The following is a 287,238-nucleotide window of genomic DNA, read 5'->3' on the forward strand; positions in this document are numbered from 1 at the left end:
CTACGCGCGCACGGAGTCCAGCTCGGTAAATATTTGCCCTGTGATTGGGAAGGGGAGAATGCTCCTTTCTAGGCTCTAGGCAGCTCTCGGCAGTTCACGTGCACTGATTACCTTTCCTCCCACGTTACCCCCCCCCCCTCTCAAGGAATCATCATCCCTCCCTTCCCTCAACTGCAAACCAGGCGGAGTGGACCGAGTAAGGTGCCTGGCTTCTAGAGAGCCTGTCTCAGACCTGCCTTATGCAGCCCCAGGTCTCCTTTGTCTAATTTCAGATAGCAACCTCTATCCAAAAATCCTAGTTAAGAGAAATACCTTAATAAGGCTGACTTAGGAGGAATCAATGTTTTGAGGCCTTCGCAGCCTCAATGCCAAGGAAGACTGCCTGTGTTTGAGCTCCTAGGAAGGAAGGCATTTTGGATTTTCTGGGGGAAGCCGGCATTCCAGAGACTGACAGTGGATCAGTGAGAAGTAGGTCTACAGCCAGCAGCAGCAGGGAAGCTTCAGCCCGGCTTGGGCCTCTGACGAGCAGGAACCCTGTCATCCTAGGGAATTTTCTGAGCAGTCTCCTGACCTGACTTGTAGCTGGTGATATGAATGCATTACCCAAAGCTGGGCACCAAGCAGAGAGCAAAATGAGACCCTCTCCATTCATTTCCAGCCATTGATTCAATGATGTTGATGAACTGTGATTTTGAAATGGAAAGGGCTTTGTCATCACGATTTTTCAATAAAATTCTAGCACAGCTCTTTATTTCCTGAATAAGGCCCTAGGGATCTTTTTCACATGTTGGGTATGACATATTCCCCCAGGTCAACTTTTATTTCATTGCCATTTTAAGGGTATCAGAACATGTGGCTAGAATTTACATCTAAATCATAGATTTCTGGATGGTAAAAGCTTGTATTATTACCTACACTTAGTAAAATCCCTTTGGATGGTAAAAACCAGCATGATATTAATTTTTCTTGCTGTCACTTACTTGACAATATGAATTGGTTTTGTGTAAGGACAAGGAGCTCACTGGATTCAATTTAGGAAATGGGCAAAACAAATTTGACTTCAGTGGGTTTGAATGATTACAATGTAATAAACATATAAACGCTAGGAAGCTAATTTATCATTGCTTTCAGTTTTATTTATTTGAGACTCCATCATCGTTGGTCTAAACAGGCTTTATGAAAGATTATGGATTCAATTTCCAAATGACCTGTAAATGGCTTTTTATAGAGAGATTACTTGATTTGTTGTTTTCCTGAATAAAACATGTTTTTGCCCAGTGGGGTTATATAGCCCATATATTAACATTAGAAGATTATTCTGTTGAGCTTGGCATCTCTGATGTGCAACGTTTGATTTGCTCTGATCTATTTGTCTTCACTCTCTTTAATACACTGGGATGGAATGCATAACCTCTTAAGACCTGCACTTCAGTGAGTCATAAGAGAATGTCTGTCTGTGTGGCAGTTAATCATCTGAATGATAATTCTGGTTCCCTTTAAAAATGTTAAAGTGTCTGCTCTTTGAAATAGACTGCAGTGAAAGGCATGAGAGCTGCTCTGGGTCACTGATGGGGAATCATAATTGACCTCAGCTTTGGTCGCATGGTAACAGACTCCCTGGGTATTAGATCATTGCATACCACAGAATTACCAACACACTGACCTCAAAGTCAGGGGAAATGTTTGCATGTGCACTTCAGAAAGTTACATAGAGTGGACCCTTGTAGAGAGAGGCAGCCTGTCAGGAGAGCTGGAGCCTCTGGGAAGATGGCCCTCCAGAAGCGAGCCATATTGTAAAAACCTGTTCAATTTCAGTCTTTTCACAAAGGGATTGTAACTTTCACAGCCCTACTAGACTAATGAAAACACTGAAAAGGGAATTAGTATCTACATGAAGTACAGTATCTCAGAATGCTGAGTCTGGGGAGGACCTTGGGAGGCCATTCATTTTCTTTTTCTGGAGGCCAGTTGGCATATTTTAATGTATTAAAGATATTGTCTAAAGGGCTAGAAAAGCTAATTGCCTAAAGAGGGAAGGTTCTACCTCTCTCCAGGAAACTCCATTTGTTGCTGTTGTTGCTATTTTAGTACATCATAAAACTCCAGATTGAAGGATACAAAGTTCCAGTGGAGAGGAAGTCATCACCCAACATCAGTTTTGGAAGAAATGATTCCATTGTTAGTGACAGTAGCATGTTCATTCCATAATTCAACAACTTTAACGCAGTCTCCAGTGAAGAGACTTGGGTGTCTCAGATCAAACTAAATCGGGCCACAGGCCAAACTGATTTTAAATGTATTGACTTTAAGATTTTAAGTTGACTCAATAATTCCAAAGTCTAGCAAAGGAATACAGATAGTTAAACTATTCATACATAAATGCGTGGCGACCTAGGAGTGAGTCAGTACAGATGAGTGCCATGAAAGCCAATCAAATTCCCATCTTAAGGGAGCCTGCCCCTGGATGTAGAGGGTGGTGAGAAGGCTGGAGGACTTCCTGGCTTACTAAGTCCTCACTTCAAACCCCAAACTTCCTCTCCTCTTCTTAAACCCCCCAAATACTAAGTTTGTCATTTTCCACTTCTCCCTGGAAGATAACTCTCTTTCTCCAAGATGCTTTAGATAATCCTAAAGCCCCTTCTGATCACATCAGCGATAAGGCACTGCGTGCACCCCAGTCTGGCTTTACCTCTGATTGGTCTGAGCGTTCCCATTGTCTTCCTTGTCTTTTTGTCTTACAGGTGCCCATGATTGTACGTAGCATATAGTAGATACTCAGCTTTTCTTGTTGCTGATAGTTTCTTGACACAATTTTAGAGGATCTGCAAATTCTATATGAACGCAGGACTTAGGTTTGACTCTTAGCAGTAAACCTGCTTTTTCAGCCCCAGCCTCTATTTTCTGTCCGACAAGAGATTATTCCTTTTATCCATTTGGAGCCCACTGTATTCTAGAAACCATAGACTGAAATCCTGCCTTCAGAAAGCTTTTATTTAGGATATTGACATTAAAAGGAACTACTTGGAATTCCTATAAAATGTGCGTTGCCTTGAATTGTATTCTAGTTGTTTATGTTTATAGATTTTGTATCTCCAGTTAGAACAGGGTCTTCCATTTCTTATTTCACATAGTGCCCAGAACAGTGCTGGGCACTAGTAGGTATTTAGTAAGAACCCGGATAATGAATGGATGAATGACTGAACACTGTATTCACAGACAGAAAAGTGCTGTGAATAGATCTGGAGGCCAGATAGAGATGAGTTAGAAATCTAATTCTGAGATCTACCAGCTTGTGTGACTGGGAAAATTATGTAAATCCTTTAAGCTTCAGCTATTCCATCTATAAACTTGGATGATTGTAGAACTGACCCTGCAAGTTTGCCATGAGGATTAAAAGTGATACACTGTAGGGCTTCCCTGGTGGCGCAGTGGTTGAGAGTCCGCCTGCCATTGCAGGGGACACGGGTTCGTGCTGGGTCCGGGAGGATCCCACATGCCGCGGAGCAGCTGGGCCCGTGAGCCATGGCCGCTGAGCCTGCGCGTCCGGAGCCTGTGCTCCGCAGCGGGAGAGGCCGCAACAGTGAGAGGCCCGCGAACCGCAAAAAAAAAAAAAATAAAAATAAAAATAAATAAAAGTGATACACTGTAGGGCTTCCCTGGTGGCGCAGTGGTTGAGAGTCCGCCTGCCGATGCAGGGGACATGGGTTCGCGGCCCGGTCTGGGAGGATCCCACGTGCCGCGGAGCAGCTGGGCCCGTGAGCCATGGCCGCTGAGCCTGCGCGTCCGGAGCCTGCGCTCCGCAGCGGGAGAGGCCGCAACAGTGAGAGGCCCGCGTACCGCAAAAAAAAAAAAAAAAAAAAAAAGTGATACACTGTAAAATGCTTAGCACAGAACCTAGAATATAGTGTTTGAAAAATATTAGCTACTATTATAATCAGAAGGGACAAAAACACAGACAGAAAGGTGAGGAGGGTAGGAGATAGGAGTTACTATGGCTGGATTAGAGGGTTAGCAGAATTTTAAAGAGGATGGAGATGGGAGCCAGCCGTGTATAGTATATAAGGGACTAGATTGGGAATCAGGGAAACTGGGTTTTAGACCTGGCTCTTCCTTCAACTAGAAGCAGGACCTTGGGCAAATCACCTCATTTTTAGGGCTTTAATTTCCTCATTAGAAAGTTACATTAAATGACCTCTGAAATCACTTCTCACTCAAACAATGTATAAGTTGAGAAAAAATGTGTAATGTATAATTTGAGAAAAAAGATTTCTAGGATGTCTCTCTCCCTCTCCTTTGGCCCCCCTGCCCTTACTAAAAGGAACCTTAGAATCAAAAGATTACATGACCGTTGGCAATCTGAGGTCCAGAGAGGTTATGAACTTACCCCGAGATCACAGAGCTGGTTTGTGGTGACTTCGATATAAATCCCTACCTCCAGAGTCCCTGTGCAGTGATGAGCTCTCTGTATGATGTCAAACGACTCAGAGGCAGAAGAGGGAATAGCCAGGAGGCACTTGCTGGGGCAAGGAGAGCATAATGCAGGGCTTGCTGGAAGATAATGCCACAGAAAGGCACAGCTGAAGGAGACCTTTGATCCACAGCTAAGAGTTTTAATAAGATGAAGATAACTAGGAATCACTGGTACAAACGAGTACTCTAGTTTTACTTACTATTGATCCTAAAAATATAGGAAGTTCAAATAGAATATTTTCAAATACAGAAACTTAAACATGAACACAAGAGAAGAATAAACAAAGGAGTTTTCTATAATAGCCAAAATGATAGTCTTACGGGTTCATATGAATATTGGAGTGACCTTTGGGGACCCAGGGCAGTAGCTGCCTTCCTTTTTCTCTCCTGATCTTGAGGTCACCCTACCCCAAGCATTGAACTCTGAGATTAAAGCAGAGCTTCTACTCTCCCCCAGTCCTCTCGGTCTTCTTGGAAGCAAACAGGTGTGAGGATGAGAGCAGGGGCTGCTGGAAGATGTGGCCTCTCTGTCAAGGGCAGCTGCATCCTGCTGGTTGAGGGTCTGTGCTTTTCTCTTGCCCATGCCCTGCTTGTTTAAGCTTTCATCTGCAGCTTCCCGATGGCATTTGTGAGATTATCCATTTTCCAGTTTGACTCAATGCTCACTTTTTACACCCACCGATAAGACACCTCGGGAGAGGACTGAAGGAGACGCTAAAAGCTGTACAGAGACAGCACTGAGAGCAAGGGTCCAGGATAAGGGCTGAACTGAGAAGGAAAACTTCTGAGGACCTAGGGAGAGCCATTGAAGTGTTTATTGATTGGCTGAGTGCAACAAGTACAGAATGATGACTTTTAGAAAGTTTGGAATGAAAAACAAAAAAGGATGCGTTTAGAATCTCTGAGGATCCTTGAATAAAATGGCTGATTCCAGTTCTGAGCAGAGAAAGTACAAGATAAACCTGGAACATTTTGTGCCAGAAAGCAAGAAACTACTCAAAAACTGATGGAGATGTGTCAAAAGGACACAGGAGCTGGCATGAACAGTGCATGCTGGCCAAATTTGGGACAAGTTGAGGACAAAAAAGTAAAATGCATGCAATTGATAACATTTACACTCAATTTTTAAAAAATACACCAGTTAATAGGAATACTCAGAAAAGGAAAGAAGGGGAGAGGAAAGTACTTCTTTACAAAAAGAATGCCAGCTAATACATATCAAAGGGGTCAAAGAATTAGAAAAACCGTTTTACAACCTGCAATGTTGTAAAACATTAAGCAAGGACCATCAATGGGTGATAAAATCACTAGGTGAAGAGCTGTTGGGAAACAGGATATTTACATGGTGACAGAGTATTGTCCCACAGATTACTTATTGATTAAAAATGGAAAATGTCCCATTACAACAATGAGGTCTGGTAGATATCTTTTTTTAAATTTAATTTTATTTTTTTTTTATACAGCAGGTTCTTACTAGTCATCAATTTTATACATGTGTGTATACATGTCAATCCCAATCTCCCAATTCATCACACCACCATCCCCACCCCACCCCCGCTGCTCCCCCCCCTTGGTGTCCATACGTTTGTTCTCTACATCTGTGTCTCAATTTCTGCCCTGCAAACCAGTACATCTGTACCATTTTTCTAGGTTCCACATATATGCCTTAATATATGATATTTGTTTTTCTCTTTCTGACTTACTTCACTCTGTATGACACTCTCTAGATCCATCCACATCTCAACAAATGACCCAATTTCGTTCCTTTTTATGGCTGAGTAATATTCTATTTTATATGTGTACCACATCTTCTTTAGATGACATCTTAGCTAAGTGATCAAAGTTGTAATCACTGAGAGTGGAACAATGGCTATTATGTGCTCTTGAGATGGTGCAGTATGAAATACACAACATTACCTGTGAAGTATTTTTGCCAGAAGTCTTCATCCTGAAACTGTGAAGCCTTTAGAGGAACAAGTTAAATGACGCTAGAAGGAAACAATCAGACTAATCTAGAGTGTGGACATTGTGAAAGAAAACCATAAGTGATTCTTCAAAATATCAATGTCATGAACAAACAAAGGTGGGGAAACTGATCTAGATTAAAAGAATTAAAAGAGACTAAAGAGACATGAGCTTGCAAAGTGCAATCTTTGTCAGATCTAGTTAGGAAAAATAAAACAGCTATAAAAAACATTTTAGGGACAATTAGGGAAATTCAAGCATAGACTGGATCAAAGATAAAATTAAGGAATTTTAAAAAAATGTGGTAATGGTGTTGTGGTTTTGTAGGAGAGTATCCTTAGGAGAAATATGCTGAAAGTTAGAGCTGAAGTATAACATCTGTAACTTACTTTCAAATGGTTCATCCAAAAAATTGCACGTGTGTGTGTGTGTATGCACACACACACGCGTGCATGCATGCGTGTGTGGAGAGACAGAGACTGAGAAGGAGAAAGCAAATATGGCAAATGTTAGCCATTGTTGAATCTAAGTGGGTATACCGTATATGAATGGTTTACTGTATTATTCTTTCAACTTTTCTGTCCAAAGTTTAAAAAATAAATTGAGAAGCAAATTTCTGAGGAAATATTTGGCAGTTAGCAAAAAAGCTTACATCTGGAAAAACAGAAGCTCTTTTATTCCTGATCAATCCTTTTATTGTAATAGGGGTACATCTATGTCTTCCCCAGCCTCCACATGAATGGCAGGGGCTGTGACTTACTTTGCTTTGGACCCAGTGAACGTGAGAATGTGGCAGTAAGATAAAGGAGATGTTTTCCCCGTGTGACTCCCTTTTTCTCAGGCAGAAGGGAGTCACTTAGGGAACACATCTCACCAAGTTTAGTTTAGAATATTGAAAAAATCTTTTTTCAAAGCAGACAAAGGTTTGCTCCAAGTTCCATGAGCAGAACCTAGAAATATCGGCTAGTCAGATGGGGAATGGAAAACAATGAGAAAGGAAGACAGGATCCCCAACAATGCCAACTTTCCAGTCTTGTGAATGGGAATCTTGATTTTTACCTGGTAAACCAGACAAAGGATAATAAAAAACCAAGCTAGCATGAAGAAAATGAAATTAAAATTTGAGGTACCATTGTAGAGAATTCAAACATCCATGGAGGCTCCCACGTTGCCAACACAACGTGAACCACAACATCAATTACTTCTTTTCTGTGAAACCATTTGAAGTTGAAAGTACAATTTTTTTTTAGCTTAACTACGTGGTGATTAATCGCTTTAATTCTTAATTTCATCAAGCTAATATAGTCTAAACCATAAATTTTCTAAATAAGATGAGAAAAAAATACAATCCAGGGCTTCCCTGGTAGCGCAGTGGTTGAGAGTCCGCCTGCCGATGCAGGGGACACGGGTTCGTGCCCCGGTCCGGGAAGATCCCACATGCTGCGGAGCGGCTGGGCCCGTGAGCCATGGCCACTGAGGCTGCACGTCCGGAGCCTGTGCTCCGCAACGGGAGAGGCCACAACAGTGAGAGGCCCGTGTACCACACACATAAAAAAAACAAACACCAAAAATTGTATAAACAACTATTGTATAATGACATCCAAAAAATTCCAAGGAAGATGAAAATTACATTTGACTAAGAACATATTTAGCACTTTCAATTTGATTTAACTTACATAAGAAGGTCAGAATTATCCTCTGGCTACTTTCTCTGATAAAAAAGATTTCGGTATTCATAAGACAACTCACACTTTGTAAAAATCTTCTGAGTGTTATTAAAGCCATGTGAAAAAAGCATGTACAAAACAATAATGTCTTTGTCTGTCATCCACCTAGTCATTCAACAAATTTACTGAGCATCAGCTATGTCCCAGTACCACGCAAGGTGGTGAGGGTACAAAGATAGTTAAAGTCCCTGAAGGAACTCAGTCCAGTTGGGGCAACTAACCTGTAAGGAAATAGTACCATGAAGTGTTACAAGGATATTTTTGAGAGAGAGTGGTTCTTTCTCTTTGGACCAAGAAGAGAGGGTTGGTGGGGTTAGGAAGACATTACAGGGGATACGACGCTTGGGCCAAGTATAAGGGAATGTGCAGCAAGCAGTGGGAAAGGGAAGAAGGACGTTCCAGGCAGAGGGAGTGGCATGAGCAAGGCCACAGGTACCTGCAAGTAGTGTGGCTTAGGTGACAGGGTGGAGGGAGGCACTTTTCAATGAGGCCAGAGTAGAGGAAAGCAGATCTGGGTGAAAGGATGATGGGTTCAGTGTTTGATGTGATGTTTTAGGGCCTGTGGTCCTCCAGGAGGAGTTGCTAGTAGACATTTTCAGGACTGCAAGAGAGAACCGTGTCCTAGCCTCACTTTACAGGGCCCTGCTCTGGTCCTTTTCCAGATGCACACCTTCATACAGGGCCAAGGGGACCTCCCTACCCAGAGCCCATACTCCCTCCTACTCAAGACTCCTCTAGGTCCCCAGGATCACAGAATTCCTTGCTCAGATAGCACAGAGCCTGCTTCCAGTGCCTGTTCTGGCTTCCTTCTCAGGTCTACTCTCCAGGGAGCAGAGTGTCTCTATAGGGTGCACGCCCCTAGACCCTGAGGGATGGTCGAGAAGCAGCTATTTTGGGGGCTGTTGATGGACATGGTTACAAGGACCAGAGTGAGTGCACATATGGATGCCAGCCCCCTTGTAGTGTATGCTGGGGCTGACGGTGAGAGGAGAAACAGTGGGCTGTGGGTTAGAAGATGACTTCCTCACACTTCATGATCTGGTGTGGAAATCTGAAGTTCTACAATTAACCTCAGCCTTTGGGGTATTATGAAAGTTTATTTGTCAGGGTAGGAGGATAGAACATATTTTATTTGTTAGCTTGATTTATAACTTTAACACATTTAACATATGCTGTATAAGCCTCCATTCGTACTCTTGGCTGAGTCCACAAATGTTAGGGTGGGCCTGAGCAGCTGGAAATACTGATCAGGATTTGAGAAGAGATTTTACCTCGGGCCATCCATATTTGGGGGGGATCAGCACAGAGCCACTGCTGTGGGAGTGGGGAGGGTGCCAGAGAGGGTGTCAAAATTCACAGGAGAAGAGAGCCATGGCCTAAACCTGGAGGCGTGCCATCTTTTCGGCAATAGGTGAAGGAGCCAGCCAAGGAGGCTGCAGAGAAACTACCACAGAGGTAGGAGAAATACTAGGGTAATATTCCAGAAGCCAAGCAAGAAGAGTGTTTCAAGAGGAATGGAATGGTCAATAATGTGGACCGTGTACATAAAGTGATTAGCACAGGGCCTGGCCCGTGGGGAGCATCAAATCACCAGTGGCTGTGAATGTCACGATGATGATAGAGGTGATGATGGTAATGACGATGTCTCTGTTCATTTGTGCTTCTTCTCTCTGCTTCAAACACCTTTTCCTCTTTCTCCCCCTTAACCCAAATTCCTACGGATCACATTCTCTAGGAAGTCTTCCTCTTGTCTATTATGTTGTCCTCCTATGTGCTCCCAGAGTCATTCTTATCATAGCTCATTCTTCTCATTGCACATTTACAGCACATAATAGACTGCTGGTATTTATTGAATGAGTGGTCATGGTTTCTAGGGTGACCAACCATCCTGGTTTGCCTGGGACTGTGTGGTTTTAGCACCGCAAGTCCTGTGTCCCAGGACACCCCTTAATCCTAGGCAAACCTATATGGTTAGTCACGCTAAATTGACATCTCAATTTTTTTGAATGAATAAATGAATGAATGGCAGAATGTCAATATCAAAGTTAATGACCCTCAACTTTTCCCACACGTATATGAGCATAAGCCCATTCAGTAAGTCTGGAGGATTCAGTGCTTTCCCTATACTCTTCACTCCTCATCACACTGAGGTTGCTGTGGGCGAGACATTCTCATGACCTGGTTGGATTCCTGTCCCAGCTGGTTTCCCCCATAGTCCTGGAAGGGGATAGCTTAACTTTTCAACCAGGGCTCCTTATCTGAACCGCAGAACAAGAAGATCGTTTGAGTACTATTTTCTGAATTCCCTCCAGGATGGCACGTTAACAAGTTCCATTCTTCATGCATAGGAGAGAAGTTGATGCATACTGTTGGTGCCTTAGGGCATTTAGGGCTTAATTCTTTCACCTGTCAAGAATCACATAGGGCCTACAATCAAGAATGCCACTGTGACTGTCCTCTGCCCTTGTTCATAGCACAGCTGGCTGGAGGAGAGAAACTATGGGAAGGAAGTGTCAAAGGATGGGGCTTGTGTCATCTCTATTCTGCAAATTGAGGAACTGAGGCCTGGTTAGGAAGTGCATTCTCATTTTCCCAGGATGGACAAAGGTAGAAAGCTGTAATGTCTCACCAGACAGGAGAGGAAAATAAACAACCAACCACCTCTTAGGCCTTGATGTAATGGTGGTCACCAGCTTTGCTTCTCAGCTGGAAGTTGCCAAAGTCAGGCTGTACTGTATGTCATCTTGTGGAAGATAAATTCTCTATAAATAAATTGATTTGGAACAGTCTCAAAAACACAAAAACCACAATGGCTTTAAATGTACGTCTTGACTTTTTTTCTCATTTTCTTTCTCTTATTGGAGAGTTCAGCAAGGAAGTTTCTGCAAGAGAGGCCTTGCTGAAATTCAACCTAAAAAACCAGGAAGAACTCTTCTGTGTTCTCTTTAACAGACATATTTCATTACCAAATATTTGTTTAAAAGCTCCTTGATTCAATACATACGTCTCTAAGCATGCACCTGTATATTATACTCAAGCTTGTTATACGTTATGCATCAATCCTTTTAAAAATTCATTTTCTAGAAGAAGTGATTATTCGTTTTGTCATTCAATTTCCCATCATTAAAAATTTCATATGTAAAAGCACTGCATACTGATGGGGTAAAAAACTGTTATAGCCCTTCCATCTGAGGAAGAATCAGGGACAAATTTCTGAGGAAAATCTTGGAAAGACTTGGGTGCTACCACAACGGAGAGTGATGGAATGGTGGCCTTAGGGCTCTGTTTTCAGCTCAATTCTGAAGCAGAGGTACCCACTTTTAAGTAACATTCTCAATGGTACAGTGTATTTCATTTGTGGGGTAACTTAATTAAGCCCACCCACTCCGCCTGTGGAATCATTATATCACATTAGCAAGGACAATAGAAGCATGGGGGTCCTGAGTTTTTACTGAACAGTCATTTATCTGAAAGGAAGGTCACAGGGTTGCCAGTACTAACTGAAAGAGCACTTACTTTGTGTCTGATTTGTATGACTGAAACAAAGAGAATCCATCTCCGGCCTAGTAAAGGAAATACTTTAGATGGCTTGAGAAAATGCCTAAATTGTTTAAAGCAGGTTAAATTCCACTGAGTCTTTCCAAGTGGGTGCAGATAAGCTGTTAGAGAATATCTTGGTCTTGCTGGGCAGGAAGGTGTTCTGGAAGGATCCTTCTCAGTAGGCAGATTTTACCTTGGCTTGCTGAAAATGCTGTTCACTAGGTTTCAAGCGTCCACCTGGCTGTGCTTTTTACTGGAAAATTCTAAAGCCTTGATGTGGCCTAAAAGGATTCTTTCTGGACAGTGGTTCTACCAACCTTCTTGAGGAACTGCAGTTTGAGCATGACCCTTAGTTCCTTTCTAACTTCCCAGCACCCTCTCCGGAGATCGGCTGGCCCTGGTAATGCCAAACCACTGACACTCCTCCATTGTGCCATGCAATCGCATGCCTCTGGGCCTTTTGCTCTGTTCTTTCTTTCATCTAAACTTGCTTCTCTCTTCCTCACTGGCTTTTCACTTTTTCCTAGCCCATTATCATGTCAGACTCAATTTAGGAGTCATGTTCTTTGGGAACCCTCTTTGGAACCTCTGTGGTGAGCAAAGGTCCTCTCCTCTGTGCCTTCTAAGCCCCCTCTAAGGTAACAATGACATTATATTCGAATGAGTTTACACAGTAGGTAAACTATTGCTATTCGTTTGTTAAATATTCCAGGTTATGCACACCCTTGTTTATTTTGGGTGGGACCAAGGAGTTAATTTTTTTTAAATGGGGGGAAATATACGAAACAAGAATGACAGAATGCTGTTAACTGGTAAAGCTGAGTGATGGCTACTTGGTTAAGTGATGGTTATACTTTTCTCTCCACTTGTATATAGCTTATGTCTAAAGTTTTCCAAATAAAAAAGTTCAAAAATTAAAAAAAAATTTCATGTGTGATAAAATGCACATAAAATTTACCATCTTAACCATTTTAAAGTGTAGGGTTCAGTGGTACTGAATACATAATGTTATTCAGCCATCACTAGCTCTTTTCATTTTCATTCATCCCAACTCTTTTCATCTCGTCAAACTGAAACTCTTATCTATACCCATTAAACAGTAACTCCCCATTCCCCGTTTCCCTGACAACCATCATTCTACTTTCTGTTTCTGTGATTTTGACTATTCTAAATACCTCATATAAATGGAATCATACAGTATTTGTTTTTTTGTGTGACTTATTTCACTTAGCATAATGTCCACAAGCTTCATGCATGTTGTGGCATATTACAGAATTTTTAAGGCTGAATAATATTCCATTGTATGTAACAACAAGCATATACCACATTTTGCTTATCCATTCATCCACGGATGGACATTTGGGTTGCTTCCACATTTTAGCTATCGTGAAGAGTGCCATGAACATGGGTGTACCAATATCTCTTCAAGATCCTGCTTTCAGTTCTTTCGGGTATATACCAAGAAGCTGACTTGCTGGATCATATGGTAATTCTATTTTTAATTTTTTAAGGAACTACCATACTGTTTTCCACAGTGGCTGTACCATTTTACATTCTCGCCAACAGTGCACAAGGGTGCCAGTTCCAAAGAGCTAACTTTCATGTGGCTTTAGAAATGTTCTATTAAATCTGAGAGGTTAGCGACCCAAAGGGGCAAATTCATTATGAAATTCATTGTGACCATATGTATTATGGTTTTATTATAATAACCACTTGTTGGGTGCCTACCCTGTGCCAGGTACTTCAACATTTTACCCGAACGCCAGTCTCTATATGATTTTAATTCTTACAATAATCTTTCAATATAGGTATTATAAAACCTCCATTTCACAAATGAGGCTAAAGATTAAATGGCTCATCCAAGGTCATACATCTAAGAAAGTGGCCCACGATACTCATAACCAGGTCTCACTCCAAGCCAGACCCCTATTATTCCACAACATCAAGTGGCTATTGGGAGTGACTAATCCCACAGAATCCGGGATACTGCGCTTTTTCAGTGATTTTTTTTTCCTCCCAGTAAATTACCCCAGACAAACGCGGCGAAAGGGAAGTATAAACGGAAGACCCTTTCAGATTAGTCAGCTGAGCAGGTGCGTTCGCCCTTACTCAGATATTCTCGGGTTTTGTGAGGGAGTAAAATGGTAAGCGTGTGGCCGCCACGAGGCCAATAACCGAAGCTGAGAAAAAGAGCGCGGGGTAGGGGTTTCACTGGGTCTTTCAGCTTCATTCTTAATCGGCGTTTTCGTAGACTCCTATACCAGGGGCGGGAAAGCGCGCGTACGACTGTGGAGAGAAAGGATGGGTGGAGGAGGAAGACTCTCCAGCCAAGCGCAAAGCAAGCGACTCCGCCGCCTGGCGCAGTTGCCAAGACAGTGCGGCCAGGGCAGCAACGGCACAAACGGCAGAAACCACACCGCGTCCCGGCGGCGGTGGCTGCGAGCCCCAGTGACGCATTGCAGGTACGAACCAGCCAATCAGAGGCCGGTTCAACGATCGTCGCGTTACGCGTCGCTACCACGATGCTCTTCCGCGCCGCAAAGTAGCGCCTCTCAGGCGAGACTCCACCGGCCCTTCAACGGCTCGCTGGGAAGCGAAACCCACTTAGGCCATCCGTTCGCCCCCCTCCCTTTATTTCTTGTATCGTCGACCACACAACTGTGGATAAAGCGGTCTCGAGAGGAGTTGGAGTGCAGGGGGTTGGCCGGGACTCGTTTGTGATGTTCCGTTATCTGGCGTGCGGCGGAGGGATCTGGCGGAGGGAGGTGTTTATGAGGCGCTGGGGGCGGAGGAGGAGAATTAGTCCGAGTGGAGCGAGCGAGCTGAGTGGTTGTGTAGTCGAGTCCCGGAGACCGGTAGCGCTTGCAGCATGGTGAGTGCGTCGCTAAGCTGCCGGCGCTCGGCCTGTGGGGGGAAGAGGCTGAAGCGAATTGACGAAAGAAAGGGAACTTGCCACCCTCACACCCTCCAGGAGTGGTTTTCGCCAGGGGGATGGTGCACATGAGGCTGGGGGCGCCCGCGGCCGTTGTGTCGCAGGTGCTTCCCCACCCCCCATTCTCCTCAGGGAGGTGTCCCCTAGTGTACTGGGGGCCGGGCGCACCGCCCCCGGCTCTCTGGAGCTCCTCAGGGGCTGGGTGAGGATGGAGCCCGGGCGGGGGGCAGGTCGGCCTCCGGGGGAGGCGAGAGTGGAAGGGCGGGGGTGAGCCGGAGCGCAAAGCTTTGGGTCGGGCATCTCGAAAGGTCAGCCCGGGGCCGGATTCAAAAGCCCAACGGACGGTTGGTGCGGACGCCAGGAAGCGCTTTTGTTCGCGCGCGGCCGCCTTGCGCCGAGGGGGCGGGCGGGAACGCGCGAGGCCGTCAGCCCGCAGCCCCGCGGGTCAGGCCGGGAGGGGGCGAGGGGCGGGCGCGCTCTGTGGGCCGAGCCCGCGCGGCGCGGGGAGCGGCCGGGGGCGGGGCGGGGCGGGCGTGGGGCTGGGGCCGCCGCCCGCCCGGCTAGGCTCGCGCCCCAGCTGCTGCGCTGGCACCTGCAGGATTGCGGAGGTCTGGGCGGCCCGCGGCGCTGCGAGGCCGTCCGTTCCGGCATAGGTTGGGGAGGGCAGCCTCGGCAGGTTCCCATTCCCCTCTGGCGGCGCGAAGGAAGCGGTGAATCCTGATCCTTTTGCTCCCTCTGCGCCTTGATACCTAATTCCACCTCCCAGGCTGGACATTTAAAATAAAAAAATTTTTTTAAAGTGGTTTTGTCGTTGAAGGAAATGGCTGTATATCTGAAGTCAGGCGCAGCCTCTCACTATTCATCTCGTTAGAGAAAGCCAGTGGCTCCAGCTAGGGTCTGAAAGGCGTTTCCTGTTCACCTACCGAACGCCAGCTCCGGGGTGACTGTCGTTCTGTTGTGAAAGTCGGTCTTACTCTCCTGTAACAATTGGAAGGATGCCTTTGAGTAGGGCCACAGTCCTCTTCTTGAGTGCTCACGTGCACGCTGAAATGTTAAAGAACCACTACCACACACAGTGTTGGCCCGCTCCAACCCCCTTGAAAATAACTGGTATTTCCGTAGAGAAAGTGCCAGATATCTTAACGTGCAGTTCACTTCATTTGTACAGTAATGGCTGTCAAAGACCGTCGTGAAAGAATGGGAACAGGGAATTTTAAAAAGCATTTTTCTGTCACTAGAGACCGGAACTCCAGTTCTTTCCTGTTTTTTTTTTTTTTTTTTAAAAAAAAACAACTAATGAGGGCGGTAATTTGCAATACTTATTTTGTCGTTTCTTCTGCCAAGTGGTTACGGGAGATGGGTGTGTCCAGGAGGCAAGGTGACATCTTAAACAGTTGGGAATCCTTGCCAACTGAAACCTCCACCATGTATGGGTGTGGGGAGAGGAGTTCGCATTTGTTTGATGTACTCTTCTATCTTGATATTCTAAATTATTGTAAATTTGAATGTGCTGGTTGAGTTTACTTTTAGGTGAAACAAGGTGTACACTATAGGCATGTAATTAAGATTCAAAATTGTGGGGTAAATTTTTTTTTTTTTTTATTTCTCATATGAAGGTAAGGTTTCTTCCTGATTAGTCTGATAATTGAGTCAAGAGCTCAAATGGAGTGTCTTGGTGAGGCATAGAGTTTGTATCTACCCTTCGGGGTCCTTTGCCAAGGGTAGGCTTTTGTAGTTACTGCTCACATCATTGATGTTTGGGGGGGGGTTTCAGTTAGTTAAATTGACAGTCGTTAACTAATTTGGGAATTGTCCTCAGGTAATTTTATAATTATAAGACCTGACGATTTAAACTTAGGACTCTGTAAAGTCAAAGAATGAACATGTATTTGATGTGGAAGTGGAATAAGTTTGCTCACATGGCTCTTGGGTTTACATATAGTTGATGGCATGCTCATTGAAGGGAGATTGAGTGCATTAAGAAGACTTGAGGCTGGGGTGATAAGTAAAAGATGTGAAGAGGTAGAAAATTCGGTCACTTCAGTCTAATTAAATATCCCATCGAACAGCAAGAAGATCTGTTTCTACTAGACTGAAGAAATTCACCAAGGCTCTATTAAAATATAGAAAGTTCTAGATTCGGCTAGACTGATCAAATTAGGCCTTTAGTAAAGGTAATTTTTAAGAAGTAATATCTTATAGCGTTTTCTCTTTGGGGCCAAGATGCCGTATAAGTGCTGTTCTATCAGAATGAAAGGTATCTTAAACTCTTACTGAGATTGCTTTTGATATAGATAAAACAAATACCCTGATTTCTGAAATTGTAGAAAAATTTTTACTTATGAAGCCTTTGTTGTATCTAAGTAGCACTTGGAGTAAACAGGAATCAATGAAGGGTGGAAGTTCGTTTCATTTCAAGCCTATGGACTGATATAAATTTTGGATTATTTTTAAACCACCTTTCACTAGATATACTCCAAGGGTATCCATACTTACTTTTGAATGCCATTTGGGAAATGTTTAATAGGTATGTAATTTCCTTAAGGTCACACATGTAGTCTAGATTAGTAGTGTTTTTCTTCTCAGTGTTGACAAATCACCTGCATTTCTCCAAAATGCAGCTTTTAGTCTAGTAGGTCTGAGGTGGAACCTGAGAGTGTACTGATGCCTAGGAGCTTTCTCTAGAGTTGACAAGAGCAACAGGAAGAATTACATCAATATTTGTATTTGTAGAAACAAAGGAGTAAGAACTAGTCATCTCTCTAGTGAGTTATTTACTGAGACAAACATAAATTTTGATGAGCTTGAGTTTTCCCAAAAGTATAATTCTTCTAGTTCTTCTACCAAGAAAATGATTCTCTCCGTAGACAGAAATAAGAACCAAATTTCTTTGTATTTCTTGGAAAAGGCTTACAAATTACAGTGCTAGGGAGCTTTGTGTTCTTGCTTTTAGTAGACTTTAATCTGAGTGTTGCTGATAAAGGTTATTTTAAAACCTTGAACTCTGGGTTAGTAGTAAATACAAAAAAATTGTCTTTAAGTTTCCTGAAACATTACAAGCAATATCCAGCACTTTCAGGCTATGTAACTTAGTCTCCTGTTTATTCCTTGAAGCTCATTTGTGATCTTTACTGAGATCGCAGACAGGATGGTGTGGGGCCATTAAAATTTTGACTTTTCGAGCAAAATTGGATAATTTTAAAGTTTTCTTCCTGAGGCCTTCTCAGCTTTCATACAAATGAGTCTTCTCAAAATCTCTTCCCGCACAACTTGTCGAGAGAAAAATCCCTGCTGTTTCTGCGCGTAGCAGTCATTCCTTCAGCTTTCACATGTGCTGCAGTGTCTTCCACACATTTGGTTTAACTAGTCCTAAACTGATGTGTCTTGCCACATCTGTCCGTGGGCTTGCACCTTATGGTTTCAGTTTGTGGAAGTAGATTTTCTCATCTTAAAGTTAACATGGAATGTGGTGAGGTTGCTGTAAAGGGCTTGATAATGCCCCACCTGTCTACCTTCTGTGTGGAAGTTGACCTAGTCAGGTTGGTGTTTAACATTACATTGTAGGTTCTTTGGTTAATTAATTTATATAAAGTAGTTATCACTGAACTCTTTGGGCTAGCCCTTTACATAGCTTCTCACTGTGCACAATAACCCTTCAAGGTAGGTATTAATATTCTGTGTCACAGGTGGAGTTGACAATGAGAGGTTGAGTAACATGTCCAAGGTCACAGCTATTGAGTGGCAGAGCTGGGATACTAGCCCGGTGATGACTCAAAGCACCATGCTTTTTTCTTCCACCATGCCATGTTGCCCTTCTTTCAAAAATGATAGACGTCCAGCAGAATGGAATGAGACTAGAAGTAAATCATCTATAGCCTCTAACAAAGTAAAAATTAACTCAGTGGATTTTCCTGGGTTTTAAATCTTATTCCTAGAGAAAACAATCGACTGATTTTATACCAAATACTTGGAGGATTGGGATTTGTAAGGAAAAAAGTAGATAATTTTTATTTTATAAACGTCTGCATTTGAGCTTAATTATTGGCTCTTCAGTTTTAAGTTACTAGACTATTGGCTTTTTTTCTAAAGCAACGAGTTGAGTTTGCATCAAGGTCAAGTCAAAATTGTTTATCAGGGAAAGAAACTTCTTCTTTTCTGGGTTTCTTCTCAAATGTTCTCATGCTGTCTCCTAGAGAAAAAAATGTGATGCTATCCTGTATTAAGGTTTTATCCTTTCCAGGGGTGTGTTCACTTAAAATGAAGGAAACCAGGCAGTGCTTATTACTCTTCTCATACCAATAAGTGAATGGATTAATCATAGTACACTTGACTTTTGTCGGTAGGAATATTAGATAGGAGGCTATTTCTTGTCAGTGTCTCTGGATATATGTACCAATAAGCAATGAAATGTCCAAGGATGAAGGCCACATGAAGAACAAGGAGGCATGTTATTTTGCAAATATTTTCATTATATTATGGTGTGCTCTGAATTTAAAATTGAAGGTATTGAATATGTCTGACACCTTAGTGTTTAATTCTGACTCTACTAGTTAGTAGTTTTGTACTCCCGCTCACTGAAATTTAACCTGAGCCTTTCTCCCCATCTGTAAGATAGGGTATTAATGATATTATTAATACCATTAAGGGTTGTTAAGATCGAATAAAAACAACACATATAATGGGTTTTAGCAAGTGCCTGAATGTGTTTTTTTTAAAGTAAAAACAAGTAACATTTCTCCATTTGCTAAAAACATCACAAATCTTATGCTCACTTTGGAATTTCAAACTTCAAGAGAAAATAAGTAGCTGGACTTAACATTTTGTAAGTAATGTACTTAAAATATTCAGAATCCTGGATTCTCTGCAGTTGCATGGCAGGTGAGGAGGAGTAAAAACTGGTACTTTTCATGTTGCTCCAACCAGGACAGCTTGGATTTTTGTCTTTTTGGTAGTTTTGCTTAGTAATTTTGTTGTTATTGTTGAGGTTTGGAAAATGTCCAAGTGAAGTATTTAGCCACTTACAGGGGAATTTTAAATGTAGTCCTTGTTCATTATTTTTGATTCAATGGAGATTTCTGGTATTAATGGTTTGTATTTACCTGAGGAGGTGAGCTTAAGTTTAGATATCTTAATTTTGAAAAAGGAAACATTTCTATTGGATCTATCCTTGCTTTAGAAGAATACCAATTCCAATTAAACTTTCTAGTGTGCTAGATTTGCTTTTTAAAATTTTGTGTAAAATTAGACTTAAAAACGTTTTCTGAAATATTTTCATATCTTAAACTTGGAGGCGAGTTAGCTTAGCTTTGAAGATAAGATGTGTGCATTTTCTGCCCACCTGTGTTTGGTACTAAGGAGTGTTGAACTAAAGGTTATGGAACAGGGTGAACCTTGAATGTTTTTTTTGTTCTTAATATTTATTTATTTATTTATGGCTGGGTTGGGTCTTCGTTGCTGCATGCGGGCATTCTCTAGTTGTGGCGCACACAGGCTACTTATTGCGGTGCACGTGCTTCTCATTGTGGCAGCTGCTTGTGGAGCACGGGCTGTAGGCACACGGGCTTCAGTAGTTGCGGCACATGGGCTCAATAGTTGTGGCACACGGGCTTAGTTGCTCCGCAGCATGTGGGATCTTCCTGGACCAGTGGTCGAACCCTTGTCCCCTGCATTGGCAGGTGGATTCTTAACCACTGCACTGCCAGGGAGGTCCCACCTTGAATGTTTTTAAACTTGTTTCTGTAAGTGTTAAACTACATACTCTCAAGCCACTTAACTATTTCTTTGATCTCTTTGTAGGCTGACCAGCTGACTGAAGAGCAGATTGCAGGTGAGAAATTACTTACTAGATTATACCCATCGGATTTTATTATAAATTGATTCGCTGTTCTCAAAATAAGGTACTTGTATGACAGAATTAACTTTGATCTACGTAGTAGATGGTAACAAATGAGTGTAATACAGTAATTGAACCTACTCTGGCAAGTGAGAAAGTAAACTTGACTATGAAAGATGTGTGGGGCTAACTGTAATTAAAGACATGTTTTTAGGTTATGTGGATATACTTTTGAGCCTGGTAGGGGTGGTCTTTGTTTTTCTTAGAGATTATCTTGCTGTAAAACATGAATTCTGGGCAGTTTTTAACACTTCAGCTTCATATCAGTCTCCATAGGAAAAGAGGCCAAATAATAGTTAATAGGTAACTCGAAATGTAAAATCAGAAAATGAATGTTGAATTTACCCTGGTTTAAAGTAGCTAATATTTTAACTTTAGAATTGCATATATGGTCATTCAGGGAATAACCATTTCTCTAGTGAAAAACTTAGATCCAAATGTTAGCATTCTACTTTACAGATGTAGTCATTTGAATTTTATCTTAAAAAGCAGTGACAGCTGTTGAAATCAGTTTTAAGTTTTGTATCCTTTGATTTGCTATGGAAGTATGTGAAATTGCTACGTATAACTTGATGAGATGTTGTTAATATGCCGAACCATTAGTACTTTTGATTTTATTCTACTACTTTGAGATGGTTAGTTAACATCAAAATGTTGGGGAAACTTAATAAATGGTGTTTTGTTTTTTTTGATTGCAGTGTTGAAATGCTTTTCAAACTCTATTCCTTAACTTTGATTTATAGACTTATTAACAAAAGCATCAAGCAGTTTTGACTGCCATAGTTTTCCTGGTAGGCAAGGAATTTCAAGAGCTCAAAATCACTAAAGCTTTTTTTTTTTAAATGCTAGAATAAACAGAGACCCAGTTGGAACTGAGCAATGTATCCCATTTAAAGTAAGCTCCACCCCTCATACACAAATTTGGTGGAGCCAGAAATCATTAGTCTCCTCAAGTACTCATCACAAAATAGTATTTGCTAGGACTGTGTAAAGTAGAAAGCTATTAGCATTAAGGACCAATTTAAGCAGGTTTTGTTTTTATTTCTTACTGTGTGCATTTGACTTAAACTGGGAATTTGCTTTTTAGGGTTGGTAAACTTGCACGTATAGGGTGTGTTGAAGTAGTCAAGCACAGCTTTGGAAATAATTTCTTTATTCATATATAAGTGTATTGATGAAATGTAGATTATTCTGGAATAGTTTTCTATACAATGTCTTGAGGAAATGACTTGGGGTATTATCTCCACTCTTAAGTTCTTACCTTCTCTAATACACCTGTCTTTGCCTTTCATTTCTCAGTTGTCCCAGTCAGGTAGTTCTGCATGGCACAGCATGTTCACTTCAGGATAGAAAATGTATTCCTCAAGGTGCCAGTCACATAGTTGATGCTCATTACTCCTCTCCCAAACACACATGCAACTAGTTTGTGTCTGTTAATATAAGAGGCTCAATCCTCTGGCTGATTGCATTTTTGTGAAGAATACTTGTAGTTCATGGAACATTGTCTTTAAGATAAATTCTGTCTTTTCATTGGTTCCTATCATACAATTAAATTTCTAGTGAGAGTGGTAGGAAAATCTATTTTAGGTTCTTTCCATACCCTGCCTTTTCCTAGGCTTTTAATAAAGCTGTTCTTGGATCCTAGGTTTAGTGAACCTTTAAGGTAGAGGAGCCAAAGCTTTTATGCTATTAAAATAAAAGTCCTGTGAAATTGGGGACCTTTTTATTTTCTCTTGTATCCCAGTACCTCCCACACAGTAAGGACTGAATAAATATTTCTCTTTTTTTTTTTTTTTGCCATTTACAGTTTTATTAAATTTCTTTAAACTTTGAATAAATATCTTTGAATAGATAAATTTTCAAAGAGGTGTGTCACACATATATGTTCTAGAACAGTACCTACCCTATTCCTAAGAATTATTCTGCCTCCTCCCAAAGTCCCCTCTCAATATCTACCTTTGAGGTGAAGGCAAAAAATATTTTTAATCTGGTAAATTGTAATTGCTGGTAACCAGTTAATATCTTAGAGTCTTAGCTCTACTTGTGCTAACAAGCTTCATACATATAATGCAAGGTTGAATATACTAAGGTACTTTTTCAGTTGGCTTTATCTTCATCTGATAATCATTACTACTTCAGATTTGAAATTCCTCTAACAAATAAGTCTAGAAAAAAGTATGCTTATTGTTTAGGTGAAGTTTCTAGAGTTGTTTACGTTACCTTGGTCTTAAAGAGCAATCCAGAACAGTCTAGTGTGACATCACTAACAAGTTAGTTTTGTTGATGACTCTGCCATGATGTCATTAGTTGTTGGTATTTAATATTTAAAGGAAAAATAATTTTTTTCTTTAAAGAAATTTATGCCTAAACCATTAAACTTTTAAAGTTCAGTGTAGGGATAAAACTTATTTGATAAAAAACTAATCTTACTCAACAATAAAGGTTTGGTACATGGCCTTTAAAGGATTAATAAGTTCGGAATTTTTATAAATAAATAGAAATTGATAAACAGGCATTTGATTTTTCTTGTGATTGTTTCATGATGACCTGTTTTAATAGAATTATAAGTTTATGTAAAAAATATTTAGAAAGGTATCCTGGGGTTGCTAATGAACAAATAAAACAAGTAATAGTATGATTTCTGAAAGTTTCAACTTGGGCATAACTAGAATGGATTTGGGGAGGTTCCATCAATTATGTTGAAGATAGCTGTTCTGTGACATTCAGGACCTGTTTTCTTATCGTGAATTGAGGTTTTGACTCCTAGGTTTATATTCAACTCATTCCTGGGAAATAACTGTTTAGAATGATATGCTTCTATACATTAAGATTAAACTGTTCTGAAGCACAGGTGGAGAGCTATAAAAGCAGGTGAAATAAAATTGTACTTTTCAGTTTATTATTTTAAGTTTTTGCAGGTGTTTCTGCCTCTTTAGTGTAAAAATACAAATAGAGATTTGGAATAAACCTTGACCTTCAAAGTATTTTTATTCGTTCCTTTTTGTATGCATGAAGTAAACACTAGTTACAGCATAGAAATGGTTTTATTTTCTGCTTTTCACTTATTCCAGCAAATACTTTAAGAGTTATTAGATGTTTAAACTTCTTGAAATTTAGAACACACATACATAAACTTATAGCATGCATCTTTCAGAATTTGTCCTTTAAGTTAAATCACGTAGTAAAATGATTATGGCTAGTTATACTGGGAATTTTTGTACATGATGGTGGTGTTACACGATAACTGTATTATAGTACAGAATGTAATGTAAATAAATACAAATCTCTAAGTACTTTAATTTTCTTGGAGCCTAAGTTATTAGGTGATGGATGCTACTGTGTTCCGAACCTAATAGTTTATATATTTCTAGACAGTATTTGTACATCCTGTTTTTTTAAAAAACCTGAGTGTAAAATGGAAATGTTTTCATCAAATTCTGCTATTTGTAGGACTCTGATTTATTTTTGTCATTGGGTTGGTCTAGGTTAGTACTGCATATTTTCATAAGATCAATCAGTAGTTTGGTACTAAGCTTCTGATATCAGGTGAGTTCCTCTGAAGACAAGTAATATTTAAATGAAGTGGAATGTTTAGCACTCAGTAGTAGTAAGTGGCACTTACTACTTACTGAGTGTAGCAAACTGTAACTAGTCAGTGATACCTGGTCTAAAGCTAAGCAATTAAAAGAATCAAAGCAGAAGAAAATAATGTGATAATCCAAAAAGGTAATAGGACTCAGGTAGTTGTGTGGGTAATTTTAAATAAAGAATCCATTTGGAGGCTATTGTGATAGTCCAGATAAAAGATGATAGGGTCATTAGCCAAAATGTTGGATGTAGAGGTGAGCAAAGAATCAGGCAGTATTTAAATAGCAGAATTCAGCAGGCCTTGACAGGTTTCAGGGAAAAAGAATTAAGGTAAGGTGGCTTTTGTTTGCATTCCTAGGGTTGCTGAGGAGTATAGAATTGATTTTCATTAAGTCTTCCTTGAGGTCAGCCAGGGAAGATGTCCTGTAGGAGTGAGAAATAAAAATATTATGTTGAGAGTGATGAGTGGACTAAAGATGTGAAGTCTTCATTATTAGTGGGCATAGATGAAATGGCCAAGGAGAAAAAAAAAGGATAAGAAAATTGGTCACGTCTATATGTAAGAGACAAATAGGAGCAAGACCCTTTGGCAGTAGGAGGTAGAAGGTAAATTACTGTTATGAAAGCCAAGAGAAGTTTGAGAGTTTTCCAGTGTAGCTGTGGATGCTGCAGGAAAATGAGACCATCTTTTTCTCGACATTTATTAAGTACTTATTTGCCAGGCATAGTTCTAAGTGCTTTACCTATCCTAATTCTTAAATTTAGGAAGTAGGTACAATTATCCCCACTTAACACACATGAGAAAGCTGAGGCAGAAAATTTGCCCAAGGTTATTTATATTACTAGTAAGTAGCAGAGCTGGAATTTTTTAGCCCAGGCAGTTGAGTCCCAAACTCCGTTTTTAGCTTCTGTGCTGTATGCTTTTGTGTTTGCCTGCTGACTGGGCCTAATATCTTTGCTAGCTTTGTTAACTAGCTCACTTATATGCCCTTGCACTACCAAATTAAATCTCTTCTTTAGTTTCTCTATATTCAGGTATTCTGGACTGTTGCTCCAGTAGCTTTCCATGTAATCTAGTGGTGAATTGAAAGCAATGTAATTTCACAAGAAGATCTAAAAGATTTTAGGCAATAATATATCTCACTCTATTATAAGCTTGGGATTTTATATTCTGAAGAAAGGTCTAAATTTTGTTTTCAGTGATACAGTACTTAGTTAAAACTGGCCATTCATATCTTGATCATCCCATTGTTAACATCATTATAGATTATTTGGTCCCTTCTATCTTCCAGAAAAGGAAGCTGGCCTATTGCAGGTTCTGAAATTTAAATTTTTTTCTTTTTAATTTAGTAGGTGATTAAATAGACTTAATTTAAACTTTGGGGATTACTGTAAGTAGTACAGTTGCTATATAGAAGTATGTATTTAGTAACAGTAGTTTTCCTTTTCTATTCTGAGTGTAGGTTAGATCTGTAATTTTGAATTGTGTTCCACAGAGCAGCTTCAACAGAAAATAGAGAAGCCAGTCATCTGGGGCTTTGAGTGTTTTCCTCTTTGAACAATAATTTGACTCTTATCTGGACTAGATTTTGAGGTTCCCTGTAAGATTTTAGATGAAAAAACTCTCAGATCAATACATGAGCATATGATTAGCTAAAAATGTTTGAAATACCACAAGGTTTCCCCACCTAATCCTTCAGGAATCAGAATCCCATTTCAGGTCCTATCTCTCTATATATGTTTGCTTTGACGGTTGATGAATACATTTCATTTAGGAGGTTACTTTTTTATTGTTAACCTGTACATTTGGATTGTGGTCTCTCTTTCAAACAGAATTCAAAGAAGCTTTTTCACTATTTGACAAGGATGGTGATGGAACTATAACAACAAAGGAGTTGGGAACTGTAATGAGGTCTCTTGGGCAGAATCCCACAGAAGCAGAGTTACAGGACATGATTAATGAGGTGGATGCTGATGGTAAGTCTTTTTAGTTTCAGGGTTTGGGAAGGGGGAGTTGAAGAAGTGGCATTTAAGTTCTGTTGTAATATTTCAACTAAACAAACCATTTCAGGTAATGGCACAATTGACTTCCCGGAATTTCTGACAATGATGGCAAGAAAAATGAAAGACACAGACAGTGAAGAAGAAATTAGAGAAGCATTCCGTGTGTTTGATAAGGTAAGTATCCAAAGACTGGATTTGTTCAATTTTAATTTGAGGATAAAAAGATACCAGGACCTCTTAATCTGTGAAGACTTGTTTTTCTGATGATTTACCAACATATTTTAATATCAAGCAAAAGCTTTTTAAGAATTCAGTGTAGATGGAAGTTTCCAAATAACATATATATTGCATTAGTTTTGTAGCGAAAGAGGCATCACTTGACTATGGAACCAAGAAATTGTGATTTCAATACAGAATATCCTGCTTGACTCTCAGTGACATTTAATATATAGGTCAGCTATTTGTAAACTCTCTTTAGTTTGTATAGATTACTAACGCATATTTTGCTCCCTAATGTGAAGTTTAATAAACTTCTATTCCAACTCGTTACGTCTATAATTTTGCTTAGACATTTTACTACATTTTTTTGTAGGATGGTAATGGCTATATTAGTGCAGCAGAGCTCCGCCATGTGATGACAAACCTTGGAGAGAAGTTAACAGATGAAGAGGTTGATGAAATGATCAGGGAAGCAGATATCGATGGTGATGGTCAAGTAAACTATGAAGGTAAGTCTTTCACTGTCACTGCCGTATTCTGTGTTTTGACTTTAAGGTAGAGGTTCTTGTTAGGTATCTGATAGGTCAAAATTAGTGACATTCCCCCCACCACCAGAATTGGAGATGCTAAAACAGTTACTGATATTTACCAACCTTTTGCTATTCAGAGTGTTGTGCACAGATTAGGCAACAGCATTGTCACCTGAGAGCTTTTTAGAACTATTTATTATCAGATCCTGTGCCTTTACTTAGAATCTACATTTTAATAAGATTCCTGGGTGATTTCATAATGCACATTAAAGTTTGAGAAGCACTACACTCCAAATTATGATAAAACAATTTTTGTTAACAATTGTGGAACAGTGTGAAAAGCTTCTTCAAACTTATTTCACGATCCTCAGAGTTAAGGTGACTTTCTTTCATTGGATTTTCCTTCCCTCTAATTAGCTTTAAGTCTAAAATTATACATGCTTCAGTTCAGAAGTATCATTTGTGATATTGAACTAAGAGCAAGAATGCTTTTTATTTGTAATAGCTTATCTAAAGCATTAATTTGGTTTATTCATTAATAATCATAAATAATTTTGGTTTATGAAGGTCCAGCCTTGGCAGTAAACTAGCTTTCTTCTGTATTTCATGATAAATTTGAGGAAAGAAAGGGGAATGGAGACTGCTCAGTGATTGAGTAAATGTGATTGGTTTTGTCATTGACTCAACATTTTTGTGTACTTCTGACTCAACATTTTTGTGTACTTCTTTTTCAGAGTTTGTACAAATGATGACAGCAAAGTGAAGACATTGTACAGAATGTGTTAAATTTCTTGTACAAAATTGTTTATTTGCCTTTTCTTTGTTTGTAACTTATCTGTAAAAGGTTTCCCCCCTATTGTCAAAAAAAATATGCATGTATAGTAATTAGGACTTCATTCCTCCATGTTTTCTTCCCTTATCTTACTGTCATTGTCCTGAAACCTTATTTTAGAAAAATTGATCAAGTAACATGTTGCATGTGGCTTACTCTGGATATATCTAATAAGCCCTTCTGCACATCTAAACTTAGATGGAGTTGGTCAAATGAGGGAACATCTGGGTTATGCCTTTTTTTTTTTTTAAGTAGTTTTCTTTAGGAACTGTCAGCATGTTGTTGTTGAAGTGTGGAGTTGTAACTCTGCGTGGACTATGGACAGTCAACAATATGTACTTAAAAGTTGCACTATTGCAAAACGGGTGTTTTATCCAGGTACTCGTACACTATTTTTTTGTACTGCTGGTCCTGTACCAGAAACATTTTCTTTTATTGTTACTTGCTTTTTAAACTTTGTTTTAGCCACTTAAAGAAAATCTGCTTATGGCACAATTTGCCTCAAATCCATTCCAAGTTGTATATTTGTTTTCCAATAAAAAAATTACAATTTACCCAACTGTTGCTCTGAATCTGAGTCATTTACTTAACTTGAGGTTAAATAATTTTGAGAATCAAGTGGGGAGGTGGTTTCTACTTGGTATAATTTAAGTTTAGATAAGTAATTTTTTTGACTACTTAAGACTGTTTGGTTTTTAAATTATACTTCCTTCAAAAGGTTTAAGTGAAAGATTAAGAAACGTTTTGTAAGTGTACCTAGCATGGGGACTGGCATAAGGTAGGTGTTCAGTGTTGCTGCCTACCTTTTTAATATATTTTTCAACTTTGGCATTTGTTTGTCCATATAGACTTCAGCCATGCAGTGATTTTTTTAAATGTTTGTGTTTAAAAAAAAAAAAAGTTTGTGTTTAAAAACACAAAAAATCCAAATGGGGGGTGGGTCATTATGTTTTGCCTCTATTTTTTAATGTTTTATTCAGTGCTTTTTAATTCTACTACCAGAAAACAAAGGAGAATTTTCAGTTGTGCCTGCCTGTCTGCAACATACTTTTACAAATAAGGTATCTTTAGTAGTGGGTTGACAGTAACTAAACCTTGTTTTAGTATTTGCTTGCTTCTAAACTATTGCTTTCTCTGTAAACTACTCAAAAGGTGGTTATCAGGGTTTCTGTTTTTCTAACTACCTTTTAAATACTTACGGAAAGATTGCATAGCAAAGCAGAGCCAAGATTAAAACATTTAAGTATAATTGTTACTTGATTATTACAGCCACAAGGTTTTTAATTTCCCAGGGGCGCAATTTGTTTACTGTGCATCTTTGACTATTTTAATATCACTGTTATTAGTTCTACAGGAAAATGGAAAACTGGATGGTCAGTGAAGGAAAAGAGTTAAGTATGTTTTAGGTAGGATGAGGGAAGTTAACAGGAATTGATAGGCAGGCAGTACTAATTAGGAAGAGCTTCATTAGATAAGAGTTTAGTCAAAGGTGGGAGAAGATTCATGTGTCTAGCTGTTGAGGCACAGTAATCTCCAGAATATTAAACATGGGCTTTGGAGTTTCATTGCAACAGTATTCAGATCATTGCTCTGTATAACTTTGAAGAGGTCAGTATTACCTGAGCCTCGGTTATCTTACCTGTAAAATGGGTGTGATTTACCCAGCTGGTTTCTAACTTTGTTTTTATAATAATGTTAGGTAAAGCACTTAGCATAGTTCCTGGTATTTGCATTAAGTGTTCAATCTATGCTGTTAAATCAGTTATGATCCTTGTAAAATGAGGGAATTGGGCAAAGTTAATATTGGTGCTTTTGCAGTTCCAATAGTTTGAAGTAAAGTTGTTGATAACAAGGTGGAAGGGGAAAACACATCTTTGGGGTACTTTGTGTATATCATGTTACTGATTTTATATTCTTGTAATCTTCATGAAAATCACACAGTAAGCATTACATAATCTTAAATCAGGACTATAATTTTAAAACCTTATCTTCAAATCTTACCCGTATTACCTGTTTTATATTAGCATCATGGTAATTGATGATTTTTTTTCCAAATACTGTCTGTAGTATGTTTGCTTTCAGATGATTCTAACCTAAACTATCACTGTTGCAGTTAAAAGTGATCCTGGAATATGTAGAATATGAAGTATTTTACCTAGAATTTTTATTAAAAATCTGATGCGTAGCAGAGGCACTGTTGATCTCTACGTAGTCTCGTATTTGCAAAGAGAAATGGTTCCTCCCTTTAAAACTGCTGTAATGATAACCTGAAAATAAATCTTAAATTTCTCAGTGATATTATGCAAGACAGTGTTTTCTTAAGGGGACATTTTGTTTATTCTGCATACTTAGTCTGCTTTATTGGTGAAGTCCTTGAAATCATTTACCCATGCTGTTTCTATTTTTGCGATACCCAAAACTATTTTCTCATCTAGGTGTTTCCTTATATTTCACACCGTGCATGGGTTTCTGGACTTCTCTGTACCTTTCATCATATTCAGTCTCTAGGGTACCAGTCCCTAGTCTGCTGAGCCAGTTTTACAGGCTGAGCCAAAATAAGAAAATGAAATGAGGTACAGTGATGGACTGGCTTAATCAGTTTTGTGAAAGTTCTGTTTTTTACTTGTCTCTTGGTCTTACTTTTTCAGTTTTTGATTTCAAACCTGGTGCCTGGCTCCTCCCCTCCCCGTTTTTCCTGCTATTTTTAAGTCTGTGTTGAATTCAGAATCCCAGTATTTCAAGAGAAATTTAATGGCGTCCTCCTGTCTCTTGCTACTCAGAAAGTCACCTGCAGAATCACCTGTGAGAGCTTGTTAGCGATGCGGAGGGTTAGGCCCTGCCCTAGAATCTCAATCTGAATCTTTATTTTAACATTATTTCCTGGTATCTGTATGCACGTTAGTTTTTGAAAACCACTACTGTAGTCCATCCTCTGGTTTTATTTATAAAAGGAAAACTTAAATACTTAATTCCTCCTGTGTTCAAAGGGCTGAGAATTAAGACAAAAACCTGTGTTCTGGATATGTTTAAAATTAGGGGGGAGACATGATTTGTCACAGTGAGTGCAGTAAAGAGAGGAACAGGGTCCTTTGGGGTACGAGGGATTAGGCCTAGGAGGACTTCTCAGAGGAGCTGACCCTTGAGGTTTGCCAGGCCATTGAAGAAGAGAATAGCATTTCAAGCAGAAGGGCTAGCATATGGGGAGACAATAGAAGTGTGAAGATGGCATGTTTGGGATTTGCAAGTATACATCAGATCATGAGGTTCTAATGAGGTGAGACTGGATTGTAAGTTTGTAAATTTTGCTTTTGTCCTAAAGGCAGTGATTATATGTTTTGAATGCATTGTGCCAGATGTGGTTCCAGACATTTCACTCAAGTTAATCACCCCATGTAGGTACCAATATATTATCACCTCCTTATAGACAAAGAATCACAATAAATCAGCAAATGCAGCCAGGGAGAGGAATAATCAATGCAGTGAAGACAAATAGAGGTCAAGTTTGCTAAAAGCCTGAAAAATCCCCATTGGATTTGGCAACTAGATAACTGGCTAGCTTAGTTACTAAATGCAATTTTAACTGAAAGGTGCCTGCACGTGTCAGATTAAGATGGTTTTAGGAAAGTATTGAATCCACATTACTCTTGAAAGTTTGTGAACGGAAGCAGAAACTTCGTGGTGTAGTGGACAGTGGGGCACTGGAGTCAGATCTGGATTTGAACTCTGGCTCTGCCACTTCTGTGTGATGCAGAGTAAGCTATGCTAAACTGTCCAAGGAAGCTTGTTTCCTTGTTCATAAATGGGATTAACACCTACTTCACAGGGTCGTTTTGAGGATTAAATATGTGTGAAATATCTGGAACACAGCAGATACTCCATAAAATGGAACTGTTAAGTTTAAGGGGACGTTTGTTTTTAAAGATGGTAATGTTTATAGGTTGAGAAGCTACAGCCAGGAGAGGTTGAAAATGAAGAGGGTCTATACGGATGGTAAAAGGTAATCCGTGGTTTTACAGCCTGTTGTGTCTAGTACTCACTCCACTTCTCAAAAGTGACACCCCCAGAATTTCCATCTGGAGGAGTTTAGAAGCAATCTTAGGAAGTGGGTGCTATCCAAGGGGGGAAAGTGGCGGAGGGGTGGTGGTGGTTGTGGGATGAATTGGGAGATTGGGATTGACATGTATACACTAATATGTATAAAATAAGTAATAAGAACCTGCTATATAAAAAAAAATAAAATTCAAAAAATAAAGTGGGTGCTGAGGTTGATTTTTGCCTTAAATCTATGCGTATCAAGCATGAGGTGATTTGGGAAAGGGCTGATGGAGATCCTGGGGCGCTTTAGCCTTTGCAGGCCTCCCTTGGCGCAGAAACTTGTTGCCGAGGGCTCTCTGGCGACTCCCGCGCTCTTTAGGTTTTCTTACCACGCATGTGCCTGACGGTCTCGACCCATTTCCTCTGAGTGAGGCTTGCTGCGGGCCCTCCAAGCGTGTGCCCGCCTCCCTTCCCCCGCATCCGGAGACGAACCTGACGGGTGCCCTGCGCACGCTCAGGAACCGACGGACTGAGGCGCCTCCTGGCAACCGGACGCCAGCCTCGGCCTAGGGAGCGAGGCGGCAGCAATGGACCAGCCAATCATGGCCATCGCCTCTGTCGCAGTAAGGGAAGAAGGGAGGCGGGGCGGCCTCGGTACCGCCTTCCTTCCCTGCCCTCCCACCTCCACAACAAAGTTCCCCTCACCGAGCTCCGCCCCAAGTCCCACCTCTCTCTAATCCCGGGCTCTGGCGCCCCTCCGCTTCTCCCTGCCTTCACGTCGGCGCCTGCGGTCCTTTCTTCCCGATCGGTATTTGAGTGCCACTTCGTTTGCTCTCCTCTTCCCTCGCTTTCCCTTATCCTTCACATTCGCCCTTTGTTTTCTGTGTTGTTCCCCCCACCCCCTTACCTGCTGCTAATTGCACTGGACAACTATTTTAATAGGGTAATTAGATTTCTTTCATTTTCCCCTCTGCCGAGAGAATGCGTTTGTCCTTCCTTAGTCTATTGGACACGTTTTTGCCCTGCTTCCTACTTTAGTATTCATAAAATATTTGGAAGTATCTTTGTTTAGTTTTTAAATAAATTTGGGCAAGGGATGTCTAGCCCGTCTTGTGTAAAGTGATTGACCCCGAAGTGAATTGGAAGTGGGAGATAGGTGAAGTTGAGATCACCTGTCTTGGGCAAAACAAAACAGCAGCTGCCAATTACCTTCCTTTAGATGTATCATGTTTACTTCTCCCTTCTTCCCACCTCATTTCCTTGATCCTAGGTAGAGGTGGAGACCTGTCTCGACCTGCCTGAAAAAGTTTGATTTCTGTGACTATATATGTGCGACAGAGAAGATTCAACATAAATCTAATAAAGGGAATGTATAGGAAGAAATTCAGACTTAGCAGTGCGTATGAAACAATGCTTTTTTAGAGAAATGCCTATATTTCATAGTAAAACTAAAGCCCAAGGGTACTTGTAAGTGGCCATAAGTTGCTAGACAGGAATAATTAATTATATCTGTTGACTGATTAGATTGTTTATTATTTTTAATGCCTTGTTGCTTGAGATAATCTATATTTCATAGTAATAACAAAAGTATTCTAAATGAAAGTAGAACTCAATATTTTAATGATTTTTACCTACTGGAAATAGCACAAAAGGAAAAAACTAAACAACCGTGTTCTGTTGACAGTGAAGCTGAAACAAATATGGGATAATGAGTGGGTGTAACTATGGAAGACGAGAGCGTCCTTGGAAACTGAAGAATATCAAAATAATCTGCTTCTTAACTTGACAGATGAGATGTTAAAAATAAAAGCTGCCACTTACTGAGCCCTGGTTGTGGGTACAGGTTTTACAATGCCTTATTTTCATGCCAGGCCTGGTGCCTTTTTTTGTATTCCTAAGAGGAAGCTGAGGTTCATGAGGGTTAACTTGCCTAGTGCTCCTAGCCAGTGGCCGAGCTGGAGTTCAAGCCCAAGTCATAGCATATGTAAATCCAGGAAATGGCAGTGTTCAACATTTGCCATATCGCCAGGAATTTGTATCCCAATATCCCATTAATTTGATGACTATACATTTTTACCTTGAGCTCCCTGAGCCATAAATCTTAATAACAATTATACCAACACAATTTTGGGTTCATATAACTCTTTTCTTCCTAAGAGCACCAATTTTTGTCACCTCTAATTATTCTCATGACATCTCTGTGAGATGGGGATGTTTATTACTCTAATTTACCCAAAGGGAATTTAGATGTTTAAAAAGCACTTAAGATCATAAAATAGTAATTTAAGGAAATATTACAGGCAAAATTTATCATTATGTAGCTTTTATTTTAATTCAGGCTGACCAGTTTGGTACTGGTATCCATTTCTTCAAGTACATGTTTTATAAGTGATATTTAACTTCCAGGGATCACTTCTAAAATGAATAAGCACATTTTATGTTTATTAATAGAAACCAAGCTGGAAGTCATCTTTTGAAAGAGAAGGATGGTGGAGAATAGCATTAACAGTATGTATATTTTCTTCCTTTCCTATTCAAAGTATTCTCATTCTTATTAGTAGTATAATCTAACCTGATTAAGTCACTAATCCTTAATTTTAAGAAAACAATGGTGGTTCACATCTACATGGGCCTTATTTCATATTTATAATTTTAGTATCAGCAGATGACTGAGAAACTAACTTTAAATTTTGAATGCAGTAAAAGCTTGGAAGTAAAACAACTCTAGGAATCTAGGTGTTTTACAGGATATCTTGATAAAGTCAACCTAGTTTATGACCTTGGTGAGATTACACAAGGAAGAAAAAGCATGCATTCTGGAAATGTGTTTGATTTTGGTTGTTATCTTACTGAGATAAAAAGTAAGAGTCTATGATAACTTTTGTTAACATGATCAATGTATGAAAACAAGATGGTAATATACAAAAGAAAGATGACTGGAAGACCTGCTTCTCAAGATACATTGTTTCTATATGGCAGAAATATTTTCTGTTCACACCTTTCTATAACAGAGGGGCCTCAGGAGCTAAAGCCTCCTTGGAATTGAACTAATTTTAATGGTAGAACTGAGCTGAGTGCTCAGTGGGAAGATGGCCACAAAAGCAGCAGCAACGAAAATGTCAGGTCTGGACATTCAGCCATACTGTGGTTGTGATTTGAAAGTACCAAACCTCTTATGGGACTAATTAGGCCATGTGTTCTGCCAATTCATCCTCAGTCTCGTGTTATTATCCTTTAGCTTCCCACTTGAGGGCTAGAAAGAAACACGTGGTATCTACTAAGCAGAAGTAGGATAACTTCTGTTTAGTCACGAAGCTTATCCTGAGGGGTCTCATGAGAGGCCTGACATTTACAGTCAAATTGAATCTCAAGTTTAAGTATCTCTGAAGCTGCTTTTTGAAAAGTTAAAACTTCAGCTATGGCCGTAACCCATTTGCTATAATTTAGCAATTGTCTCAGAAAGGAAATCATCGTGATTGTCTTGAAATATTGTTCTGGCGGGAGTGTTGACTCTATTTGATAGAATCTTATTAAACTGTAAAACAAAGAGAAATGCTACTTAGGAGTGACCTTTGCAAGAATGATGCTTTAAGAGATGTTAACCAGTTTACACACTGACTTTAAAAATGATGTCAATTCTCCACAGAACACTCCTAATCCTGGCACTTACCACTTGAAAACTTTTATTGAAGAATCTCTATTAAATCCAGTGATAGCAACATACAGTTTTAAAAATGAAGGAAGGAAAAAACCTCCTCTTCTGCAAAGAAACGATCTGGTACTAAATGACCTTCCCCAGTACATGCCTCCTGACTTCTTGGACTTGTTAAAGAAGCAAGTGGCCACCTACTCGTTTAAAGACAAACCACGGTCAAACCCCAGCACGCTGGTTTACAGAGATCAGGTAAAGCACTACTAGTGGCTTTGTATGGGCAAGCTACCAAGAGGCCCTGAGGAAAATATTCTCTATACTTAGAGTGTATCTTCCCCAGGAGAAACTGAAAACCTGTAGAATGCCTTATTTCATCCAGAAATCAAACAAAGGGCTGTCTCATTTGCAAATATATCCAGCAAGGTGTATCCCCGTGAGACCTCCTCAACCTAGAGTGAGTGCATGGGGAAATTTTTTTTCCCTCGCTGGGAACTGTTGGCAGGATTCCCCTGACTTGGGGTCTTATCTGTGATGGGCCCATGCTTCTGGTCTCTTCAAGCAGTTGATATGGTGTGCCCTCTTCTTTTAAAGAGAAAACTTTGCCTTTCAGTCAGTAGTCCTCTTATTAGAGCGTGAGTATAACTATACACCATAGGGAAGCTTTAGCAAGAATTTCTTGTAGAAATGAGCACCCTGGTACCAGGAGGGTCAGGGTGTACTCCCAGCTCACCAGTCCATGCATCACATTGAGAATACAGAGAACTGCTTGCTTATAGCCCCGGGCTAGACTCTTCTGAGGGAAGATGTTCCTGACTTGGAAATATTTAAATAACAACACAAGAGCCCGTAGATCAAGTACTGAGATAAATAGTGTAAGAGGAAATGCCAGGGGGTGGGATTGAAAGTCTGGAAGGCTCCCTGGTTTGAGTAGGACTCAAGCTGGACCTTGGATAACATATGACATTCGTGTGACTCTTAACGGTTTGCTGTGAGCTTCCACATATATTCTCCTAGTAGTTTGTCACAGGCATTCTGAGATAGGCAAAACGGATGTTAATCCCCATTTTGCAGATGAGAAAACTGAGGTGAATAGAGACGAAGTAACTGGTTCTGAGGCACATAGCTAATAAAGAGCAGAGGCAGTACTTTTAATGGAGAGCTTCTGAGCCCCAGTTTGGTGCTTTTCCCAGTCTACCTTGCGCCTCTGGCCTTGAATGAGGGGCAGGGTTTCAGGGGGTGGAATTCAAGGGAGGCGTTTCACGGGAGGGGCAGAGCACTGTCTGGGGCCTGCCCAAGGGCCAGAGTTGGGACTTGGACTTTGTTATTTGGGACTTTGGGCCTTAATATCTCCCATTTATAAAGGAGCTAATAATAGTATCAGTCTTCACCACCTTATCAGAATAATATGGTGATAACCTGAGAAGATGCATTGCCACAGGAGGTTGAATTAAATGGAAGGGGTGTGGTTAGTAGGGTGGACAAGGAATCTTCAGCAGGATGAGCACCTGTTGTATCCAACCGTGAACCCTTCCTGCAGCTTTGCAAATTATAGCTTTGAAACAGGACAGGATGATAAACGTTCATGGGATAAATCTTATCCCGTTCAGTTCAGTGGCTGAATACAAACACTAAATTAGACTTTTATGACTTGGTGTCAGGTAACCAGGCAACGTGTGAAATTGTTCTGGCCACCTCCAATACAAAATCATTCTTCGTTAGCCTCCCTCGCCATTTACTTCTCTTCTGCTTCCTCTCTTCTGGCTTTTAGAGGTTTCTAAGGGTAGGCCCAGGCCCACTGCTGAAAGGAGAAAACATAGATGCTTGGTATTAGGCAAAATTTAAAGCTTTAAAAGACCAAAAGAGTGTGGCTTACCCAGAGGGATGGGTAAAAACCTTCTGAAAACATACTTTTCCTGTTTCTTTCCTTTCTTTCTCCTCTCTCTCCCTACCTCCCACAAAGGCTTGAGCTCCAGAAACTGGAAGAATTAAATGTTTTCCTAATTTTCTGTTTCAAAGGCATATAATAATATATTCACGAGAGGAGAGCTATTCAGATGTAACCCTGTTTAGTGACCAATAAAATTCATAATTCTGGTAAAGCAACTATACTCCAATAAAAATTAATTAAAAAAGTAAAAGAAATCCCTGCCTACTCTAAGGCTGTACACATATTCTCCTATGCTTTCTTCTAGAAACTTTATAGTTCTATCTTTTGCATCTAGGCATATGATCCTGCTTGCATTAAAATGTATGAAGTGAAGGAGGAGAAAAAAATTCATAATTCTGTTTTTTTAATAGAACTCAGTAAAATAATAATTGGAATTCGAGGTAGATACAGTATACATTATTGTTATTTATTAAGATAGAACAGCATTCTCAAGCATCATAATTTTTAATAGAATATTCACATTATACCTTGTTAGTGCTGTCCTTCATTTGTAAGAAAGTTTTTACTATTTTTAACACCTTTATTCTGAAGCATGTAACTCAAGAGGAGAATCTATATCAAAGAATCATATGTGCATAGATATATTTATATTCACATTTGAATGTGCATGTGTATATACTCATCTATATCTGGCTCTTTCCAAAGAGTATTTGATATAGACCTACAACTTTTACAGTAATTTTTTTCTTATTAGAGAAATAATGTTTTTATTTTAGAATATATGTACAGAAGTGGGGCTTTTCTCTCCATTATATAATTTTATGACCTGCTTTTTCCCAGTGTTGCAGTCATCCCAGTAACCCCTGTGTTACTCCACCTTATTTCTGGATGATTTTAGCTCCCTTTGCACCCTGTCACTCTTTTCCACTACTCCTGTCATAATTTCAGTACACACGTAGATGATGATTTTCCAACAATCTGGCTTCTCAGTTCCTTGAACTCTCCTGCACTTCAGCCCTCACTCCTTAAATTTTTTTCAACACCAATCATTTCTACCCTCCTTAATTTCAGTTGCATGCATCCCACTCTGATCACTGTCCCCTGATCTTCCCCCTTGCCCACTCTAGTATCCCAACCTCAACACTTTTTCTGTTCCCACCCAGTCTACAATCCATTGATCTCACTGTTGCCCGAAAAATGAGTTTGCCTCCTGGTGGGTGTCGAACCAAAAGATACAACTAAGCCAAAGAGAGGGAGGAGGAAGGATTTATTACTTGCAGCGAGTTAGGAGAAAACAGGTATCTTTCCCAAAGCAGTGTCTCCCTAACAGCAAAATTGGGGAAGTCTGAAGCTAAAGGTACATGCATATTCATGAGGGGGCTTGAGCAGAGGAGAATTCAGTGTAGGATCAGGGCAAAGGTCGACAGAGTCCAAGCTTTAGTTGATTGAAGTCAGGAGGGTCAGCATCATCCTTCTATCCTCCACCTGGGTGGAGGCCTTAGTTCCTGCAGAACTCAAAGACACGTATCCAATTGTTACGTATATCCCTTGAGGAGGAACTGGGACTCTGTTTTATTGCTGACCTATTGTTCCTTGACTGTTTTTCCTTGTTCCTTCATTTCCTCACTTCCCTTAAGATCATTAATTACCGAGGCCAGGCTTAGATCACAGAATGGCTTAGGCCAAAAATGGCTTCTCTTATGTCAGGAAAGCCATGCCTCGTTCTCTTTCTCTGGGGACTCTCTACCCTATCTGCTTATACTACCACCTTTCATTGCCTCTCAACTTTCAGTGCTTTCCTTCCTTTCAAAGCTTAAGTTAATCATTAGAGTTATTCCCTGCACACGCCCTCAATTCCCTGACCCCTGATGGCTCATCTTACTTGTTTGGCAAAGCCACAACCCTGGTCAAATCTCTCTTCGAACTTTGAACCTGCATCTGTGTAACCAAATGACTAGTCTCATTTTAAATTCTTCACCTCCTGTGGGCCCAGAATGGACTTCCCTAGTCTGTTTACTCTCCCATTCTCCAGGGTAGCTTTCTCTCACATTTCCCCTCTTTCCAAACCCCTGACACCTCCTCCTCAATCCTCATTCTTGTTTTCCTCTTCTCAGCCTTTTGGCCGGTCCAGCCCCTCTTCCCTGCCCTCTTCCTGTTGGAACGCCAGGCACACAACACCTCTTCCCCATCTACACTCACTCCCCGCTGATCTGATTCAGTCTCAAGGCTTTGAACACCAGTTATTTGTTTATAATTTCCGAATGTATATCTCCTGCCCAGCCTTCTCTGTTGAACTCCAGACTTGTATATCCAACTGCCTTTTTGACTTCTCCATTTTATGTCAAAATTTAGGGTTTCTCACCCTTGGCACTACTGACTCTTGGGTCAGGATAATTCTCTGTGGTAGGAGGCGGTTCTGTGCTTTGTAGGATGTTTAGCAGCATTTCAGGATAATTAGATGCCAATTAGCAGTCCCCCCCTCCCCATTGTAACAACTGAAACTGTCTCCAGACATTGTCCAAGTGTCCCCTGAGGAAGGGGGGAACCAAAAATCAAAAAAACACTCCTGATTGAGAACCTCCGGGTTCAGGCTTTGTGATAGTCGGTGTGATCTCTGAGTGGCTATTTTCAGGGCCAACAGGTTGATGGTGGATAGGCTTCATTTGTGACCTCACCCCTCACTCTCATCCTGCTCCACTGGCCTCATCCTGGCTGCTTCTTGAATTTGCTACTCTCACTCTTACCTCAGGGTCTTTGCACTGGATGTTCCTTCATATGCTCTTATCCCAGACATCTGCACGGCTTATCCCCTCTCCTTCAAGTCTTTGTTCAAGTGTCACCTTCTCAATGAGCCTCATTTAAATTGGCCACCTGACACTCCTGACCTTCCTACCCTGCTCCTTCATGGTTTCCATAGCACCTAGAGCCCTCAGTATACTATATAATTTATTTGCACTTTGCATTTATTATTTGTTGTCTGCCTCCTTCCGTGAGAGTGAAGCTTCATGAGGACATGAATACTTACCTGCTTTGTTCACTGCTACATCTTTGCCTCTAGAACAGTGTCTGATGGTTGACACTTGTTGAATGCATGCTGAATTAGTGATTGCTTACATTTCTGAAATCTGACTCGGCCTTACTCATCTTGGTCCCTTGGATGTGTGATTATCTTTGACTGTGTGTTGCTCGTTCCCACCGAAAGGTTGTTTTCATGAATTCCCTAAGATGAAAGCCTTTTTCCTTCAGAGAAATTTGCTTTTGGTTCTGCTAATACTTAGGGGAGCTACCAGTTTGGTGCCACTTGAAATACGCTGCTTATGTATTCTTGGATCACTCTAGTGATGGGCATTTGGACTGAATCCATGAAAGGAACCAGCCCACGGTTACAGTCTCTCAAGGATGTGTTTCTTCCCCCTCTCCCAATTCTCCTTAGCACCAAGACAACTCTTTTTGCAGTCTCTAGCATTGGGGTGAGGTGGTAGGTTTGCTTTCAGGAAGTCCCCTTTTACGGCCTCCAACTCCTGTTGGTAAGACTTCCATTAAATCAACGACATTGATGGTCCAGGCTTTGGCCTCTGGATCCTTCTAGGGCTCTGAAGTTCACTCAAACCTAGCTCTGTTCCTCTGCTGAGTTGAGTCTGGACCAGCATACATCCTCTGAGCAAAACTGGGCCATTTGCCTGTCTGGTTTCTTGCTATCTCTTCGTTTGGGGGGGGTTATATTCCTTAATGTCATCAATTTCATATCTTTTTAAAAGCTCTTGTCTATTTTTAGTATTTCAACTCTCATTTCTAGTAGTTGTCTGCAGTGGGAAGTTTCTTCATCCAGATAACCTAGCCTGCCATTAGCAGAAAGCAGAACTCTTTTTTTCCCTTGGAAGTATATTGTGAATCTTTTCCACACCATCATGTATTCTCTACATCATTTTAAATAGCTGCATAGTATTCTACTGTAAGGACATAACCTAATACTAATACTTCATGTTCAGTCATTTCCTGCTTTTAGTCAGAGAGTGGAGTTGTTGAGGAAAGGGCATGTAGATGTCTAAGTCTTTTGAGATGCATTGCCAAAATGCCCCACAGAAAAATTGTGCCCCAGTGCCACTCCACCTTGCAGAGTATAAGTCCACGACCATTTAAAATGCACTGTTCATGTTTTCAACTGGAAACCTGGATCCAGTGATTTAAATGGGGAAGTTTAAGGCCTAAGCTTGAAATCAACATGGTAGGGGAGTTTCAGAGCAACCCAAAGTTAAATAAGTCAGTGCCAGAGTTTCCTTACAATGAAAGGGGCGAGGAGAAGATGGTGACTCTGCCCCAGTCTGTAGGCAATGAGTCAGTACTGGCCAAGGTCAGCCAATGCAGAAGAGTAGAGTGCTATCAGGTAGTGAAGCTGCAAGGGAGTTTCAAGAAACACTGACCACTAACTGCATGGCTTCAACACTCTTGCATCAAAGGGTAAAAATGAGTCATGCTCTCTTATAATGCAATTGAAATGGACATTCTGGTTTAAAAATGAGCAAAGGCACCAAAAAAAAACTATTAGAACTAAAAACTGAATTTGGTGAAGTTGCAGGGTACAAGATTAATATACAGAAATCTGTTGCTTTTCTATACTCTAATAACTGTCAGAAAGAGAAAGCAAGAAGACAATCTCAGTTAAAATCACAGCAAAAATAATAAAATACCTAGGAATAAACTTAACCAAGGAGGTGAAAGGCCTATACTCTGAAAACTATAAAATACTGATGAAGGAAATTGAAAGTGATACAAAGAGATGGAAAGATATTTCATGTTCATGGCTTGGAAGAGTTAGTATGGTTAAAACGTCCATACTTCCGAAAGAAATCTACAGATTTAATGTAATCCCTATGAAAATACCCATGACATTTTTCATATAACTAGAACAAATAATCCTCAAATATCTATAGAACCACAGAAGACCCTGAATAGCCAAAGCAATCTTGAGATAAAATAACAAAACCGGAATTATGACTCTCCCTGACTTCAGACTATACTACAAAGCTATAGTGAGCAAAACAGCATGGTACTGGCACAAAAACAGACACATAGATTAATGAAACAGAATAGAGAGCCCAGAAGCAAACCCACGCACTTACGGTCAGTTAAGCTATGACAAAGGAGGCAAGAATATACAATGGGGAAAAGACTGTCTCGTCAGTAAGTGTTGCTGGGAAAACTGGGCAGCTACATCTGAAAGAATGAAATTAGAACATTTTCCCACATCATATACAAAAATAAGCTCAACGGATTAAAGACCTAAATGTAAGACCAGAAACCATAAAACTTCTAGAACAAAACATAGGCAGAACACTCTCTGACATAAATTGCTGCAATATTTTTTGGGATATGTCTCCTGAGGCAAAGGAAACTAAAGCAAAAATAAACAAGTGGGACCTAATTAAATTTAAAAGCTTTTGCACAGCAAAGGAAACCATCAACAAAATGAAAAGGCAACCTACTAAATGGGAGAAAATATTTGCAAATGATATAACCAATAAGGAAGGTGTTAGTATACAAAATAAACAGTTCACATAACTCAATATATAAAAAAAATAAAACCCAAAACCAAGACAATTAAAAATGGTAGAAGACCTGAATATACATTTTTCCAAAGAAGACATACAGATGGCCAGCAGACACATGAAAAGGTGTTCAACATTGCTAATGATCAGAGAAATGCAAATAAAAATGAACAAATGATATGAGCTAGCAGTTCACAAAGAGATATACCAGTTGCTAAAAAACATAAAGTGATGCTTGACTTCCACTAATTATTAAATAATTACAAAAGAACAAAAGCAGGTAGACACAATTTTTTGCCTGTCAGATGATCAACAATTTAAGTTGGATGATACCCATTATATTGGCAAAGGGAGTACAGAAAGAGATATTCTGTGTGCATACAAATTGTTGCAAGTATTTTGGAGGGTGGTTTGAAGATTCTTGTTCATATTTTAAATGCACATAGGGACCATTCCACTGTCAGGACTTTACCCTAAAAATGGTCTTTTAAAAAATATATTAATTTTATTTATTTAATTTCTTTATTTTTTTGGCTGCATCAGGTCTTAGTTGCAGCATGCGGGATCTTTCGTTGCTGCGTGCGGGCTTCTCTAGTTGTGGTGTGCCATCTTCTCTCTAGTTGTGGCGTGGGTTTTTTTTTTCTCTCTCTAGTTGTGGCGCACCGGCTCCAGGCACACCTGGGCTCTATAGTTTGTGGCACACAGGCTCTCTCCTTGAGGCACGCAAGCTCAGTAGTTCCTACAAATAGTCTTATGAAAGTACAGTGAGATATTTATATAAAATACTGCAGCATTGTTCATAAATTTATCTAACTAGAGGGCTAGTTATATAATGCCACAACCATACAATGCTGTGCTACCATTAAAAATAATGAGGTATATCTATCTGTGTTGATATGGAAGCACCTCCAAGATATATTATTAAATGGAAAAACTCAAGGAACAGACCAATATTTATAGCATAATCCCATTTGTAAAAATAAAAACAAATATATATACGATGTTAAATGCATACTTATTTTCTTGGGTGATACTTAAGCAATCATTAACAGTGTTTCCATTTAGGAAGCAGAGGTTAGGTAGGGGGCAAAGAGACTTACCTTTAATTTTTTTTTCTTTCTATAGATTTGACTTGTTTTCAGTGTGCAAGTAATAGTCTTTTCATTCATGTTCATTTGTAGAAATCAAAAATTTTTCCAACTAATATTTTTGCTATTATTTCTTTTCATTTTCCATTTTAAAACTTATTCACTTCCTAGGCTATTTCAATGAAAAGCACAATTAAACAAAATTTAAAATTGCCTCAAACTTCTGTCTAGGTTAGCTTCAGCATTGTCTTAGAAGATGAAACTTATGTGAAAAGAAACAAATGTGGTGATTCTGCCCACCCCTCCCCACCTCCCACTATCTGTTTTAGGTCAAAAAGAGGTAGGCAGGATGGAATGGCACCTCTATTAACTCAGAGAATGAATCCAACGATCCATTTGAATGTGTTCAAAAGACATCCTTGAACAGCTGATTGGGAGATGACGGTTGAGAAAATCTAACCGGTTAATTGGTTTTTCTTAGCTGTGTTCATAACTGTGATCAAGTATCTCTGAAGACATGTTTATTTGCAAAGTGCTCCATGGTAAAATAATGGCTGAAAGAATGCATTTTCAACAGGATGGTTTTTCATTGAGCAAGGTGTCAACAGAGAGAAATTTTGTGCCTAGGAGGGGGCTGGCCGGTAATACTTCAGGGAACCGAAGACTTAAATGTTAGAATGATGAAGAGCAAAGCATAGATAAGATGGAACAATTCATCATGCAGTTAAATGAAAAAAAAAATTGTGCTCATGGGCTTGCCTGGTGGCGCAGTGGTTGAGAGTCCGCCTGCCGATGCAGGGTACATGGGTTCGTGCCCTGGCCCGGGAGGATTCCACATGCCGCAGAGCGGCTGGGCCCGTGAGCTGTGGCCGCTGAGCCTGCGCGTCCAGAGCCTGTGCTTCGCAACGGGAGAGGCCACAGCAGTGAGAGGCCCCCGTATCTCAAAAAAAAAGAAAAAAAAAATGGTGCTCAAAGTTGGCTCATTTAGCAGGTATTTGAGGATGAACTCTCATAGAGAAACTGCAAGGCAGAGCAGTGATTGTCACAAGTAAATTTGTGAAGAGAATGGTAAATGAAAGTGAATCTGAAAGACGGATACAGAAGACATCTCAGGGACTGGGACTCACATAGTTTCTGGAGCTGATGAAAATTACAGGGTGCTGGTAAGAACAACATCATTGGTACCATTAGGCAGGCATCTTTTTGAGAAAGTCCAATGCTGTCTATTTCTCAGACCATAAAGATGTCTGGGTGGTGAGTCACTGATACTTCCACGTGAAGCAAGAGACCATTTCTCAAAGAAGAAGACACACTGGATGAAATTTCCACCAGTAGTACCTAAAAATATTGTACCTGACAGTCTTTTGGCTGCATTCATCTTATGAGTATCCTGATAGGATTTCTAATGGACTGAAAAATCCACCGTAGAAGAGACTGTCTCTCTGCCCGTTGTGAAACATTGCAAACTACCTGGGTGGCTCCACTATCCTTGGGTCTGTGGATATTAGCCCTGAGGTAAGGGAAATAAGGGAGTATCAGGAACTGGTAAGCACAGAGAGTGGGATGTGTGAAGGAAGGGAGGGAGGGAAGGAAAGAGAATGAGAAGCCAGGGGAAGACTGACCAGACCTCCAGAACTTCCTATGTTCAAGGAGCTGGCAGGGAGGAGTTATATTACCGAATCCTGGGTAGAGTCCCTCCCCAAATGGAAGGACTCTATGGTGTTCCTCCTTCTTAGAATCCCTCTCTTGCATTCCTCAGGAAGTCTTACCTTCCTTAAAGCCCCACTCAAATCTGTCTGTCTTTACCATCTTTAGATCCCCCAGTTGGATTTATTTATTTATTTCCCCCAGCTTTATTGAGGTGTAATTGAAAAATAAAACCGAATATATTTAAGGTGTACAACATGATGATTTGTTTTATATATATGTATACACACACACACACACACACACACACACATATTGTGAAATGGTTACCACAATCAAGTTAATTAGCACATCCATCACCTCACACGTTACCATTTTGTGTGTGTGTGTGATAAGAGCACATAAGAATGGGGACTTCCCTGGCAGTCCAGTGATTAAGACTTCACACTTCTACTGTGCGGGTTCGATCCCTGGTTGTGGAACTAACATCCCACATGCCGTGCGACACAGCCAAATAATTAAAAGAAAAACAAGAAAACAAAACCATAAAGCACATAAGATCTCTCTTAGCAATTTTCAAGTATACAATACAGTATTATTAGCTGTAGTCACCATGCTGTACATTCTATCTCCAGAACTTATTCATCTTATAATAAAGTTTATACCTTTTGACCAACATCTCCCCATTTCTACCACCTGCCAATCTGGGAACCACCATTTTACTCTCTGTTTCTATGAGTACAACCCTTTTAGATTGCACATATAAGTGTTACAAAATGGTATTTGTCTTTCTCTGGCTTATTCAACTTGGCATAATGTTCTCTGGGTTCATCCATGTTGTTGCAAATGGTAGGCTTTCCTTCTTTTTTATGGCTGAACAACATTCCAATATAGTATATGCATTAAGGGAATATATATCACATTTTCATTATCCATTCATCCATGTATGGGCGCCTAGGTTATTTCCATAGCTCGGTTATTGTGAATAATGCTGCAGTGAACATGGGATTGCAGGTGTCTCTTCCAAATATTGATTCTGTTTCCTTCAGATATATACCCAGAAGTGGGATTGCTAGATCATATGGTAGTTCTATTTTTATTTTTTGAGGAACCTCCATACTGTTTTCCATAATGGCTATACAATTTTATATTCCCACCAAAGTGCACAAGGGTTCCCTTTTCTCCACATCCTCACCAACACTAGTTATTTCTTGTCTTTTTGATAATAGCCATTCTAACTTGTGTGAGGTGATACCGCATTGTGGTTTTGATTTTCATTTTCCTGATGATTAGTGATGTTGAGCACCTTTCCATGTACTTGTTGGTCATTTGTATGTCTTCTATGGAAAAATGTCTCTTCAGGTCTTTTGCCCATTTTTAAATTTGATTACTTGTCTTTTTGCTATTGAGTTGTATGAGTTCCTTATATATTTTGGATATTAACACCTTATCAGATATATGGTTTGAAAATATTTTCTCCCATTCCTTAGGTTGCCTTTGCATTTTATTGATTGTTTCCTTGGCTATACTTTGATGTAGTCCCACTTGTTTGTTTTTGCTTTTGTTGCCTGTACTTTTGGTGTCATATCTAAAAAAATCATTGCCGAGACCAATGTCAAGGAGATTTTTCTATATGTTTTCTTTTAGGTGTTTTATCATTTCATATGTTATGTTTAAGTATTCAATCATTTTGAGTTAGTATTTGTGCATAAGATAGGGTTTAGTTTTGTTCTTTTGCATGTGGATATCCAGTCTCCCCAATACCATTTATTGAAGGGACTATCCTTTCCCTATTGTGTATTCTTGGTGCCCTTGTCAAAGATTAGTTGACTGTTTCTGTGTGGATTTATTTCTGGGCTCTCTATTTTGTTCCATTAGTCTATGTGTCTGTTTTTATTCTGGTATCATACTGTTTTGATTACTGTAGCTCTGCAATATAGTTTGAAATCAGGACGTGTGATCCCTCCAGCTTTGTTCTTCTTCCTCAAGATTGCTTTGGCTATCTGGGGCCGTTTGTGGTTCCATACTGAATTTAGGATTGTTTCTTCTATATCTTTGAAAAAATGCTACTGGGATTTTGATAGGGATTGCACTGAATCTGTAGATTGCTTTCGATAATATGGTATTTTAACAATATTAATTCTTCTAATCCATAAACATGGGATATCTTTCCATTTATTTGTGTCTTCTTCAGTTTCTTTCATCAGTGTCTTATAGTTTTCAGTGTACAGATCTTCCATCTCCTTAAATTTATTCCTAAGTATTTTATGTTTTGATGCTATTTATTGTAAATGAGATTGTTTTCTTAATTTCTTTTTCAGATACTTCATTGTTAGTGTATAGGAAGTCAACTGATTTTTTTTTTCAACTGATTTTTGTATGTTGTTTTTGTATCCTGCAACTTTACTGAATTTCCTTATTAGTTCAAACAGTTTTTTAGTGGAGTCTTTTAGAGTTTTTTATATATAAGATTATGTCATTTGCAAACAGGGACAGTTTTACTTCTTCCTTTCCAATTTGGTTGCCTTTTATTTCTTCTTCTTGCCTAATTACTCTGGCTAGGACTTCCAGTACTATGTTGAATAGGAATGGAGACATAGGCACCCTTGTCCTGTTCCTGACCTTAGAGGAAAAGCTTTTAGCTTTTCACCATTGAGTATGTGATGTTAGCTGTTGGTCACCCAGTTGGGTTAATCTCTCCCTATCTCCGACATCTCCAATCTTTCTTTTAGTGTCGATTATAGTGTTTTATATTAGCATTGTTTATGTATTATGAGAACACTCCTGTATTCTCCACCATACCTAGCACAGTTCTTTACCAACAGAGCAGGCTCACTAATTGGTGATCAATTGGATTTGTTGAATCTAGTACATTTAAAATATGATTAATTGTACAGCATTTTTCTCCATACCACTGTAGGCATACTGTCATAATATTCACCACGAAAAGTGAATAGCTGTTGAGTGTTTTGAAGCTCTACCTTTGAAAGTGTACCTTTTCCACTCTTAAAATAGAAAATAAATTATATAATGTTGTATGGTAATAAAATAAAGGATTATGAATGATAGATAATAAAGTGAGTTTGAGACCTGTATTAATCTATTATTGGTGTCCTTGTCCATTCTGTGTAGTCGGTTCAGCTTTCGCCAGGACAATACGAGCTACTTCCTGCACCAGTTCCCAAGCATGCTTCCAGGTAATTATATACTTATTAAATTGCTTTTACTAATTTCACTCATGCCTTTCTATTTACATGCTTAACCACCAACACTAATGACTTTTTTTTTTTTGGCTGCGTTGGGTCTTCATTGCTGTGCATGGACTTCTCATTGCTGTGGCTTCTCTTGTGGAGCTCGGGCTCTAGGCGCGTGGGCTCAGTAGTTGTGGTGCGTGGGCTCTAGGGCACACGGGCTTCAATAGTTGTGGTGCTCAGGCTTAGTTGCTCTGCGGCATGTGTGATATTCCAGGACCAAGGATATAACCTGTGTCCCCTGCACTAGCAGATGGATTCTTAACCACTGCACCACCAGGGAAGTCCCAACACTAATGACTTTTAAACCTCATTTATGCCCATCATATTAGATTAGCATTTTTAAAAATATTTATTATTTATTTATTTGGTTGCGCTGGGTCTTAGTTGCGGCTTGCCGGCTCCTCAGTTGCAGCACGTGGGCTCCTTAGTTGTGGCAGGTAGCCTCCTTAGTTGTGACTGGTGGGCTCGTTAGTTGTAACACGTGGGCTCCTTGTTGTGGTATGTGAACTCTTAGTTGTGGCATGCATGTGGGATCTAGTTCCTTGACCAGGGATCGAACCTGGGCCCCCTGCACTGGGAGCACAGAGTCCTATCCACTGTGCCACCAGGGAAATCCCCAGATTAGCATTTTTAAATATTTAATGAGAGACAGGGAATATGTTAAAGATCCTCACATTAAAAAAAAATAGATTTAGAAGATCATATCTTTTTTTGTTTTTTTAATATAGGAGCTTTGTATTTCGTTCTACAGTTCAAAGGTTTCCAACAGGCTGCTTCACTCCTGTAAGTATGTTGGTGGACAATTAACTCATGATGAATTTGATGTTTAAAATATGCCATGATTCCTTTTTTTTTTTTTTTTTTTGCGGTACGTGGGCCTCTCACTGTTGTGGCCTCTCCCATTGTGGAGCACAGGCTCCGGACGCGCAGGCTCAGCGGCCATGGCTCACGGGCCTAGTCGCTCCGCAGCATGTGGGATCTTCCCAAACCGGGGCACGAACCCGTGTCCCCTGCATCGGCAGGCGGACTCTCAACCACTGCGCCACCAAGGAAGCCCCATGATTCCTTTTTGATATATCAAGATTAACATTTCACTCATCGTAGTAGAAAAGCAATGAATGATTAATGTAGTTGATTTAAGATATACTTAAGAGCTTCCCTGGTGGTGCAGTGGTTAAGAATCCACCTGCCAATGCAGGGGACACGGGTTCAAGCCCTGGTCTGGGAAGATCCCACATGCCATGGAACAACTAAGCCCGTGAGCCACAACTACCGAAGCCCATGCACCTAGAGCCCTTGCTCCGCAACAAGAGAAGCCGCTAAAATGAGAAGCCTGCGTGCAGCAACGAAGACCCAACACAGCCAAAACTAAATAAATTTTTTACAAAAGATATACTTAAAATATATCTAAAGATACGCTGGGTATTTCAACGTAAGTAACCCATTTGTGTCAAGTTATAGAAGAAAAGTAAAGGCTCCTTTACTTTCTTTAGGTCTTGAGTCATATGACCTTCTTATTAAGGTCATCTCTAGTCACCTGTTCAGAATTTCCTGTCCCTCTTTCTTGGTTTATTTTTCTCCATAGCACTCATCACTGTCTGATACATTACATTTAAAAATTTACGTATCCTGTTTTTATCTGTCTCTCCCACCAGAATGTAAGCTTCATGAAGGTGGGGAGTTTTGCCTGTTTTTGTCCTGTGTACCTAGTGCCTAGGAAAATGGCTGGCACATAGTGTTTGTTGAATTAATTAATTATTTAAATCATCAAAGATATTCAATATATCACTGTATGAACAGCAAGAAAGAAAAGTTGTCCTGGTTTCTTTCCTTTAAAAAAGGTGAAAATGCTTTCCTGTTTCTAAAAATTTTCAAATACATGTACATGTATTTGATAAAAATGAACTCTTTTAGATAAGTAACTAATCAGTAGGATGCCAAAATACAAAAAAAGAAAGAATGAGAAAATATGAAGTTATTTTGGGGTGTTTTTTTTTTTTGGGGTGTTTTGATGGACTATGATTATTTATTTGTAACTAGAAACTTGAGGGGGAAAAGATACAGCAAGCATATGAAAGAGGAGTTGAAACAACTGAACAGAGCTCAAAAACAGACTCTAGAATATGTAAAATTTTTATATTTGATAAAGATGGTATGACAAATCAGTAGGGAAAGGAAGAGCTATTTTGTGCCAGGCAATTGATTAATTAACTTGTAAATATTAGACTCTTCAAACCACATATTATAATAAATTCCATATTGATTAAAGAATTAAATACTTTTTTTTTTGCGGTACGCGGGCCTCTCACTGTTGTGGCCTCTCCTGTTGCGGAGCCCAGGCTCCGGACGCGCAGGCTCAGCGGCCATGGCTCATGGGCCCAGCTGCTCCGCGGCATGTGGGATCTTCCCAGACCTGGGCACGAACCCGTGTCCCCTGCATCGGCAGGCGGACTCTCAACCACTGCGCCACCAGGGAAGCCCGAATTAAATACTTTTGAGACTATAAAACCAGGAGAAAATATATTAGCATATATCTAATTTTAGGATAAGGCTGATTTCTGAGATAACAGCAGTGGATGAATTGCAAAGGAAAAGAAGTCTTAGATTTGATTACATAGCATTTTGAATTTTTTGTACATCAGGGAACAAACTGTAAACAAAGTTATTAATAGGCAAATGTGATTTAGGAAAAGTATTTTCAACATACATGGCAGATAAATGGTTAATGGCCTTATCTGAAATTCTCTTGATGATTTATAGGAAAAACACCAATAGAAAAGTAAAACGGATGAAGGCAGTGAATAGACAATTCATAAAATAAGAAATTCAGATATCCAATAAAGGTGAAAAAATTTTTATTTCACTAATACTTAAGTGTGAGAGACTAAAAAGCTAATTGAAAACCTTCTGTATGTGGGTGGTGTGGTGGGCTAAATAATAGACCACAAAGATGTGCCCATGTCCTAGTGCCCAGAACCTATAAATGTTACCAGTTGGCAAAAACTTTGCAGATGTGAGTATGTTAGGGATCTTAAGATGGAAAAATTATCCCGGATTATCCAGTGGGCCCTAAATGCAATCACAAATGTCCTTATAAAACGGAGGCAGAGGGAAATTTAAGAAAGGAGGAGAAAGCAATGTGACCAGGGAGGTGGAGATTTGAGTGATGCGGCCAAAAGCCAAGGAAGACGGCACCACCAGAAGCTGGAAGAGGAAGGGAATGGATTCTAATAGCCTTCAGAGGGACCACAGACCTCTCAACACCTTGATTTTAGCTCAGTGAAATTGATTTGGGACTTCTGGCCTCTAGGACTATGAGAGAGTAAAATTCAGTTGTTTTGAGCCACCAAATTTCTGGTAATTTGTTATAGCAGCCACAGGAAACTAATACAGGTGGGGATTATTTCCAGGTGGATTTCACAGTAGACTGATAAGATGAGGACTGGCTTTTCCTCTCTGTAGCTCATAAATGTTTGTATCTGTTAGGCTTTCTCTTTTGAACTTGTCAGTTGCTTCAGAATGACTCCTCAGCCTCCTGCCTAGACTATAAGCTGGTTGCCCGTGTTCTGGTTATTGAGTGGGGGAACGGGCTGTGTTGGGGTGGTGGTGTCTCACCATTCGTTGTGCAGAAGTTCTCTCTCTCTTTTTAAATTGATTTACAATATTTTGTTAGTTTCAGGTATACAGCAAAGTGGTTCTGTTTTATATATATATATATATATATATATATATATATATCAGATTATTTTCAGTTACAGGCTATTACAAGATATTGCATATAGTCCCTGCGCTATACAGTAAATACTTGTTGCTTATCTGTTTTATGTGTAGTAGTTTATATCTATTAATCCCATACTCCCCTCCACCTTTGGTAACCATGAGTTTGTTTTCTGTGTCTATTCCTGTTTTGTATATAGATTCCCTTGCATTATTGTTTAGATTCTACATGTGAGTGATATCGTATGGTATTTGTCTTTCTCTTTCTGACTTCACTTAGTATGATAATCTCTAGGTCCATCCATGTTGCTGCACATGGCAATATTTCATTCTTTTTTATGGCTGAGTAATATTCCATTGTATATATACATACCACATCTACTTTGTCCGTTCATCTGTTGATGGGCATTTGAGTTGTCTCCATGTTTGCCTGTTGTAAATAGTGCTGCTATGAAAATTGGGGTGCATGTATCTTTTCAAATTAGTTTTCATGTTTTCCAGGTATGTGCTCAGAGATGAGGTTGCTGGATGGTATGGTAACTCTATTTTTAGTTTTTTAAGGAACCTCCATACTGTTCTCCATAGTGGCTGCACCAATTTACATTCCTACCAACGGTGTAGGAGGATTCCCTTTTCTCCACATCCTCTCCAGCATTTATTATTTGCAGACTTTAAAAAAAATTTATTTATTTATTTATTTATGGCTGTGTTGGTCTTCGTTTCTGTGCGAGGGCTTTCTCTCGTTGTGGCAAGCGGGGGCCACTCTTCATCGTGGTGCGTGGGCCTCTCACTGTCGTGGCCTCTCCTGTTGCAGAGCACAGGCTCCAGACGCGTAGGCTCAGTAATTGTGGCTCGTGGGCCCAGTTGCTCCGCGGCATGTGGGATCCTCCCAGACCAGGCTCTAACCCATGTCCCCTGCATTAGCAGGCAGACTCCCAACCACTGTGCCACCAGGGAAGCCCTATTTGTAGACTTTTTGATCATGGTCATTCCTACCAGTGTGAGGTGATACCTCATTGTAGTTTTGATTTGCAGCTATGCTGAACATCTTTTCATATGCCTGTTGGCCATCTGTATGTCTAGAAGTTCTCTTAATTCCTGTTTTCAGTAAAAGCCCCTGTCCTAACAGTGCCTGGGGCTCCTGGGTCCAGATCTCTGGCTCAGTCTCCCTGGAAACGAAAACCTCCATCTCCTACAGGGATGAGGAAAGGGTAGCTACCTGACTGCTGGGAGTAGGTAGGTAGGGACCTGGGGAAAAGACACTCAGGCAGTCTTCCTGCTTTCAGCCTTACCCTCACCTCCACCTCACAGGTGTCTAAAGCCTGAAATTTCTGAGCTTTTCTTGGATTCTGTGGAGCACATCAGCCTGCTTCTCATCAGCAGGCCCTCTCCACACACTGGGCTTTAGCATTCTCCACTCTGCTACCTCAGGGACCACTCCTCCACACCGTTTCACATCTTCCCCAAACACATGATCTCTGTTGGCTGTTGTCTCTTCGCTTGGTTGTGTGTGTGTGTGTGTGTACAGGTATATATGTCTGGGGGGAGATAGTTGTGCCTTTTTTATTTGATCGGAGAGGAATGGAGATAAATGCACGTGTTCAGTTCGCTTTGGCAGCAAGTACTCAAGACATAAGTTTTCTTCCCCCCCGCCACTGGCTGATACTGTATTTCCTTTGAAATGCATACGTTAAATGAATGCCATGAGTTAGTAATGATTTATTTACTGCTAGTAAACAGACTCAGTTAAAATTAATTTGGTTTTAGTTCAGGTTAGGCATCCTGAAGGATGAGCAGCCTGGTTTGTGAAATAGCACAAAGCAGTTGATTCTGACAGCTTTTGCCTTTGTTCTCGTTGCTTTACGGAGGAGAAGTTTTTCGGATATCCTTATTCTGCCGTTTTCATTGATGTCACCTCATTCATCCCATTTTATAAATAAAAGTGATTCACAATTTGGAGCATCCTGTCCTTCAACCAAATGAAAAGAATACTTTCATGGAAAATGTTCCAAGACAAAGAAATAGCTCGGGGATGTGATTCATTTCTGTCCTAAACACACACTCCCGGAGCAGACTTGCGGGTTTGTTAGATCCACAAACTTGTAAACCGCACAGAGCAAATGGCTTTGATCCCAACGGTGGGAGATGGTGGCACGCAGTGTGAGTGTGGTGAAGAAATGATGCTTGCTAGGAGAACATCACCCCAGACCTTCCGGAGATAAATGCATTAATCCTTAGGCCTTTATCTGGAAACTGATTTGATCACTTTTATCATTCAGTTTCCTTGTTCTAGTTAGTAACGTCATAGTCATAGAGCTGTCAAGGACTCTTAGAACTAGAAGAAACTTAACGATTCTGTTGGGGTCAGTTTTGATGATGGTGGTGACCATCATTCATTGGTTTTCTGGTGCCAGGCACAGTGCTCAGTGACTGACATACCCCATATCATTTCATCCTTACTGCAACGTGGGGAGGGTGCTATTTATCATCTCTCTTTGATAGGTTAGGAAATGGAAGTCAGTGGCCCAAGGTAGAGCCAGGACTTAGACCCAGTCTATGGTGACTCAGAACCTGAGCAGCCCCGTGAGTGAGCTTGACCAAGTGACTTGCTTAATGTCTTTAGATGTGTAGAGCTGATCTGGGGTCAAATCCAAGTGGCAGACATTGTACCGTCTCTGGAGTCACGACTCCCCACTGATGACTGAGGCTTATTCATGGGGCCGGGTTGGCCTGCTTGACCCCATTTGCAGTGGGATGAGTTCTCTCTCCTGCGAGGCCCACATGCCAGCCCGCCTACTGGGCCTTGATCATCGAAGATCCTTACGATGGAGGGCTGCAGCTTAGGCTCCTGCTGGGAGCCTTGCTACACTGGCTTTTCTTTTCTTTTTTTAACTTTTTATTTTAATAACTTTATTTATTTATTTAATTTTTTGGATGCGTTGGGTCTCCGTTGCTGCTCGTGGGCTTTCTCTAGTTGCAGGGAATGGGGGCTACTCTTCGTTGTGGTGCGCGGGCTTCTCAATGAGGTGGCTTCTCTTGTTGCGGAGCACAGGATCTAGGCACGTGGGCTTCAGTAGTTGTGGCTCGCGGGCTCTAGAGCGCAGGCTCAGTAGTTGTGGCGCATGGGTTTAGTTGCTCCGCCACACGTGGGATCTTCCTGGACCAGGGCTCAAACCCGTGTCCCCTGCATTGGCAGGCGGATTCTTAACCACTGCGCCACCAGGGAAGCCCTAAAAAATTTTTTATTGAAGTATAGTTTATTTACTATGTTGTATTAGTTTCAGGTGTACAGCAAAGTGATTTAGTTATACCTACACACATATATATACATATTTATTCTTTTTCAGATTCTTTTCCACTGTAGGTTATTACAAGATATTGAGTATAGTTTTCTGTGATATACAGTAGGTTCTTATTGGTTATCTATTTTATATATCTATTTTGTAGTGTATATATTTTAATCCTAAATTCCTAAAGGACATTTTCAACATGTAAAACTTCATAAGAATTACCTCCAAGATACCCTTTTTAAAGATGCCATTGGTGATAAAATACAGCAAAACAAAGGAGTAATCCAGAAAGAGTAAGGGATGGGATCCAGGAGAAAGTGGATCCAATTTGGGAAAGTAGTTAAAAGATGTCCCAGTTGGACCACTGTACAGCAGGCTGAGAGAGAAACCAATCCACATTTGAGAAAGAAACAAAAGAACTCCAGAAGGAATGTTTCTAAGGAAAAAGGGACTCAAGAACAGCTGATGTTGGGGCTTCCCTGGTGGCGCAGTGGTTGAGAGTCCGCCTGCCGATACAGGGGACACGGGTTCGTGCCCCGGTCTGGGAAGATCCCACATGCCGCAGAGCGGCTAGGCCCGTGAGCCATGGCTGCTGAGCCTGCGCGTCCGGAGCCTGTGCTCCGCAACGGGAGAGGCCACAACAGTGAGAGGCCCCTGTACCCAAAAAAAAAAAAAAAAGAACAGCTGATGTGATGGGAAAATTTAAGAAAGTATGTATAGCAAAGTGTGCAAGTGAAAAAACAAGGCACTAATTCACTCCAGGTAAAACAAAAAACGGTGCAAGACAAGAAATCATATTATATAACTTGACTCTGCAAGGAATAATATTTATTTAGTAAACATTGGTTAGTGATTTAAAATGCTATTTTGAGTGGATGGGGAGAGAGAAATAGTGGATAGAGCAAGACAGCCATATCTTCATTTATTCCAGGATGTCACCAAGAGATAATTTCTAAAATATAAGTTAAAGAATAACAATATGAACATGTTGTTTAGTGATAAGGAAATAACTTCCAGAAGAACAACTAAGAGTTAAAAATAGTTGTCTTAGGCTCTCTAGAGCCTGCTCAGACATGTGTGCCTAAGACATATGTGGAAAAGATGTTTCTAAGAGTGCTAGTTGCCTACAAGAATCAGAATGGTATCATTTCTGTGAACGAACTGTGTTCACCATCCGGTGCTGCATGTTATACACTCTTAAAAACAAAACCCATTAGGGAATGAAATTGGAGAGGGATGAGACCAAAGACTTCTGTTTTTCATTATAAGGCTTTTGGTTCCAGTTGATTTTTAAAACGATTTTTATCTATAAATTGAATAAAATATCTTAAAATTTAAGTAAAAATATATTTAAAAATTTAAGTTAGAATAAAAATGAGTGAATAAAATTTGGAAAATACAGAAAATTATATTTTTAAAATTTCCTATTACTCATAAGCAACCAATAATGTTAAGTAATTTTCTCCCGTTTTTTCTGTGCAGTTTTAAAAACATACTTGTGGTTATGCTACACTACAATTGTATATCCTTTTTTTCAATTAGTGTATGTTCCACTTTCATGTTAGTAGAAATCCTGTTAAACTTTCTTTTTACTGGGTAAATAATCAAGTTATCACATCTCAATTTATTTATTTTAAAAATCTATTTATTTATTTATTTCTGGCTGCGTTGCGTCTTCGTTGCTGCGCACATCCTTTCTCTGGTTGCAGTGAGCGGGGGTTAGTTACTCTTTGTTGCAGTGCACGGGTTTCTCATTGCAGTGGCTTCTCTTGTTGGGGAGCATGGGCTTTAGGTGCATGGGCTTCAGTAGTTGTGGCTCACGGGTTCCAGAGCGCAGGCTCAGTAGTTGTGGTGCACGGGCTTAGTTGCTCCGAGGCATGTGGGATCTTCCTGGACCAGGGCTCGAACCCGTGTCCCCTGCACTGGCAGGCAGATTCTTAACCACTGCGCCACCAGGGAAGCCCCACATCTCAATTTATTCACCCATTCTCCTGTTGATGATTAACCTCGTTTTCAATTATTCCTTATACAGGAGTCTTCATTATCTAAGTATAACTTAACCCACAAAAAAGACCTATTAAGGTGAACCTACTTTAAATGGAATCAAAATATCAGAGTAATCAATAAATTTATTGAACTTTACTGAAAAAGAGTTAAACTAAATGAACCTATCTATGAAACAGAAACAGACTCACAGACATAGAGAACAGGCTTGTGGTTGCCAAGGAGGGGGGCGGTGGGGGCAGGATGGATTGAGAGTTTGGGGTTAGCAGATGCAAACTATTATATATATAAAATGGATAAACAACAAGGTCCTACTGTAGAGCACAGGGAACTATATTCAATATCCTGTGATAAACCATAATGGAAAAGAATTTTTAAAAGAATGTATATATGTATATATAACTGAATCACTTTGCTGTACAGCAGAAATTAACACAACATTGTAAATAAATCATACTTCAATTTAAAAAAGTTAAACTAAAAATCATGAAAATATAACTGCAACTATGTACTAAATCATATTAAAAAAGGAAATTGTGTTGATTTTAATTTTTTCTGACAATATTTTATGATAGTATAGTGACATCCTTCATTTCATATTTGACATTCTAATGAAATCATAAAGTACAAATTTTAGAAAAAAATATTTGAAGGTTCATCAGTTTTCCCAAGGGTGTCTTCTTTGATATTGTAAATCATTCTTTACTGAAGTGCCAATAATGTCACAATCCTTGTCCAGCTTTTCTTTCTTTTTAACTGATCTAACTTTGCTGGACCCTCACTGGTCAATCAAAAACTGTTCCTGTGATTTAGGCACTTCATTACTTACATCAACTTCACAAAATCTTGCATTTTTTGGTAAAATTTCCATTTTCATGTGAAGTGGATTTGCATTTTATTTGCAGTGTGTTGTTGAATATTTAATGAGGGAGAGAAACTGACTCACAAAGAACCTCACCTGTCTGCGGTGGTGGATGCTAGTGTTAAGCAGGGAGGGATATTTGAATAGGATATAATTTTATCAGTGGTCAGCTCTTTGGAGAATTCTTTTGTGCTATGACAAATTCTGTCTACATTCACAGCTTTGTTATGCAAGGACAATGGTGCTGAATACATAGATCAAAAGACTAATGCTATGATAAGACAACGCATAAAGTCTTTTCTAAACTTGGGAATCATTTTTTATAGATCATCACAAATAGGATTTACTAGAGTAGAGATTATATACACGTTCTTGATCTGTTTAAAAAAGTAGTATATTAATTTATATATCTCCACCGGCAATCAAGAGAGTACTGGGGGACTTCCCAGGTGGCACAGTGGTTAAGAATCTGCATGCCAGTGCAGGGTATGTGGGTTCAAACCCTGGTCCGGGAAGCTTCCACATGCTGTGGAGCAGCTAAGCCCGTGTGTCACAACTACTGAGCCTGTACTCTAGAGCCCGCGAGCCACAACTACTGAGCCTGCATGCCACAACTACTGAAGCCCGCGTGCCTAGATCCCGTGCTTCTCAACAAGAGAAGCCACCACAATGAGAAGCCTGTGCACTGCAACAGAGTAGCCCCTGCTCTCCACAACTAGAGAAAAGCCCGCTTACAGCAATGAAGACCCAATGCAGCCAAAAATAAATAGATAGATAGATAGATAGATAGATTAACAAAAGAGAGTACCGGGACTTCCCTGGTGGTCCAGTGGTTGAGACGCTGTGCTCCCAATGCAGGGGAACTAAGATCTCGTGTGCCATAGAGCTCGGCCAAAAAAAAAAAAAGAGTGCCTATTTCACAAAATTTTTATAAATCTTGTTTATCGTTGTTAATTTGATGGTAAAAGAATGATATCTTATTATTTTAATCTGTAGGATCAGAGGCTACACATTCTAATTATTTGTTAGCCAGTTCCTTGTGGCCCTTCTTGCATACTTTCTGGCCACATTCTTTACCCAGCTATCTATTGGGTGGAGCTTTAACATTATTTTTTGTTGATTTGTATAAACTCTATAGTGAAGAGACATTAGCAGTTCTATTTGTGGAAGTTTTTCAGGGATTTTTGCCTTTTACTTTTTGTTTTTTTATGTACAGAAGTTTAAAATGTAAAATTTTTTTTTTAAAGTTTTTTTGATATGGACCATTTTTAAAGTCTTCATTGAATTTGTTACAACATTTCTTCTGTTCTTTGTTTTGGTTTTTTGGCTGCGAGGCATGTGGCATCTTAGCTCCCTGACCAGGGATGGAACCCACACCTCCTGCATTGGAAGGCGAAGTCTTAACTAGTGGACTGCCAGGGAAGTCCCTAAAATGTAAAATGTTTATGTCATCAAATTAGAGAGTTTGTAATCACCTTCTGGAATGCAAGATCCTTGAAAGAAGGGGCTGTCTTATTCAATGCCCCCAGCACCTAGGACAGTGCTCCAAAACTGTGTTGAATGAATGAATGAAACCTATGTATCCTTTCCTTTTCCAAATTTCCAATTTTCCATTCCTTTTCTATGTATCGTTTCCACCACTTAAAAAATTCCCTCCACAGACATGATGTCGCTTTAATATTTTTTGGGTTTTTTTTTGGCATTTTGGGTTTTTTTAACCAACTTGTCACTCTTTAATTCTTCTGAAATGCATTTTGTGTAAGGTCACAGTGTCACTTGAGCCCTGTTGATTTAGGACAGGTTGCCTCACCGTTGGTATACACGAAACCTACGATCACCAGAAATCTGACCTGTAGATCAGGTGCAATAGAGTACGACAACCTATAGACATTCACCAAGTCACTTTAAACCCTTTAGGGAATGAGGCAGGTTATAAAAGATGGATACATACAGGTGTGTATCTCTTCCTTCTTTCTTTCCATCATCTGTGAAAATTAGCTCATTGAAATGTGTTAATCATTTATGCCTAGAATCTCCAGGAGCAGCCTATCAAAAAAATGAGTGGATGACCATGTGAAGGCATGGCAGATTACTACACCATTTTTTAGTTGTAAAAAGTACAGTAACTTGGAATTTGAAAATCCTCTAGGGTCTTATGTGCCTGAAGGCCCCTCCATGTGGATGAGCCATTATCACTTGTTAAAAAAATGCAGCCTTCTTGTTTATGTCAAGGATTCCATTGATGAATTACACTTTGTCCCAACGTGTCGGTGGCTCTCAGGAGCAGCAGTTGGGAAGGGATTTGTCTGGTTGAAAGATGGTTTCTGATCTTCAGATTACCAATGTAAGGTTGCATACTTATTGGCTATTTCAGTTATTGTTGAAATAATAATAATTGATTATAGATCGGCATAATTGTTTTGTCCATAGGAAAGACTGTGAAGAGTGTTTATGTGAGCATTTTGGGATAGACACCAGAAGATATGTTCTACCAAAAGTAAAAAGGGCCCTTTTTTACCCACAGAAAAGAATTGTATTGGAAAATTCTACCAGCCACCATTCCCTTTTAGCACTTTGATAATAATGACCAAGGCCCTCAAATCCCCAGACCCAAAGGCACAGTTCCCTCATAGCAGGATTTTTTTTAAAGAGTAGAAAAACAAACTGCAACAAATCCCAGTCATTCTTTTTTTTTTTTTATCTTTGTGGTACACAGCCCTCTCACTGTTGTGGCCTCTCCCGTTGCGGAGCACAGGCTCCGGACGCGCAGGCTCAGCGGCCATGGCTCATGGGCGCAGCCACTCTGTGGCATGTGGGATCCTCCCGGACCGGGGCACGAACCCGTGTCCCCTGCATTGGCAGGCGGACTCTCAACCACTGCGCCACCAGGGAAGCCCCCCAGTCATTCTTATCCAAGCAAAGTGGACAAAGTAAAACTTGTCATTTTTGGTTTCTCCTCCCCTCATTCCTCCCTTTAATTTTAGCTTTTATAAATGACTCAAATTAATCTCTTGACCTACAAAAAAATTGCATGAATTTTGTTCCCTCCTGAATGCATTTCAAAATTCAGGCATTAAGGATAGCAGATATTCTGCACAACTTCTTTGAACATATAGGGGACACTGATAACTTTATTTAATACTCCCATTAAAGTAAGGAGGAGTGAGGAAGATTTTTGTCTTTCTAAATCTTTTTTCCCCAATATCTACTTGGACCATAACATCAGTGCTTTTCTTGTCTCTTGCTGGTGGGAGTATGTATTGAGCTATTAAAACTGTTTCTGTTAGCCCACTAATTCCATTGTGTGAAAACCCTCATAAAGTAATAATTTATATACAGTAATATTAATCTATACAAAGAATATCATCAAGGGATTATTTATAATAGCAAGATAACAATAGCAACAATCTTGTATTCAGGAGAAGGATATAATTTAAAAAGAATATTACATGGGCTTCCCTGGTGGCGCAGTGGTTGAGAGTCCGCCTGCCGTTGTAGGGGACACGGGTTCGTGCCCTGGTCCGGGAAGATCCCACATGCCGCGGAGTGGCTGGGCCCGTGAGCCATGACCGCTGAGCCTGCATGTCCGGAGCCTGTGCTCCACAACGGGAGAGGCCACAACAGTGAGAGGCCCGCGTACCGTTAAAAAAAAAAAAAAAAAAGAATATTACATATCTACACAAAGGAATATTTTACAGCTATTAAAACAATTATTGTTAAAATTTATAAAATAGTACCAAAAATATTTATGATCTAATGCATAGTGAAAAAATGCAAGATACATATTGGTATGTCTCTCATGATTAAAATAATGTAAAAAAATTATGTGTATGAAAAAACAGGAAATGCACCAAAATGCTTTTAGTTTCTATGCTGAGGTGTTATGATTAAGGGTGGTTGTTTGCTTCCTTTCTCTCTTTTGCATTGCTTTTATAATTTTTCAAAATATAATTTTTAAGAGTCAGAAAAATGATAGTTTGAAGAAAAGAGCCATGGAAATGGTCAACATAAAAATATTTGTTACTCTAATAAAAATAGTGCCATTACTACTATTTAATTAGGACTCAGTCATTCATATGATTTGGAGCTTCCAACAATGATTCGCTGAGCAGGTTCTTTTCAGTGATTACTTCTCACAGTTGTACATAAAGTGAAAAAATGAGACACACACATTTTTTCCGACAGTAGGAATAAAACCTTACAATGTCAAATGAAAAAATGGGTTTCTTTTATTTGATATTAGAAGTGTTTCAAGATGTTTCTGTATTTCTTAAAACCAGACAAGCCTATAAAAAATAAGGAAAGGGGCTTCCCTGGCGGTGCAGCGGTTGAGAGTCCACCTGCCGATGCAGGGGACACGGATTCGTGCCCCGGTCCAGGAAGATCCCACATGCCGTGGAGCGTCTGGGCCTGTGAACCATGGATGCTGAGCCTGAGTGTCCGGAGCCTGTGCTCCTCAACGGGAGAGGCCACAACAGTGAGAGGCCCGTGTACTGCAAAAAAAAAAAAAAAAAAAGGAAATGATCAGATAAACAGGGAATAGTCCATACAGACACAAATGAGCGTTATGTGATTTATCTGTTTTAGTCACATTTGATAGAAGTTTGAAAAGGGGATAGCAGATCCATGGCATACTCCCTGCATTAAAACTAGCGTTATGAAAGAACGCTGAATCATTTCAGTTATTTCTGCATTTAAGGAATTACTTCAATTAAAAACTAAGCTGCTAGTTTAAAATTCTGTGAGGAGCAGAAAAGTAATTAGTAAACATGGTCACATTGAAAAAAAGCCAAATGGACGTCTGACTGAAAGGAATCTGAAAGTTTAGATGAGTAAAACAGGTCCCAGTGTCAGTCTCCTCAAAGATGAATTCGCTTTTAGGTAACGTTTTTGGAAAGATATAACCTTTCAAATATAACTACAGATGTACTAGGGTTTTTAAGATGTACGGAGCTTCAGAGGTATCATCGATTCTTAATTTCAAATGTGAATAACTTTTGGCCCCTGCCAGGTTTGTTGCTACCCCACCCACCAGCAGGCATGTCTCCTTTCACTGAACCTGTAGACCGATAGTTACAGAATTCTAGAATTTCCCAAGTTGGATGCGCCCTGCCACATGCCTCCTCCTGAATTCCCACAGAGGTAGCTCTAGCTCCTCTCTTTGCCCACCACCGCACAGGGTTCCACCCTCCTTGCTGGGGCATCTGTTTTATTTTGGGCAGTGTGGTCCAGCTATCACACCCATCCACCACACCAAATTTGGGGGAGATAATTTTTACCACCACGTCTAGTAATTTCAGTTTATGTTGCATATTTCTTATGTTTTACATGTGTATATATAGACATTTGGGGCCATACATTTTATCTCTGACCTTTTCTCTTTTCAAGTATGATTCGTTGAAAGTTGTTTGTGCCTAGGATCAGTAGGGACGGACTGTGTGCTCTTTCTAGGTTCCCTTTAGCTTTATGATTTTAAAGGAAAATAGCGTAGAACTAAGTACTGATACCTCCCAGCGCTGAGAAGCAAGGTCAGTCACTGGTTCTGGCTTCTGCAGCTGCTAAGTCATTTGTTTCTAACCCTACTGAGCCTCGCTTATTTGTCTGTTAAGTGGAGGTAATAGCATTTCCTCCACGGGGCTGTTGTGAGCATCAAATGAGAGGGTATGTGAATGAAGGCTGGGAGCTAGAGATGGTGGCAGGGATGGGGTAGCCCTCTGGCCGTGCAGAAGGTCCTTGGGAGCTCGCGTGGGCAGTGGTGGAGACTGAGTCTGCTTCAGACCAGGCTGGAGAGGTGCCCTGGATGACCGGCACACCTGCCTGCAAACGAGAAGACTTCAGGAAACTGAGGACTCGTAGATTGGACATACACAGGTTATATTTGACAGTTTACATCTGCAGTTAAATCGTAAAACCATTCTTAGTGTTAATACGCATGTGAAAAAACAACAAAGTGGTAACTGTCACAAGCAAGTTGAATTTCAGGTCCCTAGCCCTGAAGGGTTAGGGACAGGAGCCTATGCACTTTTTATTTTATTCCTCTGATGCTGTGAATTTGTCCCAACAGGGTTAGAATAAACAATATCCTCCTTTCAGGCTTGCCCTGAGGCCCTGCCCCTTTTGATGTTCCCTAATCCTTTTTTTTTTTTTTTTTTTTTTTGCGGTAAGCGGGCCTCTCACTGTTGTGGCCTCTCCCGTTGCGGAGCACAGGCTCCGGACACGCAGGCTCAGCGGCCATGGCTCACGGGCCCAGCCGCTCCACGGCATGTGGGATCTTCCCAGACTGGGGCACGAACCCGTGTCCCCTTTATCGGCAGGCGGACTCTCAACCACTGCGCCACCACGGAAGCCCCCCATTACTTCTTATTACACAGACCCTTCCTCCAGCCTTTTTGCCCTGCAAACTCCTCCTCCTCCTTGTTCTTTTGGTCTTAGCTCAAATGTACTTCTTTAAAGAGCTTCTCAGGCCCCTCAGGCCAGGTCAGTGTACCCTCTTACATGCTCTCATGGCACCATATATGTCCTCTGTGTGATACTCCACACATTCATCATATTTTTGTAAGGTAGACATTCCGTACTGGAATGTAAACCCCATGAGAGTCGGAAACATGCCTACCTTGTCAATTAAGACTGAGTTCTGCTGCCACTAACAGAGCCCACAGGTAACAATATTAGAAACAAGATAGGAACTTATTTCTCTCTTATATAAAGTACCTGCAGTAGGCAGTTTAGGGCTGGTGTGGTAATTCTGCAGCATCAGATTTCTGTGTGCTGCTCTGCTAAGCATTGCTTCCAAACCCATGGTCCCAGAGAGCTGAGAACATGGGACCAGCGAGCAGGCAGGAGGGCAGGGACGATGGATGAGCTGCCCCCTCCTTTAGGATGCTCCTTAGAATTTGCATACACCTGTTCTACCTCCATCCTATTGGCCAGAAATTAGCTATGTGGCCACACCTAGCTGCAAGGGAGGCTGGGAAATTCAGTCTTTATTCTGGGTGGACATGTGCCCAGTTTTAAATTGTCCTAATACTAAGGAATTAGGAGAACAGAGATTGGGAGACAATCATATACCACTGTATTCCCAACTCCCAGCACAGTGTCTGGAACATTGTATATTGTTTGAATGAACTGAACACTTATGTATTCATTTGCTAGGGCTGCCATAATAAAGGACTATAGACTGAGGTGGCTTAAACAACAGAAATGTATTGTCTCTGTTCTAGAGGCTAGAAGTTCAAGATCAAGGTGCCAGCAGTTTCGGTTCCTTTCGAGTGAGGGAAAGTCAGTTCCATGCTGCTCTCATAGCTTCCTGTGGTCTCCTGGCCATCTTTGGCATTCCTTGGTTTGTAGATCTCTGCCTTCATTTTCACATGATGTTTTCCCCGTCTGTGTGTCTCTGTGCCCAAAATTCCCCCCTTTTAAAGGATACCATTCATATTGGATTAGGGCCTATCCTAATGACCTCATCTTAACTTACTACATCTGGAGTGACCTCATTTCCAAGTAAGGTCACATTGTGAGGTACTGGGAATTCCAAATCCACAGGTCTTAAGAATTTGGGGGGAACACCATTCAACACTCAACATAATTCAACACACCAAAAACTCATAGGATTTATGGATTTGGGAGAACATAATTCAATACACAAAATCGTGGGGTAATTTCATCTACTCTCACACAGTCTTTCAGAGGCACCTGGCACCTCTCAGTTCCTGAGCGGTGTTGTGTAGATAAGCCAATTCCATCCTCTCAGCCCTGGAGGAGGAGTGTGTTCAGTGGCAGGTGAGGGGGTGGCAAGGCTTTTACCAAAGGCCTACAACGGTACTAAGCATTATTGCACATTAGGGGTTGGAACCAAATTGGTCAAGAAGACCAAGGTGGAGGCTATGGTATGTCTTCATGGTACGACACGGTCCCGGGAGCACTCCAGAAAAATGAGTGAGACCCATGCATTCCGAGTCCTTTGCAGTAAGTGGAAAACTCCAGCTCTTTGTAACATCCCACTGAAATCAAACTGACGTAGCACAGGCCAGGTACACCAAGGGCCTGGTTTGGAATCTTGAAGCCATGCAGCTAGCTCTGCCCTCACTCAGCACCATGCTAGCTCCTCACATCTTCATTTCTTCTTTTTTGGTGTTTCTGTTTGCCTGTGTCCCTCACTGGACCATAAACTCCTCTAGGTCCATGATAGTATTTTATTCATCATCAAGTACTGTCATACATAAAATACTGTGTAATCCCTTAAGGTTAAGATTGTCCTCAAGTAGAAACTCAATTAGATAAGACTTTTTCAAAGGCAAGAGAAAGATATGATCATCTTACCAGGAGGGTTGAGATGTAATCATGCCCCGAATCGAGGAATGGGAGCTATAAAAGGTTCCTGTCGTTTCTTTTGGCAGCAGTTTCTGGGATTCTAGGAAGGTGATAATTCTGTTCTCCCTTGGCACCAGATGTCAATGGTCTTTGAAAAGTTTAGTTTGGGAAACCCAGAGTTGCCAAAGCATGGCCCTGATGATAGGAAGGTTTAAGAAATGGTCCATCCAATTTGTGCAAGAGGTGCTTAGTACTGCTTGATGAACCTGGGTGCCACCCTTCACCCACACATCGTACGTAATGTGGTCCACAGTTCTGGATCATGCTCAGAGATTGCCAGCAAACCAGAGAGCAGAATCCCCAACTTCAGGGAGGAGTAGGACACAGTTAAATGTCCTTCTTTTTTTTTTTTAAATCGATATATAGTTGATGTACAATATTATATAAGTTACAGATGTACAATATAGTGATTTACAATTTTTAAAGGGTAGTTATTATAAAATATTGGTCATATTCCCTGTGTGGTACAATATATCCTTGTAGCTTATTTTATACATAATAGTTTGTACCTCTTAATCTCCTATCCCTATGTTACCCCTCCCTGTTCTCCTTGTTTTAAACACCCCTCTCGTTGAACCAGGTCCATTTCTCAACACACATTCAGAGGCATCCTGGACCAAGTCCCCTTCCCTCCTTTCAGCTCTGCCCACTTGCCATCCTCGGTTAGGGCAGAATCGGGGACTCTGCTGGAGCTGCTTCCCGCCCATTGCAGGGCCCTGGCCTGACCATTACTTCTCACTTAGAGCAGGATTCCTGTGGCTTCTGGAATATGAACTTGGGCCCATATCCACTTCCTTAATGTTCCCCACTTAAAAGATCCCATGTAACGCATGGGGGGCAAATAGCATTTAGTAATTTCTTTCTGCCCTAAGTCTCAGGCGCTTTGATTCATATGACCAGGCACATGCAGGGAGGCTGCTGGATGGCATAGGCACACATCAGGGCTTCGCCAGGCCTGGCACCTGGCCTCCCAAGCAGCTCATGACTTGGAAGCTTAGAAGTGAAAGCCACATGAGGCCTGGGGGGAAAGGGTGCAGGTCACAGCATTTCTTAGCCATCCCGCAGACAGCTAGGCTGTCGTAGGCGTAGAGTCAGTGGTAGCACCCTCAGCAGCATCTTTGGCCCCAGCTACCACTTTGGCTTGAGAGCTTACATTTCTTACGGCCAAACCAAAGGGACTTTGTGCAAACCGTTCCTGTCCAGATTTCCCCGCCTTTCTATGCCTCTGTTCTTATCGTGGCTTGGACTTCTCCAGTGGGAGTGCAGAGGTTGGTCACGTCGTACGGAGAGCCTTGCCCTGACAGCGATCTTTGTCCCATGGATGCGTCAGGTTGAAAACACTGCTATTTTCATCTCTCTGCCACGAATTGTAAAATGATGAGGCGCATCCCTTGATTATCAGATTTGTGCTTGGCTGATAATAACAGACTTCATGCGTGGTGGATAATTGAGAATGGCAGCCCTAATTATATGCTGCTGTACCACCCAAAGGAGAGCAGGGTTTTGAAAGCCTTGCTCTTAAATCCTGAGAAGGGGCTGCAGTTGGTGCTTGTTCAGCCAAAGCCATTGAGCTACCTTGTGGCTCAGCCTCATATGTTACAGGATCTTACAGGAACATTTCTGTTCTAACCTTACTGCTCATTTTCTTTCTTTCCCTACCCCCTTTTTCACTTACCCAATTTCCATATTCATTTATCTATACATTAGGTATAATTTTTTTCATATTTCAAGAGTACTTAAGTCCATCATAGAAAAATTAGAAATTGCCAATATGCAAAAAAAAAAAAAAAGTTTCTTTTTACTCAACATGGCACCACCTGGAGAAAACTACTGTCAGTGACCATTCCATTTCCAGTTTTTTTAGGCACACTGTTTAAAGCTTGCATTGTTAACAATATTTGGGAATAGTGTTTATGTCCCTAAAAATTCATCAACCTGGATGGCTGGATGGAAGAATCACAATTTATTTAACCAGGCACACGTCTTTTAGAAACAATGTTATAGTGAATGTCTCTGTGGCCAAATATTTGCACACATTCTCAATTGTTTTCTTAGGAAGAATTCCTAAAAATGGAATTGATGGGTCAAAATGATAAATATATATTGTCTTTAACTTTGTACTGTAGAAAGTTTAAAAATATATACCACAGAGACAGAACCCCCATGTACCCATTTGAAAGTGACCAGCTCCTGGCCAGTCCATACCCCACCCACTTCCCCTAGTTCCTGTGTTGTTTAGAAACAGATCCAAGACATCATTCCAGAAAGACTCTTCTCTGTCAAATAGCACAGGTATTTGAAAATGGGAGAGGAAAAGAAGTGAATTGCTAGAAAATAAAGAAAGGTTAACATTTTGTCTATGTTATCTACGGTGCTGTTTGGGCTGTGTTCATTTTCCTGCCATACCTGGGCTCAGGACTCATCATCTGTCTTCTGGGTTCCCGCAGCAATCTTGTAACCAGACTCCTTTCTTCTTTCTCTCCCTTTGGATAGGTATATCTGTTTTTAAGCTGTTTCATAGCTTGCCAAATTGTGTGCTTCAGAAAGGCTAATCAAATTAATACTTCCACCAAAGTCATATAGGAATGTCCACGCTGTGGATAAAGTTTTCCTCCCTCCTTTCCTCCCTCCCTCCCTCCCTTCCTCCTTCCCTCTCTTCCTTCCTCCCTCCCTCCCTTTCTTCCTCCCTCCCTCCCTCTCTATCTTTCCTGGCCCCCACAAAAGTATCTCTTTGTTTTAATTACACCTTATTTGGCTATTAATGACCTTAAAGCCCGCCCCAGCCCCCAGTTTCCTCACTGCATTTCCTCTTTGTGAATTGCCTTTTGCTAACTTTTCTTTTGATGTGTTTGTCTTTTTAAAATTGTGTTCATGCATTTCTGTTAACCTCATAGCATTGTATCAATACTTAGGTCAGTGAATTGCTGTGAATACTTTTTTTTTTTTTTGGACTAAGAGAACATATACTGCATTTATATGAAAGAATAAGCAGGTTTTATAAAGCTAACAGCTCAGAGCAGCAAGTCACCGTCAACAGAGGGACAAGAATGGAGTGAGGCCCGCAGGGGTGGGCAGGGGGCCTGGGAGAGAAGAGGGCATCCAGGCAGGGGCAGGGGAGACTTTCACAAGTCACCTAACTCCAGTCTTCACAGTCATCCATGAGGCAGGTAAAGCAGGTATTGTTCCCATTCACAGTGGCTCGTGCCAGGGCACACCTTAATAAGATCTTCCGAGCCCCAATCCAGGGATTTTTCTACCCTGTCACACTGATTCATATGCTTATTCATAAAAGGCAAATATAGCATCAAAATATATCTGATATCACTATTTATGAAACACTTAAAAAAATTTTCTTTTCTACAGCATCAAGGCCCAGGACCAGGTCATTATAACTTGAAAATACCTTCAGTAAGTTCTGTTACTTCCTGTTTTCAATCCAAAGTACCTCGATTCTTGCCTGCCTGTTCAGTAAGTATCTTAAAAGACAGATGTGATTGTAGGTTTTGTGGCTGGTGGGTGGGTGGGGAGTGGGCATTGGGTGTCGGATGGGGGTAGCAGAGTTATATACAATTCTAGTATATATACACTAAAATTGCTTATCAAGGCAGCAAAGGGCATAGAGCTTCCTCGGCAAGCCCTCGGCCAGCTTCAGGCTCAGAGTGACTCCAGACCTGAAGGCCGTGGCTGAATTATGGGTCCAGTTGCGAACAGCCAGCGCAGTAATTAGCCATCGGTGTTATGTCCTGGATGCTCTGGGGGGAAACTCCTTTAGCAAATTGAAGCCAGCAGTGGGCACAGGCTGCCCCTGCCCATCCAGAACTGCCATTCTTTGTGTATGTGTCTTCTGGGAACAAAAAGTCACAGCAGAAACATTATGATTGAACCAAAGGGGACCATTAAGGCCTGAGCCATCATCCTGCCCCCAAAGACTCGGGACAGACAGGGAAGAGGCTCAAGTTCATGGAGATACACAAAGAAGGTGGATTCTGGGAGTGTGCGAGAGCCTCTGAGGCCTAGAGAAGACCAAGAAAGATGGCAAAAGCATAACATGGAGCTTATGAAAGTGGCTAGGGCTGTTGTTCGTTTGATGCTAAAAGTTTGAATTCCCCTGGCCTTGTTGTTCCTAGCCAGCACCTCAGTCTGAAAGTCCCCCAAACTCGGTGGTTTGTAGCCTTATTGGACACGGTTAGGAAGACAGAAACACGAATTCTGCTCATAAGAAAACGGCACCACCCCGGGGTAGGGGGCGAACAAGGAGGGTGGGAGGAGCTGGGGCGGTGGGCAGGAGACAGCTGCCTGCAGGTCACCTCCCCCAGCACCCCCTGGGTTGTCCCAGGCCATCTCGCTGCAGAGCTGCCAGCTGCGGTGCTACAGTGTGGCAGCGGTGTGGTCTTTCTCTGGAGGAATACTGGGGAGGCCCCACCAATAGTATTAAAAACACACCAACAGCAGGAGGCTAGTGGATCCCCTTCAGCGGGTCCTCACACCCTAGCGGCATTATCATGACCGAAACACAGATTTTTGTCAGAGCTCACAGCTCCTCAGGAAGTTGGAGCCATGCTAACCAAACTCCAGGGAGACTGATGGAGAAGCCGCAAGGTGTGGTATTCATTTACAAGTGTCCGGCAAGGGGGCTGGTGTCTGGGGCCGCTGCTCTGTGGAGCGTCTCCCCTTGTAGGAAACTCGGAAGGAAGCCAACGACAATCAGAAATTTGCTTGGTGACAGTGGAATCAGGGCTGGGGGCCGGAGCCGGATGTTCTCAAGGTCTGAGAACCACACCCAGTAGCCTCCTGAGGGGTGGCCTTGCGAGGCCCAGGCCCACGAACCTCCTGTTTGGGGACTGGCCTTCCAGGACTCCACACGCATGCTGCTTCCTCATTAAGAGCACTAATAAAGGCTTCGGCTTCCTTTGACGTCTGGCCAGGAGTTGATTAGATTTCCAGGCTGCTCCCCTGCTTTTGGCAAGGAAAACATCCTGTCTAAAGCAGCGTCTGCAGGCAGCTGATCTCATCCACTCTGGGCTGACGCTCTAGTAATCCTGTTTCCACTCTCACTGTTTCCTGAAGAGATAACAAACTGCAAGGAAGGATGGCAATGACAAGTAGGTGATGATAGGGGATAATAATAGCGGTGGTGGCTAGCGTGTGGAGCAGTATTGCTGCCAGCCTGGTGGTGCTGTCTGTCTTTCGGGGCCCCTCAGTGAACCTCAAAACCTCACTTGCTGGGTGAGGCGTGGGAAGCACGTGGCCCAGGGTCATATTGAGCCATTGGTGGTGGGACTAGGACTCAAACCCAGCCCCGTCTGACATTAAAACCCTTCCCTTAACGATACCCAGAGACACCAGTGTGTCTCCAAGATAAAATATTGGGGCGTTCAAGAATATGTGGGTGCACCTCAGCATGGGCAACACTGACTTCAGAAATCAAAGTCTTCGTCTATGAGAATGACATTCATTTATGTCTTATCACTATAGAAGAGAAGCTTTCTTTAAATAATTGGCTAAATAATTTTTCAAGAATTTCATCAAAATGAAAACATGGCTTTTCAAAATTAGAACTCGTCAGTCCCTTGAGAATACATCCCTCTGAGCCCGAGGTCCACAGCCCCTGGTAGTGAAGCACCTTACTCTTATTACACTGGGGAAAACGATGGAAACACACGAGTTTGGGCTTTTGAGGTCAACCACCCAGGTTCAGAATCCATCCTCTCCAACCCTTTACCACTAGACTGAGGTCATTGAGGGCAGAGGGCGGGGGGTGGGGGGGAGACGCTGGCATCCCCAGGGACAGGGGGTGCCCTGGAGAAAGCGTGCCTTGAGGCGAGGGTGGGATGTGAGCCCGCCTCCCCTGGGCTGTCACTTGCTTGTCCTCTCTTCTCTCAGCACCTCTGCAGCCTTGGGGAGAGCCGTGGACAGGATCAGGTCTCAGCCCCTAGGACAGGCTCTAATTCCAGGGTGCACAGGCCCCAGCCCCGGCCACTGTGGCCCTCACCTCCCTCCGTGGGGAGTTGCCAGCCACGTCTGAGCGCACAGCCAGGCTCAGGAGGCTTCAGGTTCTGGTGTCACTATCTCATCACTCCCTGTTTTCTGTTGTGTTTTCAGAAAACGCCAGGCCCAGGAGCGTACACATCTTCAGCACAATTCCCCAAGCAGCCCCGGACCATAGCCAAAATGGGCCGAGAACACAGCCTTTTCTTCAACAACACAATTGGCTTTTAAAATAAACCCATCTTGGCCCTAAGCGACTTTGAGTTTTAGTAAGTTCTTATGTTTAGAAGACTCTATTTTGTCTCTTCTTTAGGAGGGTTTGACCACAGACCATAATCGATGGCCTGTGGGGACCACCCAGCCCGCTTATCTGGAAGAGTCCCAGCAAAATGTCCAGTTCACGTGCAGAAGTTTCCTGGTTTGAACAATCAGTTATATGTTCCCTCTGTGTGTTGTCAGAGGGTGTATCCCCAGAGGCTGTGCCCCTGGGCTGCTCTCACAGCACCTGGATGGGCCCTGATATGTCAGGTGGGCTCTGTGTGACCTTGGGCTCTCTAGCTGGGTCTCCACTGCACTGGGGTTAACACGCCTCACAGACTCATGGAGACTTTCTCGGGGGGTCGGCATTCAGCCAAGGCCAACCCGAGCTTGACGGGATCCCAACAGATGGTTCTTTCTCTTTCTCAACTCCCTGAAGAGAACAATATTGATTCAACCCGAGGAGCATTTGTGGTTTCAGGTCAACAGAAATATTTTGAGGATCTGCTCTGTGTCAGGTGCTGTGCTGGGGTTAGGGAGTGGAGGTTGAAACAAAGATGAACAAGGCATGTGACCGAGTTTAGGGAGGGTTGGAGGGGAGACGAGGCCAGAAAGGTAGTTTGGAATAGTTCCTGGCTTGAGGGAGGCTTTGGAACCCATGCCAAGAGCCTCCTTCCGGTCACCTTGTGTGTACAGCTCAGGGGTGGCCGTCATGTGGACGGCAGCTCCACCAGCAAGACAGGCCCTAGTCTCGGGAAACTGCGAGACCACCACGCCCCGCGTGTGGAGGAGCAAATTCTGACAACAAAGGCCATAACAGGCGCTCAGAGCAGGGACAGGGCAGCACGGCCCGAGCGGGGAAGGACGGCTGGGTGCAGGAGGCAGCTTGGCTGGTACCCAAGGGACCAGGAGGCCGAGATAGGCAGAGAGGAGAGGGAGGAAGATGGAGGGCAAAGAACCCCATTTGGGCGAAAAGCAGGAAGAAACATTTGCTGGAGGGGAACAGAGGGAGCCTGGCCCAACTAGAGTGGAGGGTGCAGATGGGAGCGGGAGGGGGCTTGGGTAACACCCAGACCACAGGCCAAGTAGTCAGTCCTGCTCTGGGAGCTCCAGCCAGACAGACCCTACGCTGGACAGCCAGGGTCTCATGAAGAATGGGCAGACTAGAGTCATTAATCAATAATAGGAAGGAATCTTTTTAACTAAAAGAAAGAAGAAGAAAACCTAACATAAATCCCTATGTTTTATTATATTAAAAGAAAACCCCAGCTCTCTTCTCTAGTCATATAAACACCATTATATAGCAGGCGTTGGGCGCAAGGAAGAGGTCATCATCTCCCTGGGTTTATCCACGTCTCACATTCGTGGAAGAAACTCCCTGCACTGTGTTCCTTCAGAGCAGAAAACGGCCCCTTGGAAGGTGAGGCAGATGCCTCAGGGGTGGCAGCTCCTGTCCCACTCCGATCCGCACATGGCTGCAGGGCAGATGGGTGGGTCAAAGGCCCCTGCGGGATCAGAAGGTAACGCCGGCAGTTCTGACAGAGCGGCTTTCTCTAGGAAGCAGCATGTCGGGTTGTGCCTGGCGCTCAGGGCAGCAGTTCTAGAGAGAGGGAGGTGAGAGGCGGTCACATGTCTTGGGGCTCGTGGGTGGAAGGTTAGGGGAAGCCCTCACACTGGCAAGGGCAGGAGGGAGCTTGTGTTGCAGCTATGTGGGATATCTCCCCGACAGCAGTGTGAACCAGGGGCGGGCAGGGACCGCCTCTCTCTCCCTCTGTCTCCCCTCTGCTTCTCCCTCAGGCCAGCCTCTTCCTATGCTTAGGGTCTAACGCAGCCTTCTCCTTGCATCATTTTCTGAGCCCATGCCCTAAAGAACGTAAACAACCCCTCCTGGTTCCAGTATCAGGTTCCCAGGAGAGAGAATCCAGTTGGCCAGCTTGGGTCAGGGGTCCACCCTTGGGCCCTCCAGATGTGGCCAGGAGGGCCTAGACCCTTGGTGCAGACATAGCTGCAGGGGCCAGCTGTGCCGGGATGGAGGGCAGCTCCACTGTGTTCTAGAAGAGAATGAAGACCCTTTCAGAATAAGGAGAGGGTGTCTCCTGCCTGGCCTGCAAGAAGGGGGCTTGGGAGGCCTGCAGAGACGTCACCTGGAGGTGGAACCGCTGGAGAACACTCTGCAGGGCCACCCTTGAGTCTCCAGTCCATGCACTAACTTTGCCCTTCTCCTGTGACTTCTGTCTTCTTTCTGTAGCTGGGGGTACCCCAGCCCTGTCCTCCTTTCCAGTCTTGCCACCTGCCCATAATGCAGCCTCCCCCTCCTCTGTGTCTCCTCTGTGGTGATGTGACGGAGGCTTTTCCCTAGGTGCTAGCAGAGGGGCTGGCAGGCACCAGGTGGTGAGGAGAGCAGTGTTTTGCTTCTCTTCTTTGACATATTCCAGCATTTTTTATAGTAGCTCATACAGGTAGGGAGAGGCTTTTCCAAATAAACCAGAGGGATTCTGGATGGCTTTTTCCCGCCACAAGCCTAAAAACTGGGACAATGTTGGAAGTGCAAGGCCTCCTTCTGTCCTTTCCAACATGGACAGACTGGGGTTGACTTTGAGCTTGAGCTTTGAGATTAGGATATAAACACCTAGCAGCTACTGCTGTTGTATGCATCCAGTGACAGGTCCAAACTGACTTAGAAAAGCCAAGAGCCTGCAGATGGAAGGGAATGTGGTGTTTATCCTACGTCCCGAGGGGCCTTCCTTGCAGGGTCCCTCCTCCATCCCCCATGGACCGCTGTGACACTGGCTTCTCGAGGTCTGGCCCTGGCTTCCCTGAGCATTCTGGTGTCCCTCTCCCCTCCCCCACCCACACACCAACTGCCCTCTGAATTTGGCTTCAACCAAAGCGAATGGTTTTCTTGGCTGCAAAATACCTTCTGCTGTTGCCATGTGAAATTCCCTCTGCGTTAAGTCAGAGCATGTCAAAAGTCGCAGCACTCGTGGGGACAGCTTGTCCTCCGCCAGCTTGTCCTCCGCCCCGCATCTCTTTCCCTCCTTCCTCACCCCCACTGGCAAAACCCCGCCCCCCCCCCCCACATTGCTTTCTGGACCCACAGGGGACACCTTGCAGACCTGGAGACCTAGGGCCATAGGTTGCTCAGGTGATCGGCCTGGCCTCCAGCATCACCTCTCACCTGCTCGGTGCCACCCGCCTCGAAGCAGCACACAGCTGCCTGGACTCCGGTCCCTGCGGCTAGGATTACTTTGAAAGACTTATTATCTTGAAAACACTTTCTACAAGTTCAGAATCAGTTGTTCTAAGCTGCATTTTAGAATCCCCGGGGGAGACTTTACAAAGCTCAGGGCCTGGCAGCGCCCAAACAGATCACGTCAAACTCTCTTGGGTAGGACTCAGGCCCAGGATTTTTCTAGTGTGCCTCCGCGTCCCACCCTCACCAGGTGATTGCAATGATCAGCCAAGGCTGAGAACAGCTGCTGAGATGGTGTGAAGGCACCAATCACCAATAACTCTGGGCGGGGCCACAGGTAGTTCCCCCCACCCCTGAAGGTTTAAGAAGACTTCGCCGCGTCCCTAGGAAGTCACGCTCCAGCTAAGAAGAGGTTGGTCCGTGTTACCATCTGGCTGAGTCCTAAGGAAAGAGGATGGCGCCGGGCCGGATGGTCTGAGCGAAGTAAGTTCCTGGAACGTTGCCGGTGGAGGTCATTCTGCGTGGAGAGGTCAGCAGGGCCCTTGAACTCAGGCACCTCTCGCCAGCCTGACTCTTGGCTGGGCTTCTCACAGATCTTTGGCTTTGGCCAAGGGTGGGGCTGCAGGCATACAGAGCCTAACAGGCCCAAAGGGAGGGGTTTGGGTTCCGGTTTCAAGGCCGCAGGGACCGGGTGGGCTTGTGGGCGCCAGTGCCAGAGACCCAGACGCTGGTCCGGCTTGCCAACCGTCTCCCCAGAGAAGGGGCGACTCTGGATGGCAGGAAGAGCCAAGGCTGACGGAGGCCTGGAGATTGGGGGTGGCGAGTAGGCGGGCGGGGGGGGCGGACACAAGGAGGAGGAGCCAGAGGAAGGGGAGGCCCGAGGGGTGGACGCGTGGAGGATGTCTCTCAGCAGGTGCTTCGCATTGCCTTGTTGACAGCACCCTTAGCTCTATTAGAGCCCAGAAAAGTGTGTCACCCTTTTGAAGAGAGATAGGGGCTCAGAGAGGCCCATCAGGGGAGGGAGGTGGCAATGTGGCTGCTTTGGGTCGGAGTGTGGCTTAGTCCCTGAGAAGTGTAGGCAGGAAGGGAGCTCAGGCCCAGTGACACTGCATCTCTGGTCACCAGAGTGGGCTCCGGGGGATGGGGGTGGGGAGCCAGGGAACTGGGCGACCTGGGAGGGGGCAGGGTTGGATGGCAAAGCAGTGCACTGGAGCTGTGCAGGTCACAAACAGAGCTCTGGGCTTGATGAGGGCTGGCCTTTGTCCCCTCACCCCCTTTCTGAAGTCCCAGAGCTCAGAGGTCCTGCATGGTAACTGAGGGCCATCACAGAGAAAGGAAGTTGCTGGAGCTTCTCTTATTCATCAGGACCAGAGGGGACGCTTGGAAACACGCCAGGCAGGGTCACAGCTGTTGAGGCTTCTAATCCCCAACCCGTCCTGGGCTGGGCATGGGAGCTGGACTGCAGAGAACCTGTGTGCCCCTGGTAGCTCACTGGAAACTGACCATCTGTTAGCTTCCCATGGCCGCTGTAACAAATTTCCATAGACTTTGGTGCTTAAAACAACACAGATTTATTCTCTTACAGTTCGGGAGGTCAGGGGTCCCCAAATCAGTCTCACTGGGCTAAAGTCAAGGTGCTGGCAGGCTGGTTCCAGAAGGAGTCTCTTTCTGGGAGCTCTGAGAGGAGAATATTTTCTTCTCTTCTTTAGCTTCTAGAGACCACCTGCATTCTGTTGTTCACGGCCGCTTCCTCAAATCACTGCAAACTCCTGCTCCCACAATCACATCCACTCCTGACTCTGACCCACCTGGTTTCCTCTCCTCTTGTAAGGATCCTTACGATTATATTGGGCCCACCTGGATACTCTCCCCATCTCAAGACCCTTAACTGAATCACGTTTGCAAAGTCCCTTTACCATGTGAAAGAACATATTCTAAGGTTCTGGGGATTCTAAGGGACACCTTCGGGAGGGCGTTATTCAGTATTCCACACCGTCTATCTAACTTGTAGCTGGGGGGATGTGAGGCATCCTTTTGCCTGAAATGCTACTCTCCCGTGGCCCTTCTTGTGCTATCTTCGCCTTCCCCAGTCTTCCCCAAGCTGGTTGGTGCTTCTCCTAAGGGCTACAGTAGTCCCCAGATCCTTGCCTGAGGCCAGCGTTGGATTGTAGGCTCTGAGATCATAGAGTTGGAATCTACTGGGGCATTGGTGAATTTCCCGGTGCCTAGTACAGTGTTAGCATATAGTAGATACTCACTGAATACTATATTTTACTGAGGTATAGTTGATACAACATTATGTAAGTTTCAGGTGTAAAACATAATGATTTACAATTTTAAAGGTTACACTCCTTTTATAGCTATTATAAAATATTGGCTATATTCCCTGTGTTGTACTATATATGCTTGTAGCTTATTTATTTTATACATGGTAGTTTGTACCTCTTAGTCCTCTATGCCTATCTTGCCCCTTTCCTCTCCCCATTGGTAACCACTAGTTCATTCTCTATATCTGTAAATCTGTTTATTTTTTTGTTATATGCACTAGTTTGTATTAGTTTTTGGATTCCACATATAAGTGATATCATACAGTATTTGTCTTTCTCTGTCTGACATATTTCACTGAGCATAATACCCTCCAGGTCCATCCATGTTGTTGCAAATGGCAAAATTTCACTTTTTTACGGCCGAGTAGTATTCTATTGTTTGTATATGTGCCACATCTTCTTTATCCTTTCATCTGTTGATGGACACTTAGGTTGCTTCCATATCTTGGTACTTGTAAATAATGCTGCTATGAACATTGGAGTGCATTTTTCTTTTTGAATTAGTGTTTTTGTTTTTCATTTTTCTTTTTGGATATATATGCAGAAGGAGAATTGCTGAGTCATGTGGTAGTTCTATTTTTAGCTTTTTGAGAAGCCTCCATACTGTTTTCCACAGTGGCTGCACCAGTTTACATTCCCACCAACAGTGTAGGAGCGTTCCCATTTCTCTACATTCTTGCCAACATTTGTTATTTGTGTTCTTTTTGATGGTAGCCATTCTCACAGATGTGATATTTCATTGTGGTTTTAATTTGCATTTCTCTGATGATTGACGATGTTGAGCATCTTTTCATGTGCCTGTTGGCCATTTGTGTGTCTTCTTTGGAGAAATGTCTATTAAGGTTTTCCCCCCGTTTCTTAATCAAGTTGTTTGTTTTTTTGATGTTGAGTTGTATGAGCTGTTTATATAGTTTGGATATTAACCCCTTACTGGTCATATCATTTGCAAATATTTTCTCCCATTCAGTAGGTTGTCTTTTCGTTTTGTCATAGGTTTCCTTTGCTGTGCAAAAGCTTTTATGTTTAATTAGGTCCCATTTGTTTATTTTTGCTTTTATTTCTTTTGGCTTAGGAGACAGATCCAAAAAAATATTGGTATGATTTATGTCAAAGAGGGTTCTGCTTATGTTTTCTTCTGGGAGTTTTATGGTTTCTGGTGTTACCTTTAGGTCTTTAATCCATTTGGAGTTTATTTTTCTATATGATGTGGGAAAAGTGTTCTAATTTCATTCTTTTACATGTAGCTGTCTAGTTTTCCCTGCACCACTTACTGAAGAGATGGTCTTTTCCCCATTGTATATTCTTGGCTCCTTTGTCATAGATTAATTGACCATAAGTTTGTGGATTTATTTATGGGCTGTCTGTTTTGTTCCATTGATTTATGTGACTGTCTCTGTGCCAGTACCATACTGTTTCGATTACTGTAGCTTTGTAGTATAGTCCGAAAGTCAGGCAGTATGATACCTCCAGTTTTGTTCTTCTTTCTCAAGATTGTTTTGGCTACTTGGGGTCTTTTGTGTTTCATAAAATCTTTTATATTATGGAAGTTCCTTTGATTATTTTGAACCACAAAGAATTGTCTAGGGAAGGGCTGTTAGCCTGAATATCATCAGCCATTTTTGGTGTTTGCTGACAAAAGTCACCTGATGAAATAAGTTTCTAAAAAGAGGAGGTAAAGAAACTTAGTACTGATTTTAGAAATCATTCCTGGAGGTTTGACCTTAGGATTGCAGGTGTTAGATGTTATAAACAAGCTCTCTAAGACCACTTAAAAAGCAGCCACGTTGGGAGTTCCCTGGAGGTCCGGTGGTTAGGACTCAGCACTTTCACTGCCGTGGGTCCAGGTTCAATCCCTGGTTGGGGAACTAAGATCCCGCAAGCTGTGAGGAGCAGCCAAAAGTTAAAAAAGTAAAAAATAAAAAAGCAGTCACATTAAAAGTCACGTTCTGGGGAATGGGGTTGGGCGGGGGGAGAACGCTCCTAATGTTTTACATATGGTACTTATGGCTCCAGTTAAAATCTCCAGTAGCCACATTATTCCAAAAATTTAAATGTGCCCTATCTTGTATGGAAATGAAAATGAAGCTTCTGGAAAGTTGTGTTTAATGACCCACATGTCTGTAGTGCAGATGAAGATCCTAATGGCGAAGATGCATGAGTATTTCTAAAATAACTTCTCCAATGGGATGAAACATACATGTAACTCTATTAAGAAAATATAATGGATTGAGACCAACTGTAGGTCCTTGAACAGCCATAACAGACTCAGGAGGGCTAAGGTCTCTCTTCAGAGCCCTGTCCCAGGCACCCCCAGGGTGAAGCACTGGGATGGTGTATGTGCTGGGCAAGAGGGAAGGCTAAGGTCAGCCGGTGGGTGGGGCCAAGGTGGCTTTACTCCACATTTGTACCCCAAGCCTCCCACTGGCAGGAGAGCCTCCCTAAAGGCTAGCTGGTGTCCCGCTCATGAGGGCACATGTAGGCGTGGCTGAGCCCAGGCGTGTGGGATGTGGGGGCCACACCTGGGAAGCAGAATCCCCAGGGCCTGTGTGCCAGCCTGGGTGTTCTGACAAAGCATAAGGGTCCTATGAGGTGAGTGGTGAGAGGTGCAGAGGGGGAGGGAGGGAGGGAGAGAAACTTCTGGGAGGTGTGGGAACTGGGTCTTGAAGAAGAAGGGGCACAAGGTGAATTCTGGGAAGAGAGGCTCAGTAGGAGTGGCGTGGACGTGGGAGAGTGTGGGTCATTGAGGGCACAGGAGACACCCTCACAGGTAGGGCGAGGGCCCAGGACGGGGTGTTCCCAGCTCAGAGGAGACACTGTCTGGATGGAGGAGAGTGCCTGGCCCCAGGCTAGCAACTGCCGGGGCCCTCTGTGAGCTCACACTAGCCTGCACTGGGCCAAGCCGTCAAAGCCCCTGCACCGTTGGCGGGGTGCTCTCAGGGGTGCAGGTGTGAGCGGTGTAGGGGGTCCCACTCACAGCCAGTGAGCTGGGGGCCTTGTTGGGGGTCGGGTAGTGAGCTGTGGGCTCCTGGGCACGAGACAGGTGAGGGGGAGCTTGCAGCGGCCTCCTCCTGGGCCCAAGCTGAGGCCATGGAGGTCACAGTCAGTTACAGAGACTGCCCCAGCTGCTGAGACCTGGGGATGGGGAGCTGGGGAAGCCACCTATGCTCTGACCTCTGCACAGAGAAGGGACTCATCTCAGGTGTCAGAGCTGACACCTGAGGCCAGTTAGTCTTTGTGACAGTGTCCCTATGCCTGCTCTGATCCCCGTTTCAGCATACACGCACCTCCTCTGGTTGGCGGGTGTCCCAGGAAGAATGCCATAGACCGAGGTTCTTGCATGCAGACCGCCCGAGTGTCACTCACTCACTGCCCTGGTGGCTGGAGGCCTCGGGCCGGTCACCTCACCTTCCTGCACTGCCTTCCCTCCCCTGTGAGATGGGCATTCGCCATGCCCACCGGTGCCCCTTTGCTTCGGGTCGGAGCCCCTCCCCCCATAGGCGGGTGCCCTGGCATGCGCCCCTCCACCCCCAAAGGCTGGTCTCCAGGTGCACACTGAAAGGAGACCTGGGGAAGGAGAGTGTGCCTCTCTGGGGATGGGCGGGGCCACCAGGAACAAACACACTCGAGGTCCCTTACGTCATCAGGGGGTCATTGCAAGGACCGAGGAAAGGACTCAGATGGGAGTCTTGACTTCGGGCTGCAGGAGCTGGAGAGGCCGTCTGGGATAGAATGGAGCTCTCTTGAGTCCATCGTCTTTTGCCCCCTTGAAAATGGGCATTTCTTTTGATTGGAGAGCTCCATCTTTATGGAGATTCACCTGCTCTGCATTTTTCTATCTTCTTGCCCAGCTGTTCTTCCTTCTTGCCTCTGGCCCTTGGCTTCTGCCGCTTTTCAGCCTCTGCTCCCACCACCAACTGCTTCTGTCTCTGTCCCAACTCTCACCGCAGAGGCCAGACCCTCTGCACCCTTCAGCACTGTCAATGTCATGCAAGGCAAGGAGAGGTGGAGGGACCATTCCACATTAAAGGAGACTAAAGAGATGTGACAACTAAGTGAAATATGCGACCCCGGCCAGGGGAAGACAGTGCTACAAGGAGCAGTGGTGACAAACTGGCATATGGATGGGAGAGGAGAGAAAAATACTGTGTCGGGGTTAAATTCCCTCATTTGTGAACTGTGCTGTGGTTATGTAAGACAAGGACCTTTGTTCTTAGCAAAAACACACTGAATTACTAAGGGGTAAAGGGGCATGATTTATGCAACCTATTCTCAGATGGTTCGGAAAAAAATATGTTTTTAAAAGAGGCCCACAATGACTTACTTCTTGCCAAATTCCAAAGAGACAGTTAAGGGGGGAAGAGAATGAGTGAGAGTGTGAGAGAGCAGGGACGGTCACCACCAGTCTGGGGGTCTCTGTGTGGGATGCCCAGGCCACCTCATAGGCTGTGGGCCAGTGCACAGAGGAGGAACTTTGGTTCTGGTGGGCAGGACAGTGGGGTCACATGGCCCGGCGCACAGCTCCCATGGTGACCTTTTCTTGTTTCCGGGTTGCCTGGCATCTTGAGAACCCTCTTGCTCTTTGGGGGACTTTCCAGCTTGTTGAGTGGTCTCTGTTTAAGGAACCTCCTCTCTGGCTGCAGAAGGGGCTAGGGTGGCAGGCAGCACCGAGCATCGGCCGTTCTCCCCTGCTGGAGGATTCCTGGTGATGCACGTTTCCATGGATCCCAGAGGGGTCATTCTGCTGCTTCAGTGACAGGCACTGCCTGCCTCTCTCCCATCGTCTGGTGAGCTGGTGCTGGCTCTGTGGGTGAGGACCTTACTCTCAGCTTTGCCATATTCCTAGCTGTGCGTGGAGGCACCATGATCTCGTCACCTTTCATGGGGACAAAACCCACTTCCCTAGGTTGTTGACTACCAAAGGAGCAGTGTCGGAGAGAGTCCACCGATAAGCAAAGTGCCTCATGCCTAGTATAGTAGAGGGAGAATGTTAGGATTGTCATTGTTATCAAGAGAAGAGATAGGACAGGAGCCCCCATGATGTACCATAAGTGACAATGATAGGGAAGGTGTGGGGTGGGTGTTCAAGGGGGTGTGAGTTCTGTTGTCTTCCTCCTCCGGGGGGACCTGCATCGTACCGAGTGCCCAGGAGGGCAAGGCTTGAGGGAATGATGGGCTGATGCGGGGTCTCAGAAGGGGCCCGTTACTGCTCACCCGGAACTCCAGCTGCTCAGGCAGCCATATTTTGTGTCCTGAGGCCCATCCCCTGGTCACAGCTGGTTGTTCTTAGGGACCCATGGAAAAATGAGCGGGACCAGTGGGATCGTCTCATCCAAGAATCTAAGCTCAGAGGCACAGAGGGGTGTCGCTGCAGCACTGGAGGTGGAAGGCCAGCCAGGGTATGTAGATTGAATGTAGTCCCATGGCAGCATCTCTGAGTGAGCGAGGTCAGCCAGCAGGGAGAGGAGGAGGGAAGAGGCGGGGCAGAGAAAATCATCACACAGGTATCCAGTGGTTATTACGGGCCCGGCACTGTTCTAGGCTCTTTCCATGTTTTTTCTCACTTAATCATCATGACAGTCCACAAAGCAGGCACTATTCCAGGATTATCCTTACTTTACAGATGAGGAGACAGGCACAGAGAGGGTAGGTCACTTGCTCAAGGGCACAGGGCCAGCCAGTGGTAGAGTGGCCTTCGAGCTCAGTCTGGGTGCTGACTCCATCACCAAAGACGGATGCATGGCTGCTTCGGCCCCATATCTGTGCACTGCGGTCCCTGCCCTAGGGCTCCAGGGAAGCCCCCTTGTCTCTTTCCTGGCACTACCTTCAGTGGGTCTCTGCTTTTCGCAACTGAGAGAGCTTGATGAAAATTCGAAGGAGTTTCTGGCATGGGATACTTTCCCAGTAGGACCTCCCTAGCTTCCAGAATCCAAGTCAGCACCACGTGGAGGTGGTCCCACAGGTCGCTTATGTGTGAGGCTCGCTGACGGTGGGTTGTCATCAAGAGCTGGCAGCACGGGCTGGGGGATATTTGTTTAGCTGGATGCTTCCTGAAAACCAGGCCAAGAAATATTTGCACAGTGACATCTGAGCGCTCGGGTCGGGGGTGTGAATGCAACAGTGAGTACTTTGGTAGGAGTCGGGGTGGTGGCAGAGATTCCATTCATACCTGTGCCTGCAGATAAACACTATTAATACTGCAGGGCTGTGGGCTGGAGGTCCATGGGGGTGACAGTGCAACCGAGTCTCAGCCCCAAACTCCAGCCCTTGCTTTGGTACAATGGGTCGGACACGGGGCTGGCCCCCTCCCTCTCCAGGAAGGGCTCGAGTGTGAATGAGGGGTCTGCAGATGGGGAGCTGGAGGTCAGGAAGCGCCTGGGTCTCCACCACTGCCTGACTTTCCAACATCTGACCACCCTGAGGTCAGCTCAGCAAAGCCCTCCTCAGGGACAGGAAGGCCGCCCCTCCCTCCCTCCAGATTCCCTCGGTCTTGCCCTTGTAGGATGAGCTTTTCTAGGCCTTTCTCCCAGGCTGGCAGACAAGTGACACCATCTATAGCCTAAAGCAGCCTTTAATTCTCACCCCAGGGGGCCGTGAGCTGGCAGAGGAGGGTGTGTGACAAGTAATCTGATACTAATTGTTAAACCACTAAAGACTGAACGTGTTTTCTAAAAAAGTATCACAGGGAAATCAAAGCTGGGCACCCAGGAGCTCCAAGAAGGGCCCTTCCTCACTAACAGCCAAACCGTAACCGCAGTAATAGGGCTGAGGATCAGGGTGGAGGTGGCCAGGGCGCTGAGAGGGCAGCTCTGTCCAAACCAGGCCCTGAGTTCGAGGGGAAGCCTTAAGGGCAGCTGTCTTCAGACCGTGTGGGTGCAGCCTTGGGGGTCCATCAGATAATCCCTTGGGGTGCACGAAGAAAACAGGGCTTCTGTGTACACTGATGTCATCATTTGATACACATTTTATGTAGTGTATTTGTATGTGGCATAACTTCTATTAGGAGAATATTTATATGGACTTCTCAGAGCAGGTGGCTGATCTGATGTGGCCTGGATTCTCACCACACACCCCTCCCCTGGTGCTTTCCCCCAGGTGCTGAAGCTGCTCCACTGGCAGTGCCTTTGGGGCAGTCTCTCCTGTTCAGGTGGCACCTCTGGCCCTGGCTTCTCCCAGCCAGGCTCTGGAGGCAGCAGGGGTCTCTGGCCCTGTCTGGACGCCCCTGCTGCCTCCCACCCCCCTCCAGGCTTTGGCCACACCTCTGCAAGGCTTTTTTTTTTTTTTTTTTTTAACATCTTTATTGGAGTATAATTACTTTACAATGGTGTGTTAGTTTCTGCTTTATAACAAAGTGAATCAGTTATACATATACATATGTTCCCATATCTCTTCCCTCTTGCGTCTCCCTCCCTCCCACCCTCCCTATCCCACCCCTCCAGGCGGTCACAAAGCACCAAGCTGATCTCCCTGTGCTATGCGGCTGCTTCCCACTAGCTATCTATTTTACATTTGGTAGTGTATATATGTCCATGCCTCTCTCTCGCTTTGTCACAGCTTACCCTTCCCCCCCCCCCATATCCTCAAGTCCATTCTCTAGTAGGTCTGTGTCTTTATTCCTGTCTTACCCCTAGGTTCTTCATGACATTTTTTTCCCTTAAATTCCATATATATGTGTTAGCATACGGTATTTGTCTCTCTCTTTCTGACTTACTTCACTCTGTATGACAGACTCTAGGTCTATCCACCTCATTACAAATAGCTCAATTTCGTTTCTTTTTATGGCTGAGTAATATTCCATTGTATGTATGTGCCACATCTTCTTTATCCATTCATCCGATGATGGACACTTAGATTGTTTCCATCTCCGGGCTATTGTAAATAGAGCTGCAATGAACATTTTGGTACATGACTCTTTTTGAATTTTGGTTTTCTCAGGGTATATGCCCAGTAGTGGGATTGCTGGGTCATATGGTAGTTCTATTTGTAGTTTTTTAAGGAACCTCCATACTGTTCTCCACAGTGGCTGTATCAATTTACATTCCCACCAGCAGTGCAAGAGGGTTCCCTTTTCTCCACACCCTCTCCAGCATTTATCGTTTCTAGATTTTTTGATGATGGCCATTCTGACTGGTGTGAGGTGATACCTCATTGTAGTTTTGATTTGCATTTCTCTAATGATTAGTGATGTTGAGCATTCTTTCATGTGTTTGCTGGCAGTCTGTACATCTTCTTTAGAGAAATGTCTATTTAGGTCTTCTGCCCATTTTTGGATGGGGTTGTTTTTTTGTTATTGAGCTGCATGAGCTGCTTGTAAATTATGGAGATTAATCCTTTGTCAGTTGTTTCATTTGCAAATATTTTCTCCCATTCTGAGGGTTGTCTTTTGGTCTTGTTGATGGTTTCCTTTGCTGTGCAAAAGCTTTGAAGTTTCATTAGGTCCCATTTGTTTATTTTTGTTTTTATTTCCATTTCTCTAGGAGGTGGGTCAAAAAGGATCTTGCTGTGATTTATGTCATAGCGTGTTCTGCCTATGTTTTCCTCTAAGAGTTTGATAGCATCTGGCCTTACATTTAGGTCTTTAGTCCCCTCCCCAAGCCCTCATCACAATCTCCTCAGTGGGTCCCTCCCTCCCACTGTCCTCCCCACCTGTGCGTCCCCGCCCCGGCCTTCATGATCTCTCAGGCCTCTGCCTCTTCTCCAGGGCTCCCTCAAGGCCTGTCCCATGGGTACCTGGTAGATAAATGAACACACTGCTTCACACAAACCTGCTTTCCCTTCATGGGCCTCTTTATTCAAGACCTTTATTTTGAATTGTCAAGCAACTTGCCCAGCCCCAATGAGGCTTCCTAAAAGGAATGCTTCAAGTCAAAATGCATTTGTTGCCTTTGCCTTTCCTATTACCAAGGACTCACTACCAACATCTTTGGGCATCCCAATGTAAACCAACAGCATTTGCTTTTTCTTGTTTATTTTTTTTCTAACAGAATTCCAGAATAAAAATAGATCTCTATCATATATATATATATATTTATACACATACATACACATATAGAGATCCTTCAGCCAGGCGGGATGAAGGATCTGGTGTCCTTACAGTGTCCCTTGGCCTGGCATGGGAAGGCTAGAGGCACAGGCTCTCCCTGGTGGCACCTGGGGGTGTGGAGTGCTGAGCGAGGGCTGGGAGGAGCGTGGGTCTCCAACAGCCTCTCGCCTCGCCTCTGAGGAACAGCCCGGGCTCTGAGGAGCCAGGGCCGCCCTCATCTGACCTTTCCACACACCTTCAAGTGAGAGATGTGCCACACGGGGCTTTAAAACTGACACCCAAAGTGCAGATAAGAAAGGAGTTCCCTGATAGGCCTGTGGGGGCTGTCTTCCTGGGGAGAGTTCCAAGAGCATCACGCAGCAGGGCTAGGGGAGCCAGCAGGGAAGACACCACCTACCAGCACCCCCAGGACCCCGGTAGAGACGGGTGTCACATACACAGAGGCCTGAACAACCAGGGAGGGGCTAGGCTCCGGCCCTTCCTTGGGTCTCTAATTACAGGCCCTGTTTGGCCCCAGGCAGGGGAAACCAAATGGCTAGGGCGGGGCTTGGGTCACCCAAGAGAGCCTGAGGTGAAAATGGGCTGTGGATGGTGTTAAGGGCAGTCCTAGAGATTGCCAATCTCCACATTATAACCCCTAAAGGGATCTACACTGTACCCATTGCCCAGAAAGGTAAGGCTTGAAGGAATGAGGTGTTGATGCCAGGAAGGGCTGGGTCCAGCGGCCATGTTTGTATCCTAGGGGCTACAGCCCAGGGCCTGAGGAGGTGGCTGAGGCCCGTTTCTAGAGAGGTGGAGGTGGGCAGAAATGGAAGTTGAGTTAGGCCCAGAACTGAGTGCCCCTGGCCAGACACCAGAGGCCCCAGAGGCACTTGGCAACAGAGGGGAAGATTAAAGGCGGGCCCAAACAAAGAGGGGCACGGCCAGGCACTGTCCACTAACTTAAACCTGGGAGAGGACCCAGAGGTCCATCCTCTTCCCGCCTGCCAGCAGATTCTTCAAGCCATGACTGCCCTGGGCACGACCTGAGAGTGGGGTGTGAGGCCAGGGCCAGGGGGCTCCCCCAGGCACCGAGGCCTGCTGAGGGCAGGTGGTGAGTACAGCTGTGAGGTTCCCCCACTAGCACTCTTGGGGAACAAGTCCAGTCACCATGACTCTAAGTCACTGAGGGTTCAAGCAGACTGCCTCCCGAGGGGCCGAGGAAGGAACCCAGGAGAACCCTCTTGGCCCAGCCAAAGGGCAGCTCATCTTGGGCGTGGGGAGCAGAGCGCTGAGGGTCGAGACTAAAGCTTGTGCAAAGCCGGGAAATCCAGGGTCAGAGATATTGAAGGGGGATGGCAGGTACGGTACAGGGGCTTTTAGACGGGGCGGGAGGGGGGTACCCAAGCCTCACAGACCCTCACTGCCTTTAGACCCTGGATTTGACCTTTAGATGATGCACAGACACACTGGGGAGCGTCCCCCGTGTTGATGTGGCCTCCCAGCTACTTCCTTGCTCATAAACTCCATGTAGTCTGAGTCCCAAGGAACAAGGGATTTGTTTTTGATGCAGAACTGGTCCACCCTGCTCCAGATGAGCAGCTCCCAGTCCCAGCTGGCCCTGGAGGGAAAGCGGGGGTGGGGGGGGGGAGGCGAGGAGAATTAGGGCTGCAGCCTGCAGACACATTCCCTAGAGAGAGATGTATCGCCCCGAGGCCCCGTACCTCCCCTGACCCACGCTCCCTGCTGCCAGCTGGGCAGCTCCTTCCCTCCCCAAAGCTGCGAGGCCTCGTCAGAGCTCTCTGGGGATGATGGAGAAGGGCAGCACTGGGCTGCTGGCCTCCAGTTCGAGGGCGGTGAGAAAGCAGTCGACGGCGGCCTCGCTCTGGCCCTGGGCCTGCAGCACCTCGCCCAGGCCCTGCCATGCCTCGTGGCAGGTGCTCTGCCTCTCCACGGCGTCCCGTAGCACCTTCTGGGCCAGGCTCTTATGGCCCAGCTGACTCAGCATCACACCCTGGGGAGGAAGCACAGGGTGGGTGAGTGAGGCTGTCCCGGGGCAGGGGCATCCTGGCCATCGGGGTAAGGAGTGGAAGCAGCGCGGCCACGAGGCAGAGAGGGCCCTGCGTCTCAGGCTCGGGTACTGTCAAGTGACCGTGCCCTTGACCCATGCAAACCCTCCCTGTGTCCGTTCCAGCCTGGCCTCCCGGGTCACCCAGTGTGGCGGCTCTGATCCTCCTTGCCCCAGGAGTTGGGCTTTAAGGTCAGCAGACCTGGTTTCGGGTCTCCCCATTACAGCTGAGGGATCCCGGGCAAGTCACCCCTCTCTGGCCCTCAGTTTTCTCATCTGTAAATGGGAAAGACCACTGTGTCCACCTCTAGGGTTGTTGTGAAGTTTACACGACAGTAGAGGCAAAGCACTTGAAGCGTGCCTGATGTGTGTGAGCTCTCGCGTCAACGGATCTGTTACCCCAAGGCCCCGTGCACTGTGGCGCTGCCCTTCTCCCCAGGGACCTGTGAGACCAAGGAGTGTGCGCTACAGGCCTGGGGAGGACCTCAAGCCCGTGGGTGAATGGACAGCTCCTGTGCCCGCATCGGTAGCCTGTCTTCCTGGGACCTAAAGCCCATCCCAGCCTGGCCAGGCAGGTGAGGGTCGCAGGAGGGGAGTCAGATGGCCGGGGAACCAGGGACAGATGCTGGGTGAAAGGAGGGCCTCTGGGAGGGGCCTGGGAAGCTTGGCCCTGTTGTTTGGGGAGAGAGAGGAAGTGACAGGAACTGTCACCGAGTTGGGAAGTGAAACTGGCACCTTGTCCCCCTCTATGTCCACCCACACTGGGAGGGGTGTGGGGAGGTGGGGTGGACAGGGTGCTGAGCAGGGGGAAGGGCCAGGGTCCTCTTTCGACCTCCAGTCCCAGAAAGACTGCTTTGCACCCTCCCGCTAATCTGTGTCCCAGCCCTCAAAGGTGCCATAGGATCGCAGCACGGGGGGCCTTACTCTCATTCAGACATGAGGTAAAGCCCAAACAACAGCGACTTCCTGGACAGGGAATGGGGGTGGGGAGCTGCCTTCTGTGTGCCTGGAGCCCCCTCTCGGGTGCCCGCCCACTGACGGCCATGTACATTTTTAGCTGGAACATTTTCCTCCTCGCCGCACGCCCCAGAGTTAGGCCCTCCGTTGCTATGGAGACCCACTGGGGAAGATGCACATGGCTGATTTCATAAAGTCTTCCGAGGGCTTGGAATACGACCAATTAGGCAAGAGTGAAAGATGGTGCTCAGGAAGCCCTAGGAAAAGCCTCCTTCTCTGAAGGCACTGGCTGGCGGTCTGGTGGCCAGGGGGAGGGAAAGGGAGGGGAGCTCTTCAACCGAGGGTGAAGCTGTCCCCAGGGGACCACAGGGATGGGGGGAGGGCAGGGGAACCAGGGGCAGGGTAGAGCCTCAGGCAGGGCTCCTGGATCTGGCCAGATGGGTGCAGTGCTGACTCAGGGCTGTCCAGGACCAGTGGGCAGTGTCCAGTCTGGCCAGCAGGGCTCCAGGCCAAGCTGCTCTGTCCACATGGCCTGGGAGCTGGACCCTGAGCAGCTCATGATGGAACAGGGCCCACGAGGAGGAGGGCAGGAAGGCGAGACAACAGGCCGCCAGACACCAAAATTACGCACCAAAAATGGAAGGTTTGAGCCCTGTGAGTACTGCCCATGGGGGAGCAACAGAGGACAGATGGGGAAGGCCAGCAGGGCCACCCAGGGTGGGGGCGGGGCCGCAGTGGCTTTTACACACCAAGTTTTCTATATTGAGCTTCCATGTGAGATTTTTGTTTGAAAAGAGGGCTTTATAGCTAAAAACAAGCCTGAAAACCCCTGATCTCAAGAAGTGTGTAGGTGTTTGGGAAGGGGCCAGATGTGTCTGCAGGCTGAACAGGGTGTGTGTGTGTTGGTTTAGGAGGTTTGTGGAAGGCTCCTCTGTATGTTCTATGTAGAGGAAAAAAGCCCAGGGCTACACAGCCAGAAGACCTGGCCAGGTTGGAATCCCAGCTGTGCCACTGACAAGTGCCAAGACCATGGGGAAGTGGCCCATTTTCTCTGAGCTGCTGTTCCCTCATCTGTAAACCAGGGGATAGAACAGTCCTACCTCGTAGGCTATTGTGAGGATTCTGCAAGGATGAATTTGAAATTATATAGCAGGGTGCATGGTGGGCTGACAGCTAGAAGTGTCCCCAGGATGAACAGAGGGTCCTGGGTGGAGGGGCAGGGAGGGCGAAGAAGATTTGGAGGGCAAGGCTCCCTGTGAGGGAAGACTGTGTGGGCTGGCGTGGCATTGGATCACATTCCCCCCACCCTGGGGTGCTGACCTCAGAGCCTGAAAGGAGACACCGGGGTCAGGCTGGGGTCTGGAGGCCCAGGGCCTGTAACAGGATCTGCTGCCACCTGCCCGAGACACCAGCCCGTTGGGTTCATGTTTGGTAGCAACTCGGAGCTGTTGCTGCCTGACAACTGGGCAGGGCCCTGCCCCAGGAGGGTGTGAGGCCTCACCTGCTCTCCCAAAGGCCGGCGCTGAGCCGAGGGCCTGCGTCCGTCACCCCACCCCCAGCTGCCCCAGAACAGGTCTCCAGGGAGATGGTGGGAACACAGAACTGGTCTCAATTCCATCCCAATATCCCGGCTGACTCCTTCCCTCCGTGTCGAGAGAGGAGACCAGACCTGCTAAGTGACTCTCAGCTTCTGACACTTGACCTGGGAGATGCCATCGCCGTGCTGCCCACGCAGGGATTAGAAAGAAGTGCGAGTCACTGACGGTGGTGGAGCACAGCGCCTATAACCGGAGCTCAGGGAGGGGCAGGGCTATGGGGGAGTCCCCAGGAATTCCTGAGGTCGTCCATTCCCTTCCTGAGATCCAGGAAGGGAGGGAGCATCTGGCCTCATCTCATCCACCGGGACCCTGCTCCTCTAGGAAGTGCGTCTTTCTTGCCTAAGGGCAGCACGTGCTGTCACACCACTGCCTGGAGGGTATGCCCTCCCTGTAGTTCTCCAATGCCATCTCTGACCCCACCCCCGCAGGCTGAGAGAGACAGGGTCCCCAGCTCCTGCCTGCTCCGTGATTTCCCACAGGACAGCAGCTCAAAAGAGTTTGGGGGGATGGTGGTGGTCCCGGATGCAAAGCCAGGCACACCGGAGGCCTTTATGCATACTTAGTGACCTGCTTAGGGCCACAAAGGCAGGCAGCCTGAGGGCCGCCTCCCTGGCTAGGGTCTGGTCTCCGGTTTGTATGGAGACTCTGAAGGGACTCTCCCTGTTAGGAACCCAGGTTCTCTGGGGAAGTACAGGTTGGGGTCAGGAGCCACAGCCTGGGATGGGGATGAAGGGGAGCGGGGCTCCTACCTGCCTTGTGGAGAATTACCACTGCACACCATCTCATCCGGTTGATTCAGTGCCTGACGCTGTACCCCAGAGGGGAGGGGCGGCAGGAAGGTCCCGCTGTGTGAGCCTTTTTCTTCTTTGGGGGGAGGGCGGCCCTGGGAAGCAGCCCTGACTGCTAGGCCAGCTGCAGGCCAGGCTGAGGGCTCCCTCCCCACCCCTACCCTCAAGTATTTATAGAAGTTATTTTGGGAATTTTCTTTCTGAGCTCAAGGCACATTCCTGGGATTCTATAACAGCCTTTCCAGCTGGGAAGCCGGGAATCAGCTGGAGGCTGCTGGAGTCTCCCGGTCCCTGGAGCCCCCTGCTTGGGGACCATGGGGCTGCAGGAGGGAGCCCAGGGCGGGACAACCTCTGAGGCTGCTCCAAGGCTCCCTCCCTTCACCCACCCCAGGGGCGGGGATGGGAGGGGAGGGGGGCTGACACACCCTTCAGGGAGGCCCACATTCCAGCCGAGCTCACAGCTCTCTCCGTGCACTCCAGGATCCTCCCAGGTGTGTCAGCCCCTACCTGTCCAACCACACTGGGAATGAGGAATCTGTCCCGGCTGAGAACCTAGCCCACACATCACCACATCCCTCCTGGAGCTGGGGCAGCTCCAGGCCCACAGGCTGGTCCTACCTCCTTGTTGTGGGGAAGGGTATGACTCCTAGACCCACCCGAGGCCTGGCTGATGAGCTCCCACACAGAGCTCTCCTTGGCTCTCTCACAGGAAGAGGCCTCGGCCCAGAGAGCCCCCAGACTCACTCAGAGCCCAGCCTAGCTAGGGGGCTTCTGGGGCAGCAGAGGTGGCTGTGCTCTTCACATACAAGAACTCACGCCTGTCCCTTCCTCCTAGGGCCTCCACAGGTGAGATGTTGTGAACACCAGCGGGCCCCTTGGCTGGGGGTGGTGTCTGTCTTCAGAGGGCCGCAGCCAGGCTCAAGGACAAGCACCGCTTGGTCAGAGGGTGGGCATAGCCTGCGGGGGAGGGGGTCTTGCCAGTCCCACTTCTAGGCAGGGGCTGGGCCTTTTCGGGTTGGTTTCAGGCTCTGGGCTGGCTGGGGGCTCTGCCCCCCCCGGAGCACGGCCAGGCCCACAGGGCCAGGTCAGGAGGCTGCAGCGAGGCCTCTGGACCTTGGATTCTAGAAGTGAACACCCTGTGATGGGCAGCGAGAGGGACCCCATGGCAGATGCTCCTCTCTAAGCAGGAGCCAGAGGGGTGTGCTGGCCTTCTGCACAAGGGGAAAGGCCTGAACCCTGCTACACCCTCCAGACATGTCTTTCCGACCATCGATTCTGGGGTTAAATTAAGCCAACAGTGCTTAACCGTGGCTCTGAGCTGAGTCTGTGCTACTGCCAGAAAGCTTCCTGCCCACTTTCTAATCAGGGTTGGTGTGGACTTCAGGAGTCCACACACCGGCCTACGGTTTGCCTAAAGTCCTGGGTCAGAGGCAGGGGGACCCGCCTCCACGAGCCCGGGGCGCGGGCTCAGGGGCAGTGCTGCGGCTGTGCCATCATGGGCATGAGGCGGGCTGGGGGCGGCCGCTGGACACAGGAGGCCCAGGCTGAGGGGACACGCCCTGGCACCCCCCACCCCTCCTCCCTTCTCCACTGCCCCATCAGGGCATGCAGACCGCAGGCAGCACTGCGGAGGGACCAGGAAGAGAGCTCCCAATAAAACCTAGGGGGTCCCATGGCCAAGAAGACATTCCTATTGAGTTTTCCTGCCACACAGCAGCTGCATTCCTGCCCCCCTGGAGCTGGGCAGACTCCGCTCACGAGACTTCCAGGTCCTCCCCGTGCCTCAGGCTGCCTGGCCCCTCAGCCCTCTGCCACGGCTCAGGAAGCCAACAAGGAAGAAGCCTAGAGCAGGCGTGCTGTCCTGCATCCGGAGGCATGGGGCCCTGGAACCAGAGACCTTACTGCCCGCCTCATCCAGCGTCAGAGAACCTCCAGAAGGCCGGGTGCTGAGTTTCACTTCTCAGCTGCTCAGAACACCTTTCCTCCTTCAAGTCAGGAAGCAGCGGCCGAACCAGCCTAACAAGACTATGGGCCCGAGCGTAGGGCCTCCCCGAGCCTGGCCTTCCCTGCTCTTCCTCTCCAGCAGCCTCAGGGCCCAGCACGCCCCTTTAGCTGCAGAGTCTCACCTGACACATGCGACGGCAAGAGGGGGGTCTCAAATCCCCCTCATCCCTCAACGCAGACTCCAGCTCACTGGGCCGGCTGCTCTCGCTCTCAGCCAGGGTCAGCCTGGCCTCGCACTGTGCACAGTCTTGTCCCATCCGCAGGGCAGCTGGGGCTGATGTCCCAGACCTCTGTGCCTTGGTCAGAGTCGCTTGGTGGACTCAGAGGATGGAGAGGCTTCGCTACAATGAGTGTCTGGGGCTCGGCTCTGGGCATCCCCTTCCCTCTGCAAACCAAGAGCATCTGAACCTGGCCTGGGAGCCACACTTTGAAATGAAAAAGGTAAAAGTAAAAGCTTTTGCACAGCAAAGGAAACCATGAGCAAAATGAAAAGACAACTCACAGAATGGGAGAAAACATTTGCAAATGATGAGACCGACGGGGATTAATCTCCAGAATATACATATAGCTCATGCAGCTCAATTGCAAAAAACCACCCAATCAAGAAATGGGCAGAAGCTCTAAACAGACATTTCTCCAGAGAAGACACACAGATGGCCAAGAAGCACCTGACAAGATGCTCAACATCGCTAATCATTAGAGAAACGCAAATCAAAACTACAATGAGGTATCACCTCACACCGGTCGGAAGGCCATCATCAAAAAATCTACAAACAGTAAATGCTGGAGAGGATGTGGGGAAAAGGGAACCCTCCTGCACTGCTGGTGGGAATGTAAATTGGTGCAGCCACTATGGAGAACAGTATGGAGGTTCCTTAAAAAACTAAAAATAGAGTTACCATACCATCCAGCAACCTCATCTCTGAGCACATACCTGGAAAACATGAAAACTCTAATTTGAAAAGATACATGCACCCCAATGTTCACTGCAGCACTATTTACAATAGCCAAGAGATGGAAGCAACCTAAGTGTCCACCAACAGAAAAATGAATAAAGCATATATGCACCGGACTATTTACTCGGCCGTGAGAAAGAATGAAATAATGCCATTTGCAGCAACATGGATGGACTTAGGGATGATCATACCAAGTGAAGTATAAGTCAGGCAGAGAAAGACAAATACCATACGATACCACTTATACGTGCAATCTTAAAAAATGATACAGATGAATTTATTTACAAAACAGACTTAAAAAACCACAGGGAAGTCTACTCAATATGCTGTAATAACCTAAATGGGAAAAGAATCTGAAAAAGAGTGGATATGTGTACATGTATAACTGAAGCACTTTGCTGTACACCTGAAACTAACCCAACATTGTAAATCAAGCATACTCCAATATAAAAAATAAATTAAAAAATCAAAAAAGAAAAAGGTCAAAGTAACCCTGTCTACCGGGCCATTAACTTACAGAATTCCTTAACCTAATCCTAACGAGAGCCCTAGGTGCCTGGCATCACGAGTCCCATTTTACAGAGGAGGACACTGAGGTTCTGGGAGGTTGAAGGACTTGGCCAAGGTTAAATGGTGAGTACAGGCAAAGCGGAACTCAAGTCCAGCTCAGTCATACTCGAATGCTGTGCTCCAACCTCCAGACGTGATACTGGGGGCTTAAAAACCATCCCAGTCGACGAGCCCCAGAGGCAACCCCAAAGGCAGCTCTGCTGGCACCACGGGCCACCCAACAGCACAAGGAAATTTGGGCCAATGACCCTTGTCCCATGGCAGTGAGGTCAAGCAGCCCTGTCAAAGGTGGGGCTCAAGCTCAGGCCACCTGGTCTTCCACGTGAATGGTGGCAACAATACCCAGTGTTGACTTATCTTTTCACAGCTCTCCGCTCGTCCCCTAAAACTACCCCTTCAGGTCACAAGGGCCTGAATTATTATCCCCATTTGATAGAAGAGAAACTGAACCGGCAAGAGGAAGTAATCTCCAAGTGCCCCCATAACTTGAAGGCTGGCAGGGCTGATTGCGTGTCTCAGACCTCTCCTGTCTGGTCCTACCCTCCAGGACTGGGGACAGGACCAGTCAGGGGAGGGTGGGTGGAGTTCACCTCTTTGACCTTAGAGAGCAGAGCCTTCCAGGTTAGATTCCTAGAGCACCTGCAAAAGGCCCAACCCAGAACCTCAGGTTTGGGTGGGGCAGAGCCCTGGTCCTCGCTGACTCAGGCCCGGCCCTGGGGAGGGAGAGCGATGGTGGGAGGGAGCTTCTGCGGGACTTAAGTCATGAAGTGGCACACCCCAGCTTGGAGAGAGGGAGGCAAGAAGCTCTGGGGCCAACGGGTTGGCCGCATGCCATGGCCGTGCCCCAAGTCCACTTAAAGACAACCATGCTGGGAGCCAGAGGGAACGAATGCAGGGGAATAATTCATCACCAGCTCTCATCAGAGGGCAACAGATGACAGAAACACTGTCTTCCTGTCTTTCCAGGGGCATCTGGAGAGAGGATAGGTCGGGTCATGCAGCCAGGATTGCTTCAGAAATCACATCTCTGGGGTACATGACAGGGGCCAAAGCTTATGCAGGGCTGTCTCCCCCTACTGCTGGGGTGTCCGACGTGGAAAGGGTTCTGGGGAGAGGGGGCAGCAGGAGCTAAAGCTCTGTCCCAAGAAGAAAGCATGACCAGGGGCAGAGGCCAGTGAAGAGCAGCGAAGCCTGCCCAGAGAGGGGCCAGGAAACCACTCCCCCCCAGGATCTGTCCCTGGGAGAGGAGGGCGGGACGCCAACCACCACAAACACAGATGGCAGGGACGCAGCCACACCTGCCCACTCCTGGCTGAGGCTTTCAAGCTATCACTTGCAGTGAGACAGTCTGCACCAAAGCATCCATAGTCCCGGCTCAGCCAAGTGGAGGGTAGAGAGAGTGACGCAGTCTGTGGCCAGGGCTAGTGACCCTCCTGCCATTAAGGTCAGGTGACCTACCTCAAAGGAGCCCCCTCTTGGGAGGGTTCTCAGGGAGTTGAGGACTCCATCAGTCACTCCTGGGCTCCTTGCCTTCCCTAAGCATCTCTGCTCCTTTGGAGGTCCCCTCTCGGCCAAGCCCACGGAGCCTTCTCTGAAAAACAGCGTCACCCGAGGGACAACTCCTCTGCTGGAGTTGGACCAGAAGAAGGACCCTGCTTCCTTTCTCAGGTTTCCTCAGGGACAGGCAGGTAAAGTTCAGGTTTCCCCTTCTTAACTAGATTCTCTGCCAGTAAATTAAGTTCTAAGCAGCCAGGCTGAGTGAGTGGGGTTTCCGGCTACCTGGAGGGGAGGCTGAGACAGAGCTGGCAGAGACTGTCAGGACCTGCTCCTGGGATTTCACTGGGAATTTCCATTGGCAGAGAGCATGTCTTTCTCTTTCCACACCTGGCAGTCTCCCAAAGCCACCTGGCCATCCCTGAGCCTGGTGGAGGTGGCAGCCTGCAGGATCGGGGCTTGACAGCACAGACTCCTCAGGGACACTGCTGTGCGCGCGGCGGGAACTCTCTGCTGACACAGCACTGCCAAAGAGGTGTCTCTTTCCTGCCTGATCTGGGTGGAAAAGCCTGAGCTGAGCCCAGGGTGGAGCTGGAGCCATGGAAACGTCCCCATCACATCCAGGGCTGGGAGGGCAGAAGGACAGGAAGAGCAGAGAATATGCTTCTGGGCCGAAGTTCATGTTCTTGGAAGCCTGAACCCTGGCTCCTGAAAACAACAACTCTCCCCTCCCAGACGCTTTCTCCAGCCTGTCTCCAAATCTCCTGTCCCATGTACAGAGCCCGGGAGAGGCCACAAGGCCGGCCTCCTAGTGTTGGACCATCCTGCCCAAGAACTGCAGGGCAGAACCGGGCACCCACACAGCTCACTGAGTGCATCTCTGCCCTCCTCTCTCCGGAACTCGGAGCGTGGGACTCAGCCACTATATCAGAGGGCTCACTGAGGAGCCCAGAGCTCTTCCAGACCAGGCTATGGGTGGCCATGCTCTCAGGGGAGGGCTGTGTCTCCTTCCCCTTGTACCTAGCAGAGGCCGATGTCCTCAAAGAGCCACAGTGGCAGTGGCAAGGCCAGGATGTCCTCCCTGGGAACCTGCCTTGGCAACGACTCCAGTGGGGGTGTGTTACCAGTTCCCCTCCATATTCCTCTTTCTGGATAATTCTCCAAGGATGTGCCAACCTCACGCTGAGACAACTGCTGTGTCTCTCTTATTTGCTCCTATTTTTAGATTTGTGAATCTAAGGGATTCACATCAAATCTAAGGGATCTGTGAATCCCTTACGTAAGTGCCAAGCTGACTTAGACCGATGGGGAGTGACTCCCATCACGCAGTACACCATGGTGAAAAAGATCCCAAGATCCCATCTGTGCCCCGTGGGAAAAAATGCTGTGACCGATAAGCGACGTCTGTCCCGGGCGAGGGCCTGGACAGTGTGGCGTGTGGCGTGTTCTGTCTTTTCTGCTACAGCGCTGCAGACTTTCAGAAGCACTCTCACATGCGTCGCCTCGTTTGGTTAGAACGACGCTGGTCTAGTAATGATGAAGCTCGTTATCCATTTATAAAAGGAGACATCAGGAGCATGGAAGTTAAGTGTGTCTTTTCCTAAATCACCCAAGTGAATCAGGGCCAGAGCCGGGATTAGATTCCAGATGTCCTGAGTCTGAGGACTGTACAGGGAAGACACTTAGCTCAGGGAACCCTGGAGTCCAACAAGCCAAAGTGTTCGCATGTCTTTGGGAAAACAGCGCTTAGTAAATCTTCCCCAGGCTTGAAATTTATGCATATGTGTGGGATGCTGGCAGGAACACAGAGTGTGGAAAGGGGATGGGCTGCCCACGCTGGAGCCGACTGCCCCTCTGGTTGCTTGTAACTTAACAGTGGGCAGTCCCTTCTCCGATTATATCAAATCAGCAAGGCACCCCAGGAAGAGAAAAGGGACCTTTTCAGAAACATCTGTAGGGAGCCACTCCGGACAACTTATTCAGTTACCGTGGAAACCCACCCTTGCAAACTGCTTCAGTTTTAGGAAAATAGCTACAAACAATAATAAGCATAAATGAAAAATGGTACATGTTGCTTCAAAATTGTACTTGTTATTGGATTTGGTCGGGTTTTCGAGACCGAGACGGCAGGCTCATATCCACGAGCACAGGGAAAGGCAGCCGTCTGCCGGCCTGCAGGCCTAACGACAGAGCCCACATCCCCCCTCCCAGATCCCTAATCAAGTTTCTGGATGTGACCTCCCGGGAGGCATTTATCAGAGGAGCTAACGTCTGAATTGTGGGAGGAAGGAGGATGTGCCTTGCAAAAAACAAACATTTGCTGAGCCGACAGGAGGGCAACATGGCGCCATGCGGAGGGAACCTAGACCAGGCCGAGATGTTGCTACATGGGCCTGAGCTAGAAATCCTTTAAGAGATCAGGCTGAGATGGGAATCTCTGTACTGGTCTGTTTTCAAGGACTCTCAGGGTTAGCAAGGACCTTATAAAGATGACCTGGTCCAGCCCCTCCCACACGCGATATTCATATTCTCTGGGCAACATCCTCACCAGTTGATTCATGAGTCCTTGCTTGGACTACGCTAAGAGTTAAGTCGTTGTTCCTGACACTCAGCTGACATCTAACTCCTCGTAGCTTCTACTCACGAACAAAGCAGACCCCTTTTGTCAATGATAATCCTTCAGCCACCTGGAGCCGTGCTCCTGATGCCTCTGTGTTCTCCATGGGGCAGACATCAGTGATACCCTCACGGCCATTCTCCTCAGAGAGCTCTCAAAGTGAGACATCTGAGGTGGAACCCAGACCCTGAGACTGGGAAAGACTGTGTTGCCGTGGGCTCCTAAATTATACTTCAGAAATCACTGTGCATATGCAGGCCTGTACACTTTAAATCACTCCATTTATCCTGATACCTGCTCTCTGAAAGCAGATAAGGAAGGCGAGGAAAAACAGTCTTCCCTAGGGTATGCTATACCACCTGTTACATGTTTCCTGGACCAGAGAACCCCCATTGCACAGGTGAGTAAAACTGAGGTTCCAAGAAGGGGCTGACTTGCCCGTGATCACCCAGGAAGAGAACGGCAAGGCCAGGACACATCCTCCTCCCAGCCTCTGAACCTTCCCACAGGAGAGTCACCGAGCCCTGGGCACCCAAGTCCTGGGCTCCATGTCCTAGGATTAGGGGTTGCCGGCCCCTCTTAGCACCCCGAGGCCATTCTCAATGTGTGCTTGAGTCAGGCCTGACATGACAGCCCACCCCAAAACATCGCCTGAATCCCACAAGGAGGCATGGAGCGCCTCTCAAAAAGGGCAAGGCAGCCCCGTGATCAGGGAGGGCCTGGGGACCCCCGGAAAAACGCATTTTGGTATCTGCCTAGAGTCTCCAGGGCAGGGACCTGATGAGTAACAGTGAAAACCTCTGGGGCTAGATCGTCTTACAGAAACACAGCAAAAGGGAGTCACCAAGACTCAACCAATTCTCCTCATCCCCTTAGGCAGGCTCCGATTGAAGGGGGATGGCCTGTCTCTACAAGAACAGAGAACAGTCTCTGTTCTCCCAACAGAGCAGGAAGGAAGCCACCTCTCCCTGGACGGCAGGGAACAGTGGCGGCAAGGCACTGTAGGCAGTGGGGGCTGCGGGGTAGGGAGGGGGGCCCTGAGGCCTTCGGAGCGGGTGTGGGGCTGACTCACCAGGCTATGCATGATGCGCACGCCGTCGGGGTTCACTGTGAGCGCCTCCTTGTACAGCTGCTTGGCCTCCTCCAAGCTGCCCTTCATCTCGGCCAGCCGGCCCCGCATGTAGAGTACCGAGTGTGACGTGGGGAAGAGGCCCGCGGCCTCCTGGATGCAGAAGCCTGCTTCCTTGAGGTGCTGCTGCTCCATGAACAGCTCGGCTGTGAAACGAGAAGGGCAGGTGAGGCAGTGGGAGAAGTCAGAGGCAGCGGCCCCCTCCCGCATCCGACCATCAGCCCCCGGAGTTTAGGAGCTGGTCTTGGGTGACGGAAACCGTCCCACCGAGACACAGCATGGGGCCGGCTTGCTCCGGGGTGCGGCGGTAGCACCAGGCCGTGGTTTCTGAGCGCTCACTCCGTGTCAAGTTCGTACTCTGTGCTACACGCAGTCCGACTCCACCAACACTCACAAAACCCTATGTGGACAACGCACTTCTATTACCCACTTCAGGGAGGAGGATACGGGCACAGAGAAGGTCAGGAACTCGCGTAAGGCCACGGGGAGGGTAAGCAATGGAGCCAGGGTTTGCAGGGGTCTGTCTGACTTCAGAGCTTGGCGGTGGGGGCATGAGTGGGATCTCCTGCAGCTAAGCGTCTGCTCGGGGACTCTTCTGTCCCGTCACTTCACCTATTCATCACGTATCTGGGAACAGGGGGCGGGAGGCAGATGAGGTCGCTTTCCAAGGAGGGCTGCTGACTAAAGAGCTAATCCACCTGCGTGATCAGGACGAGGACAGCCAAGTGATGCTACCACGGAGGGGTGGGAGGAAGGAGGCCCAGGGAGCGCCCGTGGAGGGCAGGGGTGGGGCTCACGCTGAGGACCTACAAACCCGCCTGCACTTACTGAGAGCTGACCGTGGGCCAAGCAAGCATTTGCTCATTTAATTCTCAGGAGTCTGGGAGGGAGACTCTCCCGTGCCCCAGGCTGACACACCAGGCTGAGGTGGGGGGGGCTCACCCCAGTCCCTCGGTTGCAAGGGGCAGCTCCTGGCCTCCCTCCAAACTTGGGACTTTCTGTCGGATGCACACGCCTTTCAACCAACAGGTGGGGAAGATCCGCCCCACAACCAGTTTGCCTTCTTCCCCCAGATCAGTAGAAAATAGGGCAGTTTCTCCAATTGCGGGCCCACCCACACAGACGCGCATTTCAAACCCACGCTGCACAGGTACACACCCACTGGAGGCACCCTCAGAAGCGCGGAGCATCGGAGGTGCCTCGCAGCCCACTCAGCCTTCGTCTCGTGGCAGCGCGGGCCCGGCTGCCCCGCACAGATGGGAGGGAGCACAGAAGGGCAAGCAGAGCCGGCCTGGGGGCTTTGCCAAGAGCTGTTCCCAGCACAGGCCGAGAGCTGAGGTTACACGAGTTCAGATTAGGTCCGGGGGCTGGGGGTGGATAACAGACTCCCCAAAGAAAGCTCCCAGAAAAGGTGGAAGACCTGGGCCCAGGCAGCCCGTCTTCTGGTTCCAACAAGAAGCAGGAAGGAGGCCCAAGGCCTTGACTGTAGCGCACAGCGCAGGGCGCACTCAGCACGAATGTGGCCCAAGGTCCACTGTAATCAAAGTAGCTTGAATGCTGCAGAAGGCGTTCTGAGCAGGGTATTCTTTTTCTTTTCTGGAGTTGCGAATTTGGGAGAATCAGAGAATTAAACTCAGAGGAGCCAGGTTCCCATGATAAGGTGCGAGAGAAGCACAGGCTCTTGTCCTCAGAGATGGCCTGAACTGGAGATTCCCAAGGTGAAAAGCTTGGAAGGCCAGGCCAGGAGGGGTGGGCTTTGAACCTGGGGCCCGGCAGGGAGGGCTGGCTATCTCAGCCTCGCTCTCCTCTGCTCTGCTGTTGTGTTCCCTTCCGGAGCTGCCGCCTGGGGCTCTCCGCCGGCTGCCTTCATACTTGGGTCCGATGTCCAGCTGCTGAGGACTGACCGTGTGCCTGGCCCTCCCATGAGAAGGAGAAAGAGGAGAGGAGGGGAAAGCAGAACAGCTGAGCCACCAAGCCACTGGAGTGACCGAGGGCAGCGGAGTGACAAGTGCCATCGCTGAGTGTTCTGGGCACTCGGACGGGGTCAGGCTAGCTGTGCTGGTGTGGTCAGGGAAGTCTTCCTGGTGGAGGCGGCATCTGAGCCAGGGCCTGAAGGCACAGGGACACTGGACTGGCAGAGAGGAGAAGGGAGGCTGTGCTGACGTGGAGGGCTGGGACCCACTGCGGCAGGACTTCTCAGGGTCACAGAGGAGAAGGGAGAAGCAGAAGGAAGTGTGTGGTGTGAGTGCTGGGCGTGGGGAGGCCTGTCCTGCACCAGCCCCTGGAGCTGCTTCCTCCATCCCCAGGAGCTGAGCTCAGAGGCCAGCTCGCCACTCCCCTGGACCTTGTCCCAGCTGACCCTCCCCAGGCCTGGCCCACCTGCCCATCAGGTCCTGGGCCACCTCATTAAGCTGTTTACAACTTGCTGCCCTGTCTCCTGAGCCCCATCTCTGGAGGCTGGCCCTGGTCCCTCCCTTGGGAACTCTTCACAGTGCCTTCACATCAACAGATTTCAATTATAGGGACCTCCACCTTCTTTCTTCCTCGGGGCCCTGGGCCTTGTCCTGGGTCCACACCAGAGAACATACCCTGAAAAATAGGTAGGACTGCTTCGCTCCGATGAACATTACCAGTTAGGCAGGAAACCAGATGACACAGAACAGAGCCAGAGAAGTGAGGGCTCCTGGCCGCTTTACGGATAGCCCCTGGCAGGCCCAGCCTCCAGGGCGGGGTCCCTGACCCACACACAGACCCACAGCTCTGGGGGCTGCAATGCACCCCTTTTTCCTAGCCTCAGCATCCCTGGGCAGTTGTTTTACCCAACATGGTGCTCCCCAGACAGCCGGCCTCGGCTGTAGCAGGAGCCGCATGGCACGGTGCCCACCCACTGCCCGATCCTCTACGTCCCAGTCCTGGCTGCCAGGGCCCCGATGTGCCCACACCCATCCCGGCCTCCCCTGGCCAGGGCTGGATGAGCAACCACTGTTACTGGGTTTTCCTTGAATTCTCATAGTCGAGGTCACCACTCCAGCAAACAGGGGCCTTGCTGCCCGCTCCGTGTCAGAGGCCCCTCTCTGATCCTCTTGGTTCCTTCTCTCTCCCCCTCCCTTCCGATTTTCACTTCTCTCGTCTCCCTCTCTGCCTGCTCCTGACCTCCTCTCCTGTCTGTCTGGGCTTTTCTTCTTCCTTCCATCTCTCTCCACCCACCCTCCTCTGTGCTTTCTCTCAGCAGGCTCCAAATGGAAAACATCTGTTCCCTGGAGCTTTGCAACAGTCCCTTTTATTACGTTTTTCTGAGGCATCCTGATCTAACCCTGCACCCAGAGCTGGCTGCAGTCTTCCTGCCCGTCTTGCCAGTGCCGAGCCCTCTTTGCAGGAAGGAAGGCCTCGCTCGCTGCTGCTGAGCCGAGAAGCAGGGTGAGGGAGGGCCCAGGGCCCCGCTTAAGGCCTATAGGGGCCTCGCCAGGGGAGATGCGCTTCCTAGAGGCCCTCTGTGAGGCCCCAGAAAGGAAGGGGGACCACCCGAGCTAAAAGGGCAGGGGCCCCCAGGGCAGGAGAGAAGGTTAGACCCTAAAAAGGATACACCTTGAGCCCCAGGGGGGGTCCCCAAAACTGTCCCCTAAAGGAACTAAGCAGTTCCCCATGGAGCAAACCCTCAAGACATATGGATGCCCAGAAAAAAGGAGAAGGAAGGGTGGGGGAGGAGGAATGAGAGAGAAGAGCAGGAGGCCGGAAGGGAGAAAGGCCGGGAGAGTAGCACAGAGAATGCAAAGGTCTGAAGGGATTTTTCGGGTTGGTCTGAGACCCTCCACCCCTGGGATGCGGCGAGGGGCACCGTCTTCCTCAGGCCACACAGATGTCAGGGCTGTACGGGCCTGGGCTCCCAGCTTCCTGCCCCGGGAGCGCTCTCCTCATGGACTCAGGAGGAGGGGCTGACGGGCAGAGAGGAGGAAAGAAGGGCAGGCAGGAGCAAAGGAAAAGAGGCCATGGGAAGCGGGCACAGAAGGCCGGAGGGAGAAGGGCAGGGAGCTGGGAAAGAATGGAGAGTGGAGGAAGATAAGGGAAGAATGAGGAGGAAAGAAGGAAACAAGAATTAGAGGAGCCTGTCGGACCAAGGGTCAGACGTAGCTTCCGTCTCAACTGTATCTTTATAATAAGTACGCTCTTTAGACACAGCCCTGACTGCCCTACCCCAGGTCCCCAGTCTGCCCAGCCGACAGCAGGGGTAGCTTCCACCTTCGGGGCCACCTAAAGAGCCAGGGCAGCCCAGACAGTGTGGATCTGCCATTTGGGAGCTGGGACTCGGGCTAACTTCCCCTGACCCAGGGAAAGCCCACAGCCGCCTGTGAGCCCCTGGACCTCCAGGGCAGGGGAACTCTCCCTACACCTATTTCCCTCTCTCTAGCACGTTGTTAGCTCCCAGAGACATGAGCTTCAGTGAGAGAGAAAGGTGCGCCATCCTGCCCTTCTGGAAGGCATCTCTTGACACTCAGGATCCTGGAGCATCTATGGGGCCGGGTGCCTCTCCCATTTTCACACGAACCCACTGGCAAAGAGGCAACATTTTTGAAACTCATCTCTCGGGCGGAAACCCTCCGTGAGGCTTCTCACATCAGACTGGAATGGGAAAGAGGCTTGCAGAGGGAGGGGAGGAGAATGACAGTTGGGAGATGAAGGATATAACGTTAACCAGCCTAAGACTGGGTTAATGACAGAACTTACTGCCAAAACAGACTGGGATGCAATTTATCTTGAACCAGACTAAGGCCTTGATTGTTATCCCTCTGGATTTTTCAAAGTTCCTCTTCCTACTTCAGATGTAACAAGCTGACGGTGGAGCACAGCCCCATATCCCTAGCGTCCTAAGGGAGCCTGATGTGCTAACTGGGGCAATATTTGCATTATTAACATGCTTCCCGGTCTAGTCTTTCTGTGAATCCTGGTCCAACTTTTCCCCCCAGATTTAGAGACTGTGGAGGGGAGAGCGGGGGCGTCCTGCATACTAATGTGTCCATATGTGAAATCCATGCAGCGGGGAACCTTAGATCCTCAATCAACAAGCACATTCTAACTCTGACTTGCAAAATCCGCAGGTCCCAGGAACGGAGTATCTACTTTGCCTCCTCTCCATCTGCCCTTGGGGCTATCGGCACCATCCCCTTGCTGGACACGGGGCAGACAGGAGGGTAATCAGTAAAAGGTGAGGAGCTTCACTCCTGGGTCAAGGGAGCGTGTTGGCCTGGTGCAGTTTTAGGATTCCACTTATCCTACCGCCTTCTTCTTTCTTTTGCTGCTGCCACTCTATCTCATTCAGGTACATCTCCGGCCTTGATTCTCTCTTTTTTTCACTCTAATCCACCTCTCACACCACGTGGGATTAAATTTTCTATCACTTCAGCGAGTCACTCCTCAGCATCCCTTAGCCAAACATCAAGGAACCTCACCGCTGGGGGTACCACACTGCCTCTGCCTCTACCGTCATTATAGTGGACAGGACAGAAGCCCAGAACCATTTACCGAGCACCTACTATGTGCTAACTGCTTGACACACACTAGCTCATTTTAGATCAGGACAGGCAGTAAGTGAGCCATGCGACTCTGAAGCTGCCGGCCTCCCCAGTACTAACAGACCATCAAACTCCATGGTGGCAACGGTGCCCACTAGCTGTCAAGAGAGACTGTCACCCGAATGGCAACCCTAGGGTTACCAGCCCTCTGCCTTCAACGAACTTGACCACCAGGCCTCGCTTTCTTGGGGCCAGCACATCTCACCTCTGCTCTAGCTCTCCCATGAGTTCTCGGGGGTTTGAGTCCTAACTAGTTTTCCTCAGGACACAGCTCCCCGAACTTGGGCTGCCAGGGCAGACCCGGAGGAGCCAGAGGGGGCCCTGGTGGCCCGCAGGCAGGGGGCTGGGTGTCACTGGGGCTGGGGACACTCACCAGCCTGGAGCCAGATCTGTTCCAGCGTGGTCCACAGCTGCATGGGGCCCTGCTTCAGAACCGAGCTGGGCACAGTCAGCTCCGACATGGCCTCCTCCAACCGGGAGGCTGCGATGGACGACGCCCGCCGAGAACCTGCAGAGCAAGGTGGGAGGGGCTGAGCCACAGAGTCCAAGTGCCCCACCGCAGGCCCCAGGACAGAGGCTGCGCAGCCCCTCGGGACCGACAGGGCAGCCTGGCCCAGCAGCCGCTAAAGAGCGCACAGACCCACTAGGAGGGGCCCACCTCCTACCCTCACCCAGGCCGGAGAGAGGAGCTTTCTGAGGGGCAATCAGGCGGTGAGCCCACTTCTAGGAGTTAATCACTAGGGAAGAACACCATGAATGTCGGCAACTGTGGGCATTCTACCACTGCCTGGGATACCGAGGACAGAAATGGCCTGACTGTCTGCCAACTGGGATTGATTAAAAATAAGTGAGAGTATAATCATACAAGACTATGCAGCCATTAAAATAACGATGCATAAATATGGGTATCGATGCAGAAAGAGGCTGACATTATACAGTTTGGTACAAAGAAGCAGACTGCAAAAGAGTATGATCACATTTTTACAAACAAGAAAATATGGCCATGTTTCCGCAAGTCTGAAAGGCCATGTATTAAGGTCTGAGTGATGAACTGACGGATGACTTTTCCTTTCTTCCTTTTACGTTTTTACTTTCTGTTTTCACAAGTGCCTATTATTTCTTGATAGAAAGGTCCCATTGGTGGTTGGGCTGTGAAGGATCCTTGGGTAGCAGATCAGGCCAGACCCTGCGCCCTCTGGAGAACTTCTCCATGTGGCAGTTCAGAGTGACATGGGTCCCTGTCCAGGATATATAAGCCGTTGACATTTACAATTCACGTGCAGGTGAAATGCGAGCACTTTTTTCCCTCTCTCTCAGAGGCAGTAAAGGCTCCAATAAACTCAGACCTCAGGGCAAACCACAGATGATTTCAGTTTATAAGGCGGGTGTATAGAGTCCTAATAACCTTGTCCAGGGTCCTTCCCTCTCTAACTGCAAGGGAGCTACACTCTCCGTCACCACTGCTTCCTTGGAGTCTGCAGCTCCACGTCCAGCCCAGCAATCCTCAGACCTGCCTCTCAAGTCAGGTGCTGGGCGTGGCTTCGGAAATCAGCTCCATCACTTGACAACGAAGGCACAACTTGGTTCACCGCCACAGGAGTGGAAAAGATGAGCAATGCCACCAAACACAGCTCCCTGATGCTTCCATTCCCGTGACTAATTCTGCTTGTGTTTTTAAGGAAGGTGTTTGCTTTAGTCAGGTCCTGGGTTAAAACATGTAAGTTTGCAGATCCCAAACTTGTTTGAATTTCACAAGTCGTCGATGTCAGGATGAGTTTTTCCAGGAAACAACAGTCAGCTTTGGGTCTGCAGTTGTAAACAGAAGCTCAGCCCTTCCTTTCTACTCGATGGATCTACGGTGGACATTATCACGGCAGACCTTGGCCTGGAGCTTTCCTAAGGGGAAACGGTTTCCGTGCTCCACAGCGCCCTCTCCACCCCAGTCTCCCCCACTCTCTTCACTCCCCACACAGGGGGTGGGGTCCTTCGCTCGCCTACGCCAGCTGCCTACTTCCCGCCCCAGGGCCAGCAGCCATCCGGCCAAGATGGGCCCTAAAGAGGCCCGAGGTAGCACAGGCCCCTTAGCACAGCGGCTGGCAGGAGGTGGGGTGGGTTTGACCAGGCGGGTAGATGCTCAGGCTGGGAGAGGGAGCTGTGGGCTCACGTGGACGGCTGCCCACAGGGCACATTCTTACCGGAGTCTGCATCGTGGGCATCGGGCAGAGTCAAGTGCATGCCACTCTGCTTCTTCAGTGTGAGGCCCTCGGCGAGGCTGCCATCCTTCTCCAGGCCTCTGGAAGGTAAGGGAGGGCCAGGCCCCGGTGAGGAGGAGGGGGCTGGCATGGAGAATGAGGGGAGCCTTATGCCAGGCAGGCTCTGGGGCTGAAGAGTTCAGGCCCGAGAACAGAGCCGAAGACCACTAGGAAGGATGGAGACGACCAGAGCAGCAGGCCAGATCGGAGCTCAGGCTTGGGATTCTAGAATCTGGCTCACCCCAGATGCTAAACCGACATGTTAGTCCTGATCACACACACGCACAGGGTACCCGCTGTGTGCCTGTGGGGCTGTCAGCCTCCTCACTATTCCCTAACGCTGCCACATCTTGTTTCCAAAGCTCATGCCGCTGCCACCAAGCATGTTCTCGCCATTCTTCTCGGTCCACCCAAACCCCGCATTGTTTAGAACCCAGCCCGAGGGCCAACATCCATCTAGAGGCCTCCTGTGGCTCCCCTGCCCTCACGCTGCCTTCCCTCTCTGCTCTCCATCAGCGTGGATCCCAGCACCACGTACGCCGAGGATGAGAGCCTCTCCCATCCATCTATTCCCTCTTCTACTTTTCGTTACCCTCTCAACGTCTAGCAGAGAGCCACAGGCACTGTGGACTGGCTTCCAAGGGAAGCCTGGTTTTGCAGCCCCCTACCTTCCAGGGAAGGAAGGCCCAGATGCCGCTCCCTGCCTCAGGTTCCCCCTCCCCGGGGCTGCCAGGGTGGCCCCAGAAGAGCCAGAGGGGGCCCGAGGGTGGGAGATAAACAAGCCCCGCCAATTCCCCAGGTCCCTGCAGCTCCCACAGGGCTAGGGAGGCTCCTCTTTTCTCAAGAGTGGGGATGCGGGGGAACACCAGCTCAGAAAGGCAGCACAACTGGCTGTGCCCATCCTGGAGCACACACAGCCCCCAGGCAGCCCCTGCCCCCTGCTGGGGGCGGGGGCGGTCTGTGGCCTTGAACCTGCTGGTTGGGGAAGCTTAGAGGACTGAGGCGGAAAGGGCAGGAGAGAAGAGAAGGCAGGCCCAGCTGGGGGCCAGAGGCCTCCTCCCTTCAGAGGGGCACCAAGACGATGGTCCCACAAATAACGCCAGAGCCGGGGTATCCTTGCCATCCTAACTCCGGTTCACGTTGAACTTGGTTCTTTGGGTGCACAGCCACCTTTGTGGGCATTAGAGGAAACCATCCACAGAAACACAGTTGGCCGGGCTGGTTCCCACCTCTCACACCCCCTTCTCATTCCCGGGAGGCACCTGAGTGCAGGGCAAAAGAGCCAGGGACACTGGGGGAAAGCCACAGGGCTGCCCTGCTTAGCTATGTGAGCCTCGGCAAAGCCCTCTCTTCTTGAGATGATCACAGTTATTTTGTGCAGTTAATAAGCACACGAGGTCGGTGTGAGGACTAAATGAGGACGTGGGCAGGTGCCCAGCCTGTGCTGGCCTGGAGCGGATGCACTGACACAGCTTCTCGTCCTGAAGCGGGCTCTCCTAGGGCTCCAGAAACAGCTCATCTTGGGGACCTCTTGCCTCCTGGTCCTAGGCCCCTACCCTGAAGAACCTGACAGCCAGATGGAAGGAGACAGTCCAAGTTGAGCGTTTAACAAAGACCCAGACGGAGAGAGGGCTGTGCTGGGCCATCAGAGGCCGGGCACTGGAGCCTCCTGGAGGGGCCGTGTGGGCTGGCGCCAGGCAGAGCAGAGGAAGGCGGCCAGGGAGCAGAGCGGAGGTGGAGCCGGCAGGGTGGGGCGGGGCAGGCCAGACCTTCAGGCTGTGGGTTCTGGCCTTGATCCTTGATTGCCCCAGCCCAGATTTTACAAGTCCTAGTTTCTGCTCTGTGGCTCCAGGTTCAGAAAGAATGCTTCCTCTTCTTGGGCAAGCCAGGAGGGGACTGGATCCAACCCTTTGGTCTCAACAATTTGCCTGCAGGTAGCTGGCGGGGCTGAGCTCTGCTCCACCCTGGGTTGGTGGGGCCAGGGGCCGTTAGCCGGGGAGTTCCCCAGAGATGAGGCTGCGGGTGGTGACCTGAAAAGACCCCAAGGCAAACCCGACCGCCCCATCCTGGAGAGCACCTGACAGCTCCACAGCTCTGCTGCTCCCGCAGGGGTGGCACAGGCTAAGCCCTACATGCTGCTCCCGCAGAGGTGGCACAGGCTAAGCCCTACATGCTGCTCCCGCAGAGGTGGCACAGGCTAAGCCCTACATGCTGCTCCCGCAGAGGTGGCACAGGCTAAGCCCTACATGCTGCTCCCGCAGGGGTGGCACAGGCTAAGCCCTACACGCTGGAGATGAGGCTGCAGCTCAGAGGGGCCCCATCATGATCGCCTGGATGAGCAGGCAACTGGCCACCCGGCTAAGAGGCGCTCTCTGCCAGCTCTGGCGACAGCTCCTCTCTGCAAGGGGAGCCAGGCTGTGCACCTGCGGGACCTGTCACAGCCAGTGAGTGGCAGGGCGAGGGGCATCCAAATGTGGGCCTCCCTCACACCAGAGTCTGGCCCTCACCCTCACAGCACCCAGCTGCCGGGTGGGTCCCCATTTCCTTTCGGGAAAGTCCCTCACCCCAGAGCCGCCTGCTGACAGCTTCCACCCACCGGTCCTGTTGGGCCCTGGAATCTCCCAAGCCCAAAGGCCTGCAAAGAGAGGGCCGACCCTACCCCGCCCAAGGATTTTATCCATCAGGCCATCCTGAGGCCTCCTCTGTGAATTGCACCTTCAGAGATGTTCCTCTGGGGGGTCTAAGAGGCTGCTGGGCTGCCAGGGTCCCTGTGAAAATACATATACCTACCAGACTGGGGTCCCTGGAGGAGGTGACACAGCCAGACAAGGGGAGGAGGTGGTACCAAGGGACCGGGAAGGGGCAGTGCACCGCCCCACTTGGAAATGAGGCCCATTTCTGCTTTGGGCTGTATAGGCTGAGCCCAGGTGTCCCAGTAGGTCTGAGCAAAGACTTTCTGCAGATTCAGCCTGGACAAGAGTGCCCTGCTCTGGCCCAGGAGAATCCCAGAGCTTGGGCTGGGAATTGGAGAAGGAGATGGGATGTGTGGGGACAGTGGGTGAGTGGGGAGGAATGGGGGGCCCTTTTAGAACTCAGCTTCCTCCTCCCCTCCTCTCCCAGCTTCCAAATGGAACCAGGAAAGAAGTGACAGGCTCCATAGGCTGGGGCTCCGGAGAGCCAGGTTCTAGCTCCACCGCTACCATTTACAGGAGTGGCTCTGGCATGTTATATAAGGTCTCTGAGTCCCAGTTTACCCCCTGGGGTGAGGTAAAATCTGACAGTGGATAAGATAAAAGCAGCTGATGGGGGAGATACTTAATAATGATTTCTCTTCCCTCTTACCCCTCTGAACTTCAGTTTCCTAAACAGCCTCTTTCTGTCCTTCACAGAGGAGTGTCAAAAGGTTAAAATTAGAGCAGGGATGTAAAAGACCCCAGAAGCAGTAAGTCCCATTCCCTCATTCAAACATCCTCACCACCTCCATCCACCAGGCATCATGGCCACTCAGCTGTGTGCTGTTGCCTTGGCAACCACCGCCTCCTAACTCCATCTGGAGGGACCCGCCACTCACCCCAGCTGGGAGAAGCTGTACAGGGTCTGCCACAGCCGCAGCATCTGTCTGCAGGTCACAAGGGCTTCCTCTGGGCCTTTCAGTATCTGCTCCAGCTTCACCTTGGTGAACATCAGGCTGTGGGGAGAGAGCACGGCAGTGAGAATGCCTGAGGGGGCCCCCTTCCCCTGGCTTTCCTCCCAGGGTGGAACCCCAAGGGATTCTGCCCACCTCCCCAGCCCTTAGAAGGTAGAGGGCCCACAAGCACAGTGGCCTCAGCTGTATCCCTGGACCACGTGTTCTCTCTGTGCCTCAGTTTCTCCATCCTCTCTGCCAAAGCGCAGAGCACTCTTCTGCATTCACCAGTGTCCCTGTCGCTCACGCTTGTCCCCTGATGGTGTACTATCCCGGCCAGCCTCTGAAGCACTGTCCAGGGTGGTTACGGTCTTGCTTTCTTTGCCCCTCCTCTCCCTCCACACCCTCGGCTCTGCAGCATCCTCACTGAACACGTGCCTATCTTTTTACTTATATGGCCCACCAGGCCCATGACGGGGCTTTATATAAGAGACAGACCTAGAAGCAAACTTTGACTCAAGGAATGAGGCTAAGCAAGGGGCTGGTGAAAAAAGGTCACAGAAGGGCACAGGGTTCTGCTTTCCGCCTCGCCAGCAGGCAACAGGTGCTCAGTTAACATCTCCTAATTGAATGCAAACTGTATCCTGACCCTGTATACCTGAGGAGGGTCAGGTTTTACTCTGTCGAAGGATTCTTCCCTGGATAGCCCAAAATTGCCAGCCCTCCTTATACGTTCAATAGGATGAAAGTGACATGAAGTCTTATTCCGTCGCCGCTTAGAATCTCTCTCAACCCCCAACCCTGAAGTCCTCTGGGGTAAAAGCAGTGGGGATGTGGCCCTGAGAAGGCCTGGGAAGAGAGAGAAATTGCTGGCCCACCGGGAGGCAGGACGCAGGGCTGGCTGGCTGCCTCCCTCTGCCCAGGACACAGACAGACCGACAGAACACTGGCTCAGCATGACCAGGATGGGGTCTGGATGCCCTGTGGTGCCAAATGATAGATCTTTCACTGCTGGGGAGTCTGGGTCCTGGGGAGGGTCAAGGCAGTGGCTGTTTACCCACACATATGGAAGTACTGCCATCTTTTTACCACGGGTACTGCCAACCACGCTGATGCACACCAGCCTGCGGAGAACCTGGCTGAGCCACTGAGGCCCAAACAAGGCTGCGACTCCTGGTTCTCTGTGGGTGGTGAGCAGTGACGCCCTTCCGTTCATGGCACTGCTTTTGGGCAAACCCGAGTATCAGGCCCTGAATCTGACTGCTGCCTGGTGGTGCTGCCGGCCCACCTGAGGGTGGCACACAGGCCCTCGCGGATCACAGAAGCCGAGTCCTGCGTTGGAGACAGGGTGCACCCCCATGACCGAGGCTGCAGCAGAGAGCAGGCCCCACACTGGGAGGCCAGGCCTCCATCTGGGGGCTTCTCCCTCTGACCTTCCCCCTCAGTCAGGGCCCTGGCCTCCCCTGCTTGCACTGAGTCCTGGGCCTCCAGCCTCACAAAGGACTTGGATAGCTTCACTCCATTCCTTTCTTCCCACACCTTGTTTTTCTCAGATTGTGACTTGTTGGAAGAGAATTAAAAGGGTGGAGTTTGCCCCTTTTCGGTGGAGAGGGTTTGGGTTCTGGGCAAGTATTATTTTTCTTCCTCACTTTCCCTGAAAAATCCATGTCCCTCTCTGCCCCTGCTCACAGGGTCGTCCCCACCACCACATGGCCTCTCCTCTCCTTTTTCATCCCTTCCCCCATGCTCAACTGTAAATCCCACCTCCCCCAGGAAGCCTTCCCAGACTCTCAGGATGCCCTGCACCCTCCTTAGAACATTCACTAACGAATCGCCCGGCAGGCCTACGAGGTCCAGAGGGCAGGAAGTGTGTTCCCCGCAGTGCAGACTGCATGGGCCTGGTGAGGAACATGGTCTCAGCACCCCTGTGGGAGCTGCTGGGGACCCTGGTCTTGCCATCCCCACTCCCCTCTCCCGGACTCTCAAAAGGTCCAACACTCCACAAGTATTAGGAGCCTCTGCTTTAGGAACGTGAAATAGAAGACACAATTTCTGCCTTCAAGGTGACAATCAGTGCTAAAAATGACAAATCGCCCAGAGAATCCAGGGCTGTATTTTTGGATCAGACTCAGTGCAAGGAAAGAACAGATGAGGGGTCTTGCCAGGGCTGGTGTTTGACGAAGAGGAGGGTGGGGTGGGATACAGTCGGGAGCTGGGGGAGGGAAGAGAAGCATGGGGGAGGGGAGGGCCTACGGCTGGAACAGGTGTTGGTGCGAGTGAAAGCTCCTCCCCCTGGAGGGTCGGGTCACCCAGGCTTAGTCCACTCCAAGGCTGCACCTCCCCTGGGCAGGGCCACTGGGAGCCATCCCTGGGCAGACCAGCCCTGCAGCATTCCCCTGCTCCCAAATCCCCCCAGACAGGCCTCCTCTGCAGCTCGCCCCTCTCCGCCCCGTCCCTTCCCCCTACTGCTGCCTGCGCCCCTGAGAGCCAGCAGGGGTCCGTGGCAGACCTGGCCACACTGTGTGCCCGGAACAGAATGCTGAGCTGGCATTACAGTGACTTCTACCAATGCAGACCCTGACATTCCATTAGCATGAATGGAATGAATGGAAATTCCCAGAGCGGAATTTCTCAACCCAACCACATCCTTTCTGGGCTGGGGCAAGCACTCCAACAGTCACACTCCGGTTGGATCCCTCACTCCCAGATCCTGGGAGGCTCCAGATTAGCTCCTGAGATTTCCTTGGTCTCGCAGTTCAGCGCTGCCAGAACTGTCCTCCTCAACAAGGGGCCCTGCCCCGACTGGCCGTGCCACCTTCCATTCCTGCCACCTCTCCCCATGACCTTGGGTACCTGTGGGCTGCTCACAGGGTATAAGCAGCTCCCTGCCGTGCAGGACAGGCTTTGTTTCACACTGTCGCCCCTGCTGGGGCTCACCCTTCCTCTCTGACATCTGGCCAACTCCTAACCAGATGTCACCCTCTGACCTTCTGTGCGTCCCCATGGGGGCTGCACCCTGCCCCAACCCCCACGGCCTTTACTACATCGTGGGGACTTAGTCATCCACACACAGCAGCCACGCCTCTAAGTCACCACTGAACTCTCTCCGCCTGGCAACGGGGATCAGCAAACAACCCCACTCCTTGCCACTCTTCTGAGACAACCAAACCACTGGTCTTGCTGGAGCACAGGTCTCCCTCTCTATCCCATCTGCCGGGATGGGTGGCCCAGTTCTTCACACAATGGTACGAGGAGGCTGGCAGTGCCCTAGGGTGCCACTGTGGCTGCTGGGGTCCACACCAACAGGCCAAAGCCTCATCAGAGCACCGTGCTTCGTGGATGGGGCCGTGTGGAGGCCGCTGCAGTGAGGGCTGGGGAACAGAGCGGGCGAGCCTGGGCTCCCCCCTCCCTTCAAACAGCCCAGCCCCTGGCATACCTGTTTTATATGTTGAACGAGTCTAAAATGTCATCGGAAGAAAGGATTCTGAGACTTAAAAAAAAACCCACAATTTTAACCCAACGGTTCCAGTCCTTCTCCAAGAAGCGTGGCCACCCCTGCCCTTCTCTGAGCGCTTCAGTTAGCACTTAATTACTCTCTCTCATATATATGTGTGTGTGTGTGTATGTGTGTGTGTGTGTGTGTGTGTGTGTGTGTGTGTGTGTGTGTGTGTGTGTGTGTGTGTACACACACCTTTTTCTTTTTGGCCACACAGGCTTATGCTTTTAACAATGAAGATAAACTCATATCAAGCACTGAGAAATTCAAATACTCTAGAAACAGCCTGCAGCCAGTCCTGCCTATAGATGACAAATCTACCATTTATCTCGTCCTGTGTCCTGCCGCATGTCCCCACCTGGATGACGACTGCCTGCAGGACAGGACCCTGCCTCCCTCTATGTCAGTGCCCTCCTCGCCTCCCCAGTGCCTGGCACAGAGCTGAGCACATGGTGTCCGCTTAGCTTAACCCTATGAAAATGCGTGTTGTTACAACCCTCCAGCCACGCTCTGCGTCTCGCAATCCATGTTGAATCAGAGCCGGCTTGTGACAGCCCCACGTCCCGCTGCTGGCTCCTGGCTAGGAGGCAGGCGAGGAATCTGCTCACTGATGTCTCAGAACTGCAGAGAGGGCTGGACTCACGCAGCCCACAAGCAAAGTGCTGGCTGATTCCACTTTAAGCTGTCCAGAAGCAAAGTTTCCCAGGGCCTGGGGAGGAACAGGGAGTTCTGGACGTGACATGAAAGCGTCTGGCTCCATGTGACTGGGGGTCTTCGTCCCAGAGGACAGTCACCCAGGCAGAGCCAACAGCACAACTGAGGAGAGTCTCTGAGACAGGAAGGCTGGGGTATTGGAATCTTGCAGCCCTCCAACGACCTGACAAAAGCCATTCCGGAAGAGGAATGGCCACGTTGCTGTCCTAACCCTGCACTGTAGCGTCACTCGGTAGACAGACACTGGCCCAGGAGTGAGAAACCCGAGCCAAAGCCCCAGCTTTGCTGCTACCCAGCTGGGCATGTCACAGGTTCCAAACCTGTGAAACAGGAGTGGAATCTCTTGCCCTGTCTGCCCCAGGGACTCCTGCAGGATGAACTGTGATGACCCAGAAGCAGCAGCTGAGAAACCTACAGCTGTACTAAGTCCTTAAGCACAGGCCTGCCCAAGGCTCAGGGAAGGGATTTCTTTAAAAATGCAGGCCTAGGGCTTCCCTGGTGGCGCAGTGGTTGGGAGTCCGCCTGCCGATGCAGGGGACACGGGTTCGTGCCCCGGTCTGGGAGGATCCCACATGCCGCGGAGCGGCTGGGCCCGTGAGCCATGGCCGCTGAGCCTGCGCGTCCGGAGCCTGTCCTCCGCAACGGGAGAGGCCACAACAGTGAGAGGCCCGCTAACGCATTAAAAAAAAAAAAAAAAAAAAAAAAAAATGCAGGCCTAGCAGACCCCCAAAAGCAGTGTCCAGGCCAGGTGTCTCTGAAGGCTCTCAGAAAACCCCAGAGCTTCATGGCCTGTTCAGCGAGGCAGGTGGCACCTTTGGCTCCAGGTGGCTCCTGGGACCAAAGATGGGCATGAGAAAGGAAGAGGATCAGAGGGGAGGGACAGAGCCACAGCCAACCCGGTCGGGGTGAACGAACCTCGGCCGTGGCCTTGTCTTGCAAGCACCTTCCTGTTTTTTAAGATGTAGAATAAACACTGAGGTCTTTTAAGGCCGAACGCCTTTGCAGCGCCGCCATTGCATCTGAAGGCAGATGTGAAAGATGAGAGTTCTCTCTGGGGGAGGCGTAGGAACAAGCGTCAGTGTAAACGCCATGCCCTCTGTCCCCGCTGCAGGGGTGAGGCTGCTGGGCTGCGGGGAGGAGAGTCCCGGGTCCTGGCACTCTGCGCACTCCAAAGGCTGAGGCATGTGCAGCCTGTTCCTGGCAAGGAGGCCCAGTGTAGCCGCGGGCCCACCCTCTAAGAGCGCACGCCCTCCCTCACGGCCGCTGGAGCCTTGGCAGCCCACGCCGGCCACCTTCCGAGTCGCCTATATGGGTCAGCACCTGGGGCCAAAGACAGGTGCCCATCAGACCTGAACAGAGCCAGCCCCTGCTGAACCGTGAACGATCTCAGCCCTGCAGTCAGTCAGTCAGTCTGTCTGCATCTGGGCCAGCCCTCCTCCAGTGGGGGAAGAGAGACACCAGGGAGGTCAGCCTCTCTGGGTGTCGCCACACGTCACTGGCTTTGCCAATCTTCGTGATAGCTCTGGCCAAGGGCTGATGATGGAGGTTCCCAGGGGAAAGCTCGGGTGGGCCTAGCACCCGCCTCCTTTCTCTCCTCCCAGGCCCTGCCTGGCTTGAACTCCTGGGCCAGGATCAGCCTGCTAATTATTTGTCAAAAGGATTAAGACTTGGAGCTATTCCCATCTGAGGCTAAGACAAATCATTTCTTTCCACTGCTGTGAAGAGGAACCGTCTCAGGGTGGGCCTCCTCAGAACTGGGTGAGCATGAGCCTTTCCAAAACCTTTTTTTTTAAAAAAAGAATTATTTTGTAAACGGGGGATATTTTTGTGACAGCAGCTCTGGCTAAGCCAGCACTGTCCTGGGGTCAGAGGTTATCTCGTCTATCCCCCTCACCCAGGGCCTCCAACCATCTTCCCCGGTGTTCCCTCCCTGCTGCTCACCCCAGCACCCCACTCTCGGTGGCAGGGGGATGCTGGCAGAGCAGAGCTGGCTGCAGGGAGGGACATGGGCTGTGTGCGAGGCATGCACAACGGGCCCACGTTTTTACTTCCATGTTCCTTGAAAGAAGTTCCCTATAAAATTTATTCAGCGTGTGCAATAAACGCTTGGACACGACACCTGCTGTGTACCTGAGGGAAGCACCTCCGGCCCCTGACTCACTCCCCAGCAAACAGGAGGTCGTGCTGAAACACGGCCCTTGGCATCAGGCAATGCAGGTACACCCAGGTCCCGCTGCTTCCTAGCAGGTGCCTTCAGCTCTCTGAGCTCTACCGGATGTTGGTCAAATAGGGACGGTAACGGCGCCACCAAGCAGGGCTGTCGGGAGGACTAAGGGCAACAGAAACTGTCAAGGCAGCCAGCCCCGGTGCACAGCCACCCCTCAAGAAAGGTCAGCCCTCATCCTGAGACCGCTCCATCATTACCGGTCTTTCCTACCAGACCCTACGCTCGGGGCAGAACCACGTCTTTCTCATCTCCGTCTCCCCAGTGCCTCACCTAATGTCACTCAACAAATCTTTGTTGGATAACTGAAGAAGAAAGTTGAGTCACAAGGACCCACGGAGGCCTGGAAAGCTGTGGGGTCCCCGTGACCAGGAACCAAGGAAACAGAGCTGCAGAGCCTCCTGCAGAAACTCTCTCCTCTGGTCCCACTGCCCCGTGTGTGCGTTCCGGGGCCCTGGTTTCTGGCTCCTGGCCCTCTGTAGCGGGGGAGAGGGTGGCGGCAAGTATGGCGAATGCACAAAACGGGTATTATCTCTTTAAAGGACGGTAATTAGTAATTCCAGCTGATGGCTGTGCTGCATTGTTTTAATGAAGAATTCTATTTTTATAGAAAACACATAATTGAGTGGAAAAAGCAGGCTATTCTCTGAGTCAGGCGGCCACGCCTCTGGAAAGTCTAACTCCTCAGCCAGGAGGCCAGAGCCTGCATGCAGCGTGGGCTTCTACAGGAAGTGGGTCTTGTCCCGATAAACGGGGCCCAAGTCTGATGACCCAAGTCCAAATCCCAGCTTCCCTTCTTGTAGCCATGTACCCTCTGGCCAGTCATTTCAACTTCTCAGAGCTTCAGTTTCTTATCTGTAAAATGGGAATGACAGTATCACTACACCCTGGGGGCTGTTATGAGGAAACAACGCACATAAAAGGCCTAGCACTTCATAAACGGTTCAGTCCACGCATGACCTGTCATTACTACTTACCTAGCCCCTATCATGTACAGTTGCTTACTTAAGCCCTCTGTGCCTCTGTTTCCTCATCTGGAAAGTGGGAGTAACGATAGTTCCTACACCTCCCACAGTTGCTGAGGGGATTAGATGAGTTAATGCTTAGAGCAGTGCCTGGCACAGAGCAAGCACCGGGTGTGTTGTTATTCTGTTATTATTGAAGCACTTGGGGTTCAAGCGTACCAGGGCTGTTCAGTCAATCAGCTGCCTCAGGTTCTAGTCCCTGCTTTGCCACTCATCAGCTTTCTGACCTTGAGAGACCCTCTAACTCTCCCGTTAGTTCCTTTACCTTTAGAGTAGGAGGGTTGTAAAGACCAAAAAGTAAACAAATCAAACCAAAGCAACGACCAAACAGGGTTAAGGGGTATGAGAGTGCTCTGAGGGCTGTAAGAGCCACAACATCCCCAGGTGTTCCCTTCCCTCCTTCCAGAACAACGAACAAAACAACTCCTACGGTCTACCCATCGGGGGGTCTAGTGGTGTGCTGGGTGTCCAGCTGTGGGTTCCCTACAGGGAGGAAGCGGAGGCAGAGGACAGGCCATAATCTCTGCCCCAAAGGTGCTTCCACACTCTCGGGGAAGCTCAAGAAACACATCCAAGGCCATTAGGAAACGAAACAGAAGAGGAGAATCAGACACTCAGTGGAGTGGTTCAGCTCTGAGTACAGGAGCTTCAAGGCGAAGTGGAGCCCAAGGGGAGTCTCTGAGGATGGGCAGGATTTGGAAGCAAGGCGAGGTAAGCTAGGTGAGGTAAGGAAGCAAGGCGAGGTAAGGTACTCCTTGGGGCTGGACTGGCAGGGACAGGTCTGAAGGCCTGGAGGTGGGGCTCAGCGAGAAGGGGAGGGGCAGCCCGTATATGAGTAGGAACCAGCCACTCCCTCGCCTCCAAGAGCTGTCATCATCTGGCTCTCACCCTGGCCAGGGAAGTGTTGAAGGACACAGGTCTCAGGCTCCTCTAAATGCCATGCCTCTGGGAGAGACTCCACCAGGGCAATTACCTGACGAAGCTCACACACCTGCTCGTTGAGGATATTATTTTAAAGCTCTAACAGGAGGGACCCCCCTAAAAGGGAGGGGGCCGCAGTCAGGCCCATCATTATTACCTTCCCATAGACTAATCCCTAACTTGCAAGGGACACCTATGGCAGCTTCTCTTAGCCCTGAAAAACCAGTAATTTTTCCTTGGCTCTGAAGGATTACACTGACTCGTGTCCCCCAGCCTTTTAAGGTTCACACTGATCCTCCACCTCTTAACGAATTCATTCAATGTGATCCGACGTTTAAAATCGACAGCCCATAAGCTTCCACATCCAGGAGTTAGCGCCTTGTTGCTTCAAAAGCTCTGGCCCACCCGCAGAACAGCCGCCTGTGCCCATGGCACCCCCGGCCTTATCTGTGCTGACCGATGGCTGGCCCAGCTTCCCTCAGCTGCAGGTCACCTCCGGTTACCTCCAGGTGACTCTCCAAACACAATTCTTGACCTTGAAAGATATGAACACAAACCACACAGAGCCATTCCATAACCATTTTGGAAGAACTTCCGGAAAGCACGTCCTTAGATGGAACAAAAGTTGGCTCCCAGCCAGGTATAAGACACCAAGATGCAAATACCTTGGTCTTGGTCTATAATCTCTGCCCAGTGAGCAGACCTGGGGACCTGAAGACCACCCACTGCAGAGGGGAGGCCAGCCCTACTTCATGGGCACAAATTCGCCTCCTGAGCCCTCTCCCAGGGGCAGAAAGGCTGGGCCACTCTTGCTTGAAAGCCAACGGCCCCAGGCCACAGTGCCTGCCACCAGAAAATGTTCATAGGCGTGAGGATCAGGGAGCAAAGCGCGGAAACGGCTTTAAAACAAAGAATTCCTTCTGGAGAAACCTGCAAGTATCTGTCTTCCTTCCTTTCCTTCTTCTTCCCCAAACAAAATAACCTAGATCATCTACCCTCCTAGCTGGAGTGTCAGCAGAAGGCTACAGGGAGACTGAAGACTCTCTGACCGCAGTGTCACGTGGAGTGAGGTTTCAGGAGGGTTCCAAAGAACCACCAGCGAAGGGAAATGCTGAATGTCAGACCAGCTTCGCCGATGAGGAACTGACCTTTGGGGAAGAGTGTGGCAGTGCCAGTGATTATGCCTGGTTTAACACTTCCCTCCGCCACATGGCCTGCAAGCTTACCCCATGGCTCCTGTCCTCATCAGGGGATGTGGCAGCCAAAAATGTTTCACGAACCTGGCAAAGTGATAAACTATGTTTGTGCTAATACCTTTGATTCCAGCCCCCTCACTGGAGTGCTGGTATTTTAAGCGTCCCTTTGATCTACTCCAAGTCCCTAATAAGAACCATCCAATAAACACGCTGGGTTTAAGTCAGAGACATTAACAGAAGCCCCAGGACTCTGATCCCTTCTGCTCAGTGGAATGCACCACTAGAAATTTATCACATGCAACCTGAGAAAAAGGTGAGGCAGGCCAGGGAGAGATCAGAGGGGTACCCTCGAGGCCAACTTGGCCTTGGCTGGATTCAGTCACCGTCTGGCCCCAGCTAATGCCTAGTTCTCAGCTCAAACATTTTCCAAAACAGCCCAGGTTTCCTGGGGGAGATGCTGTGACCGGTTCCATTTGCTTACAAGTGGTGAGCTCTGGCTTGTCAAGAGGGCCATACAGCTCCTGCTCTGGGGAGAGCTCCCTAGCGCTCCGACACCCCTCCCCCCAGGACCTTCCAAGGCCCCCAGGACCTGGGCTGGGCTGGCCAGAAACCCAAGAGGGGTGGGAGGGGAAGGGAAGGGCAAACCAGTTTGCTCCTTTTCTGTCAGCCCAAGAGCCTGGGCTTGCAAAACCCGTCTGGCAGGCTGCCAGGTCTGGGGTGGGAGCAGTGACTGACAGGCTGGTTATTGGAAAGCTCCCATCATTAGCCCAGGAATGTTGTTTGGTTACTATGGCGACCTCCCCTACAAGCGGCCTGACTAAAGCACAAGGAATCTGTTACCTAAAACCAGGGGCCCACGGAGCCCATGGCTTCAGGGACCAAGCTTAGCAGTGGCCTGTTCCCCGTGACCCTCCCGGCTGAGCCTCCCAATCCCAGGACTGGAGAAGGGACCAGCAAAGGCATCTCCAAGCGTGCTGTGGGGATTTCTTGCATTCTGAGGCCTGGCCTGGCTTGGAACCCAGGTGCAAATAGGGAGCCTGCTGCCCCCTTGAGGCCCCCGGCAAACTGGCCAGCAACGGCCAGGCCAGCACATGTGTCCAGGGCTCCGTCGGAAGCCCTCAGGATTTCAGGAAGCTGCTCGGGTGTCTGGTTCCCACCGTGCCAGGTTCCCACTGTCCCCGCAGGCCCATCAGTCTCTGCCTCACCACGTTTCTGCCTTTTTAAACTCAAGCTCCATTACCTAAAGGTCACCCCACAGCTTGGAAATCAAGATTCTCTTTGCTTTGCTCTCTAATCCCTGAATGCAGGAGGATTTTCAAGAGCCAACTCCACGAAAGCTGGGTTTTTCTCCTGGAGTCTTGAGTCTGCCCCCCAGGAACGGCAACCTCCCATGCAGCTAAGGAGACTGAACACCTTCCCCTGCCCTCACGTGCAGGACGCCCGCCCCCACCTCCCGGCCCACTGCGGGCACTTGCCGCCCTCGGGTCCCAGGTCCCGGCCTTACACTGTGGACCATCTTCCAGACCCACCCCCCACTGCTGCCCCTGAAACCAGTTGTAAGTTGACTGTGAGATCTTTTCTTGTCTGAGTCTCACAATAGTCCTTGGAGGCAGGACAGATGTCAGTCTTTCAGCAGCTGAGAAGATGCAGGGGCAAGCTGCTGGAGGCACACAGGTAAGTGACAGCCAGGGACCTGCTGTGGCTCCCACATGGGGACAAGCGCAAGAGGAAAGGGGTATATTCCACCCAGCGGCAACCCCCTGGGCCAGGCCTCCCAGACCCCTGACACCAGCCTGCCAGCCTCTCCTACACTAAAGCAGTCTCTGCAGAAAGGAAGAGCCTCTACAAGGTCTCAGCCGCCTGGGACCAGCGAGGCACTGGGTGGCAGACCCAGACCAGGGGCCTTTAAGTGCCTGCAATACAGACCTTGTTGAGGACACTGAGGTCAGGGCGAAGGAGGCTGACTTTTCTGTTTGGCTGCAGTGATATTTACTGGATCCGGGGTTTAATTAACTGCCGTGGCAACAGCCGGAGCCACACGCAGCTTGTTCCCAATGCAGGGCGCAGCTGGAGAAGCAGGATGCACCTTCAGTTGAAGAGCAATGACATTCTTCAGTGATCCCTGACCAGTAATGGACTCAGCGACATTTCCTGCTAATCCAGGGGTCTCATCCATGGGGAAAAGTACGGACTTATTTGCAAAGAGCCACGGTCACACCCCAGGGTCACTCCACAGGGCTGCGTGGCAGGTGGATTTTCCACCCCCCACTCAACTCGTGCGCTCAGATGGGAGACGCTGGCACGGGAGGCTCCTGCACTGGGCTGGGGGCACCGAGGGGCCAGCATGTGGGCCCCCTTCCCTGGCTTCCACAGGACAGCTCTGCTCCCATCTGTTCACAGTTTCCACCTGCATGCAAGATTTCACTCAGAAAAAGGACAGTGTCTGATGCCTGGCCCAGCCTCTTGTTTCTTCTGTGACATGCACTCTGACCTAGCGGCCTAACCCCTAGGATTCTAACCCTCTCATCGTGACAGTTTCTGTTTCCACCGAAGCGTAACCGACAATAAACGCACACACACAGAGGCACACTCGTACACACATATGTGCACACACATGGCTGGCAGCAGACCGCGCGTCAGACCCTGCCAGATAGGCATGAGGATGGAGCTTGGAAAAAAGCCAGGTAACTGCTACTGGAAGAGGAGGACCTTTGTCCTTCGTGTATTTGTATAAAAGTAAAAAATAAACTTCTACACAGTGGGTCTTGCTGTATTATATTTGGGATTAGGTAACTAATCCCTTGTCCGCACAGGTTTTATCTACGTGTAGTGTTCCCTAAGCGACCTGTCTTTTAAAGTGAACTGATTTCAGTTTTAATAATCGCTCAAATGCAGGGTGGAGACCAAGAGCCAGGGCTGTCTCCCGAATACAAACAACACGCTACGTGGAGCTGCCCTCACACCACACAGCAGGTGTGTGCCCTCTGCTCACACCTGGCCAGAACAGAATGCCAGGGCCAGGCTCCCCCCCACAGGTCCCCGCCCCACCCCGACGCTCAGTGTGTGCGCTGACCAGCCCGCCAGCCCAGCACTGTCCGTGGGGAACTCACTTGAAGTTCTCGGGATACTCCGTGATGGCCATGTTGATGACGTCGAGGGCATGCTGATAGTGTTTCTGGGCGGAGAAAAGGAGCGCCAGCAGGTGGAGGGCGTTGGCGTCATCCTTGCACACTTTCAGGGCCTCCTGCAGCTGCTCCATGGCGCTGGAGATCTGCCGGAGAAAGGTACCAGCTGAGCGACCTTCCCCAAGGCCCACACCTCACCCGGACTCTGCGGCCAGCTGCCAGCCAGCAAGGGTACAGCAGACTCAATGAGACCCCAGGCACTGTGGGGCAGGCAGGGGCCCTGATGAGAAAACACCCCCCCAAATCACATGGCCAGGAGGGATCTGCTGTCCAAAGTCAGGCCCCGGAAGCTAGCGCTGTGCCCACGCAAGAGGGAAAAGAGGGGCAGGTTCACAGTGTACCACGAAGGATCGGCCGGGAAGCACCAACTAAACCGGAGGAGTGGGGCTGTGAGGAGAGGCCACCTGGACCACTAGCTACAGAACTCTTCTCCGAACCTGTTCACGCAGTGCTGGGGGCTGACAGATAAATGCTGCCTCCTACTCAGAGGCTCACAGTGGCAAGAGCTTAGGCTCTGGGGTCAGATGGGGGCATGGATCCCAGCTCTGCCACTTCCTAGCTGGCGCCCAGGGCAGGGGACTTCGCCTGTCTGAGCTGCAGTCCTTACGCTGCAAAATGAGGATAACGGTCATACCTATGACGGTGGCTGAGAGGGTGAGACGACGTAGGAAAAATGTCCTGCTGACTGTCGAACACGTTTGAAAATGTGTTTCCCTCTACAAGCCCCCAAAGGCCAGGCAGCTAACGAACAGGTAAGATCCTTTCTTCCAGTCCTGAGGGACGTGTTCTCTCAGGCGCTCAGGCCTGGTAGTTGTGTCAGCTCCTGTGGCTCTATCCACACCAGGACCCCGTCCTCCCAGGAACCTCGGGAGCCCTTTTCAGAAAGTCTTGTTCTTCACCAAACCTCAGACCCCGGTCTCCAATGCTCCTTGAGGGGCCTACAGGACACAGGTCAGCTGGGGCTCTGGTCCCTGGCGTGCCTGGTGCCCGCCCGGTCTCCACCCGGCCTCTGCACAGGCTGCGGGCATACTGCCAGGCCCAGAGTCCTCCCACGGGGACCTCCCTTTGTGGAAAGGTCATGGAAAGTAAAGGAGGAAGCTAAGGTCAGTGTGGCCCCTGGCTTGGCTTGCCCGTGCCTCCCCAAGGCTGCTCCTGCCCCGTTATTCTGGGCTGGGTGTCCAAATCCTCGGCCCTCACTACTTGAGCAGCCATGCATGCTCTGGGCAGGATGGGCCAGAGGAGCTCAGAGACTCAGGCAGGCAGGACTAGCTTAGAGTTCGTTCAGGGACCCTCCAACCCCCTGAGGTTACCAAGATCTGGGTGCCCAAGGACAACGGGTACCAGGCTCCACTGGCCTGGCCCAGCCGTCTCTCTGGGAGGACACACGCCATTCATCAGAGGCGACTGAATACTTAAAGATATTAAAAAATGCATCACCGAAGGTTTATCAGGAACTTGATTGGCAAGGAAAGCACTGGTTCTTTTACAGAGGGCTAAAAATAAACTGGTCTCGGGTATCTTTGCGTCCGCGCTCCTGGGAGCAGCAGAGCAGACTGGTGTTTCTGGAGAGAGCAGCAGAGAGGGACAAGGTGCCTCCCCCAGGACCTGGAAGTCAGGAGCCAGGGGCACAGTGGGAGAGGGGCTGGAAACACAGCTCCCTGAAGATGAGACCAGGGGCTAGAAGTTGACATCGACCAGTAAAACCAACCACCAGGCCGGTGGACAAGGCTCCAAGTGCCCAGTCTCCAAATGGGACAGGGGGACAGGATACTTAGAGCCCCATGGGGTTGCTTCACTGGGTCAGGGTGGGCTCTGGAGCAGACATTGTGCTGGCCTGGCCAGTTCCCAGTTCCTGAGCTCAGGAGAGCTTCAGCGCCTCAGGTGTCAAAGGGGCCACCGGCGCCCTCCTCATCAGACGCAGGGCTCGCCCAGGCCAGTGGGGGTACGGCAGCACCCTCGTCAGCCAGGCTGCCTGTCACCTGACCACGAGCAGATGGGGGCTCTGTGGACTCCTCTCCAACAGTCTGCAGCCCAGCCCGGGTCCCTGCTGGCTCGTCTGCAGGTCCCGAGTGGCCCAGCGTCCACGCTCACCCGATCAAAGCCACCGAGAGGTCCTGCTTCACACAGAGCACCAGCCTGCGGGGCACACGTGAAAGCAGAGGCTCTGAGGGGCCTGGGTGACGGGAGCTCTCGCTCGTTTCTGAAAGGCAATGGCTGGGTGGGTTGCCCGGCCTCACTCCCTGGACAGCTTGGAGAAGGAAGGTGGGTCGGCCTGGAGAGCCATGCAAGTCGAAGGTGGTTGGCGGACAGCAGGCCCCCGTCAGGCCCCAGAGGCCGAGCCTGCCAGTGGCGTCCACAGGGTCAGAGGAAAGCTCTGGGTCACACAGAAACAGCTCCACGTGCCAATCACTCTACTCCAGACCCCTGGGGAAAGCTCAACAGAAGGTGAGGACACAGCAAATGTTTACTGTGCTCACCTGGCAACTTCTCAGGAGACGGACACACTGTAGGAGGAGTGAGGGCAGAGAATAACCCCTTCCTGTGCGCCCACCGTGGGCCAGGGGCTTTACCACATTAGCTGACTTAATCCTTACTAGGGCCCTCTGAGGTGGAGTATGAAGGTACTGACATAGCAGACAAGGAAACAGAGGCTCAGAGAGGTCAAGTCACTTGCAAAGGGTCACACAGCCGATAAAGGCAGTGGAGCCAGGAGAAGATCAGCAGCCCCCAGAGACCTGGGTGTTAGAATTGTGAGGACTCACCTGGCGGACGAGGGCCAGCTGCAGGGAGACATAGAGGATGACCTGGGGGTCACCGGGCGCCAGCTGCTGGGCTCTGTATGGGGCAAGGGAGCAGCAAGTCAGCCATCAAGGTCGACAACCAGTGTGTCACGTGGGTCTCCAGCGTGCCCACCCCTGTGCTGGGTGCTGCAGGGCCAAATATTGGAGATTCTGCCTGGGCCCGCTTTGGAGGGTGCCCCGCGGGAGACCATGGCTGGGGCAGAAAGCCCACGGGCAGCCCAAGGCAGGGGCAGTGGGTGCCGAGAGAGCTGGCTCTGGCTGAGGTGGGGGCCGTCTGGGAGGACAGGACTGCTGGGTGGGGGAAGCCCTCTCCTCCGGGCAGCTGTTGACCCGGCTGTGGCCTGGTACAGAGCCTGGAGTCTGCCCTCTCCGCCGCACAACAGAAGGGAACAGTTCCCGGAGGATGTGGGGCTGGGATGGCCTCTCTGGGCAAGAAGCGCTGGGAATGAAGAGCCAGTGGGGGAGGGAAGGCGATGTCCCCTGACCCTGGGAGTTCAGAGGGGGTTTGCAAGGATGGGCCTCTCCTTCCTCCCTGGGCTTGAGAACAGCCTGCCCCAGAGGGGAGTTCCCAGGAAGCTGGCATAAGGAGTCCAGGGCAGGCCCCTACCCAGCAGCTGCCATCCGTGCTCTGAGGGAGAAAGACACACGGGGCTCATGGGGAAGAGCCCTGCGATGGGCCAGAGGAAGGAAGGGGAGGGATGCTCAGGTGGGTCCCCGGGCTGTGGTGGAGAGGGGGCTCAGCCAGGATGGGCCTGGAGAGGGAGGAAGGGCTGCTGCTGGGGGAGGGGCTTCTCTGCCGCCCCCTCCCTCCCTTCCTCCCTCCTGGACTCTGGGCTCCCAGGGAATCTCTGTGAGGACTTGGGGTAAGGCTCCTCACAGCCCTCAGGTTGCAGAGGGGCTGGGAGGAGGCAAACACTCTTTCTGAGTCCCTGCTATACCTGTAGGTCACTGTGCAAGGTGCTTTCCTGCTATAGCTCACGTCCCCTGAGCTCAGGGGGACGGGAGCTGAGCCTGGGGGGAGCTCTACTCGTGTGGAAGGGCTCAACCCACCCACCCAACCCCAAAGGCCTGTCCCTGCTTCCTGTGTGAGCTCTCAGAGCCTCAGTTAGCTGGTCAACAACATGGGGACAGAAACCTTTACTCTGTCTACACCAGAAGGTCTCCTAAGAGAACATGAGAACGAGCCACCTGGAGCAACGCTGCCGGTCGGGCCTCCCTCACCTCTCCAGCGTCTGCAGTGCTTTCCGGTGCAATTCATCTTGCTTGGATTTCAGAGTCGCTGCAGGAGACAGGATGGAGACAAAGCCATGAGGGGGTGCTGCAGCGGGGCCGACCCAGCTCTGTCCCACCCAGGGCACAGAGCTCTGCGGGGAGAGGTCCCACCGGGACCCCGTCTGGCAAATGCTCGCACTCAAGCAGCTCCGGAGTGGTGCCACCCTCTGCCCTGGTTACTGGGGGAAGGGGGGCAGGTGTCGCCCTGGTCCTAGCCTCCTGGCATGATTCTTGACACAACAGATCCTTGTACTCCTTTGCCTTCCTTGCCACCTGGGCCACACTGACCCTTCCAAAGGCTCAAGCCTCTAGGGAAAAGTTACCACCTCTGTCCTGGCCACACGCCTCCCTGGGCTTCCTTCCTGACGAGACTTCTTCTTTTCTAACCATTTCAACAAATTTCAAGTGGACGATTCCATGGCATTAAGCACATTCGCCATGTCGTGCCACCATCACCACCACCTGTCTCCAGATCTTTCTTATCGTCCCTAACAGACTGTCTGTACCTACTGAACACTAACTCCCCTCCCACTAGGCCACGAGAAACCTCTATTATACTTTCCCCATGAGGCTCCTTGATTTAACCCAAACTGGGCACCTTTCTGGTAAATTAAATCACCTTTAAATAGGGTAGCACAGGCATTCGAAAGCTTAGCAGCCCACGGAACCCCTGGGAAGCTTTAAAATGACTGCTGTCAGGCTCCAACCAGACCAGGTCAAGATGCTGCTGGCATGGATGGATGTCAGGGGTCCCCGGCTTATAAAGCAGCCCTGCTTCTAGAGGATTAAAGGCACATGGAGGGTCTCTGGACTCTGACTGAGGGACTGATGACTCCCTCACTTGACCAGTGTGGAGGGATCCCAGGGTTCCTTATCAGAGCCTCACCGATACCTTGAAGACACAGTGACTACTGTCACTCAAGAACAAGCAGCTGGCACGGCACCAGGATCTCACCCCTCTTCCTGCCCTCGTCTTGCCAGTGCCAGCTGTTCTTACCTCTCGTTGTGCGGGGCCTCTGAAGCCTGCTCCCAGGGGCACCGCCTGAATAGGCGGTGTGGGTTGGAGCTGATTACTATTCCGGGTTTGGTCTGGGTGGGGGCCTATCACTCCCTTTCCCTCAAGCTGCAAGGATACAGAAGTAGGTGGCTGCCGATCCCTGGGGGAACACACGGCTGAGCTGGCGGGGTTGGGGATGGAACACCAGACTCCAGGCGGCAAACCCACGCACCAGGCACAAGTATTCAGTAAACGCCTGCTGCGTACCCAGCTCTATGCCATGCACTGGGGGGATTTAAAAGACCCCAGAAGAGGACAGTGGTGCTGACAGTTAAGGTGAACCAGAAAGAAGACACTGTGCGGGCAAGGGCTGGTGGCGCATCACAGACGGCAAGCGCCACAGGAGTTCCAGGGGCAGCGGTCAGCGTGGGCTGTGCCGGGGGGCAATTAGGAGGCCTGAGTCACCCCGAGCAGAGGCTCCTAGGCCCCAGCACTCACCGTCGGTGGCCTGCAGGCTGTAGGTGAGACCCAGTGCCAGGTAGCCCTTGGAGAGGAACTCCCCGGCTTCCTCTCCGAGCTGGATCACCATCATGGCGAAGTGCTGCGCCTCCTTCAGCTGCAAAGAGGAGAGGCACAGGTCACCGTGGAGGGCCGCCATTCATAGTCGCCAGCCCGGGACCCTCAGAACTGCAATTCCTTGCGCCCGACCACAAAGGCCAGGCGCCTTCCTGAGGCCACACGGTCACTGAATGGAAGGAGAGCTGTTTCTTCCACAAGCACCAACCTGGACCTTTTCCCCCACCCAGAGGCCTTGTGCTCAAGATCACGGGACGCCACCTCTCACAGGGAAAGCTTCCCTTGCTCCAAGGATCCCAGCTCCCCGACAGCTGCTCTGCTGAGAGCCTGGACCCAGGAGCAGGTCAGTCTGTGCCAGCTCCTTTCCTCACTCTGCCCGTGTCCGTCCCTGCCCCGCTCGGCAGAGACAGGGGAGCGGGAGCGGGGGGCAGGCAGGGCTCGGGGACTGGGCCTCCGGGACACCGCCAACCCTGCAGAGCGGGCAGGCCACCACGCTGGCTCCGGCTGTGGGCTTGCTCCCTGACACCGGGAGCTCTAACTTTTCAGGCCTGGGGTTGTGTTTGTCCTGAGAGCAGGAGGGACTGTTCCAGTTGGAAAGGGACCAACTGGCTCAGGTCACGTGTGCACACATCACACACAACATGTGACACGGAGAGAGGGGCACGCAGGCAGCCCTCTGGGGCACCCACGGCAGGCAGGCCTGTTGGGAGGCAGGGAACAGCTGGGGGCCTCAGCTGTGCCCACTCAGGGCCCACAGGCCTCCCAGAGGTCCCCTCCCTCCTACCCACCCAGGAATGTCATCTGCCCGTGTGCCTGCTGTAGCAGTGTCACCGAGAACAACTGGTACCGCCCTCACCAAGGGGCTGAATGATTCATACCCACAGCCCCACTGCTGCCCAGGTGTCAGGGCTCCCTTGTGTGGAACATCTCCCCTCCCCCATCCGGAGGGGCCCACAAAGTGAAGCTGGGTTCTGGCACCCCAGCCAGTGAGCCCGCACTCTGCTCCCATCCCCGCTCAGGCGCACCCCACCCAGCAGGAGGGACAGTTCTGTGCATCTTGTGGCCTGACCACTGGCCACAGCGTGGGACACTGGTGGACTCTCCCTCCTTGGAGTATGAGGGGACCCTGAGATAGAGGCCATTAGCCGTGGGGAGGCGGGTTGGGCTGAGTTCACCATTTGGGCACAGCCATGGTGCGCTATGTGCAGGAAAAAGGCTGATGGAGCAGAGAACCCACTGAACAGAGGGGATAAAAAACCTCGAACTACAAGAGAGGCAGAGCAGGTGAGGTGACAGCCCAGAGGGAGATGGTGGAGGGGGCGCTGGATCCCAGCGGACTGGCCACCATCCCTGACAAATGGCGACAATGGCAGCTCTCTACCCCCCTGTGGTAGAGCTCAAGCTGCCGGCCTGGGTAGTGGGCCACCTCCAGGTTGGTGGGCTGGTCACCGAAAGGACATGGGAGTCTGGGGAGCTGGGCCTGTAACACCATCAGGCCTGAGGACTTGCGCTTCGGGGGAGGCAGCAGCTCAGTAAACCCCACAGCTGCCTGCTGCCCAGTGTCTGCCGGCCGGGTGGACCCAAGTCTGTAGATGCGGAGATCTGTCCCCTGGAGCACGTGGCCCGGCAGGACCCAGGAGAGCCACGGGGCCCTGAAGTCGGAGCCAGGCTGAGTGAAAAGCACAGGACAAGCCTCGCGACACAGGCTCGGCCCGACAGACACGGGGCCTTGAGCAAGTCACTTCAGTTCTACGTCCCAGAGGGCCTTATCTGCAAAATGGGGAGCTGGACCCCCTCCCACAATGTAACTACTCCTCCCCACAAACCTCCACTGAGGCTTCTGCGGTACCAGGCTCTATGCTGGGCCTGGCTGGGGAGGCCCAATGACACAGGGGCAGGATGCCCGGATGAGCACACACGGAATCCCTAAGGAGGGAGAGACCCCACAGGACAAGGTGGCTCTTTTTTTTTTTTTTTTAAGGTGGCTCTTAATTAAGGCTCCACTGTATGGTGCCGGCCTGGGGCCATGGGAGCTCCCCAAGAGCGGGCAACCTCCTGGCTGGGGCTGTCCAAGGAGGCCTCGTGGCAGGGGGCGGGCAGGAGGCACCAAGGGAAGGGTAGGTGAGCTGTTGCCTCCTTGTTAATATCCCTACTGCTGGTGCAGCTGGTCTCCCACACTGTCTTTAGGCATCATTATGCCCCATTCAAACAGGGGCGAGCTTTTTCATAAACCACCAAGTACACGTTATAAACAGAATTCAGAAACCTCCTGCACTCCACGTGTGTGCGCTCTGCTCACGGCCATGTCCTTCCTCAGCAAATGCCAGCTTCTATCTCCGGCAGCCCAGGCACAGAGGGTGCCAGGAACAACGCTCGGCAATTATTGGCAAACAGGGAAAAATGACTCTCCAGTTTATATATATCATATCCTGGATTAACAAAGCTCACCATCCTTTAGCTTTAAAAAGTGACAACGTATCCTTAGCTTGTCCAACTTGTGGTCCCCTCTGACCCCAGGTGAGTAGCTGTCCTGGGCCAGTACTTGCCAGCCTTGCCCACATAGGTTAAAACGGTCTTTAAGTGTGGTGTCAGCATCTGTCTCAAGTCAAACCCACGAGGCTTCAACGGACCATTTTCTTACATGGCCGACACCATTTTGATTTCTCTTACCTACCACAAAACAGTTTTTTGCATGTGGAGTCATGGGATTCTGAACAAAAAGAAGTATCATCAATTCTCTTAAATGTGATAATATACAATATGATACCATACGGTATTAATAGATTTATACATGGATCCTCTAACTAGCTAGCAAAAGGGAAAAAGTCACATCAAAAATCAACAAAAAACCCCAATATGTATGTATTTCAAATATAAAATATATATTAAAAATATATATACATAATGCACAACTCCTGTTCATCTAAGACAGCCGGGGGAATCCTAAAGCCCTTGAAAATACAGCTTTGCCACCTTTGTTCTGGAGTGTGACAATCCCACCTAAATCCAGAGTCAGCACCATGCCCACGGGTAAATTTTCCATGCAGAGAGCAGGACGGCCTAGCAGCTTAGAACACAAGCTCTGGGGCCAGGCTTCCTGGGCTCAAATCCTGGCGTGGCTATTTACTGTGTGACCTTGGGCAAGTCACTTCACTTTGCTGTGCCTCCGTTCCCTCTTCTGTAAAATGAGGATAACGGGCGTGTGTCTCACAGGGTTGCGGGGAGGACTGAATGAGATAAAGACACAATGGATGCTCAGAACGGTGCTTGAATAAACATAAACTACTACTCTTATTATTGGTTGTGATTTTAGATCTATAGTTAATCTTCCAGAATTTTTTTTAACTCTCAGCCTAATGCATGTGGCGAGTGCCATCTGAATAGAGTCGCTGTCGTCTAAAGCTACATGAGCTCACTGACAAATCAGGAAGTGGCATCGAAGACCCTCCTGGAATCCAGAGAGGGGGCACCACTGTCTGCCTTTTGTCTCTGGCCTGACCCTTCGTCTCAGATAAGGAGCAACTCTACGCAAGGACAGCGGGGTCTCCCTGTGCAGTCAGCTGCGCCAGGTCGGTCAACCTCTCTGTCCCGTGGTCTGGGACACACATACGTGTAACCACCCACCTACCCTGTCACAATACTCACCTCTACCGTGGGTAATACACTCGGATATTTTCTATGCTATTCTGTGATTGTCTATTTCTTTTTTGAAAAAGTTCTATCTCACAGTCCACTAATGGGTCTCAATCTACAGTGTGAAAAGTAGATTGCTGACTGATCCACCCAGCGCCTGCCCATCTACAACCACCCAGGCGTCTAGCATCTCACCTGCCCTTTCCAGTCTCCACATACTTCCTCCTGTGGCCTCCAAAGTTAACAGCTAATGGCTCTGGAGTTGTGCCGCTGCTTCTGCAAGATTTGCTCGGGTTACAGCACTGGGACCTCCTTGCTCATCAAAATACTTGCAGGGTGAGGGGTTTCCAAAGCTTTCAACCATTCTCCTCCTACACTGCTTTTTAATACCTCCTTTCCTGTGGAGGCCATGTAACTTCGTCACAAAACCCAGGTGGAGATCCTCTCTCTCTTCCTCCCTTGCAATTCTAGAGCAGTTGGGTGCCCACCTGGCGTGTCATAGCATGGCAGCCACTTGATGGAAGGGGTGTCTTACAGCTTAGGCTCTGAGGCACAGGGTGCTTAGGGGACCTACCCAAGGTCACCCGGCTGGTAAGTGAGAGAACTGAATTTCCAACCCAGGTCTTCTGAGTCTACATTTGGATCTTTCTGAGCTGCCTGATTCACGGCTGCCCTCTGTGGGTCTTCATTTTTCTCCTCTCTGTCCCTTTGGGAAAAGGATGCATCGAAGGATGTAACGTTTTGACCCTTTGCTTTTGCTTTCTGTAAGTACGGAAAGCGTTCCCACGCCTTTCCAAGTTCCTGCATCTCTCCAGTTCTCTTCATTTGGTCCCCACACAGATAGGCTCCTGGCCTGTACACTCTGCTCCGGCTCAGGCTGCCCGGTTCATCTCGCCGTGGGCCAAAGAGCTTGTACCCCTGGAATCTTCACCTCTTCTTCCCTCCCTGGGAACCAGAGAAAGGTCATTTCTGAGCCCCCAGAGCTCTGCTTAAACAGCACCTCCAGTTTCTCCTTAGTTGCTGCCCATAGGATCCAGGACCTGTTGTTATCTGCTCTACTGAAAATGCACTTTTTTCTTCCTGGAAGGAACAGGTACGCTTCCTAATTTCCACAAGCTCGTGGCAGGAGAGCTGGCATTCTTTCTGGCCTCCTGAACACTTAATCCATCTTCCTGGCCCTCCCCATCCCTGAATCTCAAAAATGAAGGCAAAAACACAAAGGCACATCCTTCCTGAGAGTCTGCTACAGGGATGGCTGCCATTTACCAGGTACCTCCCACATGCTAAATAAGAGGGACACTGCTCAGCTCTGGTAGTCGGAGCCACCCTGTAACAGTGGATGTAACTGTTTCCAGGTTACTGATGATGCACAGAGAGGGTAAATGACTCACCCAAAGTCACACAGCTAGGAATCCGAACCCTATCCTCTCAGCCTCCAAAGCCTGCACTCTTTCTACCATCCCATCCCACCCCCTTGGGGGAAGAGGCCGAGGGACAGCACCACAGACCTTTCCAAAGATGAGCATGGCCCGCTTTTCCATTCCACAACCTCCTCTCCTTCTGTGTGTGACACACAGGCACACCCCCATCTCCTATCCTCCTAGAAAGGTTTTAACTTTTTTAATTAAATGAATTTGAACTAATTGTGTTTGGAGGGATGTGAAAAAATATTTACAGCTCCCTTTTCTCCTGCCCCAAATAACTGGCTGGGGACACCGGCAAGATGCTGGTCATGCTGAGGCAGGGGGCTGCCCCACTACTGTCGCTGGGTCAGAGTCTGGGACGCCCTCCCCCACCGAGGCAAGCCTCAGGCTAAGCAGAGGGGCCGGTGCTCTCAAACCCAGGGCAGCCAGCATGGGCCCATGCCAGCACCTCTGCCCAGGCCCCTCCTCACCCGCCCTCACCCAGGGGCAACCTTGATCTCAGACCCAGACCCAGTCTGGAGCATCCTACACTGGCTCTGGGCATAAGGACAGGACACGGGGACAGCAGGTGCTCCACCTCTGGGCACACGGCCACCTGGTCCGCTTTCACCCAGCACAACTCGTTTTTCCAGTGTCCCAGTTTAAGCCTCCCTTCCTGCAACCCGGGCCAAACTGTTTATCCCCAGATCTCGGGCCCCAGCTCATGGGGCTTGGCTGGGCAATGGCTGGGCCTGCTGGGGGCTGAGGTGAGCCAGGACAGCTGTGAAGGCAGGAGGCGGAGGTGGCATGGGTCGCCTTGCAGGATCTGTGCCCGGTTATAAAGCACCAGCACCCCTCTGCCCGCCCGTCAGACCCATTCTTCCTGCTCTCGGCCCTGAGGACAGAGAGTGCTGGGCTGCCCCTCTCCTGGTCTCCTAGGGGAACAGGCTGCCCCGGGCCACCTACAGCGTGCTCTCAGCCCAGCGCCAACCCAGGGAGCCAGGGAGAACCGTGAGCCAGATGTAGACTTCCCACACCTGTCCCTCGTGGACTGCTGAAGCAGGTGTTATTCTGTATTTCTCAACACCTGTTATGTGCAGGGTTCTTTGTGGGAGAGAAGGGCTGAGGGTGTGAGAAACAGTAAGTGAAGAAGCTCCCCGTTTAGACAGAAAGGCAAGTACCAAACAAGGCAGAATTCCTCCACGAGTGATTGTGCTCACTGGCAAGCAGGATCCATCCAGTAAGCACTAGGCATTAACTCTGGGCTAGGGTTTCAAGAAAGAAGAGAGTGAGTTCCTGCCTTCAAGAAACACACATGCAGCAAAAAACGCAATGCCTTGTGCTAAGTGTCCAAGGCAGGTAGGGAGGCACAGAAGGTTTTGTTCAGGGCAGGGAAGGCTGCCTGGAGCCCAGCCCCAGCCCTCCAGCAGGACCACGCTCTAGCCTGTACCCGCGTTAAACCCTGGCTCAAACCAGCCCCCAAACCCAAATAAACTTCTCCGGTGAGGTTAAACAACTCACCCTCCTCCCCAGTTCTGAGGTCCAGTCTGCATGTTTAAGTTTCCTTTTGGGCTTTTCTATTTACGTTGTCATTGATTACTTTGCTCCTAACTCATCTGTTTTCAATTTGGACTGACTGGATCCTAATTTTATTACCATGTAATCTGAATGCACATAATCACTGTAATTATGCTGCTGGGGGAAACAGCTCCTCTGCTGCGGAGAGACCTACATTTAGGGTTTCCCAGCAAGGGCGGCCATTGGCTGGGTGGACCCACAGCCAACTCAGAGCTGGCAGCCCTTGGGAGCACAGATGCCCTCCCCGCCCCACTCCTGGCAAGGCGGGTATTTGGGCTTCATCCCAGGGATGCACCTGAGGCCCCTCTCAGGAGCCCTGGGAACACACAGGGGTGTGAGCCACGGGTCAACGAGCCCACCCTCTGCATCCTCCGGCTCACGCCACCCACTGCCGCAATGCGCTCAGACTGGGTCCCCACTCTGCCGGCACCCACATCTCAACGGCACCCTACCCTCTGGGGTGTAAGACGCTAACAGTCTCCCTAAAAACACTTGGGGGACGAGTTTCCCCACTAATCATGCAGCTGAGGAAAGCAAGCTGTGATGGAAGGGCCCGCCACTGGCCCACCTCGAAGCCCAGTCCATGGCCGCCTCCTCCTGGAAGCCTCCCTGACCTGTCCGGCCCTCTCCATACTTTATGTCATTTATGCCACATATGAGGAACAGTGAAACTCTTACCCACCTCATCACGAAGCCTCTTCCAAATGCCTAGAGCCTATTATAGATCAGTCTTATAGAAAAACATCATAAAGCCTGGGGCCAAAAGCAATGCTCTTCCCTCCCCCATCATCCACAGTCGTTTGGGGCCAAGGCAGGGCCATATGTGCATATCATACATGGGGACCTGAGGACCAGGGAACAGAGGGAAAGGTGCCGCTTCCTCCCCCCTCTACCAATCGTGCGAGGGAGTCAGTCCCTGCAGCACAGGTGGGATGAGGCCCGCTGGGTGGTGAGGCAGGGACCCCTCGGAGAGGGTCCTCAGGATACCTGGCAGAGTCTCCCTTCCCAGGACTGGAGGAGTTGGAGAGGCTGCTAATTCTGAAGTGCCTGCTGCAGGCATCTGGAGCCTGGCCCCTTTGCCTTGGAACAAGCTGGGCACCTGACAGCGAGGGTAGGCTGGGGTGTCACGACGTCAGGAAGGGGAGGACCATGTATGGGAGAAGCTCCCCTTTTGGGAGATGCTGGGCCAATGAAGGAACTGGGCTTATTTAGCCTGAAGAGAGGAGATGTGGGTGGGGCTGACAGCCAACACATGGCCGAGATGCTGCACTGTTCCGTGTCGCTCAAGGGGGTGGAAATAGGGCCTCCTCCGACACCAGGAGGCTGATGTGGACCTGAGGAAGCCAGGAGTGTAGGGAAAGGGGCTCCCAGCGAGAGGAGACAGCCGTGCAGAGGCCCCGCCGCTAGACCCTCCGGGCTGGGAGCAGCAGCTGGGAGCCTGGCGGAGGGAGCACCAAGGCGAGGCCTGGGACCCTGGGTTCCTGGCCCAGGGCTCTTTGCTCACTCCCCCTGCTAACCTCCTCGAGGTAAAGTGCTGCTGGGCAGAGGGCACACGTTGAGCTCATCTTTAGTTCAGCCACCTCAGCAGAGTGGTAAGCAGGGAGCTGAGCACAAGGCAGGGACCAGGGGGCTGGAGCCCAGAGGAAGGAGGGGGCTGACGGAGAGGCCACCTTCCCACTGGCCCGGAGCTGGTTCTGACTCCAAATGGTGCGTTGGCCCAGGTAACTCCAAGGTCCTGCCCACTGCCCCTGCTGCTGGGCTGCCCCTGCTGCTGGGCAGCTTTTGACTCCACATTTGGCTCCCTGGAGACATTCAAGGCTGAACCACAAACCTGACACCATCCTGAGTTGGGGATGGAGGCTGGAGTTTTCTCAGAAGCCATGCTCCACCCCCCTCTCCCCTCCAGGCCCGCCCGCCTCGAAGCTCCCCATGCTCCCCCACCCCTTACACACACAGCGAGGTACGCACACGATCACCTGGCGCCCACCTGCCACCATCCTCCCACAGGAAGCCACCAGGACCTGGGCCCTGACCCCGTAGCTCACTCACCCAGTGCAGGGACCCTATGCAGAGCTTGGCGGCCATCAGGGGCACCGTGGGGTCCGAGGGCCGCAGCTTCACGCACTCCCGCAGCAGCGACACAGCATAGGATGACTGCAGGAGAAAGGGTGGGCAACACAGTCACTCACAGCCCTGCGCTGCGGCAGGCTGGGTGCCTCATGCCCACAGTGGGGGCAGCTCCCAAACAGCCAGCCCCGGCTCTGCGCCCCGTTCCTCCCGAGCCAGGAAGAGGCCCAGCGGGAGGAGCCCAGGCGGTGGTGGCAGGCAAGTCCCCCCCACCCCCCCCCGCCGGGTCTCAGTTTCCTCATCTGGAGAATGAAGGCTGTGACCCTTGCCCAGAAGTGATGTGATAAGAGCTAAGGTGACAACAGAGGGAAGCTCTTCAAAAGGATTTCAAATGTGAACCACAGAAATTTTAGAGGTAGAAGGAATTATCTCAGACCCCTGAGTTCAACACCCTCAGTTTATAGGTGGCAAGATGAGGATAAGCCCACATGGGGACTGGAGGCGGGACCAGTGGTGGGGAGTGCGGGGAGCATAAAGGCCGGCAGAGAAGCAGCAGGAGAGAAACCGTGGGGATGGGGCCACACTAGACTGTGCTGAGGATGGCCAAGTGCGGAAGGTCTGCAAAACACAGCCCACAGGCCAAATCTGGCCCTCTGCCTGCTTTTGTAAATAAAGTTTTATTGGAACTTGGCCACGTCCATTCATGTGGCTACTGCCTATGGCTGCTTTCGTGGGGCAAAAGCAGAGTGGAGTAGTTCCCACAGAGACTGTTTGGCCCGCAGAGTCAAAAATGTTTACTGGGGCTTCCCCGGTGGCGCAGTGGTTGAGAGTCTGCCTGCCAATGCAGGGGACACGGGTTCGTGTCCCGGTCCGGGAAGATCCCACATGCCGCGGAGCGGCTGGGCCTGTGAGCCATGGCCGCTGAGCCGCAAAAAAAAAAAAAAAAAAAAAAAAATGTTTACTCTTTGACGCTTTACAGAAAGTGTGCTGACCCCTGTTCTAACTGCTTTACAAATATGAAGTCATTTGCTTTTCACAGCTCTATGAGGTAGGTAGCTATGTCCCTATTTACAGATGAGGAAACTGAAATGCACAGAAGTTAAATAGTGTGTCTGAAGCCACACTGCCCCTAAGTGGCTGAGCTGGGGTTTGAGCAGTCTGGCTGTAAGCTTGTAACCATGGTGAGTGTGTGTAACTACAATTCCCACAAGCTGGGCCCTGCAGTGGGCCTAGCTCCCAGCCGTTAGTTAGCTCTCATCCTCCCCAGCCACTCCAGGCCCCGCTGGGGAAATGGGGGATCTAGAGGACTCTCCTGTCCACAGCACAGTGTGGAGAATGACTGATGGAGACCTGGGGCCCCACTGGTCTGCGTCCACTCTGGACCCCTGCCTTTCTCTAGCTCTCTTTCCTTTCCCCCCTGAGAAAGGAGAGCTTTTCTCAGCCCCAAGCATGCGGCTGGGGGATGTGGGGTCACTGCATGGAGGGGGAAGAGGCCATGGCTCTTGCCTGTCAGGTGCCCACAGAAAGGCGGGGGAGAGAGGACAGAGTCCCCACCACACTGCTCTCTCATGAAAGAAGAAGGTATGAGACCAAGAGGGTGTTAGCATATGACCGGCTGGGAGGCTGCAGGGGAGGGAGGTACTCGGCCTGGGCTGGGGCGAGGGAGGCAGGTGAGGGGCTCTGCAAGAGCTACCAGGCCATCCCCCTCTCCGGAGACCCCCTCCCGTGAAGGTCGCTCCCAGCTCCCTCAGCACAGCCCCCTCTGCCCACACACTCCAGCAGGCCTGCCCCCTCCCTGGCTGCTGACCTCTGCATCCCTGAAACACGGGCTTCTCTAACCCTGACCCTCCACGTCCCACCCCTACCCAGACCACAAAACACTGCTATTTAAGGAGCCATCTGAGGACTCCACAGTCGGAGCTGCGGGCTCTTTTTTTGTCATTCTGGTTACCTAGCAACGCAGCCACTGTGATTGCCGAGGAGACCAAGAGGAGTGACCTAAATCACGCCATGGAACTCCTCCTCTCTTCCTGCAGGTGGAGGTGCCAGATATATTGATATCCGCTCGGCCTCACCTTCTGCGCACAATCGCAGGTACAGAACCTTGATTCCCACCTTAGGCTCTTGACAAAGGCGAGGTCTGGCCACGCTTCCGAGGGCTGCCTGAGCCAACCCGGCAGACCGATCCAGTGCGCGGGGTTCCTGAGGGGCGGGGGGTGGAGAGTGCGCTTCCAGAACCATCTCCTGATGCACTGAATGCAGGGGTGGGTGTAACCCAGCCTGTGGGGCCCCACGCGTGACGAGCTCACTGATCACCCCAACCTCCTGCCTGTAAGGCCATTCTCGTATCCACCTTGCTGGTCTGGACACCAGCTCCCCGGATCCTGGGGTATGCCAGGGGTATGCCAGGCTGCATCTGGACCTCTCTGAGCCTGGCTCTTCTCAGTAAGGAGGTTGAAGACCCTGTAACGTGACACCTTTTCCTGAGACTGGGGGGGCTTCCAGGAGCACCCCCAGAAATTAACGATAACTTCTGAGCACAGTGCACTCTTCTCAGGAGGGGTCACCACCACTTTCCTCAGCATCTCAAAGGGGTCCATGACCCCCAGAAGGGTGAGAACCTGGCCCTGGGCCTCTTGGACCATACTCACTATTACAAGACTAGAGGCTCCTTCTCTGTTCCCTGGAGGTGGGAAGAAGCTGTCGCAACCCACTGCAAGCTGTCTGCCCAGGCTCCACACGAGCTCCAGCACCTCGCCACCCCGAGGGCCTCGCCCTGTCTGTGTTCTGAACTCTGAGCCTCGACGAGACCCTGCGGAGTGCAGAGCCAGGGTACGTCATGTCATGACTTCAGGATGTTCGGGGAGGTGGCCCGTGTGATGGGGGAAGGGGAAGAGGTTTGGGAAGACAAATGCCTGGCAAGGGAAGTGGGGTGCAGAGAAGGCTCCCACTTGATTCTCGGCTTCACCTCTCCGGGCCCTTCCCACCTGTCAGGCTGCAGCACCTGCCCTTCTTGCCCTTTCCTGCCAGGACCTGGCCACCCTCCATTCATGGAGGAGCTGCTGGCAAGGCCGGGAGGGCCCTCCTCAGAGATGGCTGCGGGGCTAGAAATGGCAGGTGGCGCAGACGGGACGGGTCGGGGCGGGACGGGGGGCAGGGAGGAATCCCCTCAGCCCCACAAATGGGCTCCGGGTGTTACAGCTCTTGGAACCATCTGCGAGCTCATGCCTCCTCACTTCCTGCCTTCGTAGCATCCTCAGCCCCAACACCCTCAGCGCCCAGCTCCGGAAAGGTTTTCCTTTCATGTCACTGCTGAGAATAGCGGCTTACGTAAGTGTGATTCTCATGGGAGGGAAAACCAGTGGGTGCTGGGGCAGAGCTTGGCGGGTGGAGAGCAAACACAGGTCTGGAAACTGGAATAAGGTCAGCCCCGCACTGAGCAGGGTTCCTCCTGACCACCCCCGGCCTCGTCCTCCTCTCCTCGAAGCGCTCCCTCCACACTCCCTCAGGGGAGGGGGGGCCCCTGCTCCCTCCTAGGTGAGTTCCGGATGTCCTTTCCTGATGCCACGCTCCCTCCTGGGCAGGAAGAGAGCTGCGGCCCAAATGGAACAACGTTCCCCTCGCCTGGAACCCATGTCCATGCCTGCCTCAGGCAGTCACACCAACCAACTCACAGGCGGAAATGCTACGATGCCCCAGGCGTGCACATGTACTCGGAGGAAAGCATCCACAGACACACCTGCCTACCTGGCACAGTCATAACTCACAGCTAGGAACCAGATTCACACAGGGGTCTGTGTGTGACCCTTCATGCCCCTCATTCCCTGGAGATTAAAATCAGCTGCCGGACAATATTTCTGAATCACTGCCCCGCCCTCCACCCACCTCTGGGAAGGACTAGAGGAGAGCAGACCACCTCCCCCGCCAAGGGTGAGCGTACAACCCCCAGCGCACCCTGGGTCTTACCTTCCCACAAGCCACCATGGAGAGGGCCACTTGGTACCAAAGGTGAAATTCTCCAAATGCAAACTTCATGGCTCGCTCCAGGCACTGGGGAGAGGGAGACGGTCAGTACTTCCCCTCTAGGGGTCCTTCCCACACCAGCCCACCCCATACCCTTCCAGGGGAATCTCTGCCCAAGTCGCTTCCCGCAGGAGGTCGCCAGAGCTCATACTTGGTTCCTGTCGGAAAACTCCAGGGGTAACCTGTCTCTGCCACTCGCATGCTGTGTGACCTTGTGCAAGTCTCTCACCCTCTCTGGCCCTCGGTTCCCACCTCCGTATCATGTGAACACCTCACAAGGGCGATGGTGAAAACCAAATGAGATTAGTTAAAGTGCTTTCAAAATGTAAACATCCAATAAAAATAATAACAGCTGACAATTCTTCTTACTACTGTGCCTGGCACCATACTCAGCTTTCTACGTGTCTTAACTCATTTACTCTTCCCAACAACCCAGTGAAGCGGGTTCTCTAATTACCCCCCACTTCACAGATGAAGAAGCTGAAGCTCAGTGAACGACTTGCCACCGTCATAGGGCCAGTCAGTGGCAGACGTACCGACTCTAAAGCCCGTGCATAAAACGCTGCCCAAACGTACAGGCTTCCTTCCGCTCTTCTCTACGACCACCGGGAAAAACCGTCTGTTCCCTGGCCACTCTGATCCTGGGCCACTCTGAGTCAGGCGCTGCCTATGAGATCTGAGAGTCACCAACAGAAGTGGTTCCAGCTGACAGAGGCAGAAGCCAGCATTCGAGGTCAGGATTCACTGTGTGCCCGTGGTCAGGCGGGTGGGGGACAGAGGTGAGGGGTACAGGACCACACAGCAGGTACTTTCAGAGCTTGGTGGCCTGGGTCCCCCCGTGCTGGCTCAACTGCACTCCCTGCACCATCCTGGGCAGAAACCCACCTCTCTGGGCCTCGCCTTCCTCACTGGTGAACTTGAGAGACCGCTTATCCCCCCACGTTAAAGAAGGTATCTTCTGGAAGCACCTCGCACGGTGCCTCGGTGTGAGTAAGGGCTCAGCAGGCGTGACCGCCCCTCCTCTCGGGAGCCCTCCCAAACACGTGCAAAGAGAATCTGCCGCCAAGAGGGCCACCCGTACAAGGGGACGAGGGTCCCCATGCCACCCTTGATCCCAGCCTGGATCTGAAAGCTCAAAGAAGTGCGCAAGCCATTCGCACTGTGGGGAGGGGGCAGGAGAGAGCGGCAGCTCTGTGCTCCTGGTCCCCACATCCTGGAGAGGGACCACCCTCTGGGCCCAGCCCATGGAGCACTGCCCCGGCAGTGTCTGCCCAATACAGCGGGTGTGCTCCAGGATCCCGACCACACCCAGCTCAGAACCCTGCCAGGACAGGTAGTCACAGAAGACCAGCATCACCTCTGGGGGAAACTGAGGGGTGCATAATTTTCCTCCTGTGCTTCTCTATACAACACCATGCGCTCTTTCACAAGAAAAAACACATGAAAATATCTGTAAAACAGGGTTTCCCTGGTGGTGCAGTGGTTGAGAGTCCACCTGCCGATGCAGGGGACACGGGTTTGTGCCCCGGTCCAGGATCCCGCATGGGGCGGAGTGGCTGGGCCCATGAGCCATGGCCGCTGAGCCTGTGCGTCCGGAGCCTGTGCTCCGCAACGGGAGAGGCCGCAGCAGTGAGAGGCCTGCGTACCGCAAAAAAAAAAAAAAAAAAAAAATCTGTAAAACAAACAAACAAAAACCACCCTGCCAGTGAAAGGCAGCCCTCGCGGCACTGGAAATAAGACAGTCCCCAGCTGGGTCTCCCAAGAACAGAGCTGTACCCCTTGGTGGAGGCAGAGGAGGGGCAGCGGAGGAGGCTGTACCTCGGAGAGCATGACGTACTGGCCCCTCCTGCCCAGCGTGATGCTCAGGAGGTCGTAGATGGCCGCAGCGTTCCGCAGGCTCACTGCCCGGTCCTCCTCCTGCTCCGGTGCCCGGCTCAGCACCACATCCCGAGTAGCCTGTGGGGAGACACGGTTTAGGAAAGAGCAAGGACAGAAAATGAGCAGGTGCCTGTCCCCACAGGGCCCCTGCCTCTGAGGCCCAGTGACCGTCGCCCTTTCGCCGCTGACCCAGGCCACACTCCTAGAACCAGCCAGAGCCTTTCCTCACCCCCAGGACAGAGAGCAAACCCTCCACCCACAGCCCGGGCTGGGGTGAGACAGCAGTCCTGAGGGCCCATGCTCCTGAACTTCAGTGTTTTATTCTGCAAACAGTCAAAGCTATAGAAAAGCCACAAGAACAGTACCACAGCAGCAAACCCGATTGTTAACACTGACCACACTGGCTTTGTCTACTAATAGTAGTAACAGTAGTAGTAGTAGTCAGTTAAGGCAACTTGGCCCTCCACCCCTAAAGAAAAGAGGACAGTCTTTCTATAACCACAACACGAATGCCAAATTCAGGAAGTGGAACACCGTTATTTCTATTCTCTAATACCAGCTCATATCCAGATTTCGCCGCCTGTCCCATTGATGGCCTTTCTGGTAGTCATCGTGCCAGGATCCAATCCAGGATTGGTGCCATGTCTCTAGTGCCCCCTTTCATGGGAAGAGTCCTGCAGCCCTTGCCTGGCTCCAGGATACTGGCATTATTGAGGATACAGGCCAGCTGTTCTGGGGGACAGCTCCTTGTGTGCTTGTAACCGTCCACCCACAGAAAGAGCTTCAGATAGCATCTGGAACAGACTAGATCAGATGGGCGGCTCTGCAGCTTGAGTCACAGGACGGGCATTTGGGCTGTGGCCCCTCTGTGCCCTCTTCTCTTCCTCTGCAGGCCCCCGAAGTCCCTCTGATAAGGAACCTCATACCTCCTTCCCATCACCCCTGCGTCCAGCCCAGATCTATCCCTGACTCCTTCTGACTATGGAACCCTCCTCTCTGTCCCTCCTCAAAACCCGGGGTCTCTGTGCTTGGCATGTGGCACTCAGGAGTCCAATAGCTCAGAGCTGCCTGGGGGGGGCGGGGTTTGCTGCTCAGGGAGGGGAGGGGCAAGGGGAAACGTGCTTTAGGAGTGGGCGATTCTGTACGATCTGAAGGGGGGAACTCTGTATCACCCCATCAGGGTGAAATCTCCCCATCAGGAACTGGGGACCCTTGCTCTGTGGCCTGTGGTCCTACCCTCTCTTGTACACTCACACCCTGGGGACAGCACTCAGGCTCAGGAGTAGCTAAACAGGAGTCATGGGGATCCCCCGCGGGGTGGGGACCAGGCTGGGGATGCTCTGGGCCCCCCATGTCTCCTACACACAGGCACACACACACACTGAGGGCTGTGCCTGAGCTGAAGCAAAGCTGGGTTCTGGCCAGATGCCCCCACTGGCTGCTCCCAGCATCCTCCCCTCTCCTGCCTCTTCTCCCCTCTGCCAAAGGGGTCTCTTCCCAGCATCCCCCTCCATCTGTAGAAGAGGCTGAACCCCCTTCCAAGAGTTGGGACTCGCCCTCCTCTACTTCCCCACCAAGGACTGCAGATCCAAGAACTTGGCCTTTTTGACAGAATAAAAGGGACCTGCTGACTCTTAAAACCCAGATCCCCACTGGTCAGGTTCAAACAATGCGTCCACAGGTGGTCCTCACAACCTTCTTCCGGGCAGGACTACTATCCCCTCCTCCAGGTCAGGGGCTGAGGCTCCCCTGGGTGATGACTGCAGAGGCAGAAGCTCAACAGCCTTTGGACTGTAGGCTCTGGACGTGTCCTACCGTGCAGGCCTGAAGCGCATTCCCACAGAGGCTTCTGGAAGCCAAAATGCCTTTAAGACCCAAGGATGTGACTCACCCACGGGGGGCATTTCAGTAAGGCAGGCCAGGGGCCAGGGGTCCTGATGGCTGCCCTTCTAGGTACAATAGGCAAGGGCTGCCCACCGCCCGGACGGGCGTGGACCTGCCCCAGGAAAGGGCGCCAGGGATGCCAGGATATCCCCAGAAAAGCTGAGCACCAGTGCCAGCCTGGTAAACAAGAGCTGACGGTCAGGTGCCAAAGGGTTAAGGGAGAGGAATGGAGAGGGAAAGTGCCAGAGAAATCCCCCTCCTTCCGAGTGATATCCACCCACACAGGCAGCAACAGGAAGAGAGAAGAGATTCTAAGGAGAGCCATGGCAGGAACTACCACAGTGAGAAGCACAAAACTCGCTCTGTGCCTGGCCGGGGACCTCCCCACTCCTCCACCTCCAGCAACGCCCCAGCTCTCGCCGCCCTGGGTGGGCCCCCATCAGGCAGCAGTGGGGGTGGGGTCGGGGGCAGGAGGTCAGGGAATGAGAGGATGGGAGACACAGTCCCTGCACTCAGGGAGGGGCTATGGAAACAGGACGCAGCCGCAGTACACAACGAACACAGTGAGCGGATCTGACCTAAAACTCTGGTGGGAGAGAGAGGTCCTGACGGAAGGCTGCCTGCAGGACATATCCAGGATCAGGGACCCACCCATGCAGACTAGTCTCATGCAGGGGATGGTGAGCAGTGAGCTCTGGTCGGCCTATCCTCCAGGTGCAGCCCCTGCCAGACCCCAACTCCCAACTCGCCCACTTTCTGTGGCTGCCATGAGACGCTGCCCACCTGGCCAGCTTCTCTCCACTAGCTCCCAGGTCCTTCCCTGCAGCTCCCTCTCCTAACCGAGGCCCATCTTTGTTCCGTCTGTCAATGTGGATGCCTTCTGGCTCCTCAAACTCAATTCAAGGATCCCTTCCTTCGGCCACTGTCCCCGACTTATCTCAGCAGGCGAGGCTGCCCCCCCCGCCACATCCTCTCCCAACCCAGGGAACATACCCGGGCCCCTGCACACCCCACTGGCTCATGGGTTCTCGGGGCAGGGATGCATCTCGCTCATCTCGAGCCTCCCAGCCCCAGCACAGGCCTGCACACAGCACTCTCAAGTGACAGTAGAAAGAGAAGGATCTCTGGGCCTGGTGTGGAAACTTCCTCCTGTTGCCCTAGACCTTGACCTTTAAGAGAACAGCGTCTCTGAATGTGTGTGCCTGGTGGGAGGGAGGCATGAATTTCCAGCTCTGGGCAAGCATTTAGGTCAGAAGGACAGGAACAGAAGAGGGGCTCACAGCAGCATCTCCTCTGCCTGGGGACCGCCCCCCAACACACAGACAGTGGGGAAGGCATCTTCTCGGGGGTCCTCAGGACTTGGCACTTGTGCCAAGAGGGAAGCGTGGGTCCCCAAAGGAAAGCCAAAAGCAGAAGTTTGCCGAGTGGTTGCTATGGCTTCGGGGCAGGGCTGCAGTGAAATGCTCCAGTGCTTGCAGGGCAGCTGGGCAGCATGTGTACATAACCATGCAACAGGGTGGGGTGGGGAGAACTGGGGCAGAAAAAGCAGCCGCCTCGGGGGACTGGCAACAGGGTGGGAGTTCACTTGCAGCTCAGGGGCCAGAACAGGCCTCAGCGCACAGGGCCTCAGAGCCTCTGGGGGCTCCAAGCCCCACGCAGGGCACCCCAGGTGTCCCATTCCCTCCTCTACTGCACCCACCTCCCTCCGGCCACGCAGTGCTCCCAGCTCCACCAGCAGCCTGCCTTTAACTGGTCCCAGTCACACTCTTTCCCTTCCACCGTTTAAATGCCCTCACATGGCCATCCTCCAGATCAGATGCAGTGAGAGACGTGAATCGTGCAGAAACTAAATGGTCTTCTCAACACCATACTCCTTACTGGTGTTGGGATAATGGCAGGCTATTCTCCTCTGTTTTCCCCTGCAAAACCCCCAGGTCCCCCGCCTCTGGGGGCGCCCTGCTCTTATTTAATCCATGCATTTAATCCCAGGGAGGGCTAGCAGCTTTCCCTGAGACAAGCTCCTAGCCTGGACCCTCTGCTGTCCTCCCAGGGGCAGTCTCCCCAGACTAAGGGACGTTCACCCCAGGCCTCCAGCAGGTCAGAAGAGGAAAAGCCAAAGAAACGTGGTCCTCCCCACCCCCCCATCATCCAGTGTGACCCACTTGTGGTCTTTGGACACGTATCCATGAAGCAAATATGGGGCCACAAGGGCATCGCCATTGCCCGAGGTGGGGGCAGCCCACGTGACACCTCAGGCAAGATGGTTCTTGCTCAAACAGCCATCCCTCATGTGTGTGCCATGCATTTTAGGAACTGAATTATCACTGCCATGATCTCACAGTAACCCCACAGAGGGGCAGGATGAAACTGCTGATGCCCCCTTTGCAGGCAGGGAAACTGAGCCCCAGAGGGTGTACTAATGTGTGCAGGGTCTCCAGGAATTAAGGCTGAACCTCTGATAGCCAGTCCAGGATGGCTTCTGCTGCCCTGAGCACCTGCTGTCTTGTGGGCTCCTCTGCTAGCCCTGGTCTCCACCCTCCACTGGCTGCAGGGCCACAGACAGCACTGACCTTCACTTCGCCCAGTCCTGTTTCTCCTTTGATCCTGGACACAAGCAGGGTAGGAGAAGGAAAGGGAACTAACTTGTAGAGCACTTTGTAAGTGGTATCTCGTAATGCTGACAACAACCGTCTCCCGTTCTACTGTCCTATTTTACAGATGAGAAAACTGAGGCCCAGAGAGACCAGGGAGGCTCCTCCAGGCATACAGATAGGGGGTTTAGGACCCAGATTAGAGCCTAGACATTCTGACTTCACCCCTGGCTCTTCCCCTGCCTCCAGGTGCTTCCAAGGAAGTGTCCACTAGCCCCGCCCGTGCCATCAGAGGCCCTCAGATGTCTCTGCTTAGGGAAGCACCAAAGCAAAACACAGGCTGGACTTTCTCAGTCAGGCCTCAGGTGCTGCTTCTCTGCAGAGAACAAGCTCCTTGGACCACGTCAGCCCTGTTCTCAGGGACAACCTCTCTGCTGGCCAAGGACCCAGCCTCAGGGCCCACTGCTCACCTCCCTCAACAATCGCCCCAGAAAGGAGTCTCCTGGTGCCAGTCTGCCTGGCCCCTGCCCCTCCTCCCTGGAGGATGCTGTCCCGTTTGCTCGTGCTGTCACCCCCACCGGCAGACATCATCACCACCGGCTCTCGAGCCGCCAGTCCACAGAGCCAAGGAATAACATGCTCTGTGCCGTGTCCCACCTACACGGCGGCCCCAGCCAGGCCCCCGCCAGCCCACGTTCCTGCGCATCGGGCTCCTACAGCAGAAGTCTTCCTGCCAACGAGGGCGCGAGGCTCTCCCACCTCCACTGCTCCGAGGCTTCTGAGCTGGCAGCATTAACAGACCCTTTCCGCTTGCAGCCCTCAGCACAGCAGGGCCTCACGTCAGAGCAAACCGGGCGCCAGAAGCTGGAACTATCTGTGCTCATCTGATGAGACCCGAATGGAATCAAGCCCAAGAAGCATTTTTGTGTTGTTTTGTTTTTTTAACCAAACAGTATATCCTCAAACCAATTTTTCTCCCAACCAGACCTGAATCTAAATGTTTTCTAAAATTAATGACTCAGAACCAGGTAGTCATCAGGATAAAACAAATACATGTTCAACACCCACAATGTACCAGGCAGCTTCGTGCTCATTTTCTTACTTCATCCACCCAATGCCTGCGAGAGAGACCTTATTAGCCCCATTTTACAGAAAACCGAGGATCAGGGAGGTAAGAGACTTGTCCAGGCTGCACAGGTTGTGAACGGCCAATTCAAGATGCAAGTCGCTGGGGGCCTGATGTTGGGCACGGATGGCAGTTAGTTTATTAACCTGCAGGATCCCAGGCCCCAGGGGCTTACCCACCCCCCCACCCTCTCTCAACCCAAGCCTCTGTGTCCTTTCAGCTCCCAAAAGCCTGACACCGGCAGAAGCTTCTCCCCCAGCTGAACGAAACAGGGGCTCGAGGATTCAGTTTGCTCTAACACATATTTTTATGCCTTAGATCAAGATTTGAGAAATGGCAGAGCCCTGTACCTCCTGGTTACCCAACTGAGAAAATCAGGCTGATTTTGACACATGGTTCTTTCAAACACTAGTCAGAAAGAGAAAAACAAATACCGTATGCTAACACATACATATAGAATCTAAAAAAAAAAAATAAAAGTTTTTGAAGAACCTAAGGGCCGGACAGGACTAAAGACACAGATGTAGAGAATGGACTTGAGGACACGGGGAGGGGGAAGGGTAAGCCAGCACAAAGTGAGAGAGTGGCATGGACATATATGCACTACCAAATGTAAAACAGATAGCTAGTGGGAAGCAGCCGCATAGCACAGGGAGATCAGCTCCGTGCTTTGTGACCACCTAGAGGGGTGGGATAGGGAGGGTGGGAGGGAGACGCAAGAGGGAGGGCATATGGGGATGTAGGTATACGTATAGCTGATACACTGTTATACAGCAGAAACTAACACACCATTGTGGAGCAATTATATTCCAATAAAGGTGTTAAAAAAAAAAACAAGTAGAATATGCATTTGAGGTTCAGCAGACTGAGATAATTCCTTCTGATCTGGGGACCGGGATTTCCTCCGTGCCCCCGGACACATGTTCCACTGGGTAGGAAGACGCCTGGGACGAGCGCTGTGATTTAACTATTCCTCATTCTACCCCCAGTGCTGGGCACAGCTCAGCACACTGTCGCTGCTCAAACAAGACTGGATGGTGGAGAGATGAGTAGGTGGGTGGGTGGATGGGCATTTTTAAGTGTCCTTTTGGTCCTGAAAACTCAAAACTGAGTTCAAAACACAAATCTCCTTTAGCCAGTTATAACTCATGTCCCTTGCGCTTCTGCGAAAGCATCTGTAAGGTTTCTATTTACCTCTTGAAAGACAAGGGCTGCCCGATTCATTCTGATCACACTCAGCCCGAAACAAAAACCATACTTCAGGTACCAACCCCACACCCAGCCCCCACGCAGCCCACTCCACTGAGCTGCAAACCACAAAATAGGGGTGGACGTGCTCAGGAAACCTGCAACACCCTTTCCTGAAGCAGCGAGCTGTGGAGAAGTGGAGAGCCGTGATGAGTACGCCTTCTGGCTGGTTGTGCTGGAATAGCTGTTACTGCCGCATAAAGAATTCTGCAGGGATTAGGAGAACCCAAGGAGCAGCCAAGGCAGCTGCTGCTTCTAGAGGTTTCTCCCTATCATCTGGAGCCAAACCCAGCCAGCATTAAAGGGAGATGAGGAAAACCCTGCTGGCACATGGAGGCTGGGCTGAGCCTCAGGGGTCAGCTGAAGGGTCAGAGCAGGAGCCTGGCGCCCACATCTGATGGAGAATGTGACCTGCAGGAAAGGAGGGGGTAAAATAAGGGCAAGTGAGAAGTCAGAGGCGGTCTGGTCACTCTGAGAAACCATGCAGAGCCACGGTGGCCAGATCCGGATCCCAGGTGGAAAGCCCTCAACAGATGAGACACCAAAGCTACGTCCATCGCCAACGTCCTCCCCCAAATACCTGAAGCTTCTAGATGTGTGACAGGCTGGGTGTGAGCAGGAGGAAACCAACCAGCCAGCCCTGGAAGACTGCCTCGTCCCAGCTACGGCACACTCGGCGTCTGAGCACTTCTGCTGCTCTGCAGGCCACAGGGAAGTCCCACGGCACCCGCCTGGCCAGCCGACCTGGATCCCCCGAGTCGCCGGTGGAGGCCAGCCGGCCACATACCCTCTTGAAAGAGCTGCTTAGAGGGAAACCACCTTGGCTCCAAGTATGGGTCACCTTTTAGTAAAAGGCCATTCTCTACTTTGAGATATACGGGCAGCTTGAGGGTTTGGGGGGAATCACTTTAATGGAAAGGCATCTCAGCTCTGGTTCTGGGCACCCGGATCAAGCAATGGCCACAGAAAATACTTAGGGAGACAGAGCCCAGCTTCTATCCCTGCCAGGGATCAAAATGCTGACCATTCTCACACAGACAGCCAAGGCCTTCCTTGTTTACAAAGCCCTCCCCAAGCTCTGTCGCACTTGATCCTCAAAGTTACCCCCTTGAGCCTTTGACAGATGAGAAAACCAAGACTTAGAGCAGTCAGTGAATCACAGACGTGACTTGAATCATGGCTGCAAGGATTATTAGTATGTAACCTTGACCAAGACATGTACCTGTCCTGGACCTTACTTTTCTCACCTGTGAGATGGGAACATATTAGTATTAGACTGAATCACATGAAACCGTTATTTTTCAAACTGCTCGACACAATGCCTACCTAGATGAGATAATCAGCTTGGAATCTGGCAGAGGAAGGACCTAAGAAACGTTCCCATTTTCACCTTTTTACTTCCCACCTGCGGACAACACTGTAACCCTCAGCATAGGAAAGTGACAATAATGCCCTGTGTTTCCCGAGACAGGTGAGTTCTGGGCAGTCACACCTGATGGTGTAGGTGCTGAGATGGCTGAGGTGTGTGAAGGGGGCAGGGAGAGGATACTAGTCTATGGCTGAGGTTCCATAATTAAAAAATGGGGCTCAGTCTGTGAGAAGTACACTGTTCTCCCATGACGATCAGACCTGGCACTTGGTACCGTTACCTCCACATTGGGCTAACCAGCTAGATGTCCCCACCCAGCAGCAACCACCTAACCTCCACACAAGCACGCACCGTGCAAACCTTTCAGGACCATGTCCCGGCCAGTTTGTCCTCGGGATCCAAATATCCATGCCCCTTCCCCGGCACTCTTGGATCCGAGTGGACCCCGCCTGGCTGGGGAAGGACACACTCTCTCACCCCCGAGTCCAGTGTCCCTCTTCCTGTCTACTTGCTGGGGGACCTGCTCAGCCAGAGGCGACCCACTGACTGGCGTTCTCTAAACAGACCCTGGTATCACACAGTCCCAGGTTTCCAAAGGGACATTTGTTTTTTGCTATTTGGGGACCCAGTTTCTTAAACTCCACTTTCACACACTGCTCTCAGATGCGTCATCTTAAAAAACCTAGTTCTCGACCTGGGGGTCCCCAGCTCATAAGCTCTGAGGGGCCCCTCAGTCAGAGGACAACTGGCTTTGATGCTCTTGCCCACCCTTCCTTCAGCCCCCTTGGACCACCCATCCTTCATCTCATCACCTCCCGGATGACCCAACACACTTCTCCCCGACGCTGAGCCTCCACGGCACGTGTGTGTGTGCGTGCGCACACGTGTGTTTGCCCGGGGCAGGAGAAGCGGGTCTTGTGAAAAAACTCTAGAGAGCATTTCACGTGTGCTCTATCCGGCACACCTTACCCCCTCCGCCTTATTTTTCCACAGCACTTAGACATCGCAACCCTGGGTAGTTGCGTAGTTAATTCATTTATTGCCCACCTCCCTCACTAGAATGTAAGCTCCATGAGGGCAGGGAGTTTTCTCCGTTTTGTTTGCTGCTGCTTCTCTGGAGTCTAGAACAGGGCCTGGCACAAAGTGGATGACACTCTGTATTAGGAGTGGCATGAATGAGTGAATCCCTTGTACAGGCACCTCACCTCTGTGAGTTACTATCACCTTAGCGGTGGGAGCTGAGGCTCACAGAGCTTAGGTGATCTGCCCAGGGCCCTCAGCTACTGAGTGGCAGGGCCGGAACCTGAATCCAGGCCTCCTGCCGTGAAAGTATGCGTTCCTTCCACTCCCTTCCATCATCACCGACCCACCCAGCACAGAACTGTTCACGCAACCTTCTGTTGACTTGCTGATGACACCTTTTGTAATTCCAGAAGCAGGAGGTGGGAATTTGTTAGCCCCCCCAGTCCCTACTCATTTAGGGGTAGGACCCAGGCCCCCGAAAGCGGCCTTGTACTCCACACCTAAATCTCGTGAGGGAGCTGCACCCCCTGAGGGGGGAACAGATCCAAGAGGCCTGCTTCAGGGACATCCCTGGGGGCTGAGCTCGGCCAGGACCTGGTGGGCTGTGCCCGAGCCCCACAGCTTTACTCCACGGGCCAGAGGCCTCGAGCTTACCATGGATTCGCTGACGAGCAGCAGCAGCAGGGCTTCCTCGATGTTATCCTTCGGGCAGTAGAGGCTGGAAGACACAAATGGCAGCCTGGGCTGCAGCACGGCCCTCCGGAGCAGCACGGCTGGCCTGCCACGCTGGCCCTTCTGCCCCGGAGTCAGCACCCGCCCCGGTAAGGTGACCTTCTCCTGCATAATTCACAGGCACTGGATCCCACCTGCAGCTCTTTATCATGCCCCAGAGCCATGGATCTGAAAGCCTACGGTGGGCGAGGGCTGGAAACACTGCAATGCTCTTGAGGGGGATGCCCCTTCCAGCCCCCAGCACTGCATGAAGTGGCTGGGGCCAGCAGCAGACAAGAGCGAGAAAGAAGCTCACAGACCCCACCTTCGATTACTGGCACAAACACGACAGACGGTGCATTAAGACCATTAGGAAGGCAGGTACCCCCCTTCCCCCGCCCGCCAGATAATTTGTTTGGCCTTTGGGTGCCTTAGAGGATGCCCCCTCGACCCCCCACCCCAAGACCTGCCTTCTCTAGTCTATTTGGCTCCGCTGCTTCTTAAGAGCCTGCCTGGCAGGGAGCTGGGCGGCGGCTGCAGGAGAGCATGGGGCAGAGAGAGGGGCCACCAGTGGGGACCGAACCCTGGGGACGGTGGCCTGAGCCTGGGGTGGTCCCCGGAGCAGACAGGCTTACTTGTCTCCTTCGTAGAGTTGAGGTTTCCGCAGGGCCTGTGTGATGAAGGAATTCTCCTCCTTGCTCATGAACTCGGGCAGCGGGTGGGACAGGGGGCTCCAGTAGCATTCCTCGCTCAGGGAGTGCAGCAGGACCCCTGCCAGGTGCTTGGCTGCCATCTGGCAGAGAGGGAGGAACTCAGATGCAGGCAGGTGCTGGCTCTGCCCGGCCGCGGCCTGCCCGTGCCCTCCACCCACCGTCCAGCCAAACCTGCCTGCTTGCAAATCACTGCCCCTCCAGGAGGTCTACCACTGTGCCCCAAGGAGCCCCCTTGCTTCTCTGTATCTCCAGCACTGAGCCGCCCCACCCCGTCTGTTGGCCTGTGATGGCTCCGACTTCATCTTTTGTCCTCTCTCTTCTCCTAGACAAGAGGTACATTTCCTCCTCCTCCCGGCCCCACGGAGCCCAGCACGGCTCAGAGTATTCATAGCCCTTGCAAAGCATAAAGCCCTCAGCGCAAGCAGCTCTCTCCACCAGATACCTTTCTGATATTTGAGAAAAGTCTAGAGTGAGAAGCAGCTGTGGCTCTGATTAGGGGTAGAAGCCTAAGAAGGTAGGCCTGAATTGGGGCAGGAAAGCAAGCCAAGGTTATTTATTAAGATCATAAACAAATCCCTAAGAATTAGCACACCATCTTGCTAGGAAGGGATGACAGGAGGTTTTAGCATTGATCTAACATGAGGGGCTATGTGCAGTGCTACGACGAGAAGGATGCTGAGGGTGTCTCCCAGGCTTGGAGGAAAAGAATGCTGAGATTGACTAGCAATGTCTGCCATGAGCATGACAGGGAGAGGAGAAGCACATACTCCCCTGATTCAGAGGCTGCCTGCTAGGATTTCTGCTGCCTCCCACTGAAATCAACTCCTGAATAAACCAGCCACAGCCAGCACCCAGCCCTGGGGCCTCCTCCATTACCACTTTGAAGTTCTGAGTTGCTTTGGTCTCCACAGTGCGTAGGACCTCCCGGAGTTCTCTCATGCCTTTCACGATGTTCCTAGCAGGAAGACAGTAGAAGCGGGGTCATTACCAGCCTAGTTCCCACACAGACATCCTCATCAAACCTGCAGACACTAGGAGGAGCCTGCCCATTTGAGTGTTATTTGAAAACATCCAATAATTGGTGTGAAAGGTCAGAATTGTAACACCAGGATCCTAGAGGCCCAGGACAACAGTGATCAAAGAATAGAAAGGATCCTTCTCCACCGTAGCTCTCTAGAAACCCAGGCCTCCAGTTTACCACCAGAAAGAGACCAGGATCGAGTATTTCAAACAAGATGTTATCTTGGCCCAAGTGCTTTGGGCTGGTGCCAGACTTTCTGACTTCAGTCAACCTCAAATCCTCCATTTTCGGGCTTCCCTGGTGGCTCAGTGGTTAATAATCTGCCTGCCAATGCAGGGGACACGGGTTCAAGCCCTGGTCAGGGAAGTTCCCACACGCCACGGAGCAACGAAGCCCGTGCACCACAACTACTGAGCCTGCACTCTAGAGCCCGCGAACCACAACTACGGACGCCCGCGTGCCTAGAGTCCATGCTCCGCAACAAGAGAAGCTACCGCAATGAGAAGCCCACGCACCGCAACGAAGAGCAGCCCCTGCTCGCCGCAACTGGAGAAAGCATGCACGCAGCAAGGTAGAGCCAACCCAGCCAAATATAAATAAATAAATAAATTTAAAAAATCATATTTAAAAAGCTATTAATGAGGTTAAAAAAAAATTCTCCACCTTCATCTGCCCCATCCGGTCTACACTGGAATCCATCCTCACCTCTCAATCCCTACCACCAGGGCCCTAGACTGGCCTGCATCACCTGGGGCCTAGATGACAGTGACAGCGGTCTCACCCCCTCCAGTCAGCCCTCTGTGCCTTAAAGTCATTTGCAAGCTTTTTAAAGTGTGATGCATAGTAAGAAATACACCTGACATTGCAACCCTGTATATATGCACACACTGCTTACATAAAACTGAAGTGAAGTTTCCTGATATATTACCTATCTCGACTATGTACAGTGTAAGCCACTCTGATATTTTCTCTTTTACGTCTCCCACTGCTTCCCCATTTTAAAAATGCTGGCGGCAGCCCACTAAACAATCTTGCAACCCACTGATGGGTGTGGCCTGAGTTTGAAAAACAACTCCCACTGCCCCTTGAGGGCTCTACCTGACATGCAAAAGTCATCTTGTTCCTTCCCATGTTGGCCTTTCGTCGGTGCCCCCAGGCTTACAGAATTCAATCTAGGCCCTCAGTACGGTGTCCCAGGGCTGTCGGGTCTGCCCCTTGCCTCTCTCCCATCTCATCTCCCACCACTCAAGTCCCTTCTGAACAACCGTCCACAGTTCCCTATGTCAGGTCTTGGAACAGGCATCCCCCACTGCCTTAAAGAGCCCTTCCCCTACTCACCCTCAAAAAAATCTGTGTTTTTACACATCACTTTCCAACATTGCAGCCTTCCCTGGGCCCCTCCCCACACCCACCCCTCCTGACTGCATAGCTCTCGCCCCGTGTTAAGTCCTCTTTTGAAGCAAGCATGGCATTGCAGTCATTTTCCATTTACAGGCTGACCACTTTCCCACTGTGCACCCCCTGAGGGCAGTCCTGCTCCTGAAGCTCAGCCCGGACATGTGTGCTCAGCAAATGTCTGAGAACTGCCGTCCTCACCTGTTCCCGGGGGTTCCCTAGATCAATAGCTCGCAAGGGAAAGCAGAGGCTCCCAGGCCAGCAAATTTAGAAATGAAAGATCACAGAGGGTGAAAAGCCAAAGGTGGCAGCCGGGAAAGTCACGTGAGCCCCTCCGGCAGCTTTCATGAATGAAATAGATTCCTGGGGGCTCTGGAGCTTGGAGGCATAAAAGGACAGGAGATCAATTCCTTGCCTTCTGGGAACCTCTGGTTTCATACAAGCAAGCCCCAAATGTGCAAACAACCAACACTATGAACTCAGACTCCTGTTTGTAAGGCTGAGAATGGAGACAAAGACCTGGGGAATAGAGTCAGAGTCACAACGATATTCCCTAGCCTGCCTAGAGCTTCTGAAGAACCAGGAGGGGCAAGCAGCACAGGGCTCCACAGGGTCCTTAGAGATGGTTCATGCCTGGGCACTGCTACTGAGGACAGAGCTCACCTCTGTGGGCTATGCACGGCCCTCTCCTCTATAAAATCAGGTCTTCAGTTACAATCAGCATCCCCCCGACTTCTGTCATCTGCATACCACATCTACAATTTTTGCTACTAGCTGTACACCATCAGTGTCATTATTTTGCATAATACTTTTCTTTATATCTTTTATCTTTTTACTTCAGTAAATATCTCACCTTAATCAAGCATACCTGAAATCATGGACTTGGTATACTAGTCGCTTTGTTTCAGGGTCCTCCCCAATACACACTCAATTTAGGAATGAGAACTGCAGTTTTAACAGGATCTTGTGCCTCCAAAGTTGTATATTTTTACTCTTTTCAAATCTATACGGGACTCTGACATCTAAATAAGCTCCCAGGAATTCTTTAGCAAAGCAAATAATCACCTTTAGGCATCTTTGGGGGTAAATCCCACTTTTTATTGAATGCAGGTAAAGAGAAAGACCAACATAGGTTCCAGTGGCCGGGGCTAGACAGGGAGAGATCTGGGCTCCTGGCTGGTGCCGACCTGTTCTGAAATGTCGGCAATGTCCCTCCGCCTCAGCTCAGCCCTCTGGGAAATGGGAAACTAGATGGGTTCCTCCCACCAGCTTGAGTAATCCTGTCCTGGGCATAAACTTTCAGTGCCAGGTAGAGCTGGGGCTTTTCTGAGCCCCACGAGAGGCCAGCTTGAAAGATCTTTTTGTTCTGGTCTCTCACACTGACCTTTCTGAGCAAAGCTGCCACTTTTAACAATATCCAAACAGGGCCTCAAACAAACCCTGGCTCAGAATCAGGCTGCATGTGGAGAAGCCAGGAGGTCATGGATTCCAACTCAAGTAAACCCTGGCTGGCCAGGAGCAGAGAAAGAGGATACGTGCATGCAGGGATGGGTCAAGGCAAACAGCTCATCTTAGGGGGGCCTCCAGGGGAGCCATGCAAGGAGGCGGCAAGCTCCCCCAGGCCCCTGGTCAGCAGTAGGCAGCGGGGCAGATTTTTCCAAAGCACTTCATCTTATCCAGTCTTTGCAACTTCTAATGAGGTTGGTGAGGGAAGCTTCACATTCCCGGGTACTAGCACAATGCTTAGAACATAGAAGGCCCTCAACAAATCACCGTGGGAACTTCCCTGGTGGCGCAGTGGTTAAGACTCCACCTGCCAATGCAGGGGACGTGGGTTCAAGCCCTGGTCCGGGAAGATCCCACATGCCGCAGAGCAACTAAGCCCATGTGCCACAACTACTGAGCCTGCGCTCTAGAGCCCGTGAGCCAAAACTACTGAGCCCATGTGCCACAACTACTGAAGCCCACGTGCCTAGAGCCCGTGCTCCGCAACAAGAGAAGCCACCGCAATGAGAAGCCTGTGCACCGCAACGAAGAGTAGCCCCCCTCTCAGCACAACTAGAAAAACCTCACGCACAGCAACAAAGACCCAAAACAGCCAAAAATAAATTAATTAATTAAAAAAAGAAGTCATTGTGGAATAAATAAATCCTCATTTTCCAATCACAAAATTAAAGCCTGGAAGATGCCTGCCTTTTCAGGCCATCAATCACCCAAGGGGAGAGGTGGGTTCACTGCAGGTACCAAGGGGTTCAGATTTCACTCCCTTTTAACTAACAAGACCCTCGAGAAAGACAATGAATGGCACAGTTACACTTTCCTTTCCTGCCTATTTGAACTCCAGGACTCCCTCAACTAAGTCTCTACAAAGTGCCTACTGTATACCAAGGGCCTGGATACTGTACACCAAGTGTCCTGTTCTCAACAGGCATCCAACTAATGCAGAGAGAAAGCATTAAGAGACCGAAGAGCTTATTCACAGCCCTGCACATAACGAGCTCGCGGTCTGTGACATTAGACACGCTCATGGCTTACTCAAGAGCTTAGCAAAATATTCTGCATACAGTAGGTGCTCAACAAATTTGGGGTGGGGATTTTGTTGGATTTGAAACAGAGAATGAGAAAATGTATGGAATTTTTCACTGAATGGAACCTAAACAGGTTCTGGTACGTACGACACTGGCCAGAAGTCCCCGTTTCAGGGCTGGCATTGCTAATTGTGTATGAGAGGTTTCCGGTCAAAGACCCAGAAATGCTCAGCCAGTTGGCACATCCCAACAGCTAGAGGGCTGAATCAGGAGACAAGGTCAGGTGAAGTTCAAATGGTTATGAAGCTATTCCTTCTTGCCACAGACTCACATTATCAGTTTCAAATGTGAAACTGATAGCTCCGTCTTCACCCCCAGCCCCAGAAAAAGGCTGTGACACTTCCTTTGCAGGACACTGAAGACATCCAGGCAAGGGGAGCTTTCTAGTGAGGTGGGGTATGGGCGGTGGGTGCTGACAATAAATAAAGGCTGTGCATTAAGAGACGCTAGAAGGATGTGCTCTCTCCGATGGGCCTCAGAGGTCTCCCTGTGCCCAAAGAGGTCTCTTCTGTGACCACCAGGAGGCTCTCCTGGGCTTCACTGTTGGGTGATTCTGGCCCCTGAATGCCCCTGAGAGCCTTCTGTCTCGTGCCCTCCCCCAGCACTGCAGATACTGGGTGGTTGCTAAGAATACAAAATTACTACTGACTGAACACACCCCTTACAGGGTCATACCCAACAGCAGGTTTTCTAAGGTGCCTACATACACACACACACGCGCACACACACACACACACACACACACACACACAAACACAGCAGAAAGGGAGAGTGTCTTCATAAGGCCGCACAACCTGCCAAGTCCTGGGCAACTCCCTCAGAAAACACTCTCTTCTCTATTGTTTTGTTTTGGTACAATGAGCATATATTGCTTTAGTGATTAAAAAAATTTTTTTTAAGAGCACGCACAAAACATGCAGCCCACCTGGTTCAACACACATGGCCCAAGCTCACTCTCAGCCCTGAGCCGAGAATGGGCTCTGTAGGTCGAGGGAGAAGAGAAAGAAACCACCCAAAGAGAAACGGCCTCTTGCCTGCTGTGGGGGAAGGAGCCAAGTTGGCTCACGTTCTTTTTTTTATTTATTTTTGGCTGCGTTGGGTCTTCGTTGCTGTGCGCGGGATTTCTCTAGTTGTGGCACGCGGGCTTCTCATCGCGGCGGCTTCTCTTGCTGCAGAGCACGGGCTCTAGGCATGTGGGCTTCAGTAGTTGCAGCACATGGGCTCAGTAGTTGTGGCTCGCAGGCTCTAGAGCGCAGGCTCAGTAGTCGTGGCCCACGGGCTTAGTTGCTCCGCGGCATGTGGGATCTTCCTGGACCAGGGCTCGAACCCGTGTCCCCTGCATTGGCAGGCGGATTCTTAACCACTGCGCTACCAGGGAAGCCCCGGCTCACATTCTTTTCTTGGGAGATACTCAAGAGACCCGGTCCTAGTGAGGTCAGGGTCATCAACAGATTCCCTGGCATTGTACCACCCCCAGGTGTCCCCTGCTGCCTCACCCCTGGGCTGCTTCGTGCAAAGGAGAACCAAGCCTCCCCCACGGCCAAGACCCTGGGCCCAGTAGCCATCAACCCCCCAGCCCAACAGAAAGCTGCCTCCTGGCAGAATCATCCGCAGAACTGCCCGGGGCGAGGCTCCAACCAGAGTCCACGGCTGCCCTCTGGTGGCAATGAGGGGAAGTGGACCCCAGGTAGGGGCCTCCCAGCTCCTGACTTTCAGGCCAGCACTTTCAATCCCAGGTCAATTAGGAAGAGCAAGGGGCAGGAGTCAGCTGGGGGAATTAACTCCTGGATCAACAGGGCAAGGCCCTTGGGAAAAATGAATGTCCCTCGGACACTGAATGAGTAAGTGGGCAGCATAAGGGAGGTCCAGGCCTCACCGAAGCTCAGAATTAAAGGAGAAGCACTGTCTGGAGGCCAAGAAAACATCACCCACATTACACAGTGGAGAACACCACACCCTTTAAATTATGTCAAATCCTCAACTGGAGGGACAAGTTAGACCCTGGGAAGAGCACTGCTTGTGGCCATCTGGCCCCTGGGGCTGAGCACCCCATTCTCAGCAAGGGCTCCTCTGGGCCCTCTGGAACCTGGGTCCACCCCACGCCCACATGGGAATGAGCTCAGGCTCTCAGGTTATAGCCCAGAATCTGTGAAGCAGATCCCACCACCTCTTCCTGTTCTTCAGGCCCTAAGGAACCTCTTCTGACACCCAGCAGCGCCTGAGCCCCGGGGGCTCCATTCCACCTGGCCCCTGAGGATGAAATGTCTCTTTAGAGTCCACCCTGTCCCAGGCAGCACTCGCACTTCTCTGCTTTCTTTTCCTCTAGTACAGAGCACTGTCCATCGTCAACACTTGGATCCCACACTGTCATTTCCCCACTGGGACGTGAGCTCCGTGAAGTGGGTCCTCATCCTGCCCTGGGCAGGGGGCCTGACACTCCGTGGGCCCTCGGAGGCCAGCTGGAAAATGAGTTGCTGGGCTTTTCCACCTTAGCGCCATCCCCCGTACTGGGCTGTGACCTCTCTGAACACAGGGAAGGGTTTCTGCCCAACGCTTCCCAAACACCGCAAGAGCCCAGGCAAGTGCGGGTGAGTTTAACCTGCAGGAAATGGCTCTGGAGCCCTTTAAAAGACTCTCCAGAGCGGCCCTGGAGAAGGTGACCCAATATCAGGCGTCTGCATCCCAATCTCCCCCTGACTTCCTGCCTCTCACACCTTGGGCTAAGACAGTGGTTCTCAAGTGGGGGCACTTTTGCCCCCTACCCCCAGCCCAGGCCACTTTTCAGTGTCTGGAGACATTTCTGGTTGTCACACTCGCGGGGTGGGGTGTTCTACTGGCATCTGTTGGGTGGAGGCCAGGGAGGCTGCTAAAACCTACAGTGTACAGGACAGGCTCCCACAACAAAGGAGATCTGGCTCAAAACATCAACAGTGCTGAGGCTGAAAAACCCTGGGCTAAGCTGACTTTTTTTTTTTTTAACTTCCTAATAATGACAAATGTATAAGAAAAATACTGGAACCGGTGATTCACCCAGGAAGATGTAACTTTGACCTGAAGACCATGATACATAATTACAGGAGCTCACTGATGCAGACCTACTGTGGGTGGGTGGTATCCTGGGCCCGGGACTATGTAATGAGCGTGGCCTCAGGCTGTGGGGTTGGGCAGACACAGTTCGGCACCAGGCTCGCTGGCAATACCACCTGTTAGCCTTGTGACCTTGGGCAAGTTACTTAACCTCTCCTTCAGGAAAATGGGGATATTACTAGTTCCAACTTCACGGGATTACACGTAAAGGCATTAGCATTCTGCCTGACATGCAGTAAGTATTCAACAATATTAGCTACTATCAACAGGAAAGGTGTAAAGAAATTATTTAAAGCCCACCCAGGCACCCAGGGCTACTTTATATATGTCACATTCCAGGGCCACCACTGGGCTGGATGTGTTCACAGGAAACTGAGAGAGGGGCTGAGTTGTTCCCACGTGTCCTGGGAACTGCTCCTCACATTCAGGCTTCAAATATTTGGGCTGTTTGTTTGGAAAGAAATGATGATTCAGTTTCCATTCCTCTTTATTTGGGAATAAAGGGCGGGGGTGGGGAGGGAGTCAGCATCAGCTTTAAAGACAAATTTGTGCTGCAGGAAGAAGAGGACAAAGACAGGGGAACAAAGTGAGAGCAACAGAAAACTAACTAAAATTACCTGGGCTTTCCTGGAGGGGTGACGGTTGGTTAATGCCTCTGCCCACAACTGACACACACACACACACACGCATGCACACACGCACGCACGCACGCACGCACACCCTGAGTGCGCAGAACAAAGACAGGGCAGGAAGCAGGCCCACCCTCTGAGAATGTGACTCAGGGTCCCAGAGAAGGAAGGAGAGCCGTAAGTCAGCACATCAAGGATCAGCCCCATCACCGGGGCCCTGTCCTTCCACACACCCCACAGGTGCCCAGGCTGCCCTTTGACACCCCCCAAACTGGAAACAGCATGGGTTTCCAGGCCGCTCAGATCTAAAGCTGGAATCCCAGTGGGTGAGGTCAGGCAAGTGACTCAACCTTCTCTGAGCCCCAGCCCCTCACTAGTGGGCTGGGGTCACATGACCTCCTTCACAGAGTGTTGTACACAGAGCGTGTGGCCCAGCCTAGCACACAGCATGTGCTTGATAACTGCTGGCTCTCTCCCTCTTTCCCTCCTGACTGTCCTGGACGCTCACCTTGACCTCATATCTGCAGAGAAGCTGGTGTGGGGAAGGGAGCAGGCAGCCCTGAGGGGTGGAGGTGGGGGGACCTCAGCGGAGAGGGAGTTAATAGGGCTCTGAATTCCATACTCCAGTGTCTTTTCGTTCCCTCCCTCCTCTTGGACCCTCACACCCTGGGATACAGGACAGACAGACACCCCCCATTAGAGGTGGGGGTGGGGAATAGAGGAGGAACTCGCTCAGGATCACTGAGTGGCCTCCACTCCCCGGCCCTGCCCTTACGCCCACCAACTCTTCAAACCAGAAGCTGGGACCACGCATACCAAGTAGAGGCAGACTCGGGGGAACAAACGCTAGGCTGTGAGCACCTCAGGGGCGGCAGCAGGGTCTTAATTGCTGGGTTTCTGCTGTGGGCAGTGTAGACTGGTGGTTAATGGTGTCAGACAGTACCCCGGCACACACAACCCTGGCTCTGTCCAGGACAAGTCACTTATGTTCTCTGTGCCTCAGTTTTCCCATCTGTAAAATGGGGGTGCTAACAACAGCACCTACCTCAGAGGGCTCCTGGAAAGACTAAAGACACATGCCAGCAAAGCACTTAAGTGCCTGGCACAAATTCAGCTCTTAATAGGTGGCACGTATTAGTATAACAAATATTTGTTAAATGAATGAATGAATGAAGGGCACAGAACACTAAAATTAGAACTGTCCCCTTCCCACAAAATCTACTCCATGGGACTGCCATATGGAAGAAGAGCACCTCTTCTGCAAGAGGCCTTGGGAGGGAGAACTTCTTAAACAGAGAGCAGGCATCAGCAAACTCTTTTCTTTAAAGGATCAGGGAGTAAATATTTCAGGATTAGCCATCTGATCTCAATCCCAACTTCTCAGCTCTGAGGGTGAGACAGTATGTAAATGAATGGGTGTGGCTATGTGCCAATAAAACTTTATTTGCAAAAACAGGGTGACAACAGTCTCCAGCTAAAGAGAAGCAGCTGGGTGCCAGCTGCCTGGGAAGTAAAAACAGGAACCAGCCTGCTAGGCCACCATTTCACTGAAACTGAAATTCAGTAACTGAATAGGAACAAACAAGCCATGGTGGAGCTACAGCAGAGGCAGCGTGCGTGTCCCGGTGACCCCCCCCCCCCCCCAGCTCCACCTCCCTGGCCACAGGGTGGTTGGTCGGAGGCACCCAGGGCTCCCAGGCCAGTCCCACCCTTGGGAGGTAAACCACCTTGGCTCTCTGGGCCGCCTGATCCTCATGTCCCAAACGGGACACCACTGCCTCCCTGGCCTAGCACTTGAGAAATTTTTTTTTTTAAAGTGTAAACTTGAAGCTTGAGGCAGCAGCCCATCCAGCTGTGGACTGCCTCAAGAAAATAATAATACAAACAAATGATAATACTGCCTTAGATTTTCTAAGCAGCTGCGACGAATCAGGTGCTCTGGTGAGTGTTCACGTACGAGGAGAGAGCAGGGAGAGAGCCTGTTTCCCGGCCGGGACCTTCTCCCTGCTCTTACCATCTGGAGGACAGGAGTCGTGCGGCACCCCGCCTCCTCTAACACGAGGGCAGGGTGGTGAGAGAGAAGGGGCACACAGGCCTCCTCCAGGCCGGGGTCCAGCTGGGGCAGGACTGCCTCTCCCCAGGCCTACGCCCACACCCCAGCCATCTCAGCCACCGCTGCTTCCTGGGAGTGGCCTCACCATGGCCTGCTCTGCATTCTGGGCAAGGACTCCACTTCCTTCTCTTCCAGGCATTGAGGGCTGAAGCTCAGGGGGCTTCCAACACCCCGAATGGGATGTAGCTCTGATGGGACAGGGATGCCTGCTGGATGGAAAAGCTGCCTGGGCCAGAAACTGCGTTTCAGTCCAGCTGTTCCCCTTAGAGTCCCAGAGCGCTGGTTCCTAAAGAGTGGTCCCCAGAGACCCACACCAAACAAGGGCTCCATGTCAAATGAAACTGAAAACTTTACATGTCTTTGCTTCCTCCTGAAAATTTACTATCTGCAACCATGCTCCTTGGAATTCCTATTCTAAAGGGCCTGAGAAGTCTTTAACCCACTGTTTCCCAAGTGTATTTGGCCTTGGACCCTCGCAAGTTCCCCATCCTCCTCAGCCTCATCCTACCTCTTCTGCCCCACCCAGACTCTTCCTGTCTCTGGGAATCTCCCCTCCCTCAGGGCCCAGCTCAAGGATGACTGTCCCGGCCACACAGCCCACCAAGCCCTAAGCCCAGCTGCAGGCGTGGGCTTGGCACCTTCCCCTGATGCCACAGGGAGCAACTTCATGCAGAAGAGAGATTAGCAGGAACACAAAAGAGGCTCCCAACCAAGCCCTGAGTGGAAAAAGCAGGCTACAAAGCAGCAGTGCTGTAAGATACTATTTTGTTGTTGTTTAAAAAAGAAAAGAAAAAAATATACCTGCATATCTGTACGTAGAAAGATGTGAGGGCTTCCCTGGTGGCGCAGTGGTTAAGAATCCGCCTGCCAACGCAGGAGACATGGGTTCGAGCCCTGGTCTGGGAGGATCCCACATGCCACGGAGCAACTAAGCCCGTGCGCCACAACTACTGAGCCTGCGCTCTAGAGCCCGTGAGCCACAACTACGGAGCCCACGTGCCACAACTACTGAAGCCCGCGCGCCTAGAGCCCGTGCTCAGCAACGAGAGAAGCCACTGCTATGAGAAGCCTGTGCACCACAACGAAGAGCAGGCCCCAGCTCAGCGCAACTAGAGAAAGCCTGCGTGCAGCAACAAAGACCCAATGCAGCCAAAAATGAAAAATAAATAAATTTATTTTAAAAAATGTTAACAGTGATTACCTAGAATACGGAGCCAGCAAATTTTTTTCTGTAAAGAGCCAGACAGTAAACATTTTAGGCTTGGAGTCATATAACTCTGCAGTTGTTGCTCTAAAGCAGCCATAGATATCGAAGATACCTAAAACAACAGGCAAGCTGTGTTCCAAAAAACTTCACAAAAGCAGGTGACTGGCCAGAAGGTCATAACCTGCCAGTCCCTGATCTAAAGATTGAATATGTGATTTTTAAATTTGCCCGTTTTATATTTTTACGTATTTTCCACCATAAACATTATAATTATATTACTTACACAAACTAGGAGGGAGGGAGGGATCAATGAATTATGCATTTTGGGGAGGGAGGGATAAATTAGGAGTCTGGGACTAAAATATACACACTACTATATATAAAATAGATAACCAACAAGGACCTACTGTATAGCACAGGAAACTATACTCAATATTTTGTATTAACCTATAAGGGGAAAAGAATCTGAAAAAGAATATACATATATATATATATCTGAATCACTTTGCTGTACACCTGAAACTAAAACATTGTAAATCAACTATACTTCAATTAAGATTTTTAAAAATAAATTATGCATTTTTAAAGATGCAAACAATTAAAACATAAAAATCTAATGAACCTCACTCCTAAGAAAAGTGCAAATTAAAAAAAAATAAAGCTGAACCAATAAGGACCTACTGTATAGCACAGGGACCTATATACCCAATCACTTGTAATAACCTATAACGGAAAAGAATCTGAAAAAGGATATATATATATATATATATATGTATGTACATATACATATATAATATATATATGTTCGTATACATATATACATATATATAACTGCATCACTTTCCTGTACACCTGAAACTGCCAACATTATAAATCAAATATACTTCAACAGAAATTATTTTAGAAAACAAAAGAAGTAATTACCTTCCAAGTACCAACAATGGAAAAGTGAACAGATAAATATCATCTCCCCTGCCAACAATAATGATGCTGAGATAGCATATTTCACCAATCACTCCTAATAACGTCAAAAAAGCATCAAAAAGCTTGCACTAATCCTCCTACACTGTTGGAAGGAATGTAAACTGGTACAGCCACTATGGAGAACAGTATGAAAGTTCTTTAAAAAACTGAAAATAGAGTTACCATATGATGATCCAGTGATTCCACTCCTGGGCATGTGTCTGGAGAAAACTATAATTCAGACAGATACATGCACCCCAATATCATTGCAGCGCTATTTACAATAGCCAAGATGTGGAAACAACCTAAATGTCCAACGACAGATGAATGGATAAAGAAGATGTGGCATATATACACAATGGAATACTATTCAGCCATAAAAAAGAGTGAAATAATGCCATTTGCAGCAACATTGATGGACCTAGAGATTATCATATTAAGTGAAGTAAGTCAAAGACAAATATCATATGATATCATTTATATGTGGAATCTAAAAAAATGATACAAAGGAATTATTTATAAAACAGAAATAGACTCACAGACATAGAAAACAAACTTACGGCTACCAAAGGGGGAAGGTGGGGCAGGGATAAACCCGGAATTTGGAATTAGCAGATACACGCTACTATATATAAAATAGCTAAACAACAAGGACCTACTGTATAACACAGGGAACTACACTCAATATCTCGTAATAACCTATAATGGAAAAGAATCTAAAAAAGGACATATATATATATACACACACATACATGTATGTCTGAATCACTTTGCTGTATACCTGAAACTAACACAACATTGTAGATCAATATTTCAATAAGAACTTAAAAAAAAAAAAGCTTGCACTATGTTGTGAGGGCTTACGAAGCAGCCTCTCTCCCACATCTTGGTGGCTGAAACAACCTTCTATGAGGTCCAAGTTGGCAACCTCTACCCAAATGACCAGCGTTCTACCTTTTGACCCAGAACTTTCCTGTCTCGGAATCCACCCTACAGACAGATCCCCACTGAAACAATGCATAGGTACGGTTCTGTTCTGGACTCTAGCATATGCTGAAAAGAGCCCAAGTCTGGAAGTGACCTATCTGTTCCTCGGTTGGGAACTGAGTAAACAAATTGTAGGAGATCTGTACTGTATGATACTATAAAGACTTTGCAGCAGTGCAAAGAAAAGGCAGCTCTGATGTGGAACCATCTCCAAGAGATATATTTTGAATGAAAAAAGGCAAAGGGGAGAATATGCATTTAAAAAAGGAAGAAAATAATATGTGCGTATAATCGCTTGTGTATGCTAACTATCATGGAATGATACAGGAGCCTAGGAACACTGCCTACAGAGGAGCCAGGAGGCAGGGGATGGAGATGGAAGGGAAACGTTTTATTGTCTAGTCTTCTGTACCTTTTTAATTTGGTATCCTGTGCAAGAATCAGCTATTTCAAAAAATGTTAAATGAAAAGGATGAATAAAGTGAAATTTAACAAAATAAATCATACCAAAAACAAAATAGGGGCTTCAAAGGACTCTAGCCAGTCAAAGCAAAGAAAGCTCTGTGATCCTGACCCTCCGTTTCCTCACCTGTGGGGAGGAGGGAACACCTGTGTGGCTGGCCCACCTCCACCTGGGAGGCTCGAGAGGGGCGAGACGTGTGCCCAGCCTCCACGATGACTGGCTGCACTCGGCACACGTGAGTCCCTCCGCTTGCCCGGATGTCCTCAAGGCCCCAGCCCACGGTGTCTGCAGAGGGTAGTAATGATGCGGAGGAGGGAGCTGGTGAGGCACGGGAAACCCAGGCTCCCACCTGCTAGTCTCCAGCCTGGTTGAGGCATTCAGCCCTGCAGAACCGCCGGAGAGCCACGGTGGCCAGCAACACGCCCTCCTGGTCCTGTCGCTTCTCCCTTCATCTCCACCACCACACAACACACCCACGAAACACCACCAGCCCCTCCCACCCAGATGGAAGCATCCACCAGACTCTTCACAGAGGGAGGGTGCCTTGCTTAACCCCAAGGAGCAAAAGACTAAGAAAGGGGTTCTAGGCACCGTGTTCTTGGGTCCCAGGACCCTCCGGTCAACGCACAGGAAAACGAGCTTCCTGCCACCTCACCAGCAGGGCAGTCGCACCCCCAAAATGATGCCAGGCCTTTACTTTCACCACACTTCTCCTTGGATCTCACAGCCCCTTGAAAGTTGGAATTATCAGGAATCACCTTTTCCATTAAATTTTGGGGAGAATGAGGCTCAGAGAAGCAAAATGACTTTAGCTGACACTTCAGGCGACAGTGACCACCTCCAGACCGCCCAGCTCACTGTCCTTCACTCTTCCCACACCATCATCGGGCTCCCAGAACTCCCCCTTCTGAAGATGACCACCCCCAACACGTGCAGGCTTTATTGCTTCAGCAGCTCTCTGAAGCTCGGCCCTTCCCCCCAGGGCCTGGGCAAGCTCAGTCTGACAAGACGGGAACAAGCCAGCCCCCATCGTCTCTCCAGGGGGCCCGCACACACACAGCCCAGAGAAGAGGGAGGCCTGACCAATGTCAGCAGCTCCTAGGCCTGAAAGAAATGTCCGGGTCCTGCTCAGCTGCCAGCGACCTACCCCTTCTTCAGGTTTGTCACATAAGCGCTCTGGAGTGCAGCTTCCAGGAAGTAGGTGAGCTCGTAGTCGACCGGGTGAGATCCTTTCAGGTGCCGGGATGTGGTGTTACTTGTGATCTGGAAAGGGGAACACAGAGAGAGCCGCTGTCTCTAAGTTCTGAGGCCGAGAGGCCAGGGCCAGGGTCAGCCCAGGCAGAGGTGGAGGCCCCATCGCCACCCAAGCCCCCAGCTACCTTAGGGGCACGTAGGGCAATACTCAGACCAGACTCAACCTGCGATACTCAGACCAAACTCAACCTAACTTGCTTTAATTCAAAATAGGTCTAAAGCACTCTCCCTGTGCAAATGCTGCATGCCCATAACAGCCCTACAAGGCTGGTTTTCTCTGCACCTTATAGATGAGGAAATTGAGGCTCAGAAAGTGCCCGGGGACACAGAGCTGGCCTGGGCCTGGACCTCAAACTCAAGTCTGGCCAGCTACACATTCCAGGTTCTTTCTACTACTTATTGGTGCATTCTTTCAATACTCGAGCGCCTACCAGACACCAGACATTGCACTGTCCCTGTCACATAACCATGTACCCTCAGAACAGCCCAACAGCTGACCCCTGGTTCGTGGGAAAGCTGAGGAACAATTGTTACTAACTGAGCTGCCGCTTAAGCCTCAGCTCTGAGAGGGTCACCCAGCCCCACCGAGATGGGCCTGCCTTCACTATGCCACCTCCCTCTCTGACATGAGGGGAAAAAAAAAAAAATCAACGAGCCATCCACCCCTTTCAGAAACTGAAATAGGTTTTAGAGAGATTCTTAGCTCCTCAGAGGTTGGCGCTGGGTCTTAGGAGAGACATCCAGCTTTGCAGTGCACAGGGTGCACAGGGTTCTATGGCCTGCCCTCCCTTGACCTGAGATAACCAGCTATCGGGGCCCATTTGTCCACCCAGTGCCCCAGAGGTGCTGATTCCAGCCCTGGACACCATTCCAGCTCATCACCTTAATCCCCTTTTAAGAGTCCAAAACCCAGGCTTCTGACTGAATGGGTGACTTTCAATTTTTCATGAAAGCTTCCTCCAAACTATATGTAATTCAAACACGAGGAGCTCCTGAAACACTGCATGTGACCTTGGCAGAGGTCAACTCAAGTCTCCACGTGGACCTCTGCCAGGGAGTACCCTCGAGTCCTGTTTCTGCTGAGCCTCCAATCACCTCTTTCCCACTGAAGTCCAGCCAAGCAGAGGGTCTCTAGGACGGTGACTCTCAACAGGGGGGCAATTTTGCCCCTGAGACATTTGGCATTATCTGGAGACACTTTTGGTTGTCACAGTTGGAGGGGGGTTGGCTGCTGGCAGCCCACAGGTAGAGGCTGGGAGTGCTGCTGGACATTCTACACAGGGCAGCAGAATTATCTGGCCCTAAACGTCAGAAGTCCTGAGGCTGAGAATCCTGCTCCGTGGGAACTGACCTGGCATGAGGAGGACGCCTCCAAAAAGGTCCGTCACAAACAGGTGCTGGGTTGACATTTTGGCATTTGCCAAAGTAGGTGAGGTTCAAATACCTGAGTGCTGAGTCTCTCAGATTGTGCCCACCTCCCCTGTCTGGATGCCAATCCTAAATCTCCTCTGCCAAGCCTGCCATCTAGCATCTACTAAACGTCTACTAAACAGAAGGCTTAAGCACCACCCCGAAGTCACAAGTCACACAGGGTCCAAGCCCCGCCAACGCCACTTATGAACTGTCTGAACTCCGGGAAGCTATTTAACTCTCCACACCTGAGGTTCCCCACCTACACGATGGGAATAACAAGCGTAACCTGTTGCAGTTGGTTACTATTTGAAGGTTAAATTAGAGAACTTTGAGTAAAGTACTCAAAGTAATGCCTGACATGAAAACAGGGATGCAGTAACTGTAAGTATCTTTGTTGAATAGGGCTGCCTGTAGCCCCCCCATTAAACCAGGAGTCCCCAGAAGGGAAGAACTGGGGTAACATCACAGTATGCTGCTAACACCTGCAACTGCTGTCCTGTTGAGACTTCGTTCAGGCCCCCCGAAGCACAAGCAGGGAGATAAGTAGGCCTGAGAATTTCCAGACCCCTGTGGCCAGCTCTGCCAGCCTCTGCAAGGCTTTAAGAATGGTCCTCCTCCCCGCTAAAGGGTCCAGTAGCGAGCTTCCAGAGCACCTGAGAGCTGGGAAGAGTGCCTACATGGACCGGCCTGACTGTACCCTTCCAAGGGAAGAGTAGTGGGCAAATGGCTTAATCTCTCTAAACCTCATGTATTAAACAGGGATGAATGTAATACCTACTTCAGAGAGCTGCTGTGAGGGGTAAACAAGTTAACGAACACAACAGGGCTGTCACATTTTTGGTCGTACAAGCTGAGCTCACCAAGGAGGTTGCCAGCCGCTCGCAGGTGGCGTGGACTCTTCTGTTTATTAAAAGTCTTTTCTGGCAGTAGAGAGTCTCATGCTTACAGAATCAGGATACTATAATGAGTTTTCCAATGGATAAAGCAGAGCATCTTCAGGGCAGGTGGAGGGTCCTCTTTTCTAATTTGTACAAGCAGGACCTACGGTTTTAGTGGGGTGGGGGGGCTTGCATAGATACAGGTGCTCGATAGAGGGCAGTGATGACCAATTGGGCTATTTCCAGCTCACCTTCTCCAATTCCTGCAGGAACACCTGAGCGATCCAGGAGGCCCTCTCGAAACAGGTGATCACTTCCTCCTCCCTCTCCGTCAGGCGGTGGCGGGAAGCGATGGAGTTGGGGAGGCGTTCCAGGGAGAGGCCTGTGGGACGAGGGGAGCATCTCGGACCTGCCCTGCTCGGCGGGGGACGGGGGGCCCAACTCCAGGCCCCTCCCAGGGGCCCAGGGTGGGCTCATCCGAGGAGACTCTGGAGCAGCCAGTGGGAGGCAGAGGTCCTGGGAGGGGAAGGAGGGGGCTAAAGCAAGGATGGTATTAGCAGCGGCTGGGATCAAGTGGTGAACAGACAGCAGGCACCCATGCCCCACGTGGGGAACCACACTGGTGGCACCCCCATGCCCAACTCCTGCCTGCTGGAAGCAATCCTGACCCCTCCCCAGGCACTCACCATGTTTACATCATGGAGTGGTTATTTACATCTAGCTCTTCTCTCCCCCAGTAGTTCAATGGGGGCAAAATGAGCCTGTTTGGACTGCCACAGTCCCTAGCACGTGGTAGATGACTTGATTACACAGCATTTATATGCACCCCTCCCGTGGAACCAAACAGTTTCTACCTCACCTAAGTCAGGCGCTCGGGTCCTATGCGCCTGCAGTGGAAGTTGCTGTTTTTGCGTCCCTGGCATCCATTTCCCATTCTTTCCACAGCAGCACCTCCCTCTCCCTTTGAGCACCCATTTGTGCAGCCTCGCTCAGCCCTGTGGCTCACAGAGCGAAGACCCCGCCCCACCTCAAAGGCAGGCACGTGATCCAGGCTGACTCATCATCAGGGCCACAGTGATTGGCTAAGGGTGTGCACGTGGCCTGGTTTGTGCCGAGAAGACCCAATCCCAGAATTCTTACCCCTTCCACTGGGCTTGTTAAGCTGCTAAGAGGCCAGCCTGGAAATGTCAGGGAAAGGCAGCCTTAAAATGAAGCTACGTAACGTGAATGTCATTAACATGATTGTACACTTGAAAATGGTTAAGGTGGTGTATTTTATGTTTTGTGTTTTTTACCAAAATTAAAAAAATTTTAAATATAAAAGCATAGCTCTAAAGGAAAAAAAAAAAACAAAAACCCAAAACTATAAGAAACCAAGAAGGGAAAGCTGTAAAGGGAAACAACTATATTTATGTCTGGGTTTTTGGTCTTTAACTTTTTTTTTTTGAGACAGGAAAAAGACTGAATAAACTCAGTCACGAAAAAAATAAAAAAACGAAGTCTACACAGAACAGAGATGAGACTTGATGGAAAAGGGCAGATTCCTAAAGACACGGAACACTTGCCTGAAGCACTACCCCCTGAAACTTTCCAGTACATGCACCAATAAACCCCATCCCCCATTTTCTCAGGGAGGGGTGGGGTCAAAGTCCACTTAAATTGTGTTGCTGTCACGTGCAACTCACAGTCCTGACTAGAGAGCACTGTCCTAGACTGCGGTTCTCGGTGGGCAGAACCCAGATCCTTCTCACCTTTGTGCCCACACAGTACTTTATATGTAGCAGGTGCTCAAGATGAAGTGACTGAAGGAAGGTCCAAGAAGAGAATCCTCAACTCTCTCCTGCCCTTTGGCCCCAATATCCAACTGATGACCAAGCCCTTAACATTTCAAGCCTCCCCTCCCCTTCCCTTCTCTTATCTCCTTATTTTAGGCTTTATCTCTTGAGTGGATGACCACCTTGTCCTCCTAGCTGGCCTCCCTGCCTCCAGTCTCACTCTCATCCATCCTGCTCAAGGATCCCAGGGTGATCCTTCTAAAACTCCACTGCTTAAAACCCTCCATTGGGGTCCCCACTGCTACAGGGTGAGGTCCAAACTCCTGACATTCCATACCATGCCCTCCAAGATCCATCCCTGTCACCTCCCCAGCCAGGTCTCTCATCATGTTATACATCAAATGTTTGTGTCCCCTTGAAAGTCATAAAGTCATATGTTGAAAACCTAATGCCCAAGGTGATGGTATTAGGAGGCGGGACCTTGGGGAGGTGATTATGTCCTGAGGGTGGAGCCCTCATGATAGGGATTAGTGTCCTTATAAAAGAGACCCCAGAGAGCCCCTTCCATCATGTGAGTACACAGCAAGAAGTTGGCAGCCTGCAACCTGGAAGAGGGCTCTCACCAGAACCTGACCATGCTGGTGCCTTGATCTCAGACTCCCAGCCTCCAGGACTGTGAGAAATAAGTGTCTGTTGGGTATAAGCCACCCAATCTATGGTGCTTTGTTCTAGCAGCCTGAGCTGACTATGACACCATACCTGCTGCATCCACACCCAGGCTCCTGCTCCCCCTGTACTCGGGTTGCGCCTCTTGCCTGGAATGCACCCTCCACCCCACCCCCCAGAGGCCACCCAAAATTACAGCTCACCTTCTGCCACTGAGTGCCCCCTCCTCTATGGAGCCCCCCCGATACACCCTGGTATAACCAACCATTCTCTCCTTGGGCCCTGATCTACACTTTACGTATTCCTGCCCCACCATTTTGTTATACTTATTTGTTCATGTGTTTGCTCGGCCCAGACTATAGGCTCCTTAAAAGCATCAACCTTAACACGTTCACCTTTCTATAACCTGGCACACAGTAGGCACTCAGCAAGCACTGGCTGGCTGAAGAAACGACAAGCCTGGTGGTGTCCGACAAAGTACAAAGTACTCTACAAACACAAGGTAAAGAAATACTGCTGTTCTTGGCTAGATTCCCAACTCATATGGTTTCAGTGACCTTGCCCTCTGCCAGACTGGGGTGTGAATGGGTCCGAAGGTCGGGATGCCTCGGCCTGGGGAAAGGTGGACATAGACCGTGAAGGCCCTTGCTCAATACAAAGACTCAGTTACCCGGGTCACCAAGGGTCAACGTGCCTCCTGCCAAATGACTCACGACCAGGAAAGGACTAAGGGGGAGGAGGAATAGAGGGCGCACTGGAGGAGATGTGGCAAGAAGGCAGGGGAAGGCTGGTCCCCTCTGCTCACTGCCGGCGCTGGCCCAGCCACTCCTCTCCAGACCCACGGCCCCCGTGTACCCTACAGGACAGTGGGACATAGAAACTGTTCAGGGCCTGGCCTGGAAGCCAAGTGGAAATGGCAGGAGGGCAGAGCCAAAGCCAGAAGACACAGAGAGGGTCTGTTTTAACACATCCTTGTGCTTCCCCCCGCCCCGCCCCGAGATGTGCTGCTGTCTGGGTTCCCTACTGCCCCACCTCTGGGCCCAGAACTGGGATGGACCAGGTTCAGGCTGCCAGTCCCAAGCCTCCGGTGGGCTGGCCATGGCAAAGCGGCGAATTCAGCAGTCTGCGGGGCCGCCACATTCCCCGTGCTCCATTTGTTCCTTCTGCTCCCAGCAGGGGCCTCTCCACCAGGCTTCTCTGAGAATTCTAAACCCCATCCTCCTTGAAAGCTCACAGCACACCACCTTTTCTCTGAAGGCTTCTTAAGTCTCCCGCCTTCAGAGCCGGCAGCACGTTTTAGCTGCGCCTCCTCTGCGTATGCCTTTCCCCTACATGGTGACCATCCTCTCTGCCCATTTCTGGTTGATCTTTGCACCCAGCGAGAGCAAGGCCTGGGGCTTAGTGAGTGGATGGACACACAGACGAACACACACATTCACTCATGCCGAGTGTAGAGGCCGGTGGCGTTTCTCCCTCTCCATCTAAAAAATGGTTCTTGTGGAATTCAGAAACCGTGGCATATTTATACAATGGAATACTACTCAGAAATAAAGAAAAGGACACACTCTTGATACATACAACACGGGTGAATCTCTCAGAACTTATATTGTGCAGAAGAAGCTACATATCAAAAAGTACAGGCCATATGATTTCAGTTATATGACATTCAAAACAAGGGCAAAATTACAATCTATATTAACAGAAACCAACCAGTCATTGCCTGGGGTGGGTCTGGGGAGGGGATCAATTGGCAAAGGACCTGAGGGAATTTTCTGGGGAGATGGAAATGTTCTTTGTCTTTATTGCGGTGTTGGTTACACGGGTATCTATACTTGACAAACTCATCAAATTACACATTTAAGATCTATGTACTGTGTAAAAATATATCTAAAAATAATAAATATATTCCTTTTTGAAAGGAAGCTATTATGATTCCAGAGGACTAATGAAGATCAAAGTAAACGGGCTACAGTCACTGAGGTAGTGGTCTGTGAAAAAATTTCTAACATATAGCAGACCAAAAAGCTTCCTGGAGCTGGCAACAGCTCTTCCTAGTGAGGGTCACAGTCCAGTCACCCCAGTTCTGCCCATAAAAAGAGGCTTCTTTGTCCGCCTGCCAATGCAGGGGACATGGGTTCGAGCTCTGGTCCGGGAAGATCCCACATGTCGCGGAGCAACTAAGCCCGTGCGCCGTAACTACTGAGCCTGCGCTCTAGAGCCCACGAGCCACAATTACTGGAGCCCACGTGCCACAACTACTGAAGCCTGTGCGCCTAGAGCCTGTGCTCTGCAACAAGAGAAGCCACTGCAATGAGAAGCCCGTGCACTGCAACAAAGAGTAGCAGCCAAAAGTAAATAAATTTATTAAAAAAAAAAAAAAAAAAAAGAGGCTTCTTTGCCTTACATTTGCTCTTTGAGTCACATGATGGGCCATTTTCCTGTCACAAACATCTGATGGGAAAGCTACCGGGGATTCCAACCCTCGGGTTCCTTCATCCTCTGCCCTGTGTGTTTCTGCACAAGTGGCCAGACCACAACACTAGCTCCAAGATGGAGACGGGCTGCTTCTGAGCCCGCTCCCAAAGGATCCCAGTGGATCCCAGCCCTGTTGAGCGGGCAGGAAGCCAGAGGCTGTCAGGAAGCACGGGCACTGCCTCCTGATTCCCATTGGCAGAGGGACCTTTATGTAAAAACACCCAGTCGTGCGAGCCAGCGGAGGTTCCCTTTCAAGAGGAGTGCTTGCTTTTTCATTAACTTTGAACTTTCGGTTTGGAGGCAAACTGACCCTGGCACAGCTCAACACCCAGGCTGGTTCGGGCCTCATCGGTCTCGGTGACTCATCACATCCCAAACAGCAGCCCTTCCAAGAAGCCCCACCCTTGGAGCCCTGGGCACTGGATGCGGAGATGGAGAGCACGATGCCTCCCCTGTGATGGAACTTTCCAGATGGGTGGACCCCCGCCCTCCTGCCTACCCAGCTGGTCCAAAAGCACAGGGCACCCGAGAGGCGTAGGCCCTGTGGGGGTGGAGGATGGCGGGGGGAGGAAGAAATGCAAGTCACTGCTTCAGCCTTCAGGGAGGAAGCCTCAAGGCCGGGTTGGGAAGAGAACCCTCATAAATCACACTCAAAAGTGGGCAACTGTGGTAATATAAAATGGTATAGCTGCTGTGGAGAACAGTCTGGCCATTCCTCAGAAGATTAAAACCAGAATTACCATATGATCCAACAACTCTACTTCTGGGTATATATGCAAAAGAATTGAAAAGAGGGTCTAGAAGAGATACGTGTACTATACCCACGATCATAGCAGCATTATTCACAGCAGCAAAAAGGGAGAAGCAACCCAAGTGTCCACTGATGGATGAATAGATAAAGAAAATGTAGGATAGGACTTCCCTCGTGGCACAGTGGTTATGAATCCGCCTGCCAATGCAGGGGACATGGGTTCAATTCCCTGGTCCAGGAAGATCCCACATGCCGCGGAGCAACTAAGCCCGTGCGCCACAACTACTGAGCCTGCGCTCTAGAGCCCGCGAGCCGCAACTACTGAGCCCGCGTGCCTAAAGCCTGTTCTCCACAACAGGAGAAGCCACAATGAGAAGCCTGCTCACCACAACTAAGAGTAGCCCCCGCTCACCGCAACCAGAGAAAGCCCACGCGCAGCAATGAAGACCCAATGCAAGGCAAAAAATAGAAACTATTATTTTTTTAAAAAAATCGTAGTATATACACACAATGGAATATTATTCAGCCTTGAAAAAGAAGGAAATCCTGCCATATGCAACAACATGGATGAACCTTAAGGACATTATGCTAAGTTAAATAAACCAGTCACAAAAGACAAAGTCTGTATGATTCCACTTCTGTGAGGTACCTGGAGTAGTCAAACTCATAGAGACAGAAGGTAGCATGCTGACTGCCAGGGGCTGGGGGAGGAGAATGGAAAACTGTTTACTGGGTGCAGTTTCAATTTTGCAAGATAAAGTGTTCTGGAGATTGGCTGCACGACGACATGAACGTACTAAACACTATGGAACTTACGCTTAAAAAGTTTTAGGATAATAACTTTTGTTATGTGTATTTCACTGCAGCTAAAAAAATTCTCAATGGTTAAGATGCTAAATTTTTTTTTTTTTCTTTTTTGCGGTACGCGGGCCTCTCATTGTTGTGGCCTCTCCCGTTGCGGAGCACAGGCTCCGGACGCGCAGGCTCAGCGGCCACGGCTCACGGGCCCAGCCGCTCCGCGGCATGTGGGATCTTCCCGGACCGGGGCATGAACCCGCGTCCCCTGCATCGGCAGGCGGACTCTCAACCACCGCGCCACCAGGGAAGCCCAGGATGCTAAATTTTATGTTACATTTTACCAATTGAAAAAAAAAAAAAAGCAGACAATTTGACTCCTTGTATCAAAGTTTCTGAAAAGTGTACACATTTCAATCCAGTAACTCTACTTCTAGAAATTTATCCTTAAAAAAATAATGTATGCAAAAAATGCAAAAGTTGAGCTTCAAGGATATCCAGCGCAGTATTGTTTATAGTGGCCAAAAAAAAAAGAGATTTAACCTACAGGTTCAAGAACAGGAGACAAGTTTGCTAAACTACAATAGATTCTTACAATGAAATGCTATAAAGCTACTTTACATAGTGATGTAGATGTATACTAGAAACTATTTCGTAAAATATTAACTTTAAAAAACAAGCATATAAAATATATGATTGTATGAACTTATTTTCATTTAAAACATAAAAACCTATAGGAAAAAAGACTGGAAGGATATACCTCAAAATGTTTAGAGAGATCTTAGTCTCAGTTTCCCCAAAGACAAAATAAGATCACTAACAATGCCCACCTCATAGGGTAGCTGTGAAAATTAAATTAGATGGGTCTTATAAAGAACAGAAAGTACGCTCTCAGAAAACGTTTCAAGTGATGCTCAAAATGACCTCTCATGTAGGGGTTTAGCCTTTCCCTAGAATGACAAATGAGAAATCTAATTCAGGGAGAAGATACTCCTTCCAACACCCCTCAGCTCAAAGTGCCAACTAGATCCAGGTCTTCTGGCTTCAACACCATCCGTTCTCTCGGCCCAGACTCCATGCGTCTTTCCTTACCCTCGGTAACCCACATCTCAGGCTTCTGGCCAGCGCACGGGGGCCTGCCTTTCCCATGTGTATCCAATGGCTGAATTATAGCTGTCTAACCTGGCAGGGATAGGCCCTAGTGTCGGTGCTGGTTTCTCAAATACACCCCTCAAAACCCTATCCATACTCCACACCTCTACCAACTACTCTCTGGGGTGACCTCCAACGATGGAGGAAAGGCCTGCCAGGAGAAGATGTGGGGAGACCACTCCAACTCCCCGTGGTCTCCCTCCATGAGTCCACTTACCCTCCTGCCCTGTTTCGTATCTCGCAGTCCAGGCAGAACCTCAATGAAGGCTTGGTAAGCACACAACGAACACACCCAGCCTCCTTCCAAGACGCCCTCATCTGCTCACTCCTCTCCACCTGGAGGCCACCCTCTCACTCCGTGGACCACAGTCTGGGGCCAGGGCAGCAGCACCAAAAGTGCTGACCTGCTTCCCCACAAGGCAGACGGCCCACGCCCCTTTGAGAAGGAAGCCAAAGTAAACAGTTAATTCCTGCCACACCAGGACTAAAAAAAACCCCAAACCAATATCCCACCATGTCCTGCCCCAGGAGCAGCCTGGTGTTCTTTTATTTTTGGAAGTTTTACTAAAGCCATAAAATTCCAGGTGAGAGCAGAGGAGCTGGGGGTTTCAGAGGCTGAAAGAACAGAAAAAAAGAAAAAAAAAAACCTTGAGGGGTGAGGAGAAGAGAATTTGCAGATCACAATTCTCACAGCTGCCTAATGTTTTTTACATTTTTACTTTTCACAGCACCTTCACAATTGAGCATCTCACTGCAGTATTTTGGGTGAACCGGGGGCATTTTCCTTCATAGCCAGGCAGGTCCTTCTATCGGTGAGCCAGCAGGCAAGACTGCCCAGAGTAGCCTCGCTGGTGCTGGGCCGTGAACAAGCGGCAAAGGGGTTTGCTAGGCTGAAATACAGGGCAGCACTGGTTTTCAAGGGGCCCACAGACACAACAAGCCCCAAATTAGGCAGCAACGACTCGGTCTTTAGAGCTCAGGGCAGGACTCATGGCTGGAGAGATGGGGGGTCATTCCCCACATCATTACCACATTGAGCGAGCACCAGAGAAAGGAAAGCAACACAGGCCGGAGGAGAGAAGGAAGCCGTTCGCCACAGAACGGCCCTCTGAGAGGCGGACAATGACACTGGGGCTTTTGGGGGCTGAAATGGGTAAGGCTTGAGATGTCGAAAGAACAGTCCCTGAAGCATCCTGCACGTCCGTCAAAGCTGGGGCTACCCCTTAGGACTCAAACCAACAGAAAAGAGGGCAGTTTGTCACCTGGATCTACAACGGCTTTGCCTGGTCTAGGGCCCAGAGCGCTCTGCTCCAGATGGACCCAGACAGCATGCTGACCAACAGGTGAGCTGATTTTACGGGAAACAGGCTGGGCCACACTTCATGGTATGGCTACCTAAGGCCAAAGTTCTGGAACACCAGCAAAAGGGAGACCCTGAGCCTTCCTGCTGGGCTCTCAATGCCCCCTCATTTCCCAATCCTCCCGTGCACAACCTCTTTAGCTCCAAAAAGGTATGACAACACCCCGCTCCAAACAAGCCACCTCCATTTCCCAGGGGCCTCCCTCTGGATTTTCACCTGGAAGGCACCTCTTCCACTCATCAGCAGCTGATTCCTCCTAAAGTTCAGCCTCACCTCCTAGCTCACATGGGAAGGTCCCACAGCTACCTGGGTCTCACTCACTTCCCTCTCTGGAACAGAGTGTGTCAGTCAAACAAGTACTCCCTGGGCATCAGGGACGAGCCCCAAAGCCAGAATCAGAGAGAGCCAAGTTCAAATCCTCACCTGGTCACTACTGGTGTAACCTGAGGAGAGTCAATTCTGCCTGAGCCCTGGGGTTCTGTCCTCCATACCTTTCACCTACTTTGGTAACAGCACCCTGATTTTCCTTCGAGGAACCATTCCTCCAACTCAGTCCACAAGATTCAAGTGGGGAAATCCCACCCCGGGCACCAAACCAGCCACCTAAATGCCGGTCACTGAAATTGGTTCCAGGGTGGGCATGAGACTAAACCAGGTCAACGAGAACCTTCCCCAAGGCTTTCTCTCCTCCTGAGGTTGTGAGTTTAGGCTGCAGGACCACGTAAACCTGGAGCTGTCGAGAAGGACCACAACATGTGGAGTCCCTGGATCCAGCTATGTTTGATGCTATCTGCCCCCAACGACTTACTAGTTACATAGGTCTGTACATTTTCAGTCCCTTCCCCTTTGGGTTGTTGCTTTTCCAGCTAGTTGGGGTTGCATTTTTGTCATTACAACCGTAAGTCTGATTATACAGAAACCAATGCCTAGAAGCATGATGTCAGAGGAACAATTCCTGAAATGCAGGACTGGCTGAGCTGGGGTCAGGGATGGGAGTGAGGATTGTGTCACTTCTCAGCTAAGAAGCTGGAATTCCAGATACAAGGCGGCAGCAGTGCCAGTGGAAATGCAGCCTATTTTGTCTTGAGGCGAGACCTTGGGCCATGAAGGCTGGAGCTTTAGGATATCTGGTAGAACATTGCAGGGTAATTAGCCTGTGTTGGGGCCCACAGTAAGGCCTATAGAAAGGGGCAAGCTGCACTCGAGGCAGCTGTTCGGAATGACACAGCTTTGCAAACAGGCCCTTTTTGCCTGTGGACAAAAATAGAGACGGCTGAGAATCAAATCAGACAATCGGAGTTGGCAGTTCTCTGCTCCTGCTGAAGGCAGTGCTGGAAGGGGCAGGAAAACTGGACCCCATCAGGAGCTAGGGCTGCGGCCCGGGAAAGGCCTGATTCCTCCAGGACCCCCCAAAGAACCCTGATGTGGGTCTAACCTTGCTAGAGTCCCCCATGTCCCCAAGGCCCACTTAGGGCCCCCTCTGGGCTACCCTCAGGGGCAGAATGATAGTGCCCAAAGGCATCATCCATCCTGGCCAGCCCCCAGGCTCTGCAGTAAGTGTCAGGACCCTACCTCTCCTTTCTCAGGGCTTCTGGACGTCCCATACCCTCCTCTGTCTGTGCGAATGCATCTCGGAGGTAACCCCTCCGGAGGGGTCCTCTGTCATAGGCAGGACTCAGGCTTGGGAGACAACCACTGGCCACCAGACCAAGCTCTGCTATTCACAGGCTGCACGATCGTGGGCAAGCCTCAGTTTCTCCATCCATACAGTGGGCATATAACAACTCCCTCCCATTCTACAGAGATCAACTGAAAGTTAACCCACCAGCCAACAAATATCAGTATTTATTAAACAAGAGTTCCAGGGCAGTGTTTCTCAAACTGTAAGGTACATACATGTCACCTGGGAATGCTGTTAAAATGTAAATTCTGATTCAATACGTCTGGTGAGGGGCCTGAGAACCTACATTTCTAGACTCCTGGGTGGTGCACATGTGATAATCCCGCACCCTTATCACGCCCACGCCCCCAACAATGCTACGCTCAGGTTCCAGAGGGGAAGGGTCCACGCCTCAAGCTTCTGGGTACAACATCGAAGTCAGGTACACCAGAGGAGCTTGGAAGACTCGGGGAGAAGGGACCAAATGGGGGATTGTGCTAGGCAGGGGAAGGGCCCTCAGCCCTGCCAGGGCCGGCAGGTGACTTGGGAGCAGTCGGCCACAGTACAGGCCAGACCCATTAACCTGGCAGCCAGGAGGAGCTAGAGGCAGGACCTAGGGAGAGGGAGTTCTTCCTCCAAAGCCAGAGGCCCCAACAGGGCCCAGCCCACCTCCCGGAGGCCAAAATGAGGCCCTAAAAATCCAGGCCTCTGCTCCTGGCAGGACCTGGTCAGTCTGAGCCCAGCTGTGAAGCTGGGCGACAGTTCGCTCAGACAGGGAAGTGAAGCTATTTTATTTTTCTATCTTAGTGAAAAATCTGTGGTGTTCATACTGTTTCTAAACAAACTTGACATTAACAATAACCTTTTTCCCCTTGGAGAAGTTGGAGGGTCATATATCACCCACCTCCCCACCAAGCAATATATACATATGTGCACGTAATGTTTCTGCACTTCAAGCAAGAGAAACCCACGACTACTTCAACTGCTCCCTTCTCTCAAGCTCCTGGGACAGTGTCTGAAGCCCTCCCTGGGAATCAGAAAGCAGCTTCTGGTCTAATCCATGTCCCCCCGACTTCAGAGCAAGGCCAAGTCCTTGTGAGTGACCCGCCAGAGGACACCCTGCCAAGTCCCTCTGCTCTGAAGGGGAAAGCAGGTGCACTGAGTATGTCTTTTGTGGGTGAAGAGACCCAGAGCCTGCTCTTGAGACATCCGTACACACGCCCCCACTGAGCCTCCAGGCCTGGCTGCTCAGGCCCCTCCCACCATGACACACTGCCCCGCCCTCCTGCCGCCAACCAGGTGTGCCTGAGAACTCAACTCCCTGCCCCACTGGAAGATACCAGGTGGAACCATGGAGCGGAATACGATGCAAGATGATAAATGAGCTGAGACGTAATGGCCTAGTCAGGCCGAGTACTGTGGTGAAGGCACATCAGGCTCCCGCAGGAGGCCGCCTGGCAACTGACAGAGCCTGAAAAGAGGCAGTCTGGTGGCAGGGCATTCTGGTTCACACACAAACCAACTGACATTTTACTTTCACCAGCCTCAGTTTTCTCATCTGTAACCTGAGAATTGGCCCTAGATCATTTCTATGTTTCCTTTCAGTCTAGAATTCTGAGCAGCACCATCAAGGGGTGTTTACAAGCTCTGGCTGCCTGGGTTCAAATCCTGGCTCTGCCAATTCCAGTGAAATCCACAAGAGTCCCTTTACCTCTCTACTCGTAACTCCTGGGCTATAACATGGGATTGAAGAGAACACCTACTCAGGGAGGGGGGTTACTGTGGGGACTGAATGAGGGCACACCTGGCATGGAGTGTTTAACAAATTTATATTATTATTCTGTGAACTCTGTGGCATGCTGTTGCCACCATTCTTCTTATGGCCTGAATGTTTGTGTCCCCTCAAATTCATACGTTGTAGCTTTAAGCCGAAATGTGATGGTATTTGGAGGTGGTGCCTTTGGAAGGTAATTAGGGTTAGATGAGGTCATGAGGGTGGGGACTTCATGATGGGATTAGTGGCTTTGTAAGAAGGCAAAGAGAGAGGGATCTCTCCATGAGCACCCAAGAAGGTGGCCATCTGCAACCCAAGGAGAGAGCCCTCAGCAGACAGCAACACTGCTGGTACATGGATCTTGGATTTCCCAGCCTCTAGAACTGTGAGAAATAAATGCCTATTGTTTAAGCCACCCAGTCTATGATATTTTGTTATGGCAACCTAGCAGACTAAGACAAGCGCCATGCTCATAAATGAAGTCAGGACCAATGACCAGCCATCCCCATCCCCTACTCTCTGCATTAGGAGCCACACCAGGTCCCGCCAAACCCAGGAAAATCAACACCATGCACACCCTGGAGGCCACGTGCACAGTCTCAAGCACACACAGGGTCAGATGAACCTCAGCATGCTGAGCAGCAAGGCGCAGGCATCGCGACAGGACAGGGAGGACGGGCAGAGAGGAGGCAAGCAAGTGGGAAGCCTAGTGCAGTCAGCGGGGGGCGGGGAGCCAGTACAGCCCATGACCGAGCAGCCCACGCCAGGGACACCCAGCTCCTTACCTCCCCTGCAGCACCTGTGACCACCGGGCCTGTGTTCCCCCAAGAAGCTGGAGGCGTGCCGGAAAGAGTAGAGAGCAGGAGACAGGGAGCAGCAGGTACCGAGCCAGGTCTACAGGAAAAAGTGCCGGAAAGGAGCCCTAAGAAAGGGTGTTAGGTTCGGGAGTCCACGGCATACGTGGTTTCCAAGAGGCCAGAAAGACCCAAATGCCAAGTGAAGATCAACCCCAAGACCAGCCTGTACCGGGGGCACAGAGCAGGGGATGAGAGAGCAAAGGGAGAAGACCCCACACACTGGACTGTCCCAGATGGGCACCTGCCTCCCACAGGCTGGCACCAGGTCTGTCTGGGCGAAGATCTCAGCAGATTTCCTGGGATTGTGTGAACAGTCTCTCAATGGGGAAAGGGACCCAGGGACCCACAGGTGGACAAACAGCTCTCAAGAAGCCCCATCGGCCATGGTTAAAGGAGGCTGTGCCCTGCACAGATGTCATAGTCAATCTCCCAGGACCCAAAGGACACAGAGGCGTGGGAGTAGGGACTCATAGTGCAAGGCCAATGTCAGAGAGTGGAGGTTCCAGTCCTGGATCCACCACAAATCTCTGGGTAACTCCAGGTAAGGTACATCCCCTCTCGGGGCCTCAGTTTGCCTGTATATAAGATCGGAGAATGTCCCCATCTCTAAGAGAAAAGAAGGTGACAAATACTTTACCAATGCCAGACACCAAATCCCCACAGGGTCACACGTGTTTCTAGACTTTTCTCTGGGGTTGGTTTGTGCTGGAATAAAGAGATGATCAAACATCCAAGATTCCTGGCAACAGTGTGGACAGAGGGGCTCCTGGGACCTCACTGCCACCAAGAGCCACCACTCAGGCTCTGCGATCCCAGGATTCAAGGATCCAGGGAAGGCGGTGCCTGAAGCACAAAGCCTGGGGGAGGGCTCTTACCGCCATGTGACACCTTCAGGGTCAGTTCAAGGGCACTCTTTCCCCAGGTGGGCATCCACAGTGCACATGATGAAATTCCTACATCACTGACCCTGTGTGCCTGGCTCCCCACCACAGCATCACTCGCCCTGGGAACTGGCTCTGACCTGCCCATCACAGGACCCCAGCATTGCCTCCCTGGGCCGCTCACTGCAGGTGCCCAGCAAATACCTGAGGAGAGCCAGGCTGCTCTGTGCCATCAAGCACCTGATCTGTAGCCAACGCCAGTCACTAGTGCCACTCTAACAACGGGTGGCACGCTTTTAAAGACTTTCTCACCCTGGTTACACAACTGATTCCTCTTGTTCATGGTAACCCTGTGAGGGTAGGTATTTCGACCCTGTCTTTCAGGTAAATCCACTGAGGCCAAGAAAGGTGAAGAGCTATATGCCCAAGGGCACACAGGTGACTATCTGTCGACAGAGCCAGGGCAGGAACCTGAGTCTTCTGACCTGACATCCGGCCCAGCGCCTGCCGTCAGCCGGCATGTGCTGATGTGGTTGGTTACCCTGGCATCCACCCGGCTGGTCAGTGCCTGGGCACTCCCGGGGGTTAAGCACCCTAAACGCTGCCCTGCAGGCCCACCCTCAACACAGCACTGCTGCCCTGCAGCTGCCACCCGCTCCCGGCACATGGGGGCCAGAGTGTAACGAGCTGCGCACAGTGGCAGGGAGACCCGGCCGGTGCTCACACCTACCTTTGATGACAAAGGCCTCCGCCAGCAGCCGCATCTGATACAGGGGCTTATTCTCCATGGACATGTCATCAATCCCGGCCCGCGCGTACATGCTGATGGCATCTCGGTACGAGCCCTCCACGTAATGCAGCTTGCCCAGGATCAGCATGGCCTCACACATGTACTGCGGCTGAAAGGCCAAGGACCACATCAGCAGGGTCCTGCCCCAGAGACGCCGGCCCCACTCCCACCGGGGACCTGAGAATGAACGCTCTCCTCGCCGAGCCATGAGGGTTTGCCTACGATCCTGCTCAGAACTCCCCTCCTCTTCCAGGAAGCCTTCCCGACCCTCAGACACATGTGGACAGCTCCCCTCTCTGCACACCTGCAGTCCGTGGCCTATGCTGTGGCTCTTAGTGACATTCTTATGAGTCCCTAATTGCTTCATGTGTGTGTACCTTATGCCCCCAACTAGACTGCAGGCAGCTTGCAGACTGGCCCTGACTCCTCTCTCCTGAAGCTCCCAGAAGCTTTGGCCCACCAGTGGGCAGTCAGGGGCCCAGCCAAGTTTTACGGGGCCTAAAGCTTATATAACTGGGGGGCTCCTCTATATATGCATATGTGTACAAATATATAACTAGGTGAAAGGCCTTGGAAAGAGTCCTGCAGGTGAGGCAGCTGAAGCCCACACTCAAAGCAGCAGAACCCCTGCGGGGAGACGGCCACAGCAGCAGCATGGACAGAAGACAGGAGAGTGAAGGCCCGTGAGGCCACTGCCCTCTTCTTATCAGAATCAAGTGCCTGCATTCAAACCAGTTTTCTTTCCCCTACTTGACCAAGTGCCGCTTACGCCCAAATCTCCACCCCATACAAGGACTCTTAGGGCCTCCCTCAGAGCCCAAGGACGTGTGGTCAGCCCTGCCTGAGAGTCCTGGCCTTGGACGCAGGCCTAGAGCTCCCACCTTCTGAGGCCACTCCACTTCCATGTCTGTGCTCAGCCGACCCACCACCCTCTTGGCCAGGCTCTGGGCGCCACCCCTGCCACACAGCATCAATTCTATCCACAGAGCTCCCAGGAGATGCAGTGTTGGTCAGCACCCCGGCCTCTGTCACCAACAGGAAGGTGTTGCCCCTGACTCCCTGCAGGGAGAGCAGAGTCTGGGGAACCTGTGACCCCAGGGGAGGCGTCCACCACTCCTCGCCATCTACTGCCCTCTCAGAAGCCAACGAAGAGAAATGGAACACGGCAAAGCCAAATTCTCCTTCCTCACTGGTCTTTGGTTTTTGTAAATACACGTTCTTCCTTTGCTCACACAAGCCCCCATCTAGAAGAGCCTTCCCTTCCCCTCGGTCTATCCAGATCCTCCTCTATCCTTCGGAGACTTGCTCAGGCCCACCTCCTCCTAGAAGCCTCCCTGACTACCAGACAGCTCCCTTCTGCTGACCTCTTACAACGTCTCTACCAAGTGGACCCACTGGGCCCCTGCGTGCCTGACCTGTTGACTAGTGATTAACTCTCAAAGGCTGAATTTTTCAAGGGGACTTGCTAGTCTCCCCAGACAGGTTGCCTACACCCTGGGCCAGGGCCACAGATCATACCCCCCCAGAGGCATGTGGCCCAAAGTCCCTCAAGCTGAGCAACAGCTCTGCCATCCCTGCTCCCCTGGTCTCAAGCCACAGGCACATTTCCTCCCTGCTCTGGCCTGGTTTTCCCCATTGCTGAGGGTGAGAAAATAACAGCCACCCCTCAACTCCCAGCACAGCAATGCCAAGAGCATTAATAGGGCAAAGTCCAGAAAACAGCTTTGAACTTTTCTTTAGAAAGGAGCTAGATAAACACAGGCCATGAGTAATTATTATTATTATCCTGTCCTACTATAAAGGGGGAAAAGGGCAGCTAAGCTCAGGACACGTTTCAGGGCAAGATGACAGGGTGTAGCTCAGAGTGGTTCCTGGTGGATCAAAGACAGTTGACAACAGAGCTTCCACCAAGCTGGCAGAAAATTAAGGACAATGTGGTGAATGTTTCTAAAGCTAAAGTTATACTATTTAAAACGTTATCCTTAATTCTTAAGCACATCTGTCTTGTGTTTCAGTGTTGTTTTTTCTTTTATGGAGTGATGGTTATAGAAGATGGTATGGTTTTGCTGTTGTGTTTTGGGGCTTTTTTAATGTCCTTACTTGGCAGAATGAAAAGTTGGCTACACTCAGCAGAACCCATGCCTCTGAATTTGAACCTGGCCTGTCAATCCAACAGTCAGGGAACCACAGAGCCCAGGCCCTGTGGAAGGATGCTATGTAGGAAGTCACTGGGTCTGGGGAATAGTCCCTCTGCTGGGTGGGTCAGGCGTGTCACCTAGTCTTTTTGTTTCTCATTGTCTCTGTCAATAAATAGGGAAGAATGACCTCATGTGGATACCCAGGTAAGAGGAAGAAAAGATGAGGAAATACTTCACAGATGCAAAATGAGGCCTGAAAAAGCAGGAGTGGCAGCATCACCACCAACGTTAGCTCAGGTTTCTCAGTCATTATTTCATTTCTACTCCAGCACTACGGAGACAGCACCAGGAAATGGCAAACAGCATGAGAACTTGGGAGTAGAGGCAAATAGGCCCGCATTCAAGACCTGCACTGTGGTCCTTGGCTAAGTGACTAACCTCTCCTAGGTCTCAGTTTCTTCATCTGGAAAATGGGGATAATAGTAAATACCATTGCAGAAGGTTACAGAGAAGCACCAGCGAGAGGGTGCGAAGCCTGGCACTCACTGGATAACAGAAGTTAGGACAAATGGCTCATTGTCACCAGCCTCCAAAGCACTGAGCTGTATAGGATCTCAGAGATGACTAAGAGTAGAAAGTTCCAAACTACCCTGAGCAGGCGCCCCAGGACCCACCTCTCCTCCTCATCCCATCAGAGCTACTCGGGATGCAGGGGAATCCACCTGAGATTTCATCTGCTGCCAGGAAAGAGCATCCCCCCAGCCACACCCTGGCCTTTGGGGTAAGATAGAGAATCCCACAAACTATTTTTAATCTTTTATTTTGCCTGATCAACAGCAAGTTTTTGGCCTTGGCTCGGAAAACAGTGAATTTCTCGATTTCACTGATGTCTATGTATGTCTTTGATTAACAAAGCATGGTAAAATTTTAAAACTAACCGCTAGCCATTTTTTAATGTTTAATTTTAGTTTTTTGGTCGCACCACACAGCTTGCGGGATCTCAGTTCCCTGACCAGGGATTGAACGCGGGCCACAGCAGTGAAAGCCCAGAATCCTAACTGCTAGGCCACCAGGGAACTCCCAAGCATGGTAAAATTTGTACTTAATAAATGTGATATGGTAGACAAAATAGTTTTCACAATAATACACGTGGATACCATTCAGCCAATACAAAGAATGAGGTACTGGCACGCAGAAAGCTTCAAGTGAAAGTTTTCAGTGCAAAAGTGCAACTTGACAAATATGAATCCTATGACTAATAAGAAAAGAAAGCTCCACACATGTGTATGCGTGTTTGTTAACGCACAAAGAAAGCATATGGGATTCACACCAAATGGTGACTAGCGCTCAACTCTGGGGATGGAAGTGGGCATGGGGGTAGGGGTGGAAACAAGGATGTATTTATTAGTCAAACTCTTTATTTTACTTAGTGAATTTTTTTTTTACAATAAGCCCGAGTCATTTTTATTTTAAAAAGAATTTTAAAATATATAATAGAGTCTACTGGAAAGAAAAAAATTAAAAGGGTCTTGGTGGGAAAAGCTTGAGACCCATCAATCAAGTCCAACCATTTTGATTGGCAGATGAGGAATTGGAGGGTCCAGGATATCAGGGGACAGGCTCAGGGTCAAGCAGCTATTTTAATCCGAGACAAAACCTCCCAGAGCTACAATAATCCCTGTCAAGGAGTCTAAACGCAGTTACCTTAAACTTCCAGTATAGTCTCCCCACACTGCTTATAGAAAACGCCCCCCCACTTCTTGGCCTGCTGTTCCAGTCCCACTTTCTCGGCCTAATGTCCCTTTACACCAATTACACACCAGTCCCTTACACTCTTGCTAACTGACATACTTTAAGGGAATTCTTCTAAGGGAGCTCTTTGATTATACACTGCTTCCGTAGCTTGGAATGCCTTGTCTTATCTGTGTATGTCTATATCCTGACCTCCTTCAAGGTCCAGCCCCCAGATGGGTCCAATTCCAGTGCTATCATAATCCTGACTTGACTCCCCACCTCACCCCAGGGAGTGTCCCCCTCAGACTTGCCTCCCCATGTATGCTACTCCTGTAGCATGTGTCACAGTACACCTTGAATAATTTTTTACTAGGACTATCTTCCCAGTAGCCTTGCAACCTCCCTGAGGGCAGGGTCCATGCTGGACTCATCTTTATTGCCCTGAAAGTACATAATACAATGCCTTGCACATAGTAGGTTGCAATAAAATATGTAAGTCAGGAAATATATTACTTTGGAACATCTCTTGAAAAATCATTTCCCCTTGGGGTCTCTAATGACATACCCATACTTCTTTTATAGTTCAGGATACATGGTAATTGAGAACAGTTTCAAACTTGAAACTGCCTGAGAATCACCAAGAGAGCTTGTTAAAATGCAGGTTCTGAATCAGATTTTGCATTCTTAACCAGCTCCCAGATGATGCCCATACTGCGTGTGGGTGGACCATGCTTTGAGCAGTAAAGGTCTAAAGAAAGCTGTGACTATACTTCCCTCTCTACTGCCCCTCAGTGCCTTGCATATAGTAGTTGCTCAATAAGTGCACATGGACTCGAACTGGCTTGCCATGTTATGGAGTGCTTCCGCTGCTAGCCAACTCAGAACGTTTGCCTGTTTCCAACTAGATCATACATTCACTGAGGTTTTATTTCCCTGAGATGCTCAAAGAAGCCAAAGGACCAGGCACAAACTAGGTCAACCAAACGCTGTGTAATAGAAATATATAACTTGGGCCACAAGTGCAAGCCACAAGTGTAATTTAGATTTTTCTAGTAAACATTTCTAGTCACATTAAAAAAGGTCAATATAGGTAAAATTAATTTTAATAATACATTTTATTTAATATATTCTAAATATTATCATTTGAATATGTAATCAGTATAAAGAATTGATGCTCTTTTATATTCCGCGTTTTGTACTAAGTCTTCAAAATCCAGTGTGTGTTTCACACTCACAGCACAGCTCAGTTTGGACAAGCCATGTGGCTAGTGGCTACTGTACTGAACAGGGCAGGCCAACCCTTGAGGGACACTTGCTGCTCAGGTGACCAAATGACCCCAGAAGGTCCTCACAGCAGAGACGAGGCAGGAGAGAGGAGAGACAGCTCCAGGCTGGGTGGGCGGGGGGTCTACAACTTACCGGCAGCCTCCCGTGATTCAGGATACTGCTCAGATGGTTTCTGGCTTCATTCATCTTCCGCTCACTCTTCTCCGGCAGAGGGATAGAGTCTTTTATCTTGGCGTGGTTCTCCTTCAGACACTGCTCCAGGAGGGCCTCGGCCAGGAGCAATTTCCCAAAGCCATCTGGAAAACAGGGCAGGGATCACAGTGGCTATGTGAGGACAGTAGTCCCCTGAACACGGCAGATGTGGAGACTGGTACACGCCCCTGTACCCACCCAACACCCCCAACCCAGCATTTGAATGGCTCGGATCTGAGAAAATAAAGACATAGTTTCTATGCACTTAAAACAGCCTTTAAAGAAAAAACACACATTCTACCATGGTCACAGCACCAACTGCCCCCTTGGGTTTATTTTCTGTAGTTCAGTGTTTGAGGAGGTGGAGTTCCCAGGACTTGGAACAAGCCCAGAATTTCAGAATTTAAAATGAGGGACAGAGATTGGTTCAAGATGGCGGAGTGGAAGGACGTGCGCTCACTCCCTCTTGCGAGAGCACCAGAATCACAACTAACTGCTGAATAATCATTGACAGGATGCTGGAACTCACCAGAAAAGATGCCCCACATCCAAGGACAGCAGAGAAGCCACAATGAGATGGTAGGAGGGGTGCAATCACAATAAAATCAAATCCCATGGCTGCTGGGGGGGGTGACCCACAAACTGGAAAACACTTATGCCACAGAAGACCACCCACTGGAGTGAAGGTTCTGAGACCCACATCAGGCTTCTCAACCTGGGGGTCCAGCAACGGGAGGAGGAATTCCCAGAGAATCAGACTTTGAAGCCTGGCAAGATTTGATTGCGGGACTTCGACAGGACTGAGGGAAGGGGAGACTCCACTTTTGGAGGGCGCACACAAAGTAGTGTGTGCATCGGGACCCAGGGAAAGGAGCAGTGACCCTATAGGCGACTGAACCACACCTACCTGCTAGTGTTGGAGGGTCTTCTCAGATTCAGGGAGTGGCTGTGGCTCACCATGGGGACAAGGACACTGGCAGCAGAAGTTCTGGGAAGTACTCCTTGGCGTGAGCCCTCCCAGAGTCCACCATTAGCCCCAACAAAGAGCAGGTAGGCTGCAGTGCTGGGTCGCCTCAGGCCAAAAAACCAACAGAGAGGGAACTCGGCCACACCCATCAGCAGACAAGCGGATTAAAGTTTTACTGAGCTCTGCCCACCAGAGCAACAGCCAGCTCTACCCACCACCAGGCCCTCCCTTCAGGAAGCTTGCACAAGCCTCTTAGATAGCCTCATCCACCAGAGGGCAGACAGCAAAAGCAAGAAGAACTACAATCCTGCAGCCTGTGGAACGAAAATCACATTCACAGAAAGACAAAATGAAAAGGCAGAGGACTATGTACCAGATGAAGGAACAAGATAAAACCCTGGAAAAACAACTGAATGACGTGGAGATAGGCAACCTTCCAGAAAAAGAATTCAAAATAATGATAGTGAAGATTATTCAGGAGCTTGGAAAAAGAATGGAGGCAAAGATTGACAAGATGCAAGAAATGTTTAACAAAGACCTAGAAGAATTAAAGAACAAAGACCTAGAAGAATTAAAAAATGAACAGAGATGAACAATACAATAACTGAAAGGAAAATACACTGGAAGTAATCAATAGCAGAGTAACTGAGGCAGAAGAACGGATAAGTGACCTGGAAGACAGAATGGCAGAATTCACTGCCATGGGACAGAATACAGAAAAAAGAATGAAAAGAAACAAAGACAGCCTAAGAGACCTCTGGGACAACATTAAACACAACAACATTCGCATTATAGGGGTCCCAGAAGGAGAAGAGAGAGAGAAAGGACCTGAGAAAATATTTGAAAAGATTATAGTAGAAAACTTCCCTAACATGGGAAAGGAAATAGCCACCCAAGTCCAGGAAGTGCAGAGAGTCCCAGGAAGGATAAACTCAAGGAGCAACACACCGAGACACACAGTAATCAAACTGACAAAAATTAAAGACAAAGAAAAATTATTAATTATTAATATAATTAAAAACTATAATTTAATTAATATAATTAAATTTTAATTAATATAATTAATTATATTATAATTTTAATATATATTATATATAATTTAATATAATTATAATATTAATATAATTAAATTTTAATTAAATATAATTAAAATTATATTTTAATTAATATAATTAAAAATTATTAAAAGCAACAAGGGAAAAATGACAAATAACATACAAGGGAACTCCCATAAGGTTAACATTTCTCAGCAGAAACTCTACAAGCCAGAAGGGAGTGGCACGCTATATCTAAAGTGATAGGGAAGAACCTACAACCAAGATTACTCTACCCGGCAAGGATCTTAATCAGATTTGATGGAGAAATCAAAAGCTTGACAGACAAGCAAAAGCTAAGAAAATTCAGCACCACCAAAAAAGCTCTACAGCAAATGCTAAAGGAACTTCTCTAAGTGGGAAATGCAAGAGAAGAAAAGGACCTACAAAAACAAACCCGAAACAATTAAGAAAATGGTAATAGGAACATACATATCGATAATTACCTTAAATGTGAATGGATTAAATGCTCCAACCAAAAGACACAGGGTCGCTGAATGGATACAAATCAAGACCCACATATGCTGTCTACAAGAGATCCACTTCAGACCTAGGGACACATACAGACTGAAAGTGAGGGGATGGAAAAAGATATTCCAGACAAATGGAAATCAAAAGAAAGTTGGAGTCGCAATACTCATACCAGATAAACTAGACTTTAAAATAAAGAATGTTACAAGAGACAAGGAAGGACACTACATAATGATCAAGAGATCAATCCAAGAAGAAGATATAACAATTGTAAATATTTATGCACCCAACACAGGAGCACCTCAATACATAAGGCAAATGCTAACAGCTATAAAAGAGGAAATCGACAGTAACACAATAATAGTAGGGGACTTTAACACCTCACTCACACCAATGGACAGATCATCCAGACAGAAAATTAATAAGGAAACACAAGCTTTAAATGACACAACAGACCAGATAGATTTAATTGATATTTATAGGACATTCCATCCGAAAACAGCAGATTACACTTTCTTCTCAAGTGCGCACAGAACATTCTCCAGGACAGATCACATCTTGGGTCACAAATCAAGCCTCAGTAAATTTAAGAAAATTGAAATCATATCAAGCATCTTTTCCGACCACCACACTATGAGATTAGAAATCAACTGAGGGGAAAAAAACTTAAAAGACAAACACAGGGAGGCTAAACAATACGTTACTAAATAACCAAGAGATCACTGAAGAAATCAGAGGAAATCAAAAAATACCTAGAGGGCTTCCCTGGCGGCGCAGTGGTTGAGAGTCCACCTGCCGATGCAGGGGACACGGGTTCGTGCCCCGGTCCGGGAGGATCCCACATGCCATGGAGCGGCTGGGCCCGTGAGCCATGGTCGCTGAGCCTGCGCGTCCGGAGCCTGTGCTCCGCAGCGGGAGAGGACACAGCAGTGAGAGGCCCGCATACCACAAAAAAAAAAAAAAAAAAGTACCTAGAGACAAATGACTATGAAAACACAATGATCCAAAACCTATGGGATGCAGAAAATGCAGTTGTAAGTGGGAAGTTTATAGCAATACAATTCTACCTCAAGAAACAAGAAAAATCTCAAATAAACAATCTAACCTTACACCTAAAGGAATTAGAGAAAGAAGAACAAACAAAACCCAAAGTTAGTAGAAGGAAAGAAATCATAAAGATCAGAGCAGAAAGAAATGAAATAGAAACAAAGAAAATAATAGCAAAGATTAATAAAACTAAAAGCTGGTTCTTTGAGAAGATAAACAAAATTGATAAACCACTGGCCAGACTCATCAAGAAAAAGAGGGAGAGGACTCAAATCAATAAAATTAGAAATGAAAAAGGAGAAGTTACAACAGACACCGCAGAAATACAAAGCATCCTAAAAGACTACTACAAGCAACTCTATGACAACCTGGAAGAAATGGACAAATTTTTAGAAAGGTATAACCTTCCAAGACTGAAGCAGGAAGAAATAGAAAATATGAACCGACCAATCACAAGTCATGAAATTGAAACTGTGATTAAAAATCTTCCAACAAACAAAAGTCCAGGACCAGATGGCTTCACAGGTGAATTCTATCAAACATTTAGAGAAGAGTTAACACCCATCCTTCTCAAACTCTTCCAAAAAATTGCAGAGGAAGGAACACTCCCAAACTCATTCTACGAGGCCACCATCACCCTGATACCAAAACCACACAAAGATACTACAAAAAAAGAAAATTACAGACCAATATCACTGATGAATATAGAGTCAATCTGTGTGGCAAACTTCTTTATTGTCTTATTGGAAGAAATTGCCTCAGACACCCCAACCTTCAGCAACCACTGCCTTGATCAGTCAGCTGCCATCAACATCGAGGCAAGACCCTCCACCAGCAGAGACTATGACTCACTGAAGGGTCAGATGACGGTTAGCATTTTTAGCAATAAAGTATTTTTTGCATATAGATGCAAAAATCCTCAACAAAATACTAGCAAACAGAATCCAACAACACATTAAAAGGATCACACACCATGATCAAGTGGGATTTATCCCAAGGATGCAAGGATTCTTCAATATACGCAAATCAATCAATGTGATACGCCATATTAACAAACTGAAGAATAAAAACCATACGATCATCTCAATAGATGCAGAAAAAGCTTTTGACAAAATTCAACACCCATTTATGACAAAAACTCCCCAGTAAGTGGGCATAGAGGGAGCCTACCTCAACATAATAAAGGCCATATACAACAAACCCACAGCAAACATCATTCTCAATGGTGAAAAACTGAAAGCATTTCCTCTAAGATCAGGAACAAGACAGGATGTCCACTCTCGCCACTATTATTCAACATAGTTTTGGAAGTCTTAGCCACAGCAATCAGAGACAAAAAAGAAATAAAAGGAATACAAATTGGAAAAGAAGTAAAACTGTCATTGTTTGGAGACGACATGATACTATACATAGAGAATCCTAAAGATGCCACCTGAAAACTACTAGAGCTAATCAACAAATTTGGTAATGTTGCAGGATACAAAATTAATGCACAGAAATCTCTTGCACTCCTATACCCTAACAACAAAAGATCAGAAAGAGAAATTAAGGAAACAATCCCATTCACCACTGCAACAAAAAGAATAAAATACCTACCTAGTGAGGTAAAAGACCTGTACTCAGAAAACTATAAGACACTGATGAAAGAAATCAAAGATGACACAAACAGATGGAGAGATATATCATGTTCTTGGATTGGAAGAAGCAATATTGTGAAAATAACTATACTACTCAAAGCAATCTATAGATTCAATGCAATCCCTATCAAATTACCAGCGGCATTTTTTACAGAACTAGAACAAAAAAAATCTTAAAATTTGTATGGAGACACAAAAGACCCCAAATAGCCAAAACAATCTTGAGGGGAAAAAACGGAGCTGGAGGAATCAGACTCCCTGACTTCAGACTATACTACAAAGCTACAGTAATCAAGACAATATGGTACTGGCACAGAAACAGAAACACAGATCAGTGGAACATGATAGAAAGCCCAGAGATAGACCCACACACTTACGGTCAACTAATCTATGACAAAGGAAGCAAGGATATACAATGAAGAAAAGACAGTCTCTTCAGTAAGTGGTCCTGGGAAAACTGGACAGCTACATGTAAAAGAATGAAATTAGAACACTCCCTAACACCATACACAAAAATAAACACAAAATGGATTAAAGACCTAAATGTAAGACAGGACACTGTAAAACTCTTAGAGGAAGATATAGGAAGAACATTCTTTGACATAAATCACAGCAAGGTATTTTCTGACCCACCTCCTAGAGTAATGGAAATAAAAACAAAAATAAACAAATGGGACCTAATGAAACTTAAAAGGTTTTGCACAGCAAAGGAAACTATAAACAAGACGAAAAGACAACCCTCAGAATGGGAGAAAATATTTGCAAACGAATCAATGGACAAAGGATTAATCTCCAAAATATATAAACAGCTCATGCAGCTCAATATTAAAAAAACAAACAACCCAATTCAAAAATGGGCAGAAGACCTAAATAGACACTTCTCCAAAGAAGACATACAGATGGCCAAGAATCACATGAAAAGCTGCTCAACATCACTAATTATTAGAGAAATGCAAATCAAAACTACAATTAGGTATCACCTCACACCAGTCAGAATGGGCATCATCAGAAAATCTACAAACAACAAATGCTGGAGAGGGTGTGCAGAAAAGGGAACCCTCTTGCACTGTTGGTGGGAATGTAAGTTGATACAGCCACTATGGAGAACAGTATGGAGGTCCCTTAAAAAACTAAAAATAGAATTACCATATGACCCAGCAATCCCACTACTGGGCATATATCCAGAGAAAACCATAATTCAAAAAGCCACATGCACTCCAGTGTTCATTGCAGCACTGTTTACAATAGCCAGGTCATGGACGCACCCTAAGTGTCCATCAACAGACAAGTGGATAAAGAAGATGTGGTACGTACATACAATGGAATATTACTCAGCCATAAAAAGGAACGAAATTGGGTCATTTGTTGAGACGTGGATGGATCTAGAGACTGTCATACAGAGTGAAGTAAGTCAGAAAGAGAAAAACAGATATCGTATATTAATGCATATATGTGGAATCTAGAAAAATGCTACAGACGAACCAGTTTGCAGGGAAGAAATAGACACACAGATGTAGAGAAACAAACATATGGACACCAAGGGGGGAAAGTGGGGGGGGGGGTTGTGGTGGGATGAATTGGGAGACTGGGATTGACATGTATACACTAATATGTATAAAATGGATAACTAATAAGAACCTGCTGTATAAAAAATAAATAAAATTCAAAATTAAATTAAATTAAATTTTAAAAAAGGAAAAAAAAATATTGAGGGACAAAGTCACACCCATGCTCCAAGGTGATAAGTTCTTACACAAGGAAGGAATTCCCTGCAGACAACTGAAGAGGAAAAATATACAAGCTGGCTTAATAACACATTGTCAGGTGCTCCTATCTTCCATGTAGCAGAATTGGTTTTCTCTGTTATTAAGGTATTTTAGCATGACCCAGGGGGATAACCTAGCAACCAAGGAGAGTTAAGGCCGGAAGCAGATTTACTGGTGTAGCACGGCAATCCTTGGGACTTTCTGGAGTTCCCGCACACGTTAGCTCGTCCACAGACCTCACCCCTTGGCTAGTGATTTCATACTGCTTGGTTTACTTTGCTGTCTCCCCCACAGCACTGAAAACTGCAATCCTGAAGCCACCGTATCCCTGCTACCTACGGCAGGGGCGACCTGAGTGGGGTGGGATCCAGCTGCTCAGGGTGCAGGGTTTGAGGTTGAGGGTGGTTTCAGGACCGCCTTGGGTGGCTGTGCTTGGTGACAGGCTCCTGGCCTGTCCCCCTCGAACAGAGCAAGGACCATTTAATACAGGCACCCAATAAATAGCAACTGAGTAATGGGATCCTTTCCACTCCCCCATGGGGAAGCCCTGAGGCTCAGGGAGTTCTGTGCCCATCCAAAATGCCTCCAGGGGGGCTTCCCTGGTGGCACAGTGGTTAAGAATCTGCCTACCAATGCAGGGGACATGGGTTCGAGCCCTGGTGCGGGAAGATCACACATGCCGTGGAGCAACTAAGCCTGTGCACCACAACTACTGAGCCTGTGCTCTAGAACCCACGAGCCACAACTACCAAGCCCGTGCACCACAGCTACTGAAGCCCGCGCGCCTAGAGCCCATGCTCCGCAACAAGAGAAGTCACCGCAATGGGAAGTCCACACACCACAACGAAGAGTAGCTCCCGCTTGCCACAACTAGAGAAAGCCCATGCAGCAACAAAGACCCAATGCAGCCAAAAATAAAATAAAATACATAAATTTATTAAGAAAACAAAATGCCTCCAGGAACATGTGCTCGATCCCACGTCCTCTAGTGCTCTTCCTGCTGCCAGAATGGCATTCTCAGACCTACTCAGAATGCCACTCACTCCTTACTCTCAGGACCACTGAAGTTTGCTCACAACTCAAAGCCACAGGTGTAAAATTGCATGTCCCTGAATAATTGTCTCTCTTCGTAAGGGAGATTCCCCACAGAGAGCATCCTGGAAGCCCAGATGGATGTCACAGCCTAGTAGCCCATCCTTTGCTACCTACCTCATGATTTCTAAAAGTAACATTAGGAAGAAATGGCCAAAAATGATGGTTCAAACTATCATCCATCACTAGTGGGACAGAAGTTGGTAGAACCTCTAGAAAGGGCAACTTGGAGACATATATCAAAATTATTTCTTGCACATCCCCACTGACTCAGCAATCCCACGCCTACAGATGTCCTCGAACATGTATGTGTAAAACGACCAACATATAAGGTCATTCCTGCTGCGCTGTTTATAATAGCAGAAAACCAGAGAAAACTTTATGTCCATCAACAGAAGGCTGATTAAATAAAGCATGATATATCCATTAAAAGGGACACCATGCCACCATATAAAGGGATGAGGAGGCTCTGTAGGGGCTGTCATGACATGAACTTCAAGATAAACTGATTAGAAAGTAGAGCACACACAGTGGACCACTGTGTGTTTATGCATGAAAATATGTAAAAGGATAACACGAACACCTGCTAACTTTTCTACCTTACAGGGACGGGGGCAGAGATGGAGGGAGGCTTTTCACTCGTTACTTTTGGGTACCTTTGGAAGGTTGACCCATGTGAATATATTACCTAGTCAAAATTAAATTTAAATCGACCCAATAATAGAAGGAATCTTCTACGTTTCCAATAGCTCAGCCAGGAGGGGGAGTGGGCTGCTTAGAAGTGGGTGCCTGAGCAGCATTCCTGAGCTGTGGGCCACTTGGCAATGGGCTGTCCCCTTCTAATCTGTTTTGCATCTGTAAAACCTGAGGTAGAGCTATGAACCTCCTCCTTCCCACAGAACCTCATCCCTCCCCAGGCTCCGCCTGCCGGGCTGGTCCCGCCTCTCCGCCGTCAGGTGCAGCGGTGCGCACAGCTCCGGCCCCGCGGTCTGCAGGTGCCAGTCTGCAGCCCAGCCTTCCGGCCACCGGGTCCCGCCTCCGCCACCCAGCTGCCCCGCCCAGAGCTCCCTAGGGCTCCTTTCCTTTCATGCCAAGAGAAACCAGCTTCCTTCTAGGCAAACCTCAATCTTGAAATACTCCCCAGGGCCCACACCTCTCCTCAAAATGTCCTCTGAACACGTGTGGTCCGTGGGCTGGGGTGGGTCTGTGCGTCTTTGTGACCCAGTCCCGCGGGGTGAGTGCAGAAATTTGGAGTATATGTTCAGAAACGCTGATAACCATGTGACAGAATAATTGTTGAATCAAATACTAAAAAATTGGTGGTGGTACTTTCTTAAAATCCAGTTTATGGATTTTAAGAAAGTATCGGAACACAACAGATTGGGAATCTAAAAAAAAAAAACCAGAACATAAAACTGAGCCTTCACCACAGACCGTTTGAGAAGCACTGCTCTAAACTTCAAAAGTGCCTTTTACTGAAAAAGGGGGGCTGGTATTTGCTGATGGCCCACTGAGTACCAGGTACTTTATTATATAGTATCATTTGACCTGCACAGCCCTGATAGGTAGAAATGATTCCCATTTTATAGATGACAATAAAGATGCAATGTTGTTATGGTCACAACCCACATAACATAACACAGCCAAAGAACAGTCCTCTTCCCCACCTCCCACACAGAGCAGAGCTTCTGACAGTTTGGAAATGAAGAACAGTCTAAGAGCTGTAAACAGTAGGTTAAAAGCGAATCGTAATTCCAAGGACAGGAATAAGAGTAGTTCTCACTGTCACACACTTGTGAGTTTCAGACTGTTTTGTAGATTAACACTCCGGATCCTTCTCCAGAGCCTTTTTGCCCTCCCTCTTCACACCCAACTCAGTCTCTGTTTTTCCGTTTAGCATACACTCAAGTAGATATCGGAAATTTATTTTCTTTTCTTCCTTGTCTAACTCTCTTCCCTGCTCCACATTTTCCATCCCACTGTTCTCAACTGGTCAGTCTATGGAACTGAAGGGTAGTTTGGAATGAAAAGTTCTAGGTTTTCAGTTGTTAAATAAGAATCCAGGTGGATCGAGGCTTTCGTATCCTTCTCCAAAGGTAAAACAGATTGCTCTTCATCATCCTAGCGTATGAAACCTACTCCCTATCCTGGTTTGGGTAAAGTGTTCCAGCTTCTCCCTTGCTGGGGCTAATTTAGGAAGGCCTTCCTCCCAGACAGTGCAACAGACTCTGGGAGCCTGGCTCCTGATTCTGGCAGCCCAGCCCAGCTCTCTGCTCTTAGCAGAGGTCCAAAGGAAGTCCCCACTTAGTGGCCCGCCCAGTCTCCCCACCTTGTTTAGGAGGCCTCCGGCAGCTAGCTTCCTCTCCACTCCCACCCCTCTCCAGGCCTCTCGCAGCGTGCCAGTTCACAGGGACCCACTTCAAGGATACCTGCCCCCTCCCTGGAACCCATATTTGCAGGGCAGTGCTCCCCATTCTTCCACCTGTCAATTCAGTCAGGAAAGGTGGTTCCAGCTGGCAGGCCAGGTGCTCAGACCAGACCCTTCCCTACTGGGTCAAATGGGGTCACGGTGGTCTCTGCAGCTGCTCACTTCACAGGACTGCAAAGGGCTGGGACCTTCCAACCGTGGCAAGAGGAGGAAGAGGGCAAAACTAGTGAGAGGCCACCTGCCCCAAATGTACTCCTGCTAACTTCGACTGAAAAGATGCTCAGAACAATTTCCAGTTTTTTTTAAAAAAAAATCACTAATTAAAAAAAAAGATAGGGGATGACTACAGATTAGGAGAGACTGCAGATGGATGGAGAGAGTAGCAGATGTGATTTAAGCAAGTATAGTAAAAGAATATTCGAATCTAGGTGGTGGGAATACAGGTGTTTACTGCAAAATTCTTTCAACTTTTTGTACGTTTGAACTTTTCATAATAAAATGTTGGGGATAAAAGAAAGATTCAACCCATTAACCAAATGCAATGTGTGGCCTTATTTGGATCCTCATTCTAGCAAACAAACTGTAAAATTAAATAATTAGATGAGGGGGAGCTGTAGTAAAAATATGGTAGTTTTATTTTTCAAAAGAGTTCTTGTTTATTAATAAATACATACTGAAATATTGCAATGTGGGGGAGAAACGGCCCAGGGTGTAGCTCAGACAAAACTATTCAGGAGTTTGTGATCACTGACACTGGTTGATGGGTATATGGGATTCATTTTTCTCTCTACTTTTTTGACGTTTTGGAAACTTTTCTCAATAAAGTGTTTTGTTTCTTTTTAAACCACTTGGATGGGGCTCTTTGTTTTTACGTGAACAAAACCCTTTACAGCTAGCCACCCTCTGGAGTTCCCCTGCTCCATCCTGACCAAATCTAAACCGGATGTGAGTCTGAAAGAAAATGTACAAACAGTAGTAACCACCTTCCCCCTGGGCAGGTGGTGGGGAGCAGCCTCCCCAGACAGGAAAAGGGGGCCCCTTCCGCGGGAGCATCTCCTGATCCTTTACTCCCACCAGACCAGAAAGAGGTCCCCCCCCTTCAGCTGGGTCTTCCCCTTGTGCTCCCTGGAGTGAAACCCATGTTCTGGGGGCTATCCTTCGTTTCTTTGGGAAATCCCACAGATACAGCAGGGCCTCTGTCTGTAAAATAGCGCTCAGCTGGGGTTTGTCCTCCTCCCTCAGCACCTTCCTCACCTCTCCCAAATTATGTAATTATGTTGAAGCTTCTGGTCGTTGAGTCTAACACACCAGGTGGGACTTTTAAGAATCTCCCTCCCGGGCTGCAGGTGGCTCAGTGTCCACAACCCCTCAAAAAAACAGGCCCTGGATCCCTCCAGTGATCAAGGAACCCAGTGGAGAGAGAACCAAAATAGCAGACAATCCAAAAAATGCCCTAAGCATGGGCTTCGGGAGTCATTTGTTTTCCTTCCTTGTGTGTGTCTGTGTGTGCACGTGTGTGCAGGCATGTGTACGTTCTGGGATAAATGTATCTGGAAATAACAATGGGAGAAAATCGCTCAGAGGACCAAACCCCAAAATTGGCAGAAGAGACCCCACTGACCTTAGCCTCCCTCTTTGTGCTAGTCAGCTCCCACAGTGAAGCCAACCCAGGCTCCACACTCCTCCCTCGGTCACTAGCAGACCTGGTGTCAGGGACTCCGGTTTGGGTACAGTCTCTGCCACATACTCATTATGTGACCTTTCTGGGCCTTGATGTCTAAAATGGGGACAATAATTCCTGCTCTCCCCACAGGGCTGTTTACAAAAAAAGTTTTTTTCAAATAGAAGAAGCACTTTATAACTATACCATACCATTTATAAACTATGCCATACCAGTGTTTCCCAATAATCCTTCATAGAGTACGGTCAAAGTAAGTTTGAGAAATGTGGTATTTATACTCTAACCTCGGCTTGAACATCATACGCAGGTGAGCATATTAAAGGCTCTGAGAAGTCCTGCAGTTAAAAAAGATCAGTTTAACAATATTGAATCTGTTAGGTCTAATGACTTAGCTTTTTTGGCTCCCCAAACCCTTTTATCCTAGAATACCAAGGAATTACTCAACCTCCTTGAGACCTCTAAAGAACAGCTTAGGAAGTAAAGCCCTGGATAGACTCTAGGCGGCCCCGGTTACTGTCTTGGGCCCAGCATGCTTCTCTGTGGCGCTGCCAACCTCACCCAGATTCCCACACTTGACCAGGCCCCAGTGCCCTCTGCATGGGTCATCTTCCATTCCACCCTCACCAGCCCCACCCCACCACATCACCCCACACAGGGGACAGAGGGGAACCTGAAATGTATCTGTCCTTCCCTGGAAGGCGGGGTCTCATCAGGTTCTACCAAACGTTCATCTTTAGCTCTGGCCACTACCCCTCACTGCCACGCTCAGACCTACCTCAAAGCCTCAAACCGACTGTCCATCCCTGCCACCTAGCCCCCTCAATGTCCATCTATCCTTCCTCCTCATTGGGCAAACACTCTGCCCTTCCCAGCACGAGTTAGAGGCCGGTACCAGTTCTGCTGCTTCCTGAAAACTTCTTTTCCTCTAAGCACCATAATCTAACGCAATTGCCCTCTGATCGCCCCTCCGCCTTCCCATCCATTTTGTCACCTCTTCAAGCTGGGATTTTGTTATACTCCTTGGAGAGGTCATGGTGCAAGTGGTTAAAAGGATGTACTCAGAAACCTGGGTTCAAATCCTGGTTCCACCACTTATTGGCTGGATGATCAAGTTATTTAAGTTCTCTGTGCCTCAGTTTCTTTATCTGTAAGTGGCAAACAAGAGCACCTGCTTCATGGGGTTGTTGGGAGAAACTGGGTTGATTGCAGTGCTTAGTACACTGGCACACAGTGAGTGAGCGAGTTAGCTATTACTGTTACTATTATCGTTATCATTCTGTCTCCTCACAGAGCCTTCCACAGGCTGGGCAGTGTTTAAAACTCTTTATATCTGTATTTATTTACTCCCTGCCTCCTTCCACAAAGGCTCTAAAGTTGCCTGCGCACAAAGAGAGGGCTCAGGGCTGAGCTGAAGGCACCAGGAACAGGTTTGAGGTTGGAGACTGGGGCGGGGTGTTCTCCCACTGCCACATCAGGGTGCCTTCCAACCCCAGCACAAGAGCCCAGCCCAGCCAGACCAGCCCTACTGCTAAAGCCACAGACTGCCAGGGCTAGATGCGTCCCGAGCCAGAACTCAGAAGAAGAAACTGAGGCTTACCAGGCCTCTTTCCCACTTCTCCACCACTCCACCCGGCGCTCGTTAAGCCCCCAATCATACTGGCTGTGCACAGAGCTTCGCCGTTAATTTGACTTGTGGGAAAGAGGGGGAGGGCAAGGAGAGACAGGCACAGCCTTCACCTGACGGAGTTTAGGAACCGGAATGGGGGTTGCAGGGGCGGCGCAAGAGTCCGGCCTAAGCCCCAATCTGATGCGTGCCGAAACCACCATTTCACAGCAGTCGGAGCAGCCCACATGATCCGAAAGGGCAGAGAGCAAAAACCGTTTCTCTCTTTTCCTCAAAGCGTGTGAGTTTTCTCCTTGGGCAGAAGAACCTTCCTTACTACCCTGGTTGCTCCTAAGACCAGCACTGTAGAAACGGTAATACCGAAAGCAGCCACCGCCGGCCCCACGCAGTCGGGGCCCGCTTCCTGGAGGAGGCGCCTTTCGCGCGCTCCGCGCTTGTGAACCGGCCCCTTCCTTCCCTCACTCACCGGTGTCCACAGAGGTGAGCACGGTGTTCGGGCTGGCTCGCCGGCCGCCCCCGCCGCCGGGCACGACGAGCGTCTGCATCTGCCGGACCAGCTCTGGCATGCGGTCCCAGTGGCCCTCGGCGCGGCAGCGCTCCAGCTCGCTCTCCATCTTCAGGTGGGAGCCGTGCGCGCCCTTCGCAGCCATCTTCGAGCGGGCGCTGTCATGGGAGGTGAGGCCGAGAAGTGGAGCCCCGGCCGGGGGCGGCGTCCCGGCTGGGGCACACACGCGGGCGGGGTCGACCCGGGCGGCAGCGGCGGCCGGGGCCCGGGTGGCAGCGGGGGCCCGGGCGGCGGCCGGCGGGCAACAGCCGCAGCACCCAGCGCACCGCCTGGCGTCTCTGGGCTGGGGCTCCGGCTGAGCGGCCCGGACGCGTCCAGAAGCAGCCGCCGCCGCTGCAGCTGCTGTCACAGCCCCCGCCCCAGGCCTGGGCGCCGCCAGCTTCGGACCCGCCCCCGGCCGCGGCTCCACCCCCGCGGGGGCGTGGCGCGGCCTCGGCGAGCCGGGCGCGCGTCACTTTAATGCTGCGCGGAGCCCCGGAGCTCGGGGGCGCCTCGCTCGCCACCCCTCCCCCATCCCATCGAGGCTCTTGGCCTGGGAGACACCCGCCCCGACGACCCGGCTTTATGTGGTGGCCCCGTCACCATCGCTGTCCGGCATGTCACAAATCCCGGGAGAGGCCGGCCGGCCGGTCACTCCCAACTCCTAAAGCGAGCCTCCCCGGAGAGCCGCCGGCTGCCGCCCGGGTCCCGACCTGCTGGGCCGCACGAGCCTTGCGCGCCACCCGCGGGGCTCTCGGGAGAACCCGCCGGTTCGGAGTCCAGCGACTCTCGGGACGCCTCCACCGCGAGAGACTTGAACGTTGTTTTTTCAGAGCGGTGCTCCTCTTTCCAACCTGTCTGCCCCCAACCCAACTGGCAGGCCTGTCCTCTGCGGAATCCTGTTGCTCTGGATTTCTTAAACTTTTTAAGCTGTTTCTCCAACTTGGTATTTACATATTTAATACTGGTGTCTGAAGACTGTGATCAAAGCTGTACCGAGCTCTAGGACTTAGCTCGCTGCTGTGGGGACTAAGAAGTTCAAAGGATTACAGGGCAGCTTCGGGGGCAGAGGCGGACGACACCCTCTGCCTAACACTGGTTATGGTGACCCCGCCTCGGGGCGACCCCAGCGTACAGTCCCGTGTGGGGATGGAGGCCATCCCTCAAGAAATCACAGCGAGACCAAAGCGACAAAACAAAACTAAGTGACATAGTGCATGGCACAGACCGAAGATTCCAGAATACGGGAGAGTTAGAGCAAGCTTTTAAGTGTCAGGAGACTCACTTCTTCGTGCTTCTAGACAACTGTAACCGTGGGACGTTTTTGTCAAGTGGAGCTCAGGCTCCTGGGCCCTTTGCTCTGCAGCCACAAGGGGTTATCTGTTGAAGGCAGCCTTCCTACCCCCCCGCCCCCCCCTTGTCGCCCCCAACTCCCCCCTCCCCCGTGGATATCCTCTTCTGTAGGTTTCAAATGCTGCTCCATTCCTTGTTCGGGGAGCAGAATTCCTCACCTTGGCTGCCGCTCTGGGGTCTGTCCTGAGCTCTTAGAGACCAGGAGATAGATGAAGGAAAATGGGGACAGCTTTGGCAGTTTACTCAATTTACACAAACTCCTCCTCACCTACTCCTGTCAACTGCCCTAGCCAGCTTTTTGTTACCCTTTGCCTGCCCTTGCTGGTCACCAGAACCAGATTTCACTGGGAGAGAGATGTGCGTATACTGTGGGTGAGGGTGGCCTGAGGACACCCTGCGATTTGCCCCAATCTGGCATTCCCCAGAGTCAGCCCTAGGGCAGGCAAAGAAAAGCAGAGCTGATAAGAGGAATCCTGACAAAATAAGGAAAACTCCTCTCCTCCCTCTTTTCTCTCCAATCCTTTGCCAACCCCTCCCCCAGTTTGCTGGACTCCAGGGAACTAACTGAAGGGGTATTGCTGCCTGTTTCTTCCGCGGGTGCATCAATATTTGTGTGGGCATGGGAGGGAGGAACACAGCATCATGGTGAAAGCTTATGACGAACTGCCCCTCAGCACCACAGAACACATGCTGGACCCCTTCACGGCTCTTTTCCAGCAGAGACAGGACCCCAGCCCATTAGTGACCAACATCTTTCAGGGGAGTAAGAGGCTGTAGGAACAAAGAACAGTCATGATCCAATCAGTAATATTTTCCAAAATCAATGACAAATAGAAAGAGTGGTGGTTGTTTTTATTTTTTAATAATCTGGGATTTCTCAGATGAGAGTTTAGGACACATTCTGATAAAGACCACTGTCATTTGCCAGCTCAGAAATGCTACCGAAATAACTTGCTGATCAGGTGAAGCTGAGTTCATTGCTTACCAGAGTGAGGGAGAGCACTGCCTTGACAATCTTTGTAGCATCTCAGAGAAAAGAAGGAAGTTCGCAGGAGGTAAATCGACTTAATGTGAAATGTGTATTTTCAGGGAGCAACAAAGATGGTACAGCACGAGGGACCATCTGGTTTAAAGGAGACTCTAAAGCCAAGCCAATAGGAGACTGTTTAGCTGCTGCCCCTCAACAAAGTGGGAAGCTCTTGCCATTGGATCACAAGAGAGGCTAAGCTATTAGTCTTTATTCTCATGAAGTTAAGGGCTTAGTGAGATCTCTGATTTACTTATAGGTTGAAAGGCTTATGATGTTTAGTTAGGCCCAGAGTAGGAGGGTATTGAACACCTCATTTCAACTCACAAAAAACAAGTTCATGTTTGTTCTCAGAGAAAAGGTTTGGTTACCAGAGACTTGGGCAGGTCAAATAATGGTATGGGAGTTTCAGAAAACTTGGGAACACACAGCCTGCAGTGGCCAGTGAGACTCAGGAATCCTCATAATTGTCTCTTAGTTGGCCGGGTACCTTTTGCACAGCTGGTTGTCTGGATTGAGATTTGCCTCCACGGAATAAATCTTGTCTCAGGTCATGCCCTTTCCTCTGACAAATTGTTCACTTCTCTTGGAAACCATATGCCTCCCTGAGCTAAAAGAGGAAGCAGAGAGATGAATCAGCCTTAGAGCTTGCCTCACCTTTGGAACAAGAAAGATTATCCACATATTGGCTAAGAATAGGGTCACGGGGCAATTTAAAGCTCTGGAGGTCCTGGTTGAGGACTTGTGAAAAGTAGAAGGGCATCTCAGAAACTGAGGCATACCAGTCCAAGTAGGTTGTTGATTTTCCTTGGAGAAGACAGGTATTAACTTTTAAAGAGACACCAAAGAAAGCACAACAGAGTTCTACAATTGTACAACATGTGGTCAGTCTCCTTAGGCCTTGAGGATAAAACAGTATTTGAGTTTGGTTCTAAAGGGAAGTGGAGAGTGACTTATTGATGGCCCCAGGGACCTAAGTGAATCTATACTCCTGCCACTGGGCTTTTGATTGGGAGGATAGGAGCATTACAAGGACTAGGATGAGGTGTGAAGACTCCTTTCTCTTTATGGCTTTTGATTTTAGTTTTATTCCTTCCTTAGTGCCTTGTTTGAAAGGCTATTGTGCAAACTTGGGTAGAGGTTTCGGTGGGTCAGTCTGAACCTTGATGGGTTTAGTTCTAGTAGAATGTCTGACATTCTGGAATTGCTTGCCCACAGGAGAGCTTCAATCTATGTTTGATTTACACACAAAAGTACCGGCAAATAAATAACCGAATTAGCCAGGACCTCATTATGAACAGGGAGGTCCTCAGGGACTGGAGGGAAGAGGCTGTCAGGAGAGCATTTAATGTGGCAATTCCATTCACACAGTAAATCCCTTGCTATTAAGTTAATGAGTGTAGTGTCACAAAGGAGAAAAGAACATTCCTTGGTTAAAAGTACAGGGATGATGGTTAAGTGCCGGGGCCTAGGGAAGGCGTGGTTTTAGATATCTAGGATTATTAGATAGATGCCTGACCAAGTAGTTTGTTGACTCCAAGGAAAGGGTTGTACAGAGGGTCCCTGACTTATGATGGTTTGATTTCTTCCAACTTTGAGATGGTAGGAAAGTGATATCAGTTTGGTGGAAACCACCCTTAGAATTTCGAATTTTGGTCTTTTTCTCCAGGCTGGCAAAGTGCCGTAAGATCCTCTCTCACGATGCTGGGCAGGGCAGGGCAGCTTACAGTCGGACACGTGATCACAAGGGGAAACAACCAATACACTTATAACCATTCTGTACCCACACAACCATTCTGTTTTTCACTTTCAGTACAGTAGTCAATAAGTTACAAGAGATATTCAATACTTTATTATAAAATAGGCTTTGTGTTAGATGATTTTGCCCAATCGCAGGCTAATTAATGTAAGTTCTGAGCACATTTAAGGGTGGCAAGGCTAAGCTATGATGGTAGGTTAGGTTTACTAAATGCATTTTTGACTTAGGATATTTTCAACTTATGATGGGTTTATCAGGATGTGACCCCATTATAAGTTGAGGAAGATCTGTATCACAGTGCTCAGGTTTAAGATTGATATTATTGTGACCACATCAATCAAAATTGTAAGACTGTCTTTTAATTTTTTTTTTTTTTTTTTTTTTTTTTTTTTATGCGTTACGCGGGCCTCTCACTGTTGTGGCCTCTCCCGTTGCGGAGGACAGGCTCCGGACGCGCAGGCTCAGCGGCCATGGCTCACGGGCCCAGCCGCTCCGCGGCATGTGGGATCTTCCCAGACCGGGGCACGAACCCGTGTCCCCTGCATCGGCAGGCGGACTCTCAACCACTGCGCCACCAGGGAAGCCCTAATTTTTAGAGAAATGTTTCCTTGTGGGTTTGCAGGTAGAATGGGAAATTGAACACCTTCATTGATAACTTCTTTCTTTCTTTTCCCTTTAGTTTCTTAGTTCTAGAGCTCTTTTAAAATAGAGCTCTTTCAAGGTTTTGGAGGTCTGGCCATGGGCCTATTTCCCACCCTACTTTTTGCTTGCATATTAAATCCTCTCTTTCTGCTTTGAGGCCATTCACAAAAAGATAAGAGGGAGAGCCAAGGTCACATCTGCTTCAAGATTTACTACTGAATGCAACGTATTAAAGAACCTATCCCTAAAGTCTCCATCAGGCTTCTCTTTTTTTGGCTTGAAGAACTGAATCAGAACACTAATTTCCCAGGAAAGGCAAAGGATAGCCTCCGAAAGTCCTTGACCGACATCTGCAGTGTTTCTAAGTCCCTTCAGCTTCCTATACAATTCAAGGTCTTTTAAGTCATCATTGGAGGTCTTCCAATTCTGACTTTTTTATCGAACTTTTTGCAACATATGCACTATTGGTATATATCTGGCCACTCTGGATTACATGTCCCTCAAACTATTCTAAATTCCTCTGCAATGTTCTATCTTATCTAGGCCTTGGAGAGTCTTAGGCAATGGCTTTCAGCTGAGAATGGAACCAGAGCTTAAAATTCACCATAAGAGTTTTTCTCTGTGCCGAAGAAGGTTTCCCTTAAAGAGGTTAAGTGAGGTTTGGGGTACCTGGCTGGCTAGGAGGGAAGGAGAGGGGGTCAGAGGGAGAGATGGGGCAGCAGTAGATGGAAGAATGTAGGATAGAGGAAGAGGAATAGTGTGTTTGAGTTGTGATTTGCGGGAGATCTAAAAGACAGTTTTAAGTTGTTCATATTTTTCTTTTGCTTTGGACAAGGAATCTGTTAAGGAGACAATTTTGGAATCCAATTTCTTTTGGATGCCTCCTCATGCTAATAAAAAAGTGAAGACCGTTGGATGTTTGGAATTATGTTCCCTTTTCCTTCAAAGGCACTTCTCAGGTGAATAACTTTGTTCGTATCAAAAGTTCTTATAGTGGGGCTTCCCTGGTGGTGCAGTGGTTGAGAGTCCGCCTGCCGATGCAGGGGACGCGGGTTCGTGCCCCGGTCCGGGAGGATCCCGCATGCCACGGAGCGGCTGGGCCCGTGAGCCATGGCCGCTGAGCCTGCGCGTCCGGAGCCAGTGCTCTGCAACGGGAGAGGCCGCAACGGTGAGAGGCCCGTGTACCGCAAAAAAAACACACAGAAGTTCTTATAGTGGCCACTGTCATTCTGAATTATCCTTGGTGAAATGATGCTATTTAGAAAGATAAGTGCACAAATTTGGGCAATAGCATCAATACAGGTAAGAAGTTGGGTCCAAGGAAGGCATGGACTGAGGTTTATACTAAGACTGGGAATGTCAGTGGAGAGTTGCTTGTGTATCCTGTGGCTCGGGGACCCCCAACCTCACAGCTAGACCTTACCCAATGGCAACTCTGTTGAACTTACAGTTCTCAGCAGATGAAGGGCGTGGAGAGATCTCTGCTGATCCAAACTCTCACAGACAAAACTAGTCTGAGGAAAGTTCTCATAAGGTGTTGTTCAGTGGCCTGAGACAAAACTTTTCCCTGGGCTGGCTTAGGGATGGACTTATTGGGACCCACACCTGTCCTCTTCACCATGAACTTTATTCTAATATATGCACAACAATAAATGACCAGGATGGACATAGACAAATAGTTGCCTTGTTAGTGATAAGGCAGATATGCACCAAGGAGAAAAGATTTTCAAATATGGTCAGGTAATCAAAGGATTCCTGAAAAGGGTTCCTTATTGCTAGGAGACAAAATAGATTCAGTATTTGGGCAGCTCAACAAAAAGGAGACTTGAAATAAGAAATTGGAACTTGGGCCCAGGACAAGCCTTACATCCCTCACTAGTGAAGCCTGAAAGACCCCTGAGGGGATCGAGGGCCTCAGAAGGGGACACTGTTTCTGAATCAGGGGTCTTGCGCTGCAGTGGTGAAGAGGGTCTCCATTGGATCTCGGTGGAGCTCAATAATTGAATGGTGGCTCCCTTGAAAATACCCTCAAAACAACTTTGTGATAATGTAAAGCTGAGTTCTCATCACAGGAAGGGAGAACACTAACTACTCTGCAGAGCCAGAGTACCATCTAAACTGGGGAGGCAAAGTCGGGATATTTATGAAGTGTTGGGGTCTATTTGAAGGCAGCTCTTCCACTGGGGGGGCTTGGTTAGGGACTGGACAAGAATAATGATACAATAATTGAGGATTATTAGGGCAAGGGGAGAGTTTGTTTATTTGTTTGTTTTTGTTTGTTCGTTTTTTGTGGTACGCAGGCCTCTCACTGTTGTGGCCTCTCCCGTTGCGGAGCACAGGCTCCAGATCGCAGGCTCAGCGGCCATGGCTCATGGGCCCAGCCGCTCCGCGGCATGTGGGATCTTCCCGGTCCAGGGCACGAACTCATGTCCCCTGCATCAGCAGGCGGACTCTCAACCACTGTGCCACCAGGGAAGCCCAAGGGGAGGGTTTTGAGGCAAGGATTTCAGAGTCTTAGAGAGTGGTTGGATGCAAAATATTGAAAAGTCGCAAAGTTCATTTAAATGTTTTTCTTCTTGAAATTTCTGCAAAAAATGATAGTTACAACATTTATTATCCCGGGCAAGAGTTTCGTGCAATAGAAAAGTCATGTCAGTGTCAATAGCAAGCTGTCAGGATGTTTGGTTCTTCCTATGCACTGACTCAAAGTTGTATTATACATGATTATTGCAACATCCCCTTGCCCCCATCAAATCACTCCTATTTATACTGGTTATCACAGTGGCCATGAGTCGTTAGGCCATCCAGAGGGAGAGAGAACCTGATGAAGAGATGTTCTCCCACCTCTTCAGATGTTCTCTCCAGCCTCTTCTTTCACACTATTGTATTTGCCATTTGGGGGTCCCAACAGGAACCCTAAAAATGTATACTAACTTTGAATATGAATTAAACCTTTAGTTCACAGTCAACAGTCCCTTCATCCACCCAGGTCATCAGGGTATGTGATGTAGAGCAGAATGACAACTGCCTTCCCAGTCTTCTGTAGTCATAGCCCAAATCCTTATATACAGAAACCAACTTTTACTTATTACCGTGATTATTGGCTCATAGCATTTCTGGCCCATGATGTAACTCATGTCTTAATTATCAGTGCTGTGGACTGGCTAGCCCAACCAGCCCTCCTAGAATGTTGACATGAATTCTGCCAGGGGATGGCCTGTATGATCAGTCTTTCCCTTTGACAGCTGCCAGAAAAGCTGGGGATAATCACTAGATAAGGAAAAAGGCCGTACAAAGGCAAGTTTCAAAGCCATGAATTCTTTGTGCTTGTGTGTAATTAGTAATTATTTGTTATGTTTTTAATTTTATTTTATTCCTTCCAGTTTTATTGAGATATAAGTGATGTACAGCTCTATATAAGTTAAAGTATACAGCATAATGATCTGACTTACATACATCCATCATCTCACAGAGATACAAAATAAAAGAAAAAGAAAAAAAATACTTTTTTTCTCATGAGAACTCTTAGGATTTACTCTCTTAACAACTTTCATATATAGCATACAGCAGTGTTAATTATATTTATCATATTATACATTACGTCCCTAGTACTTACTAATCTTATAACTGGAAACTTGTACTCTTTGACTACCTTTATCCAATTCCCCTCCCCCCAGTTATGTTAATTTTAGAATCCTAGAACATTAAAAGTTTTCCTATTCCTGGGAGATGAGAACTCTGGAGTGTCTCCTATCTCCACCCACCCACTTCATGACTGAGATACTAGCACCTCCCTCCATGCACGAAACTCCCTCTCATCAGCCTGTCTGTTCTGTTCCCTGGGCTCCCAGGTGACTCCTGCTTCTCTTTGGTGGCTTTTGTGGCATCTTGCAGGACTGCTGCAGTGGTACCCTCCCAAGAATGGGGGCCCATCCTTCCTCCTAGCCTTGGTCAGTACTGGTTCCCTGCCCAGTTACTGCCATCCTGGGGAGAGAAGCCAGCCACACCCACCAGCACCCAGAGCCTTTTCAGCTCACCTTAGCTGGTCTTTTAAGCCCTACCACTCCCAAGGCCAACCTGAGTGTCTGCCCTTCAGTGATTATAGCACTTTTAGGCCTTAAACAATAGCTTTGCTCTATCTGCTTTTCAAATCTTTCTTTGCTATCTGTTTAAGAACATTTTTTTATTGTGAAAAATAACACAATTAAAGGAAAGTACATAAAACATAATTATTATAAAGCACCTTTTTAAAAAGTTGAAGTATAGTTGATTTACAATATTATGTTAATTTCAGGTATACTACATAGTGATTCAATATTTTTATAATTATGCTCTATTTAAAGTTATAATAAAATATTGACTATATTCCGTGTGCTAGACTAAAGCAAACTCTTGTTTACCACCAACTAGAGTCAAGAAATAGAGTTTTACCAGCTTGCTAGAAGTCTCCCTTTATATCCCTTCCCAAACACAACCCCAGCCCTCGTAAAGGTAACTGCTAGCTTTTATGGTAATTACTCCATTGCTTTCTGATATCCTTTATTAGATTTAGGAAGTTCCTTCTATTCCTAGTTAAAAGAATTTTTTAAAAAATTATGATTGAAGTTGATTTTTACAAATACTTTTTTTTACATTTTTTGAGATAGTCATAATTTTTCTCCTTAAATTTATTAATATGGTGAAATACTTTGATTTGCAAATGTTAAACCATCCTTGCATTTCTAGAATAAGATCAATCTAGTTGTATTAGCTTCCTATTGCTTCTTTAACAAATTACCAAACACATAGTGGCTTAAAACTAGCACATTTGTTATCTTACAATTCTTTAGGTCAGAAGGCCAGAATGGGTCTTAGGGGCTAAATCAAGGTGTTGGCTTAGAGCTGCACTTCTGGAGGTTCAAGGGGAGAACATGTTTCCTTATCTTTAGCAGCTTCTAGAGGCCAGCTGCATTCCATGGCTGGTGACCCCTTCCTCCATCTTCAAAGCTCATCACTCCAATCTGTGTTTCCATGGTCACATCTTCTCTCAGACTCTGATCCTCCTGCCTTCCTCTTATAAGGACTCCTGTGATTACATTGGGCCCACAGGGAAACTACCAGATAGTCTGCCCAGGGCTTCCCTTCCCTGGTGGCGCAGTGGTTGGGAATCTGCCTGCTAATGCAGGGGACACGGGTTCGAGCCCTGGTCTGGGAAGATCCCACATGCCGCGGAGCAACTAAGCCCATGAGCCACAACTACTGAGCCTGCGCGTCTGGAGCCTGTGCTCTGCAACGGGATAGGCCGCGACAGTGAGAGGCCCATGCACCGCGATGAAGAGTGGCCCCTGCTCGCCACAATTGGAGAAAGCCCTAGCACAGAAACGAAGACCCAACACAGCCAAAAATAAATAAATAATTTTATTTATTTATTAAAAAAAAAAGGATAATCTGCCCAGCTCATGGCCCTTAATTTAATCACATCTACAAAGTCCCTCTTGCCATGTAAGATTGATATTCACAGGTTTTGAGGATAAGGATGTGAACATCTTTGGGGCCATTCTGTCTCTGACATTGGTTGGTTTTTTTTTTGCGGTACGCGGGACTCTCACTGTTGTGGCCTCTCCCGTTGCGGAGCACAGGCTCCGGACGCGCAGGCTCAGCGGCCATGGCCCACGGGCCTAGCCGCTCCACGGCATGTGGGATCTTCCTGGACCGGGGCACGAACCTGTGTCCCCTGCGTTGGCAGGCGGACTCTCAACCACTGCACCACCAGGGAAGCCCCCTCTTATCTTTTTCATGTTTATAGAATTTATAGTGATATCTGCTTTTCATTCCTGGCATTGATTATTTGTGTGTTTTCTTTTTCTTGATAATTTGCGAGGATTTGTAAATTTTATTGGTCTTTTCAAAGAACCAGCTTTTGATTTTGTTGATCCTCTCTATGGCATGTTATTTTCCATTTCACTGATTTTTGCTGTTATCCTTATTATTTCATTTATTTTACTGTATTTGGGTTTCTTTTGTACTTCTGTAAGAGTCAGGATTGGCTAAGTTAGGCTGCAGTAACAAACAATCTCCCCCAACTCTCAGGGCTTTCAACAACAGGGTTTATTTCTCACTCATGCTGCCTGTTCGATCCAGGTTAGCTGGGTTCTTTTCCACATTGTCTTCACTTTGTGGCTCACGCTGGCAGAACAGCCACTGTCTAGAGCATTGACAATCATTATGGCAGAGAGAAGAGACAGGATGGTGAACCATATGTAAAAATCCTGCCTAGATGTGACATGTAACACTTCTGTACACATTCCATTGACTGGAGCAGGAAATACAGCTAAACCTGATGCCAGTGCCCAGAGAGAGTGAATCTTTGTGAATAATAATATAGTATCCCATGCCTTATTTTCTAACTTTTTGAAGTAGAATCTTAGCCCATTAATTTTTAACCTTTCTTATTTTCTAATATATGCATTTAAGGCTATACATTTCCCGTTATCAGCTGCATCCCAAAAATATTTATACATAGAAATTTTGTTAACATTCAGTTCAAAATATTTTCTAATTTCCTTTGTGATACCTTACTTGAGCTATGTGTTATTAAGAAGTATTTCTTAATTTTCAAGTAAATGTGGAGTTAAAAAAATTTTTTTTTCTAGTGTAATTGCATTGTATCAGAGGATATGATTTGTATCTCTCAAATCTCAGATTTTTTTAGACCTCACTTTCAACAATGCGATCTTGGGAAGAGGACTTTGAGCCTCAGATGAGACCCTAGCCCTGGCCAACATTTTGATTTCAGCCTTGTGATACTTTGAGCAGAGAACCTAGTTGATCCTGGACTTCTCCCTGAACTGTGAGTTAATAAGTGGGTGTTGTTTTAAGCTGCTAAGTTTGTAGTAATTTGTTATGCAGAAATAGAAAATTAATAGAGTGTTTCTGCTAGTTGATAAATCACTCAGTTTTTGTTTGTCTAAAAATGTCTTCTCAGACTTCCCTGGTGGTACAGTGGTTAAGACTCTGCACTTCCACAGGTTCAATCCCTGGTCAGGGAACTAAGATCCTGCATTCCGCACAGTGTAGCCAAAAAAAAAAAAAAAAGTCTTCTCATCTTTATTCTTTTTTTTTTTTTTAACTTTTTCATGTTTATTCTTGAAGGATGGTTTAGCTGGATATAGAATTTTGGACTAGCAATTTTCTTTTAGCACTTAGACAATATTACACTGTTCTCTGGCTTCCATTGTTGCTGTTGAGAAGTCAGCTGTCTGTTGCTCCTTTGAAAATAATATTTCTTCTCTTCTGCTTATCTTTAATATTTTTTTGGTTTAATTTTTGCAGATTTATTTTAATGTTCCAAGAATAGATTTAATTAAATTATCTTGGAATTTGTTGCTCTTCTTGATTCTGAGCTTGAAGTCTTTTATCAGTTCTGGAAAATTCTTAGTTATTATCTTCAAATACTGTCTCTGCTCATTCTTGGCTCCAAGTAGACTCCATGTAGGTATAAGTAAGACCTTCTCACTGTATTCTGTGTCTCTTACCCTTGCTTTTGTATTTTCTCTCTTGTTGTCTCTCTTTACTTCATTCTAGATAGTTTCCTCTACCATGTTTTCTGATTCATTGACTCTTTCTTCTCATGTGTCTAGACTGTTGTTGAACCCATCCCTTGAGTTTTTAACATCTCTTATTGTATTTTTTTGTTCTCAAATTTTTATTTGATTCTCTTTCCAGTCTGCTATTTTATCACTCTTCTATTCTATCACAGAGGGACATCTTCCTTGACTCCCCCCATAATCACCTTAGGCTTGTTTACATGCCCCACCCCCTGGCCGCTGTGTGCTGCCATGGCAACCTGGGCTCTAACAGGCATTTACCTGTTCTCTTACATTCTCTCTCCAGCTAGACTATACATATCTTGAGGATAGAGAATATTATTTACTCTGTGTCTCCAGCATTTATCACAGTACCTGGTAATAGCAGTCACTCAATAAATGTTGTGGAACTCAACTGAACTTTTACTAAAGAAACCTCCTTGACCATCAAACACTGCCCCACTTTGAGGAGATGGAAAAACTTCAGTTAGGTCTCCACTACTCACAACTGCTCTTTGTGTGAGGAGATTCTTCTATGGAGCTAAGAGCTGCTATTTGTGCATCCCGGCTGATGAGAGGAAAGAGTGGAAAGCAAAATAGACACAGAAATAAGAGGCTAGGGGCATCTCAGGTGAGTTTCTGGGAAATTTCTGGGAATGAAGAGAAATTATTGGACAAGATCAAACTTTTCCAGGCTGTGGAGGGGCGGGCTGGAGATGTCGGTGCTGCCACGTCCTGGCGGCAGCTAGTGGAGCAGCAGCCTTGCGGGAGACTGTAGAGCCGGAGGTGGAGGAGGTGGGGCGGCCGCTGAAGCCAGATGTGGATCTAGTGCTGTGTACCCGGGTGGGTGAGAATCCGATGGGCCTGGAGAGGAGCGCCGACTGCAGGTCTATACAGACCTTACTGCAAAGATGAAACCTGATGAAATGCCTATGTTTGACCCAAGCCTACTCAAAGAAGTGGATTGGAGTCAGAATACAGCTACATTTTCTCTAGCCATTTCCCCAACACATCCCGGAGAAGGTTTGGTTTTGAGGCCTCTTTGTACTGCTGATTTAAATAGAGGTTTTTTTAAGCTACTAGGTCAGCTGACAGAGACTGGAGTTGTCAACCTGGAACAATTTATGAAATCTTTTGAGCACGTGAAGTAATCTGGGGATTATTATGTTACAGTTGTGGAAGATGTAACTTTAGGACAGATAGTTGCTACAGCAACTCTGATAATAGAACATAAATTCATCCATTCCTGTGCAAAGAGAGGAAGAGTAGAAGATGTTGTTAGTGATGAATGCAGAGGAAAGCAGCTTGGCAAATTGTTATCATCAACCCTTACTTTGCTAAGCAAGAAACTGAACTGTTTTAAGATTACCCTTGAATGTCTACCACAAAACGCTGGTTTCTATAAAAAGTTTGGATATACAGTATCTGAAGAAAACTACATGTGTCAGAGGTTTCTAAAGTAAAACCTTTTAAGAAAGACATCTGTCAAAGGAGCTGATGCAACAAGGCTACACTCTCTTCCTAGAGTTAAAATATTTTGTTGCTGCAACCCAGGGACCTCCATAAATACTGGATTGAAAAAAACACTGTAATACAAGTATAGTGACATTTAGAAGATTACTTTGGGCTGGTGAGACATGCTGAGTTTAGATTACAGATGAAATTGTTAAGGGGATGATTTTTAACCAAAGGAGTATATTTTTTTGTTTTGTTTTTTGTTTTTTTTTTTTTGTGGCAGTATGCGGACCTCTCACCGCTGTGGCCTCTCCTGTTGCGGAGCACAGGCTCCAGACGCGCGGGCTCAGCGGCCATGGCTCATGGACCCAGCCGCTCCGCGGCATGTGGGATCTTCCCCGACCGGGGCACGAACCCGCATCCCCTAGCATCGGCAGGCGGACTCTCAACCACTGCGCCACCGGGGAAGCCCCCAAAGGAGTATATTTTTAACTTGAATCTTTTCTTGCACTGTATTTTTCTAAAGTTCGGCTTTATTTCTTAGTAGTCAGTATAGGTAGTAAGAAGTTATATGTCTGCTATCTGTACTGTTCATTAAAAAAAAAAAGCATACAGTGAATAAGGCTGTTTCTTATCACATTCATAAAATTAATATTTTTTTCAAAGAAATATATCTAAATACCACTTAGGGGTGTATCATTTCACATATATTACGTGAAATTGGATGTTAGACCTATTATAACTAAATGTAGTTCAGTCCAACATTTGCTGATCCTAATACTATATTGGCAAACCTGGTGAGCCTTTAAAATAAGGAGAAATGAAAATTAACTTCTTATAAAGTGTGACAATTTAAATGTACATCTAAAAGTTGATATAATTCTAATGTAGCTGAAGTACCACCTGTCTTACATGTGAAATATAATTATTCATTTGTTTAAAATATCTGAGAGAAATATAAGGTACTTTTTAACCGTGAATTAATAAATCCTGGCATATTATGTATTTCTAAGCTGATTTCTCATTTTTCCAGGGGTGTCCAAGCCTCTCTTCTGAGTAACATTTTTATGAAAATGGATTACAAAATTGAGTGGAGTATTTTAAAGTGTATCATACTGCATTTATTACATTCTTAAAATGTTGATAGAAGCTTTTCTATTTAATGTGATTATAATGGTACTATTATTCTGGTCACTATCCTATTTTGATTTTATTTATTTTAATTATTTTTTTAAGTTGAAATAAGAATTAGATACTTCACTACTGGTTCAAATCTTTTACATTTCATGTTACATTAAACCTGTTCATATGAATAGTCTTTTGTTAGAAAAAACAAACAAACAAACTTTTCCAGGCTGTGGAATTACCCAGCCCTCCAAAGAATGAGGGACTCTTGCTGACATCTAAGTGGTACTGTTTCAGTGTATCTAGGAACTCAAGGCAGAGTGGTTTCTAAGAAAGGAATCTTGTACAACCAGTATGTTGAACACACAGGACTTGTGAGTTGTATTTGTCAAAGCCACTTTATTTTTGTCCTCCACTGACTTTTTAAAAATTTGAGGTATAGTTGACATACAATGTTATATGTTTCAGGTGTACAACACAGTGATTCACAATTTTTAAAGGTTATATTCCATTTATAATTATAAAATATTGGCTATATTCCCTGTGTTGTACTATATATCCTTGTAGCTTATTTATTTTATACATAATACTTTGTATCTCTTAATCCTCTAACCCTATCTTGTCCCTCCCTCCTTCCCTCTCCCCACTGGTAACCACTAGTTTGTCCTCTATATCTGTGAGTCTGCTTCTTCTTTGTTATATTCACTAGTTTGTTTTATTTTTTAGATTTCACATATAAGTGATATCATACAGTATTTGTCTTTCTCTGTCTGACTTATTTCACTTAGCATAATAATACCTTCCAAGTCCATCCCTTCCATGGCTCTTTTTTTTTTTTAAGTTTGTGTCTACATTTTAAAAAATTAATTAATTAATTAATTTATTTATTTTGGTTTCGTTGGGTCTTTGTTGCTGTGCGCGGGCCTTTCTCTAGTTGCAGCAAGTGGGGGCTACTCTTCATTGTGGTCCACGGGCTTCTCATTGAGGTGGCTTCTCTTGTTGCAGAGCATGGGCTCCAGGTGTGTGGGCTTCAGTAGTTGCAGCACGTGGGCTCAGTAGTTGTGGCTCGTGGGCTTAGTTGCCCTGCGGCATGTGGGATCTTCCCGGACCAGGGATTGAACGTGTGTCCCCTGCGTTGGCAGGCAGATTCTTAACCGCTGTGCCACCAGGGAAGTCCCCTTCCATGGCTTTCTAACGACTTCCAGTGGGGGTCAGGATGGTCTTTTCCTGGCCATGTGTAAAAGTCCTGTCAAGCTCATAAATTTTTCTGTGCATCCTTAGGTAAAAGTCCGGGGGTCACTTTAAGTCACAAATGTGGACTTAATTAATCAATGTTTAAATCCTCATTCAAAGATAATATTTCTCTCCCACTCCCACAAAGCTAGGGTCAATGGCAGGTGGGTGGTCTGCAGCCGTGGAGGAGGCTGTGTTCAGTTTCTTCTCTTTCTTGCTCTCTTCCTCCTCATCTTGCTGCTGCTTCTGACCTTTAAGGTTGAAGTTGGAAAAGGAGCAGAGGGAAGGGGGATAGGAAAGTTCCTGGTAGAATGGATTTATAAGTTCTACACCTGAGGACCCATAGATTCCTGGCAGATGTTTAAAGCTGACTCCTAGGGGCTTTCATGGGAGACTCCTGGGAGATTCCCCCTTCTGGGTTCCTCAGACCCAGCTCCCTCTCCTCCTGCTCCTCTGCTTCCCACAGCCTCTGCTGCAGCAGTTGCCTCCCGGCCTCTAACGGCTGAGTCTCTTTTGAGAGACTGGCCACCCTCCTGGTCAGGCTTCACCCCAGGTGGACGTTGCCTCTGCCCCCTCCTCATCTGGTCCCCAGAATTCTTGTCTCCTTTGACCTGTACTCTGAGGGTAGAGCGGTTCATGCCCAGATCCTCTTCTGTCTGCCAAGGCTGCTTAGCTTTCCAGGGCCAGCCAGTGGCGGCAGAGGCCACATCAAGTTCCTTCAGTGGTCAGTCTCCTTGAGGCCTCTCTCACTAGACTGGAGTGGAGGGAGCAGGTAACTCCTCAGATTTTCCCAAAGAAATCCTCCCCTCAAAATCGGCCCCCCTGCAACCTTCTCTTCTTCTGACTCTCCTATATCATCTTTCTGGGTGAGGGATTCCCTAGATGAGAGGACCAAGAGACAGGTAACCAGATTTTGAAAATTTCCTTTGAAGATCTGCATCTTTGTGGTCCACTCATACCTTTGATGATCAGTAACTATCATATCTTGGCATTTCAATCAAAATTTCCCACTTAACATCCTTCGTCGTACTTATTTGTTTTTTACTGGAACAAAAACATCATTATTTTTTCTGATTACAAAATGAATGTATGCTTCTTATAAAATTGAACTAATACATAAATGTAAAAGAATGCAGTGACCCAGGGCAATCCCACCTCCCAGAGATAACTCAAAGGTCGAATTTGCTATGTAGCTTTACATTTTTTTTCTTTGACACACTTGCACTCTTTGTTAATAACTAAAATGGGATTGTAACATACATGAACTCCAAGGAGGCTTTTCCCTTCCACCGTAAGGATATGTAAGCCCTCCCATCACCTATATACCTAAAAGTATCTTGCAGTGAAATAGGAGAAGAGAGAAAAGCTAAGAAAAGCTAAGAGACTGAGCAATTCCCTGGATAGACTGAGGATCTAAATGGACAGCTTACATTATTTAATTAAACTGTGATTTAGTGGAGTGGACTAAATTTAGTTTTCTCTCACTTTCCATCAAGATAGCTGCTTTAGAGGAAATAAGATCAGTTGTAGAAAACCAAAGGGCTGCATTTGTGTTTCATACTAGGGAGTATCATGTGAATTTTCAAATCCCTACTACAAATGAAATTGCTGGGTTGGACAGCATGCACCTTTTCAAGGCTTTTGGTGAGCATTTCCATTGTGAGAGTATACCCTCTCTTACATTTTCCCTATACCCTCCTAACACTGGATATTTACCTTTTTGCCAGTCTAATAAGCCAAAATTAAGAATTAAGCCTTTCTTTGATTTGTAACAATGTCGAGCAAATTTTGCATTAGGTTACGACACATGCTAGTTATTTAGGCCATACACGCTCTCTTTGCCCAAGTTTCCATGTTGATTTCCCAATAAAATCTTAGTTAAGTTTTGCCCCAGGCTCAGTTTTTAATCCAGGCTAAAACAAGTGGGCTCCAGAGCAGACTGTGAGAGGCCTGTTCCTTCCCCAGGCCCCAGGGTATAGGTGGGCCCTGACAGGAGTAAAGGCTGAAGGAGATACTTCCCCAAGGGACTTTGAGAGGCCACCATCAGGGCTGCTTCAGGCCTGATCAGTCACCCTCCTCCCTCCTAGGAGAATCTGCTCCACTCATTCATAGCCCCAAACCATGCCTAAGCAGGTCATTCCATGCCAGGGAACCTTGTGAATTTAGATACGAGTGACCACAAGACAGAAGAGGGGGCTCCTGCTCCAAGGGAAGCCAGGCCACTCATGGACCAATTAGCTGTTATGGATGGCTTGACGCACAAAAATGGCCTCAACCAGATTCTTCTTCCCAGGGATTTCAGCTAAGAACCCCAGAAAGAATTTGCTTGTAAACTGTGGAACTAAAGTTGTAAAGATAAGGAGGTAATGAACTGAGCCCTGGGCAAGCCCAAACCTGGCTGAGTCAGCAGGGAGAGGAAGATAGGCAGAGTAGAGGAGCTGTTCCCCCTGACCCAGGGACCTCTCCCTCCTGCAGCTGGGCCTCCAACCTTGGAGCTGCAGCCATCCTGCCTGACTCTGAGAGCCAGGGGCTGCGCAGCCGTCTGCTGTCCAGTCCACAGGAGGACTACAGTGCCTTCAGCTCTGCTCCAGGCTCACACTTTCTTGTGTCCCCAGTATTTATTTATTTATTTAGTTAGATGTGCTGGTGTTAAGTTGCTGCAGCTTGCAGGCTCCTTAGTTACAGCTTGCTGTCTCCTTAGTTACGGCTTGCTGGCTCCTTAGGTGCAGCAGGTGGGCTCCTTAATTGCGGCACGTGGGCTCCTTAGTTGTGGCATGCAAACTTTTAGTTGCAGCATGCATGTGGCATCTAGTTTACTGACCAGGGATCGAATCCGGGCTCCTTGCATTGGGAGCGTGGAGTCTTATTCACTGCGCCACCAGGGAAGTCCCCATCCCCAGTATGTACCTAGATGTGGTCTCCGTCCATCATAGGTTGCAGGTGTAGATAATACATACCTCTGATCGACTCTGGATTGGCCTCACCAAGCCACTCAGAACACCAGAGGAAAGGTTTTGATCACAAAGGATAAAAAGTATGTGAGCATTTTTTTTTTTAATTTTTAATTTTTGGCTGCATTGGGTCTTCGTTGCTGTGCGTGGGCTTTCTCTAGTTGCGGAGAGCAGGGGCTATACTCTTCGTTGCAGTGCACAGGCTTCTCATTGTGGTGGCTTCTCGTTGTGGAGCATGGGCTCTAGAGCGCAGGCTCAGTAGTTGTGGCACATGGGCTCAGTAGTTGTGGCTCACAGGCTCCAGAGTGCAGGCTCAGTAGTTGTGGCACACGGGCTTAGCTGCTCCGCGGCATGTGGGATCTTCCTGGACCAGGGCTCGAACCCGTGTCCCCTGCATTGGCAGGCGGATTCTTAACCACTGCATCACCAGGGAAGCCCATGAGCATTTCTTGAAGCATTTTGAGCAGATATGGAGCAAGTTTATAAGGACCTTCCAAGAAAAATAAGACAAAGTACACAATAGCATTTTACAATGAACTCTCTCCTTAAACTTGGATGGGAGAAAGTTGTTTATTAAAATCCTCTTGGCAATTCTGGTAATAAACCCAAAGGATGGCATCTAAAATGGACCTGCTTTAATCTCCTCTTCCCCCACTCTACCTCCAAACAGTAAAGGATGAGCCATCAATCAGTATAGAGAGGTTCATGTAAACACTCTGCATGGTTCTTTGGATGTAAGGCAGCCCCTAAAATCTAACATTCTTCCAGAAGGATCGGAAGGATTCAAACCTTTACCCTTTTCTGAAAAAGAATGCTCTGTCAAAAGAAGTCCCTTTCATTTTAACACATTCCTTTCATCCATGTCAAGGGTGGTGTGAGTGTACTGTTGACCCTGAGAACACTTATCCTAATTACTTACAAAGAATAGTGAAACAACTGATGACTAAGCAGAGGGTTTGAGCTAATGCTTGGAGTAAACACTGTGGCTGGGAAAACTCCAGAACAAGTAACTACCTCCGTTCATGCAGCGGCTGTGATGCTGGAAAGTAACGTATCAATTGAAGTTTTGTAAAATTAAATATAATTAGAAAAGCAGAAATGATCATCATAGAAAATGCCCTCTATATGAAGAGACTTTTATAATGTGAATAGTCAGGCTGTAACCTATAGTTTATTGGGTTTGTTTAGCCAATGGCTTGTAAGGGTCCTAGTTTCCTGAATCAATACCCAGGGGCTCCAGCTCAATACTCACCTGCTCTGTAAAGCCTTCCCCTCCACCTGGGTTTTAAAATTCACTTTCATTCATCTCTGAACTCAATTTTAATATTGTCTGTGTCCTACATTTCAGCTCTTTTGGCTTTCAATATTCAATTCCTACAATGTCTCTTTTTTTTTAACGATGTACAATTTAATACATTTAAAAATGCTTCTCTTGCCTCGTCCTTCTTTTCTCTATTTCTATCATTGCGTTATTCAGTATATTTATAATAATCAGAATTTCAGGTATAGGTCAACAGGTGTCACTATGATAAATAAAATTTTAAAAGTTTACCATTCTTTTAAAATTGATATCAAAAGGTACAAACTTCCAGTTATAAGATAAATAAGTACTGGGGATGTAATGTACAACGTGGTGTACAACTGCTGTATGTTATATGTGACAAGTTGTTAAGAGTTCTCATCACAAGAAAAAACATTTTTTATTTCTTTAATTTTGTATCTATATGAGGTGATGTATGTTCTCTAAAGTTATAGTGATAATCATTTCATGGCATATGTTAAACCAAATCATTATGCTGTATACCTTAAACTTATACAGTGCTCTATGTCAATTATATCTCAATAAAACTGGAAGGAAAAAAATACTAAGTAGATAGGAAAAAATTTGATTAACTGCTTCATTCACGAGTCTATCCCTTCATTTACTGTTATTAAAACTGTGTGAGATATTGGGTGGAAAATAATTATTAATGTTACTTAGAGAACATTAAACCATAATGGTGGGAATCTGGGGGAAAGGCAGGAGAAAAGTCAGCATAGGAACTGGTTTGTGAATTGCCTTTTTCCACCAAGTAAGTCAGTTGATATAGTCAAGTTAATTTATTCTGAGCAGACACGTGTCAACATTTTACTGAAAAACAAGTGCAGTGTACTGAACTGACCTGTACTTTAAAAAAGTACTGGAAGCTGATTGGAAGCAGCCCAGATCCCTAAAGGCCAGTTCACAGAAGGATCAGTTAGTTCAATGTCCAAGCTACTCCCAATTTGCCAAATGTGTGATTTACCAAAAACTTAACTCTTGAAAATATCCAATGAATATTAAGGTATTTTTTATGAGTATCACAGGGAATATGTGTTATTCAGGATAGTCTTCAAGATATTACTGTCACATATTCTAATTTAAAATATTTGTATTCAATATGTTCTAGAATATATTTTTCTTCGTGTATATGAATATATTCCATAAATGTATTCACTCTGTTTCTTTCAAAACACCTTAAAATGCTGGTAAAATAAATAAAGCTTTCTGTTCATTGGAAAGCTAAGCTCACAAGAAAGTAGGGAACATTCTCAGTGGTCACAAAACTAAGAGGGAGTTAAATTGCGGGGTAGGGGAGAGCGGGAGTCAGATAAGGGGAGGCGGAGGCCTCTCTGGGGTTTACTGGTCTCAGGATCCAAGGATTTTGAGTTTTAATGGACATATAGCAACAGAAGAGACCTTGGGTTAACAAGAATGAAGAGATAGAGTTGATGCTTTCACAGAAAGTTAGAACTCTGCAAGGGCTGTACCTTTGGTGAAAGCGTGTACCAGAAACAAAACTGCAGAAATGCACAAGGAAACACAGAATCTCCTGGTGGAGCCTCTTGATTTGGTTAAAAAAATTTCCCCTGAGAATTTAAAATTATAGTCTGCCCTTACTCAGGTCTAGAGTTCAATCTTATACTACCTATAGAAACCAGGGGCCCACAAGTTGAAAAATTAACTTAAAAATGGATACCAAGCAGATAGAAGCAAATATAAAATTTCTTTGAAAGGAATAGACTCTCCACTCGGACCACACAGGATTCCCATAGACAAAGCCCCACCAAAGATGAGCTCATCATCTAAAACTACAAAATGCAGGAGGAAATAATCACCATGAGTGAGAACTGAGAAATTCTGAGGAGGGAAGTAGTATGGACCTCGCCTAACATGGTAGCTTCGAACTGGCATGAATATTCCACAGTTAAAATCTTCAAGTTGTCAGAAGAATCTGTCAGTGGCTGAAATTATTTCCTTTGTTTACCCTAAGCAACCCGTTCCGCAGCACACTTCACAGACTAGGCTCTGCTACATGACAGTTAATCAATTAGCCTCCCCCCACCCAATATCAAATGGAAAGAATCCAAAACCTTGCTGTGCTTAGAGTGTCTGTAGTTTTTTCTTTTCTCTTATAAAGCCCCTTTTTTTTTTGTGGTACGCGGGCCTCTCACTGTTGTGGCCTCTTCCGTTGCAGAGCACAGGCTCCGGACGCGCAGGCTCAGCGGCCATGGCTCACGGGCCCAGCCGCTCCGCGGTATGTGGGATCTTCCCGGATCGGGGCACGAACCCGCAACCCCTGCATCGGCAGGCGGACTCTCAACCACTGCGCCACCAGGGAAGCCCTATAAAGCCCTTTTTGTTGACAACAGCCTAATGACTATTCTCCTTAAAATAAGCAAGTATATCATTTGCATGCAGATAACTAAATGTCTCTGAGATACGCTTTCACAGAGTCAAAAAGAATAAACACAGCAGCAGGACAAGACCACAATAACTTCTGATAATATTGAACAGAATTACCAGACTATTACAAAACCAGGTTTGTTTGCCCCACTCCGCAACAAGCCAAACACTGAGACATGGAAGTTTGCAGCAGAGAAAGGGTTTATCCACGAGACAGCTAAGCGAGGAGATGGGAGAACAAGTCTCAGATCCGCCTCCCTAAAGGTGAGGGGCTTGGGATATTTACAGGATAAAGAAGCAGGGTGGTCTGAGGCATGGGGAAAGGGGGTTGAAGATAAGAAAAAGGTGAAGTAATCAGTGTTCTGCGCAGGTGTATCTGAGTTACATGCTTCTTCATGAGACACGTGTTCAGAAAATGGTGGCATTAGCATGATCTGATGATGGAGTTTTTGTCCCTCTGACAACAATAGGTTATCCATCCGACACTTGCACAGGCCCAGTTGAATGGTCAGTGTGCTTGACCAGTTTGAACTGGGCAAGACTAACTCCATGTTCCTGAAAAACAATTTAAGAAACCATTACTGGGACTTCCCTGGTGGCGCAGTGGTTAAGAATCTGCTTGCCAATGCAGGAGACACAGGTTCGATTCCTGGTCTGGGAAGATGCCACATGCCACGGAGCAACTAAGCCCGTGCGCCACAACTACTGAGCCTGTGCTCTAGAGCCTATAAGCCACAACTACTGAGCCCGCGTGCTGCAACTACTGGAGCCCAAGCACCTAGAGCCCATGCTCTGCAACAAGAGAAGCCACTGCAATCAGAAGCCTGCACCCTGCAACCAAGAGTAGCCCCCGCTCGCCGCAACTAGAGAAAGCCCACGTGCAGCAATGAAGACCCAAGGCAACCAAAAATGAAACAAAATTTTAAAAAATTAAAAAATTTTAATAATAAAAAAATAAAATAAGAAACCATTACTATAGCGACCCATATGTCAGAGGTTTTATCTGGAGGGGGTGGTTAAAGGAATCTTATGATATATTGCCCAGGCTACAGTGAAGCTTGGAGGGTATGCAATTTGCAAGAACAATTAAAGCAAGCTTGATTAGTGAAGGCAGGTTACAAGTTATTATTTATTAAGCAAGTTATAGTTCAAGGATTCTAATTGATGACTGCCCTCAGTTTCAAGACTATTAAAAAGTATGCTTAAAATAATTAGACTTATCCCTAAGTATTTTATGTTTTGGGATGCTGTTGAAATGGTATTTTAAAAATTTCATTTTCTACATGTTCATTGTTAACATACAGAAATAACATTGATTATTGTATATTGACCTGCAGCCTGTGGCCTTGCTAAATTTACTTAATAGTTCTATTGTAGATTCTTTAGAAGGATTTTCTATCTGCATGATCATGTTATCTGTGAGTAAAGACCATTTTCCTTTTTCCTTTCCAATCTGTGTGGCTTTTATATATTTTTTTGCAGTGGCTTAAAGCTCTACTAAAATGGTCTATAGAAGTGTTGAAGGTGGACATCCTTGCTTCGTTCCTGATGTTAGGGGCAAAGTATTCGGTCTTCTGCTACAAGAACATTAACTGTGGGTTTTTGTTTTTTAATATGTATTTATTTATATGGCTGCGCTGGGTCTTAGTTGTAGCACTCAGGATCTTTGTTGCCGCGTGTGAGATCTTCCTCGTGGCATGCGGGATCTTTTCAGTTGTGGCACGTGGAATCTAGTTCCCTGACCAGGGATTGAACCTGGGCCCCCTGCATTGGGAACACGGAGTCTTAACCACTGGACTACCAGGGAAGTCCCAACTGTGGGTTTTTAATAGATGCCCTTTATCAGGTTGAGAGACTACTCTTCTGTTTCTAGCTTGCAGAACATTTTTATTATGAACAGGTATTGACTTTTGTCAAACACCTTTTACCCCATCTTTTTAGATGATTGTAAGATCACTTTTCTTACGATAATGTATTTATTTCTTTATTTAGATACTGAAGGAAAAGAGCTCTGAACCTGAAGTTTTATGTGCAACACAGCCAAATTTTCATTTCAATGAGAGAAAGTAATAAGAACGTTCTCAGGCACACAAGGCCTCAGAAGTTTAACACACAAAAATCCACAATGAAAATACCTTTAAAAGAAGTGTTTATGTAAGAGAAACAAATCCAGGAGAACCTTCAAGAGATATGAGATGTCAGGGTGATCAAATATTTTGATAGATTTATTGCTGTTTAAAAAAAAAATTAAAAAGCTAAAACTAAAGAAGAGAATGTTTATCCAAAATAACTAATGTCAAAAATTCCAGGGGCTTCCCTGGTGGCGCAGTGGTTAATAATCCGCCTGCCAATGCAGGGGACACGGGTTCGAGCCCTGGCCCGGGCAGATCCCACATGCCGTGGCGCAGCTAGGCCCGTCTGCCACAACTACTGAAGCCTGCGCGCCGTGCTCCGCAATAATTAAAGCCAATGCAATGAGAAGCCCGTGCACCGCAACGAGGACCCAACGCAGCCAAAAATAGAAAAATAAATAAAATAAATTTATTAAACAAAAAATTCCAAACAAGAACAACATGATGGGGGAGGAGAGGGAGACAAAAGGGGTATTAAAAAATGCTAATGCATTTGACTTGTTAGAAGGGAGGTATATATACTTAGAAGTTTAAGAAACCAACAGTTGTGGGAATTTTCATCAGGAGTTATGTGTTCTTTGATAATAGTCAGGGATGGAAGAAGTGGGGTCATTAAATACAGATAGGTATCATTCCCAGCACCCCAGTTTATAGTATAGCTGAAAAAGAACATCCCAAGAGAAGCCAGAATTCCAAACTTTTAGCACCATGTTTTGCCCTTATCAGAAATATGAATAAGAGACGGAGAAATACAAAACCCTACCCCACTGCCTTGATTAAGCAGATTTTACTGACATCAGTATTTTGAATTGCCCCCTTTGTGGTTATCCTGAGGTTCTTATACCCTGGGACAATGCATCTTAGTAAGATTCAGGGTGGCATTTCATTGTTTGAAGCGGGGAGGGAACATGACTGTGAAAGGGACAAATGACGTGATGTTCTAAGGCAGGTCCTTATCAGGCAGGTCAGTTTTAGTGCAGTGCATAGAAAAAACGGACAGGCTGGAAAGTAATCTCTAAAACTACCCATGCCTGAGCACCCTTGGAATATCTGTATGTACCCTCTAGTACTCATGCTCTGTATGAACAGTGATGGGTCATTATGAATGAATGGAGAATTTTTTAAAAATTAATTTAAAAAATCACCAACCCAAAATTTAAAAATCTTGCCTCAAACGAGTCAGAGTCTCTAAAAATGTCCTAAAAGATCTCTTTTGTCTTAGAGCTCCTGAACACAAGCAGCTAAAATCCAGATGCAGTGTCTGATACTGTGGTAATCTATATTATAACGTAAGATGAATTTACAAACTGTCAACTTAAAAAATGCACAATGGGCTTCCCTGGTGGCGCAGTGGTTGAGAGTCCGCCTGCCGATGCAGGGGACACGGGTTCATGCCCCGGTCCGGGAAGATCCCACATGCTGCGGAGCGGCTGGGCCCGTGAGCCATGGCCGCTGAGCCTGCATGTCCAGAGCCTTGCAGAGCTGGTATATATATATATATTAATTTTTCAGCCGGGAAATACCTATAGTCAAGCATACATCTTCGTAAAAGATTACTGCTAATGACAAAGAATAGATATCTATGTCTGGGAAGATACAAGAATTTGGGATCATTGAAATTCTTCCTCAAATGTGCGTCTTAATTATCTAGGGTCCCGCGTATCCAAAGCACAGAATGTCTCATCATGTTTTTCCCGTCGGGAATTCTGCTCAGGGCGCACCACTGGTGGACAACTATAGTGGGTTACGACTTAACCCTTTGTATAAGGGGATGAGTGACACCCTTTGTTCTTTTTGTTTACAAAACGAATCCTGTCTCTTACGAGAAAGTTATGGCTTTGATGAAGAACATATGGGACCTTGGGAATTAGGATGGGGGAATCTAGGTGGATTTCAATCTGAGTACCTGGCATTCCTAAAACTCACTGGGTCTCCCTTCCCAGTAGAGGCAGCTTCTTCCTTCCATCCTCTGATCCCTTGCTGGTACTCTCTATTAGCTGAGCCAGCAGGAAGCCAGATGACAGGGAAGGCTAGGAAATGCAACCCACTGGGGTCCGCCTGCTTGTGATGCAGAACACAAGAGGGGAAGAGTGAGGAATGGCTCTGGAGGCAAATACACCCAGGACAGGACACCCCTGTGCTTTCTGCATGTGCCACTAATGTCCAAAGTTCTGCCATGGCCTGTCTCTGTCAGGTGGATCTACTTTGCATTTTCCTCATCCCAGGTCTCATCTGGTGTGCTTTGCTCTCACACCTAGCCCTCTTGGAGGGCTTTGGAAGTCTTGCCTCCTTTGGCTGAACCATGCTGGGGTTTGAGGGCTTGAGGGCTTGAGGATGCTCTCAGGCCCATCTTCCTAGACATCACTCTCAGAATTGCTTCTCCATTGTTCAGGTTCCATACTGGGCCCCACGGGGCTTGCCACCTCCTGGAAAACACCCAAGGGAGGGCTTCCCTGGTGGCGCAGTTGTTGAGAGTCCGCCTGCCGATGCAGGGGACACAGGTTTGTGCCCCGCTCCGGGAAGATCCCACATGCCGCAGAGCGGCTGGGCCCGTGAGGCATGGCCGCTGAGCCTCCGCGTCCGGAGCCTGTGCTCCGCAACGGGAGAGGCCACAACAGTGAGAGGCCCGCGTACCGCAAAAAACAAACAAACAAAAACACCCAAGGGAAAGTGGGGACTCTACCTTGGTCTCCTCTCAAACCTAACCCAAGTCATGAGCCCTTGAACCAGCTTGGGATCATTTTTAAAGGGATTCTGCCCCAAAGAGTATCTGTTGGACTGCTAGGGAAAACCAGATATTGAGAGAGAACCACGAGCCTTCCAAAAGAGAGGTGCTACCCATGTCAGGGGGACTGCAGTGAGGGGTCCAGCAGGGGAGCCACACAAAGGCACTCAGCATTAAACATCAGTCAGATGGAGTGGGGGAAGCAGAGCCGACTTACCGTACCAGTTAAGTAACAACTTCCTTATCCCCCTTACTCTCCAGTCCATCCCCCCACTCAACCCTAGTCTGGTCATAAACAGCAGCTAGCGAGATGGGGAAGAGTTGGTGATTGAGAGAGAGGAACTTGGTTTTCTATTAGACAACTTTCTGTTCTACTTTTTTCTAGCCACATCCATGTGTAACTTAGATGCAAAAATTTTTTAAATTAAAATTCATGAAATGTACATTAACCATTGTATATAATCAAATAATTATGCAGACCGTACCACTCTAAATGAACAATCTCCAATTTCAACTGAGTCTTCAACTCAGGCCAGGAAGTCTTCTATCTCCTTTAGGCAGCTTGCTTTCCCAGTTACACAATGATGATTTCAAACTTTGACCCAATCAATCTACCTGTCCTTCCCCCAATCACGGCTCTCTCAGAAAATAGCCATGCCTCCCACATTTCAGGCTAACACCCATCCGGGCTTTGTATCCATTCTCTCCTGCCTCCTCAATAACCTTGTTCTTTCAGTTTTGTCCATTCTGCTCTTTACAGTCTCATTTTTGCTGGCTCCTTCCCAAAAGGATTTAAACATGCACAAGGCCCTCCACCTTAAAGACAACACTTCTGGATCCTGTGTCCCCCTCTAACTACTTTCCTTTCCCTCACAGCCAAGCATGAAAGGCCTGCCCATACTTGCTGTACCCAGTCTTTCCCACCAGCCACTCACCACCCACTGTACGTTGGCTGCTGCCCAGCACTCCACGTAAACTGCTCTCTGAGCCCCCAGTGACCTCACACTGATAAATCCAGTTCACATCTGAGTCCACATCTTGCTGGACCTCTGTATCACTTGAGAATGCTTTGGATTGCGAGTAACTGTCTTCGAGTGGCTTAAACAAATAGGAGTTCTCTGCACATAACAGGATATCTGGAAGTAAGCAGCTGCTGGTGTTGGTTCAGTGGCCCACAGTGTTAGGGCAGCCTTTCTAAATTCTCTCCCACTTCCGTCCATGATTGAGGATGACTGCTGAGACGGTACGTCCCCATTCAGGGCTGGAGGAAGGGGAAAGGTCTGTACCCGTCACTTGTCTCTTTTATCAGAAAAGCAAGATTTCCCAAGTTCCCCTTCTGTCTCATTGCCCAGAACTATTGTTACCTAGCCATCTAGCTGCAGAAAAGATGGGGAAGTGAGTGTTTAACGTTTTTTAGCCTTCATTGTGGAGACAGACAAGAGAGAAGGGTGTTGAAAATGGAAACTGGGCTACCACCGACTCAAACTCATCTGCGTTGGCCCGGTGTAGCTCTTTGGTTACCTGAAACCCATGCGCATCCCTCTTTCTCACATACACATCTGACATGCGGGGAGCTCACTCCATAAAGGAGGTAATCCTAAAGTCCCAGCCAGCTCCTACATACAGCTGGGAATCCAGGTACTCTGTGTACTGTGCAGGCCCCTTTCAGGTCCAGATGTGGCTTCTCATGGTTGGATGATTTAAGCTAAGACAAGTTCATTTTTGGCTACAATGAGAAAGATGGGACGTACCAAGTGTTGGAGAGAAGGGGGACCAATAGAACTCTTGCTAGAATGTAAACTGACAGAGCCACTTGGAAAACCTTTTGGCACTATCTAATATAGCTGAACATCTGCGTTCCCAGGAGCCAGCAGTTCTACTCCTAGGTTAATACCTGACAGAGACCTGAACAGTTGTGCAAGAAAAGACATGTTCTACAATGTTGAAGTAGCATAATTTATAACAACCTAAAATTGGAAACCACCCGGATATCCACTGACAGTAAAAGGGAAAAGAGAATGGCATACAGAGATGAGAATGAATGCTCTAAATCTACACACTATGAATGAATCTCAACATAATGTTGAGTAAAAGAAGCCATAGATAAAAGAGTATGTACTGTGTGATTCCATTTATAGAACATACAGAAACAGGAAAAACTGCTCTGTGGTATTAGAAGTCAGGATAGCAATTACCTTTTAGGAAGAGGGTGGTGCTTGGAAGGGAGCACAAGCGGGTCTCCTAGGGTGTTGGTAATGTTCTGTTTCTTGATCTGGGTGCTGGTTATATGGGGGTGTTCAATTTCCGAAAATTTATTGAGCTGTATGCTTTTCTGTATGGGTACTTTTGTGTATACTATTCTGAAATAATAGAAAAAAACCCCATATATTTACATATATGCCCCTGGTTCCTGGCACAGAGCTTCTAAAATGCTTGTAATTTCATAAGTGATAAGAAGCATCTTTCGTTCTAATACTTGGCCTGTGACCCTGGTTCCAAATCCTTTGGAATTTCCTTGGTGATAGGAGTGTCCTTTGTTCTAATATGGTGACCCTTGGTGGGCCCCTGTATGGCTTCAGGATGGGTCTGATCACCATAAAAACCAAATCATGATTAGACACTTTGAGCTTTTAGCTCTACCCACTATCCTCCAAGAAGGGGAGAGGGACTGGAGATTGAGTTAATGATCAATTATGCCTATGTGAGGAAGCCTCCATAAAAATCCCAATAGTACAGGGTTCAGAGAGCTTCTGGGTTGGTGGAACACATCCACGTGTCTGCAGGATGGGGCACCCCAGCTCCAAAGGGACAGAGGCTCCTGTGCTTGGGAACCTTCCAGACCTCACCCTATGTATTTCTTCATCTGACTGTTCATCTGTACCCGTTAAGATATCCTGTGTTATATAATAAATGGGTAAATGTAAGTGTTTCCCTGAGCTCTGTGAGCTGTTCTAGCAAGTGATCAAATCCCAGGAGGGAGTCATGGGAGCCTTCAATTTGTAAAGTCGGACAGAAGTCATGGGTAACCTGGGGACCTACTAATTGTGCTTGGCATCTGAAGTGGGCGGCAGTCTTATGGGGCTGAGCCCTTTACCTGTGGGGACTGTACTAACTTCAGTTAGTGTCAGAATTGAATTGCATTGTAGGACACTCAGCTGGTGTTGTAAGGAATTGCTTGGTGTGGGGAAAAACCACACATCTGCTGTCAGAAGTATTGTGTGTGTGAGTAAAGGGAAACAGAAGTGTGTTTTTCCTAAACAATCGTGCATCAATAAAATGTAAAAAACAAAACCAAACAAAAAATACAGGGAAACACATTCAATGCACAATGTGAAAAAATAATAAATGCTTCCTTTCAGAAAAAAAGAATGGAAAATATGCAGTATCCCCCAGTCAGTGGCAGTGTATTAAGTTCTTGTTGGGAAATCTGGCAGCCCTTCCCTTGTTTAAACAGGAACAGACCAATGTTGACCAGGCTTGAGATTTTAGGGACACATGATTCCCTCAATCATTTGTTAGGCTTCTGGTCAATTCTATACATGAGTAATCACAAAACTTATCTAGGGAGTCTTTAAATGGTTTTCTAATGAAAGATTATATTTCCCCCCCCAAATAATTAATATATTTACTTGATTTTTTAAAAATTAAAGCCAAACAAAAAGATATAAAATGAGGTCTTATTCTCACCTCTGTTCTCTGTCATTAGTTTCTTGTGTATACTTCAAATGTTTCTTTCTGCAAAACAAGCAAAACCAACTATTAGAGTATTTAAGTCTTCTAGGGGCTGGTATCTGTGTGCTTAATTGCAGTGGAGACAATTCAAAACAAAGAAGGTAGAGAAGCCACCTATAGTCCATCTTTGCTACCTTGGGCCTCCATCTTCTCTCCTGATAAAGCTGCCTCTTCCCTGTCTCCATTTGTGCTGGCTTCAGCTTGGGTATTTAAAGAAAATTATTTATTTCAACCCAGCAAGTCTCCAAATTGTGGGACTCAGCTAATTTAGGTTGTAAACTGCAGGTAAGATGTTCCTTTCCCACCAAGGCCTTAATTTCTTTAATCTCTGCTTTCCAATCAGTTATCTCTAATCTGGATTTGCCACTCTCTTGAAGGACTTTGCCGAAAGCTACTTAAAAAAGGAAAAAAAAAAAAGCCAACAGTCATGAATGTTCTGTATTGTTCCTGAGATTTCTCCTGCAATACAACTTTGGTTGGCATGTGGGTTTTTCCCAAGGTCCAGCAAGTGACAGCAGTTCAACGGTTTACCTACTGCTTAACATGTAGGTCACCAACTTTCCATTTGGAATAGAGTCTTTACCACTGGCTACCTTAACCTTCTGTTAGCCAATTTCACGTTTTAGTATCTGGTTTTTTTGTGTCCTACTTCTGGTACCAAGTTATTTGCCTGTTAGGAATGGGTTCAGCTACAAGTTATAGAATGCTCACCTATAAACGGCTTAAACAATTGACTCATGGACTAAAATGGGGCAAGAATGAAGGTAGGTAGCAGATGATAGTTTCCTGGATGTCAATTATACCACAATAAAGTTGAGAGGGCAAAAAGGATAGCTCCTCAAGTTTGGCTTGAACAACTAAATGGATGGCAGTGATAGTCACTAAAATGGGAAAAACAGAGAGGTACACGTTTGGGGATGAAAATGAATATTTTGGTGGGACAAGTTAAGTTTGCGATGCCAGTTGGACACTCGTGTGGAGATGTCAAGTAAGCAGTTGTTTAGAGGAGTCAGGACTTACAGGCAGAGGTCATTGTTAGAGATCTACCTTTTGGAGTCATCCGCTTGCAAATGGCAGCTAAAGCCATATGACCAGATGAAATCACAGAAGGACAGTGGGTAGGGAGACAAAGAAGGGGACTAAGGATAGAACACTAAGCACTCTGATATTTACAGGTGGAGCAGAAGATGAGAAGTTAGTGAAAAGAACCCAAGAAAGAATAGTCAGTGAGGTAGGAGGAGGACCAAGAGTACATGGCATCAGAAAACAAGAGAAAAAGGTGTTTCAAAGTGGGAATAGCTGACTGTGAGGAATAGTACTGAGAGGGCAAGTAAAAACAGAGGAGAAGCACCACTGAATTTGCATGGAGATTGTAGTTTCAGCAGTGTAGTGGGGAAGAAACCAGAGCAAGATTATATGATTGTGGGGATGGGCTATTAGAGGGGGGAGTAATTGGTGATGAGAGAGAGAGAGAGAGAGAGAGAGAGAGAGAGGACAGAGGATAAGATCCATAGAAAAAGTGTAAGCGTTGGTTAAATAGAACGAGAATGCTTTATCCATCAGACACTGAGCTTGTTGAAGGAAGAGATCATATCTTGTTTGTATTTGTTTCTCTGGTAACTCCTAGCACAGTGCCTAGTACCTAGGAGGTACTCAAGAAATGTTACTGAATTAATGAATAAATGAGCAAATGGTAGAATGGATGCATGGCAGAGGGGGCTGAAAAATGAACTAGATCTATAACTAACTCAAACTTCAGGGGAAGGAAAGAGGAAGGAGCCTGGAATTAATAGGGTTTCTTCTATCCTACAAAGCCCCTGCTCTCTTGCCACACGGTCAGGGAAGGGAGGAAATAAAGATTTCTGAACTTCACTGGAAAAACAGTGCCTTCTCTGGGCTATTAAGCCAGTAAGTGATTCTTGATCCTAGACCATGTTTTCACCATCCATGTTTATTTCTTCATTCTGCCAACACATAAAAAGATAGGAAGCCCGGGTGCCTTGTTCTCCCAGTTCCCAGACACCCGACATGGTCCTCTCAACCAAGTCCCTGCATCTTCTTCAGTCCCTGGCTGAGACCCCGGCAGTTCCATATTTCCTGGGGTTATTTGGAATTTTTCCTTAGAGATGCATCTTACCTATCTAAGGATCAGTATATCCGAAGTACAGAAAGTTTCCTGTTTTCCTCCATCCTGAATTCCCTTCGGGGCACACTGTTGGTGGTCAATTGCAGTGGCTAATGGCTTGATCCTTGTAGAATTGGAATGGCACGCAACATTTTTTTCCTTTACGCTATTATTTTTCTTCCCAACTTGCAGTCAGAGGAACCCAGGAACCTGTAAATGTGGAGGTGGAGGTGGAGTTGGAGCTGAAAGCCAGTTTTGACACCCCCTGCATCCGCTTTCGCCACCTTAGGTCCTCGCCCAACTACGTCCCTGGGGGCTTCCGGGGTTGCCTAGCAACCTGCGGGGACTCTGGGGGTTCAGGTGGCCCAACCGAGTGTCGCCCTCGGGAAGGTAGGCAGAAGAAATGCCTCCGCCCAGCCCTTACTGGGCCTGAGCCCGTTACACGCGGAATCAGCCCAGCGGCCCACACTGCCCGGCGCCGGGCAGGGGCGGGGCCCGCGGCGCCAATGGGCGGGCGGAAGGGGTGCGCGTGCGCACAGCGGGACAGGGGGGGTGGGTGGGTGGGGCGGGGCCGAGAAAAAGCGTTCTGAGGACGGGTGCTGGTGAGGCTCACGCCGTAGGGCTTCGTGTCCGGAGAAGGCTGTTTGGCAACTGCTAGCTGCGAGGGTGAGTGAACCAGGGATCAGCCGCAATCTGGCTGCGGCCTGTGAGGCCTGTGACCCGACCTTGGAGGAAGAAGTCCGTGGGACGGCATTCAGGGGTCCGCAGCGGGCGGGATCCCGGCGTCCCTTCGGGGGGCTCGGGGCTTCTGGCTCAGGTTGGGAGGCAGGAGCGGCCTGGGTGAGGGTATCGGACCCCAAGTCGGTCCGGGAAGCTAGCCGACTAGGAGCAGAGCCTCCCCCGGGGCAGATGGGCCCGATCAGGGCCAATCTCTGCCCTCTTGGAGACCTGCCGTGGACCTGCGCGCGGGCCTGAGTCGTAGCTCTCCATCTGCTCCTGTACCCCATCTCTCTCTGGGGGAGACAATAAACAGGTCCTGTCGGGCGGGCGAGCTTGGCCAGGCCGTGCCAGGGGAGTGCGGAGGCAGGGGGAGCTTGTATTCCCCTCTAGTATTCCCTGTCTGGGCATGGCACCCGCCATCCACCCAGTTGCCCAAGCAGAAACCTGGGCATCATTCTCACCTCCTACACTCTTTACCCACCCGCATCGATTTCATCACAAATCTCTCTGGGATACACCCACTTCTCCACGCCCAGTTCCTCTGCTCTAGCTAGTTCAGGCCACCTTCATCTTTCCCTTGGACTACTCAGTAGCCTCCTGACTGGTCCCCTGTATCCCTTCTCCATCCTCTGTAGTTTGTTATGTAGTGGAAAGCCAGAGTGATGGTCTTAAAACAGAAATCTGATCACGTCACCAGACCCCTCTCCCCATTCCCTTATCACCCTTCCGTGGATTCCCATTGCTCTTATAACCTCTTGAACAGGGCTTACAAGGCCCTTCGTGACCTGTCCTCTTTTTACTTTAACTCATCGATCTCCACTATACTGTGTCTTCAACCATATTGAAAGCTTTTTATTTCCCAAATTGGGTCAAGTTCCTTCTAGGCTTAGGTGTTTGTTACATTATGTTCCCTCTACCTGAGATGCTGTCCTTCAGCACCTTGAAAAAAAAATCATTCTTCATGCATTAACCCGGGTGTGGGTTGGGGCTTCTGTGGTACCCCAGGGCTGTTGCACGAACTGGTGTTTCTTTTCCAGCAGGCTGTAATCTGTGTGACAGGAGCCTGTCTGGTTCACAGCCCTATCTTTAGAACCTTGTGCAGCACCGAGCTGTTAATGAAGAGTGTTAGCTAAATGTATAAATGAAGCATGGCAGCTCCCTGGGCTCCCCAAATGAACAAAGAGATCAAGTTATTAAATGCCTGCTTTTTCAGAACCAGTTCTCAATCCCCAACCCATGTAGAGGTTTCTTTGCCTAGGAACCTGGTTCTTTTCTTGCTTTCAGTCCAGAACCATGGTAGTTTTAAATGGGGAAATGCCAGTCAGGTTTTTCTTTGGCATCACCTCTGGCTACAGGATGTGTGGCTGCTTTGAGGTTGATTCTCAGCTGAGGGCCCCAGCAGGAGAGAAAAGTGGCTAGCAGCTGCTGTGGTTTTTATGGGAGGAAGGCTTGCTGCAAACTCTTAGGTGTTGGTAAGACACAATGAGCGTGGGCCTGGCCAAACCACTGGTGGGACGGCTCCAAAGGGAAGTTTTTTTTTGTTCTTTTCTTTCGCGGTACGCGGGCCTCTCACTGCTGTGGCCTCTCCCGCCGCGGAGCACAGGCTCTGGACGCGCAGGCTCAGCGGCCATGGCTCACGGGCCCAGCCGCTCCGTGGCATGTGGGATCCTCCTGGACCGGGGCACGAACCCGCGTCCCCTGCATTGGCAGGCGGACTCTCAACCTCTGCGCCACCAGGGAAGCCCAGTTATTTTTTTTAGTGTAGTCAGATCCTCTGTGATAGGGAACAGCACACCTAGGTTGCAGGATCCACTGCCCTGATTCAGAGTGAAGGTGTGCTATACCAGGTCGGCTCAGCACTTTGTAATAAATTCACTAGGGTAAAGGAGAAACAGAGAAAATAGGTTCCCTGTCTTCAGAGAGGGAGAGAAAAGAGAAAAACAAACGGAGCACAATATGTGACCATATGTTAAGGCCAAGTGAGTGTGAGAGACTGCAGACTGAGGTCAGAGGAGGGAACAGTTGGTCTTGGCTGGGAGAACACAGAGGTGACATTTGAATTGGGCCTGGAAGGAACAGGGAGGACGGACAGGTGGAAACAGTGGGAACAAATGCTCTGGGACTGGAAGAGGCTGCTGGAGCTGTGAGGGAAGCCCAGTTACAGTCACGGCACTGCGGGAGCTCCCTGCCATCAGTGGTCTAGCGCTTCCTCCCAGGAATGACGCTTCTCCTTGTGAAGCATGTCTCAGTGGTTGTGTTCCACTCTCTCAGAAATCTCTCCTCTGGATTTTTCTCCAGCCTAGCCTTTAATTTCTCAGAGGCCAGTGAGCCCAGGAACTCCTGGGGCTTATCTGCCAAGCTCTTTGCTTATGGCCTTGAGCTAAGTAGTTGGAGTGTGGATGATGCAACTTGTTCTTTCGGTGGAAGGAACTTGCTAATATTTCCTTTTCAATGTGAGTGGTTTAATTTGTTAAGTGGCAGTCAGATTCCCTGTGCTCCTTGTAGCACTTGTAGGGGGGAGTTTCTCTTCTGTGTTTGTAGATTTGTCTTTTGTTGTGGTCTAATGGTTAGAAACCTGCCACAGCAGACCAAAATGGGCTACGTCCAAAATGTATGGTTCTGGACCTTTATCCTGTCTCCTATGAAGAGGGGATAATTTGGACTCAAGCACTTGGTTGCTTTTTGGTGTTATTTAAATAGAACCTCTCCCCCGCCTACCCCACCCCTATCTGATATACTAAGTATCCAACCACATAGTTATAGGAAATGGTGCCATGGGTCCGATGACCGCTCAGCTTTTCTATCTGACAGATACCTCCAAAACTAAGTTTCATCCTCAGTTACATTGACATCAAAACTCGGCAGCGTTATCTGTGAAGGTGATAATCCCCCCCAGCTCCCGAGGACCGTGGCACACAGGCTGAGAATCACCAGCCTCTGTGCAGGCACTGTGCCCAGTGCTGGGGATGTGGGTGCAGTCCCCGGCCTCACAGAGCCCAGTTCCGCAGGGGGCACTGAGAGGTAATCAGGCATGTTCAAGGTCATGTGCACAGCTGTTGTCAGCGATGGACAGGACCCTTCTGAAGGGAATCACTTAGGAGCATGTGGGAAGAACGCCTAAGCCAGACTTGGAATTGAAGAAGGCTTGCTGGAGAAAGAGACATCTAATGCATAGGAATCTGAAAGACTTGGGAGGAGCTGGCTTCCTCCTCTGGTCCCTCTTGTCCCAGAACTCTATGGTGTGTGGTCAGAACAAGTTGTTCTGCTCTAGTTGGGGCAGTCTCTGCTGAGAGTAACTTGAGACCTTGTTTTCTGGTACCAGGTACAGTGACAGTGGCCTCATCAGGATCTGGACACTTTTATTTGGTAAGATTTGGATGTAGTTTCTGGCTGCTCCTGAATTATTTTGTAGAGATGAGACTTAACTGGAATCCCCCTTTGTATTCCATCCATATAGTCTGGAACAAAATTATGGGATGAATTGCATTAAATACATATTTGTAAAGACAAAACATGTTTATAGTAGAAATTTTAGAAGCAATAGAAAAGTAAAGAGAAGAAAAATCAAAATCACTCCTGGGGACTTCCCCTGTGGTCCAGTGGTTAAGACTCCGAGCTTCCACTGCAGGGGGCGTGGGTTAGATCCCTGGTCGGGGAACTAAGATCCCACATGGCATGGGCAAAAAAAAAAAAAAAAATCACTCCTAATCTCGTAATTCAGAAAATAATCTTTGTTAATAGTTTTTAGTCATTGTTTTGTGTATGAGAAATATACATACATTGTTTTGGTTTTTACAAAAATGAATTCTTTTTTTTTTTTTTTTTTGACTGTACCACGCGGCTTGTGGGATCGAAGTTCCCCAACGGGGGGTTGAATCAGGCCCACAGCCGTGAAAGCACTGAGTCCTAACCACTGGACTGCCAGGGAATTCACCAAAAATGAATTATTCTTTACAGACTTTATAGCCTGCTCTTTTTCTCTTGGTATATATTGAACATCTTTTTCTGTTTCTGTTATGAATTATGACGATTGCATTATGATGTCCCTATTCAGTTGTGAGACTAGATGCTTCTTTTTATACCCTAGAAGTTATACATCCCAGTGACCATTGTCTCCTTAGGGAGGATACTGCTGATATCCAGCAAAGTGGGTTTGGGAAATTTTCTCAAACATTGTGGGGATGGCATTCTCCCAGGGTCCTACCCTACAGAGCCTTTCAGGGCGGGTCAGAGGGGCTGTAACACCTCAGTGGAGGTGGCGACGGCTTCGGAGCTGAGCCCTGTGTGGCATGTGTGAAGGTCTGACTAGTACCTTATGCTTTCTCTTTGCTGCTCTAGGTTTTTTGGCTGCAGCTGGCCCCTTAGAAATCACTGGCCCTTATTATCCAGGGAAGTGAATGTGTGAGTCAGGTGTTTCCTTTGTGTTGTATGGAGGTCTCCTGGCTATCCTTCACCTTCCTTTTTGAGGTCAGTCTGTAAGCCCCTGGAAAGACCAGGACTTTCTGTTTAACAACAGTTAGTAAAGGCCTGAGCCTTGGTGGGGATACGGATGGGAACAAAGCACTCCTTCCCTCGGGGAGCTTGCTGTGTAGCCAGTTGTGTCTTCTTGTTGACCACGATTCCAAGTCTAGCCAAACCCCAGAAGTACTTGCGGAAGCTAATTCCTATGGAACTCTCCTCTCCAGCGTTCTTTCACCTGGTTCAGTTACTTGCCTCCGTCACAGCCCTGGGAGGTGGACAAGGCAAGGGTTAACGTCCTCTTTTCCGTGTCCACCACTGCGGGCCTTGATCTGACCCGCCCCGTTGCTTCCCTCAACCCCCGTCTCTGGACTCAGTCCATCTAATACTTCCCTGCTCTGCTGCCAGCTGAGCCACTGTGAAACCAAGCTCTGATCTCGTCTCCCATTCATGAACCCTCAGTGGCTCCCATTTATCCGCAGGAAACTTCAGCCCCCTTGGCCTAGCGGGCAAAACCACATCCAGCACGGCCTGGTCAACCTCTGCAGCCTGTTGTCCACCATTTTGTCTATTTCATACCCTCTAAGCTCCAGCCTGACTCAACCACTCGGAATTTCTCTCCCACTTGTCTGCACCTGCCCCTCTGCTCGCACCTTCCCTTCGTCCTTCAGTCCCTGCACATCCACTGCGTGCCCATCCATCCGGGCCCTGCTGAAGTATCCCCATGTCTGTTAACCTTCTCTGGCTTTCCCTCACCCAAAGGAAACTTCTTCCTCTGAACTCTCAGAGGGTTTAATCTTCCTTTAGTACACCTCACTTTGTGCCTTCATTCGTGCTCTCAGTAGGAAGTATTTCTCTCGCCAGACTATAAGCTGCTTGTAGGCAGAAATACTCTCCAAATCCCTATAAGCTCTCATCAAGTTGCTTGGCCTTCCAAAGGGGCGTCAGGAAATGTCATGGACCTGCCTTCCCGTTTGAGTGATGGGGACCTGGAGAGCGCAAGGTCACCCTGCAGTCTGGCGCCAGAGCTGTCCTGGGCCCAGGCCTCCTCTTTCCCAGGCTTGCTTCTTCACCCAGGTTCCCAGGAGTGCGCTGTGTCAAGTCTTGAAAGAACCTCAGTTCAGTTCTGGTGTTCTCACCTTCATCTTCTGTGTTCCCCACCTCCCAGGTACTGGTGACCATGAGATCTCTGCAGCTACTCAGAACCCCCTTCCTGTGCGCCCTGCTCTGGGCCTTTTGTGCCCTGGGTGCCAGGGCCGAGGAGCCCGGGGCCAGCTTCTCCCATCCCGGCAGCGTGGGCCTGGATAAGAGCACAGTGCATGACCAAGAGTACGTATTCAGCCGGGGCTGTGGTCCAGGGGCCTCCCCGTCTGCAACTGCAGCCAGCTGCAAAGGCACGCGCTGTCCAACTTGCCTTCTACTATTTGTACGACCCCTTAACATTTTCCAAGGATGATATTTATTCCTTATGGCCACCTGTAAGTCAGCTATTCTTTTTTCACCATCATATCACAGATGGAGGATCTTGAGGCCCAAAAGGGATAAATGACTTGCCTGAATTCATTGTTTCTCTCTTTCACCACAGACAGACAGACAGACAGACACACACACACACACACACACACACACACACACACACACACTGGTAGTTGCAGAGTCCAAAATAGAGCTAAGGTTTCTTGCTTCTGACAAGACCTTTTTCTTTTGTATTGGCATGTTCGAACATTGAATCATTTGTTGCCACTTTTGCCCTAGGCCAGTTAGCCTCACACATTATACTCTGCTATCCTTAAATTGGTTGAAGAAAAAGAAATTAATAGCTCCCCAAAATGCTATAACAATATTCCAATAATAAAAAGGAAAAACACCCATGATCTTGCCAGGATAACAGATGAACTACTTGATTTTTTTTTTCCCCTGCTCCTTTCAGGGCCTCGCCTGTATCTGTCTTCCTTGAGTGTGGTCTGCCACTGTTGGTGTTTGTTTTTCTGGGATGGATGAACTTTAAGATCTTGAACGTTTCAGAGTCCTTAAGATTTCGGTAGGATCCCAGCCTCGCCACCAAGTGGTCTGAGTCTCACTGTTGGTCTCTAGGCATATCATGGAGCATCTAGAAGGTGTCGTCAACAAACCAGAGGCAGAGATGTCCCCACAAGAACTGCAGCTCCATTATTTCAAAATGCATGATTATGACGGCAATAATTTGCTTGACGGCCTAGAACTCTCCACAGCCATCACTCATGTCCATAAGGAGGTAGGTCAGGCAATGGCTCCGTAGACAGCAGCTTGGAAAAGCCTCCCTCTGGTAACTCAGTCCCCGAACTTGATGACCTCCCCCGTCCTTGTGCAACACTATTGCTGCTTCTCCTTTTTCTGCTCACCCTCTGTTCTGCCTCTTTTCCTGTTCAGCGGTCCTTCTCATACAGGGTGACGGGCTGAGGCAGAAGCCCCAGAGCTTTCCTTTTGTCTTCAGCAAGTGCTGCTGGCATTTCTGCTGCATACCAGCATCTGAGAACCAGCTAAAAGACAGAGCACGTTCCAAATGCAGAACAGGGGAGAAGTTATCTCATTTGGGAAGAATGGAGAGTCAGGGGACCAAGGGCTCCAGGGATTTGGGGATAATTGAGGGTTTGGGTGATACAGTACGGTGCTCGTAGTTTACAAAGCACTTTGTGGCAGCTTAGAGATCTCGTTTGATCACTGCAGTAGCCTGGGAGCAGGAAGGGGCAGGCCTTGTTATTGCCCCCAGTTTGAGAGGTAAGGAAGCTGAAGTTCAGATCTTATGTCTCCAGATCTAACGTCTGTCCCGCTGTGCCACACTGTAATCTCTAGAGAGCAGGAGAGGCATAGTTGGGGAGGGCATGTGCTCGCACGGCTGGGAGCTGAGCCGGGCGCGGTTTGCTTTGAAGGCTGCGGGGAGTGCTAGGGCTCGCACAGGAGGCTGGCATGACGAGCGCAGGGTCTGCTATGGGAGGCATACAGGCGGACGCCAGGCAGAGGGACTGTGGTCCAGCAGCCCTGGCAGGCGAGGATGCTGGTTGCAGCAGGAGAGGGAAGGGGGACGTGGGAGAGGAGGCAGGGGAAGAATCAGCTGAGGACGTGAACAGCAGTAGCTCAGCGCTCGGCCCTGTGAGCAGAAATGCCTTCGCCTCAAAGATCACGATGAGGTCTACTGGTCGGCAGTGCCTTCTTCATCTTGTTCTGACCCCGAGATGTTGTCTAGCGTGGACTGTTTCCACTTTAGCAGAGCTGACCCTCAGGAGGGCCTGGGCTGTGAGCTTTTCTCTAGGATGGGGCTGCAGGTCCTGGAATCTCTGAAGCTCAGAATTCTGTGTGGACCCAGCTTTCTACAATGAACACATATGACTTTTGTAATGAGAAAAGAATGAAAAGTAATTTTTAAAACAAATAAGCGAGGGCTTACTTTGATTGTATCATCCTTTTAACTGCCAAAAATCATTTCTAAATTGGATTATTATGAATTGACTCTGGATCTGATATGTGGTTTGTGGATTCCTGGAAGTAGAAATACTACATCTGAAGGAGTTTATTGACATTTTATTTTGGACATTAACCAAGAGCTTCCAGTAAAAGATGCCGCTCATCCTTGTCTAATTTGTACCTTGTAGGAAGGGAATGAACAGACACCAATGAACGAAGATGAACTGATCAACTTAATAGATGGTGTTTTGAGAGACGATGACAAGAACAATGACGGATACATTGACTATGCCGAGTTCGCAAAATCACTGCAGTAGACACGGTGTGGCCACCTCCCAGTTAGATCAAATGTGAACCATTATAATGTGACCAAACACTTTCGGTAATGCAAAATAACTCATTTCCAAAATACTGCCGCGGTGTTTTGAACCCGTAGCAGCTTGTTACACTGGGGTGAGAAAGAGAAATCAGAAAGCAGAGAAATGGGACATACCGTAGAGTCCCCAAGTACTATTCAATCTCTTATTGGACAAGGGCTTGATTAAAGAATCCTTTTAAGAATATTGGATAATTGGAGCTGAGCACTCAGGAACTAGACTGGAGAATGCTGCCAGGCTCTTGGTTTTAATTCATGCTACCTGAAGAGTAAGACAAGCTCTTGCTAACTGGACACACTTTTCAGCAACTGAAGGAATGGAATGAATGCCACATGTTTTCCCTGGTGGGTCCTGTCTTCAGGAAACATGGTCAGTATTCTGTAAAGTTCCCCTGGCCTAGATGATTACTTGTTCTGGCCAAGGGAGTATTTATTAGGCTATTTCAAAGCCACAGCATCTATTTCGAAGAATGTCAAATAGTTCAGCTAGCCACAGAGTCTAAGATTCTGTATCTCCTGGCACTTTGGAAACCGCACACCACTGACCTAAGTGATTCACCGTTTTCAGTTTCTCAATATTTTATAAAACTACTGCCACATCCTTACGCTTTCTTTTATGTCTTCTTCAACCTAGGAGAGACCTCGAGTCTAAAAGTGTTCTCTACTTCTCATCATTAGCAAATGTTACAGCTTTCTAAATATTTGTATTTAACTCTTGTTTCTAGGGTTCTGTTTTGCAGTTTAGAAGCTCTTGGGGATAAAAGGACTTGATCCCTTCTGCCCGATACAGCAGGGGTGAGCTACTTGCTGGGCTAGCGTAAGTGAGACGTGTAAAGATTGTTCACCAAGCACAGTGATTAACCCAATGCAAGTCAGATTTAGAAAGAATGTTGTTTAAATTACCTCTTCTAGCCTGGATACGTGAATCCTTTCAGATCAGGAAAGGTTAGAAAAAGAAGCCTGAAAACTCTTAACATTGTGAATAGTAATTGAAGACAAGCAGCAGATTATAATTTGGTTTATGGGATGTGACGCATGTGCTGTGATAGGAAACCTGAAATGATGGTTGAATGGGGAAAACACTGCATAAAATTTGCTGTAAGATATATAGAGACTTATTTTCTGTACCAAAGTATTCTTTCAAGAAAAATAAGTACTTGTAAAAATGGTTTCGTGTCAAGTATTTGTGCAATCAGAGCTGAATTGTAAACTATTCTTGCAAAGTCTAGTATTTTGAAAGATTTATATAATGAATTCTGGATATATGACTAATAAAACCGATGAAACAAAAGAAAGAGCAGTTGATTTTGTCCACATAGGCTGCTTCTCCTACCACACGAAGGGTCGGTTGGTTTAATGCAGAAGTTTACACGTGCCTTCTCCATCCCAGGTGCTGGGGCCCACCCCAGCGCTACCCTGTTCCTTTCTGCAGGGGTAGATTCCCAGGATTCACAGTCACTTTCCCCTTTTAGGCATTTTTTCCTCTGAATGAAATCACTTTTTTGGACCTTCCTTCTCTGGCCAAGTTCAGATTATGACTGCATTCTCTAGCTTAGGAAAATACAAGGTTTTCTCCTTGAGTCTGGTGACTGGTTTTTCTTTGCCAGAAAATTTAATTAGATAGTGTTATCGAAAGCCTCCCTGGCCCAAGCAAAAAGCACAGTCTTCCCTGGCTTTTGGGGAATGACACTTTGTTCTGCCAATTGAAAAATGAGCAAGGGAAGAAGTTACCATTGCCTCCCCCCCCAGCCCCACCCCCTGCCCGAAGCCCCTTCTTCATCCAGAGCTGCCCTTCTGGGTGGATCTAGAGAGCAGGTTCACGGTTGAAAGGACCTCGCACTGTTGGCAGCTAGGGAGTGAGGCAGCTGGGGAGCAAGAAGCCGATTCTTACAAGGTAGAGTCACCCGGACCAGACACCTCTTTCCTCCTCCACAGCTGGCTGCTATTTGAAATTATTCCATGCTGGCCTCTGCGGTCCTGTTAGCCTACTTTTCCTCTTAGGAAATTTCCCTGTGGGAGAGGGGCCTGCACCATTAGGGGCAGAACATGGTCTACCCTTCCCTCTCATACCCCCTTTATCTCCTCTGCCTTTTGTGAGGCATTGGCCTTCTCATAGTTCACCTCAAGGATTTCTCAGAATGTGTAAGAAACATCTCTGCACCTTAGTTTCTTTATCTCTAAAATGAAGATAAGTATACTTGAGAGAGGCCGCCTCCTAACAGCACAAGCCTTGGACTCAGGCAGAGCTATGCTCTGAAGTTCTCCCCACTGCAGTTTCTCATCTAAAACTATAATGAAGCTTACCCCCACAGAGTGGTTAAGAGTATTAACAAAGTGAGAGAAAGTATATAAAACATCAAGTAAGTGGCTGGCAAAGGGTAGGAGCTAAACACGGTCAGTCCCTTGTTCCTCAGCCTGGCTGAAGAGTCAGGGCCCCTTCTCACTGAAGAGTGGGAGCTTGAGGGGCTGGACAGAAGTTTACAACCCCTAGGGGCTCGCATCAAAGGGTCTTCTCTGCTTGTCTTTTTTTTAATCTGAATTTTCAATTTTTTTTAGTGTTTGGCCGTACCGCGCAGCTTGAGGGATCTCAGTTCCCTGACCGCGATTGAACCCGGGCCATGGCAGTGTAAGTGCCAAATCCTAACCACTAGGCCACCAGGGAACTCCCTCTTCTCTGCTTCTTATATTCCTCAGTCTAAGTGCTGAATGAATGAGTGAGTGAGTGAATGAATTCTCAGAAGAGAAGAAATGAAGGGTCGTATTGAATGCAGTGGTGAAAGACACAAAAGCGTTGAAGTAGAAATCGGACCAAAGGAGTTTTCTGCTCACCTGGCCTCCTGACAGTTGATTTCACTGGGCCTCAGTTAATCCCCCTGAGGAAGGGGAGAACTGACCACCTCCCACATTTCCTTAGTTGGCACACAGAAGGCACCAAGCCATTAGCTATGCCTCCCTCCTTAGAAAGATCTGGAAAAGAGAAGAGAGGCACCAGCAAGTGTGCAGGGCTGTGGGGATAGAGATCACCAGAGGACAGCTGCTTCCAAACTTGCTTTTTCACCTGCGGTTCCCCAAGAGAGTTTTGGAGGTGTGTAGTTTTAAGAAAGCACTAGAGAAGGATTTTTAAAATAAATGGCAACTACAAGATGATAGAATAAAGGCATCTATAGCTCCATCTCAGGTAATTTGTCCCAAATCAAGAATAAGAACAAAAAAACAAATTCCATCTTCAGTGGCCTGGGTTTGCCAGATGTGAGGGTGGAAAGCAGGAGGAGAGTGGTAGGTAGGCTGACAGGAAGGGAATGGGGGTGGCACTGAAGGAAGCAGCTTCTTTGTCCCCTAGAATTCTAGAAAGGTTCAGGGGCTAGAGGAACGAGGTACCGTGGGAGGTGGACATGAAGTGCGGAGCCACAGGCAGGGATTATTCCAACCCTGTGAGAAGAGGGGATAGACCCAGCCAGGCCCAGTCTGTCTCATCTGGGCATCCCCCATTTGGCCTCCCCAGAATACTGCAGGCTGGCTCTGAAGGAGGTGAGCCAGAGACGCTCTTGTCTCGGGAACGCCAAGTGGAGAAGAGTGGGGATGAGGGACCACGCTAAAAACAGAAGTGAAATGCACTTCTGCACATGACTACATAGCTCCAGACAGCCAGGAGCCAGGCTTGTGTTCCCTGTGAACGACAAGTTCCTTCTCTTGAGAAACTGAGCTGCCCCCCGCCAAGACCTTCAATTACGAACATTTTGGGGTTCCCAATGAAAAATCAGGATGGCCACCTGCTCCCCCAGCAGACAACCACCAAGTGGAGCCCGTCCACACACCTACGGCTGCCAATCAGCTTGTTAGTGTCACACTTCAATATGAATGGTTTACTTAGGATCATAAGTCAGTTCAGAGAAACCTTCAACACCACAGAGAGACAGTAACCAAAACAAACTGAGAAGAGGAACACTGGGGAAACTGAATTAACACGGGGATGAGCAGACAATTCAAAAAATTATAATCGGTGTCCTCAGAGACGTGAGACTTGATCACGTCCATGAAACGTAATTAGGATGCCATGAAAAAGGAAAAATTGGAAAAACAATCTAGAAATGAAAAATGTGATAACACCTGAGAGGTCTCTCAACAGGGACAAGTTATAACACATCCATAACATGGGACCCTACTCAGCAACCAAAAGGAACAAGCTAATTGATACGGGCAGCAACCTGGGTGAATCTCCAGAGCATTACGCTGAGTGGAAAGAAGCCAATCCCCAAAGGTTATCTACTCTATGACTCCATTTATATAGGATTCCTGACACGACAAAATTAAAGAAATGGGGAACAGATTTATGGTTGCCAAGAATTAAGGAGGGCGTGGGAGCAGGAGAGAAGTGGTCATGGCTATAAAAGGGCAACCGGAGGGATCCTCGTGGTGATGGGAACGCTCTGTATCTTGACTGTATCAGTGTCAAAATCCCGGTTGGGATATTGCCTTATAGTTTTGGAAGCTGCTGCCGTTGGGGAGAACTGGGTCAAGGGTATACAGGATCTCCCTATGATTTCTTACAACTGCACGTGAGTTATCTGTAATTATCTCAAAATTAAAACTTTAATTAAAAAATAAAGTGTTGAAAGGCATAGTCTTTTCAGCCCTACCACCGCAATTTTAAACGTGGGCCCTCTGAGATAGTGTTAGAATAGGCCTGTTACTTGGTTTTAGTGCCCCAGAGGCTGTACTGGCAGTGCTCACAATTAGAGCCTTTTTCCAGAGGCTCTCAGAGAATTCGCTTTGCTCTGCCAGAAACATTGCGCTGGGCATTTTCTGTCCATGAATTTCTAATTGCTTCCCACTGGGTGGCTGGGGAAGGATGTACAGGTCGCTCCTGCCAAGGCTAAGAGGCCCAGGGAGGGGAGAGGAAGGGTGAGGAAGTCATTGCACCTCGGTGGAGGGGGTTACGAGGGGCTGACCTAAGTGGCCGGAGTCCCACAGGACTGAAGAAGCTGAGTGTCCCTTGTCCCTGGCTGTGGGTACAGCCAAAGAGGAGTGGAGTGGGGGGAGGTGTGGCTGTAGTGGGTGAGCCTGAGAGGAGAGATGCAACAGGTGTCCAAATGGAGGACATCTTGGGGAGAGACCTTGAGCTTCACAGATGTCAGGGAATCAGAGTGTGGGAAATGGGGTGTGTGTATGTGTCTGTGTGTGCGTACGTGTGTGGTGTCATCCACAGGCCAGGGTCTGGCATCCATAGCTAAATTCTGTGAGCTCTCTGGGGTGAGAGGTAGAATGGGGGGACCATATCTGAAGGGATAAGGGTTTTGAAAGTACCCATTTGTGTAGCCTGTGGGTTATGGGAGCCTAGGGCCCCATCAACAGCAACCTCATCAAAACCCATCCTTGGGTTGTGGAAGTAGGTCACTGGATGGGCAGAAGATGGTGTAGATGGGGCAGGCAAGGACAGAGGCAGATGGTGAAGCCATAGGGCTGCCTCAAGGTGGGACCTCTAGCCAATAGTTCGGGCAGGTGTGCCTCCCTCTGGAATGTTCTCACATTCCCCCCCTCCAAGAAGGCGGACATACCCAGGCTGTAAGGCCATACTGATCATAGTTTCAGAGCTAGGCCTGGATACCCACTCAAGCTGGGCCAATGCATTCTCCCTCCCAGGGATTTGATGCTTGGGACCGAGGGACACAGCAGCAGGGAGGCACAGTGGTGGAGGCATGTGTGGGACCCTTGCTGTTCAGTGTGTGGCACAGACCAGCAGCATCACCTGGGAGCTTTATGAATGCCCACCTCAGATCAGCTGAGTGTCTTTAACAGATCCCGTGACTCGTGTGCTCATTTGAACTGGAGAAGCTGCTCTAGAGAGAAGGTCCCCAGACACCTCTTGCCAGGAGGCCTGAGCTGCCCTGTATCTGCTGCTCTGGGAGGTTTGGTTCCACTCTCCCTCGGATTCCAGTGGCCTCCACTGAATTGCCTTTTTCTGTCTGGCTAACTTGGTTTCTATATTGTTTACGACCAAGAGAACCTCGCCAACGCACAGGGACAAGTCAGTGGGGACAGTGTAACTCAAGGGCAGGCTGACCCAGTGTACCATACCAACTGAATTCCATCAACAGTCAGTCTTCTGTATTCATAGATGCTTTGAGTCACGTTCAGTGAAAATCCCTCCCCCCCCAAAATGAAAATGATTTTAGCCATTCATCCTTTAGGACAAAGTTATCTTCTTGGATTCTTTTCAAAGGGATCATTTGCTGGGCTGGACACAAGAGAAGTCATAGAGACTTTTCCATGTTCACGTTTTGGCAAAGCCTAGTTCTGCTTCCCCAGGAAAGGCTTGTATTGAAGAAGACCTTCATCCTTTCTCCTCTGACTAGTCCAGCCCGTGGTCACCTGTCCCTCCTCTGAGCCTCCAGAACAGAAGACCTTGACCTTTTGTGGGCCATGGATCCCTTTACAGAATAATGTTTTCCAATGCATAAAATAAAAGACAAAGGATTTCAAAGAAGCCAATTATATTGAAATACAGATATCAAAATATTTTAAAGGGTGAGCGACTTAATATATATGCTTCTTAATTAACATTAGTAAGATCTAGCGGCACTTCTGATAATCACTGTAGTTTCAAAGTTGTGATGAGTAAGTGATTTGAGACATTTGTAGCAACTGCACTGTGATAGGAAAACGTTTTGTAATTTTCTCTGAATGACAAAGTAACGGTTTTTGCTAATACCAGCGCGGTTTGTTGCCTAATGCATGACCGATGAAAATGCTAAGTTTCAGCTTGAGTTTCATGAAAATAAAGATGTACTTTTTCTCCTGCCCAAGCTCATGGATCCCCTGAAGTATATCTAGGGACGGTTGGCGGACCTGAGGTTAAGAACCTTTGCCCTAGAAAGTACCTGGTCAGTAACATGTAATAAATTAATTATAGCCATTGAAATAATGTATTTTTTAAAATGCCGAAGAGATGTGTATTAAAGTAAGATTCCAGGCCTCATCACTTCTCCGCCTGCCTGCCTGCCCTTCACTGGGGTCTGCTTCTGTTCTACGTGGCATTGTCTTGGCAGAGTCCTGTGTTCGATGGACCTAAGTTTGTCTTCTCTTGACCGCTGGACCACCACCCCGACTTGAATGCACAGCAGAGGCTGGACCAAGAAGGACCACTCAATCAGCATTTGTTGACTCTGCCTGTGATGACTCTTTGAATGTCTATATTTTAAGATTCTGAGATTTTTGTTATCTACCCTGTTGATCCCCTCAGGTCTCTTGATGCAAAATTTGTCATTGGCATGTGCACCACTAGATGGCAGCAGCATCTCACAGAATCTCCTTTCCCAGCCCTTAGACGCCCATCCAAGGGCTATTTATTTTTTGAGTCAGTTCTATTTCTCTCCTGGAAAATCCAAGGTCACTACCCTCCTCACCTCCCCCGACCCACGTGGATTTCCCAGACAGTGTCGTCACTGCATTATTTTGCTCCTCCAGTGGGAACGCGGTGGGGAAAAGTGGAAGAGAGTGGGTAGGTAGGTAGACTGTCTAAGGTCAGTACCAAATGATCTGATTGGTATGCATGGGGAATTCAATTCCTACCAGCATTTACTGGGCACCTATTATGTGCCAGACCTAATGCTATGCTTCATTTACAGGATACACTGTCCCCGTCACAGATGTGTGGCCACGTCCTGAGAATGAAGGGGAGAGTAGTTGTGGTCTTTGGGCGGGGAGGTTGGAGAACGGTTTAGAGTAGCAGTGGGAACCAGTGCTGGTCTGAGCAGTACTGCTCTCACTGGGCTGTTCAGTCCATTTGGAAAATGTAAGTTCCAAGAAACTCTGATTGCAATGAAGCTAAAGTACGTATGTGGGTGAAGCCTCGAAGGTGACATGCAAACATGAAGTCAGTAGCTGGGATGCAGTTGAAGGATGATGGTCTATATGAAATATTCTCTATACAAACTACTCTGTCACATTGCCATTATATAATTAAAAAAATAAAAACATTAAAGAACATATCATTGATGATCCTAGTGATCTCAAGCTAGCCCCAAACCTATTACACACGCTATTCTTAGATGAATCAGGCTTGGTGAGAAACCTTACAGTAGATTGTGTTTGGGTCACTGAACTTGACAAGGACACAGAACGTTTCCTTGTGGGTCGGCAGCTTTGTTTGCTTCAAGGTGGAACAAAAGCCTTTTAATCTTCAAATCCAAGCAGCAGGTTGGCTGACATCAAATGCTTATGTGTGTTCCTGAGCAGCAGAGCCGAATCGCAGGGTCTTTTTAATTGGAGGTGACTTGCCCTCCTTTCCACACGATCATTTACACGGGCAAAAAGATAAGCTGACTCCTCTTCAAATCTCCCGGCATCAAACGGCCACTAGAACCCCTCTTCTAAAACATACACACACACACCACCCCACCACCACCACCAACACACACACACAATAAAAACAACAACAAATCCATTCAAAAATGAATAAGAACCTGAAGAGAATGAAACTGCTCAGATTGAACTACTTTGGGAAAAGGCATTATTAACCTTTCCCCAAACAATGCAAGTGATGACCTGGCTGCAAAGAAGAGATGGTGGTGCTGTGGACCCAGTAAACTCTGAACAGGCCAAAGCAATGTATGAAATCTAGGCTTTATCAGCCTTTGTGCCACTGTGCTTTCTTTTCCTAATACAAATGCCTTCTGAAAAATCTCCACCCTATGGCAGCTCGGCCAAGGAGAAAAGGAATTTCCCCTCCACTGCAATCAGGATGGCTCTCCAGGGGAGCAAGGCCACCCCAGAGGTTGCCACGTTGTGAGGATGGAGGTGGAGGGGCATGGGGATTCATGGGAAGCAACCTGGATTTGGAAAACGGGGTAGATTGAAAGAGCCAAACCCCAAGGGAGAGACAGGAATGGGGGGAGCTCTGTCAGTGCCCTGCACCCTGGTCTTTATATCCTAACCTTAATCCTTAAGGTTTGATTCCAGCAAGCTCCTCAGATGTTACCAAAGCTGAGAAAATCCTCCTGCCACACTTCTCTTCAAAAAGTCTAAGAGGGACTTCCCTGGTGGCGCAGGGGTTAAGAATCTGCCTGCCAATGCAGGGGACACAGGTGTGAGCCCTGGTCCGGGAAGATCTCACATGGCGCAGAGCAACTAAGCCCGTGCACCACAACTACTGAGCCTGTGCTCTAGAGCCCGTGTACCACAGCTACTGAGCGTGCATGCCACAACTACTGAAGCCACACGCCTAGAGCCCGTGCTCCGCAACAAGAGAAGCCCCCACGCGCTGCAACTAGAGAAAGCCCGCGCGCAGCAACGAAGACCCAACGCAGCCATAAATAAATACATGTATATATATTTTTAAAAAGTCTAAGAACGCTGAAACCCCAACAGAGGTGAGAAAACGTTGCTTTTAGAAATGTTACTCATCCTTTAGCAACGCAAGCACCAAAGAGAACTCAGCTGCTTTATTTATTGTCAGGCCTTGAGGAACAGGGCTCTACAGATCAGTTCAGACAGCAGTTTTGAACATCTCTCAAGAGCCAGGATTGAACGGGGTCGGGATTCTGGGGGTTAGGTGGCCTCTCAGAGCCTCAGTTACCTCCTCTGTAAAGTGTGGATAATCTAGTGTCTCTTACGTAAGATTGTTGTGGAAATTAAGTGTCAAGTGCCTGTGGCATTTATTGATAACTGATGGATCAATTGTATGTATCAATATGCTCCTTGGCATGGATTCGTTCAACCAAATCTGATGGATCTCTGAGGCCATACATAAAGATAAGTGAGACCCTATGAACGTATATACATCACATATATTACATCGATTCTAAAATGTACATCTTCATGTTTTCACATATTTGAATTTGGCAACCCTTCTTCTTTCTTGGTGGTAAATGAAAATGGAATAATGGTGTGACTACAATCAGTGAAATCTTAGAGTTGGTGAAAACCAGTAACAATCATACAGACAGAGTCATCAACTCTCCACCATGATCCAGCCTCTAAATGACACTCAGAACAAGAATCCCAGTACAGGTGACTCAGGATGCTGTCTTTTCTCTCCTCTGTCAGCTCCCCTGCTGCCTTTGGAGCACAGGAGTGAGAGGGGCCTTTGGGTGACTGGACTCATCACCTCTGGGCAGCTGAAGGCTGGGCCGTACCCAAACTCCAGTGCACATACAGATCTGTGATTAGAATGCAGGCCCTTAGGCCCTGTCCTGGGGGATCTGGAAGTGGAGCCCCAGGTGGTTCAGCCATCCCTGGTCCGTCCCTGGTGCCAGGGGACTCTTTGCTGGAGGGGAACATCTCAGCTGTGGGCTCAGGAAAGGTTCTTTACCAAAAACCCTGAGTTTGCTTCCTGGACGCTGCTCGTCCAGGAGCGTGCTGACGCTGGTGCATGCTGGTTAGTGTGAAATCAGCCACGGTGGGAGCATTTACACCAGAGCAATAGGCAAACCCACCAGCCGAGGCTTTTTAATTTTTTTTTTCCTTCAGAGAGCCAGTGTACCAGCACACTCTGTAACTTCTCCTGCTCTGGGTGACCTTGAGGGAGGAGGTCATGGAAGACCACTCTGAATGAGCCTGTCTTTCCATCTGAACGGGGATAATTATATTTCTCCCCTCATGGGGTTGTGGGGGAATAAACGCGTTCATGAGAAGGCATCACGCCCAGGGCTAGGCTCCATCAATTTGCAGTTTATTCTTTTGCTCCAGAAGTTTCCTATAATGTTTTCTCTTTGGGAACATACCAGGGGGAGAATGAAGTGAAACAAACATTCTTTATGAGACAATTCAAATCTCCATGTGGGTAACTAGCATTTAACAATAAGGATAATAGCAATCAACTTTATTTTTATATAAAAATATTTTTATATTTTAACCAACTGTATTTAATGCGGCACAGCCTCCCAGGGCAGACACTGCTCTCCCCATTCTTCAGATGAGGAAACCGAGCCTCCGAGAAGTGACTTATTCTGTGTCAGGTGGCTTGTAAGTGAAACAGGAACCACGGCTTTTGACGTACTTTTTTTCTTCCCCATCGCATTACAACAGAGCCTGTGTGAAGGGCCATGGGTGGACAGGGAGGTAGGTGGCAGTAAAACAAACCAAACCCCCGAGCCCCACAAGGTTCCTGCCCAAAGCTGAAAGTTTAGTTGGAAAACCTGCCATCAGCGGATGGTTTAGTGAATTCACATACTCACACATGGAGGGTGATGCAAGACCATCTCAGAACCTTCAAATGAACAAATCTGAACAGATGCTCCCCTGGACTGTGTTTCTCAACAGTGCCGTGGTTCTACTACCTTTGCTCCGGTGTTTGCAGGGGAAGCCGAGCTTGGGGCTGAGCGGCAGCCTTTCTCTTTCCCTTGGCTGCAGTTAGGCTCTTGGTTTTCTCCAAGACAAACATTAAATTCTTGAAAGCTGAGGCTGTCCACCCTGGGTGTGAATACAGATGGTGATTTAGTCTTCGGTTTCTCCAAGTATGAACTTTATGGCCCAAGCTGCTTATTGACTTATGAGCTGATTAAAAGGAAGGGAGAAAACCTCTTTCAACTAAAGACACTCACCAGACCTTTCCAAAGTTTAAATAAAGTTGAAATTCAGCAGCAGTTTGGCTGCGGTTGAGGAAAGGGAATTTGAGTCAAGTTCAGCCTTTGCGTTCAGAAGGTGTTTAAGGGTCCAGCCCTGTGGGTGCAAGGAGCACAATGTCTTCCCTTAGAAAGGGAAAAAGTTGGCTTCCAACGTTGGTTGCCTCAGCCTTGGGCTTTGCTGAGAAATTAGAGGCAATTATTCAAATAATTCAGGAATCCAGAGAGAGCAGGGGGAACCCGGCCATCTAGCTTCTGGATATGGTACAACATGATGGTGACCATCAGCTGTCCTGATCATATCATCCCAGGGCCACCTGGGCACACAGCCCTCTGGGTCTCTCAGCCCTCATCTGTGGCTCAGTGAAGGGGTGGTTTTTTAGGAGCTGGGGCTAAATCTTACACATGATGTGTTTGGCCAATGCAGAGTTTTAACTTTTCTTCCCTTCCCTTCCAAAAATGTGTGTGCCGTTAGGAGGGAAATGCTGCTACGATTCATACTTCTCACTCTTTCCTGATTTTTACACCCACTTCACACACCCACAGAATAGGAGACTGGTAAGGGCTCTTTCAGCTTTAAAGATTCCATGATTAAGATATTCATGATTCATCCACATCTTGAAACACTGAAATCATTTTGTTGAAAAAAATTTGTTGATATGGAAAAATTATTCACAATGTAATGCTGTGTATAAATGATAATGCTGGTACTAGAAAGTCATGTACTGAAATGTGGACTCTGGAAATCTCTGGGCTTTGAGATGAAGGGTGATGTGCTTTTTATCCTTCTGCAGCAGATGATATCATAATTATTACTTTCTGAGCTCTGGGTGAATGGTAAGCTCTCTGAATGCAGGGTCCATGCTGATGTGTTTCTTGATGTGTCCATAGTGGCAAGAACGATTTTAGGGATACAGGAGCCACTGGCTGAATATTTGTTGAATGAATTAATGAATGCTTTTCTGGGTTGTATCAATAGAAACAGTACAGTGAACATAAAATACTTTTATTTATTATTGAAGGGTAGGGGGAGCAATAAATGCTAATGAACAAAAATAAGATGTACTCTGATGAAATTTCATATTCTTAATATCTTCATTAGAAAACAAACAACAGCATCAACAAACCATAATGGAAAAGAATATAAAAAATAATGTATATATATGTATAACTGAATCACTTTGCTGTACAGCAGAAATTAACACAACATTGTAAATCAACTTTAATTAAAAAATAATTTTAAAAAGTAAAAAAAACAAACAACAAAACATCAACAACTTACAGAAGTTTGAGTATTGGGTAAGTAAACAGCCCTGCTAAACAAGGCTTCTGCTGTCGTGTCAGCTTCGGGAGGAGGTATTGTCGAGTCCAGGGACACCAACCCCGCCAGCCCGGGAAAGTCTCTGAAGAGCGCACAGAGTCACCCCGAGAGTGTCAGCATGGACCCTGAGACCCCTCAGCCACCTCAGGGCTGATCTGCCGGCCGAGGGAAGGGGAGACGGCGAAATTGGGTGAGAGTTTGGGGCTTTGATATTCAAGTGAACTGGCTTTTTTTTTTTTTTTTTTTGCGGTACGCGGGCCTCTCCCTGCTGTGGCCTCTCCCGTCGCAGAGCACAGGCTCCGGACACGCAGGCTCAGCGGCCATGGCTCACGGGCCCAGCCGCTCCGCGGCATGTGGGATCCTCCCAGACCGGGGCACGAACCTGCGTCCCCTGCATCAGCAGGTGGACTCTCAACCGCTGCGCCACCAGGGAAGCCTGTGAACTGGATTTTGATTACAGAAAATAGGACTTTATTTATACCCATCAAATGGGTATTTATAAATAAATACCCATTCATTTATCATTTGATGGGTATAAATAAATACCCAGCGCATCAAATGAATGGATTCCACCTGTTAGAGATAAGAACTGCTGTGTCCTTGAAGGAGCCGTGTTGCCGCCCATGTCCCTGTTTCTACCAGCCCGCTGCCCCTCGCAGTCCTGGTGTCCGAGGTGGTCAGCAAACGTTTGTAAGAGGAATGAAAGGGGATCCTCAAGCAGCTGGGTGTGCTGCACTCAGGACATTTGGTGAAGGTCAGAGGACTGAGAAAGCAGGGCCGAGAGGACGCATGCATGTGTGATGACAGTATGGGGCGGGGAGCAATGGTTGTGTGCATTGTTGGGAGCCCCCAAACGGATTCAGCTTCTGGGCTTGGAATAGGTGCAGCTGATGCTCCCCAAGGTACCACATCCTGCACCCAGGCATCCTCCTAGGGTCTCTGTTGCCTATGGGGTGTGGGGAGTCAGCAATACGCTTCATGTAAATGAGCCTGGGCACAAACGGTGTCCTATTTCTGGTCCCCCTTCCAGCCCACACTTGCTAAAAGCTTGCTGTTTGATTCATCGATTGGCAGGGCGGGGTAAGGTCTATTTAGCTCTCAGCTTGGCTGTGTATCAGAATCACCTGGGTGGCTATTACAGCTCCCAGTGCCCAGGCTGCACCCTAGAACAATTACATCATCGGGGTGGGACCGTCAAGAAGACCTTTTAAAGACCCTCCCTTATGCCCATCCCCCACAATTGACACCAACCAGCAGAGCCAGGTTGAGAGTCAGGAATATACTTGCATTCCGGCTGCCTATCCTGGCCTAATGCTGGCCCTGGCTGACCCCTAAGTGCTCTCTCAAAACACATATCTGGGGCTTAATGAGCAGGGGTGAGGCTGAGGTGATCCCCGCCATCTGTGAGGCTGCCTCTGGCTGTGGAAGATGTAACAGGGTCACCAGCAGCGTGGGCTGATTTCTCACAAGTGCAATTTATGAGGCAAAAACTTCTCTCTTCATAAAAATGTCCCATGTTCCTGTCATGGAGGGTAATTGAGGCTTTTAGCTTCTGTGTCACAGTCATCATCCATTTCTTTATGTGCCTGGTGGTATCGCCCACGGAGAATTAAGTCATATTCCTGGTCAGTGAGTAACAGGGAGGCCATATGAAATGGACATCCAGGCAGGTGACTCAGCCGGAACCCGAGTCCCTGGAGAGCATCTCTTCCTGTCCCCATCCCTCAGTTCGCTCAGACTATACCAAGGTGGGTGGGAAAATCTGGAACGGCTTCCACTTCCTCTTCTGTAAAAAGAGGTGACTGTGTTTACTTCCTGGGGCAACTGTGAGGGTTAAAGGAAGCAGTGAATGTGAAAAATCTGTGCGTAGCGGGTAATGGTTCATTTAAGCCGCCCGACTGCTGCTTCCATTTGCATCCTCCTCCGTTTCCCCACAGGGCCCCAAACACACAAACACCAGTTTACCTGCAGCAGGAGCTGAGAAATACTTGTGAGCTGAATTCCAAACAGCTGGAGGTTAGGATAATACTGTTAGGGGATTTTAGGCCCGGTCCCTTTACCTGCCAAGAAGCCCCGTCCTCTCTTCAGTGCCCACAGTCCGACGCAGGGCTCGCCCCCTCCTTGAGCCGGGAGCCCCCTAGTGGCAGGATGAAGTGCCCTTGTTACTCCTCAGGCCGCCGCCTCACCTCACCTGGGACGCTGTGTGGTAAGTAGACACAGGAACAAAATAGCTATCATTCTTCCTCCTGACGGATGAAGAAACAGGCTCAGAGAAACTAAGCTACTTGTCCAGGTCACAGAGCTGGTTCCTCTGTTCCAATCATTTTCCCAGGCTTGGTGCCCAGCGATGATCCTGCCCTCTGGACTTGGGGGTGAGGGCGCCCCCTTGGTTCTCCTGGGAGTGGAGTCTCAGAGAGAGAGAACTCTGGCATTGGGAGCCCCTCCCCAGGGTCAGGGTACTGAACTGAGAAATCCAAGGACTGGAGACGGGGAAGCAGAGTGCCTGGGAAGAGGAAGGATGGGGCATGAGGACCTGGGGTTGGTCCAGGCCGGGTCCGCTGCTTCAGTGCAGCAAAGACACCAACTCACCAGGAAAAAATGGCCAACTGCTGACCGACCAGCGGGCTTGTCCTCTGGAAAGAGCCCTGCAGTGGAGCTAGAGACGCTTACATTGTGACTCCAGGTCTGAAACTGTTAGGACGGTGATCTCAGGAGACAGCAGCAGGCGTGTCAGGGAGAGTGTGTGAGAGGTGCTGAGGGCTCCTGATCCTGGTTCTCTGGTCACCAGCGTGTGGTCTTGGGCCCAGCCAAACTCTCCAGGCCTCAGTGTTCCACTCTCTAAAGTGTGCATAATAGTATCTATCTCAGTGGGCTGTTACGAGGATTAATTGCGTTAACACAAAAATGCTCTCATAAAGTTCCTGGCCCAGAGCAAACACTATGTTCGTGTCTGCTATCATCCTAAAGTGTCCTTGAAGGCACCAACACACAGCAGGTACTCCAAGCTCAGTGAATCTGAATTTATTGGTCTTTTTCCAGGGAGCAGAGGACAGAATGGAGGGCAGGGGAGGGACTTCCCCCACTACACCCACATCCACACACATCTACCAGAATGCCCGTATTGAGAGTCATAAAAATGTTCACACTCATTGAGTCCTTATCCCATTCTTGTGAATTCACTCTAAGGAAATAATTCAGAGGCAGAAAATTGCTCTGGTCCCAAGAGGTTGTAGTAGCATTACTTCTAATACAGCAACACCAGAATGTCCTAAATGAGCGATGACCTGGGGCTGATGAGTAAATTATGGTAAAATGTTATATTATGCAACCATTCAAATGATAACCAGAATGAGATTGTAAAAAAAGGTAACACTATTTCTGAAATAACATTAAGTAATAAAAGAATTTAAAATGTGTAAGTCTGTAGAGCTATGGTAAAAATCAGGTGGAAAGGTATTTAATGGAAAGAACATTTTTATGGCTCTCGATTCACCTTGGTATCATTGACCTCTAAAGGAACCAAGCCTATTTATTAGTTATCCATAAATGTATGCATTCTTTGTTTTGTTTAGTTAGTTATCCATCCACCCTTCCATCTATCCACCCATCCATCCATCCATCCATCCACCCACCCATCCACCCATCCACCCATCCATCTATCCGTCCATCCATCCACCCATCCATCCACACATCCATCCATCCATCCATCCATCCATCCATCCAATGTATACTGCATATCCTCTAAGCCTTAAATATATTGCAGAAGTCCCAAACGAGCGTGCATTCTGGTAGATGTGTGTGGATGTGGGTGTAGTGGGGGAAGTCCCTCCCCTGCTCTCCATCCTGTCCCCCAGTTTCTACCCTTTTCCTGGATCAGCCCCTGCTGCTGCCCTGGCTCCCCCTGAGCCTGTTCCCAGGCTCTTCCTCCCTCCACCCCCACCCCACCCTTCCGCTGCCCTCAGCTGACTCCCTCGTTGATGCTGGCAGTTCTGTCTTCCTCAGCTTCCCTTTAGTTATTTTGGAAGACCTGGCCATTTAACTACAGCCGCTGGAGTCATTTGGTTCCAGCTGTTTCCCCAGGGCCTGGCTGGTCGAGGGTCTATGCCAGAGACAGCCAGTCTGAGTCGAGGGAGGTCAGGTCCCTGGGGGAGAAGGAGGCCAGCAGTAGCTCTAGGACATCCTCAAAGGCCAGTGGCCTATTGTGGGAGAATTGACTGTGGGTGAACTTGGCCCCAGCCTTTCTTCATGGCCTTAGAAGGTCACAGGATGTTTTTGAGATGCTCTGCTCCCTCCTGCCTACAGCCAGGTTGTCATAGTGTGTGTGTGTGTGTGTATGTGTGTGTGTGTGTGTGTGTGTGTGCGCGCGCGCGCGTGTGTCTGGGGACATTGGGAAACACTGGAGGGGACTCTTTTCTCCAAGAGAATCTTGACAATGAATTTTTAAAAAAATTAAAACCCCTTTCTGTTTCTTTATTAAATAAGTAAAACATTGCTGTGATAGAAAGTACAAATAAGCAAGAAAAAAATTCATCTCCGATTCCATCACCTAGCAGTGGCCGTGCGAACACAGGGTATATACCCTTTGAAGTGTGGCTTGGAAGGCATGAGGCTGGAAGGTGTGGATTAAGGCCAGATTATTTTGTGTTACCAGGATCTATATGGAGAAAGGTCATAGGCCTTGTTGTCATACCTGGGATCAAAGCCTAATTTTGTCCACTTCCTAGTTGTGTGACCTTGGACAAGTCACTCAACTTCTCTGAACCTTTACTTGCTCATCTGTAAGATGGGAACAATAGTATCTACCTCATGGGGTTAAATGAGAGTGAACCTGTCTCATGCCTGGCACATGGTAGAAGCTGTTCAGTAGTGTCAGTCCCTCCCCAGCGAGTTTGGATCGTCCCTTGTGAAGCTGTATTTTAAGCAAGCGAGGGGAAAATTTATTTATGACTGATTGATTCTTTGATAATCATTTGCAGGCTCATAGGACCCAGTGCTGCTGAGGCGTGAGGGGATGTACAGTCTCACAGGCTGCTGGAGAGGGGGGTTTCATTGATACAATCTTTCCTTGGAGAGAGGTAGGTGATATGCCTTGAAACAGTTGAAAACCCCAATGCCTACCCCGTAGTCCAGCGATGCTACTTAAATAACTCTCTGATGGAGATGATCACTCAAGAGGCATGTACAATGGCATTCTTTCGTAATGTTGTTTTCCATGTTAAAATGACCAATAAGCTAACTATGAAACAACAAGGCACATGCATCTAACCCTGACGTGTCCTTACAACGGAAATACTACCAGTAATGAATGAAGTTTTGAGTCTAGGTTTATTAACATGAAAAAATGTTTGTGATATGTTGTTGAATGAAAATAACAAAATAATGGGTGTACAGTTTGGTTTCATATTTGTAAAAACTTATACTTGTATCCACATTTGTATGGAAATGGTTGGGGTGATTTCTAAGGCCCTCATCCTTGGTTTAAGACACCCTCTACTCCTTAAACTGAGTTCCCCGAGGCCAGCTCCAGGGGGCGTTAGTTCCTGGTAGCCAAACACATCCCAACCAATTCAGAAACAAGCGCTTCTCTTTGCAGGCTTTCGTGTTCTTCAGAATGCTCCCTGTATCAGAAAACACGCACCTCCTGCTTCGGTTTCCCCAGGATGGGGCCGGAGAGGCATGCAGAGACCATCTGCTCTCAGCCCTGTCAGCCCAGGTGAATTCAGGCTTCCACAGAGGCAAGAGAGGCTCTGTTCATTAACTGTGTAGGGAATAGCGGGGGTCAAGGTCAACACTGGACTTGGGACATTGGCCCCAAATTATTTAAGGAGCATACATTATGTGTAACGCACTGTGCCAAGTGTGCAAAGATGAATGAGCCACAGCCGTTGCCCTTAAGGAGCTCAGTCTGGGAGAGGAAACAGACACCAACCTCGATGTGACTGGTGAGAGGGGAGAGGTGAGCCAGAGGAGGAAGGGGTGCCCTGCTTAGGGGAGCAGGGAGTGGTACTTCCCCACTGCACCCCCAAGGGATGCTTCCAAAGGCTGGTGCTGTACAGCCTTGACCCTGTTATCTTTAAGGCACAAGCTTGCGATTGAAGGGCAGTCATTTTTACCCCAGATGTGTTAGGAGATAGTGATTTTCCAGGTGTATGTATGCTGCCCCATGTGGGCATACACACACACGTATGCACACACAGGCACGCACACACTCAAACTCACAAGCCCAAAGGGGGATGAGAAAAGTCAACTTCCCCTGCAGTCTGACTGATCCCTCCAAGGATCATCCACACAAACAATGCAGGGGTGACTCATCGCCTGTGACTCACAGCGCTGCGGGGCTAAGGTCCCGCCAGCACAGGGCAAACATCTCATTATTTGTCCTTTCTGTCCTCTGAGATGGAGGGTCCCCCAGCCTGGCCTCCACCTCCAGACCAAGTGAGTCTGGTGGGGGTGGGGGGGGGACAGCTCATTAACGTAGGAAGTGGGGGGACAGCTCATTAAAGTGGGAAGTTTCCTAGAGAAACTCACCCGGTCTGGGCAATGGGGGTCATGGGAGGGGGTGTTACTTTACAAAAGGACTTACAGAAGATGTATTTCAACACAGCATTCCCCACTGGGCATTCAGAACAGGGTATGATTTCCCAAAAAACCCAATTTCCTGGCGTCTTTTCAGGCATCCACTGATTGTGCAAAGTGAGGTTGGAGTGTTGGGGGTGAGGAATATGGGGGGCGGTGCGGGGAGCAGAAATTCCCAGTTGAAAAGTCAGAAGGGGCCTTGGACCATTGGGGCCACTTCCTCCCACCACCCTGATCCCCTGTCATCACCTTTACCCCCCTCAGGCTGCCCCCCGCCCCATCATCTGGCCCTGTGCTCAGGGCTGGAGACTGAGAGGAGAGGCTGTCCTGATCCTTGAAGGAAGCTTGATTCTCTTCAGCCGCTCCTGAGAACAGTGTACCAGAGGATCAGATTCCTTCCCCTGCCACCAGTGTTTATCAAGCATTCACTGTGGATCTCCCACGTTCTAGGGTAAAGGGGGAGGGGGGGAGGGGAGATGCAAGAGGCCAGCTATTTAGCCAAGAGTCCCATGGGGTGTGCTTAGGGAAGGGGGGCTTTAAATTCTTATCCTGGGGTGGAGGTGTACAGAAAGACTGCCATTTGGGGGCCAGTTCAGTGGAGATGTTGCTGCATTCTAGAGCAGGCTTCCACAGTTCTGGGCAACCAGATACCCAAATCAGTAGGTCAGTACTTGGGGGTGTCCCCGTTTGGAGGAGACGGGGCCTTTACCTTTGAGATAACCATAGGTAATGCTTTCAGGGCATCCCTGGTCCGAAAGGGAAGATGGAATTTCTCCCCTTCCTGTTTCCCATCCTTCATAGCAATTAATTAACATTGGCAACAGGAACTCAAGGTGGGCAGAGGAATCTGGGACTTCCATTCATCTCACTGGGGCTTCTCACAAGAAGCCTTAAATGTGACCTTATCTGTCAGATGGTTGCGAGGAATAAGTGAGTCCTTTGATGAGAGAGTGCTAAATAACAAAACCCACATTAATTACAGATCATTTGAAAACCAGGGCCTACAGATGTGTTAGCTGGAAGTCAAGGCCCTAAAGGTGTTCTAAAGACTAGAACTTTCCCTCCCTCTAGAGGGGTTGCCCCGGGAACAGGCAGTCTCCTGCAGGGCCAGCTTGGGGGAGGAAACAGGACCACAGGGCAGAGGAATAAAGAGGTGAGGAATTTATTTAAAAAGGCAGCAGGACTATTGTGCTGGGGTTAGGGAGGGTTGGGAGGGGGTGCAGAGGAAGCCTGGGAATTGGGAAAGACAAAAGGGGACAATGCCTCCTAGGGTGAAGTTGATGGAAGGGGGCCCAGTACGTGTCCTAGGGTGGGAAGCGATGGAACAAAGTTTTGGCATCAGGGGGTAGAAATCTTGTATGTTGACCCATGAGGACTGTGGCAGGAGACTGAACTTGTATAGCAATGTGTACATTTCAGATACACACGGACACGCAGAAAAGAAATGGAGAACGTGAAAGCCTGGGGCAGAAGGCTGACCTCCTCAGCCTCAGGAACAGGGGTACCCCTTCCCCTCTGCCCAGAGACAGGCTCAGAAAAGTCATGGGGGTCTGTGGATGTGGCAATTGGGAAGGCGGGGCTGGCACGGGGAGAGGGGTTGGCCTGAGGAACAGGGAGGGGGATCCAGGCTTTGGAAGTGAGGTCCACAGTCTCTCTGTAGACCTGACGCAAAGGCCAGGCTTTGCTCTCCCCCCCACCAATGAACCGTACGCTCTGCCTCAGGGTGGTGCCCATTGAGGGAGAAGGAATATGACAGCCTCTGCCCGAAAAAATGTCCCCTACCTTATCTCGCCCAGTCAGCATCCTGGCCTTGGACCTGGCCAGGAAGGGGGCTGGTCTTCACCCCTGTGTAGAGCCCCTGGTGGGCCAAAGACCAGGACCCTAGGGCTCAGGCTTCACAAAGGAGCACCAAGCCACGTGATAACAATAATAGCTCTTCATCGTTATCCAGCGCTTGGCTCTGCTCTACGTATGGATACTTTGCAGCTGGGAGTCCTCACCACAGCCCTGCTATTACCGCCCCCATTTTACAGATGTGAAGGCAGGCACACAGAGGTGAAGGGACTTGCCCGAGGTCACAGGGCAGAAGGGGAGCAGCCGGACTCCAAGCCTGACAATCCCACTCGCTTGGGCCTGTTCTCCAACCTCAACCCCAGCTGGTCTGATGGCACACTTCCCCTTAGAGTGTCCTGACTTGCAACAGATGCTGCCAAACTCAGGCTGGGTGCTGTGGGGGCCTCTGGGATCTGTGTCCCAGGCTCAGGAGGGGAGGGCCAGCCGGGCAGAGGGACCTTTGGGGGTCCGAAGGGTGGACAGGGCATGGGCCCAAGGCGGGGTGGGGTGGGGAATGGGGGAAGCTGGGTTAAACCGACAGCAAATGCAGGCCAGTTTGGTCTCTAAACAAATAAAAGTGAGCCACAGTGGGGCAGACACATGTCCTGGAGACAGCCCTGCTTTCGTTTGGCGTGTGTGTGTTCTGAGTGAATTGCCAAAACACTGAGCCGGGCTGGTGGAGGGTGGGCTCTGCGCTGCTCCTGACGGACGCCCAGCCGGGCCCCTGTAGCCCACAGTGTCAGAGACAGCTGAACACGCTGTAAGCTCCAAAGAAGAAAAAATTCCCCTAGCCGGCTGGAGTGAGGGTGCTGGGAGCGGGAGGGGAGGAGCCCCTCAAACTCAGGCTGCTCTTCAGAGCGGACACAGGGTGTCTTCTGGGACTTGGCCGAGGAAGCCGCAGAGGTGGGCTCCAGGCCCAGCCCTGCCCCTGCCCCTGGGGGACATAGGGCTGGTCGCAGCCCCTCTGAGCACATCAGTCCCCGGGAACACAGACTCTTGCTCTTGGCAGGATTATTCTTATCACTGGGACACCTTCCTGGGAGCCCTGCTTGAGCATCTAGGCTTCTGCTGGCTTCTGTGAGCAGGGGCACCCCTGACACCCTTGTCTAAAAAGGGGTTTCTCAGCTTCGGCACTACTGACTTTGGGGGCTGGATAATTCTTTGTTGTGAGGGCCCAGACTGTGCATTTCAGGATGTGTAGCAGCACATCCACCTTCTACCCGTTAGATGCCAGTAGCACCCCCTGTCCCTTCAACCCAAAATGTCTCAGGACTTTGACAAATTGTCCCCATTGAAAACCACAGGTCTAAGGGGAGGGCTCAGGGCCAGAGGAGCCTTGGGACCGGCAGCTGCTGGACTGGTGGGACTTTGGGTGGGTCCCTTCATCTCTCCCCAGTCCTCGAATTTCTGCCTCTTGTCATGGGAACCAGAACTCTGGGCCTTGAGACAGAGGAAGGTGGGAGGTTGTCTGGGACCCAGAACGATGTTTTAAGTTGGGCTGGCCAGGCTGGGGTCACAGACTCCACCCCACCACCACCCCGGAGAGCACGAGGAGAGAGGCACGTCACGTGGTCAGGGAAGGTGGCTGGGAGCCCAGGTTTTGTTTCCTTTGAGAACAGCTTCACTGGGTGCGCAAAAATCATGCCCGCCTGTAGCATGAAACACACCTAACTGGTTTCTGGACCTTCTTCCTCCCAGCCACTTCTGATGGTTTCTGCTCCCGCTGCCGCCCTCCCCTGGGTGGCTGTTGATTCCATGCCCACCATACCGTGTCCGGTCCTCCTTGCTTCTTACTGGGCTGTTGCAATAGCTCCCAGTAGCTTTCCCTGCCTCCACTCTCCCCTCATCCACCCTCGCCCATGACCTGCCCTCCACACTATAGTGTTTTTTTCTGAGAAACAGATCTTCATATCATCTTCTGTCTAAACCCTTCAATGGCTCCCTGCGGCCCTCAGGATAAAGCTCAAGGTCTTCAGGCTGCCCACTAGGCCTTTCGCTTTGCCCCCACTCACAGCCTCACCCTCATCCCTGGTGTTCCCCTCCGCTTCACATTCATCCCATTTTAGACCCTTGCAGTTCTCCCCTATGCCACGCTGTTTCATACCCTGTGCATTTCCACATTCTATTCCTTCTGCCTAGAGTATTTTTTTTAGAGTTTTTTTTTTGTTGTTGTTGTTGTTGTTTTTGCGGTACGCAGGCCTCTCACTGTTGTGGCCTCTCCCGTTGCGGAGCACAGGCTCCGGACGCGCAGGCTCAGCGGCCATGGCTCACGAGCCCAGCTGCTCCGCGGCATGTGGGATCCTCCCGGACCGGGGCACGAACCCGTGTCCCCTGCATCGGCAGGCGGACTCTCAACCACTGCGCCACCAGGGAAGCCCTTAGAGTATTTTTGTGCTTTAGTTTATTGAACTCCTATTCACCCTTTAAAACCCAGTTTAGGACCCATCTCCTCTGTGAAACTTTCCCTGACCTCCCTGACTGAGCTATTTGTTTCCTTCCCTGACCTGCTCTCTTACCCTATGTCAGCGAGCTTTTATTGACCATCTCCCCTACTAGACTAAGAACTCCTGGAGGGAAGTTCCTTAAGCTCAATGATGCCCAGCCCCGAGACAGGCACATGGCATGGCCCAGTCAATGTTTGTTGAATGGAATTTAATTTGGAGGCAGAGGGAGATTCAGCCCCTGTTAGCAAGGCAGAAACCTCTCCCCTAGAAGGTCCAGACATGCCAAGAGAGAAAGGATGCCTTTCTTTGCATGGGAGTTTTGAAGACACCCAAATATAAACCAATTTAAGAATACACGGCAAGCCATTAATGTGGCACCCCTGGTTCCGAAAGAGGAATCTAGAACCTTGAAGTTGAAAGGTGGCTCCGAGATCTAGCATTCTTGTTTACAGGCAAGGAAACGGAGGCGCAAAGAAGTGACGTGCCCTCTTCCGTAGCACATCAACTGGGATAAGAATGCAGTCCCTGCAGTCCCAGTTTGGTGACTGTGACCGCTCTGAGTAGCCCTGAGTGACTCGCTATGGGGTGAGGCTCAGCCTCTGCACAGTGGGAACGGCCCCCGCCCCCCAGGGAGTCAGGGTGGGCGTCCTGCAGCCCGTGCCACACGGCAGACCTTCACAGGGGCCAGTCTCCCCTCCTGCTCCGTGTGGGGAAGGTGCCAGCACAGAGGCCAGGCAGTTCAGAATCGGGAAGTCTGTGGGAGGCAACGGGCCAGGATTTACAACAGGAACTGCTGTTTCCTGAGAACACTGTGTTCCCAGGGGCCTCCCCTCTGCTCCCTTCAGAGCCCTATCCACTCCACCCCACCTCACCCAGTCGCCCATTACTGCAGGTTCAGCCTCTGCTTCCGAACCTGCAGCCTCCCTCCTGAGAACCCCACCCACCCACCTTCCCATTGGCCGGCTGGACCTTGGCCTTTGTTATCCCATCATCACCCCAAAGGCCTGAAACCTGCTCTGGTGTGAGTGACACAGGGCAGTTTGTCAGAGCTGCCTTGGTGTCGTGAGAGCTTGTATTATGGGACCAGAACAGGGCACAAGACACAGGCTCCCTCCCCAGCTCTCGGTCACCGCTGCTCCCCGTCTCCCCCCTCATTTACTCCCCTACCCCCAGTGTCTTCATTTCTCTTGCACTTGTCCCCCTTGCTAAGTTAAATGCCACTGGGTTGCGGGTCGCATGTCAGGGAAGTACATGGGCTTTTAGGCTGCCAGACTTCCAGGAGCTGGGGACACAGCTTTTTATCTGCAGAGGCTCAAGGACATAGCCCACCTTCCTGTTTCTTTCTCGCTTTCTTTTTTCAGTATAGCTGCCACCTCCCGCTGTCGATGTCACAGTGAGACTGAGGTGGCCATAAGATGGATGTCAGATCAGAGGACTCAGAATACCCAGACCTTTCCCATCCTCCCAGCCCCTCTCAGAAAAAAAAAGCAAAGTAACAGGATACTTTGTTACTAGCTGGGACCTTGACCCTAAACGTAGGAACCAACACAGGACTACCTTTTTCCTCAGAATCGGGGCCCAGAGCCTTGGACCAAAGGGCCTCTTAACCCCACAAGGCCACACCTGGGTCTCAGGGAAGCAGAGGCCAGCACAGAAGCAGCAGGGGCCGGACATGTGGGCCTGCATGGCCCAGGTGGCCTTCCTGGGATCAGACTCAGGCTCACATTTTTCTGAATGGAGCAGGCTTGGGGTGGGGCCGGAAGAGCCATCTAGGGCTACTTGCAACAAGTGGGGAGAGGGAGACGCATGGAGAAACATCTGTTCTAAGGGAAAGCGACCCCTGGGCCTTTCGTCTCTAGACTCAGCTCCCAGCTGGGCACCGCTCTGGCTTGGCCTGCAAGGGCCCACACCCTAGTGCACAGTGACCCCACCCTCTAGCCCATAGGCCCCATCGACATCCTTGAATTGGCCCAGGAGGACAGTGGGAAGGGACAGAGGGAATTTTTTTCCTCTGCAGGCTGAGGGCCACACCTGCACCTCCCTGCCCTGACATGCCTGGCTTTCTTTTTTTTTTTTTTTTCAGCCTGCTTCCATGCAGTGACCCTGGAGGCCATTCTCCTTTTATCAAGTTTCCCAGGATCGCTGTGGAGCATCAGGTGGCAGACAACAAAAGTCACAGACGTGGGAGGTTGTGAGTGTTTTCCAGACCCTGCCTTCTTTTCTCAGGAGCCCCAGGATGCCTGGTGATCTCTGGGATTGTGGCATTGTTTCCTAATTGGGTGACGTCCCTTTCCCACATTTCAGATTTCTCCAGTTGCCCCCAAATCCTCCAAAAACATCCCTCGGATAAAATGGAGTTGCAAGGCAGTTGCTGTAGTGAAAAAGTGGACCCGGCCAGATCTGGGATGCAATCTCTGTTTTCCCACTTTCTGGCTGTGAGAAGTTGGACCAGTTCCTAGCCCCTTGGACTTGGGTTTGCTCAACTGCAGGATGGGGGTGCTGTTTTCCAGGGAGGCTGTGAGGAACACTGGGATCCCACTCAGAGACAACCTGCATCGTGTCCGGTGGGATGAGATGCTCAGTGAGTGGTACCCAACAGTCGCTCTGGATTAGCAAATAAACACCCATGATGGTAAGGATAAAAAAAGAACATTGAGAGGACACTGACTACATGCCATATACTATGCTAAGGACTTAAATCTAATCCTATTTAATCCAAGAATAGCTCTATGGGGTAGGTACTATCATTATTCCCATTTTACAGAAGGAACTTGGGATACAGAGAGGTAAGTAACTTGCTGAAGAAGAGACCTGGACTCCAGAGTGGTTACTTTAGGAAGAGGCGGCAAAAGGGGCAGAAGTGAGGCTGGGGTACCGATCAAACATGGCCCAGGGTTTTTTCTGTTCTTAAAGATGGGAACCCTCTGAGACATATGGTAAAGATCTCATTAGGGAGGTAGCCACCAGCCCCCTTGACTGCAGACGCTGCTCTCTGAGCCATCCCAGGTGGCCGTTTGGTGGGGAGAGCCGCCTTTCCTGTCTTTTTGGGTCTCTGTTGAAAGACATCACCTAAGCTCTTGCCCCACCTCTGATGTATCCCAGGCAGTCCAGCCATCTGGGGATGGCGGGGGGTGGGGCGGGTGGGGAGCAGGGCCTGGTATCTCAGAATGTGGAGGGAAGGGTCCTCCGCAGCACTCATGCTGGGGATTTGAGCCAGGAGCTGGGAGGGCAACGCTGCTGAATTGCAAAAGATATCTGCTGGCATGCGGACTGCGTGAAGGAAAGCTTGTAATTGTAGCCATAAATCAAGTGCAGACAGAGGAAAAACTGTCAGACTTTGGGGAGTTATTTTGTACAGAAGAGGTGGAAAAATGCAGCTGTGGTGTGAGAGCTGGGCTGGCTGGATATTGGCAGAGGTGGGACTCACGGGGTCACCATGGAGTGGAGGGGGGACCCTTGCTCCAGAAAGCTATTGCTGCAGCCCTCACTTGCAGGATGACAAGAGAACGAGGTCTTTCATCATGGGAGCTGTCCTGGGGGACAGCTGTGAACAACTCAGCTTATCTTTAGCCCTCTTGTTCTCCTCTCTGTGGATTTGTGTTCTGGCCAGGCCACTTATAGCTCTGTGCCCTTTGGCTCGATGCTTAAAGGGAAATGACTATAAGTATTTGGTGCCTGCTATGTGCCAACTCCTGGAATTGGCCTCAGCTGGCGTGTAGCTTCTTCCTCAGTAATAGAACCTGCCTTAATCCAAGCACCCACTCTCCCCCAGCCAGCCTTGTACCTCAGCCCAGGCTGGGCCTATCTTTAGCTTCACAAGTTGGGTCCCGATTGGTTCAAGCCAATCATGAAGGTTCCATTCCTCTTGTCTGTGATTGGCTTAGGCATGGACATGTGACCCCATTCTGGCCAATGAGATATAAGGGGGAAGTCTATTAGGGGTGCTTCAGAAGAAGGTTTCTCATTCTCATAGGAGGAGATCTCTCTTACACCTCTGGATATCGTGCCTGGAACCACTGTAAGCATGTAGTTACCAGCCCGAGGCTGACAACAGCGTCAAGGATAGCCAAGCAGAAATGTGGAAAGAACCTGGGTCCTTTGTGATGACATTGAGCTGCTAAATTAACCCTTGCTGGAGCCAGCCTAACTTGTGATTTCTTGTTATGTGAGATGGTCTAAGCCACTTGGAGTTGGGTTTCCTGCTAAAGGTAGTTATGTGTCCCTACCACTTCTTGCTTCACTGAAAAATGGGTAGAAGTATGTTCTCTTCCCCATGTTGGAGGGTCCCTAGCTGGGTTGCTTGGTCCCTGTGGTGTCATTCTTTTAGCTTTTCATGTGACAAGTCACTCCCTCAGGTGCAAACATATCCCTAGGGTGTCAAGTTGGGTAGCTTCAAGTAACAACCACTTTGCCCCTGCAACTCTCAAGCCATTTCGCTAAGACAGTGCTCATTATGGCAGGTGTATTCTCTTAGGCAGACATAAAATGATCTTAGGAAGTGCCTGTTCTATAAACGTCCCTCACATAGTATGTGCTATTAATTAGAATTATGAGATATTTTACATTGCAAGCTTGCGTTGGGCGATCTTGGTGATTATTAAGCACCCACTGTCTAGTATTAGTATCAGAATGTCTTGCGTTTTCTGAATGTATATGAAATGAGGACTGAAAACTCCACAGATGCCTGTTGGAGATCTCTGGCTTTCTAACAAGGGATAATGTCAGAACTGCCCCACCTGCGTCTCCCTGCTCAGCGCTTTGCCTGGAGGGAGAAGCTGATTAATGTAGGACCATCAATTCTTTCTGGTGTCAAGAAGAGGAAGATTAAAGGCCTACATCTCCCCCTCCCCCAACACCTCTAAGCCAGACAGCTGGGGCCATTCCAATGCTGGGGGTGGCCAGACAGTGGTTAGGGAGGAGTCCACTTCCCCCCGAGAGGACTCCCAGCCCGTGTCCCATATTTGACTAATGTGTCCTAAACATGTAGACCTCTGCTTAATATCTTGGGGGTCAAGTGCTCAAGTCAAGCAAACCCCAGGTTGGACTCAGAAGACTGGAGCTGTTCCTACTGTTACCCATAGTTCATCCCTCCTGTGGAGATCTGTAAATCCCTGGTTGAATCTGTGGGTCGATACTAAGGAGGGGAAGGGATGGGGAGTGGGGGGACGGGCAGGGCTGCAGGACCTCTGAGCCCAGCTGAGCCCCAGTGAGGTAAGAAAGAGCTGGTCTCTCCAGGGACAACCTCCATAGGCTGGGGACAGAGGTGGACCTCAGCCAGTAGGAGGCAGGGAGCTCCTTTGGACTTCACAGGACCAGTTGTGTCGTCTTCAGGTGGGCCTCTTCTTATTCTTTTGGAAGCGGTGAGTACCTTTCTGGCTACCTTCAGCTACAAGGAAACTGAGCCAGTGACTCAGAGAGCAGCCCCTGAATCTACCGGGGTTCAAATCCTGGCTGTGTCATTGCTGTATGCCTGACTGCGTGCTGGGTACACGACCACTCTATCCCGCTTGCCTCAGGCTCACAACGGGGAGAACCACAGCCTCCCTCTCCCCCTCACCCACCCCCAGGGAATGATCAGGAGTGTTATAAGAGGTGGGACGCAGAGAGCTCTCAGATCAGCTCATGGTGGTGCCCTGTAGATGGGAGGGCACTGTGAACTCCGGCCATCCAGAAAGGGAGGCGTCCAGCTGTGTTCCCTCCCAGAGGCCTCTGTAATCTGGTTGTAATCTGCCCGTTTGTCAGAAACGTCTGTATGCCACACACTCTGAGCCCCAGTCCTGATTTTCATGCAGCCCTCACATTGGTTTGGTGAGGTAGGTGATCCTGTGTTATTGGTTTCCTCTTATCGATTCCTGTAAGTTAAGGAGACTCGGGGAGCAGCTGAGTACATGTCAGCTCTGGGTAAGACGGTTATATTCTCAGAACCCCTCCACCTGGCCCAGCCTGAAGTCCCCAGGAGGAGAACCTATAAGGACAGTCGGCATCTTCTAATCTGGAAAACCCAGGCTTGTGGGGCCAGGGGCTGAGCCAGGGAAGGGGCTGGCAGGGAAGGCAGGCTGGTGAGCAGTCCTGGGACTCTGACACGAGGGCTCCAGCGTGGAGAGGGAGAAGGGCTGGGGTGGGCAGCTGGCAGCCTGGCCTGTCCCACCCAGTAGGGAGGACACACACGGTGCTCAGAGACCTAAGGTGGGGACACCGGACCAAGTCTAGAATGGCAGCTCCCCAGGGACTCTGGGGGCAGAAGTGAGGGGTGAGGGGCATTTAGGGCAGCTCCTCTCTGAACTGTGCCCTGGGTGTGCCCCATGTTGAGATGGAGTCCGGGGCTGGGGAATCACCTGTCCTATGCAAGAAGGGGGCTCTCGTGCACAAAATACCTGGACACCTTTCTCCCAGTTGCGCTTGTAATATTTCAGGGGAGTTGCCTGCCCTCATCCACTATACTCCTGCCCCTGCAGCCTCCTGCCCCCTAATAGCTGTCCCCCAAGCTAGACTGAGCTGTTTCTTCTGAAAAGTCTGCCTCTGGATTTTCTCTTTTTAGGCTAAAAAACCTAACCATATTGCTAAAGAAAAGTTTGACAAAAAAGTCAGCCACCATCTTGCCAAACATCGTCATTTTTTTCTGTTTTCTCCCAATCTTGGTCCAAGTGGTGGCCTACTTTCACCACACCACCCTGTGTCCTATCTGTAAACTTGGTGTCAGATGCCTGGTCGCCCGTCCTTTGATACATTAAGTTGGATCAACACCCCTCCCAAGTAGACGGACACCCTCTGTCTGTAGTTCCAGGTCCAGGCTCCACCTTCTCCTCCCTGGGGCCTGACCTGTATGGACCATGCCCACTTGCTCTCATGCCCCCCTGCTTTTGGTGGGGTTTGGCCAGTAGGGGTGAGGCACCAGCCAGAGCTTGTAAAGAGGGAGGAGGGTAAATTTGGGGTATTCATCTATATTCCTTTGCTAGGGCTGCCATAACGGAGTACCATGGGCTGGGTAGCTTAAACAACAGAAATTTATTTCTCCCAGTTCTGGAGGTTAGAAGTCCAAGGTCAAGGTTTCAGCAGGTTGGGTTTCTTCTGAGGCCTCTCCCTTTCACTTGCAGATGGCCACTTTTCCACTGTCTTCTCACTCAGTCTTTCCTCTCTGTACTTCTGTTCCTGGTGTCACTTTGTGTGACCAAACTTCCTCTTCTTATAAGGATCCCAGCCAGATTGGATTAAGGCCCATCCTAACGACTTTGTCTAAAGTTAAGCACTTCTGTGAAGGCCTTGTCTCCAAATACAGTCACATTCTGAGACACTGGGGGTTATGGCTTCAACAGGAATTTGGGGGGATGGAATTCAACCCATAACATCATTGCCCCTACTCCCTCCCTGTGGGTCACTGAGAGCTGTCTGTGCCCCTCAAACAGAAGGTCACAACTCTGGGCATGCGGCCCACAGCCTGTTCTGTCCCCATCCCCGCAGGCCTAGTGGAGTTAATGGTGCTGGGCTGTTACCAGCTCCATGGTGTCCACACACACACAAAGCTTCCCACGGCTCTGTAAACAGTCCCTTCTTTCAACTCTCTCACGTTATCCGTTTTGAGCGTGTCATCTTTTTTTTTGCTGGGCCCCTGCCTGATACACCAGGTACGGTGGTAGACCTGGCAGCGCTCCTGTCAGCTCTGAGGGCGCCTGTGCGGTGGGGTGGGAACCGGCCTGGAACAGTTGTCCTGTCTCCTTGGCATTGGAATACTCTGTCCTGTCACTTACTAAAGGCACGAGGGTGGAGAGGGAGGTGACCCCATGCCATGCCATAGCAAAGACCTTAAAACAGAATGTCACATTTTTTTTTTTTTTTTTTGGCCACACAACATGAAGGACCAGGGATCGAACCCGTGCCCCCTGCAGTGGAAGCGCCTGGTCTTAACCACTGGACCACCAGGGAAGTCCCTGTCACACACTCCTCAGACTGTCGATGGCTATTCCTTCACACACATACCAGTTGAATGCCTGAATGTTCTCCTTGGCAGTGCCTCTCTCCTCCAGCTGCCAGCCCCAACTCTCCAATTCCTGGTATTTCTTTCGCATGAGGCAATTCGGTAGCCCTCCTCCACACTTTCAGCCTATGCAGGCTGTTCCCTGGGGGCTGCATGTTTCACACCCAAAGACGCCTCCTAGTCCTGGCCAAACAGAGGCTCTAGTTCTCTGGGGGAAGTCACCACCACCTGTAAACTAACAATTCCCCCTTGTGCATTAGGGCCTCATTAGGCATCAAGGACTGGAATTATCCAGCTGGTGTAAAAGGGCCCCAGGCCCTCCCACCAGCAGGGTCTCCTCATGGGCTGCATGTTGCAATCACCTGGGAAACCTACAAAAAATACTGATGCCTGGGCCCCATCTCCAGAGGTCCTGATCGAGTTGGTTTGGGGTGTGACTGGGCGTAGGGATTTTAAAAAGCTCTCCAGAGGATTCTAGTGTGTGGCAATAGCTGGGAACCCCTGCCCTGCAGCGTTCTGTAGCTTTTTAGGCAGCAGTGACGCTGAAGTTGTTCAAACCTCCCTAAATCAAAGTACTTCCTGGAGACCCCAGGGGCAGACTCTTGCTGTTTGAGGTGATTGTAACACTAAGTATCTTGAAATGCCCTGAGGTCCTGAGAGGAAGCATCCTCCTTTCTCACCAGAACCTTCTGGATCCTGACACTTCGAGGGCCCTGTCCGCAGGCCCAGTCCCCTCCTGTCCATCACAACTACCCTTTCCTGCCCTGTGGCGGGATTCTCCTCCCAATCTGACTCCCACACCAAATTGTTTCTTTTTGACAACCATTAAAGATAAAATTTAAAAAATCATCTAGGAAGACATGTGTAACCCACTGGAAATTTCAAGGCAGTGAGTCACACTCCTGGGCCCCCTCAGATCTTATGTAAGGTTGAGTCACTTTTTGTGAAGTCCGTGCATAGCAGAAGAAAATTGGAAGGCTCTCAAGATATGTGAGTGTGTGTGTATGTGTGCGTTTCTGTGAAAGAGAGAGAGAGGAGAGAGATGTCACTTGCAGCTTTAATAGACTGGCAGTAACTCTGACTTAACTTCAGAGATTCCTCATCCCGTCTCCACCACCAGGAGACACAGATGAAAGATAATCAGGAGAAACCCAGAACCTGGAGGTGGTGGAGCCATTGGGGAAATGCCACTCCTGGCCCTCCCCCAACCCCAACCTCCCCGGGGGCATCCCCTGCATCACCATAGGTCTCATTCTTTTTTTCTAATTTCTTGAGCCTCGCTGTCCAACAAGGTACCACTAGCCACCTGCGACTGTGGAGCCCTTGAAACGTGGCTCGTCTGGATTGAGATGTGCTGTAAGCGTCACATACATGATTTTGAAGACAGTATGAAGAAAAGAATGTAAAATATCTCGTTGATCCTTTTCCGTATTGATTAGATATTGAGATAATATTTTGGAGATACTGGGTTAAAGTTAATTAAAATTAATCTTATTAAAATTAATCTCACTTGTTTCTTTTTACCTGGGGTCCTGCCCCAAGCACCACCAGAGTGAAAACAAAGGGACAAAGACAACAGGACAGAAACTTAGGAGCCAAAAATCAGATGGGGGAGGAGTCATGGACTTTATTGACCAGATCAAGTTGAATCTGACATTGCACTGGGTTGAATGGTGCGCCCTCTAAAATTCACGTCCACCTGGAACTTCAGAACGTGACCTTAACTGGAAATAGAATCTTTGTAATTGTTTAAGTTAAAATGACATTTTACTGGATTAAGATGAGCCCTAAATCCAGTGACTCCTTATAAGGAGGCCATGTGAAGATCAAGACACAGAAGGGAAGGTGGTGTGGTGAGGGCAGAAGAGACTGGAGGGAGACAGCCGAGCACCCAGGAACACCAAGGACTAACGAACAGAAGTTAACAAGAGGCAAGGAAGGATTCTTCCCCAGAGCCTTCAGAGGGAGCACGGCCCTGCCCACACCTTGATTTTAGACTTCCAACCTCCAGAATTATGAGAGAATACATTTTTATTATTTTAACCCACCCTGTTTGTGGCACTTTTTTCTAGCTGCCCTAGGAAGCGAATACACTTAACATGAAAAAAAAGAATATAAGCTATCTCATCGATAATTTTTTATGTTAATTAAAGGTTGAAATGATAAGTTTCATTTGAGTTAATATAAATATATTGGGTTAAATGAAACGTATCATTCAAACAAACGTCACCTTTCTTTTTTAAAATGTGGCTATTAGAAAACATTAAATTACAGATACAACTCTCATTTATGGCTTGCGTTTTATTTCTGTGTTCCAGAGTGAAGGAAACACTGTCAGATGCTGGGGTTCTTTACCTGGAGAAGAGAAAGTGGTGAAGCTTTGGAACCCAGAGTCACAAAGGTAGGAAAGGGTTTTTCACAAAGCCCAGCAGACGAGGACATGTCAGCAGTTCAGCATGAGGTTAGGCCTGGAGGAGCGTGGAGGACCTTGGATGGGATGGCAAGAGAGGTCAGGAAATTTCTTCCTTTACCTGTAGAATAGGGACTCTGGGCTGCATCTGGTAGGGGGCAGGGAGTGGACCCCTGCTCAGAGGACAATCACCCCTCCCCCAAAGGGGTTCCTGCTCAGGGAAGGCCAAACAGGCAGGAGGCAGGCCGGTTGAGGTAGTCTGTCTCCTGGGAGCCAGAGCCCCGTACTTCTCACCCTTTCAAAGGCAGCGACCCACAGCCAGGCCACAGTTCTGGAATGCTGCCGGAACACCGGTGCTGGCTGTAGACAGTGTGGAGAGGGATCTTGGGGTTACCCAAACACCTCACTGGCTCCAGAAGATAGTAATCAGGGGGATGGAAGGTGGGGAGAAAGAAGTCACCTGGCTTAGCCAGTCCCGACTCCTCCGTTTACCTTGGCCGGAGCTGAGATTCCTCTCAAGGTTTCTCCCCTGAGACGGCAGCGCGCTGAGCTGGGTAGTGGCGAGAGGCTATATTTCACCCTGTCCAGGCTGGAGGGGAACCAAAGATCATCCATGGGGTGTGTGGGGTGTGCAGATCTCCCTTGAAGCGTTGGCTGCATGACTGTCTTTGGAGGTGAGAGTTTAAGGGGGTAGGGATTCAATGAGCGGCCAGCCCAGAACCCCAAACAGCCCACTTTTCAGGGGTTCTCGGGTTACAGGGCAGCAGGCTGAGCTGCTCGCTATTCTGAAGGTTTCAAGGGGGGCTGGAAGTGACCTTGAAGCTACACTCTGGAGCCCATCA

General features: G+C 48.3%; 4 protein-coding genes and 1 pseudogene across 4 annotated transcripts; 4 read left to right on the forward strand and 1 right to left on the reverse strand.

Moving 5' to 3' along the window:
* The first annotated feature begins 14,221 nt into the window (after positions 1–14,221).
* Positions 14,222–28,259, forward strand: CALM2 (calmodulin 2). The gene is made up of 6 exons (XM_065890724.1): positions 14,222–14,574; positions 20,431–20,461; positions 25,949–26,092; positions 26,187–26,293; positions 26,712–26,847; positions 27,603–28,259. Exons 1-6 carry the CDS (start codon positions 14,572–14,574, stop codon positions 27,629–27,631), a joined length of 450 nt encoding a protein of 149 aa, XP_065746796.1. The 5' UTR covers positions 14,222–14,571; the 3' UTR covers positions 27,632–28,259.
* Positions 28,260–32,337: 4,078 nt separating this feature from the next.
* Positions 32,338–73,277, forward strand: STPG4 (sperm-tail PG-rich repeat containing 4). The gene is given in 8 exon segments (XM_065890824.1): positions 32,338–32,358; positions 34,187–34,243; positions 35,382–35,639; positions 48,689–48,753; positions 49,539–49,593; positions 70,417–70,521; positions 73,156–73,255; positions 73,258–73,277. Coding segments are annotated over 8 exon segments (681 nt in total).
* Positions 73,278–89,154: 15,877 nt separating this feature from the next.
* Positions 89,155–209,932, reverse strand: TTC7A (tetratricopeptide repeat domain 7A). The gene is made up of 20 exons (XM_065890702.1): positions 209,677–209,932; positions 195,344–195,507; positions 189,993–190,161; positions 175,367–175,497; positions 172,718–172,833; positions 157,994–158,072; positions 157,040–157,197; positions 156,348–156,411; positions 146,393–146,530; positions 144,518–144,601; positions 140,534–140,638; positions 131,793–131,910; positions 130,247–130,304; positions 128,987–129,059; positions 126,150–126,310; positions 113,410–113,526; positions 109,782–109,879; positions 107,960–108,094; positions 101,963–102,165; positions 89,155–89,852 (listed from the first exon to the last, which is right to left on the reverse strand). Exons 1-20 carry the CDS (start codon positions 209,858–209,860, stop codon positions 89,631–89,633), a joined length of 2,577 nt encoding a protein of 858 aa, XP_065746774.1. The 5' UTR covers positions 209,861–209,932; the 3' UTR covers positions 89,155–89,630.
* A 13,079-nt stretch (positions 209,933–223,011) lies between these two features.
* LOC136134166 (glucosamine 6-phosphate N-acetyltransferase pseudogene) lies at positions 223,012–223,563 on the forward strand (annotated as a pseudogene).
* A 26,073-nt stretch (positions 223,564–249,636) lies between these two features.
* On the forward strand, positions 249,637–253,565 carry MCFD2 (multiple coagulation factor deficiency 2, ER cargo receptor complex subunit). Its single transcript, XM_065890703.1, has 3 exons — positions 249,637–249,791; positions 250,557–250,716; positions 252,092–253,565. Exons 1-3 carry the CDS (start codon positions 249,643–249,645, stop codon positions 252,218–252,220), a joined length of 438 nt encoding a protein of 145 aa, XP_065746775.1. The 5' UTR covers positions 249,637–249,642; the 3' UTR covers positions 252,221–253,565.
* Positions 253,566–287,238: the final 33,673 nt, after the last annotated feature.

The sequence above is a fragment of the Phocoena phocoena genome, chromosome 14 (assembly GCF_963924675.1).
Source record: "Phocoena phocoena chromosome 14, mPhoPho1.1, whole genome shotgun sequence".
Classification (NCBI taxonomy): domain Eukaryota; kingdom Metazoa; phylum Chordata; class Mammalia; order Artiodactyla; family Phocoenidae; genus Phocoena; species Phocoena phocoena.

What these genes read in the sequence shown, in the direction of transcription:
- MCFD2 (XM_065890703.1), top strand. Translation starts at nt 249,643, where the DNA reads ATGAGATCTCTGCAGCTACTCAGAACCCCCTTCCTGTGCGCCCTGCTC. An exon ending in AGCACAGTGCATGACCAAGA is followed by an intron (nt 249,792 to 250,556) that starts GTACGTATTCAG and finishes GTTGGTCTCTAG; the next exon opens with GCATATCATGGAGCATCTAG. An exon ending in TCACTCATGTCCATAAGGAG is followed by an intron (nt 250,717 to 252,091) that starts GTAGGTCAGGCA and finishes TGTACCTTGTAG; the next exon opens with GAAGGGAATGAACAGACACC.
- TTC7A (XM_065890702.1), bottom strand. Translation starts at nt 209,860, where the DNA reads ATGGCTGCGAAGGGCGCGCACGGCTCCCACCTGAAGATGGAGAGCGAG. An exon ending in TGCTCGTCAGCGAATCCATG is followed by an intron (nt 146,531 to 156,347) that starts GTAAGCTCGAGG and finishes GTCTCCCCACAG; the next exon opens with GCTACTCGGGATGTGGTGCT. An exon ending in GAGTATCCCGAGAACTTCAA is followed by an intron (nt 113,527 to 126,149) that starts GTGAGTTCCCCA and finishes CTCTCCCCACAG; the next exon opens with CCTGATGTTCACCAAGGTGA.
- CALM2 (XM_065890724.1), top strand. An exon ending in TAATGAGGTGGATGCTGATG is followed by an intron (nt 26,093 to 26,186) that starts GTAAGTCTTTTT and finishes AAACCATTTCAG; the next exon opens with GTAATGGCACAATTGACTTC. An exon ending in CATTCCGTGTGTTTGATAAG is followed by an intron (nt 26,294 to 26,711) that starts GTAAGTATCCAA and finishes ATTTTTTTGTAG; the next exon opens with GATGGTAATGGCTATATTAG.